The following is a 278,830-nucleotide window of genomic DNA, read 5'->3' on the forward strand; positions in this document are numbered from 1 at the left end:
CTGTTCAGGGAATAGATAAGATGAGAGAGGTTGGGGCAGGGATGAAGAAAGGGAAGGGTAGAGAGGAGATAATGGGAGCAAGAAATAGCAGCAGTGGGCAAGGGGCTGTGGTAAGCAAGCAGCTACCCGCTGCTCCCCAGAAGGGCAGGATTCCCAGGACCACCTCCGTTCACCTGCAGAGAGAGCAGGACTGGGGGCGGTGCTGGCCTAGATTCCTGGTCCCCACCCCATTCTGGCATCTCAATCCCCCGGCACATCTGGAACCGCTACCCCAAGACTCCCCCACTGCAGAAGGTCAGCTTTTTCCCATTGGGTTCACAGGCGAGGCCGCCTGGCAAGAATCACTCTCAAACCTCAGTCATGACCGGAAGTCTAGGCTTGCCCTCTCTCCTCTGTTCTGGGCTGGAAACACTACTTTTCACATCATTGTTCCTGCTTCTCGGCGCTTCCATCCCCGTGCGTACCCCTTTCTCAGTTCCAGGTCCGTGGTGACCTTCAAACGCGGTCTGATGCGTAGATACAGCTGGCACTTCAGGTAGTGAAAAATGCGGCTGCCGGCAGACAGCCGCGCAGGGCTTGAGGGAGGCTCAGCGCTTGGCTCGTGTAGGTCAGTTCTCAGCCACTCACACCTGCCTCTCAGCCTCAGGCCGAACCTGGAGCCCCACGTGTTACCTGCATGAGTGCACAGAGGTGCAGGAGGCCACAGAGCAGAGCAGGTGCGGGTAGGGGGGTGAGCCGTGGGAATGCTGGGGAGGTAGCACCGCTGATGCCCGCGCACCTCCCATCTGCCCAGGTGCCAGGCTTTTGAGGCTGGAATGGAACAGTCAGATCTGGTCCGAACAGATAACCTGGAAAGTACAGGCATCCCCCATTTTCCGAGAGTTCACTTTATGCCCCTTTGCTTTTACAAGAGACCTACATTAGTACCTGTTTTCTTAACTGAAAGAAATTTGAAGAGGATTTTTACTTCTGTGAAAGGTGAAAATAGTGTTCAGCATGTTTGCAGCAGCCCTTGTAGAGGCCACGAGCAGCCCAAGCAGTGAGAGTGGCACCGCCAAGCTCCTTCCCCAGGACCCACACTCAGCATCAAGCTGCCAATGCACTGTGAGCACTGGTGCTTTATCTTGATTTGTTTTGTGCATCTGTCAGCAAGATGTATCCTAAGGTAACTGCTTCTTCGCTTTACGCCATTTCGGCTTATAAAAGGTCTCCTAGGAACGCTCTACTTTCAGATAGTGGGGGAAACCTGTACTTACTTTGGCTTCAGAACACGTCAGGTAGTTCTGGCAGAGTGGTGCCTAGGAAGCGTGATGTGGAACCAGAAATCAAACTTGCTGTGAAGACCACCTATTGCAAGGAATTCCCAGGTACCTGATTTTTCAAAAGTAAAAACAAAAGGTAGATAAAATCCCCGTCCCAGACTGTCTCTGAGTCTCCCTAAACTAGCACCCACCTGCTGAGGATTTCTGGGTGAATCATGGGTGTAGATTTCAATTCCCAGTCCTACTTGTTCAGGCTAATGTGTGGGTCCCCTTGGTGCCCTCATGAGCTGGAGGTGGCCGGGGTGAAGGGCTGGGGACATTAGCACCTTGCATTTGCTCAGAGCCTACTCGTGGAGTTGAAGAAACAATTATAAATTCATTCAGCCTCATCCCAGTGTTCAACAGAATAGAATGCAGCCCACAGATACAAGCTACGTATGTATTTTAAAATTTTCTAGTAGCCCCATTAAAAAAAGAAACAGGTAGGGACTTCCCTGGTGGTCCAGTGCGTAAGACTCCATGCTCCCAATGCAGGGGACCCGGGTTCGATCCCTGGTTTGGGAACTAGATCACACATGCCACAACACATCCTTATGCTGCAACTAAGAAAAAAACCCCCACATGCTGCAACTAAAGATCCTGCATGCTGCAACTAAAGATCCCACATGCCACAACGAAGATCCTGCCTGCTGCAACTGGGACCCAGTACAGCCAAAATAAATAAATATTAAAAAAAAAAAAAGAAGAAACAGGTAAAGTTAATATTAATACATTTTACTAAATCCAATATATCCCAGATAATCTCAACTCAACATGTAATCAACATAATCATTGAGATATTACCCTGGGTTTTGGCAGGGGTGGGGGGGTTAGGTTCATTTGTTTTTTGCATTCTGTCTTTGAAATCAGGGGTGTATTTTCACTTAAAGCATATTTCAGTTTGGATAAGCGGTGTTTCAAGTGCTCAATTGCCACATGTCCAGTGGCTACCAGAGTGGACAGAGTAGGTTTAGAAAATAAATAACACTATTAAGTTGCAATATGTAAACCTGGGCAACTTGGAAATCAGGCAAAGACAGAAGAGAGGAAAGAAACTACAGCAAGAAAGACTTGGAGCAGCTGCAGGGGACAAGGCTTCATGAAAGGTCAGAGGGATCCTATGTGTACCCTTCTAGAAGGTGAGAGAGGGGCTAGGATGACACTGGCAAGATTGGGGAATTTTAACTTAACCTAGATTGAGAGATCTAGATGTGTCCTGCCCTCAGAGTGGCTCTGGCCCTGGGAACTTGCTGTAGGTACAGTCAGACTTCTATCAACCTTTTCAGAAGGTCAGCGGGAGAGAGGCAGCCCCAGCCCTGAGGCTTGGTGCCAAGGATGCCTCTTCTTGCCCAAAAGACTTCAAGGGCTGTCAGTAATGGCTTCAGCTTCAACATTTGGCCTTTGAAGATGAAGATTTATGCTCATTTCTTGAGACACCACAGATGCATTTAAGGGAGTGAGATCTGCAGCCCATGCTCACACAGGCCCCCAGGAGCTTCCGCCAAGCCCTGGAAACCTCCACACCCTGACTTTAGCTCCACATTCACGGGGGCTCTTCAGGCCTCCTGGTGTTGAAAGCAAGGCAGGAAATAAATGTCATCAGTGCTGTGACTCAAGCTATCACTGTCCTTTTATGATATCACGACCTGGACGCCATCCCTGGTGACAGCTCCTGAAAGGTGCATCGGCAGCCCTTGGGGCAGGAGTCCTCAGGAAGAAGCATCTCTCTGTTTCCTGAGGTCGATGAGGCTGTGAAGCCCTGCATACCATCCCCCATGCGCTGCTGCATCCCAGCTCAGCTGTAAGGGGACGAGGCACACTTGGTCCCCCAGAATGGCAACAGAATATCCCTGATGCTTGACTGCCCTTTGCACTTGCACAAAGCTATTCACATGGTCCATCTCTCCACGATTTGAGACTCAACCTAACCACCCCCTCCCTGGAAAGGACACTGGCAGTGTTCAGTACACTCACGGCCCTGGGGCAGCCTGGGCCACTGGGCTCAGGCCTTGAGCCCCCACTGCCTTCTTGGGCTCTGAAGTGTTAACTGCTACTCCCCTCACCCCCCCACCCCACCCCCTCAGGCACAGTGCTGGCCTTCAGCCACCTGGACCCCTGCCCACTTGGCAGCCTACGGGCTTCCTGACAAGTATCTGACCTGCTGCCAATCTCTATTCTCCCCAAGAGCCGTCTGCGCCTCCCTGGCAGCTGGAGTGCCCACTTGGGTTTAAAAATAAACTCACTCTCTGCCCTTCTCCAGCCTGACCCCTGTAGCTTCCTCCAGGTTGAGCCCCATCCCGGCTGCTGCTGAAAGTAAGGGGCCGCCACCATCCCAGAGGCTGCCGCAGGAATGTGTTCCAGCGTCTCCACTGGAAGTTCATTCCAGAAAACTGCTTTGTCGTGAGATGACTGTCACTTCTCTGGGGGTCATTTCCGGGTTGAGGTGTGGTTGGGGGCACAGGGGTGGGCTGGTGGGAGGCAGGGCTGATCTTAGGGGGAGAGAGACTCCCAGGCTCGTCCAGGTTGACATCATTACAAAACTGCAGTCTCGAAACAACCTAAATGTCTATTGACCTATGAATGGATAAAGAAGATGTGGTACATACATACAATGGAATAGTACTTAGCCGTAAAGAAGAACGAAATAATGCCATTTGCAGCAACATGGATGGACCTAGAGATTATCATACTAAGTGAAGTCAGTCAGAAAGAGAAAGACAAATATCATATAATATCACTTATATGTGGAATCTAAAATATGACACAAATGAACTTATCTACGAAACAGAAATAGACTCATGGACACAGAGATCAGATTGTGGTTGCCAAGGGGGATGGGGTTAGGGGAGGGATGGAGTGGGAGATTGGGGTTAGCAGAGGTAAGCTATTATATATGGAATGGATAAACAACAAGGTTCTACTGTAGAGCACTCAGAACTATATTCAGTACCCCATGACAAACCATAATGGAAAAGAATAATAAAAAAGAATGTATAGGGACTTCCCTGGCAGTCCAGTGGTTAAGACTCCACCCTTCCTATGCAGGGGTCCTGGGTTTGATCCCTGGTCCGGGCACTAAGATCCCACATGCCACACAGCCCAATAGATAGATGATAGACAGACAGATAGATAGATAGATAGATAGATAATAGATAGATAGATAAAATGTCCAATCCCCAAAAGCCTTCCCTTACTGCTTAAAAAAATGTATATATATGTATAACTGAATCACTTTGCTGTAGAGCAGAAATTAACACAACATTGTAAATCAACTATACTTCAATTAAAAAAAAATAAGTGAAACGAAACAAAACAAAAAACAAACACAGTAGTCTCCAACCTCAGCTGGGCAGGCATGGCAACGGCACGGGCACACCTGTGTTCGCCGGGTCGGTGCTCCTCCCTCTCCCCATCATTCAATCCCACTTCCTTAGCTCCCTACACAACTCACCCCTTCCCACCCCGTCTCACCCAGATAACCGCTCCCCTCACACTTCACACTCAGTCTGAATCCCTACTCTCAAAGCCCTGCCAGAGCCCCACTTGCATTCTTACCAGTGCTCTTAGGTCCTTCCCCCCAAAGGTCAATCCCTCTTTACTTTGGACCTGAGCCCCTCCTACCTTCTCAGGACATCATTCTGCCATTTACTAATCCTCTCCTCTGATATCTTCTACTTCTTCCCCAACTCAAGACTTTTCCATCTTTAAAAACAGAACTACAACCACCAGAACAGCCCTGGCCACCAGCCCCGCATCTTCACAGCCTTCACACTTCTTGATAGAATTGGCTGCTCCTACCATCACATGTCCTCATCAGTCATCCAGTCCTTGGAGCAAACCCTGGAGGCTGTCACCTCCAAATCCATCTCCTTCTCCATCCCATCATCTGGGTGCTGGCAACGGCCAGATCCACTCCTCCGGCCGTGCCCTCCCCCAGTCCCTCCTCAGCCCGGAGCTCTGGTTCCCCTGCCTGTTCCCTACCTGCCTCTCCAGCTCATGTCAGATCCACCTTCCCCCTAGACTCCAACCTTGGGAATCTCTTTCAGTTTGTTAAAGTTTCTCATCCTCAGAACTTCTCCCCATTTATGACTTGGCTCTCGTTTTATCCAGCTAACTCCTATTCATCCTTTAGGTCTCAATGTATGTAGCTTGCTCCAGAAAGCCACCTGGGTTGGGGTTGAGTGTCTCCCCCACATGTTCTTGGAACACTTGTTCTGCTTCCTAGATCAGAGCAGTCAGCCCACTCTGTTACCCTAGCCTGCCATGCTCGCCCCCCAACCGCCCCCTCCCCTCAGACAGCACCAGCTCCATGACAGGTGGGCAGAGCCTGCCTTCTACAGTGTCATGGTCCCAGCATGTAACCTGATGCCTGCAACATTCATGGTGCTTAATGTTTGTCAAATGAAAAAAAGCAGCGCCATCCAAGGATTAAATCAGGCTGATTTGGATGGTCACGCATTGGGCTAGGGAAAAAAAGGGAAACATAAAATTGGACTTGCAAATCCAGACTGGCTCACAACTGTCCTGTTTTTTGTTTTCGTTTTGGCTGCACTGCGCGGCATGTGGGATCTTAGTTCCCCGACAGGGATCGAACCTGTGCTCCCTGCACTAGAAGCGCAGAGTCTTAACCACTGGACCTCCAGGGAAGTCCCTGTCCTGTGTAACTGGAGTTTAACCTGGAATCTGAGTGATCTTTGCAGTATGGCAGCAAAACCGTTTCATACCTCACAGCAGGTGTTCACCCTGGAAATTTCCTTCCCAATGCACAACAGAAAGAATGACTGACTTGTTACTGTAAAAAGGGATTGGGATTATACTCCCAATCCCACACCCTCTCCCTCAACCAGATTTCCTCTGAGCCTTTCCAGGTTTATTGGTGGAAACACCATTCTTCCCACCAAACACCCTCATGTGTGAAGAAGACTGAGAACTCATAGCCCCTAGTTAGCAAGTGCTTACCGTGGGCCGGGCACCAGCGCAGCATCTCACGCTCACCAAATGCAGCAGGGCCACCTCACAGATAAGGACACCCAGTCTTACAGGACATGCCCCCTGGAACCCGCAATGTTGCTTATAACACTCATCTGACACAGTTAACTTTGAGGTAAAGATCCTATTTTCTGCAACTCTGTAAAGGCACCCAGGGAATCTTGTTTTCCATCTTCTTGCATCTCCTGCAGTTTTTATGTAGGACCGCTTCACATCCTTGTTGTGAGAAAGCTAACACATGGACACCCTGTGCAGTTCCTAGGGCCCAGGGCAGAGACGTGGAGCTGTGAGGTGGGACAGGCCTGCTGCTCCAACACAAGAGCCAGCCTCTCGCTTCAAAGCACTTTTGTGGGTTTTCCCCTTTTCTGAGTAAATCATAAACTTCAAAGATTTATAGTGTTTACTTACTAAAATACTTGCTCAGCCTCTCCAGGAGCTTCAGAGGAAAGAATAAAGGGAAAAATCCTAACAATCAGTGTTGTTGAAAACAGGATGGAGACTAAAATCCTGTTTATTCAGAAGGAGTTTCAGAATCGGGAGATGAGAGGGACCTGAGAGAGAATCTGTCCAACTTCTTGCTTGATTCCTCCTGCAAACCCCCCAGTTTAGCCTTTGTGTGAATTCCTAAAATGATGGGAAACACACCACCTCAAAAACCTAGAGGTTCTTCATCAGAAAACTTAAATTGTAACCACATCCTGCCTCCCTCTGGTTTCTCCCCACTGGTGTTCTCTTCCTAGGACAGTCTTTTTTTTTTTATGGGGGGCGGGGCCCACAAGGGTTGGGGGAATCTTAGTTCCCCCACCAGGGATCGAACCTGTGTCCCTGCAGTGGAAGTGTGGAGTTCTAACCACTGGACCACCAGGGAATTCCCAGGACAATCCTTTGACTGTGAAGACTGCTGCTATTGCCCCAGTGCAAGTCTTCTCTCCCTTTGGGATTCCTTAAGTGCCCTTCACGGGCCAGGGACCCACGTCTTGTCCTGTTATTCTCCTCTGGACAAGCCCCAACCTACCCATGTTCCTCCTAAAGTACACTGCCCAGAAATAAAGAGAATACTCCAGTGGATCATGGCCATCAGAGCTGGAGCAGAGGGCCCATTACCATCCTTGATGAGGAAACCTCACTTCTGCAGAAGCAGTAACTGCTCTGATCAGACCACATCACGGATGTGTATTTACTGGCCTTCATCTTCCCATGATTTGGCCTAAATCTGTAGGTATTAAATCTGAGAGGACTTCCCTGGTGGCACAGTGGTTAAGAATCCATCTGCCAATGCAAGGGACACAGGTTTGAGACCTAGTGCAGGAAGATCCCACAGGCCACAGAGCAACACACCTACTGAGCCCATGTGCCACAACTACTGAGCCTGAGTGCCACAACTACTGAAGCCCATGTGCCTAGAGCCTGTGCTCCACAAGAGAAGCCACCACAATAAGAAGCCCGCACCACAACAAATAGTCCCTGCTCACCACAACTAAAGCCCGTGCGCAGCAACGAAGACCCAATGCAGCCAATAAATAAATACATACATACATACATACAAACAACTGTTGACACTTTGCTGATATTAACAGTATTATAGTACAACACTACTATAGTACATAAGTTGTAAATCTTTATGGAAAATTAATTCATACATACTAGCAGATGTTCCTGTTAAATTTTTAATTGCTTCCTTTCCAGACGATTACATTTAAGTAAGTTTTCTAAATTTGGTGCCACCAATTTTGGATTTGGGGTCCTTTAGCCTAAAGACAACAATTGTAATTCTGTTGAATAAATGGTTTGCTAAGCAAAGAATAGGCATATGTACATGCTTGTATGTGCATAAACATTTCCGAAAAGAAATGCTAAACAGTGATTATCTCTGAGGAATGGGAAGAGGAAGGAATGGGGGTGGGGAGGGCACTTTACCTCCTTTAGTATTCGTCAAAATTCTTTTATTATTTTGTTTAGTAAGTTTATTCTTTTTTATTTTCAACTGTGGTAATTACAAAATACGTCATGTAAAATTTACCCTCAATGGTTCTGAAACGTACAGTCCAGTCGTGTTAGCTATAATCCCACCGCTGTGTAACACAGCTCTGCAACTTTCTCATCTCGCAAAACTGCAACTCTATCAACATTCCCCAGCCCTTGGCGATCGCTGTGATGCCTTGTTTCCATGATTTTGAGTGCTTTTGATAGCTCATATAAGTGGGATCATATAGTATTTGTTCTTTTGTGGCAGGCTTATTTCATTTAGCATAATGCCCTCAAGTCTCATCCATGTGACAGGATTTTCTTCCATTTTAAGGCTGAACTAGTCTGTTACATGTATATACCGTATTTTCTTCATCCATTTACGTGTCGATCGACATTTGAGCTGCTTTCACCTCTTGGCTATTGTGACAAATGCTGCAACTTACATTGGTGTGTTCACACCTTTTGATTCTGTTTTCAATTCTTGGGTATATACCCAGAAATGGGATTGACAGATTAATAGGGTTTTTTTTAAAGGAAGTTGGCTGCTGGACTGAGTTTGGATTGACATGGTTATTAAACAGCTACTAATAAAATTATAAACCCCCAAAATGGTCTGCATCAAGAGAATTGCTGGATTTCCCAGGTGATGCAGTGGTTAAGAATCCAACTGCCAATGCAGGGGACACAGGTTCAATCCCTGTTCCAGGAAGATCCCACATGCAGCGGAGCAACTAAGCCCGTGCGCCACAACTACTGAGCCTGAACACCTACAGCCTGTGCTCTGCAACAAGAGAAGCCACCGCAATGAGACGCCCTCGCACCGCAACAAGGAGCAGCCTCGGCTCGCCACAACTAGAGAAAGCCTGCGTGCAGCAACGAAGACCCAATGCAGCCAAAAGTAAAAAAGAAAAAAAAAAAGGGAATTGCTATAAACAAGGAAGACCAAAAAGCACTCTTCCTTCTTCCAGCTATTTCCCAGGATCATAGCCGACAACTCAAAGAGCTGGTTTGAGCGGCTACTCACTGCCTGGGGTCAATGAAGACAGAGGAAAAGCAGTTTCTCCCCCACATTGTGTGTCTTCTAGGTCAACAAGCCCCCCAAAGCAGACCCCTGGAACTAAAACACCCTAATCACAGGCTGGTCTATAATCACAACTGGTTCAAAAGCTGTAGGTCCTTTGTGACCAGTTTCTCATCTGAATGTGAAGTAAACAACCCATTGACAATTTGCACTCAGCTTCCAGGGCTTTTGGCATTAAAAGTCTTAAGGAGCCCAAATCCTTGTGCAGACCACTCTGCAGTCAGAAGCTGAGGCCTGTCATTGCGCTCAACAGCACCTGGGTACTGGATCCAGCATCAGTCTCTGCCTGTTGGGCAGAAGCCACAGCTGCAACACGTTTTCAGGAAAATGGGCCAGGCCGAAGGAGCTCCCTGTCAGTGTTTTTCAATGTTTCCAGAGCAAAGATAAAATTTCACTTTCACAGGACTGACTGCACAAACTAAAAATAAAATTGAAGAAAAAAAGCCATCTAGTTCTGTATCATTTTCCCCCATGGTCAGGTCCCATTCAGGTCACTGGCTACGCACGGAAATCAGTTATGAACAGTTGCTTGGTTCTGCCTTGCCTGGAGTTTCAGGCTGTCAGCCAGCCCATACCCTGTGTGATGGCCCCGCAGAGCAGAGCAGACAAGGATACTTGTGGGAGGTTCGGCCGAGGGTAAAGAGGGAATCCGGTCAGCTTTTCCTGTAGGCACTTGTAGTCGGCTTCCATAGGTTTTCTTTCACAATCCCTGAATCTCCTTTAAAGTAAGCATAGCATGTCAAGGACAGGGCAAGGAAGGGCTGTTCCATTTCCTCAGGACTGAGAGGGCAGTAGAGGAAACCAACTGACAACGGATGCTTGCACCATGTCATCATTTCTTTCTCCTTTTGCTTTTTAACCCTGAGTCACTTCCTATTTCTAATTTCCTCAAAGACTGCATAAAATGTAGGCTGGAGAAACTCCAAAGTAAAGACAACTCGTTCATGTACAAAGTGGGATGGTTCTGGACCTAGTCATAGTCAGAAGCCAGAAGTCCTGAGTGCATACTGGAAGATGTTTTGAAAATTTATGCTCAGGGGGGAGGGATAAATTGGGAGATTGGGATTAACATATATATATATATACACATTACTGTATATAAAATAGATAACTACTGTATGGCACAGGGAACTCTTCTCCATACTCTGTAATGGCCTATATGGGAAAAGAATCTAAAAGAGTGGATATATGTACCTGTATAACTGATTCACTTTGCTGTACAGCAGAAACTAAAACATTTGAAACCAACTATACTCCAATGAAAAAAAACAAAACTTATGCTTAAATATCTAGTTGGAGGGACTTCCCTGGTGGTGCAGTGGCTAAGACTCCTGCTCCCAATGCAGGGGGCCTGGGTTTGATCCCTGGTCACGGAACTAGATCCCATATGAATGCCACAACTGAGTTTGCATGCCACGATTAAGAAGCCTGGGGCTGCAACTAAGGAGCCAGCAAGCTGCAACTAAGACCTGTTGCAACCAAATATTTAAAAAACCAAAAAAAACAAAACATCTAGTTGGAGAAAGCACTCTTCCCAGTAGCCCCCGCCCCTCCCCCCAATCACTTATGGATTATTCAGCTTGAGGCCAGACGAGTCTCTGAATCACCTGCGGTCCCCCTCTCCTGACATCGTTCTGAGCTGGCACACGAGATGACACTCGTGCGCTGTATCAGGTTTAAACCTCCTTGAATGATACCACTCTCGCTTTTATTCTGGCCCACGCTTCACGTTTTCATTTTTTTCCAAGGATAAGTGGTCTCAAACCTCAATATACATAAGAATTACCTGGAGAGAATTTCTGGGTGACGTATCTTCTGGTGGTAGTTACTCAATGCATGCGTTTGTAACTATGCACTAAAATGGGTGAATTTTACATCACGTAAATTATACCTTAATAAAAGATTTTTAAAAAAATCACCTGGAGAACCTATTAGATCTGATTATACAGGCCTGAGTTGGGTCTAAGAAACCATCTTAATAGGCACTCTCTATTACTTCTTCATAGGTGGTCCAACGGTCACATTTGGAGAAAATGCTATAAACACAGCAAGGTCCACCCAGCAGGATCCACCCGCTGCACCAGGAGAGCCCCGCTAACAGCTGCTTCTGCACTTCTCTAGGAAAAGAGCAAAGGATGCTGGATGGAGCCACTGGGCAATCAATGTGCAGACCTGGATTCTGTCCTCGGCTCTGCCTCAACCTCCCTATCCTTTATGCCTGTGTAACATGCTGCCAACCCAAGATAACTAGAGGAGGCAAACCCTGAAAGTTATATGTTGATTGGTATAAGCCCTTAAAACCTTAGAAATATTGTTTTAAACTCTGTGTAGCAAAGAAAACAGATTTGAACTTTGATGTAACAACTTTTCCAGGTACTAACCTCTGGTCTGATGGCAAATCTGATGGAAGAATCCACTTTCCAAACTAGCAGTGACTTAACAGCCCCAACAGCTTTCACACAGCTCACAAGTTTATTACCAAATATGGCCAGCTGACCAGTTTATAATCAGTGTGACTGAGGGTGGGCTTGATGCATGACCTATTCCGCCACCCAGTGAGCTATTCTGTGTCTGGGAGGAGAGAAGGCATTGTTGCAATAAATGCTACCCCTCTCCCACACTCTTCTCTTCTCACAAAGTGGATGAGTCACATCAAGATTGGTCTATGTCTGTGAGGAGCACCCCTCTCAGAAGGCACTCCTCTTCGCCAGGCCTCGAGAACCAAAGGGAGCCAAGGGTGGGGTGTGTTCCCAGTTTCTGTGCTTAGACCTTAGCCCCCGCCCTTCACGCCCCTACCCTTTCCAGGTTGTGATGCCACAAACATATCAAGTCCTTTTTGCCACAGCAACCCCAGAGGAGTTCTAACCCAGCGATGAAAAAGGGCATCTTTTGAGCCCAAACCTCCACCTGGAAAATTTCCTGCTCATGTATTCCCACTGAGATCAACTTACAGGTGAGTGTACGGGAAGGGATTTTCACATCAGGTTTTCTGTGTAAACCATTAAGCTCTTGGGTGCTATCTTGCACAAAGAATGGGATAAAAATCCTCAATGTGACATTTCCTGGCAGTTGAGTTTTCAAGTTTGGAAAAAGATGCACAGACCACAAATGAATCTTCTAAACTGTATTTGGAACCAACAAAAACATTTGGAACCGACAAAAATCTTCCTAGAGACAAGGCCCTGAACAGTCTGTCTCCACCATAACATTTTATGTCAACTGTACAGAACAAAATTAGCAATGAGTGATCTTTGGCACTAGAATGCGTAACTTCTTAGCTGTCCATACAATATCCAAACTGCACATCACATGACATCAAATTGCTGGTTAATAGTTGAATTTTACATTTAAATTATCGTCAAAAGTTGGAAGTCCTAGCTAAGTTTTTCGGTATCAATATGCTAACCATATCTAACACTTAGTGCCTGAGGTAGCGACTTCTGTAAGAGAGTTATTGAAGAGAACACAATTGAGAGTACAATAAAGAAAAACACTTCCAATCTCGGAAGCATACAGCCAAATGTCTTCGATGGTTAAACAACCAACCCTGAAATGCAGAACTCTGACTTCCTTTATTTCTGTAGAGATTTTGCACGGGAGTAGGGCTTTCTTTTGTTTGGACTCCTGAATTTTGGAATACACAGGTTGCTTCTTTTGAAAGTGTGATTATTAAAATGGAATGTGCATGAACCACTCACTTAACGTCATTATTAAAAACAACAAAATCAATACAACTGCATTAGAGACAACAAAAATCTTTTAAGCTCTCCATGATATGTGGCCAGAATGAGTAACAAGTATGCGAGTCAACCTAATGATGCTACTAACATTTGATGATGACTGTGAATTACTACAGACTGACAATATACAGGCGAGTTGAAGTTTTATTTCCAAACTCTGCACTGTATAGGTGCAGGGGCTTTACTATTTTCAGGTGGTAAGACTCTGTGAAATTACATGATTTTATAAAGATAAAATTAATCTAATATCTGAAACCTTCCAACCAAAATGACCAGCAACTGTGCATCTGACTTCAGGCACTTTTCTTCACAGTCGGGAGAGACCTTTCCTTTATAAAAAGGCATTTCTTGAAGTAGGTTCAAGTATAACATACTTGCCTTTTAGCAAAAACTGGCTGGCCAAAAACGTATCCTAAACTATAGGTATTATTTTTAGAAGTGTACTGTCTCTTAAATGAGACAAAAAACATAAAGCCTGGACATTTATAAGCTTAATGGGTAAAGCATAGGTATGACTAATAGGAATGACATTTAAGTCCATTCTTGGTATAAACTGCTTAGAGTGAGTTAAGTGTTTTAAACAATCACTGATTCCTGTGATAAAGAGCACCGACCGTCTTCTTACTACATCACCTAGTTCTTTCCACTTTTTTTTTCTTTTGAAGCTCCAAGCTCAGACAAATGACCAATAATAATAGCTGGTCTTTTACTACCCTTTACCAGAGGCTTCCTCTAACTACTTTATAACACTTCTGAGAGGTAAGTGGCTCCTGGAACTTGGAAAAGTAAAGTAAACTGCCTAGTTTCATACCATGAAGAAATGACAGTTAAGGTACCTAATGATGACATTTTTTTCTTTTTCAAGATACAGGTGTCCTTCTAAAAGACAGACATGTGGAAGTCCAATCACTTTAGGTGGCAAAGATCATTTTTATCAAAAGTAATTCTATAGACATCAGTCAAGGAAAACTCCCATAAAAATTGACTTCTAAAGAAATAACACGCCTGGGGGGGAGGGTGGGGGGGGACTCGAGGGGGGGGAGTCAAGGAAGGGAGGGAATACGGGGATATGTGTATAAAAATAGATGATTGAACTTGGTGTACCCCCCAAAAAATAATAAATAAATTAAAAAAAAATTCTAGCTGAAAGAGATAAAAAAAAAAAAAAAAAGAAAAGAAATAACACGCCTGTGGTTTTAAATGAGCAAATATAGAAACAGGCAAAACTAACGCATAAAGCAAACAGGAAGCCACAAAATGAACATTAACGTTGTTTTAGGGGAAAATGTTATCTAATTCTTCCCTCAAATTTGAACTAAGAGAAAAAGCCTATTTACTTTACAAATCTCTTCTGAATAACAGAATGTAACAAAGATGAACAAAGGACACACTGCATCTGACTAAATCCAATTGCATGTTAAGGAATACAAACATGTCGTCGACCACGTCCTGACTGCAGTACGTGAAGGACTAAGCACTCAACTTCCATGTAGAGAGCAAATGTCATACGAAAGAGCATGTCTTACACAGCAATTCAAAGGAATATGATTTTGACAAGGCAAAAAAAAACCCCTGCTGACAGGTGTTTTATACAAATACCTGCGAGTTCCAGAACGGTAACTGGCACAATATTTTTATAGACTCAATGTAGACCCAATTAATGAGTTAAGCTAGACACTGATAGGGCCATTTTCTTAATGTAAGTCCATGACATGTTATTAGGGGAGAATGACTTTGGCAAACTCATAGGTTCAAAGGCTGAAAAAAATGGACTAAGAAAGCAGTGAGAGTTGGGAAATCTATGTCATAATTAGAACTTTAGTGAGAGAATAAAAATAGACTAACACATGTGAAGTGACCCAGAATATCTTTCTATGTACTTGAGAAAGCTGAAGAACTATCCAGACACAGAAGATAACATTCTCATCAGAACAAGCCCAGATGAAACACCAGGGGCCCCGCTGGTAAAAACTAAGTGGATGTTTCTGGCGCCGAATGTCTGCCTGGCATTTCTGCTTGACTCCTTCCCTATCACTTAAATCCCCAACCCTTCCACTGGCAAAGCCACTCCGTTCTCCTTCAGGCTCTGAATAGGTGGACGTGAATGTATGTGTATTTTTTTCTGTCCTTCAATTAAGAAATATACATGAAGTTCTACTGACAGAAGAATTATTGGCCGTTCTTTATCTTAGCTAGACTGAAGTATTTAAAATCTTGCCTGCTTTAGAATAATTCTTTGAAATTTCTTATTAAACACTTGGTTTGAAGGAAACTGTGCAGGTCTGTTAATTATCAAGGATACATACATGTATAAATCATTTTCTGAAATTTCCCCTTCATTCTCACGGAGTTTACCTTTTGCTTAAGTGCTTAGAGATCCTGAGGAGCTTCTTCTCTAGGCTAAAATTTACAGACTAAAAAAGCCAAAAAAAAAAGGTAAATGCATGGCTTATATTTGCGACTGAGTTTCCTTTCTTTGGGGGGGGGGGGTGCAATGCAGGACAAAAAAAGAAAAAAAAGGAATTGCACACAGGATGCTGTTCTAAGACCCTCCTAAATAACAGAGAACTGACATTTAAAAATTAAGACAAAAAAATAACATTCTTGGAATTTCAAGGTTGGAGGTGGCCTGCAATAACTCTGTTAGAAAAGCCTGAGATACCCAAAATGAAATGCTCCCTTATGAAGCAAACGCCCTTTCCTTTAAATCTGTACCAAGCTCTTCCTCTGAAGCTCCTGAACTATAAGACAAATGATGTGAACATGACAGAAAAGCAAAGTTCTCCAATATAACAGAAGGCTGAAAATGACAAAATACTACTGCAAATTACAAGTGTTATGTGACCATTAATGCTTGTCATTGACAAAGGATATGCCTATAGCAAATAAATACTGAAATTCTCTTTCGGTCTATTTACAGATAGAATCCCAGGTCTGACTGGTCTTCCAGGCAGAAACCTACATTGGCAGAAGTATGTAAATTATAAAAGTTCCATGGTAAATCACAAAAAATAAGGAATTTGAATTTAGGCTTTCTGCCATATGCAGTATAAGTAGCTTTGATTAATTTTTAGCCTAGAAGGGAATTTCCGTATTTTCACTGTTAACATATAAAGAAAATACCCATCACTGGCTTAAGAAACCAGAGAGAGGCAGGTTTTTGGATAGAGATTTAAGGCAAACCAAACAGGTCTACAACTAAACATCTTATCAGGGCTTATTCTCCAGGCGTGGCTTTGCTTTGTGATAGAGGAATCAGAATAGTTATAGCCAGGGTCTCCACGCTGCTACTGGATGAGGACACGTTTGTGCATCAGCCTTTTGAAAGAACTGACATTATATACACACCATCAAAGCATATGCTGGCAAGGCTTGATGTTTAAAGGACTTCTGCAGCAAATCATTTTATCTTCTTTGAAAACACAAATAGGTTTTCAAAGACTAGATACAACTCTGGGCACATGAATGAGATCCAAAGATTTCTCGAGTCAAAGAGAGACGATCTCAACCTCCTCCTACTACGGACTTTCTTTCCAAGACTGAGAACTGATTCATCCTCCTCTGCTCCTTACATATTTGAAATCTTCCCTGCAACACAAGAGGCACTTTTATTAGGTATGTAGCATCTATTAAAACTTTAAACCCAGGGTAGAATTTGCTGAACAAAGTAATAACACTAGCCTAACAGGCATTACCTTAAGGATTTTCCCCCTTTAATATAAAAGTGTAACTACAGTGGTCCAATGTACAAATACAAAAAAAAGTTCTCATACTTTAAAAAAACAAAGTACCATAATACTGTACATACAAAAACTGTTCAACAAGAATGATTTAAATATATCTGTTCTTTTCCAGATCTGGAAGACACAAATGTAAAATTCTGCAACCGTATTATTGCTGGAACATGTGTCCAGGAACACTGTGTTTCCCGTTCTCTCCCCCTGTCCTAGCCCCACCTCCAGAGTCCCCTGAGCTTGGATCATGAGCTGACAGCATCCCTGAAGATAACCAGAGCCAAATGTTTACTCAATGGAAGTCATTATTCAGTGAGCTGCTGCTTACCATGAACTATGAAAAGCACAAGTTTTAAGCCCAGCCAAGATTAAATCCAGACAGAGGTCTTCCCATCCCCTGATTTGCTACTAGCACTGCTTTTGTTGGACCCAGCTTTGGACGCCACTTTGGCTTTTTTTTCCCGGGGACCATGGGGGTTGTTTTGGTGACTGTAGGCCTGGATTGCCAGATCCAGGCGTTCCTGAGCCATTTTGATTTCCCTCTGCAGAGTCTCCAGGTCAGCTGGGAGGTTGTCCTCATGGCTGCCGTACTGTTGTTCCTGGGCAATGTTGGCCTTGTTTTGCTTGTAGGCAATCTTAGCGTTGGACAGTTCGGTGTACTGGATTTGATCTGGTTTGACGGCAATGTTATAGCCAGGGGGAGCAGATGGTGTATTCCAAGTGAAAGGATAATTATAAGCGCCCGGATCTTCCAGCTCCCTCCTTTTACTGTTTAGTGAGTCTCGAATTGTCCCAAATCCTAAATGAAGCATCTCCCAAATGTTAAGCAATAGGCAAAGGCCTGTAACACCATACATTATCAGAAGAAAGATGGTCTTTTCAGTGGGTCTAGAAATAAAGCAGTCTATCTTATGAGGGCAAGGAAGTCTGCTGCACACATAAAATGGGTGGACTTGGAAGCCATACAGAAAATACTGCCCTATCAGAAAACCCACCTCAAACACGGTCCTTGCCAGCAGCTGCAGTACATAGATTTTCATGAGCCCATCCTCCCGAATTCGCCGTCGGCCATCATGCTTAGGTTTAGATTGGTTCTGATCTTTATTTTCTTTTTCGCTTTCTAATTCCATTTCTGGATACATCATGGGGTCCTCTTCATGGTCTTCTTCTGTTTCTTCCAGAGCCCGGTGCTGTTTCCAACGCATCGCATAGGGTTTGCTCCGAGCGGCCTTCTTGTCGGCTTCGCCGTGCTCCATTTTGGCAATCTTATGAATGGCGTAGCCCAGGTACATCACTGAGGGGGTGGCCACCAGGATGATCTGGAACACCCAGAAGCGCACGTGGGAGAGGGGTGCGAAGGCATCATAGCAGACGTTCTCGCAGCCCGGCTGTTCTGTGTTGCACACAAATTTGCTCTGCTCGTCGTAATAGATGGACTCTCCTCCCACAGCTGTAAGGACGATTCGGAAGACGATCAGCACGGTGAGCCAGATCTTCCCCACAAACGTGGAGTGGTTGTGGATCTCCTCCAGCAGGCGCGTGAGGAAGCTCCAGCTCATGGTGACTGAAGTGGCTTGCCCTGATAAAAGTGAAAAACACCAAGGGAAAATTAACAAGTATGAAAAATCTTTATTTTTTAATTGATGATATCTCTAGGAACTACTTCTCTACATACTTGAAATTTAACTTCAAGGCTCATGCTAGAATGACTGTTAGAATAAATAGCATCTCACTCTCTACACTACCCTCAGGGAGGACTGTTCACTTCAGTCTGGGAGCACTGGTTTGGGCCTACAGGGTCCTAGGAAGTCTGACTAGTTTTCATGTCTCCCCTAGTTTAAAAGGGAAAATTACAGCTGTCGTTCGAGATATATTTCTCAAAGTATACTGGATTTTTTACATATGATATTATTTCATAAGATCTTCAGAACTCTGTGAGATATAGATAAGAAAACAGCACAGAAGTATAGCCATTCGGTCACAGTAAGACTGCCACTGAGAACATAATGGGGACACCTGGGCTGGATTCCCTTGTGAAGAGTTACCTTATTAGGAAACTTAAATTTCGGACCTGGTGACAAAGTATTAAAAAGAATCAAGGAGACAGTACAGCTGCAAATAACTGGCAAAGATCAAGAACTAAAATAAAAGACAGAAGGAAACATGGAAGACACTCCTTAGCTAGGCTGAATCACATAGATTCCAGCATCCTGTATAATATTTCTGTATTTTGTTTATGGTAGAAGTTAAAAAATGCCTGCAGATTGAATTCTGAGGACATTAAAAATCCAATCAATAGACAAATCCACTTAAAACAGCAGGTTGAAGGATAGTTTTATTCTGAGATTCTTAGATCTATAACCAGATCTAATCCTGGTAAAAACCATCTAAATGAGATAACATATGTACGTACATAAAATCGCTAATACAACCCCTGACACAAAGTACACCTAGCTTTTCTCCTCTATCCTCTCCCTCTCTTGGTTTAATTCTGCAGATTACAGCTGATTATCAGCACCACCAAAAAAATTAAATACACTTTTTACCTGTTCTCCAGAATTTCTGTTATCCAAAATTTTCTTAGAGAAATGATGTTTTGTTTACAAATTTTCCAGATTCCCTCTGGAAGGGGAAAAAAAAGAGAAGGTCATAGGTTTCCTCCCACAGAAAACAATAAATCTCTAGAATGCCATTTTCAGGGAGAAACGGTTTTCTAGGTACCATAGGAATCAATCAGTATGAGATGGATACACAGGCTTGAGTCTGTGTATCACTGTTCTCTCCTCCTACACGTGGTAGGAGAAACTACCCAATGACTTAAGACTCCAAGAGTCTGTAGTCTAAGAAAATATGACAGGAAGATGAGTCATTCATGAAAATCTGATACAGATGAACTCTGGCACCTATAGGAAAAAGCCAAAGCAAAAAATCTCAACAAATTTAACCAGGTCACTAAAGGCCTTGCAAAAATCTTCACCCTGAGTGCTCTATTCTCTGGAGCAGCCAATACTTCTCACTGGGATTTGAGCAGCCAACTAGAAGCAAGCTGTTTAATTAAAACACCCAACAGCTGGCTCTCAGTCACTGGGACACCCATATCCACAGAAGGTGATTTACAGACTCAACTGGTCACAGAAGGGAAACACCTGCATCTGTATTGTGATTTAAAAATTTATAATATATATATGGCAAACTGTTGCTCATTTTCTAGTTATGCCAACTATGGAATAGCTATGGGCAAGAAGCATCCTCGTTCACCATCATTTAATAAATAAATGTAAAACAATTCCTGAGTGTTCAAAATAACTGCATACAGAGATACGTGAAAAAAAAACCAAGAACAATTCCCAAAAGGTCAACGAAGAAGAAAAAAGTTCAGGCATCTACATAACATGCAAGTATGAAGATTTACATACAGAATCCTAACACACAAAGATCTCACCATAGGACTTCAAGTAGAACTCTCATTTCCAGCCCTGATGTCCAACTGAGCTCACCGCTTCTCCTCTCACCGTATACACAAGGTATACAACCACAACCCAAGAAGTAAATAATATGCACCCTTTAAATGGTGATGTAAGCCAGGTTTCCAACGCAAAACTCCATAATGATTCATATCCACAAGCCCAGACTCACATTTTCCCCAAAGGCCATATCTAAAGCATTTCCCTTAAAGCCTGAAATTCTGTTTGTTCCAATAAGCCAAAATCATGAAAGTGCAATTGTTAATTAGTTAGAAAACATCCTCTACACTGCTATCCATACCAAAAACAAATGAATATCTTTTTAACAATTATTGCTATGAAATAATTTCTCAACAGTTCAGCATCTCATACAATAATCTATTTTGGGGTGCAGGGGTTAGGAATTAGTGACAAACTCTTCAAAACTTAAAAGTTATAAAGCAGCCATTTAAATACGTCCAGAAATACACATTGCATCCTGGTTAAGCTGCAGACCTAGACAATGCTGAACCCTTAGAGCCTGGTTTTCTGTAGGCTTTTATAAGTACCACAGCACCCTAACAGCCAAACCTTGAGTATAAATGATGTGTATAGTACTGTAGCTTCAGCATCTCATAAAATTAGTGATGGGTAATTTTCTTTCTAAAATAACCAAACGGCAGCATCACCACTGTTTGGATTTACTAAATTGTCAGTAAGTTTTTCTTTGATACTCTTGCCTTTCCAAATCCCTTTCCTCTCCTTATAAGCATTAAGAGAAAGGCTTAAATATCAGAGTAGACTACTCCAATTTGGGGGGTGGGGGATGGAAAGGGGAAAAGGGAGGGAGGGTGTGAGAGGGGAGAAAAAACTGAATGAGTAGAATGGTGGGTTCTGGAATTGACATTTCTAAGCAAAAATATGTCACTGCCAGGTGTGGTCTTGCTGTGTTCTTGCTCCACTAAAATCCTCTTTTTTCAGAACTATTTTTTCGTTCTGCTACTAGAAGCCTAAGATTCAGAACAGTCTTCTCTGACTTCCCTGTTTCAGCAAACAGACTTGGTTACAGAGCAGGGAGTGAGACTATGCAATTAACCTGTGAACGGCTGTCATGAAAAAGTAAAAATCATTTCCATACTCTATGAGTGGAAAATGACATGGGAGCATGTGATGAGTGGTGGCGGCGGGGGGGATGCAAACACTTAAATGTTTTTTGCCAATTAGGACAAAGCCAACTGATTTATATGTATTTTGACACTTAATATCTTCCTGAATATATCCTTTATGCTTCAGTTGAATTTATCTATAGACAAATTCTAGGAAGCTGTATTATTAGGACACAGGAAATGTTAAGTCTGCATGGTTTTTGCTCTGTACTGTCATTTGACTTTCTACAAAGAGCCTAGCAATTTACAATGCCTGGTAATGAATGAGTACAATTTTACCTCAACCTCACCAGCCCTGTCTGTTATGCTACTTTGCTAGATGTAAAACAGTATTTCAAAATTATGTCAATTTGTATGTTTTTAATACAGCAGGATACATTTCCCCTATATTTCTCTTTCTCTGCGAACTATTTCTATCCTTTTGCCCATTTATCTGCAGAATGTATTAATACAGCACAGATATTAACCATTTGACATTTAACATAAATACTTCAGTTTATTGCTCTCCAAATTTTATTTTATATAGTCACAACAGTCAATTTCTTGAGTAAATTAAAAGGTGGCAGTTATTCTTTATAAGATGGTTTTTTAAATAAAGAATTTGCAAAATTCATAGTATCCAATAATTCAAAAGGATTCCCTATTCTCTCTCCATCCCCCAACACGTACTAAAGAAAATCATGTTTGCTTATGTAACATTTACCGGACAGAAATCAAATGTGCTATTTTTCAGTGTGTTTTCCAAATAACTTTCAAATCTACCTCGTTTTATGCTAGAAAATACAATTTAAAAAATTACTTGGTATCAACATGGTAATAAATTATGTAATCCCCTCTCAAATTATTTATATTTGAAGAGTTTTCCATCAGCTACATCCTAACAGGATCAAGTCAAAGTTTACTGCAGGTCTAAAACTCACAGGATCTTTGAAGATTAAATGTAAAAGCTCATTATTTGGGTTATCTCTGGAGGTAGATTATATGATTAGATCTATTTTAAAGATGAAGAAATGAGGTCCAGAAAGTTTATAAAATTTGCCCAAGATCATCCAGTAATTAAGAGGTGAAGCTAGAATCTGAAGTCAGCCAGTCTTGCTCCAGAGTCTCAGCTTTTAACCACTAGTAAAGAATTACATCACAGATGAGGTGAAACTATGTACAGGCCCCATGTGAACACAGAGGAGAGTACCTTAGCCCAATCTTCGGAATCAGAATTAAACTAAATGATAAAGTAAACTCACAAAGATCAAAGGCGGGGGGGGGGGGGTTGCTGCCAAAAGAAACTGGGGGAAAAAAAGATCAAAGGGGGAAATTTCATAGTTTAATATCTTACACACAGAATGAATTGAAAGTTAAGAAAAACAAAACAAACAACAACAAAACAAAAAAAGCCAAAACTCCAAGGTGGTTTCTTGGCAGTTGGAAGGGAAGAATAAAACTAGAAAAATGGTATCTTCAACAAAAATGATTTCACTAAGAAGGATAACTTCTTTGGGCATTGAGAACTCTGACTAGAGAAGTTGGTAAATTCAGTTCAAGGGTGATAATGCTTGTTAAAGGGGAGATACACACATGGTATACATATGAAGTGCTCAGAGCTGTGCCTGGTCTCAAGGCAAGCACCATCATTACCATTACTACCAGTGCTGCTGCAACTTTTTGTCTTATCACCTCAACTGTACTGGGAGCCCCTAGATGTTAGACACCATATCTCTTACCTCTGCTTCCGCAGAGTCTAGCCCAACGACTGGCCATTTTAAGTGCTAAATAAACATCTGACAAACAAATGAATAAATGCTTTCCTATGGGACCTGCCTTATATTTTTCACTGCAATCTCTTCTCTATTTTTTTCTCCTAGATTCCCACTGCATCATTCTGTCCAAAAATGGAATAAGCAGCTTCATGAAGCAGTGAACCCTGGTATAAGTGCAGCAGGGAGGGTAAAGGGTTGTAAAGGGAGGTGTCTGTACTTCACTGAAACCCATAAAATGTGACACCAACGATGGCAATACATTATGTATGTACAATGTTGTAATACCTACAACAACCACTAAAAAAGCACACAGAGAGAAATGCTGAAGAACACTAAATAAATCAAAATGGAATTCTAAAGAATGTTCAAGTAACCTATAGGAAAACAGAAGAAAGAAAACAAGTAAGCAGAGTGAACAAACAGAAAAACGAAAAATTCTATAAGCAACCTATTTACAATGGCTAAAACAAAAAGAATGACCACATGAGTTCCCTGAGACCGCAAGGCAATAAATTAAATAAATAAATAAATAAAAAGAAGGACCATAACTAGTGTTGGTGAGGATGTGGAGAAATGGGTACTCTCATATACTACTAGTGGGATTGTAAAATAAAATAGTATAATCACCTTGGAAAATAGTCTGGCAGTTTCTTAGAAGTTAAACATATACCAACTATATGATCCAGCCATTCTGTTTCTAGGCAAGAAGTAAAACCATATGTCTATAAAATGACTTGCACATAAATGGTCACAACAATTTTATCTGTAATAGCCAAAACCTAGAAACAACACACATGCCCATGAGCAGGGTGATGAATAAACAAGTTGTGGGCTTTCTGCCCGTGGACGCCGCCAAGTAAGCATCATTGACGTCTCCCCACTCCACTGCCATCATGTCTAAGTCAGAGTCCCCAAAGAGCCCGAACAGCTGCAGAAGCTCTGAGCTTTGAAGCAACTGATGAGAGTCTGAGGAGCCATTCTGAGCAACGTGGAAAGCTCACAGGCTGTGTGGTAATGAGCGCTCCGGAGGGTCTGTCACCTATGCCACTGTGGAGGAGGCAGATGCTGCCATGAATGCAAGGCCACACAAGGCGGGTGGAAGAGTTGTGGAACCAAAGAGGGCCTTCTCAAGAGAAGATTCTCAAAGAGCTGGTGCCCACTTAACAGTGAAAAAGACTTTTGTTGGTGGCATTCAAGAAGACACTGAGGAACATCACCTAAGAGACTATTTTGACCAGTATGGGAAAACTGAAGAGACCGAAATCATGACTGACCGAGGCAGTGGCAAAAAGAGAGGCTTTGCTTTCATAACCTTAGATGACCATGACTCCGCAGACAAGCCTGTCATTCAGAAACACCACACTGTGACTGGCCACAGCTGTGAAGTAAGGAAAGCCCTGTCTAGGCAAGAGATGGCTAGTGCTTCATCCAGCCAAAGAGATCGAAGTGGTTCTGGAAACTGGTCGTGGATGTGGTTTTGGTGGGAGTGACAACTTTGGTCGTGGAGGAAACTTCAGTGGTCAAGGTGGCTTTGGTGGCAGCCGCAGTGGTGGTGGATATGGTGGCAGTGGGGATGGCTATAATGGATTTGGTAAGGATGGAAGCAATTTTGGAGGCGGTGGAAGCTACAATGATTTTGGCAATTACAACAATCAATCTTCAAATTTTGGACCCATGAAAGGAGGAAACTTTGGAGGCCAAAGTTCTGGCCCCTATGGCGGGGGAGGCCAATACTCTGCCAAACCATGAAACCAAGGTGGCTATGGCAGTTCCAGCAGCAGCAGTAGCTATGGCAGTGGCAGGAGGTTTTAATTACTGCCAGGAAACAAAGCTTAGCAGGAGAGGAGAGCCAGAGAAGTGACAGGGAAGCTACAGGTTACAACAGATTTGTGAACTCAGCCAAGCACAGCGGTGGCAGGGCCTGGCTGCTACAAAGAAATGTTTTAGACACTACTCATGCATATGGGCAAGAAAACCTCAAGGACTGTATTTGTGACTAATTGTTTAACAGGTTATTTTAGTTTCTGTTCTGTGGAAAGTGTAAAGCATTCCAACAAGGGGTTTTAACGTAGATTTTTTTTTTGCACCCATACTGTTGATTGCTAAATGTAATAGTCTGATCACGATGCTGAATAAATGTGTCTTAAAAAAACAAAATGCAAACTGCTGTATACTCATACAATGGACTACTACTCAGCAGCAAACTACTGATATGTATAGCATGGATGAAGCTCAAAATAATTAGGCCAAATGAAAGAAGCAAAAAAAAAAAAAAAAAAGGCACACACTGTATGATTCCATTTATATAAAATTCTAGAAAGTGCAAACTATAATGACATCAAGCACGTCAGTGGTTGCCTATGGATGAGTTGGGGGTGGGATACAAGGAGGGATTGGCCAGCCTGATATCAAACTCTCCATGCTATTATTTTTCAATTTCTATTTCTGTCTCACTTCTTCTTTTCCCAACTTCTAAGCACATATCCTGATTTTTGTCCTATCTTATTATTAGCCTATCCTTTTCAGTGCTCTTTGCTGGTTCTTCCACCAGAATTCAAACTGTAAATGACGTCCCATTTGCTCCATCTCCCTGAAATTTGAGACTGGAAATTCGACTGCTATTCTACATCTTCTCTTAGATGTCTAACAGACACTTGAAATTTAACATAACCTAAGCCAATTCTCCCATCCTCCAAAAAGCTACTCTTATTCTGTCTGCAGTCCTCCCAAATTCAGTAAGTAGTTTTGCCATTCATGAAGTTTTTTAGGCCAAAACCTTCAAGGCAACCTCACTCCTGTTTCTCACTCCATAGCGAAACAATCAGCAAATCCTGCCAGTTCTATCTCCAAAACATAGCCACAATCTAATCACTTCTTTCCGATTCCACTGCTATCACTCTGATTCAAGCTACCTTCATCTCTAACCAAGACTACTGTAAAAGCAACAGGCTTCTAATTGGTCCCCTAGCTTATACTCTTATCCCTCCCAAATCTATTCTCCAAAAAGCAACCAGAGTAAAGCTTTTAGAAAGTAAACCAGATCATGTCCCTCTTTTGCTCAAAACTCTCTCAGAACAAAATCTAAAATCTTTACAACAGTCTACAGTGCCCTTTATCATATAGCTACTAGCATACTTTTATTAGTCTAATCGCCTTCCATTCTTCCTCTTACTCATTCTGATTTAAGAATATCTACATCCTCACTAATCCTCTGATCGTATCAATCATGCCATACTTTTGGCTCAAGATTTCTGTACTTGCTATTTTCACTGCTTTGAACTTTATTCCACAGATATTAGCAGAATACTCTCTCACTTCAAGTCTGCTCAAAAGTCATCTCCTTAATGACTTTCCTCAGACCACTTTCCTCTAAAATAACATATTCTCTTGTCCCTTTAATTTTCTTTATAGCACTTAACCCTCACATAATTTTACAATTTTATTATTTATAGAATGTAGGCAGGATTTTCTTTCATCCCCAATATTTAAAACCCCACAGCCGGACAAATGGTAGTAGGTTCTCAATAAATATCTGTTCGATAAATAAATTCAAACATTTAGAAAAATGTTCCTGATGTATTAACTGAAAAATATAGGATACAGACAGAATTATCCCAACTTTGTGAAAACGAATAAAATTTATACATTAAAAAAATCCTAGAAGAAAAACAAAAATGTAAAAAACCCCACCAGAACCCTGAAAGGTTACAAACAAATACCCACTCTACTTTCTCTCTTCCTCAGCCTGTCTCCTGCACCTCCACTAGAATTTTCTCTCTAGGATGGATCTGTGTTGCTCCTTTGCTGAAAAACCACTAATGGAGGTGGTTTCTCAAACCAGTGGGACAAAGATGAACTTTTTAAAGTACTAGAATAAAACAGTTGATATCTGTTATAACTTTGGATATGGGAAGAAAAGATGAATTTGAGTACAAAAAATAAAAATTGTCTCCATGGTTAAAATAAAAAACAACCTAAAGGGGCTTCCTAGGTGGTGCCGTGGTTAAGAATCCACCTGCTAATGCAGGGGACACGGTCCAATCCCTGATCCGGGAAGATCCCACATGCCGCGGAGCAACTAAGTCCGTGCGCCACAACTACTGAGCCTGTGCTTTAGAGCCCGTGAGCCACAATTATTGAGCCCACGTGCCTAGAGCCCGTGCTCCGCAACAAGAGGAGCCACGACAATGAGGAGCCTGCGCACCACAACGAAGAGTAGCCCCCACTCACCGCAACTGAAGAAAGCCCGCGCACAGCAAAAAAGACCCAACACAGCCAATAAAATAAATAAATAAAGTAAATAATAATTTTAGAAAAACCTAAACAATACTGAAAAAACAATGAACTGGGGAAAAAAGATTTCAGTAACTATTTTATAAGCAAAGAGCTAATCTCTAACATATAAAGAGTTCAAAACATACATTCCACAGAAAGAAAAAAATTCCCCTTAAAAAAATGCACGACATGGACGAACCTTGAAAACATAATGCTAAGTGAAAGAAGTCAGACAAAAAAGCCACCTATTGTACGATTCCATTTATATGAAATGTCCAGAATAGGCAAATCAATAGAGACAGGTAAGTGGTTGTCAGGTGCTATGGGAAATGGACTGTGACTGTTAATGGGTATAGAGTATCTTTTGTGGATAATGAAAATGTTTGGAATTAGACAGCGGTGTTGGTTACACAACCTTGTGAATATATTAAAACCACTGAACCATATACTTTAAAAGGACAAATTTTAGCATATGTAAATTATATCTCAATAATAAACTACTTTTGAGATACAATTCTTCTCCTATGACACTGGCAAAAATCCAAAAGTTGGAGAGGCTATGGAAAAACAGACATCTTCACATATTGCTGATGAAAGTGGTACAACCTCTGATGGCAATTTGATAATATCTAACAAAATTATGAATGCATCTCTATCCTCTGACCTAGTAATCTCACTTTTGGGAATGATCAAACTATAACACTCTTTCTATATAACTCATATGTATACTGCCAAGGGAATAGTTAAATGCACTATGGTCTAGTTACACAATTAGAATACCATGTGGCTATAAAAAAAAAAACGAGTAATGCTCTCCTTGTATAGAAAGATATTCAAAATATTTAATTAGTAAAAACAGCAAAGTATATAAGTGTATATATGTACATGCCTTTTATATAAGAAGAAAAAATATCAATCTCTGTTTTTGCTTATATTTCTATAAAGAAACACAAGGATACCTTTTAAAAAAACCATAATAAAAGTGGGGGAGGAGACTAAGGAGGATGGAGTAGGAGCAAGACTGATTATATATATCTTTTTAAAAAATTAATTAATTTGACTGTACTATGTCTTAGTTGCAGCATGTGGGAGCTTCGTTGTAGTATATGGGATCTTTAGTTGCGGAATGTGGGATCTAGTTCCCCGACCAGGGATTGAACTCGGGCCCCCTGCACTGGGAGTGCAAGTCTTAACCACTGGATCACCAGGGAAGTCCCTGATTACATATCTTTTTATACTGTCTTTTTTTTTTTTGAACCAAATGAATATGTTGCCTTTTTAAAGAAAACACCCCTAAAAGCATTCCATTCCCTATAGAATAAAGTTTGCTTGAGATTTTAAAGAAATTCTTTCGCAAATTTTTTAAAGTTAAAAAAAACTTACACATTTTTCAAAAATTAAATGTTTTACAAAAAGATCATCTTGGTAATTGGGCTTCCTAGGTGGCGCAGTGGTTGGGAGTCCGCCTGCCAATGCGGGGGACTTGGATTCGATCCCTGCTCCGGGAAGATCCCACATGCCGCGGAGCAACTGGGCCCGTGCGGAGCAATTGGGCCCATATGCCACAACTATTGAGCCTGCGCTTTAGAGCCGTGAGCCACAGCTATTGAGCCCGCGCTTTAGAGCCGTGAGCCACAGCTATTGAGCCCATGTGCTGCAACTACTGAAGCCCACGCGCCTAGAGCCCATGCTCCGCAACAGGAGAAGCCACAGTAATGAGGAGCCCGTGCACCACAGAGAAGAGTAGCCCCCACTCACTGCAACTAAAAGAAAGCCCACACACAGCGGTGAAGACCCAACACAGCCAATAAAATAATTAAAACAAAAACAAAAACAAAAAACTCACAAATATAAACAAAAAAGATCATCTTGGTAATGAATTCCGTGGTGCACCTCAGCACTTTCACTGCCAAGGGTGCAGGTCGGAGAACTAAGATCCCAGAAGCCAGTGGCACAGCCAAATTTTTTAAAAAGGCCTGCCTCTCCCTCCTATCTATTATCCTTCCTTTCTTTCTATTACCTACCTACCTACCACCTACCTACCTACCTACCTACCACCTACCTACCTACCTACCACCTACCTACCTACCTACCTACCACCTACCTACCTACCTACCTCAGCTGCGCTGAGTCTCAGCTGCCGCATGCATGTGGGATCTAATTCCCTGACTAGGGACTGAACCTAGGCCCCCTGCATTGGAAGCTCGCTGTCTTACCCACTGGACCACCAGGGAAGTCCCTACCCCAAATTTAAATACCATCTTTACATTTTACGTCAACTTACACTATACATTTTCATATATGCATTTGTTGTTTTACACTTCCCTTGGACATCCTCAGTTCACTCCCTCACTCCACTTTATGTTTCTTTTCAGATGTCACCTCTTGTGGTGAGGCCTTCCTGACCACCTACCTACAACAATATCCTTCCATCACTCTCTACACCCTTAACCTGTCTTTTTCCTTCAGGGCGCTCAACACTGCCTAAAACATTTTTTATTTGTTAATTTGTTCATTATCTGTCACCCCAACAGAATTCAAGTATGGAGTTTGTTTTTGTATCCCTGGCACTTAGAACTATTACCTGAGTGATTTAATAAATCTGAATCTCTGCTTATTGATTTTCCTCTACTTTATATGGTCTTTCCACAATTTCCTACTTGGAAAAATTTTTAATCCTTTAGGTTCTAGCTCAAAGGTCAAGTGTTCTTGACCTCCTCACTTAATCTCCTCCTCAGTCCATAGTAATTTTTCACTCCACCAATATCAGAGCTAATTAGCAGTATCAGTTTCTTCTGCTGGAATATGAGGTCCTTCAGGGGAAAGTCCATGTTTTTTAAAAAATCCTCTGAGCCCTCAGGACACAAAAATAACTCAATACACATGTGCTATATTTAACAGAAGATCTAATGAATGTATAGGAGGTAGAAAATATAAAATACGTTCTCTAATATAATCATTTCAGGGCAGAATACAATGAATGGTACAGAAGTACAAAATGTGAAAATACTCAGAGAAAGAAAAGAGATTAACTCCTATAAAATAACAAATATAAGCTGTCAATTATACCTTAATGAAGCCGGAAAAAAAAAGGATAAGCTTACTGCAGAAGACAAGTGGGTCTCTGAAGAATGGGTATGGTTTCACCAGGTAGAGCTGGGGTGGGAAGTAGAGGCAAGGCAGATGGAGAATATGGTGTGAGTGAAAAGTTGCACAAGAAGGCTCTTAGACTGGAACATGATGGAGGATGTTTGGGAAGTAGCTGTAGAGAGGCTGAACAGGGAAGTCAAAGACCAGTTTGCAGAGGGCCTTAGCACACCATGGAACCTGAAATTAAAGCATGTAAGTAATGATGAGTAAATGTTCCTCAAATGTGGTCCACAGACCACCTTCGTCAGAATTACCCAGAGTGCACGTTGAAAATGCTGATTCCCGGGTCCTACTTACCCAACTCCCATTCCCAGGCCTACTGAATCAGAATTTAACAAATCTTCTATGGTTAGACATTTACATTGTTTACAATGATTTATTACAATACTTATGACTTTGTACACATCCCCAATTATAGATTTAGGATAAATTTCTAAAAGAACTGCTGGGTCAATAGTTGTACAAATTGTGAAAAAGTTGTGTGTGTGTGTGTGTGTGTCTGTGTGTGAGAGAGACTGGGAAGAGGCCAGCTTCCTTACGCACAATCTCTCCAAAAATTCTAACACTTTTTTTTTTTTTAATTCATTTTTTTTTTTCTTTTCTTTTTTCTTTTTTTTTTTTTTGGCTCACGGGCTTAGTTGCTCTGCAGCATGTGGGATCTTCCTGGAGCAGGGATCAAACCCGTGTCCTCTGCATTGGCAGGCGGATTCTTAACCACTGCGCCACCTAGGAAGCCCCTAACACTTTTAATATGTATTATCAAGTTACCCCTGCAAAAAGCCAGCACTGATTTATGTTTCCACTACTGAGAGTATGAGAATGCTGGTTTCCTCACTCTGCCACCAATGATTTCAATGCATTTTTAAAGCAACAATACATTTTTAAAGAAACATTATGTCAATCTGTGTTTAAACTATAAGAAGCTTTAGACGATCATTAATCATTAGGGAAATGCAAATGAGACAAATAATGCACAGTGAGATACCATTTCATACCCAAAAGGATGGGTATTATTAAAAGAAAAGAAACAAGTGCCGAAAAAGTTAAGGAGAAATTGAATCACTGTTGTTCACTGCTGGTGGGAATGTAAAATGGTGCAGCTGCTATAGAAAATGGTGTGGTTATGATTTTCTCAAAATATTAAATATACAATTATCTTATGATCCAGCAATTCTACTTCTGGATGTATAACTAAAAGAAATAAAAGCAGGGACACAAACAGATATCTGTACACCCATGTTCATAGCACATTATTCACAACAGCCAAAAGGTGGAAGCAACCCAAGTGTTCATTGACAGATAAATAAACAAAATGCGATATATATCCACAATGTTATTCAGCCTTAAAAGGAAGGAAATTCTGACACGTACTACAATGTTGAGGAACCCTGAAGACAGTTTGCTAAGTGAAAGAAGTCAGTCACAAAAGGACAAATATTACGTTTCCACTTATATGAGGGCCCTAGAATAGTTAAATTCATACAGAGAGAAAGTAGAATGGTGATTACCAGGGGCTGGGAGGAATGGGGAGTTAGTGTTTACTGGGTAAAGAGTTTCAGTCTGGGAAGATAAAAGTTCTGGAGATAGATGGTAATACTGTCTGAACAACAATGTAAATGTACTAAATGCCACAGACCTATACACTTAAAAAATGGTTAAAATGGTAAATTTTACGTTATGTATATTTTACCACAATGAAAATAAAAAAAGTTTTAGACTAAACTTCATTCATGCAATTAGTATTTACCTACATCAAGAAGCTTGCCATATACTAGTTTACAGGAAATTAAAAATGCTTTAAAAAAAAACTGCAGTTGTATTCAAGAGGTATTTAATGTTATATATGCTACGCAACAGAAGACTAGAGGAAATAACTGAAATCATCTGTTAAAGTTTAAACATATTTTATAGCATAGTGACTCTACAGGGAAATGCTTTACTTTCCAGTTTATCTGACTCATTTTTTCCATTACAATCTCTTTACTATAATGTTGGCCACAAAAACACTGTTAATACAAAAATATCACTTTCATATTTATCTTTGGAAAAGTTTCTCATAGACTCATGTTAAAAAAGCTCCCGAGGGTTTCAGATCAATAACTAAAAAAGTGTATAACTTGTCCCTTGTCAATTTTTTAATGCTCACTAAACTAAAATAACCAGGAAATTAAAAAATTAAAAATTAGTGCTATTCTAAATGTTTTACAAATTCAACAACCAAGTCCAAATGGGTCAGAGCCAAGTTTTAATCTCCTTGTAATTAAAAAAAATTTTTAAACTCCCCAAATCGGTAGACCATATTAAAAATCTTAATTTCTTCTCTAAACAAAAAATCCTAATATTCTAGAAAAGTTATTCGAACCTTGAATTCTGTGAAACTGGGAGCAAGCACTTAACCAGGAGCCAAGAGATTCTAACAAGCACTTCAGGAATAAATATTTCTTTCCACATTTTCTTTTGTGAAATAAGTGAAGAATATCAGCTTAGATTATTACTAAGGTCCCTTCTATTAACAGTTGATGAAAATCAACTCAGGCAGAGTACTATTCATAAAGCCTACAAATTATGTGGAATTCAGAACTCCAGGAACAGGAAAGAAGCAAAGTAACAGCAACAGAATTAAACAATAATATGTCAAGTTTTCCAAAAGTCATTTCCCAGTCATCCCAGAAAACCGGTGGTTGTACTAAAATTAGAAATTTCAATATTGACTCACCATGATTCTACAGTATTAACTATCTGGGCATCCCAGATTGTGAGCTGAGAAATCCACTAAGAATCATGCTAGTGACTCACACTCCTGAATGAGACTGCTTTATGTGCAGAGACAAGGAATCAATTACAGGGTTTACAATGAAGTTTTGTTTAACTGGAACGTTTTAAGTGGAAGTTAATTCTGCATGAGTGATAACAGATGTTTAATAACTAGCTAGTGACAATTTCTAAGCAAAAGCATCGTGGCAGCCTTAATCTATGTATTACAAACAGTAATCTATGTATTATAAACATGAAAACAACTTGTTTTTCAAAAGAGCTCTTGGCTATGAACAATATTTGAGAAACACAAAATAAAATTTGTTGTAAATGAAACTACAAAATAAAGGAGAGAAAGTAGTTTGAAATCTTGGCTCCATTAACTAACAAGGAAACAAAATATACCATTGTGGGTTGAAGTGTCAATCTGTGCTGGCAAAAAGCCCTTCTATTTGAATGTAAGAACCTTCAGGAACCAGCTGGAGAAGTGTGGGGACCTGGGATAATGCATTCATTCACAGTGCATCGTCAGTGGTACTGTCTTCATGCGGAAAAGGACAGTATCAGTACACTCGTCCAAAACAGTTTAAGCTTAGAACAACAATCAGTCTAGGAAAATGACATGTCTAAGAAAAAATAAAAATAAACATATAACATTACCAATATGACTAGGTCACAATACAAAACTTGCAAAAAACATTACTATACACTGATAGTGAGGGTGGTCTGGTACAACCTTTCTGCAAGGCGTTATGGTAATATTTATCAGAAACTTTAAAATATTTTATGTCCTTTGATGAGTAACACCACATCTAGTAATTTATCTTAAATAAATGCTTAATAAAAGAAGAATTTTACATAATCTATGACAATCTTCATAAGGAAATATTGTACAACCATTATAAATCTTATTTTAGGACAGAGATCACAAAATTCAAATGTATACAACTACATAAAGACAAAAGGTAGATTAGTGGTTGCCTAGAACTGAGGATGGGGAAGAGTAGGGAATGACTGGTAATAGGTATGGGGTTTCTTTTGTGGGGAATGAAAATATTCTAAAATTAAATTGTGGTGATGGCTACACAACCTGGTGAATACATTAAAAACACTGAATTGTACATTTTAAACAGGTAAACTGTACAGTGTGTGAATTATACCTCAAAAAAGTCATTTAAGACATTTTCTAAATGTCTAGATACCAATACGTAATGCAAGAAACTGAAACAGAAAAATGGGGCCTGGACAACAGAGGCACCAACTAAACAGGGGCTACTGCTTATTAGCTATAGCTGTTAGAGTTACCAGACTGTCATATCTTTCAAAATTAAGTCTTCAACCTAGATTTTTATGTGAAGCCTGATTTGGGGGTAATTTTTTGATTGAAGTATAAAATACCTACAGAAAGGTGCACAGTTATAAGTGTGCAGCTCAATGAATTTTCACATACCCATGTAACCAGCATTGAAATCAAGAACAAAGCATTTCCAGTCACCCAGAGCCACAGTTATGCCTCTTCCTACCCAAGGGAAACCGTCACTAATGACATCTTCGATAATTCTGTGTTGTGGGAGACTGTCCTACGCATTGTAGAATGTTGTGCAGTATCCTTGGCCTCTTCCAGTTGCGACAACCAAAGATGTCTCCAGATACTGCCAAATACCCCCTTGGGGAACAATATTATACCACATTGAGACCCACTGGTTTAACCTGCCCTTGAACGTTATACAAATGGAATCACAGAATGGACTCTCTTGTATCAGATTCATAAAGGATATACTCTTGTGTCTGACTTTTGTTCAACATCTGCTGAAAGTCACCAATCTTGTTGCATTTAGCTCTAGTCTGTTCATTCTCTCTGCTCTATTATATTGCTATTGTATGCATATATCACCACTTACCCATCCTACTGCTGATGGGCATTTGAGCCGTTTCCAGTTAGGCGCTATTATGAATAATGCTACTGTGAACACATTGAAAGTGTCTTCTGGTGAATATATGTACGTTTCTGTTGAATACCTAGACCCAGAATTGCTAGTTGTAGGGTACATATATCAGCTTCAGTAGATCAGAATTTTCCTAAGGGGGTTGTATCCATTTACACTCCTACCTGTCTCCTTTTCTTTTTTTCACGTTAGCAACTAATAGAAAAAAAAAAATTAAATAAATAATATTAAGCCAGATATCTTATTGGCTGAATAAAGCCTGACAATTTGTGATCTGTTTTTTAAAAATGTTTCATTATGTGAGCAAATGCTCATATGTAGTAAAGAGACAAAAAAACAAACAAAAAACTCCCAATAACATAATATGCCTGAATGGAAATACACCAACATTAACAATGGCCTATGAATGATTTCTCTTCTATTTGCTTTTCAGTATTTTCTACAATAAACATGTAATAATGAAGTTGGCAAAGCTTTCCTATGCAACAAAAGCCCCAAGAGAAATTTTAAAAGTAGGTCAGGGTACAAATTTCATAATATTTGCATACATACATATTTTACATTCATGAAGACCTAATTAAGTAATGAATATATCACAGAAAAGTTAACTATCTAACAGAATCTTTGGTACAAATACTACACTGCTCCTGCATAAGAGGGTCCATGACAGAACTTATATAAAGTTTCACCCTAGAGTAAAATATAGGAATGTAAGACTACAGAGTAATTCTTAACTTGTAAGGATATATCAAAAGACAGCAGTACTCTGACGTATCTTATGTAGCAGTTAGTATCATAATGCTGCTCCTCTCATTTCTGTAGAGACTCACTCTAAAATGGTCCAGAAGCAACACAATTAACCATACTCAATACTCCCTTGAAATGCGTAGTTGTTGCCATTGCTACCTGCTGGTTATTGAGTGTCTGATATTTAATATTTGGAAAGAGTTATCTCTATTTGAGAAAATGATTATTAAAATAGCCACCAAAAACTTTCCAATGTCCATTATGAGTTCTATTAAGTGTTTACGTGACATGCAAAAATGTTACAAAACTCATACTTCCTGTCCTAATCACTCCACTTCATATCAAGGATTCTTCTGTTGGGATAAGACTGTGCCCATGAGGTTCACTACAAACCCAAAAGATATACCTCCTCAGACAAGATATTAAGTGTTAATATACTGCCTTAAATGGAATTTTTTAAACCAAAATAACCTGTTACTTTCAGGCTTTGCTAAGAGTACTGTTCTGAGCAAGGCTCTCATCTCCATCTTTCCATCTCAAGAAACTACACTGACAAGTATTTTATTTCAAACCAAAAGGCAAAAAACAGTTTTCTAAGGCAAAATAAATAAAAAGCAATAGAAAATAAAGCTTCTAACTACTAAGAGCATTCTACCTGGGGTTCAAAATGCTAAGGTTGTTTTAAATTTCTCATTGAACTAGTAACCATAATTAACTGGTAACCAAAATAAATCTATTCAAGCTAAGTATACATAATTTTCCTCCCAGGATATATCACAAATCATAAACATATTTTCCCATCCTCTTTTCTTTTCAGAGTTCAAGTATGATAGGAGACATTGGTTTCCGATACACAATACGATAAGAACTGAGACACTCCCTCCATTCCTAGCAATTTTTCCAAACCCCCCAAAAAGTTTTCCTTTCCAAGTGAATCTGAGAAGTGCATATCTGCTTGAACTGCTCAACCTATAATAAATATAAAGCTTTCACGCTCAATAACATGAACATCTAGTACTGAATTGGAATGTGAGATCAAAGCAAGCTCTTTGAGTTAGACAAGCAAACAAATTCCCTTTCAGAAAGTACTATATGGTCTCTCTCACTAAATCATTTTCTGTACAAATCCAGACAGACTAGTCAATCGGGTCTTTTAAAAATAGACCTAATAATTAACATTTCTGACATTATAAGTTTAAAAATCATTATGTCAAGAAAACAAACAAAACAAAAGCACCTTTAATCACCCAAATCTTCCACAAACACAATTACAATTTCACAGGTTCATACACAATTAGTGGTAAAAGAGATAGACTGGCTAGGCTAGCAGTAGTCTCCAACTTCTAGAGTCAGGACCTTTACATAACTGCAAAAGATTTTCCACTATATAATTGTGGTTATACATTTATCTTTGGAGAAAACACATACACTGGTAAAGTCTGAAATCTGTAGTTTATTTATCATAACATCACCCACATATACATTTGAAAAGGTTATACATATTTGTAAGAAATTACTTATACAGTTCACAGATAACACTTGCATGGATTCTGAGGTCATCTTTCAACTATTCTGCAGTGGCCCATTGTTTGATAACATAGTATGAAATTAATATCCTTATTTTACTGAAGAGAATACTAAAGATCATGAAGACTTGCTTAAGATCACACAACTAATTAGTTGTAAAGCCTAGAATACAAGACCTAATGATCTTTTTCCTATACTGTGTGGATTTAGTATTTAAAGACCAAACAGAAGGTCACTGAAAAAACTGACAGTGATATACAAGTAAACAAAAGATTCCATTTAAAATAGCAACAAACAGAGGGAAAAAAAAACAAACAAAAAGACAAAAAAAACAGGAACAAGCCCCACAAGAAACATACTACCTAGAAAAACACTACCAAGGAATACTACCAAGGAACACAAAAGATTTAAGTCCTTAAAATGCATTAAAGACTTAAAGCATTCTATGTTTTTGGATGTAATAGCCATCATAAAAGTACTAGTTCTTCCTAAATTAATCTAAATTTAATGCAATCTTGATTTTTAAAAATGCCAATAGGTGGACTTCCCTGGTGGTGCAGTGGTTAAGAATCTGCTTGCCAATGCAGGTGACATGGGTTCGTGCCCTGATCTGGGAAGATCCCACATGGTGCAGAGCAACTAAGCCCGTGTACCACAACTACTGAACTACTGAAGCCTGAGCACCTAGCACCTAGAGCCTGTGCTCTGCAACAAGAGAAGCCACCACAATGAGAAGCCCATGCACCACAAACGAAGAGTAGCCCTGGCTCGCAGCAACTAGAGAAAGCCTGTGCATAGCAAAGAAGACCCAATTCAGCTAATAAATAAATAAATGATAAATTTATTTTTTTTAAAAAGCCAAAAGGATTTCTTTGGAACCAGACAAATTCTAAATTTAATGTGTAAAATTAAATAGTAAGAATGGTTGGGAAATTTCAGAAAGAGAAACGAGGACATACAAACTTCTCTCAATATGTATTATAAAGTTATAATAATTTTAAAATGTGGAATTGGCAAAACGATTAGCATGGAACAGAACAGAAAACTCCAGAAGATCCAAATACATCTGAGAATTTAATGTATGCTAAAGGTGGCATTTCAAACTAATGGAAAAAAGATGGAATATTCAATAAATGATATTGAACTACCATGAACAGCTTTCTGGAAAAAATTTAAAAACAAAGCTGGGTCTTTAAATTCCAGATGGATCAAAGATTTAAAATTAAAAACAGGGGCTTCCCTGGTGGCGCAGTGGTTACGAAACCACCTGCCAATGCAGGGACATGAGTTCCACCCCTGGTCGGGGAAGATCCCACATGCCGTGGAGCAACTAAGCCTGTGTGCCGCAATTGCTGAGCCCACGTGCCACAACTACTGAAGCCCGCTTGCCTAGAGCCCAAGCTCTGCAACAAGAGAAGCCACCACACTGAGAAGCCTGCGCAATGCAACAAAGAGTAGCCCCTGCTCACCAGAATTAGAGAAAGCCCACGTGCAACATTGAAGACCCAATGCAGTCAAAATAAAATTAAATTAAAAACAATAAAAGTAGATGAAAACATGAACATTTTTTCTTAATAATCTGAGTTGGGAAGACTTTTCTAAAATGACACAAAACCTAGATGTCAAATGAAATGACAAATTCAATTACACAAAATATAATTTCTAGAAAGCAAAAAAATACTATAAACATCTCAAAAGATATACTAAACGCTTAAAATTATTTGCAATTCTTAGAAGAAAAGGCTAAGTTCTCTAACACATAAAGAGCTCATTAATGTGAAACAAAAAACCACTCAACAGAAGTGTGCAATGCAGACACAGAAAACAAACTTAGGCTTACCAAAGGGGAAAGGGGAGGGATAAACTAGGAGTTTCAGATGAGCAGATATAAACTATTACATATAAAACAGATAAACAACAATGTCCTACTGTACAGCACAGGGAACTCTATTCAGTATCCTATAATAAACCATAATGGAAAAGAATCTGAACAAGAATTATATACACATATATATACACACACACATACATATGAATCACTTTGATGTACACCAGAAACTAACACAACATTGTAAATCAACTATACTTCAATTAAAAAAGAAATGTGCAATGGATATGAAGAGAGAGCTCTAAGAAATATAAATGGCTTTTAATAATACAGTATGAAAAGATATTCAATATCACGTGTAATTAGACATTTACAAATTAAAACTATACCAATATATGACTTTTCATTTATCCAATTGGAAAAAAATTAAAAATTGGTATCAGATCAGTGACAAGGAAGGCTGTATATAAAGAGGCATTCTTTGTGCTCTACTGGAAGTGATGTGGTAAAATGCAGATATGTTTTGATTCAGCAATTCCAATGTTCAACAGTATCTAACGAAATGTTCAGACATGCAAAATAATGTACAAGAATATTCACTGCAGTACTGCTGATGATGGGCTGGAAACAATTTAAATTCTATCAGTAAGGGACTAGGTAAACAAATTACAGCACATCCAGTAGTAAAGAAAAAAAAAGAGTCAGCTCTATCTGTAATGATATGAAACAAAGATATATTAGTGAAAACTGCAGGCTGGTGAACAGTGTTTAGAGTATGCTACCATTCATGTATGGAGGCAGGGGATACTGAATGTATGGACAGCTCTAGAAGAATTCACAAAGAAAGCAAAGAGAAACTGATTCAGCAGAAAAAAAGAAAACTGAGTGACTGAGAAAAGAGTAAAGGAAGACTTACCTTTCACCGTAAATCCTTTTATACCTTTTGATTTTGTACTATGTAATTACCTATTTAAAAAAAAAAATTTTTAAGTCAGTGAAGTGAAATACTCAAATACAAAACTGTCAACATAACATATAGCTGCATAATATGTCCAAATTTCTTGAGACATTAATTATACTGACTCTTGGCCCAGCAAATGGTAAGAAATTAAAATTAGAACTAGGTACAGTATGTCAAAGAAAAAAACCCTAATCTTCAATTTCTTTATTCCATCTGATAGCCTGCCTAAGCCTAGCTGTGATTATCTTCCTGGGAGACAAGAATCTCCACTGTGTATACCACACCATAGGTTATCATTGTATTTTTGGTCTATTAAAACTGCTGCAGGGAATTCCCTGGTGGTCCAGTGGTTAGGACTCTGCCCAGGTTCAATGCCTGGTCAGGGAACTAAGATCCCACAAGCCTTGCGGTGCGGCAACGTGGATGGACCTTGTCATACTGAGTGAAGTAAGTCAGACAGAGAAAGAGAAATATCATACAATATCCCTTACATGTGGAATCTAAAAAGAAATGATACAAATGGGGGGAAGAGATAGTTAGGGAGTCTGGGATCGATATGTACACACTGCTCTATTTAAAATGGATAACCAACAAGGACCTACTGTACAGCACAGGGAACTCTGCTCAATGTTACATGACAGCCTGGATGGGAGGGGAGTGTGGGGGAAAATGGATATACATATATGAATGGCTGAGTCCCTTTGCTGTGCACCTGAAACTATCACAATATTGTTAATCGGCTATACCCCATTATAAAATAAAAAGTTAAAAAAAAAACCCACCCCAAAAAACCCCCAACTGCTGAAGACTGATCAGGCCATGGCTACCAGCAAGTTCACATCAGTGTTTACTAAGGACCTAGAGCTGTATTGGCATATACCACCAAAAATACCAAAAAAAAAAATTAAATACAATAATAAGGCTTCTAGTTAGAACAGAAGCTTTGTCAGAAGTTACTTCATTACCATCAGTAACTACAAATAAAAAAAAAATTAGTAAACATCCAAATAATTGTTGAATACATAAATGGACTATGAGCTAGGTGCTAGGGCTACAGGCCATCCAAGACAGACATTACTCATGACTCTATGGAATATAAAGTATAGTCTGGGAATCCCCTGACACTCCAGTGGTTAGGACTCCGCACTTTCACCTGCTGGCGACCCAGGTTCAATTTCTAGCCAGGGAACTAAAATCCCTTAAGCCATGTGGTATGGTCAGTGGGGGGAAAAAGTATAGTCTAATGGTGAAGTAGGTATTACACAAATAATTCATTAAAATTGTGATCTATCCTACAGAAGGGAAATGCAGGGTGCTATAAGAATGTATTATAGGTTTCCTAATTTAATACAAGAGAATCAGAGAAGGTTTTTCTGCAGAAGTGATATTTAAGCAAGTTTTGAAGAATGAAGAGCTGCCTTCCAGGCAGAGGGATTAGCTATAGCATGTACAAAGGCTGCTGGGTAGCTTTGAACCTTCAAAGAATAAGGGGGAAAAAATCAGTATGGCTAGACCATACAGCAAGAAAGCAAGTAAAGGGCTTCCTAGGTGGTGCAGTAGTTGAGAGTCCGCCTGCCAATGCAGGGGACACGGGTTTGATCCCTGCTCCAGGAAGATCCCACATGCCGCGGAGCAACTAAGCCTGTGCGCCACAACTAATGAGCCCATGTGCTGCAACTACTGAAGCCCACGTGCCTAGAGCCCGTGCTCTGCAACAAGAGAAGCCACGGCAATGAGGAGCCTGCGCACCACAACAAAGAGTAGCTCCTGCTCACCGCAACTAAAAAGAAAGCCCACGCACAGCAAAAAAGACCCAACACAGCCAATAAATAAATAAATTTATTTTAAAAAAAAAGGAAAGAAAGAAAGCAAGCAAAAAAAAAATGATGCTGGAGAAGTTGACAAGGCCAGGACACACCATGTTAAATGAAGACTGAAGGGAAAACAACAGAAGTTTTCAGATAAGTGACTTGATTAAATTTGTTTCTTAAAGACAATTTTAGCTGCTGTGAGAAGAGTGCAAGAGGGTATATTGCTTAGGGATATATACATATGTAGTAAAAGTATAAAGAAATGCAAGTGAAGAATAAATTCAACTTGGTGATCACCTCTGGTAAGGAGGCCTACAATGGTGGTTGTCGGGGGTGGTGGGGTGCAATCAGGTAGGGAAACACAGAAGACTTCACCTGTATTGGTAATATTCTATTTCTTTTTTTATTTTTTTAAACCAAGAGTGAGCGAGGAAAGACCATTTAAAATTGACTATAATAATTGTCTTAGGAAAAAGTGGCCTAGACTAGGATGGGGAGACTAGACGTGGAGAGAAACTGCAAGAATCTGGCCTCCGTAAGTTGTTGACAGAGCCACTTAATGAAGCAGGAGTGAAGAAGGTCTAGGTTTGGAGCCAAATCAAGAGCTCAGTCTGGGCAACTCAATTCAAAATGCCTCTGAGTATCTAAGCAGAGATGCTGATGGAGGAGGCAGCTTGGATCAGAAAAGGGGTCGAACTACAGATAAAAAATCGGTTGTATTCAAAATATATATGGTTACTGAAGCCACAGAATGGATAAGATTAGAGTGAGAAGGGAGGAAGACTAAGGACCAAGACTTGAGAAAGACCATCAATTAAAGATCTGGTTGGGGGTGGAGGGGACCTAAAGGAATAGCCAGAGAGCAAGGAGGGAAAATTTGAACCCAAGAGAAGAAACTATTTCAGTAAGGAAATAGCTGAATCCAAATAAATGCCTACTCTAGATGGGAAATTAGGAATCCGAGGTCCAAGAATAAGTTAAAGGGAATTCCCTAAAAATAGACAAGGGTCTAGATCCACTTCACTCTGAACATTCCCCAAAGGAATGTTGTAACTTAGTTAAGTAACAATAAATTCCATCAAAACTGATAAATTCTTCAAAGATATAGATGAAAATTTTTATAACTATTTGAGACTTAAATACAATTTAAAGATCAGATGAAAATAAGGATGTGGGGTTTATTCCATGTCCTTAGAGAAAAAACAAAAACTCCAAAATCCTATCCATTTCTTTTGTTTCAAAGATTTTTAGGTAATTTCTGTATCAATAAACATTATTAGCACGCTAAACTATAATCATTTTGAAAGCAAAACCCACATAATATGCATCTTTGAATTGAATCTTCAGCACCTAGTTCAGTGCTTAGTCAGTATGACTGAAATGACTCAGTACTGACTGATCACTCATTCTTTTTTTTTTAATAAGTTTGAATATTTATTTTATTTACTTATTTATTTGGCTACTCCAGGTCTTGGTTGCGGCATGCGGGATCTTCGTTGAAGCATGCATGCAGGATCTAGTCCCCTGACCAGGGATCAAACCTGGGCCCCCTGCATTGGGAGCACAGAGTCTTAACCACTGGACCATCAGTGAAGTCCCTGATCATTCATTCTTGAGAGCTATAGAAAACAGCAATGCTCAGACTTAACCAAATAGGTCCTTACTTCCACACAAACTAAATTCATCAGTTGCAGCAGTACGTTTGAGAAACAATTGTTGATGGAACTTCCCTGGTGGCAAACTGGTTAAGAATCCGCCTGCCAATGCAGGAGACACAGGTTCGACCCCTGATCCAGGAAGATCCCACATGCCTTGGAGCAACTAAGCCCGTGCGCCACAACTACTGAGCCCATGTGCCACAACTACCAAAGCTGGCGCATCCAGAGCCTGTGCTCTGCAACAAGAGAAGCCACTGAACTGAGAAGCCCTTGCACTGCAACTAGAGAAAGCCTAAGTGCAGCAATGAACACCCAACACAGCCAATAGTTAATAAATAAATAAGTAAATAAATAAAAACAATTGTTGACACTGCCGATATTAACGGTTCAGAACTGTTTTCTATGTGTCAGTTTCAGGTTAATGATATCAGCTCAAATCTATCTTATATGTATTCTCAAAGAAATGGTCTACAAAAGCAAAAAAAAAAAAGTAACCCCATCCTTTCTCTGCCTCACTAGATATTTTGGATAGGAAACACACATGTTCTATGCACAAGAAAAATACAAGTTCAGAAATAAGTAATTATACCTCCAGTTGCACTTAACTATCCAGATTAATATTAAATACAAAACAAAAAAACCTCATTTATTTTGAAATGTGAACTTAAAAAAAAACACAGCTTTTTTGGAATTTATCACTTTGCACTGAATAAATCATAGAACAAACTATGTATTTAAGAAAATTATGCTCTGAATTTTAATTATATATTTTGTATTCTAGGTTCCTAGTTAGTGAATTGATAGGTGAGCCTGAAGCTGGAGGTGACGGAGGGTGTAGCTAATCAGAGACCCACCTTCAATCCTTTCACTTTGGCTAATTTACACAAACATGAAATAAGAGTAAAAAATTAAGGGACTGTGGCATTTTTAAGTAAGATTATTACGCTGAAGATATGTTAACTTCTTAAATCCTTTTTTTTTAAAGGTTAAGATGGTAAATTTTATGTTACATATATTTTCCCACAATTAAAAACAAAAAACCAAACACATCTTTCCCGCCCCCCCTCCCCCGCAGGTGAACTCCTTGTCTTGATCCATACTTAGTTGATATAACCTGGAGAAAGCTGGGAGAAACTCTTAAATCCTTTCAATTGAAGGCTGAAACTCAATTCTACCTTCATGAACTGAATAAAAAGTTACTGCATCCTCTGCTCCTTTTTAAGAGCATGTGGCTACTAGCACAAGTAGAAAACCAATTCAAAAGACACAAAACCTAAAAAGACTCTAAGAGCGTTGACTTTTCAAAAGGTTTGAAATGCTTTGGGGAAGTACACAACAGTTTATTAGTAAATAGTATCAAACCATTACAAATCAGGAAAATTAATAAAAGGAGAATTTTCATATAACTACCATGTATTCTCTTCAAAATGTCCTTTGCCTACAACACTCTGCTCACAAAGATCTGGTGAAAACTAAGACACAGATTTGTTTACCAGAGCTTTTTACCTTTTACCCAGAATAGTTCATGTTTCTTTAATTTGTCACTACATAGCACTTAAGAAATCCAAAGCAACTGCAAAATATAAAACTCTGCTAAAATCCAAAAAAATAAAACACACACACGCACACACACAAAAGCCAGCAAACGTAATCACAATTCACATACTTTTAGTCAGGAGCTCTGCAGTTAAGTTTATTTTTCTGCATTCTTATTCTGAAAAATACCTAAACCCTCTTCCAGGGGTAAAGGATTTGACCCCTAAATTACATTATAAAGCCTTTTTTCTACAGATATTAATGTACTCCGTTTATCAGGAAACTGAAATCCCTTTCATTTATACAGTTTGGTTTTTACAACACTTTCACAGATAACTCACTGGAACGTATACACAACACGAACGCATAATTTTAGACTAATCAGGCATACGAGATAACGCTTATCCAGAACTTATTCTAACTTGCTTGATTCGATCCCACAAAGTAGTCTTGATGCTAGCAAAATAAAGCGCGAGCACAATGAAATCTGTACCACTGCAGGTTCTCAATGAACAGAAATTCCTTCAAATGGTAAAACCAAACTCGCCCATTTCCCAAAGAAAAAGTAATCCCAATCTTAGAATCAGTCGTTTAAAAAAAAAAAAGAAATGAGAAAAGAAAAAAGAAAAGAACAAACAATTCTAAACCACACAACACGTAAATCTTTTCAACTCAAAGCTCCCAAAGCAGCCGCCAACCACACAACTGGCCACAATCACAGCGTGAGCGCCTCCTCGCAATTTTGAATCTGGAGACAGCAGGGGAAAACAACAACAACACACAAGTCTTCCAAAGTTTCACGAAGCGGAAAAAAATCATTTCAAGTGAAGAAAACGTGTTAACCGAGAGGCGACTACCGCATCCCCCGTCCCCCCACTTCCAGCCTGCGAACTAAACCTTTCAAACATTCAAGGAGACAGAAGTCCTGGCAGGGATGTGAGACGAAAGAGCCAGACGAACCGCACGCCGCCAGGAGAGGTGTCAGGGGCCGAACATCGGGAGACAAAGACCAGCCTGCGAAGCGCCCCGGCGCCCCTAACCGCCCGAGGAGTTGCGAGCACCGCCGAAGTGCGCGCCCGGGTCCTTCGGGCTCCCCGCCCACCCGGCGCCGCCGCCACGGCCGGGGCCCACCCCCGAGCCGTTTTCCCTCCCAATTTGGGAACCGCGCGCTTGGAGACAAAGGGGGAGGGCGCGCCGGGGGCTGCGGCGGGCTGTGGGGCGCGCCGCCCACCCCCTGCCCCGGGCTCGGCGGGGAGCCCTCGGCGGGGTCCCCTCGGCGGGGTCCTCTCCCTCCTCCCGGCCCCCTCCTCACTCTCCGCCAGCCCCCGCCCCCTCTCCGGCCTCCCCACAAGTTCTCCCGCCCCCCCTCGGGCCCCGCCCCTGGCCCGCCGACTCGCAGCCCGCCCCCCGCGGCCGCCCCTCACCGGCCGGCTGGGTCTCCCGGAGCCGCCTCCTCCGCCGGGCCTCGGCCCGTCCCGGCGGCCGCCGCCTCATGTGCCCCGCGTCGCCATCGCCCTCGCCGCCGCCGTCGTCTCTCCTCCTCCGCCGCCGCCGCCGCCTCCTCTGCCTCAGTCTCCGGCCGAGGCCGAAGCCACTCCGGCCGCCGACTCCCGCTCCCGCCGCCCGGAGCCACGGGGAGGCGCCTGCGCATTGCGCGCCGCGGTGGGGGCGGGGGCGTCCCGCTGCGGCCTGGGAGCGGGGGGCGCGCGGCACGTGGCGCTCGGGTGGGAGGGGGCGCCCGGAGCGCGCAGGCGGCGGCGCGAGCGTCTAACTTTCCGCGGTCGGGTCCGCGCGCTCGCGGTCGGGGCGGAGGCGCGGCGCGTGGAGCAGCGACCCACCCGCGTGGAGGCTGGACGCCGGGTGGGCGCAGACCTCGCCTCCCAGACAGTTCATTCCTCCAGCTTGATTCTCGGGACAGGAACTCCTCCGCGGGCAGTGCCTCACTGCGAGCGGGCAACTAACGGCGCCGTGAGGACACGCCTTACCTGGGTATCCTGGGTTATTGGTCCAGCGAGCCTCGGAGTTGTCTCATGTGCGCTCGGCCAAGGCCTGGGTCCAGTGTCACACCGGATGCTGATTCCCCGTTCTAGGTTCTGCTCTTACAATTACTCGAGGATCCCACTGGCCTTCGTCGGGTTAATCGTTCTAATTCCTTGGCATCTTGGCTTTTAGTGTTGTTCTAGATACTTTTGAGGTCCTGGACTTCTCCCATTAGCAAGACCCTAATAGGCTATTTCCTCATAACCCCTTGCATCCCAGAAGGATCCCGTTTTCAGAGGACTTTCTAAAAACTTGTATGCATAGGAATCTCCAGCCTTGAATTGCCTCATAGGAATATGAAAACTCCTCAAATACTTCAAGCAGAGGGAGTCTGTGCATAACAACGGAAGTCGTGCTAAGGCGATGGGAGAGTACTTTACTTTGTAAAGTGCTCGTAAATTATCTTATTTACCCTTTGGACCACAGAGGAAATTTAACTAGTGAGGTGACTTGCTACAGATCAACACCCCCCCCCCCCCCGCCTCGCTCCGCATCGGAAAGCCGGGTCCTTATGGCCAGTCAAGAGGTTGAAAACTTGAGAGCTAGGCATCTGGTCCACTGACAGATGTTTTGTTTTGCTAGTATGATGTTTTGCAAAATTATGAATCAGTTGCCAGATTTTTAAAATCTGTCTTTTTTGGCTTCTCTCTAAAAAGTCAAAAGTTTTGCTCACTTTGAGCCTCTCTCTTCATGTGACAGGTACTTCTCAGTAACATCTGTCTATCCAGGGCAGGCACTGTCTCCACTTAGCTGCTTGAATCGAAATTTTCCTTAGCTGCTTGGCCTCTGTATTTTTCTTCCCCCTGTACGTGCCATGTCCCCAAGTCTCCATCCCCTCCCCATGATCACATTACCTCTCTAGAAATGTATTTAAAATGACAAATGTGAAGACCCTGTAAATATGTGAAAATAGGAATAAAGAACATGTTAGCTAAGATGACACAGGAGACCACATCATCCATACAGACTCAATATTAAAATTCATCTATTGCTAGTACAAGTGTAAATCGCTACAAATCACTTTGGAAAACCGTTTGGCATTGTCTACTACAGCTGAGCCTAGGAATGCACTGTGAATCTGCAGTTCCACGGAAATTCCACAGAAATGTGTACAAAATACTTGTTCTGGAGTATTCACGGCAGCACTATTTGTAATAGGCAAAAAACTGGGAACTACCCAAAATGCCCTTCAACCATAGCAAGGATAGATAAAATGTTACATTCACACAATGGTACATTATGCAGCAATGAGAATGAACAATCTACAATTACATGCAGCAACATAGATGAATCTCACAAAACTTTCCATTTATACAAAGTTCAGAACCAGGCAAAACTAATCTGTGCTGTTAGAAGGATAGTGGTTATCCTAGGGTAAGGATACTTATTGGAAGGGAGCCAGAGGGAGCTTTGGGGGGCTGGTGCTGTTCTGTTTTTGATCTGGATGCTGAATACACTAGTGTGTATTCACAGGTGTGTTTAGTTGCCACCTTTGAGCTGTTCTCTGTTGATAGTGCACTTTTCTGTGGCATATTAAAAACCAGTAAAAACCTTTAAAACATTTGGTTATATAGTATATATAATATAAACAAATATGTATTGTGTATTATATATAAATAATATATGTAGTATACTCACATGTTTATTAGGTATTATTTTTCTATAAATTCATGGATGAACCTGCCAGGGGAGGCTCACTATCTTTTAGCATTGCCCATTCTTCATGGAGATTGGGAACCACACATTTATGCATTTATTTGTGTATTTATTTACTTGTTTATGGCTGTGTTGGGTCTTCCTTGCTGCACGCAGGCTTTCTCTAGTTGTGGTGAGCGGGGGCTACTTTTCATTTTGGTGCATGGGCTTCTTATTGCTGTGACTTCTCTCATTGTGGAGCATGGGCTCTAGGCTCTCAGGCTTCAGTAGTTGCAGCATCTGGGCTCAGTAGTTGTGGCACACAGGCTTAGTTGCTCCACAACATGTGGGATCTTCCCAGACCAGGGATCGAACCCTTGTCTCCTGCATTAGCAGGCAGATTCTTAACTACTGTGCCATCAGGGAAGTGCCCACACACTTTCTATATTTGTTATCTTACTCTCAAGCCTGCAGTCTGTCTCTGTCTAGGTAGAGCAACCTTTTTTTTTGGCTGCATCAAAATTCCAGACACTCAAGGACTGCATACCTACCCCACTGCCCCTCAGCAAGGCAGGGTAGGTCCTGAGCCAGCGCACTGTGTCCTGACCAGAGATGTTAGTTTGCCTACCAGGGATCGAACCTGTGCCCCCTGCAGTGGGAGTATGAAGTCCTAACCACTGGACCACCAGGGAAGTCCCAAGGGCAACCTTTTAAAGATGGAAATGAAATTCAAGGAAGCTAAGTTGTTTTAACTTCAGATAGTTAAAAAAACAGAAATGTAGCCAAACACTGTCTCCTAGTCAGGACTCTTCTTCCTCTCCTCTGTCACCCTGCAGCTAGTGACATCCTTTAATCCAGTTACAGGTGGGGAAGCTGAGGCCAGAAACCTAAAACAGAGGTCCAAGGCATTCGCCAAGGTCTGGAGCAAACCAGGGCAACTGCTAGAATGTGAGCTCCCTGAAGGCAGAGCCGCTGTATCGCGGCTTCCAGAGCCCACCCCAGCACATAGTAGGTGTTTGGCAAGCGTGAATGAGTGAAGGAAGGCTCGCCATTGCTAACGTAAGAAAGGCTAATGGAGGGAAGAAGGAAAAAAAGCTTCAAGTTTCAAACAGGGAAATGGGTCCAGTTTCAGCCTCTGGCAGGGAGTGGTAGAGCCAGGTGCTGTGAGAACCATGTCACTTTTTAATTCATGTGGGGCCCAGGCAGGAAAGGATCAAAACCCAGTGTGAGAAATTGAGAGTCGCCCTGGGGCTCTGTGGTTTGGGAACTGTAGGGTCAGCTTGAAGGTTGCAGTGTGTCACTATTTCCATTACACATTTTCCAGGGTCCCCACTTGGCTGGTAAACTCAGAGCAGATTCTTCTGTCCTGGGGGATGGGAGCGGAGGCCCAGAGAGGTAGGATTTGGGAAAGCTCCCGGTTGGCAACGGGGAAGCCCTGCCTGCCCCAAACTGGCGGGATAAGAAGCTCTTGATTACTTGTGCTATTGGGGGTGGGATATTAGTAGCACAACCCCTTCCCCTGCATAATCCCCAGCAGTTTCAGTTAACCTGTGAGACACATTATACCGTTCCTCCCTGCCACAGGAATGTTGTTTGAAGCAGATTATTTTTGTCAAAAAATTTTTGAATAGGTAATACAAGTGGTATAGAAGGAAAGTAAGATGACTCCCCACCAGTGTTTCCCAGAGCCAGGCTAGCAGTTTCTTGTGTATTAATGCTGGATTTCAAGTTAAGGTCAATTTACTTGCAAATGAAGGGCAGATGAAGTATGCTCAGGAATTGGTGAATGGCGGGTGGGAAGAAGGATATGGGAGATGAAGAGACCTCCTCTGGTACCACCCACAGACAAGGACTTTTGTATTTTTTGTTTTGTTTTAGTTTTTTTTTTATTGGCTGTGCTGGGTCTTCGTTGCTGTGTGCAGGCTTTCTCTAGTTGCAGAGAGTGGGGGGCTACTCTTCATTGCGCTGCACAGGCTTCTCTTGTTGAGGAGTACGGGCTCTAGGCGTGTGGGCTTCAGTAGTTGTGGCACTCAGGCTCAGTAGTCGTGGCTCACGGGTTTGGTTGCTCTGCAACATGTGAGATCTTCCCAGACCAGGGCTCGAACCTGTGTCCCCTGCATTGGCAGGTGGATTCTTAATCACTGCACCACCAGGGAAGTTCCGACAAGGACTTTAGGACACGGTCAGAACACAGTGCGCTGGCTCACGACCTACCCTGCCTTGCTGAGAGGCAGTGGGGTAGGTATGCAGTCCTTGAGTGTCTGGAAGCCCTGCGTTCAGAGGTCTGCTCTGCCTAGCTGTGTGTATTTGTTTACGGATATATCTCAGATGGTGTGAGAATGTGATGAAATGTACAGGAAATCACATTGTCGTATGTTAATTTTTCATTGTAAAATGGTCTATAGTGGTTATCATTTTCTGCGCCGTGCGGCATGTGGGATCTTAGTTCCCTGACCAGGGACCAAACCCAGGCCCTTGACAGTGAAAGCACAGAGGAGTCTCAACCACTGGACCTCCAGGGAATTCCCTATAGTGGTTATCATTATTGGTTGGATAATGCAGCCATTTACCTCCTGTGTGATGTAAGTGTTACTTAACCTCTCTCAGCCTCCATTTCTGCATCTGTGAAATGGGGATAGTGATATCTACCAGTTGGGGCTGTTGTGAAGATTAAATATGTGAAGTGCCCTAAATCTTGTAGGCTCTCAAGACGTTAGTCCCCTCTCATAGCGTGCTTTGGATAATTTGGGTATTCAAAAGCACCCAACACAAGAACTTTAGCAAAACATTTCAAATCCTTTGGAGCATCCATTTGTTAGTACAGGGGTCTATACTGGTGTCTTCTGCAGCTCAAAATTATCCCTTCACGAACCAGATTCGATAGACGTCACGTAGACGTCACTATAGTCTGATTCAGCCTTCCAATCGCTGTTATCCACACCGTCTTAGAATCTTTAAAAATGTAAACAATCTCTCCAGAGTGATTAGTTGGATACCAAAGTCACTTTCCTGACCCAAGCCTGTGGCTCTTGAGGCTGTCCTTGGACAAATGCTGCGAGGTCCTTGGAACCCAGTGCCTGTTTTTAGAAGGAGAGGGGATGTCCCACCCTCCCCACCCCAGGCCTCTAGAGACTGCCTCAGCCTAGCCACGTCATCTGGAATCTTCCACTGCCCCTGCCTGTTCCTGCTACCCTCCCTTTGTCCCTCAAGTCCCCAGACACTACTGTGTGGCCCAATGTTTTCTCCCATGTGATTACCCCAGCCCTTCAGCTTGGGTCCTTCCCATTCCAACCCCAACTCAGAGCATCCTCTGTTCCTTGTCCAGTTCTTTCATCGTCACCCCCTCACTCACAGCACTCCTTAGCTCAAGGCAGAAGCTGCACATCCCTCGCTTCCCCTGTCTTGTCACTCAGCTCCCTCTGGCTATATATAGCACAGCTGTGTCTTAGATTGTGTACAGCCTCAAGTCCAAGACCCCCTCCCCCACCCATTCCCTTCTCCCCTCCCCCCCAAATAAGGAGAACAAGCCTGAAGCTTCCAGTTAGGGCAAGGAAGCCCCTGCAACAAGGAGGGGGGTTGGAGAGGGATGAGAATGTGGTGAATTCAGGACCACCCAGAACCTGGGTACCTTCCCATCTGTTGTCAGGGACTTTCCACTTCTCCCCCAGCCTGTTACCCATCCATGCCACGTGCTCATTCTGGAGGAAGAGGAGCAGGCAGCATGCAGGGGAATTCTAAAAATCATCTTATTTAACCCTTACAAGGATCCTATGGGTAGATGCTACCTCCATTTTACAGATGATGACATAGACTCAAAAGAGGTTGAGTGGCGTAAGTCAAACAGTTGATCCCATGTCTGACCCCGGCCTGCCCTCTGGATCCATTAAGTCTGTCTGCATCGTTCAGCTAGACCCCTCTGAATCAGAATTTCTATTAGTATGATCTGATCTGGAAGAAGGAGGTTTATTAAGCAAATTACTAATGTAGAAAGGCTTAAATCAAAGTAATTATTAAAGACTTGGCATAGTAACAAAAATGTTATAATTTTATCTTATGTTTGCTAAAGCAGGACTCTATAAAAATCTGTTCCTTGAAGTTTGTTACTGTGTGTTCTCAGAGGTTTTTGAAATAAAAAGCAATTTTATTTCTTCTATTTCAAGAATTTCTCTCCACTTTACAGTCATTCTCCCATTAGTCCAGAGTAGTGAGATTGGATTTTAGGAAGGGTTAGAAGTCTGGTCCTTTTTTCTCTGTCATTTACTGCGACCTTGAGCAAGACGTGTGACTCAAGCCTCAGTTTTTCATCTTTGAAATAGGAATAATAATAATAGTACCCACCACATACAGTTGTGAGGATTAAATAAATAACCTACTTAAAGCAATTAGCACATTTCTAGGCCCACAGGTGCTCAGTAGATCATAGTAACATTTATTTATTTACTACATTGGGTCTTCATTGCTGCACATGGGCTTTCTCTAGTTGCAGAGAGTGGGGGCTACTCTTCATTGTGGTGCATGGGCTTCTCACTGCAGTGGTTTCTCTTGATGTGGAGCACCGGCTCTAGTCGCACGGGCTTCAGTTGTTGCGGAACATGGGCTCAATAGTTGTGGCTCACGGGCTCTAGAGCACAAGCTCAATAGTTGTGGCGCACGGGCTTAGTTGCTCCAACAGCATGTGAGATCTTCCTGCAGCAGGGATTGAACCCATGTCCCCCGCATTGGCAGGCGGATTCTTAACCACTGCGACACCTAGGAAGTCCCCACAGCAACTCATTATTTTCTCAGTTCTGGGCTGAGCTGCCGGGGGAGCATCGACATAATCTCAACAGGGAGAAGCTGAACTTCTCTCTCCTTAGCTCGGCCCCCATTCTCTAAAGTGCTTGGAATTGACCCTGATTCTTGCCCGGTCTCATCTAGACATTTCCATCCTCCCATTTCCGGCCTACACCATTGATCTCTGGAGAACTCACGCCACCGTTGGGACCAGGAGAGGCAGCACAGGAGTGTGTGTGAATGACTGGGAGGAGAGTTCCCATGGACGCTTGGGGATATGCGGAGGCCCTGGGGACCTGCTGTGACCCTGGGTCTTTCCCTGCATCAGTGAGGGCTGGGGAGAGGAAAGAGAGACATCAGCTGCTGGACACATTTCCAGTGCTGAAAAGCCCTCTTAGCACAGACACGGGGGCTGAGAGTAATCTAGGGGAGGAACAAAGGCCTGGGATGGAGTGGGTCTCCCCACAGTGCATCCGCTCTTTCTCCATTTCTTAGCAAGAAGGTCTTTTGGAGCCATCCAGACCTAGGTTCAGATCATGACACCGCCATTTACTAGCTGTGTGCCCTTGGATAATTCATTTAGCCTCTCAGAAGTTCAGTTCCTGGTCTATGAACAAGCTGCTACTTACTGTGTACAACAGTGGAAAGGTCTGAAATATAAATATTTGAAACAGAAGAGGTGCTAACCTGAGTGACCCCGCAGGCATGAAGGGGTCGGGAGACCTGAGGGAAGTCCCAGTTGTTTCAAACCAAAGAGACAGACCTCCTTGGTCCAGGAAATATCCTTGGAGGGATCAAGACCAAGACCAGACAGCTTGTCTCTCATAATTAAGGCATTTTATTTCCATCTCACATTGTTCTTAAGAGTATGTGAGGCAGTATAACTTGCAGGAGGACCCAGGATCTCTACCTATCCGTGCCTCTACATGCCCATCTCAGCCCTCCAAATCAAGTGCATCTCTGACCCAGCCACTTACAGCCAGAGGAATTAAGAGTGAATTGAGGTAAGGGCTGCCCTCCATCTGATCTTTTATTACTTTCCAGTGCTTGGAGCTCCAGCCTGGAACTCAGCAGATGTGGGGTTAAGACGGATGCCCTGTCCTATCTCCTCCCCTCTCCATTCCTGACTTCAAAGTCTCCATAAAGCCGGACACTGCTTCCCTGACCCCATAGTGGCAGCTCCATCATCAGCTCTTGGCCGATTCAAAACAGCAGATGCTGAGCCCTGGGTAGGCTGCTTGCACTCCACTTTCTAGCCATCTTCTAGGGTAAGCGCCGGCCTGCTGAGGGCCTGTGGGGCCAAACAGTCCTTGCTCCTCCAGGAGAGGAGAGGCAACTAGGAATAGAAGTTGCCTCAAGCAGGGACTTTGTCTCGTGGTTAGACTTAGAAGGCACTTGGCAGGCAGAACCCCTGGTCTACGGACTGGGACTCTGGGACTCCATCTAGTTTGTGATGAGAGCAGACATTTACAGGGGTTAACAAATAGAGCAATAGGGGTCCCAGCCCAGGGATGAGGCAAGGGTTTGGCACCTGCAAAGAACCTGGCAAGAGATGGACGTGGAGAGAGGGGAACAGCTCAGGGACCAGAATTTGTCCCATTAGCATTCATGTCCAAAATCTACACCAAATTATACACAAATCCGTGTCTATTCATTTCAGTCTCTGACTCTGGTGATTCGGCAACCAGTGCTGTAGCTCCATCTGGGAGGGCTCTGGTGCCTGGGACCAGATCTTCCTCTGCAGCTCCCTCAGAACAACCGTCCCAGACTCAAGGCCAGTGGGGGTCCCAAGGCTAAAGGCCGATTCCTCCCACCCTCATCTGTGGATTTTTCCAGCTGCTTTTCTTGGCCCAAGGATCATACCCGTAGGGACACAGATGGTGGAGGGGGAGGCAGAGAAAACAGTGAAGTCGGAATGAGCTGGGGAAGAGGCAGATGTTAGGAGGAAGAGATGGAGAAATGGCTCCAGCCATCTGAGACAGATCACCCGGGACATGTTTTCAAGTAGTGGCTGTGTTAGGCATGGTAAGAGAGGTCTCAGCAGGCCACTGCTTCCTTCCCACCCCAGACTGAGAACTGGAGTTCTTATTGCCTCCTTGTAGGACTGGGCTGAAGCCTAGGAGCCCCAGCTGCTAACACCTAGGGGCATCATGTCTGCGAACAAAGGTTGGTGTGCACCACCCGAGGACGAGGACAGCGTGTCTGAGAAGTTCCTGAGGAAGACCAGGGAGTCTCCGCTGGTGCCCATAGGTGAGTGGGAAAGGAAGGAATGGGGGGTGAGGAGGGGGCCTTCTCTCAGAGAACAGGTCTCCTGGTCCTTTCAAAGAATGAAGCACAGAGCTCAAGTGGTCCTACCCACCGAATAATCAACAGCTAGAAGAGGAGTGAACCAACAGCAAAGGTGCCAAGGGACCAAGGGGCACATCCTGACAATCAAACGAGGGAGTCTGGGTGGGATACCATCCAACACCAGCGTCAGAATGGGCAGGAGCAGTTTGGGGTCCCCCGAGGCTCCCTTCCCCCAGGACCTGGGAGGGTAGAACAGCTGTGGGGGCCGGCAGCGGTTGGAGAAGAGCTAAGGGGGGTGGGAGAGTCAGGACGATGGGCCGTTTGTACATGGGGGAGTCGAGTCATTGGTGGGAGGCACTTTGTAAACATCATTAAGAAACAACTCAAAGTTCTCAAGATAGACCCTCCCCACCCCACTGCCCCTGCCATCTCCGAAGCAGCAGCAGGAAGGCAGCTGATTAACCAGGGGTCCAGCCTGCCGAGCGAGGTGTCTCTCACCAGGAGAGCGATGTGCTTGGTGCCTGAGGCCCAAGGATCATGTTCTCTGCCTACGTAGGCTTAGGAGGCTGCCTGGTGGTGGCAGCATACAGGATTTACCGACTGAAGGCTCGTGGTCCCACCAAGATGTCCATACACCTGATTCACACCCGAGTGGCAGCGCAGGCCTGTGCTGTGGGTGCGATCATGCTGGGTGAGTAGCTGGTGGCGTCATGGAAGCATGAGGGCAAAACCGATTAGGCGAAATCTGGCTGCGAGTCCTGACAGTTAAGGGACCATGAGTTCAGTCCCTCAGTTCCCTATACTAGGCTCCACAGCAAGTCCTTGGTGAAGCCCTCATACCGAGACATTTTCGGGGTTCCCTGTTTAATCTCCTGTGTTCCAGGGGAAGATGCACAGTCTGTTCTGTGAGTTTGTCCTAGAAGTGAGAAAAACCATGCAGCAGAAACTATGCTGAAGTTCTCTCTCTCTGGAGCAGAAGGCAGACAGCTGCTTACTAGCTATGTGGCAGTGGACAAATCCCTTTCTCTCAGACTGTTGCCCCACGGGCACCAGGACGATGAGCGCCCGGGCCTGCCTCCCTCACATGCTGCTGTGAGCTTCCTCAGACGGACGACACGTGTGACAGTGTTTTGTGAAATGTTCAATGGGACGTCTCCCCAGGCTGTGAAGCCAGGTGTTTGAAGCAGCTGTTGAGACCTAGGGCAGAAAGATGAGCAGCAAAGCTGGATTCTCAAGGGGATAGCTAGTGTCGGACCCCCAGGACTCTGGGGCACCTGGGAGGGCCAGAGGACGGGTGGAGAGTGCGATGCCATGGGGCCTTTTCCCTTCTCCCTCACACAGGTGCCGTGTACACGATGTGCAGAGACTATATCAAGAGAACTGCTCAGGATGCTGGGGAGAAGTAGGACTCCTGCCGTGGACCTCTTCGGTCCATCCCTGGTATGACCTAATAAAGGAGTTTGAGGCAAACCAACAGTCTCTTCTTCACATAGACAAGATCAGAGTAAGGCAATGGTAGTGGCTGGTGGCAGGACTTAAAGCAAAGGGCTGGGAATCGGAGTTCTGGCCCCAACTCCAGGGCGAGGGGAATCTTCAGGGGCAGGGGAGGAGGTGCAGACCTCTGATCCTAAAGATCCAACAACTCCTAAGACCCCTCAGGTGCCACCCACCAGAAGTGGGACTTGGGGACAGTAAAGAGGTCTCAGTGCTCACGAGGAACACTGAGTGGAGAGGCAGGCATTCCTCCCCCCACAGGCCGCCTCCCTGGGGACGAGGCAGGAAGAAGGCTGCAGCTGGGAGCAGAGACAGCGCGCCTCAGGGGAGACGACACAGATCCAGAACCCAAGCACCAGGCCAAGCCTGTGCTGTAGGGAAGGGGGCAGGAAGATGGGGATGAAAGGAACAGAGCAAGGCAGAAGTCAGAATGTTCTGTTCACTTGTAAACCATGTCTAAGGTCAAACTTTTATACAAAAAAAAAAAATTCTGAGGACAAGGCCCCTTGGGCTTCAACACTTCCATCCCCTTCTTCTCTGAGCCCAAGCTCCCCTCTGTTCCTGGGGGATGGAGCCAGGCAGAGGCCACATGTTCCTCCCTCTGCATTGGAGGCTCTGGGCCTGTTAAGAGTGGCCACAGAAGCCCCAGACATGCTCTGACAGCACGAAGTCCGAGTCCCACCAGGTCCCAGCTTCAGGTCCAGGATGCAGCCCGGAGTCCCAGCGCTCACATGGGGTAATTGAGCACCACATCCTGCTTGGCGAGCTCCAGCAACATAGGATCATCGAAGAACTTGCTGATGCTCACGTCTTCACTCAGGCCCTGCAGAGAGCGGGGGCAAATGCAGGATGAGCCCTGCGTGACTGAGCTGTGCTTGAGCGGGGGTTGGGGGGGGGTTGGCAAGTGTCAGCAGAGCTATTCTGGGAGCCCTGCCCTTTTAGTCACAGGGCAGGAGAAGGCTCTCCCTTCCCGGGCACGCAGCCCCAGGTCTAGTAGCCTGAAGCCCATATAGATCGTGTCTCTCCAGGCTGTGCAGTGAAATGCTCTCAGTCTTTGGGAGAAGGGTCCAACAGCAAGAAATGAGAGATCCAGCTCCTGCCGACACCCCTGGGGGTGCAGGGATGGCCTGAGGGACACGTACCTTCCTACGACGGGTTTTGATCATGAATTCTCGGGCCAGGTGGGGAGCTGGCTGTGGCTCCAAGGGGCGGATGACAATGCTCTTGTCCAGAGGGTCACCAGGTACAATCTGAAAGGCAAAGTGGTTTCAGATGGTCCAGGCCGACTCCCAGAACATCTGTCCAGGCCTAGAAGCAGGATTCTTCTCTAGGATGCTGGTGATCCCCCTTGGGGCCTGGAGGGGAACAGGTCAGAGGGGTGGCCTTGCAGAGGTGGGGGCCACAGCGGCCAGTCTGCGTTGTTGCCTTACCTGCCAATGGTGGAAGACAGACAAAGAAAAGGCCTGCCCCTGCGTGTGAGTCCGCAGGTCAGTCTCAAAGCCGAAAGAGTCGATGGCCGGGATGAAAGCTTTGATGGTGTAGAGAGGGGAGCCTGGGATGGGTGCATCCTGAGTCACGTGCCCCCTAAGACAGAAAAACAAAGGCTGCGTCCCTAGTCCTTCAGAGGCCAAAAGCAGAGACGCAGTGTACCCCCAAATGTTGACCATCAAAGAAAGAATAACCACAAGAGTGCTTCAGAGGGCAGAAACGGCTTGGGGCTCTCCGCGTAGTTCCCTGTGGGCGTCAAAGGGGCAGCGACCTCTGGGCATGAGCGGTACATTGATGGGACCAGGTCCTGTAGACATTCCCACCATTGACACGCCCCAGGAATACTTGCCCCAGGAGCTCTGAGGAAGGAGCCCAAGGAGAAATCTGAAATTATAATCTGCAGTAAGGCTGGGGATTGCCTCATTCCTTTCCTACGTCCTTCTAAAAACCTCGGTTTCAGGAGTGGAGAGGGCGGAGAGGCCAGTCCCTCTTTCCCCACAGCAGCCGAGTTCCTTCTCGCTGGGCTTGTGCTCACCAGCCCCTCCCCAATGGGCCGGGCGGCTCACCTGCGCCTGGCCAGGACGGTGTAAACAGCAGAGACACAATCCGCGGGGGCCTGGACCTCTACGAAGTAGTAGGGCTCCATCAGACGAGGAGTGGCCTGCAACAGAGCACGAAGGAAGGGCTCCTCAGCTCGGGGAAGGCTGACGCCCGAGAACCTGGGGAAAGGGAAGGCTGGGCGACAGCAGTCTCGAGGCCCCACGTAACGCCCTGTGGCAGGACAGCCCCACTCGCTCACCATGAGGAAGGCAGAGTAGACGACTCTTCTGGCTGTGGGGATGATCTGGCCCCCGCCCCGGTGCAGGGGCTCCTGGGCAACCACTGCATCCAGGATCTTAAACTTGACGTTTCGAATCACTGGAAAGGAGAAGGGGGAACTGACTGCGCAGTAGTTCTGGGGTAGTTAAGGGCACACGGGCTAGGGCGCACGGACAGAGCAGCAAGGAGCCTCTTGCAGCATTGCAGCTGTCGTGTAGCCATGAAAGACACAGCCCAGAACGAGCCTGCAGATGCGCGTTCTAATAACATACACAGAAGTCTGAAGGTAACCATACGTCCTCAGTGCTGGTTTCAGGCCACGCTCAGACAGCATAGTGTCCCTAGATGTTTATGTGTTTCTCTTCCAGATATTTAATTATTTTGGGATGTAGGGTAAGTTCTAGGAATTGCACATTTGTCCCCACTAAGCCAATCCTGGTCTACAAACCACCCTAAGCCCATCCTCCGGATACACTTCCTGAAACACATTCCAGGAATGAGGAGCAATGTCAACCTAGACACGACTTCCATTCCTCGGCTATACCAAGCGGTGGCACCAGGACAGGGAAGGAGGAGAGTGGAAGCTGGCCCAGGACATGGGATGGCCCTGTGGGCCCCAACCAGCTTCTCCTGCCGGGTCCCAAAGATGAGCCCACCCGCCTTCATACACCCGGATGCAGGGACCCTAGAAGACTGAGGTGGCAAAGGCAGAGGCGCTGGTGGACTTACACTCATCACAGAGGGGCCCCTCCCTGGTTCCCCACTGGAAACCTTGAACGATGCTGTCCTTCACTGAGCCGAGAAGAGCCTTGTCCACCTGCACAAAACATGAGGGCTCCTTAGCAGTGACCCTGGCAACAGCCAAAGAGTTTACAGGGAGAAGAAGGTAGCTACACCTGTAAAAGGATACTCTTCTTCATCAGAAAATATAAGATACTTTGGGGGAAGAGAAGAACACTCTGTAGTTTCTCCCACTCAAGAGCTAAGAGAAGGCCACAGGGCTCCCATCAGGTCTGCTGTACCTCAGAGGGCAGGGTATCATCCACCAGGATGTTGGGGCCGGTGGCATCAGGACCAAAAGCCCAGATGGAACGGGCAGCCAGCAGATCCCAATCGTACTTGGTCTGGAAGAACTCTCCCAGCTTTTTCCTGGGAAGGAAGGAGAAAAGGACGGTGTCACAGTTCTCTTGACTGCTAGCTCCTGGGTCCACAAATCCTGCCTTTCTGGAAGACAGTCACCTCAGCCTACCCACACCGTGCCAAGGACAACAGCAAAAAAGAGGGAGACAAAATCGCTTCCCAGAGGGAGGGATGTGTCATGTTAGAGACTCACCAGGTAAGCTGTTCGGCCCTGAAATCAGAGCTTTCTCACCTGTTCCACGTGATCTGGACCACCTCGTTTTCTATGTCCTCGGCGAGGCCCTTCTCAAGAGGCTCAGCAATCATGGTGATCTTGTTCCTAGTCAGAAATGAAACGGATAATGAGGAGGGTCTGCAGGACTAGCAGAAGGGTCATTCCTAAGACAGGGTAACACAGGGAAGAACCAAGGCAGTGACATCACTGAAAGCCACAGGGGCAGAGTAGAGCAAAAAGGGCTCATCTTTTTCATTTGAATCTATCACTCTTTAAAAAAGTAATGTTTGGGGCATTTTTTTTTTTAAAGCTTTAAACAGTATTAGTATATTAAACAGTGAAACAGTAGAGTTGCTGCTAGGGAAAATTTTAAGGTGGTCATACTATATACAGAGAGGAAAAGTGGCGATTACGAAACACCCTGGAGCAACTAAGGCAAAGAATTCCACAGCATCGTGTCCAAAGGCATAAGGGATGAGAGGGCTGGGGTAAAACTCAAGCATCCTAAGCACCCTCACCCCCACACTTAAAGGCCTCTATTTCCACAGTGCTTGTGACTGGGGTAGAGTTGGGGGGAGGAGAAAGCGACCCCTGTGCGTCCCAGGGTCACTATGACCCCCAGCTTACTTCTTATTTTTTTATTTTTTTGGCCGCGCTGCGTGGCATGTGGGATCTTAGTTCCCTGACCAGGGATCAAACCTGGGACCCCTGCAGTAGAAGCATGGAGTCTTAACTACTGGACCACCAGGCAAGCCCCCCAGCTTACTTCTTATTGGGAGTTTCAGCAAAGCACTTGAGGGAGGACGTTTCCACGACCGTCTCACAAAACGTGACAACTGGGTCAGCCACCTGAGAAACAAAGTGAACTGTCAGACAAAGTCTAACTTTGTTGGGAGGACAGCCTTCTGCCAAAGGGGAGTCCAAGGTTCCCTTGACGCAACCTCTGTGAGAACCCCGTCTTCACCGGCATTAGCGACAAACACCAAGGCGGGCTCAGGCTACAAGTCTGTGCCTAAACTAAGAAGCCTGCAAAACTCAGTGCAGAGCACGATTTATGTTCGTGAGCCAAGAGTAAGTGGAGGATCAACTCAGGGCCAAAATTATATTCTCCCAGGGTATCTTTCAACATCCGTACGGCTGTCCCACTACCTGTCAGAACATGGGTCTCGAGAGACTGACTGGCGAGTGCCCGTTCCATTCTCAACCCACGACCTCTGGGCAGCACAGCTCCTCCCAGAAGGCCCCACACGGCCCACTCCCAGGAAACCCAGTGTCTTCCACAGCACCAGTCCCGGGCGAAGAGGGGCCCTTGAGGACTCTCACTCCTACCACCCACGGTCTTGGAGAAAAGTGTCTGTGTCCACTGAGACCAAGGCTGTGTGACAGGTGGTTTAATTGAGGGGCTACATCAAAACTTCACAATGAATCCAGGAGAGCCAGTCCCCGCTCTGTCCTTGAAACCATCCACTCTGAGTCCTAATCACCACAGATGAGTTAGCTGTGCAACTATTTTCTTGCTTTCTTTCCTTTTCTTTCCTTTTTTTCCCTCCCTTCCTCCCTCCTTCCCTTCCTTATTTATTTGGCTGCGCTGGGTCTTAGTTGCACACATGGGCTCTTAGTTGCGACCTGTGGGATCTGGTTCCCCGACCAGGGATCGAAGCCAGGCCCTCTGCAATGGGAGCGCAGAGTCTTAGCCACTGAACCACCAGGGAAGTCCGCAACTATTTTCTAACAAAAGATCAAGAGTAACTTTGGCTTGGGAGCCTTGTGAACGTATGACACTGAGAATAATCCCCATTGCAGCGGGCAAACCAGACTGCAAGTCCTTCCCACACAGGGAGCAACAGGTCATGCTTTTCCCACACAGATCTCCCGCCCGAGCACACCCTCTCCCCTTGGACCTTCCTAGGGAATCAAGGGTTTGGTTGCCTGTAAAATCAGCCTGAAGCTGTGAGCCAAGCTCCTGGCCAAGCAGGCACCAAAGAAAGGAGCAGCTGCTTTATTTACCTTGATGTCTATCTCTGAGTACATCTTCCGCAAATCGTGCATCACACAGTCCAGATAGAGCTCCCCAGTACCCAGAATCACGTGCTCGCCAGATTCTTCCACCTGAAACACAACAACCCTGGTGGTCACAGCCTGGACCCTCTTGTGCCAGGAACAGCAGACAGAGACAGAATCAAGCCTAGAACCCAGGAGGAGGTGCCCAAGCCCACTGTCAGTCAGCGTTGCGTTCTGGCCTCTTGAGGAAGGATCAGTGGGGAGCAGCCACCTACAAGTCAGTCCCCCAGACACCTGGACCACTGAGCACAGTGCTTCTGGGTGTGAAGTCACAGACCGAACTAACATCTTAGCCATTTAGGGAAAACCTGCTCTGTCTGTGGATGTCAGCTGACCCTTTGCCCCGGCCAACTCCTTAGAAAGCTATGCAGGCAGGCTTAGAGTGACTCACTTTTCCCTGAATGTTTTCTGGAAAATCAATTCAAAGTGTACTTTCCAGGAATCATCTTTCCTATGTAAAGACACTTGTGGAAGATGCACACATACGTGCACACGAGCCCATACACACACAAACAGGGGTCTTGTCCTGCCTTCAAGTGACAATTAACAGACAGGGATTAGCTCCTGATGTAGGCTGCCGGAGCAGATCAGATGGACACAAAGCAGCGTGAGGCCTCGGGCCTACCTTGGTGGTGAGGGATGGATAGCTCTTGTTGACCTTGCGCAGGCCATCCAGCATCTTGGGCAGCTCAGAGGGGTTCACCGGCTCCACGGCAATCTTGATCACAGACGTGGTGTTGAACTTCAAGGGCCGGAAGATCTGAGCCTGAGATCCAAAATGCAGAGCAGTGAGGACACCCGGCCTGAGCAGGTACAGACAGCACAGAGGTCAGGGAAAGCTGAGGACCTGCTGGGGACGGACTATCCCCCACCCCACCTGGAGCCAGGGCGCTGCTTGGAGGCAACCTGAAGGACCATTTATTCCCGTGTATGTTGGCAGAACAAGAAGAGGAGGGAAAGAATAAAAGGAGCCCCTCCTAATTCCTAGCATCTGAGCACAAGAACCCAGCAGGGTAGATCTAGAAGGCGGAGCGCACGCTGAGGCCTGGCAGCAGGAGGCAGCAGCGACGCTGGGCTCACCCCCTGTGCGTCCTGCTGCTTGTCGCTCACGTGCGCTGCGGCTCCTTGGGACCCTCGAGCCTAAGCCAATCCAATTCCCTCTTCAGAAACTCTACCTCCTCATTGCCTCGGGGTTCAGTTATGGTCGCTGTCTTCACAATTGGTTGATCGACACCTTCAATCAGAACCCAGTTGCCAGCAGGAACACGGTTCACTTCAATGTGGTACCTAGAGCAGCATCCAATAAGCAGCAATGGAAATGGGGCAGAGTATCCAAAACGGATACATTCCAGCAGGGCAGGGATGTGATGACCAACCACACAGGCACACATACAAGCGGGTACAAACTGACGGTGCCGTGAAAGAAAAACGCAAGGTATTACGTGAGGACAAAACAGGCGCATCTAACTCCTGCTGGATGCTGGCAGTAAGCAAACCAGTGCCTGAGGGGTAGAATGCAAGGAGACGCCAAAAGCACCACAGAACATACGGCAACTCTCCTAGCACTTTAATTGTCTTCTGCCTTCTAGAGAATGGGCTGAACCTGGAGGGGGGTGGGAAGGGGCTGCTGGCAAGACGCGGCCGCCTCCCTAGCAACAGGACGGCCTCGGGTCTGCTTTCTAGCTGAAGTGCCAAACTGATGAACAACAAGCAGCCCAGAGGCGCAAGCGAAGTTTAATTCTGCAGGCTGGCATGCCACGAGGGATCCAGCAAAGTCTTGATCTCAGTCAGAGAACAGTCGGTGGAGGCTGGGAAATGATTTCTTTTGGGAAGAAACATAAAGGTTATGATTTAAGGAAAAGAGGAAGAGAGGGTTAAGATGAGTAAACAGAAATCGTGCTACAAGAGTTCATACAAACCATGCAAAAGGCACAGGCAGGGCTCCTGGCATTATCCCAGCAGCAGCTGCCTTTTGACGACAGCAACCCTGGACAGTAAGAACTAGAAGGCAACAGATCTGCTAAGGGGCCATCCTACCCCCATCATAGGGAGCCAGGCAGCTACTGTGTTTCCAGGGAGGACCCCCCCATTCCAGCTCGCTGGGGCAGTTCCAGTGCAGAGGCCCAGGCATGCCCCTAGGGGCTCTGGTGGCAGTACCTGGCCACGGAGATCCAAAGGCGGCCCACGGTGCATATCTGGGAGTCCTCCTCATCCTCCAGCGTGTAGTTCTCCCCCAGGACCTTCACAGGCTGCCCAGCATGGATGGTGCCACTCAGCACTCGGCCAAAGGCATGAAACTGGACTCCATCATCTGTGCTATACATCTTGGTAGTGTGGCACATCAGGGGACCCTGGAGGTGGGGACAGAGTGTAGCCTCAACCACACATACTCTCTGGGTAAGCACCACTGTCTCCACCTCCCTTGTCAGCGATGACATGAGCCCAGACCGAGAAGAAGATGTGGTGATCTCCTGGGAAAATTTCAACCAAGGCCTACCCCCTGCGTAGTTAATGGATATCACAGACATGGCAAAAAAAAAAAACCCTTCCTTCTTCCTGGTGGGGATGAGGGCACTGGGGAAGAGAAGCAGGTTTAGGATGGCAGACTGGCACTGTTAACCTGCAAGATTATAAGACTAACTCAAATTTCCTCCAAAGAAGTAACTCACAATTCACAATTGGCTGTAATGTTTATGCCAAGAAACTAGACTGCCTAAGGAATGACCGGGAAAGATTTTTTTTTTTTGGCTGCACCATGTGGCATGCAGAAATCTAGCCCCCCCACCATCAACCCCCTGCAGTGGAAGCTCGGAGTATCTTAACCCCTGGATCACCAGGCAAGTCCTGGAAAGATTTTTTTAAAAGTCAGGAACTGACAAGATTAGCTACCATTCGTTGAATCTTTACTATCTGTCAGGCACCATGCTAAACACCACCATGACACTTGATTAATTTTACTTACTTCTTCTAACTACCACACACAAATTATTATCATCCCTTTGCAGACCAACACCCTTCGACTCCGAAAGCCTGAACAATGTTCTCAAGATCACACTATCAGCAGTGGTAACATCAGGTTTTGCACTCACGTCAGTCTGACTATGCCCATGGGGAGGGCCATGTAAGGATGGAAAAGAAGGCATTACTCCCGGGACTGGAAAACAGTATTCCCTACACAGGAGGGGACAGAAATCAGAGGACTGGGGGCCACATTCTCTTACATCAGGGTCACAGTCACTCATGGCCTCGCCGAGGTCGGAGTCCACACCGCCGGTGTAGGTGTGCTCGATCTTGGGCTTGGCACCCACCTTTGGAGAGGGGATGTGCTGCACACACATGTCCACAAAGCCTGCGGAGGGAGAAGAGGCAGCGTTACTAAACTCGCACACGGGAAGGGAGCGGGGAGCTCAGATCCACTCACGACGGTCAGAAAACTAACACTGAGGGGACTGATTTTCAGATCTAAAAGCTATGATCCTATGATTCTAGGCAGAAGTGATACCCTGTTTCCTGGGCGTATGCTGCTAAAAGATTTGGAGTCACAGTGATGCCAGGGAAGAGCAAGAAGCAGGTCTCAGTGGTTCTTGGAACTCAGCTGACAAAAACTATCGGTCCAGGAGCTTTTATTGAATATAAGCACTTACTGAGCACTTGCACGAAACTAAATAAATACCCCATCTCTTCTTTCTAGATCTACTTAGAACAATCTCTGAATTGACTATTTCCTTTGGGAAACACTACATATGTTTCTGTTCAATAAGTTACTCTGTTTTTCTAACAGCCAATAAGCCATACAGGACAGAACCTCCATTAGCACCTTGGGGTGTGTAGCATGTCTTCTTTCAGCTGGGATCTCCTGTGTCAGACTGATGGCCAGCCCAGGACGAACCATTAAAATCATGCACTTTGGGGATTCAGATACCTAATTTCCACCAGACTCAGAATCAAGCGATTGCTGAGAGGGCCCTTAGCCATCAGCTTTTCCACCTCCCTTATTTTATAGATGAGAAATTAGAGTCATAGAAGGCTTGAGTGGCTGGCCCAGGATCATCCCATGGGACAGGGCCAGAGGAGGATCAAGACTCAGGTCTTTTCCCTACCAGCCTGAGGCTTGTCCTACTGCAGCACCTGCCTTCTGCATAACTAAAATAGCAGAAAGAGGAGCTCGGGGAAAGAGAGATTTGAGTCTATAAACCATCTTTCAAGTCCCAGCCTGGGGCTTTCCCCCTACGAGTCCACCTTCCTGACTGCCCTCTGGCAAAAATACCAGAACCTGAGAATATGCTTCTCCATCCCCTTTACTTGCATGCTCCCCCGGTAGGAAAATTTAATTGCTTTTGTTTTTCCAAGATAGAATTTTTGGTACCAATTACTAAGTAAAGCAGCTAGGAAAAACCCCAGGTGCCCTGTATCCTGACCTGTAGTATATTTAAAAGAGCCTCAGATCTCCAAACACCACTGTGGGGCAAGGAAAAGTTCCCCATGATACACATGGAGGAAATGGTGATGATGACGAGCTCTTTACCTGTGAACTCGCCAAAGAATTTTTTGCAGACCAGCCTGAGCAGGGGGCGGATGTTCAGCTTCAGCTCCTCCTTGGTCAGGTGGATCCCAAGCTCGTCCAGGGTCCTTGGCAGGCTGGTATCCACATCACCCACGACCTGTGATGGTATCAGACACCATGTCAGCTCGAATGATAGCCCCAATGTGGTACAGAGGACAAGGGAGGGCCAGAGGGCAATGGGCAGGGTCACTGAACTGGGTTCCCTTCTACAGGAAGAGCTCTTGGCAGGGATATCAATTTGGTTTCAGGGAAATCTTTGGTGCCTACACCACAAACCTACCGCAGGCACAGCAAGCTCCGTTAAATGCCCACACCAGCCAATACAACCCGGCCCTCTCAGATGGACTGCTGTCAGTGCTGCCCCCCGGTGTCTGAAAAGCAGCATCTCATCTCTCTCAGGAAATCCCTCACCCTTCCTTCCCTATTTAGAGACTTCTCAGATTTAGAGGATCACTGCACTGGAAGGAACCAAAAAAGGTCACCTAGCAGTCCATCGGCTGTCAGGATGGGGCCAAGCTAAATCATCCTCAGCAGACTCAAGGTCTCTACAGAGACAGACACCACAAATTTCTTTTATTAATCCATTCTGGTCTGACACAAGTTACGAAGTATTTTCCAACACTAATAAATTTGAATCATGCTACTTTGTCTTGTTGCTCTGTTTTTCCTATTTTGTCAGCTGGAATGGCCACACACATTTTGTGTATGTGTGTGTGTTCACTGTGCACAGTGCTTATTAAACACTTGCATAAACACATAACAGTTATAAAGTAGAACTGTCTTGGGAGAATGGTCTGTATGAAAATGTCTGTACATCATTATTACCCTTTTAGTTCTGCCCCTTAGCACAAATTCATACAAACGCAACGTTATATTCTTTTCTTTGGAGCATCCCACATGTTTAACTACATCCTTACCACTGTCTGATGCATCCTTTTCAATCTGACAAACATCACATGTATATATGCCCAGAATAGTCATTCAAATCAAGCTCATACAGTCATTCATTTGATGACTGCAAAATACTTCATTTTATGGGATGCACCATAATTCATTTAACCAGATTCTCACCGATGAACACTTATTTCCAGGTTTTCCCCCTTTTCCTGCTGTTATAAATAATGTTATAACATGTATATTAATATGTATTTTAAAAGTATATTTTTATATATGTATAAAAATAAAAACTGGAGGACTTCCATGTGAAACAATTGTATCTGTAAGTTAAATCCCTATAACGGAAACTATTATTTCTCAAGGGCCACATTCTTTTGAACAGTCAACATCTTCGTGCATTTCTCTAGGCTGTGCCTTTTCTTTTCTATCCTCCCCCTTTACTCTGATCTCAACAGCACTTAGAGGACTGCAGTGTTCTCGATCCAGAAGACTGGTGACCAACCTTCCTCATGCTGAGTAATACAAAACTGATCAGGTTCAGACACGGGGGGGAGTCCGAGTTCAGCAGCTTCTCCCCCTTGTGCTTAGAAGCGCAGACCTGAGCCCAGCGGCCTGACACACTCACCTGGGCGAGGATCTTATAGAGGGGCTCCAAGATAAACTCCACAAAGCTCCTCTGGGAGCTGCTGGTTGGGGCCTTTTTGGTGAACTTCCGCCTAAAGAGATCGAGAGTTACGGGAGACCCAGGAGGGAGCAGGCAGTGTCGCCAACCCTGAGAGTGTATTTCCCAAGTTCTGAATCTGATCAAAGCCAAGCCGAGGGGAAGGAAATGTGTGTGATCATAAAACCTCCAAACAGAGACTTCTGAGAGGGCACAGGTTACGACCCTCACGCATGCCTGGGCTGAGCTGTGGAGACCTCGAGGGAAACGGCCTCTCAACCCGTTAAGAGTTCATGAAGCCAGCTCACTTAGAGGAGGAAAGACGGTAGTTCACGTCTGATAAAAAAAAGTAGGTTTTAGTCTTAGGAACTCTTTCTCTGTCTGTCCTCACTTACTGGGAAAATGGATCACGCCTCTAGAGAGTGACTTCCCGCACTCTACTTACGTCTTGGGGTTGAAGTATATGTCACCCCAGAGTCTTTTAGCAAATTCCTGGTAGTTAATGTCACCTGTAAGAAAAACCATACAATTATAATCTACCTAGCAAAGTACTGCTTGAAATTCTGTTTCATGTGCCACAAGTGGTTTCTAGCTGAGGAATTCTAGAACCTTCCTCTCCAAGGTCCAGACATTTGCTTCTACCCCGGCAGGCAAGACAAGGCTACTGAGGCACAAAGGACAGGGCTGCTCCAAATCTGACAAGGCGACACTGGAGCCAAAACGAGCACTCAGGGAGCTCCACCTCCACAAGCCTGTGACCGAGCTGTGGACAAAGCGCCATTTCCATCCTTTCCTTTGATGCAACAGGCTCAGCTGCCTACATGCCATCCTCTGTCTGCACCTTCAGCGGAGCTCAGCAGTTCCTTCACTCCTTCCCGAGCCACAGCAGCTCTGCCCCACTGCTGCCAGTGTGGGCAACCTCCCAGCTGCAGCACCACGCCGAGGCTCCGACTAGCCCCCGACCTCTCGCGGGCAGACACCCAGCCCTCTGGAGAGGAAACACCAAAGCGGACCTTTGTGTCATCTTTCACCAATTACTATTTTTAGTGTGACTGCAGCTGCGGACACTCATCAGACGGAACCGAGCAATTGTGGCTTTTAAAATTCAAGATCTTCTGAGTCCAGAGCTCCTCTAACATGCAGTTAGATCCCTGACATCACCAACTATCTTGTGGATGTTTCTAACCTGGGTGTCGGACGGTTATCTCCTTCTCGAGAAGGCACAGAGGGAATGCATCACCTTTTCCCTAAAGCCACAGTCCCTCAAGGCTTTCACTCTCTTTCAGCAAGGCCATCACTGGCATTTCAACCAAGCTCAAAATCTCTTTCTTCCTCACTTTGTTAATGACCACATTTCCCTTCTTTCCCACGTTATCCGTTACTGAGACTCTCCCTCCTCTGTGAACCGGTGTCTTTTACACGCCTCTACTGCTGCACTCGACACACTGTATTATAATCACTTGGCTGAGCTGCTTGAGCACTCATAAGAACTAGGCCCAGCGCGTAACAGAAGTTTAATAAACGACTGCTCAAAGAACGTGTGAGCATCTCTCCAATACACCTCTCCTCTTTCAATCTCACACATAACATCAAGCCACTGTTCGTAATCCTGTATCTGAATATTGGCAAAAACGTCTACATAAGTGTCCCTTCCCTCATTCTTTCCTCTCTCTGGCCTATCTCCCATCAGCATTGCACATATCACCCCACCCCAATTTTTATGAGCGCCCACCTGCCTCTGCGTCTCCTCTCCCAGACCAGAGAGTCTGGACCTCCTGGCCCCCTACTCTCCACCGTCCAAGCCCCGTCTCCTTCATGCAGCCCTTGCTGACTCCTGGGACTTTGGACCTGAATTCCCTCAGCTCTACCTGCCTAAGCTGGTCCCAGGGCTCTGGTGTTGCAGCTCCAGGGGCCTATAAAATCATTCTGCTGGGCGTCCCAGTGCGCTGTGAATTCAGCTCAAGTTCTCAAGTAGGCCGGCAAAACTTCCATGTGCCTGGTTATGGTTGGAAAGACAGCTAGAAGCACTACTGGTGACAGAGACTCCATCTTTGAAGAAGAGGCCTGAATGGCTTTGGGGGCATGGATAATTCCTTTTTGACAAAATCTGTTTCACTCTAGGAGAGATTCTTATTTCTAATATGAGCTCTGTCTTCACCCAATTCTTCCCAGGCACCTTTATCCTTCTATTGTTTGGAAAGCAGTTAGCCTGAGGAAAGACCCTAGGGGCCAAAAAGAGCCCCAAATGTGAAGATAACTGTTAGTAAAATGCTCCTTCCAGCAGGAGACTCAGGCACGCCGCCCATTTCTAAACCATTCAGCAGGAAAGGCACACATGACTCTGGGGAAGCTGGCGAGACAGACTGCCAGCCAGAACTTACCAAAGGTGTCCGCGTAGATCTTGGCAAAGGAGCCCAGTGTGAAGCAGATGCTGTACTGGGAGCTGGAGAAGCAGACGTTGCCCAGGAGCGGGGAAAGGATCAGGTTCTCATCAGTGGAATACATGCTGAAACAGAGACAGCCGTGAGTGCAGAGCCAGGCTGGGTGGCAATGCTGGCGCGAGGCCAAGGGTGAAGGGCGCAGAGACTCAATATCACAGCCTCTCTCCAGCCCTCACCCTCAGAAGAGGCCTGCGTAAAACACTAAGCTTTGCCAACAGACTGGTCCAAGAAAGTGACATGATGGAGCTGTTCCATAACACCCAGTAACAAGATGATTTCCCCGAGCTGGAAACATTTTGCACGGTCATGGAGAAGTTAACTGCGTCGGACAAGGCGAAATTTGGAGGACAAAGACCTTGGAACACAGGAAATGAACCTAATGTGATAAGATAGGAGCACTTTTTAGAGAAATCGCCATTTCACAAATACAAACAGAAGCACCAGTGTAAGTAAATGAATGAACGAATGAATGAATGAACGAAAGAAGAAAAAAAAAGCAACTTTGCTCCCTACTCTCGCTGCCCTACTCTTTATCGTCTTGTTTGGCTTCGCTTTACAAATTCACAATAAAACATTCAGTCTTAAAAGCCATGCAAGGGCTTCCTAGGTGGCGCAATGGTTAAGAATCCGCCTGCCAATGCAGGGGACACGGGTTTGATCCCTGCTCCAGGAAGATCCCATATGCCGCGGAGCAACTAAGCCCGTGCACCACAACTATTGAGCCTGAGCTTTAGAGGCCGTGAGCCACAACTATTGAGCCCATGTACTGCAACTACTGAAGCCTATGCGCCTAGAGCCCGTGCTCTGCAACAAGAGAAGCCATGGCAATGAGCCCATGCACCACAACGAAGAGTAGCCCCCACTAGCCGCAACTAAAAAAGAAATCCCGCGCACAGCAAAAAAGATCCAACACAGCCAGTAAAATAAATAAATAAATTTATCTAAAAAAAAAAAGCCACGCAGAAGCCATAGCACCCCAACTTCACTAGCATTTACAAGAAAACCAGCTGTACACAAGGACTGAACCCACAACCCTTGCCTTCCTGACACACTGCTTTACGGAATTTCTTTTTTTTCCCTCCCAAATATTTATTTATTTATTTGACTGTGCCGGGTCTTAGTTGTGGCACGTGGGATCTATTTCCCTGACCAGGGATCAAACCCGGGCCCCTTGCATTGGGAACGTGGTGTCTTAACCACTGGACCACCAGGGAAGTCCCCAGAATTTCTTAATTTAGAAATAAAAGTACTGGCTTATAAAGAGTAGTCCCCTACCATACTCCCAAGTTACGGTCCCCAGAGGCAACTGCTTTCAACTCTTAAAGATGCTTCCAGAGCATTTACCTCCATATTTCTAAATAATATGTTTATGTAGCTATTTCTTGTTTGGTGGTTGAGATGTGACTTCTTGACTTCCTATTCTGCTAGAGCAGGATTTAGCCCTATCCAACCCCTGCCCACCCTTTAGAAAAGTTTATCATTTCATCTTTTGGACTGCGGCTATTATACTGGGCTCCAGTCATCCTCAGCCCTTCCAGCAAGAAGAGGACACCCCTGCTGAGAACCGTGCTACAAACTGTGGGGTGGGAGGGTGGGGTTCCTGAAGGTGAACCTGTCCCCGGCCACAAGAGTACTGTCCCTGATCCTCAGCTGGAGAGGAGTTCTCTCAGCAGGACGGCCTCCTCCCAGGCTGTTCAAGGGGCCTCAGGAGGTCACCCAGTATATCCTTCAGCCTACAGATAAAACTGTCTTTCAGAATATATTTAGGGAATTCCTGGCGGTTCAGTGGTTAGGACGCTGGCCTTCCATGGCTGGGGTCCCAGGTTGCATCTCTGGTCAGGGAAGTAAAATCCCACAAGCTGTGCGGCAAGGCCAAAAAAAAAGATACACTTACCCTATTCTTCAAAGCCACCTGGGTACTGTATTCTAAGGTCTCCCAACCATCACTCACACTTATTAACACAAACCCAAAAGCCATCTTGTTGAAACGCAGCTTCAACAAGAAACAAAAGCCAACAGTTCCTTCTCTTACTGACTCTGTGTTTTAGTAAGATAATAGCAGCTGACATTGTTCACAGATCAGCTACTATCTGCTGAGCACTGTGCTAAGTGTGTTAGGTTGACTATTTAATTTCTTGCAACATCTCATTAGACAAATATTACTGTCTCCTTCTTATAGAAGTGGAAACTGAGGCTCTATGAGCTTAAGGAACCTGCCCAACTTTACATGGTTGGTTGGGTGAAGATGAGACTGATTCTAGAGCTCAGGGTATTGACCGCAGTACTAAACTGAGGATTGTGGCGAGTTGCATATCTGGTTAGGAAGCAGAGTGAATGAGGCCAAGGCTGTGGAGTCAATCCCTGCAGAGCCACAGAATGTGCCTCTAGCCATGCCCAAAAAGCTCAACAACGCATGCCAAGGAATCAGAGTTGCCCCCAGAGGTGTTTAAGGTTAAGATTTATAAAAACCAGAGGGCCGAGGACAGGAGATCCACTCCCAGGGTTCCTCCACCTTATTAATCCGTTGACCTCGTCTACGATGTGACGCAGCTTGTAATAAGCATCAGTGGGAGGCAGCTTCAGCTCTAGGATCAGCCGGTCAATCTTGTTGATGCACACGGTGACCGCCAGCCTCTCCTGCACGGCGTGCTTGATGAGCCGTTCTGTGTTCAGCATCACCTGAGAGACACAAGGCTCAGAAGGTGGTGATGACAGCAAAGAGGGCAGAACAGTCAGAGCAGAGCCAAAGAAGGTATTACTTAAAAACAGGACGAATGTGGAAAAGAGGAAGTAGATTGTTAGGGAGAAGCAGAAGGTATCTTGCCCAATGGCAGATTCAGGAATTTTAAGAGCTGACCTTGCAGGATTGAGAAATGAAGAAATACACTGATGAGGTTGGGAGCCAGGTTTCTCAGTGCCAGAGAAGGAACCGAGGAAGGCTTGGGAAGAAGCTGTGGTGCTGAAATAGAACTGTGGGTATTAGGATAAATTGATTTTTTTCTTCTCTTTTACTGTGTTAATGGTTTTTAATATGTATGTGTAGAAATAGTTATAGATAAGTATGGGTCTATATTATCTGTGTTCAGTGAAAAGTCCTAGAAGCAATGTGCTCCAGTAGCAATGAACACACCCTGATCTTTGTTTCTAAATATCGGTCCTCACTATAAGGAGCCAGAGCTCCTTGGAGAAATGGTTGATTCCAGGATTGGGGCAGGGAAAGTATACGATGAGTCTACAACATCTCTTTGTGTCTAAAACAAGACGGGACATATCAAAAGGATAAAGGAGACAGCCTGAAGGAGTTCTCACTAACCAAATGTGGGATGACTAGAGTATCAAGAGATACAAGGATAGTAGTGAATCATAACCCACAGAGTAAAATGAAAATCCGTGTAGCCATACTGACAATAAAAAAGCAAATGGCGGAGAAGGGAAAGCTCTTCCTTACAACAGAATTCCAACTATTGCAACTATTATAGCAATAAGCTAGGAATGACCGATGGATGATAAAACTGGTAAAGTCTGATAAGGAATAGCATGTATACATAAACTCAAGGTATGGTCCCACAGATTAGTTATTACAAAGGGGGAAAACAGTAACTTTCCATTGGAGAAACCTGGCCGACCCCCCTTAACCAAGTGACCAAGGTTAACATCACCAGTGACGGGATAAGGTGACATCATAGGCCTTCTGATGTGACGGACTAATAAGAACACAACTGTGCTGATGTAGTATTCCTGCCCCAAATAACCTGAACCTAATCATGAGGAAACATCAGACAAACCCTGACTGAGAGACAGTTACAAAATAAATGGTCTATATGCTTCAAAAATGCCAATGTCATAAAAGACCAAGAAAGGTAAAAGAACAATTGCAATTATAAGAGACTAAAGAGACATGAAAATCAAATGTTATGCTTCATCCTGGATTAGAAAAAAAAACTTGTATAAAGGACATTATTGGGACAATTAGTGAGACTGATTAAGGTCTATAGAAAAAGGTCTGTATAACAATATTGTATCAACATTAAATTCCCTGATTTTGGTAAGTGTATTACGGTTATGTAAGTGAATGTCCTGGTTCTTAGGAAATACATTCTGAAATATTTTATTTCCAAATGATTCAAGGGGAAAACACACACGTGTGAGTGCATATGTACATGTACAGAGAGAGAATTACAAATGAGGGTGAGTTCTCTGTACTACTGTAACTTTTCAGTAAGTTTGCAATTATTCCAAAACGAAGTCAATTTTTAAAAAGGCAACTCCGGCTCCCTCTGCTGGCTATCTCACCAATGACAACATGAATGAGGTTTAGTCAAATTACCTAATCTTTCTATTTAGAAATATAAAAGACACCCTGGGCCTTTTAACTCCAATCTCTCTTAAGCTTAGACAAATTAATTAACATTTAAAACTCTCCTCTCTCCCTTTTATTTACCTCTGTCATTTTTGTGTTTCCTGAATGACAATGGGTCCTACCATTCTGAGCTTCACTGCGCCTGGAGTGAGGGGCTCACTGAGAACTAATTTTGACTTTCATTTGCTGTCTTCATTTTAGAGCAAAGGTGTGCCTCAATCCCACAGACTCTCAGGTTCTCTGGCTCCCAGCTCACTCAGGACCCTGGGGTTCATGTGGGGGCAAACACAACAGGGAGGAGGGGTCCTAAGAGAGCAGAGGCAGACTCACGCCCTCAGCAGCATCGATGAAAAGGACCACTCCATCTGAGATGCGCAAGCCAGCTGTGACCTCGTCGGAAAAATTCACGTGTCCTGAAAAGCAAATACCAAGTAAGTTGCCACTTGTATGGTGGCAGGACGAGGCACAGTTAACTTGTACGTGGTCTGAGGGGGCACTGCAAAGCATGTGAACCCACAAATATCCCCTTTCCCGGGACTTTCCTCATGGCGCAGTGGTTAAGAATCTGCCTGCCAACGCAAGGGACACGGGTTCAACTCCTGGTCCAGGAAGATCCCACATGCCGCGGAGCAACTGAGCCCATGCGCCACAAATACTGAGCCCGTGTGCCACAACTACTGAAGCCGTGCTCCGCAACAAGAGAAGCCATTGCACTTGAGAAGTCCGCACACCACAACGAAGAGTAGCCCCCGCTCTCCACAACTGGAGAAAGCACGAGCACAGAAACAAAGACCCAACACAGCCAATAAATAAATACATTTATAAAAACAAACAAACAAAGCCAAATATCCCCTTTCCCTTCTTTTTTCTTCTCCCCACAGCTCCTTGCAGCACGTAACATCCCACATTATAGTCACATCCTTGGATTATGCTTTTATACAGGAGACCCCCAAACATAAAGAAAGCGTTTTACCAAGGAGGGCATAACACATTCACACTCGCAAACTAAACCAGTCTAATCAGCAGTGAGCAGAGTTCTGTAGGACAGAATACAATCTGGAGGCAGGAAGAAGGGCAAAGGAAGGCCTGGAGCACAGGAGTTGGTTCCTGGCAAGGTGGGTGCGGGTGGAGGTCAGGGGCTGTGAGGTCTGAGGGCATTGGGCATCTGATGGGGCAAAGAAGCCCAATCTGTCAAAACCCACATTTTCCTATTTTAAAAAAAGGGAAAACCCTGAGCTGGTCCTTTCCAAAAAGAAAGCCAGCCACAGGGCAAGGTCTGCTGCTCCCTTGGTCACCTATATGTCCCCCAGCCATAGGTGTGTGCCCCCGCAGTCTTCTTCAAAAGATTGAGTCTGCCTGAGGCTGGGACCATGTCTGACTCAGCTTTGTTGCGCCAATGTCTAGCATGGGCTGACACAGGCTGAAATGAATAAATGAATAAGATTCCCCCGAATTTAGATCTTCTAAAGCAGAGTCAAGAGAGGAATGACACAGAAGGCCTGGAGCACAGGGCTTGCTAATTAACTAGTTAGAAGCAAAGGAGACTTAAAAAAGAAAATTATCTCAATAAAGGCAAGGGAATGCAAAAACAAAGATGTAATGCTTGGTTGTGCTCTGGAAAGAGTGGGAGCACAAGAAACAAACAGGACAAGTTCTGATGGTAAAAAGTCAAGGAATGTCCTACCTGGAGTGTCCATGATATTGAAGAGGTAGGATTTTCCTTTGGTATCTGGCAAGACCACTGTCACAGGAGTACTTTTGATGCCAACACCCCTCTGAAAGTCACAGAGAGAGACAGAGAGGGCAAGAGTGATCAAGGCTTCTTCCAACACAAGACGGGTTCATTCTGCTCTTGGGTCTTTCCAATTGCTAGTAAATTACACTCCTAACTCTCCCTGTAGAGGCTGTGATTTTTATCTAGGCCTCTAACCAGAATGACCTTGAATATGAACTATCTTGGTGTTAAACAGCATTTGGGGGAGGAGGGGAGAGTTGGTTCAAATATAAAAAAAGTAAAAGTAAAAAATGAACAAGCTAGCAAACCAGTATTAAACCTCAACAGAGGATCCAGAGTCCTAACATCCAATCCTCCTCATACACTAATGAAACACCATACAAGTAAAATGAAACAATCTGGGGTATTTTAGGTTTAAAAATATATATACATTATAAAAGCTGTAACAGGAAATAAGTATTAAAACAACTCCAGTCAAACAAATACATAAATATATACCCCAAAGACAACAGCTAACATCTGTGGAGTGCTTAACATATGCCAGCACCATTCAAAGCTCCTTTGGTTAATCATACTTACACTCTTGTGCTTTCCATGTGGTCATTTAAAACAGACAGAAATAAAGGAGAGGGGGAAACAGAAGGGGTTAGAGGGGAGGAACAAAGATCCAGATGGAAAGACCAACCAGTTGGAATGGGAAAGACAGAGAGGTATGCTCACTTGTTTACACAGAAAGAGAAGCACAAAGACAGATGAACCCATTCTCCAAGAGAAGCTATTCCCAGAAAGATCAACATATGGATGGCGTCATCTTACAGTTTTTAAGGATGATGTCATTTTAAAAATCATGTTTAGCTTTTTACAAAACTTACAGCATAAATGTACACGTCGCCTCTTAGCATTTGCCCTATTATGCTAAATTAAATCCAGCCAAGGATAGGAAGGTTCCCCCTTTTACCTTACAGTTTGCCTACCCAGCTCTCTTTCAAATTATAGATCACAGGATGACTGGGAGAAGCAGGGAGATAAAGAGGTGAGGGGTGGGAATGAGAGAGGGGGGGTGTGGTATGGACCAAAATGTTACCATAAAGACTCCTCTACATTCCCTACAAAACTACTACTGCTGGGCCTGCTGTGGACAACAATCAGATTTCCAAAGGCACACTTACCTCTTGCTCTGTGAAGAGGATGTCAGTGTAGCACAGCTTTAAAAAAAAAAAAAAAAAAGAACTGTAGTTACCACCTGAATTCAGACTCCTCTTGCACACAAACCATCAATCACTTTCCCTCACCACCTCCCAGCTCAAGGGTCTCTGCTTCAGGAGGAGAATAGATGGAAGACAACAAGGTGCACCTACAGAAATTGCAGACAGTGAGACTGGAGCACTCCCAGATGGAAAATGCTCCTGGATGTGTATTTTCTGGGGAGTGGGGGAAGTCACTAAAGACCAGGTATGGCTGGAGAGCTAAATTATATCAAATGCAGTGAATTCTTCACAGTGGTACAGGGAGACACATCTGGCCTTCATGGGACCCCCACACGTCAAAACAGTCAATCTGGTGGAGACTGAACATTTATTGCACTGAGACTTGCAGCCACACTTGGCCTCATTCACAGGCATATAAATTTATCATGAAAACAACAAGGTCCAATTATATATTTATAGAGTAGGCTGTTAATACTATGACAGGAAAGAATAGGCTATAAAAGTCAGGATTTATCAGAACAGAGGAGGGATCCCAAGTGCAGAACAGATCATCCAAAAATACTGCAGGTTAATATTCTCTATGTTCCTGAGAAAGTTGAAATTATTTTCTTAAGGGCTATTCACAAAAATTGCAATTATAAAGCAGCACATTATAGGCATCATTAATTATAGTGAGAGTGGGAAGGTGGAAGGAAGGGGAAGGAGAGAGACACCCAACCCTGTAAATTCTGAATGGTTCATCCTAAACTCTCAACAGAATTTCTACTTACATCTTGGTCATAGCGCTTTCTGATTTCCGGGTGAGTCTGCTCTATTAAACAATCTACAAAACATGTCTGAAAGGGAAGAGAAAGTTAAGTTCTGCCAACCACAGAGGAAAATGTACTCTACTCTTCATCCAGTTCCCAATACACCACATAATTTAGGGATAAAGAGAGGAAGAAGAGAGCAGGGAGGATTATGGGACAGCAAAGAATTAACAATGAAGCCACAGGATTATTTTCAAATGAAAGATGAAATCTCTCTTAGACAAGCATCCCCCAGGAAATGAAAACTTATAAAATCAAAGGAAGGCTCAATTTCCCCTCGTCTGTCCAGATGTAGACACAAGGCTCAGGCATGCAAGTGGCTTAGCTTTCCTGCTGCTGCTCAGGAAAAGCTAGAATTTCACAGCTTGGTTTCACAATAGGCTTGGAGGGCCCCCAGAGTGAGGAGGTCCAGCCTTAAGGCCTCAGACCCCAATGTGTGACTCTGAGGGCTGAAAAAATGAGCAGAAATGAAGTGCCACGCTGTTCCAAGTAGCCGAAAGCTGTCTCACCTTGCCGTGGTGGAGATGGCCACAAAGGGTCACATTCCTGATGAGCTCCGAGTTATCCATCAGATCTGCCAAGAAACTGAAAGGAGAAAGGAAGAGAGAAAAAGGGACTCTGGCAAAGTTTTCAAATGGGGGAGTGGTGCAGAGGTGTTTTAGGTATTTCTGGCCAGGGACAAACTTCACACCAACTAGAGAATGATGAGAGGCAGACGTGAGCTTCTACTCTACAGTTCTGGCTTTGGGAATGGAACGATAAATGAGGAGACATGACCTGTGAAATGTCATGGAGATTTCAACAATAAAATAATGAAATGTGAAAAGCAAGCAGCAAGAAAAATAAAACCAAATACCAGAACACACACACATGAGTACCATTCGGTTCAAAACATTCAGGCTAGACATCATACATTTATTCCACTGATGCTGAGAGGATTTCAAATCACTTTGGGAGCTCTTCTTCTGAAACTGCCGTCAGAGCTGGTTAACAAGGCTTTAAAGAAAACCTCATCTCATTAATGATGAGCAGAGGAGGTCCATTTTGATCAAACCAACACTCTCTTTCTTGCTTATCACCCGCATTACTTACAGCAAATAGCCTTCAGATGACTTTTGGCTCTTTGAAAAATTAAGCCCGCTTTCAAAGATTAGAGATTTAAAAAAACATCACCACTGAGAACACAAAAGAACATGGAGCAAGTTCTGAAGACAACTGAAAGGTTGTTTCAAAAATGTGTGAATGGGGGATTTCCCTGGTAGTACAGTGGTTAAGACTCCGCACTCTCAATGCAGGGGGCCCAGGTTCGATCCCTGGTCAGAGAACTAGATTCCACATGCATGCTGCAACTAAGAGTCTGCATGCCACAACTAAGAAGTCTGTGTGTCGCAACTAAGGACCCAGCGAGCTGCAGCTAGGGAGCCTGCCTGCTGCAACTAAGACCCAGCAAAACCAACCAACCAGATAGATAGATAGATAGATAGATATTAAAAAAAAAAGTGTGAATGATGGCAGATGACCTAACCATTTCAGAAGGGACCTTACTCCTTCAGACATACAAGACGTCAACATGTTTAAAAAAAAAAAGTTTCATTATCTAATAGGTCACAAGCACTTCAATATACGATGGCCTTATAAGTGCATTTCAACAATGAAAATATTTTCAAAAACAGTTTGAAGAGTCTAAATTATTCTACATATACCTACTTCTTTGTGCCTCCTTTTCAAAATAAAGAGTTGTTATGTTCCTAAAACACTCAGCAATCTTACTGAGTCAAAACAGGTTCTGGTGGCCCCAACACTGACAATTATAATACCCAGTTCTGACTCAAAGGCTGGTTCCTAACACCGAACTAAAGATCTGGAAGAAGAGAAAACAGCTGAGATCTGGATGAGAGCCAAGAAGAAAGTTAAGACTGAGCCTAAATATCTCAGCAACCATATAAGCTGAAGGAAAATTTTGGCAAATTGTAGGAAGAGATTTTTGCTTTCACAATAATTCACAGGCGCAGCACCACAGTTGGACCTAGAGATTATTATACTAAGTGAAGTAAGCCAGACGGAGAAAGACAAATATCATACAATATCACTTACACGTGGAATCTAAAAAAAAAAAAAGATACAAATGAGCTTCTTTAACAGAAATCGGCCCACAGACATAGAAAGCAAACTTACAGTTACCAAAGAGCAAGGGGCGGGGGGGGGGGGGGGATAAATTAGGAGTTTGAGATTAACACATACACACTACTATATATAAAACACATAACCAACAAGGACCTATGGTATAGCACATGGCACTATACTCAATATTTTGTAATAACATATAGGGGAAAAGAATCTGAATCATTGTGCTGTACACCAGAAACTACCACGACGTTGTGAATCAACTATACCTCAATTTAAAACAAATAAAAAATAAAAAAAAAATAAAGAGCTCATAGACATGCCCTTTTACCAACCGAAAGAAAGAGAGAGGGAGAGAGAAAGAAAGGGAGGGAGGAAGGAAGGAAGGAAGAAAGAAAAGGAAGTTGAAAGCTGTCAGGCTAGATCTGGCGGCAGGTAGCGACGGAGCTGAACCTGGTCACAGAGAGAAGTTGGCAAAATGACTCAGGCACAAATGGATGCCGCTGCTCTCACCATCACCCCCCAAAAATTCACTGGCTACTTCACCGCAAACCACCTCTTACCTCCGTGAAAAAAATGAACTCACGATATTCGTGCAGAGAGGCTGCAAGACCTTATTACTTACTCCATTTCATACACCGTGACAGGTAATGTCTGCTCCATCAGAGTGAATTTCTTGGTTTTCACCGGTTTAATAATCGGTTCTAGAAGGAAAAAAAAAGGAGTGATGTGCAGGTAGCCATAAAACATAAAAACACAGAGCCCTATTCCATTAGATGGAGCTTTCAGAATGGATGATATATGACAACAATTTATGCTGTTCTCGAGGATCACTCAGGGTGAGAAAGTTCTGGGAATGCGGTTTGGCATGAAACACTGAAGGATCTTGAATTGTGGACTGAGGTGTTTGGACTTCTTTTTGTGGGAGGAAGGGAGACAGACTGGATACAGGATGAGGTCAATGTCAGTTCAAAATCCCTCCTTGCATTTATAAAATGCAATGACCTTCCAGAAGATCAATGAAAATTATTACAGGAAATAAGCATTCTGAAGACTGGTTAAAGAAATTGGAATCATTTGGATGGGAAAACATATCAGACCAGAGGGAGAACTTCAAAACAGTCTTCAAGAACCTAAACAAATACTAGGTAAAGAAAGAAGTAACTCTTATTTACTTAGTAACAAGCTGTTTTGTTGAATATCTAACAGGGTTAATTGAATCTCAATCCTGAAATAGCACCTGAAAGAAAAACTAGTCAGTTTATTGACTGAACTTTCTTATTTTTTTTAAAATTTAATTAATTTATTTATTGGCTGCGCTGGGTCTTTGTTGTTATGTGCGGCATTTCTCTAGTTGTGACGAGTGGGGGCTATTCTTCACTGCGCAAGCTTCTCAGTGTGGTGGCTTCTCTTGTTGTGGAGCATGGACTCTAGGCATGCGGGCTTCAGTAGCTGCAGCATGTGGGCTCAGCAGCTGTGGCGCACGGGCTTAGCTGCTCTGTGGCTTGTGGGATCTTCCCAGACCAGGGATCGAACCCGTGTCTGCGGCACTGGCAGGCGGATTCTTAACCCCTGAGCCACCAGAGAAGTCCCTCACTGAACTTTCAAGACTGTTGATGACTATGAACTGGCAGTTTCGATTTCAACTCACAACCCAGTGGCTGCAGACTCACCCGTGAGAGGCTGGGTGTCCTCCTCCTGAACGATGGTCTCCACTTCAGGGCCATACACCTCCTCGGCGGTGGGGTAGTACTTCTTGTCTTCGTGCAGCACCACCTCCATCCCAGGGTGGTCTTCATCGTGATCGCCCACTTCGTCCTCGTCGTCGTCGTCATCGATCTAAACGCAGGCAAGGGAAGGAGGCTGGAAGAGGCGTGCGCTTCTCCTGTTCAGTGACTGACTACGCTACGTGACTTAGGAGCGGTGACTTCACAGGCCTGCCAGCTTCTTACTTTGAGTTCTGTGCTAAAGAGTCAGTGGGGCAGGTTCTACTCTTGCGTGATCCTTCACAAAGAGAAGACTGAAAGCCATGGACAGCTCTCCTGATTCAAACTGACCCTTTCTTATATGCGGGCCAGTGGTCACAAGTGGATCGAGACTGGAGGCACTTTTCTGGACACTGCCCTATACCTTACACATTAAGAAGTCCATAGGACGGGAGTTCTTTAAGAACTATTCACCTCTGTGTCCTCAGCATGTGCACACAGCATGGTGCCTGGCACATAGGAGACCCTGTTAAATGAGTGAATTCTCTCTACATATTCCTGCCCCCCATGAATACTTCCAATAACAACTGTACTCACTCACAAGACAGCCCAGTTCCCTGTTGGAAAGTGAGTCTTTGTAAATGACTTCGAACTCACCTCCTTATTAACACTGAACAAAGCTATGCCCTCTTCTGCTAAAAAGTCTTTAAAATAATTAAAAGTGGCTACTACATAACCCTTTATGTTCCAAAACACTCTGATTAATTCATTCGCTCAACAAATATCTACTGAGCACTTACTATATGTCAGGCACTGTTCTAGGTATTGGTAATACAGCAATGCAGAAAAGAGAGGTGGTGATATTTGAGCAGAAATCTGAAGGAAGAGGGAGTAAGATCTACAAATGGGTGGGGAAGAGCATTCTAGTTGGCTGAAATGGCAAATACAAAGGCTCTGAGTCAGGGTATGCTGGCAACTTTGAGGATTAGCCAGGAAGCCAGTATGGTGAGAGTTCAGTAAATAATGGGGCGAATAGTATAAGCTGAGATCACACAGGAGGTGATCATGTAGGATCTTCTGGATCACTCTAAGTAATCTAACTTTACTCTATGGCAGTGCGTCTTAATCAAAGACAATTTTGTCTCCCAGGGAACATTCGGCAACAACTGAAGACATTTTTGGTTGTCACAGCTAGGTATGTGAGTGTGGGGGGACCTAGTAGGTAGAAGCCAGGGATGCTACTAAACATCCTATACAGCACAGGACTGCCCCCACAACAAAGAATTACCTGGCCCCAAATGTCAATGGTACCAAGACTGAGAAGTCCTGCTCTAGCAGTTTTGAGCAGAGGAGTGATACGATCAGGCTTTTGTTTTAAAAGAATCACTCTGGTCCCCATACTGAGAATATACTGGGAGGAGGGAGATTAGCTGGAAGGCTACTGCAATGATACAGGAAAGAGAGGGAAGTGATGGTGGCTTACACCAGAGGAGTAGCTGTGAAGGTGGTAAGGAGAGGTTGGATTCTGCATATATTTCAAAGATAGAGTCAAAAATGTATCCTAGTGAATTCAAAGTAGGAGTGAAAAAAAAAAAAGAGGCAAGGTTTTTGACCTGAGCAACTGCGGAATGGCACTGTCTTTACTGACATCAGGAAGACTGTAAGAGCAGGCTGGAGACAGGAACAGGGGACGGAGGTAGGGAAGCTCTGTGTTTAGGTCTTAGATATGCTAAGTTTGAGATGCCATATTAGTCATCACGTAGAGATGCCAAGTAGGAAGCTGGACATACAAACCTGAGGTTCAAGAGAAAGGTCCAGGTTGGATATATAAATTTGAGAGTCCTCAGTGAATAGAAGGTATCTGATGTACTAGATAAGATGATCAGGGGAGTGAGTGTAGATAGAGGATAGGTATTAGGAATGGAGCTTTGGGGCCTGTTGACAGTTAAGAGGTCAGGGAGATGAGGGGGAACCGGCAGCAAAGACTGAGAAGGACCAGTCAGAGAAGAAAAGGAAAACCAGGGTGTTTCGTGGAAGCCAAGGAAACAGAGTATTTTAGGGAGGGAATGATCAGCTGGGTCAGATGGTACAGACCAGTCAGGTAGGATGAGGACCGGATCTGGGGCAGAGGTCACTGATGACCTTGACAAGAGCAGTCTCTGTGGAATGGGAGAGGCAAAAGTACAGAAGTAGGTTTGAGAGAAAATGGGGGGAGAGGATTTGAACAGCAAGTAATAAGTCTTTTGAGATATGCTGCATTGGGAAACAGGGAAATGGGAGGTAAATGAAAGGGGCTATGGGATCAAGAGAGGATGTTATGATGAAATAACAGCATATCTGTATGCTGACGGGGATGATCTACTAGAGAGGGAACACTAACGACATGGGAGACAGGGGAGAATTGCTGGGATGAACACCTTGAGTAAATGAGAAGGGGTGGTGGAAAAAACAAAAACACTAATTCAAAAAGACACATGTGGGAGGGAATACGGGGATATGTGTATAAAAAACAGATGATTGAACTTGGTGTACCCCCCCAAAAAATAATAAAAAAAAAAAAAAAAAAAAAAAAGACACATGCATCCCCAGGTTCATAGCAACACTATTACAACAGCCAAGACAAGGAGACAACACAAGTACCCATCAGCAGATGATTGGTTTAATAAGATGTGGTGTATGTATAGAATAGTATATTACTCAGCCACAAAAAAAGAATGAAATATTGCCATTTGCAGCAACATGAATGGACCTAGAGAATATCATACTAAGTGAAGCCAGACAGAGAAAGACAAATATTACATATCATACATGGAATCTAAAAAACAATACAAGTGAATCTATATACAAAACAGAAACAGACTCATAGACATAGAAAACAAATGTATGGTTACCAAAGGGGAAAGGAAGGGAGAGGAGGGATAAACTAGGAGTACGGGATTAACAGATACAAACTACTATAAATAAAGTAGATAAGCAAAAAAGATTTACTATATAGAACAGGGAACTATATTCAATATCTTGTAATAACCTATAATGAAGACTAATCTGAAAAAATTATATATAACTAAATCCCTTTGCTATATACCTGAAACTAACAAAATAATGTAAATCAACTAAACTTTAATTTAAAAAAAATGAGAAGGGATGGGATCTAGTTCCTAGTAGACAGAAACATAAACAGGAGTTCCCTGGTGGTCCAGTGGTTAGGACTCGGCACTTTCACTGCCATGGCCTGGGTTCAATCCTTGGTCAGGAAACTAAGATCCCACAAGCCATGTGGTGTGGCCAAAAAAAAAAAATAAAAAATAAATAAATAAAAGGAAAAAGAAACATGAACAAATCATCTGTAAGAACAGGAGAGATGTATGACACAGATGCAGGGAGGTGGGTATATATAGTGGTGGGAGATCGTTTTCCTTCACAAATTCCAGCACGTCAGCTTCTTTCTTAAGAAGAACACAAAACCCTCCAGTGCTGAGCCAACTGGCTACCTCCCACCATCTTCACACCACTTCTATCGACGTGGCCTAAGATTACATTAGCTCTTTTGGCGGCCATATATATCCTACTGCTGGTGGCTCCCAGACAGCTATCAAGCCAGTTTCCTCCTGCTCTATACTATTGAATGCATTTTGAAAACAATTATAGGATTTTTCAAAAAAACATTTATTTATTACTTGGCTGCACTGGGTCTTAGTTGTGGCACACGGGCTCTTCGTTGCTCTGTGCAGGATTTTAGTCGTGGCATGCGGGATCTTTAGTTGCAGCATGTGAGATCTAGTTCCCTGACCAGGGATCAAACCTGGGCCCCCTGCACTGAAAGCATGGAGTCTTAGCCACCACCAGGGAAGTCCCTAATTATGAGATTTTATGTAATAATTTCCAAGTACCTGTAATCATCTTTACCTGAGTGTCCTGACAGTAGCTCAAACTTGACAAGTCTAAAATAAAACTAAACAAGTATCATTTCCTTTTGTCTATTAATAACCAGTGTTCATCTGGTCATCCAAGTTCCCCTGATTCAAACAATGGCCCAACTCTACATCATTCCACTGTGATGAACTTCTGGCTTCTCTCCAAGCCTCCCGAGCCTCCCTTTACTGAAGGAAGGATCCCAGCCTCTTGCTTTGATCCTGTCACCCCTTACTGCTAGTTCTCCATTCAAGGCCTTCCATAGTCTGGCCCCTCCTCCTCTGCTTCACACCTACAGCTGTCTTTCAGCAACAGTGCTTCAGCAATCAGGAGGGGGAATCATTTGCTCTCAACACACAACCTTTGGGTCCCTGCTCACTCCACTCCTTTATAGAATGTCCTTCTTTCTTTCCTGTCTCCATTATCAAAATCCTGTGCATCACTTTACTGCTATATACCTCAATAAAAAGTGTTTTTAAGAATCTATGCATCCTATGAGCCCTAGGAGGCTACAGGAATTCTCATCCTGCTGGAAGGAATATGGACTAGTACAGCCATGCTGAAGAGGAGTCTGGCAGTATAAACACATTAAGTGTACATTTAATCCTATAATCAGCAACTCTGCTTTGGGGAATACTGTATAACCCAAAGAAATGCTCACATGGAGCATAAAGGGATATACCTGAGAATATTCACTGTAGTATTATTTGTGGTGAGGGAAGGCTGGTGGCAGGCAACCTGGGTGATGCACCCAGGGAGAACCAAGCAGCCATCAGATGCCACAAACCAGACGTACACATGGCAACAGAGATGCATCCTCAAAATGCGTCTCAAGGTTGAGTGCCACAAGGTTGAGTGGCAAAGTAAGAAACAGAATGATGCAGATAACACGACACCATTTACTTAAATTAAAAACACACGCACACATGGAGGACTTCCCTGGTGGTGCAGTGGTTAAGACTCTGAGCTCCCAATGCAGGGGGCTGGGGTTTGATCCCTGGTCAGGGAACTAGATCCTACATGCCACAACTAAGAGTTTGCATGCCACAACTAAGAGTTCGCATGCCACAACTAAGGAGCCCACCTGCCACAACTAAGACCTGGTGCAACCAAATAAATTAATTAAAAAAAAATACATGCGCACAATGCAACTATACACATTTTGCAACTCATACAAACAAAAAGCATACGTACATTAGAAATACTGTGGTAACAGGTATGAGAATGAGATAAAAAGGAATTGATGAGCTAATTAAACAAGGGCAGAGCCTTGCACAAGCAATAATAATGAGGCACCTGAACTACAGTATGATTCACCTGACCCTCCGGACTGAGGTGAAAACATTCACACATCGCTCAACCATTCCTTTTTTTTTTTTTTAAAGTTTCTGTTGTTGTTGTTAACAGCTTTAGTGCGATGTAAGTCACATTCCACACAATTCACCTATTTTAAACACACAGTTCAATGGTTTTCAGTATACTCGGAGTTGTGCAACCATCACCACAATCAAATTTAGATTAACTTTATCACCCTCCCCCAAAATTCCTGTACCCTTTAGCCATTACCCCCCAATTCCTGCCTCCAACCTGGGCAATCACTGATCATTCTCCTTTCTGCCTCTACAGATGCCTACCCATTCTGCAGGTCCACTCTCAACGTCACTTCTTCAGGTATCTTTCTTGGTCATTCCAGCCGGGACTGACCCCTCCTCGTATACTACTACTATGGATACAAGTCAGTATCACTTAAATGGTGCTTGTTCATCCCTGTTTCATATTATAAGTACTTTTGTACTTCATCTCCCTTGGCAAGCAGCAGGTTCCTGGAGGGCAGGGATAGTGCCTTGGCTCTCTTCTGTATCAGGATTTCTTGCAAATAGCAAGTGCTCTATAAATACTTAATGAATGAATTCTTGGATTTTAGCCCAGAATTCAAGTTTGTTGGCATCGCTTTGAATTTAGATTCCGTTACCCAATATATTAGCTTCTGCCATGTGCAAATTCTATAAACCTCTCTTCTCTCTCTTCACCTAAGTCATTGATAAAAAGGTTGAAAAGGATGGGACCAAGCACAGATGCCTGGGGCGTGTCACAAGAGCTCTGGCGGTGATCCAGTAACCAATACTATTTGGGTCCCATTGTTGAACTGGCTAGGACCTCTCCAAACTGTACTGTAACTCAACCCATTTTCTTCCCACGAGAACATCATGAATTACAGTGGTAACGTTGGCAAGGGGAGTGAAATGAGATGAGGACCAAGGAAGACTTTCTATTGGTTTGAACTGGATTCATGAGTTACTTGTATAATGAAAAATAATCTCTTTAAAATAATATTTTTAAAAAGATAAAACAGTTAAAACAAACAAAAAAGACTTCAAATGCCTTGCCCAAATCAAGGTACATAATACCCACAGCATACCCGTGACCTATATCTAGTAATCCAATCAAGAGAAATTTTTTTTATCAAACTCATACTAGCTTCCTAAGTGGTCGACAGTCATCTATTCTAAAATTCCTTCCATAATTTTTACCATGGATGCATATGTACTAGTCTGTAGTTTCTGAATGCAGAGTCTTATCTCCAACTTTGGCAAGTAGGACAAACTGCCCGGTTCACTTTCTAGCGCCATGGCCACTCCCTATTTTCTTAAAGATGACCACAGTGGTCCTCAGCTTAGCCTCTGCAATGTCTCCCCCACCATCCCACCCAGGATATAATTCACCTGGGCCTAGTGACCTGAACTCATCTAAAGGCACAAGCTATTCCCTTTTTACCTATACGGTTTCAATTTTCTTTTTCCAGGGTTTATTCTATTTTTTCTAGTTTGACGGACATTTTCTCCGATGGAGAAGACAAATGGCAGCCAGGACTTTTGTCCTGCTTTCCTGCTGTCCCATTAATACTAAGCCTCCACTGAAGAGCAGTGGGCCTATTTACTTCTTACACATCTTGCTCTAAACATTGTTAAAACAGAAAAGCCACCTCTGGTGTCTTTTGCAAGCCTCCAACCATTCTGAACGTCACCTCCAGTGCCTTCCCTTTCTACTGCTTTTATGCATCTTTTAAAACCTAAGCTTATGAGGGAGCTCTCAGGGTAGCAGTACTTGAAAAAGCTGACCACCTTTTCTAAGTTAGAATCATTCCTGATGATCAAAAGGTACTTCAGGCAAACAGAAGAAGAGTTGCTGCCAGATGAACTAGAGCTCAGATTACAAAACCCCCCTACCGATGAAACTACCTCATATTCTCCTTTGGAACTTCAGTAGCCAAGCATTCTTAGGGGCCAGATGAGACCCAAATAAGTCATAAGGATTATAAAAAGGGCGATGGTAGCGATGTAGGCAGGTTTCTACAGGAGCCCATAGGATTCACTACTTTGTTGCTTTTTTGAGAGACGAAAAAAGTAACGTATTGGTTTTACCTCATCAAGATCTTTGGTCTCTCTGCCCAATTCATCATCATCTTCATCAGAATCAAGCTCTGGTCCAATGTAATTCCCAAACTCGTCATACAAGTCGGTATCCATGATGCTAAAATTCAAGAAGAGAAGAGTCAGATGCTGGCAAGGTAACCAAGGCCTCCACCCTAGCCTCTAGTTGACTATATCCCTTCACACAATCTCCTCTCCAGTTACATCAACCATTGACTGCTCCTCCAAAGCCCTGGACTTTCCCCTCCTTTCTGTTCTACGCTTGTTTCTGTACATATACTTCGCCCACCTCTTTTTCTTTTTTTAAATTTTATTTTTTAAATTTAGTTAATTAAATAATGTATCGGCTGTGTTGGATCTTCATTGTTGCACACCGGCTTTGTCTAGTTGCAGTGCGCGGGCTCCTCATTGCCGTGGCTTCTCTTGTTTCGGAGCACGGGCTCTAGGCACGTGGGCTTCAGGAGTTGCGGAACACGGGCTCAGTAGTTGTGGCTCATGGGCTCTAAAGCGCAGGCTCAACAGTTGTGGCACACAGGCTTAGTTGCTCCACGGCATGTGGGATCTTCCTGGAGCAGGGATTGAACCCGTGTTCCCTGCATTGGCAGGCAGATTCTTAACCACTGAGCCACCTAGGAAGTCCCTCGCCTCTTTTCTTAATACTAAAAAAAAATTTTAATTTTAAAATAATTAAATACCAGAAGGCTGCAAAAAGAGTATACATAGCTTTGTTTTTCCTAAATTATTTGAGAATAAGTTGCTGACACAATGTCTCATCACCTCCTCATACTTTAGTACAGGAGTTGGTAAACCATAGCCTGTGGCCAAATCTGGCCTGCCAACTGTTTTCATACAGCCCCAAAGGTAAGATGTTTTCTCTATTTTTAAATAGTTGAAAAAAATCAAAAGAATAATATTTCATGACACATGAAAATTAATTATATGAAATTCAAATTTCAGTGTCTATAAAAACAGCTTTATTGGAACACAGCCATGCTCATTCTATTTTCTGTGGCTGCTTTCACATTGTAACAGTGGAGTTGAGTAGCTGCCACTGAGACCACATGGCCCACAAAGCCTAAAATACTTGCTATCTAGCCCTTAACAGACAAAGTTTGCCAACCCCTGCTTTTAGTGCATCTGACTCCTACAAACAAGGACATTCTCCTACATAACCACAATACAACCATCAAAATCAGAAAACATTGACACATTACTGCCACCTAATCCATAGGCCCCCATTCAAGTTTCACAAACTGTTCCAATAATGTCCTGCCAGCCAACCCAGGATTCCATGTTTGCATTTAGCTGCCATGTCTTTAGTCTCTTTCAATCTGGAACAGTTCCTTGGTCTTTCCTTTGACTTCTATGACTTGACACCTTTGAAGATTATAGGCTAGGGAGTTTATAGAATGTCCCTTAATTTAAGTTTGTCTGCTGTTTCCTTATGAGTAGATTCAGGTTATGCATTTTTTGGCAAGAATATCACAGGAGTGATGCTGTGCTCTTTTTGGTGCCTCTCCTAACAAGCGGTTTATGATTTGAATTTGTCCCATCAGTGGTGATATTAACTTAACCATCTGATTACGGTGCTGTCTACCAGGTCTTTCCATTGTAAAGTTACTTGCTTTCTCTTTGTAATTAATAAGTATTTTGTTGGTGTCTCCAATTCAATTATTGAAATTCTATTCAAAGTAACAGTTCTAATACCACCTCCTTCAAGCCTTCCTAGAGCCTCAATTTCTCACTCTCCAATGCTACTATACAGTCTTTTGTGTCTATCAGCATTTAATTCTGTCATGAATGATAGTTAACTGTACTCATCACCCTCACCAACACTTTTACAGCTTACAAGTAACAGACAACAGACCAGAGGATGGGTTAATGGTCAGGGCTCTGCCATTGGAAGACCTAGATTTGAATCTTGACTTTCTCACTTAATAACTATGTCACTTCAGGTATGTTATTCACCTCCCCAAGCCTGTTTCTTCAATTGGAAAATAAAGTGACTAACCCCCACTGCATAAAGGGTTATGAAAATTAAGCAAAATAGGCCGTGTAAATAATTTATCACAGTTCCAGACTCAATAAATGTCAGCTAACATTATTTTTTGGCCATTCTTGAACACAGGAACCCAGTGGTCCTTGTCCCCACCTGTCAATGACCAAGACAGCACTTCACGGAAGTAGGAACTGGATAAATGTTAACTGAACAGTATGTTTAATTTTTAGATACTGATATTTCTTTCATGAGGTTAATCCCCCCACCTTCCTCAGTGACCCCTGCTGAGTCTGATGGTTGATGAAACAGAGAATTAAGAGCACAAGCACTAATAATTAAATGTAAATTATTATGGAAATTTTCATATGCATAGAGATTCTTTTTACTTCCAAAGAGCTACCACATCTGTGCACATTTCATTCTCCCAAGACACCCATGAAATGACTGCAGAAATTTTTATAGAAGGCTATTCACAGAACAACCCACCTCATTTCTGCTTCAGGGCCACTGCACTTACTATTCCCTTCCAAAATGCTCTTCCCTTGGGCACGTATACCTTGTTCCTCTATCTCACTCAGGCCTCTACTGTATAAAATGTCACCTTCTCTGAGAATCCTTCCCTTGTCAATCTAAAAAAGCCCCCCCCATACACATACTCTCCAATCCCCACTTTCATTGTTTTATTATTTTTATTCTCATTTATTATTAGCTGACACGTATCTATTCGTGTATATACTGTCATCTCTCTTGTGCAAGGACTGTTTTCTTCACTTAGAACGGTGCCTGGCACAAAACAGAACTTCAGTCAGTATTTGCTGAATGACTAAAGGAATGACTCTAACAAGACACAGAGAAAATAGTTGACTTGTCCCCAGCTGCACAAACTAGTGAATTTCGGTACCAAACTTCACCGCAGCTTCTGGCTACAACGCGGGCTCTCAAAGGAATACAGAGTAAGGACGGAGAGAGCTTGGTAGAGAAGGCGTGAGAGCGACACAGCTGGAAGAGGGAGTGAGACAGGGGAACGGACAGTGCAAGAACGACCCCTGCCCAGGCAAAAGGTTCAACAGATGGACGACATAGAGGGAACCCCGGAATCGGCGTGGGGGGGGGAAGCTTTCATTCCGCTCCACGCCTCAATTCACCCATCTGTAAAGTGAAAGGAGCAGAGAGCATATACCGTCTCTTCCAGATCTGACATTTAACTTTCCATCCCACCGGAGCAACCTTCCCAGGCCGTGGCCCCGAGTCAGCTCACCTCCCGCTGCTCAGCCAAAAACTCCGAGTCGGCCGCCGGAGACCGCGCTTCCGCCCCACGCCGCCGCACCGCCTGCGCCGGCCGCCCGGAAGGACCCCGCGGACGCCGCGGTAGCGCTTCTGCCCCGGAGGACAGCCCTCTGCCTGAGGACCAGCTCGGAGGAATACCGGCCGCGGACACAGGAACCTGCGAGGCGGAGGTGTGGGTCCCCAAACCAAGGCGTGGGCTGCTTCAAAGAAAGCAAGACCTGAGGAGGCGTGAATCCGATCAGGCGCCTCGGGGCCACCCCGATAGGGGGCCTTCGGGATGGTCACGGGGGATGGTCACGTGGGCAGGCTGTTGGCGCAGTTGCTGGGCAACCACAGCTGCTGGCCGCGGTCTGTGCTGAGCAGGCTTGGTTTGGACGTATCTGGGGTCCCCAAAGAAAGAAAGCAAACCAGGGCCCCGGCTGCTGGGGTAAAGGTCAGGGGGCAGGAGGGTTAGGTGTTCTCTTTATTCAGTGACTGGGAAGAGCTCAGAACTAGACAGGAGCCAGGGTATCTGAGTTCAGTTCCTGCCCAGCCCAGCCTCCTCCTTGATCTTCAGCTTACCCACGTTGGGGTGGAGGGGGAGGGCTCCGAGGTTGGTTGTAGACCTCCTGCCTCCCTGCCCTAGGGCTGGTTATGATGACTTTGCCGCGTAATCCAGCTCAGTGCACTAGGAGTCTGAGGTTCAAAGGGGTCTCACAGCAGGTAAATGCCAGAGCCACGATTAGAACCCATGGAGGTTATCTCCCTATAGAACGGGTCAATCAGTCTCAGATACGCGGAGGCTGCAGAAATAGTGGCAGAACTAAAGAGGGTTCCCAAGTACCTAGCGATCTGTGCTCCAGCCCTGAACTGGACAGAGGGATTTGGAAAGCGGGGTCGTCGAGCCCCTTCTTCTGCCATATCTACTTGATTTCCTGCTCAGTCATTGCATCTGCTTTGGGTAGAAAGTATCGTTCCTCGTTAAAAACATTTAACAATGGGTCGAATTTTATCCTTAGGCTCAAGAGTAGGTTACAATCGTTCTGTTTTTGTGTGAGGACCTCTGTCACAACTTGCTATAGAGTGAGTCCATGTGGAAATGTGAAGGGACTGACCTGTGAAATGCAAATGCTTCCTCAGCCAAAGCACCAATACTAAAATGTTTTTAGAGGCAGAATAAAAAAGAATGAAAAATTGCCATTTAAAACAACATGGATGGACCTAGAGGATGTTATGCTAAGGGTGTTACAAGTCAGACAGAGAAAGACAAATATTTCACTTATATGTGGAATCTAAAAAATAAAGAAAACAGAAACAGACTCATAGATACAGAGAACAAACTGGTGGTTGCCAGAGGGGTAGGGGGTGGTGGGATGGATGAAATAGGTTAAGAGGCACAAACTTCCAGTTATAAAATATGTGTCATGAGAATGTAATATACAGAATAGGGAATATAACCAATAGTATTGTAATAACCTTAAATGATAGCAGATGGTAACAAGACTTGTGATGATCATCTTGTAATGTATATAAATGTCAAATCTCTACGTTGTACACCTGAAACTAATATAACGTATGTCAACTATACGTCAATTAAAAAATATTTTCAGAGGCAGAAAGCAAAATTAAGACAAGGCACTAAATTGAAAGTCAAGAACTGTTTTCAGTGACAACAAATCTTAATCAAGCCCTCACTGTGCAACTCAGCTCCCCTCTGTAAAATAGAGAACTAGATTTTCGTAACACTCCTCCCCTTAAATAAGTGGCTAGATATCCAGAGTGCTTTGGGGTCATTTTGTGGCTGGCAGAGGACCTAGATGCACCCCCTGCCCCTGATGTTCACCCTCTGCTGACATTCATTCCCTTTGCCTTCCCAGGCACAGGCCATGAAAAGGAATGACGTCATTGACTTCAAGGCTTTGGAGAAAGAGCTGCAGGCTGCACTCACTGCTGATGAGAAGTACAAACGGGAGAATGCTGCCAAGTTACGGGCAGTGGAACAGAGGGTAGCTTCCTATGAGGAGTTCAGGTCAGCTTAATACCATTTTTCTCATGCTCTCCTGTTATGGTTTACTATAGTAGATAAGAGCACGCGCTTGGAGTCAGACAGTTCTGGGCTCAGTCATGGCCCTACCTTCTGCTGCCTGCGTGATCTTGTGCGAGTTATTGAACCTAACCTCTGTTCCTCATCTGTAAGAGAGAGTAACCATTCTCATGATTAAATGTTATCGCACGCAAGATTCTGAGCACTATGTCTGGCACGTGGGAAGTGCTCAAAAGTTGTCAGCTATTGTTGCTGTTGTTGTCATTATTAGTCTCATACTGGCCTGCCAGCAGGTTCAGCCTGTATCACGCAAGGTCCAGCCCCCTCACCTTCAGACAGCTTTAGGTCCGTCCCCTAATCTCTGTCCTTTGCCCATAGGGGTATTGTCCTTGCATCACATCTGAAGCCACTGGAGCGGAAGGACAAGATAGGAGGAAAGAGGACTGTGCCCTGGAACTGTCATACTATTCAGGGAAGGCCATCCCAGGACGAAGCCACTGAAATCTCCCCGGTAGGTGAGATTGAGCAGGATTCTCTGCCCTGAGCCTCCAATCCTGTGTTCTCACAATACGTACATTTTCCTTATTTCTCATGTAAAGCCAACAGAGGCAGGTTTCTGCCTCCGATCCCAGAAAGAAAAGCAACCAGCAGGTGATGAGGCTGAAATTGGTCAGAACGAGTCAAAAAGGTGGGCCTGGCAGGTCCCTGTCAGTCCGTCCTTGGCTCACGTTCCCAGATCAGATTTGGGTTGCTCTGCCTCGGGTCATATGGTATAGAGTCTGTGATCCTCTGGCAGTGCTGGGAGGGGGATCCAGCCTGTCAGATCCTTACCACTCATCTTGAGTTCCTGTCTCTCCTCCTGAGGTCTCCAGTTACCCCCCTCTCCTGCCCTGCTCAGAGGAAACTCTGACTTACTCATGAAGGGCAGGGCCATATCCACATTCATCAGCAGGAAAATCCTGGTACAACTGAGAATCTCAAATCACAGCCTGGGTTCCTTGGGACCCTCCCTCCCTGTCCTATCCCCTGTTCCCTGTCTGAAAATGAGGCCCACAGGGACCGCAGCCTTGCCAGTGCTCAGAGAGGGACATCAGAGCTCAGATGAAAACTCACAGGCTCCCCTCACTCTCATCATCACAGAGCAACTGGAAGAACTCGGGACTCTCTTTCCTTCCTTTGCGATCCAGGAGGAAATGCTCCTCCAGCCCAAGACCTCGGCCGAGTTCTACCGTGACTGGCGGCGATACTTGCAAAGTGGGCCAGAGCGCTACGAGGCCCTGCTGCAGCTCGGGGGCCCAAAGCTGGGCCGCCTCTTCCAGATAGACGTGGGGTTTGGACTTCTAGGGGAGATGCTGGTGGCGCTGGCCGATCACGTGAGGCCAGCTGACCGGTGGGTGGTCCTGGGGATCCTGCGCAGTCTGGCCAGCACCGGCCGCTTCACCCTGAACCTGAGCCTGATGAGCCCCGCAGAGAGACAGAGCTGCAGAGCCTTGTTTCAGAAGCTGCAGGCCATGGGCGCCCCCAGCCCTGGGGGGCGGGGTCTGGGGGAGCAAACTGGTAGGCTTCCGGAGGAGGAGAGCCTCCTGCAAGAGCTGCTAAGGCTGTACCAAGTGGACTGATGGGACCTGTTACCTTCAGAGGCCCCCAGTGGTCACTGGAGGCATTTTTTGGTTGTTTTGAGGGCTCTGCAGGACTGTAATGAGAAGCCCACACCTAATACCCTTCTGGACTTGAAATTTTCACAACAAAACCAGGAACTGAATTTTCCCTTCTCCTCCAGCCTCTGGGGGGCGTGATATTCTGAACTGTGTAGATTCACAAGATGGTCACGGGCCCAAGAGGTTGAAAGAGTTTTGCTTCCCACCCTTAGGGTCTGCCAGTCTGCTAGCCCATGGCCCTGAGAGATAGGTGTGCACCCAACCAAACGCTGGTACCACCAGTTATAGTCTTCACCCAAAAAAAGGAAAAAAGAAAAATTGTTACTCTTCCGTGGTAAACAAATACTGATCTCCCTAGCTCTTAAAAAGAGATATTTGTAACTCAGAACTGATGAATGGACACAATCAATAAATGATCAAATGATACCTCTTTTGAAGTGTAGCATTTTTCTCCAGGGGCTGAGTTCCCATGCTGGTTGGGCCTGGGAAAGCCCCAGTCTATCAGCTCAGGCCTGGGCAGCCTCCCAGGCATCTTCAGATGGCCAGATGGGCAGGTGGGAGGGTTTCCTTCAACTCCCAGATTAACCAAAGGGAAGACTTTTCCACCAGGTAGGCAGGGCAGGGCCTGGACCAGAGAGACAGAGATTTCCCTGTTCTGGTACTTGGGCCCTTGCTTCTCATTCTAGCTTCCTCTGACCCATTCTTGAGTGAGTGCCAGTGTTCTAGAAAGGGGAGAGAGGGCCAGGTTCTAGAATGGTTTTCCCTCAAGATCAAGTCTGGAACATTAGAAGGGCACCTTGTACATCAACTGGGAATAAATCGCCTTGTTTGTGGCAGCTTCCTCTGCAGATTGTTGCTTCTTTTCCTGGCTGCTGAATCCTTTCCTCATAAAGATGCCTCCTCCCAGCAGTGATTTCTAGAAACCCCATCGGCCTTTAGTGCCTCGGTTTCACCCCACCCCCTCTGACCCATCCCTTGCGCAGGCATGAACCTGGCCCACGCCACTGTGCTCCTGTGGGCGTTGGGGAGCCTCCAGGCCTTTGAAATCGTGGAGAAGGAGAACATTTTTCAGAGGACCCCCTGCCCGGCTTTCCTGATGTTTGACAATGCAGCCTACCTGGCTGACATGAGCTTCGAGCTCCCCTGCCACTGCAAGCCCGAGGAGGTGTCCACTGTCGTCTGGTACTATCAGAAGCACCTCGGCAGCAGCCACACCAAAGTGTTGACGGACTTCGATGGGCGGGTCCTGACGGAGGCCGCCCAGGTGCGTGTGGGCAGCGACATGCTGGTCCGCTTCAGCATCCGTATGTTCAGCCTGTTGGTCTTTCGCGCGCAGCCGCAGGACTCAGGCTTGTATTTTTGCGGCACGCGCAAGGGAGACTACTTTTACGCCTACGACGTGGACATCCAGAGCAGTGAGGGGATGGTGGCCACCTTCAAGGACCAGGGCCAGGAGCCCTTCGCAGACGAGTACCACGGGAGCCTCCGCGTCTTCACCACCTTCTGGGAGTGGACCCCCTGTGACCGCTGCGGGGTGCGTGGGGAGCAGTGGCGCATTGGCCTGTGCTACCTGCAGAGCCCAGACCTCTCCCCCCGCTACCGCAAGACACTGCCCGACGTGGTGTCCTGTGGCTCGCGGGCTGTGCCCAGGCAGCTCCGGGCCAAAGCCAGCGACCACACCCCCGAGCTGCTGGTTCGGAGCTGCCTGGTGCCCTGCAAGAAGAAGAAGACGGTCCAGGAGGGCGTGATGGCCATCTTCAACTATGTGTCCAAAGTGGGCAGCCGGCCCTGGTTGCCCCAGGTGCCCATCCAGTTCCACCAGCAGAGGCTGGGCCACGGACTCATCATCTCCTGTCCTGGGGCCCGGCCAGAGCATGCCGTGGCCTGGGACAAGGACCACCAGTACCTCTACCGCACGCAGTACCTGAAGGGCGTCAACCAGTCCATGAGGGTGTTCATCGACCATGGCAACCATCTCCACATCCGTTTCACCCAGCTGGAAGACCGGGGCATCTACTATTGCTGGCGGCAGGGCGTGCGCATCGCCGGGTTCCGACTGGGCGTGACATCTCGAGGCCACTACCCAGTCTCCTTCTCTGACCCCGAGATGCGTGCCGCCCTGGCACTCACCTTGATAGGCTACTTGCTCATCACAGCGGTCTTTGTCACCATTCACCTCTGTCGTTGCTGCTGTTACTTATTCCGCTTTTGTCCCAGCTTCTCCCCCTAGGTCTCTCTTCCCCAGCTCTGAAGACCAGTTGTGCTCAGATGTTTGTTAAATGGTACCAGATGCTTCTGGATGGGTATCCTGAGCTGGGACATGTGGCGGGGCACGTGGACAAAGTTTTTAGCTAGAACCTTCTCTCCATTTTCATGAGCGAGTCTGGGACCTGATCTGGGACGTGGGGAAGACGGAGGCAGGTGGGAGATGGGGGACTGAGGCCGAGATGGAAGTCGCCAGGGTGCACGTGTCTTCTGACTTCACACTCACACGAGGAAGGAATGAGCCTAACATTTATCACCTATCTGGTGTTGAACAGTGTTTGACTTGCTTTATTTTCTTGCCTTCAAGGATTGCCAGGTGGGAGCTGGTTGAATTTGGGGTAGTAGAGAGAGGAAGAAAAGAGTCAGGGTACCTAGTATATATCCTCTTTGCCTTCTTTCCTAGCCTCATCCCAGTGACTGGCAGGTAGAAGTGGTGACTTTGGGAATAAAGGTAGAGATTAGAACAGGGGAAATGGGTGAGGAAATTGGAGACTGAATTCAGGACTTTCCTGAGATCTTGGACCCAGGCTGGGGGCTGGGGAGAGAAGAAGGGCAGGAAGCAAAGGCTGTGGGGGGCTGGCACCAGGGCTGCAGGGCAGAGCAGGGTTGAAGGTGGGATTTGTCATGTGGCCACTGCTGCGGGCGCTGGGGGTCCCAAGATTATCAGTGATAAGAAGCAAGTTGTGTTTTGTCCAAGGCTCCTTCCTGTCCCCTTCCCCCAGTCCCAGCCTCTGCTGAACAGATCAGAGTCCACTCTGGGGAAGGCCACAGCACTTGTCTTTATTTATGTCAGTGACTAAAGGCAGCCGCGGTGCCCCAAAGGTTAGCGGCAGTGGTGGTAGGAGGGAGTGGGGGAAGGGCACTCCGTCTTGGAAAGGGAGAGGGACTCCTACTTCTCCCTCCCTCTGCTTTAGAGGGAGATGGGGACCCTGGAGTGGGCCCTCTGAGCCCCACTTGTGGGCACTGATTATCTCGTGCCCACCAGTCTTCCCATAGACAGCAGAACAGGTGCTCAGGGTGAAAGCATCTGCCCAAGCTGTCCTACCTCCAGCCTGCAGGAACACAAACCAGTGTCTTCACTCTGCGTGGGCCTCGGGCTCCCAAATTCTAATATAGGGTGCTACCTAAAACATGGGGGTACGTTTTATATTTGACTGAGAGGGGACCACAGGGGCCTTGGCTTAGGGAAGAGCAGCAGTCACTGGGGGAAGGAGAGGGTTGGGTGCGCAGCAGAGGCTTCGCCTAGCAGTATTTGCTGGGGTCAGGCGGCAGCGGCAGGGGCTCACAGGCCTGGGTGGACAGGGATGACGCAGCAAGGAAAGAGCCTTTAGAGCTGGAACAAAGCGGGCCCTGCCCCCGTGAACAGCAGCCTCTTTCTTTCCTGTTTCAGCATCTTCAAGAGGATGAGTCACTTTCTTGATTCCCACGACCCAGAGGCCAAGTGTAACTGCTCACCCACAGCCCCCCACCCTGATGTCTGGCATCATCCCAACCGCTTCCTCCACCATCTCTCCCTACCCCTGTATTGGGGGGTCCTCATGGGTTTGACCTCTCTGTACCCACAGCTAGGGGCCAGGCCCCCTTCTACTCCCTCCCAGCACCCCTTCCCTCTCCACGTACACTGTAGTTCCCCAAGTGCTGAGAATCAAGCTCCCATGGGCCCACAGCACGCCCACGTGGCAGCTCAAAGGGGCTGAGACACTTGAACCATCCCTCAGGAGGCCCCTCTACGATCTGGGCAGGCCAGGAATTCTGTCTGGTGACTACTCCAGGTGGCAGGGTCGCCCCACCCACCCTCAGACTGGTCAGAGTCAGTCTAGAAGAGTAACCCCCAAGGCCGCCTTGCCCATGGGGACTTCCCCTGCCTATCTCAGAGTCTCGGTTTTCCTCCAGCAGCCCGAGGAGACTCAAAGGCCCCATTCCCAGATACCCCCAGACACCTCCGGCTCTGGCAACAGTTGCCATGACAACAGGGATTCGGATACGGAGGGTGACTTATTAGGTCTCCCTGCCCTCCCCAACTTCTCTCCTCCCTCCCAATTCTAACGCAAGCTTCCATGCCCCTCCAGGCCTCCACTTTGGGGTGAGTGCCCTGTTAGAGTTGCTGCATGCGGGGTGGGTGCTGTCTGGCAGGCTTAATGCTGATGGAGCCTAGGGCAGCAAGCTGGCATAGAGATGGGGGGGGAAGAGGAGCAGCTGGGGTGGGTGGGAACTCAAGTCTGGGGAAATTAACTAGCAGAGGAGGGGCAACTACCCCGACTTCTGAGGCTGGCCCTTCACACTGTGGGGCAGGGACCACCAGGTGAGTCCTGCCTCACATCACATCCTTGTGCTCCTGCTTGGATTCCTTAATGACCTGCAGGGGACAGAGAAGGTGCCACAGTTAGGAGCTCACACAGACTCCAGGTCCACCACTGCTAGGCTTTGTGACCTTGGACAAGTCTCCACCCTTGCTGGGTCATCTATTCTATGATAGTAGCTGGAATGCCCCCATGCAGCAGTCAGAGGGGGAAACAAGGTAGCGCTGGTAAACATCTAGCACTGTGCCTGGCACACGGTGAACTGATGTTGTAAGATTAGCTAGTACTGTTGCTGGTGTGATGGGGAGGGGTTTATGCCCAGTCCCCTCTTCCCATTCTTCTCCCAGGTTCCTTTCACCAAGCTGAAAGTTGAAAGGTGGGAGTGAAAGCTACTAACTTTAATTTTCTTTCTCTCTTCCCCAGGCCTGGTGTGAGGACACCTGAGTCTGAGGGTGAGAAAGGGAGAAAGCCAGAGTCACGACCTCATCCAGTGGTCTAGGCACCCAGACTCCTGTAGAACTGCCGGTGGAGGCACTGGGAAATTGAATTACATCTGGGTTCCTTCCCCTCTTCCAGAGTCTCCCAGAGGAGCTCTTGTGAGTTATCGGGAACCTTCTATGTGCCAGTCCAGGCTTTCTTCCAGAGTCTGCCGGGGCCAGAATCTGGGGTCCACTCTCCTCACCTCTCCATCTCGCATCTCCACAGTCTTCACCACGATGTTCCTCTTGAGGTGGCCTTCTGACACAGACTTGGTGTCCAGGCTGGTTTCTGCAGGCGTGAGGAGTGGAGGCCTCCGTGGGCTCTCAGGGTACTAAACATCCTCTGCCACCCCCGGTTTCCCCATGAAACCCCCCCGGATCATGAGTACAAAAGCCTATCCAACCAGGCAGAGAGGGCCTAGGCTCTTCCAAAGGGGCTGGCAACCTTCTAAGTCCCCGTGGTGCAGGGCAAGTCCTCACTGCCCTGCTCGCTCCCCTGGCCTGGCTGCATTTCAGCCCCTCTGCAAGCCCTCGCCTGGCCCCGGGCTTCCTGACAGCCCAGCGCCATGCCAAGGAAGGAGCACGTGGGTTTGAAGTCAGGCAGGCCAGAGCTTGAGTCCCAGCTCAGCCACACGACTGTGGGCAAGTTAATTTACCTCTTCCAGCCTCAGTGTCCTCATCTGAAAAATGGGGATGCTGGTGTCTACTTCTCTAGGTGGGAGTGAGGAGTCAGTGAACTGAAATAATGTATGTTAAATGATGGGCTCAGTACATGTGGGTCCCTTTCCAGTCCCTCTTCCCCTTTCCTACTTCTCTCTGCCACTCCTCTGGGCCCTAGTGACCCTTTGCTGTGTGGCATGTGGCAGTATTGCCTCTACCTGGTCTGCCTGGTTAACCCTTCTGATATTGAATTAAGCCCTGGGACTTGCATAGCTAGTGTTCCTAAGTTTCTAGCCCAGAAAAGGAATAATTTTTTTTCTGTAGCTAAGAATCATTTAAGGGCCACATACACGTAAGAACTAATTTAGTTTTTTCCCCCCTCAGAGAGAAAAATATAACATGTCACACTCACTACTCTTTAACATTAAGAGCAGGGGACATAAAACTTTATTCACTCCAAGAACAGCAGTCCAGGGGGAAATAATCCTCTGGCCTGAATCAGCACCGAACTGAGCAACGGAGCTTCGGGGACAGACGAATCGGGCAGAAAGCCTGGCCGCCGGGCACAGCGAGACCCTAGGGGCCCTCCCAGTGATGGAGAAGAGGTGAGGCATAGGCTGGTGTTTGCTCAGAGGCCCCAGAGCATCTCATCTGAGCACTGGAGGACTTACCACCCGGAACACCAGCCAGCTTTGTTACTTTAACCTACATTTACGCTGTGCCAGGTCCTAAGCTGGGTTCTGAGGTTGCTGGGAAAATGACACAGGCTTGGTCCTTTAGGGAAACCTGGGAGGAGGGAGCCCAAGAGGATGGGGAGGGTGGGCTTGGTGAGGCTTGCTCCCTATCAAGCTGAGAAAAGCACCATGTCTGAAAAGCAGGCAGCTAACCGAGAGCCGGCGGGGCTCCATTTACAATCTGGGGAGCCTGTATTGGTATAACTTGTATTGTGAGGCTTTTGAGATGTCTTGTGACCTTGTGACCTTCCCCTTCTTTCGTGCTTTTGCCCCCTGTAGTGACAAGCAGTTAAAAAAAAAAACACAAACATCAAACACTTGGATGGGCAGGGATCTGCAGACAGGACAGAGGTTGAGACCCTCACCCAGTTCTGCAGTGGAATGGGGAGTAGGGATGGGGGTGGGGTGGCGAGACAAAGGGCAGAGCAGGACAGGAGAGGCTGCAAGCCCCACCTGGAATGCTCTGGGATGGTGTGTTCTGGCTAGAAGTTCTGCGGTGAATCACGAAGGTCCCCAGGGAGAGCCCTGGGCCCCTTTTCCCTGGTCCTTGGCCCCAGACCAGAATAGCAACCCACAGGCCTGGGGGAGGGGGCAGGAATCCAACACTCTGCCCACAAGGCCCTGTTCTACTGACCTCGGATCTGCAGGTTGGAGAAGGTCTGCACAGGGATGGTGATACTGAAAGACAGCAGAGGGAGAGGGGTGACCAGGCTGTCCGAGGACATCCCCAGGCCAGGTCATGGTCCAGGGTCATCATGACAGCTTCAAGTCCCTTTTCCCTAGCAGGAAAGGCCGACCCCCCATCTCCTAGCTTCCCCAAGCAGCCAACACACTCCCTGGAGCTGCAAGGGGCCTAGGTGTTATATGTGAGGGGAACATTTCTATTCAAAAGAGAGTGGATGCTCGGAGAATGGCAGAGGGAAGGGGAGAGTGGCGAAGAGAGTTCCCAGGAGGAGGAAGAGATTGGTCAGGGGAAAAGAAGTCCAGTGCTTGTTGGGAGGGTAGGGAGTGAGACTCTTAGCTTGGGAGGTGACACGAGTCCTTACCCTGGGACATAATCAACATGAGCTGAATTGAACCCATTCATTCATTCATTCCTTCACTCATCAGACAGGTATTGACCGCCGGCTGTGTTTTAGGCAAGCGCCTTGCTGGGCACCGGGACAGGAGGGGGCTGGACACGAGGCTGAGTAAGGCAGCCCCTGAAGCGAGCAAGGCGACTCTAGGGAGGCGCAGCGGGGAGAGCTGCTGCTCAGGGCTCACCGGTTCTCCTCGCCCTCCAGCAGCTTCCTGTAGGTGGCGATCTCGATGTCCAGGGCCAGTTTGACGTTGAGCAGGTCCTGGTACTCCTGCAGGTGGCGGGCCATCTCGTCCTTGAGGCTCTGCCCCTCCTCTTCCAGCCGGGCCAGCGCCTCCTGGTAACTCGCCGCCTCCCGCGCGTGGCGCTCTTCCTGCTCGCGCATCTGCCTCTCCAGGGACTCGTTCTGTGGGTGGAGCCGGCAGGTCCCTCGAGGCCCCGCCCCGCCCCCGCCCCCAGTAACTTTTCAGAGCTCCGCCTCCAGCCCTGGTCCCGGCCCCTGGTCCTTCTCCAGCATCCCCTAGGGCTGCAGGGCCCCTCCGGTTCTCCAGCCTCCGCTCGCCGACCCCGTCCCCGCGCCTCTGGCCCTGCCCGGGCTCACCGTGCCGCGCAAGGACTCCAGGTCGCAGGTCAAGGCCTGCAGCTGGCGCCGGTAGTCGTTGGCCTCGTGCTTGGCCTGGCGGAGCAGCTCTGCGTTGCGGGCAGCGGCGTCAGTCAGGTCCGCAAACTAGACGGGGAGAGGGCTTTATGCTGACGGGCGGGGTGGGGCCACAATTCGCGGGAGCTGTGCGGCCCGTGGGGAGGAACGATGTCTGGGGGATCGGGGAGATGGGCGGGACCCCGGGGTTGTTGTCCAGCCCACCCCAGACCGTTGGGCCTGGGTGGGGTTATTCTCAGCGACTGTGGCCCCTGGGCAGGGGCACAGAAGACACTGCTACGTCTCTAGCACCTAGCACAGTGCCCGGTCAGGGAACGCAGGGATGAATGGTGTTTGCCGCAGAATCCGAAGCTGCAGCACTGGCAGCTGCATCCGCGGGACTGAACCCTGCTCTCCTCCACTGTACACAGGGGGTTCTAGTGACCAGAGCCCTGGGTTCGAATTTCCCTCTCTATCCCAGCTTGCAGTGAAGCCCTCACGGCTCCATCACACCTTGACCTGCTCAGAACCATCACTGGCTTCTGCCACTTAGACTCCTCAGCTCCATGGCCTGGGCCAGGATCTCTGGGCCCCCACCTATCTGTGCTTTTCGGCCTCTGCTCAGGCTCTGTCCTGCACCCCTCCATCTTCTCTTTAGGTTCACAGGCTGCCAGTCCTTCCTGGCCCCAGTGCCCTCCCATCTGTGATATCCTTCCTGTCCCCACATTGCATATAAAACTCTACTGTGCCGTGTTCTCCGTAGACATCATATTGGGTGACATCACATCTCCCCAGTCAGACGTGTCTCTATCCCGGGCAGTGCCTGGCATGCAGTAGATGCTCAATAACCCAGGACACAGATGGCAGGCATCAAGAATGCAGGCTCCCAAGTGAGGTAGCTAGGGTTAGAAATCCAGCCCTGCTGCTTAGGAGCTGTGTGACTTTGGGCAAATTGGTTCACCTCTCTGGACTTTAGTTCTTTCATCTATCAAAGAACAGTACCTACTTCGTGGTAAGACAATTCATGCAAAGCACAGGGTCTAATACAGTTATATAATTGTATATATAGTCATAGAATTAATATAATATATAGTTATATAGCTCATAGTAATAGCAACAGGTAATAAGAAGTACTTATTGGAAGTAATAATGCCTGTGTAACCCTGGGCAAGTCACCTCGCTTCTCTGGTGAAGGTCAGTCACTCAGAGAGGATCCTCTCCCAGCTTCCTCCACCCTCCTTCCCCGATTCTTTTGTAGGGAGCCAGGAGGGCTGCCTGGAAGAGGCAGGCTGGCCCAAAGTCAGGGCTACCTTGGACCGGTACCACTCCTCCGCCTCATGCATGTTGCTGGACGCCATTGCCTCGTACTGTGTGCGGATCTCTCTCAGTGCTGCTGTGAGGTCGGGCTTGGCCACATCCATCTCCACGTGGACCTGCTGCTGGGCCAGCTGCTCCTGGAGCTCCCGCACCTCCTGGCCAGGGTGGGAAAAGGGATGCCGGGGCTCAGGGACCAGGCTGCACCTGGGGCTTCCCCACAGCATCATGCCGTCTTCTATCTGCTTCTCGGACACAGACGTTGGCTAAGGGAGACGGGGCGTTCCTAGTTGGAGGGAGTGGCATGGCCCAGGCTAAGGGAGGCAGGGGGTAGTTTAGGGGCCCCATGGTGTCCTCCTCCCAGGCCTGGGAGGCAGGAGCACTGAAGGTGTGTCTGTGTTCTCGCGGGAGAGTGACTGCGTTCCTGTGGTGTGGATGTGCCTGTGGGTTCCCAGGTTCCCTGAGGCCATAGATTCTGAATCCACAATCTGAAGTCAGAGCTCAGTGGGGTCTTTTTTTTTTCTTTAAAATATATGGCTCTCATTTAAATGGAGACAGATGGCAGAGGGAATGGAGTCAGAGAGACTGACTGTGTGACCTTAGCAAGTCTTTAACCTCTCTGGGCTTCAGTGTCCTCCTCTGTGAAAAGGAGATAACACTGGAACAGTTCCTATCTCACAGGGCTGTAGTGAAGAAAAACGGGAGGCAACGGGGCCCGTTGTAAGTGGAATGTGTGTCTGTGTGCATTTTGCCAGGGGCTGGGGATACTCTCTTATATATCTTTTTTTACCCTGGCCGTATGGAGAGGCATGCGAGTTTCCCGACCAGGGATTGAACCCATACCCCCTGCAGTGGAAGCCCAGACTCTTAACTCCTGGACCACCAGGGAAGTCCCTCTCTTATCTATCTTTATCTCTGTCTCCCTCTGTCTCTCTCTGTATCTCTGTATCTCTCTCTGTCTTTTCTCTCTCTCTCATTTTCTTTCGCTCTTTGTCAGTCTGTCTCCTCTCTATCTCTGAATAGCTCTGTCTCAGTCTTTCTGTCTCTCTGTCTCTTTCCCTCAGTTCCAATCCCCGTATTGCCCTTTCCTCCCTCTGCCCTGGCCTTACCTCCTCATGGATCTTCCTCAAGAACCGGATTTCCTCCTCCAGAGACTCAATCTTCCTCTCCAGATCCAGACGGGCCAGGGTGGCTTCATCTGCCTCCTGGAGTAGGGCGGAGGCAGAGGGCCACTCTGACCCCAGACTCCTCCTTCACACTCCCTAGTCTTATCTGATCCCTCCTTTTGTGGCTGGGGGGAGCAGCTCATCGTTCTGGAGGGCCGGGCTTGGGGGCTAGGTTTGGGTGGGCTGCCAACAACACTTCCCCCCCTTCCCCAGCCCCTCCCCTCCACTGCCCTGACCTGTCGATAGGCGGCCAGGTTGTTCTCAGCCTCCAGCCTCAGGTTGGTTTCATCCTGGAGCCTGGGGTAGGGGGACATATTCCTGGGTCCAGGCTCTTCTTAGGACCATCAGACCCCTGCCCTAACCTCTCTGGAGGTGGCTGCCACAGAGACCCCCCCCCCCTTCCCTCCCAGGACCAATGTGAGTGGCAGGAGGAGTGAGGGGCAGAAGGATCCTAGACAGAGCCTTGGGCAGGAGGGTGAGCAGACAAGGGCCTTCGCTTTAATTCATTACCGAGGTGCCTTATCAGGGTTGCTGCACCTGCTTCTGCTCACACAGGCGCTTCCACCAGCTTGCACTCACTGCCGCGTGCGCACGCACACGCACACACACACAGACACACACACACCCCCGCACCTGAAGTCACACATGCGTGCCCTGCCGGCTCGGCAAGGACCATGCCCCGGGGTTTCCTCTGACCTTTGGAAATGGGTTTTATTAAGATCTCCACTTTACAGCTGTGCAAGTTGAAGTGTCTTGACTAGGGTTACAAGCTGGTGACAGGCAGGGTCACCTGTGTTCTGAAGCTAGGCTTGCCTGCTCTTTCCCTCACTTCCTGTACCCCCAGCCCAGTCCTCCTGGTGCACAGCACTCCTCCCCTCCAATCCTCCTCTAGACAAACCCAGGCTCAGAATAGGTGTGCTCCCCGCCCACAGTCACAAGGCCCCACGGTGAGTGAAATGCAGAGACCCTGCCTGCTGGGGTCCCTGACTGTCCTGCACAGCTTTCCCCAGCAGGGAGGCGCTGGGAGTACCCCGGCTCCCTGGCAGAAGGTCTTTGGGAGTCAGACCTCTGAGACTCTGGGCCTCCTTCCGGGCCCACCACCATCTTGGGGAGCAAGGACCCCCCTCCATTCCCAGAGGTAGGAAACCGGGGAGCAGGGAGGCAGAGCCCCTGCCTGAGACCCTGCAGGCCTGCAGGCGCCCCCTCTCGGGACCCAGTCCTCCCTGTTCCTGAGGCCCCTCCGGCCCCCTCCTCACTTCTGCCTCAGGGTGCCCAGGTCCTGTGCCAGGTTGTCCCTCTCCACCTCGAGCCGGGCGCTGTTGGCGGTGAGTTGATCGAGCCGCAGCCGCAGCTCGCGCAGCTCGGCCTGGTAGACGTCGGCCAGCTTGGTGGGCTCCTTGGCCCGCAGCTGGTTCAGCTCGGCAGCCAGCGCCTTGTTTTGCTGTTCCAGGAAGCGCACCTTCTCGATGTAGCTGGCGAAGCGGTCGTTGAGCTCCATCATCTCCGCCCGCTCACTGGCCCGGGTCTCCTTGAAGCCGGAGTTGAGCGCCCCGGCCAGGGAGAAGTCCACTCGGGCCGGGAGTGGAGGCGGCATCCGAGCCAGGGACAGGCGGGTGCCAGCACCCAGGCGGCGGCCCCCCACCACCATCTCCGAGGAGGAGACGTAGGAGCGGCGAGCTGAGGTGACCCGTCTCCTCTCCATCCTGGCCGGGCTCTGCCTGCTCCTGGGATGTGCTGGCTTTATGGAGGAGGCGGCCGGCCTGGCACGGCCCAGGCTGCCCCTGGCAGCACCCTCTGGCATAGCCTGAGGGGGTGGGGCTGGGCTGCAGCCCAGCCATGGGGAGAGCGCCTCTCACCCCATCGAGGTCACTGTGCCCAGAGGCAGGGCCTCCTGGGCACCCCAGCCCTGGCCTGGCACCAGACAGAGGGGCTAGTGGGCAGTTCCCGGGGCCGATGCTGCGTCTGGAGCCCTGACCACTGGGCGAGGAGACCGTTTCGCTGGGACGGTGGGTCAAGGAAGGGCAGGACCAGATGACCTCTGATCTGTCGTCTAACTCTTAGATCCCATGACCCAGGCCTTTTCTCACTCCGCATTCTCCTTCCAGTGTCTGTTAGATGCTGGGAATCTGGCGAAAAACAAACCTGTCCCACATCTTTAAGGAACAGACTATGTTACAGTTTCCTGCCAGCCTCATGCCCCACAGATTCCTGGAGTCCTCCTCTCTGAATACAAGCGTTCCGCATTCCTCATTTCGCCCCATCCCCTGGAGCTGTGGGGCTGTGGGCTGGAATGAGAACTGGCCCTTTGTCTGGAGGGTCAATTGAAGCCTCTCTCTAGCAGTGGGGGGATGATGGAAGGAACGTGGGGCCCCTGATAGGGCAAGAGGGGGCAGGCGCTGCACCCTCCGGCCCTCCCCCCGGGGCCACCCTTAAGCCCCGGCCTCACCCTCACCAGGCTCACCCCTTCCTTGCCCAGCCTCCCTGCACCCCCTCCCAGAGCCCAGGCCTGGACAGCTCCACAAAGCACTTATGAATGAGCTGGCTGTCCCAGCTCCCATCTGTGTTCCTGTAACACCCCGTTTCCCTGGCCACCCCTCACCTCACTCTCACACTGGAGATTTATCTCCTTCAAGTTCCCACACGTCAGGCCGAGAAGCTGGGAAAGGCTTCTGGGGAACCGGTGGGTTTGGGAACCGAGGAGCCAGTGGGTTTGAACTGGGACTCCAGGGCCTGGGCCCTGTTTACCCCTTGAGATTTCAGATCCATCCACGCCTTCTATCTGGTCACCCGGGGTCAGTACCCTGCCCAGGCCCTTAGCCACTCTGTGTCCCTGGACTTCTGGGAAGCGGGCAGCCTCCCTCTCCTGCCCCCCCCCATCCCTGGCTGCCCACTGCCCATGCCTGGGCCTCTGATCCCTTTTCCCGGGCACTTGCTGAATGGAGCTTTGTTCTCCACCACCGGTGAGGGCGTCGCACAGCAAGGGCAGCCCCTGCAAGGGGCTGTGCTGTTTTTGTCCCAAGATGCCAGCCTGTTGGGTGGGGTGCACCCCAAGCCACTTGCCCAAAGGGCTTCTCGGAAAGCATCTGAGGAGGCTGGGGAGCAGCGGGGAGCAGGCTCTGTGCCCACTCCCGATCGTCGTGTCTGTGCCAAGGTCAGTCACTCAGTGGGCACCAGGGGAGGGCCCTGGGGGGTAGCCCAGCACCGCCAGGTCTCCAGCTCCGCAGACAAGGCCTGGCTCCCTGCCTTCTCCCAGCTCTCAGAGCCAGCTTCGCCCCTGAGCTCCTGTCCGGGCGATGCCCCCTGCTCCGCACCGGGGGAGATGCTCTTCGTTTGGACAGGTTATGGGCTGCTTGTCGAGACTGCCCGGTGAGTCCCAGACAGAGAGAGGAGGTGAGAGTCTTTAATTCTTTAGCGGAGTCTAACCCTGGGCCTGAGGAGTGTCACGGGGAGGGAATCTTGAATCTTGAGGAGGGCCACCCAGTCACTTGATCCTGTTGTGGGTTGGGGAGCTGGGGAAGGATGAGGGCGGGGAGTGACATTAAAGGAAGAAGAAGACTGGGGACAAACCCTTGTCCCAACTCCTCCCCATGGCTTGGAGCGGCTGCCCTTCCAGCTTGCCGGGCAAGTCACAGTGTGTGGCCTTCTCTCTTTGTACAAGTGAAATCTAGTTGAAGTGAGCGCAAAGCGGTCCTGGAGGGAAAAGATGTAATAGTGCAGGGACGGCTTGTCAGAGACTCTCAGTAATTGTGTCTGGGAGACACAGGCTTTTTTCATCAGTGGCAGATGAAACCCCCTCTTTAACCACCCCTTCAGCCACCTCACTGGGCCCCTGACACCCACCCGAGCCCTCTCCCTCCATCTTCAACTCCCATCCGATCTTCAGACCCATCCCCACACTCAGCCCTTAACTATTTGAAGATGTCTATACAGAGAAGCAAAGAGGTAGACAGACTCGGTCGTTGTTGTTTGTCAAAACTTCGTTATTTTTTATTATATATTTATTATAGCAAAATCAGCAAATACAGATAAGCAAAACAAAAAAAATTAATTAGCCATAATTTTGCCACCTGGAGATATAAATATTACCAGATTTTTTTCCCTACACATATAAATTCATTTTTTTAAAGTAGGCTCATGCTGTACAAATTATTTTGTAATTTGCTCTTTTTACTCAACAATATGTTGTGAGCATCTTTCCATATCGATAAATATTTATCTACATCATCACTTTAACAGTTGCGTGGTTTTCCACTATGTGCATTAGTGTAACCAAGCCCTATTGTTGGACAGCTATGTCCCCTCTCTGTTCTAGATCACACCGTGATGCGCATCTGCCCCAGGCAGACACAGCTCCCAGCCTCCCCCTCCACCCCCTTCCTCCTGGCCTGGCTCAGGCCCCATTCTCTGCGGCGACTCCTCTCCCGCTTCCCCAGTAGGAGGGCCTCATCATCCAAAGCCTCAGGCCAGTCCCTAGACTGACCTCCGGACCAGACAGCGGAAAGCTGCGGACCCGGGGAGAGGATGCCTGGACACCCTTCCACATGGCCTTCAGCTAAGCCGTGCCCCACTTCAGGCAGAGGTGGGGACAAGATGACCTGCCACTCCTCTACATCAGAATTTTCTAGGATGCCCTTCTGCCTGTAAAGCTCAAGTGCTTCCCCGGAGAGATCAACCCTACACCTGGCCTCAATCCATACACAAGGTGCCTGGTGTTTTCCAAACCTGCCAGCTGCTAATTCAAGGGGCCCTTTTGTGCTTCGACTGCAGCCCACTGACTCTCCGCCACTCTCCCAGTGCCTGGCACAGCATGTTGGTCAGCAAGCATGAGTGGGATGGAGAGAACATGGGTCTCAGGCCAAGCCCTTGCCAGAGTCCATTCACCCTGGGACCCATCCCTGAGAAAGGGAACTGAGCCTTGGTGGCCACTAGATGGCAGTGCGGAGCTGCCCAGGTCTGAGTGGCCTGGTGGCCATCCCTTTGGAGGCAGGAAGAAAGCTGGTCTTACAGCTCTAGGCAGGCTTTCTGAAACCCACATGTGCATCACCCAGAGGCCTCACTAGAATTGTCTCTGACCGCTATGGCAGTGCCCTCTAGGGGCGAGAGCAAGGCTGTGGCCACTCAATAGCTGTATGATGTTGGACGACTCAGGAAACTTCTCTGAGTCTCTATTTCTACATCTGTAAAATGAGATCTAGACATACTTACTTCCAAGGTAGTTGTGAGAAAAAAAATCAGGGAAAGCCGGACACAACAGGTGCTTGACAAATCCTAGCTTCCATTTAATAACACCTACCAGGTGCTTTACCTGTTTCCCTGTTAGCACATCTTTGATGGGTTGGACCTGGAGAGGTGGGAGCTGGGTCTTCCAGGGGAGCTGCCATGTCCTGTTGACTCCATCAGGGTTGGGGCACCCTCCACCCCACTCAAAAAAGGCAGTTATCTGGCAGTGTGGGCAGGATGTGGGGAGAGGGCAGAACTCTTTGCCCCCAGACCACTAGGCGTTTGTGTCTTTCAGACTCCCAGGGGACGTGTGAGAATTATGTCCCACTGTTCTGCAGTAGACTCAGAGTAGAGGCTGTTTCCCATGCTGCTTTCTCTCCTCCCCGACTCCCCCAGTGGGCTCTGTCCTCCATCCTTGCCCTTCCCCAACCCTTGTGGACCATCTCAAGTCCATTGGCTTGAGAACCTCTTGGTGTGTCAACATCTCCCCATGGGTGTGGGTCTCTTCTGCACTTCAGCCTGAGGCTTCCCAAGGACAGGGCCCCCATAGGTGGGGGTCTTCCTGATGCTAGACTTATGTCTTCCCATCAGACTGGGATGCACCTAAGGGTAGGGTCTGTCTCCTGCTTCAGACTCAGGCACCCACAGGACAGGAGCTGCCCTCTCCCCTTGGATGGGAGCCACCTGATAGGAGAATCCATGGTTTACTATCAGCTGGGAGCTGCCTGAGGGCAGGGGTTGTCTCCCATTTCCACTGGAGTTGGAGGACGGCTGCTTCTGCCCAGGGACAGTTCCTTCTCCCATCCTGAGCCTGTGCCCAGCCCGCTCTGCTGGGTGGAAGCACCTGACTCCAGTGGCTGCAGAAGGGTTCTTGGCTGAACTCCCAGACTCCTTCCCCTACTCTTCCCTGGCCCCTCAGCCATTGGAGGCTTCAGCTCATTCACCTTCACAGACCCAGGGGCCAGGCTGCTGCATTGGGGTTAATAAGCTTGGACCCTTGTTCTACCCCCCAGCTCCCCACCCAGCCAGGGCCCACTCCAGCCTCTAACCCTGAGACCAGCTCTTTAATTGCTTTCCCTGGTCTGCTCTGCTCCCTGCTCCCCTCCATCTCCCTGCCTGACTGCGTCCCTTTGGGAGGATGAGAGGCGGGGACCAGATGTGTCCCTGGAGGGAGGAGAGGGCTGGCGGGTAGCCTGTGATTTCCGATCCAATGGTCCTTCAAGTGGACAGGATGAGCCGGGGGGCAGGGCTGTGGGCGAGCCCAGGGGAGCCCCAGGGTTAGCTGGAAAACACAGCCATGGTCTCCAGGCTCCTGGGCGTGACTCCGGTCCATTCCTCCCCCCACAAACTCCATCCCAAGCCCTCCTGGGTCCCTGTTCACAAAAGAACCACGGAGGAGGGGAAAACAGCCCGGAACTAGATTCTGCCTGGGAACCAGGATCTCCCAAACTTAGCCAAGAGCCAAAGGGATATTCTGGGGGAAACTGGAAGCAGATGAGCAGGGTCTGGGAGGCAGGACGCCTGAGTTAATAGCTGCCGAGGAGGAAGGATCCGCATGGGCGCCAAGCACATGGCTGGGAGTGGGGAGGACCCAGTGGAAAAAGCCCAGTTCCTTCCTCTTGACAGGTCCCAACACTGATGGAGGTCAGGGTTTACACTCAGGTGACTGGGACTCCATCCTGACTCTGCGTGAAGGGACCGTGTCTTGTTCTGTGTCTGCAGCTCCTGGAGCTGAGCCTGGTTCTCTGAACTGGGCAGGAATTTGTGCCCCCGGGGGGTGGGGCCCAGACCTGAGCTGCGGGGCCTGGAGTAGGTGCAAAGAGCCTGGGAAGAGAGAACTTCTAAACTTCCTGACGTGGAGAGAGGGGCTCTGCGCAGGCCCCCAAGGCGGAAGAGGCAGGCTGAAGCGGGGAGGGGGCCTTCGCACAGGCTGACCCGCGGACCCGGTCGCCTTCGATTGCTGCCTCTTGCGGATGACTCTCTTCATGTGAGAACAATCCCATCTCCGAGCTTCGTCGCTGCCCGCGCAGGTCAGCTGGGAGCCGGCTGTCAGCTCGCTGCCCCTCTCAGCCCCTGCCAGCTCCCTGGACCAGCCGGGCTGCCTCCTCGTGAGCGGGACACCTCCGCCCGACCTCCCGTGATTGGGGGCAGGAGCCACACGTGCTTAACTCCATCGGCAGAGTCTTTGTACATTTAATGGGTCACCCGAGAGCACATTTTGCACCACAGAGCCACACGTTTGCTGAGCGAATGGTCGGCCGCAGAACATCCTTGTCAAGGGTGACCCCTTCCCCTTGCGAGCTGCCCTCAGCCCAAGCGGATTCTGCCTAGTGCAACGGAGCCTGCTGTGTGAAGCTTGCCTCCCGGCCCTGGTTACCAGCCGCCTTGCCCTGTGCCTGCTGCCTCTGCACTTGCAGGGGCGATGGTGACGATCAAATGCGATAATATATGTGAGGGCCCCAGGAAATGGGGAAGTTATTCAATTTGGATGCAACCAGCAGGCAGTGAGGCCTCCCAAGGTCAAGGCATCACACCAGGCCGCTGGGGGCTAAGGATGTGAGGCGGTGACTGCTTCTGTGGGGATCATGGTACACGGGGAGAAAACTCATTAAGACTGATTGGAGAGGAGGAAATTCCCGGCACGCGGACAGAAATGATGTCTGTTCACTTCTAAAGGGAAGCAGCTTGGTGTTGTGTGTGGGATCAGATCCTGGTCTGAATCCTGGTCCTGCCACTTGCCGTCCACCTCCGGGCATGTTTTGTTAACCTTTTTGTCTATTTCCTCATTACACCTCATAAGGTCGTGACGTCGTGGGAGATGCCTGCAGCCGGTAGGAATGCGGTGCTCCCCTCTGTGCTTCTCCAAAAAGGCATGGAAACTGAGCTAGGAGGGGCGCCCCAGGTAGAGGGGGAGGCTGCTCCCACCCACCCCAGAGCAGCGAGGCCTCATTTGAAATTAGCGGCATTATTTACACACTACTCACAAAGCGATAAATGCCTTTAACATGTTTGTTTTCAGAAGCAATTTAAACACAGACTCCTGTAATTTTGTTTACGCTATTCATTCATGCAGCCAGCCACGTCTTCCTGGGGAGACAGAGGTAAACTTGGGTGAACTGTCACAATCCAAATGAGTGGAAAGCTAGGAACAGGGGGTGGGGAGGGGAGCTTTCGGAGCTGGTGGGAGGAAGACTGCAGTGCATTCCAGCAGGCGGGGGCTCAGCCTGGAGCCTTACCTAAGCCCTGGGGACCACTAAGATGCTCTCCCTGATGGCAGGACTCCTGGCAACCCACATCCAGGATGTAGGAGGATGGAACAGGCCTCCAGAGGTGATAGCGCCGTCACCTGCTCAGGAGCAGAGGCCTTTAGCAGAGGGCGGGGCTGTGGAGTAAGGGGCAGGGCCCGCCCGTAAGGCTGCAGGAGGAGGCAGAGGGGGAATGTTTTTTATACTCAGAAGTTTCTTGAGGTCTTGACGAGTGGGAAGGGGTTGCTATCCTACCTAGGTGTACAGAGAGAAACACACGCCAAGGATGGAGATGGTTTATTAATCGTTAAAATAAAAAAATATATATCTACCCATACATATATATATGTATATATGCAGAAATAAAGGATCTAAGGATATAAATCTAAGTATTAACAGCTCATGTCTAGGTGACAGCATTAAGGTTTACACTTCTTCTTACACTGAGGGTGTGTCCTGTTTACAATTGGGTAAAAATGATAAACTCTCTTCATTTGGAAATCAAGGCACCACCGTCATCTGCATCATTGCCAGGACTGTGGCAGGGGGATGCGGCTGAAGATGCTTCTCTCTCAAAAGCCAGGAAGAGCCAGGCTGGGACTCCCTCATGCCCCCATTCATGCTCACCCCTCCTCCACTGCGCAGCGGCCATCACTGTGCAGAGCCCTGTGTTAGATGGGGGGTGGGCAACAAAGCCCCAAAGCCACCTTCCTGCACGGAGGGCGTTATAAACTAGGGGAGAATGATGACAGCACCCTTTAAAATAGCAACACATGAACACTCACAAATGAATAAATACACGCTGAGAAGCTGAGTGTAACAAGAGATTAATCAAGAGGGCGAGTAGCAGAATGAACGGCTGGGGGAGGTAGGTTAATAAAGAAAGCGGGTGTTGGCGTTAGTTGCTCCGAGCTGAGGAAGGCAGGTCGGGGCTCCTGGCGCGGGCAGCTCCAGGGACTAAGAGGGGCCGGGTGGTCAGGACACCTTGGGAGAGCAGCTCACAGCTGACGGTGCTCCCCCAACCCCCATCAGTTCCTTCTGGCTCCTCTGGTTGCCAGGGTAGTGGGGACTGGAGGGGAGATCTGCAGGCCAGTTGGACGAGGGGAGGCAGGGAGGGAGGAGAAAAGTAAGGCTGTGTCCCACTGTTTCCCTCCCCCACCACAACACCCATCTCTCCCACCAGGGTCCCTGAGATGCTCAGAAGTACCCCATGCCCTCCTCTCACCTGGGTCTTGGGCCACCCCTGCCTACTTTTTTGTTTTTGTTTTTGGCGGCTTGCAGGATCTTGCTCCCTGACCAGGGATTGAACCCAGGCCACCGCGGTGAAAGTGCCGAGTCTTAACCACTGGACCGCCGAGGAATTCCCTCCCCTCCTACTTCTTGTCCCCATCTGCCACTGTGGCCCAGACCATCCCTGCCCCCAAATGCCAGTCACCTGGGATCGCCGGGGTCCCAGTCGGCCTCTTCAAAGTGCTGCTGGGGAGGCGGGCGATGCGGCTGTGGCCCCGGGTGACTCCCAGTGAGCGGGAGACTGAGGAACTGCAGTGGGGGGACGGAAGGAAGGAGGGTGGGAAGGTCACAGCCAAGCCTCTGGACTGCGGGTGGGGGCAGGTGGGGGGGTGAGAGCTGGACACTGAGGCTGGGGAGCAGGGAGAGGCTCAGCACCAACAGGAGCGCCCAAGGTCAGGCCTGAGGCTGGGAGAGGGAGTGGTGGCAGCAAGGGGAGCTGAGTGGGGCTCGGGAGGGAAGCGGAGGTGGGGGTGGTCCACTCCCTGGATTAATCCAGCGCACACTGAATGTCTCCCTCCCAGAGAGGGGGCCTGTGACCTTTACCAATGCAGGGAGACACACTTCACCTCTAGTATGATCCTGTAATAGCAAGAACCCAGGGAGCCTCAGACAATCAGACGCTGGTCCTGCTCACAACACCCCCCGCGACTGGCTTCAAGGGGTGCGGAGACACACACAGGGCCTGTAGTTGGCCCAGGTCTCCGCTGCCCAGATGAAAGCTCCTTCTCTGCCCCCCTCAGCCTCACCTCACTACACGCCTCTTCTTGCGGGCTGAGGTCCCAGGGAAGGAAGATGCTGGCTTGGGGCCCCTCATGGTGAACAGGGGCATGCGTCCGCTGGGGAGGGAGGAAGAAGAAGGCGGCACATGAGAAGGGAACCAGAAAAGGGTGCCAGCGCCTCCCCCCTCCGGCGCCCAGCTTGCGGGGCAGGGAGGTTGGACAAGATGACCTCTGAGGTTTCTTCCTCCTAAGAGGTGGATTCCTCTCCCTGCCTCACTTGGCCTGGGCTGACAGCTGAGTGACAGGCCTGTTCTGGGAGAACATCCAGGTGTCAGTGTCTGGCGCGTCTGGGGAACTGGAGTTCAAACAGTTTCACCCTTCCACCTGCCTGGCTCTGAGCTTGTTACTGAGCGGGGGGCGGTTCAGGCGGGGGGCGAGGGGAGGTGGTGGCGGTGGGCAACGAGCCACCCTCGGCGGGTCCAGGTCAGTCTGCCACTTGTTCTCAGCCTTGGACTGTCCTGAGCTGGTCGCTGCTCCCGCACCCTGCCATGTGGGCAGAAGGTGAGGGTGAGAGCATCTATGTTCTTACTGAAAAATGCTGAATAAAAGTTTCTCAGGATACCCTTCCCAGTTCCAGATGCTGGGCTGCAGGGTAAAATCTGGGGTGGAAGTGGTCGAAACAGGTGTTTCTCAGTGGGATGCAGAACTCAGACCAGGCCCGCGTGATGCCAAGGCATAGAGAAGGCTGGGCACCCAGGATTAGTTCCTGCTCCCCGCTGACCCTCCCTATAGGGGGCGCCTGTGAGCTACTCAAGGGCTTGTCACAAAGCAGCACAGAGCTGGTGGCTTTGAAGTATAGATGGACAAGGACAAGGCAGGACATCCCCCCTGCTGCACCCCCCCCCCCCCCCCCCGCCACGGAAGCAACGCCACCACAGAAATTGCATGTTCTGCTCTCCTGGGCCTTGATGCTGATTGGACCAAAGGGAAAGAGACGCAGTGTCCCAGCTCCAAGAGCGGGCTGTCTTCCGTTCCCCTGGGCAGCATCTCTGTCCCTCGCTGACCCCTGGTCCTCTGCTGGGAGGCCGGAAGGGAGACCCACCTGGGGATGAAGGGCTGATCCAGCCTGTTCCGCTCCTGGGGGACATTTTCCCAGCCAACGCATTCATGGCAGCCCAGCTTCGAGGGGGGCTCCTCGGAGAGATCAAAGGTGGCGTTGAGGTCCCGCGAGGGCAGGGCCAGAGGGGTAGAGCTGTTCTGCAGAGCGGAAGGGCCCAGGGGCACCCGGCTTTTGATGACTGTGGTTGGGCAGAAGCGAGGGGAGGAATGGCATGGGGAGGAGGTCCTTCCCCCTGTGGGGGTGGTGTGTCCGCATGGAAGCCGAGCCTCAGGCGGGGTGCCCCTCCTCAGGCAGGGCAGGAGGGACTGGCGCTGGCGCTTGGTCCCGGTCTTCGGGGCTGGGGGGTTATCTGGCTCCGAGGGGCTCGGTCTCCTCCTCTTCTTCTCGGGGGTCCGCCGGGATGCCCGGGCTGGGGTGCGGTCTGGCCTGGCTGGGACCCCCAGAGTGTGTATGAGGCCATTTAGTTGCCTTGCCATGGTCCGGGTCACAGGGCCAGAGTATCCTGGAGACTCTGGGCAGAGAGAAGGAGGATGCTGAGGGGAGATCAGGGATCGGCCAGAAGATAGGAGAATTTGTATTTGGGGAGAGAGACATGGGACAGGCACAAGCCCCTGATTCCTCGAGTCTGCATGACTCCTGAGGCCTCTCTGTGCAGAAGCTCGTGATCCCTCTGATCGAACCCTAACCCGGCACCTGGGGCCCCAGCTACCCCTCGGCACCAGAAGGCAGAGGCCGAGCAGGGCTGAGACTCACTTGACTCTGAACGCAGCTCCTGAGCCAGAGGTGCCTCCCTGGTGGCGCCAGGCTCCCTGGAGGCCTCTCCTCCAGGCTCAGTGTTTTCCTCTTGCACCAGCTGCTGCAGGGTCTCAAACTCTGCGATCATGTCGGGGGTCAGGAGGTTGGCTGTTTGGAGCAGGGAATACTGGCGCCGGGCCAGGCACAGCACCCTCAGGGCCAACCTGGAACAGAGAGAAGGGGATCCCCACCCCGCCTCAGATCTCTCAGCCGTGACCCCGGCCCCATGGCTCCAGGCAAGGTGAGGAACACATGTTTGCTGGCTCCCCGGTGCCCTCCTGCCTTGCCCTGACTGTCTGGCTGGACATATTACCCTCCCAGCCACACTGAAGACCAAGGCTGGCAGAGATGACCGAGGGTAAAGGTGGGAGGCTTCACCCACTAACATGTCCCCTGACGAGGACACCACTCGAGAAGTAGGAAAAGGGCACTAAGTGGCCTTGAACTTGGAAGGCCTGAGTTTCCTCTCAGCTCTGCCACCTACAAGTGCTGTGATCTTGGGTAAGTTCATTTCCCTGAGGGGCAGTGGGAGGTAGCAGAGAAGAGCCAGGCTCAAGTCAGACCAATAGCTCAAATCCTGGTTCCAACACGTCCCAGCTGCGTGACCTTGGGTCACCTCTTACCCTCAGTGTCCACATCCCTAAAATAAGCACAACACATGCAGCCACCTATAGGACTATTGGGAATTTGAAATAGGTTATTTTATTTTTGCAAATTTTGGCTGGGCCACACAGCTTGTGGGACCCTAATACCCCCACCAAGGCTTGGACCTGGGCCCTCAGCAGTCAAAGCACAGAGTCCCAACCACTGGGCCACCGGGGAATGCCCCAAACGGATTTTTTTAGATATAAAGTGTTTAACGAGTACTTGGCATATACCCAGCACCATAAGGTTAGCTAACTGTTATTTTCTATAATAATAATAATAACAATACCATCTACCTTGTTAGGATAAGAGTAGATTAAATAAGATAGGCCATGTTGATCTTGGTTCTGACGAGACCCTCAAAAATGCATTCAGTCTGCACTTTCTATTTAATGATTGGGATCCTGGAAGAGTATGTGTGTATTAACGCATACTTCGCAGGCACTGAGGGGCTATTTAAAGGAAATTACGAGGGTAATGCGATTATTGATGTTGTAAGTTTAGATTCTAATAAAGCAAATTTTCTTTCTTTGAGGCACACCTATGATAAAAGGATAAACACAAATTATCTCGGTGGAGATTATTCGTGGCCATTTATCCTTGGGTAGTGCTACCCGCCTGGACATCTCTGAGCCCCCTCCTCTGCCCTCGGTGTGTGCTCAAGGAACCCAAACTCATTTTATAAAGCAGCCTCAAGGCCTCTTCGAAAGAAGGCAGGATATGAATTAAAAAGGACACAGCAGAAACTCATTCTATATCTGCCTGAGCCACACATTATATGAAAATTAGACTACTGAGAAAAGTGGGCGTCTGGGGAGAAAGGCACTGGCCTGGATGTCAGATGGACCCAGGTCTGGCCCCATCCCTCTAGCCGTGTAGCCCCGGCAGATGGGGAGTTGGTCTATATCACGAGTTTTCAATTTAGGTTTCAAGAAATCCATCAGAGGACATTTTTAATGGAACAGCTCTGCTTTATCTGTTCTACATATTAGACCTCAGCATAAGATTTCATTTGAAGACAGGGCTTTGCCGCAAAAAAAAAATTCTGAAAAACCACTGAACTGGAAAATCTAAGATCTACTCTGTGCCCTGGTGGTCTAAGATTCTAAATTCTAAGGCCAAAGGGAAATTATTTTCGATTATATAGTTAGGGTGTTTCCAAGTATGGAGAGGATCTAGAATGTTCTGCAGCCCCTGATACTTGGGGTCTTCCATCATGGTTTATTAGTATCTACTATTAGCTCTAAGAAGTAAGGAGAATAAGGACCATGATGCCCAAATCACAGCCACGGTTGAAGCAACTTATCAGAGACTACAAAATCAGAGGCAAAGCAGAAATGAGAACACGGGTGTCCTCCCTCCTCGAAACAGGGGACTCCAGGCAGAGAGAGCCCTGAGTCACCAGTGGGAGCCTGTGGTTGTTCCCTGGGGGCCAAGGGGACATCCCGCCAGTACATCCCTGCTACTCCAGGGCCCCGGGGAGTCAGCAGCAGGAGACAGATAATGAGCCACTGATTATTCGGGCTGTAGCATTTCTGCTGAGTCGGGAACAGACACTCCCCAACAAGAAATAAAATTAAACAGGCCCTTCTGTCCGGAAGCTTTAAATACACTGCCGAGCGTGAAGCGTGCTGGGGAGGGAGGTGTAGGTTTGGCAGCAGCAAAGCTAAGTGGCAGGAGATTTATGTTCTGAGGGCCAAGGAAAAAAATACTAGCAGCACCTCTCTATTAAGCACAGAAAGAATGGTCCAAAAGCCATTTCTCTTTGGGTTTGTATTTACTTTTGAGGAGACATAGCCGCAGTCAATCTGTTGATGAAGACACATGATGAACACCTGACTCAGGAAGGCTGTCCCTTGCTCAACCTCCCCTGGCAGCTGCCTCCTTGCTGAGCACAGGCAGCTTGGCCCTTCCCTAACTGGGTGCTTACCAGCTGTCTGGATGGAATTTGGTGTTTTGCTTCCCTACTGTTGGGCTGCCAGCAACACTGAGTAATAAATAGAGAGGATGCTACGTAAACAGAGTAGGCGATAATATCAAATTGTTGACAGCAGGTAAGGGACAATGTTGATGAGAAAAGACTCGCCTTTTTAACTAGAGCAGAAACAGAGCTTTTGTGATGTATTCAGCACCTACTCCCACTCCAGGAGGCCTGGAACCCATCACCTCCCACCTTGGAGCCTGGAGAGGAGCAAGAAGACACCTACTGCTTAGAATGGTCCCTGCCCAGGTTCTGTGGTGGGAGGTGGTCCACGACTGGCTTGGGCTGCATGGTCGGGTCAGGGGACCCGGGTGATGGCTGTCTGAGGTTCTGCTCTGGCACCTGGATTGGAACCTAGAGAGGAAGGGAGTCACAGGTAGAGGGCCCAGGATGGCTTCCTTCCCTAAGCTCCTAAAACCCGTCCCTCCGCCAAGAGTGGGAATGACAGCTCCTGTAACGACCAGGTCCTGCGAGGGGCTTTCTCTCTCCTAGTCCCCGTCCTCCCTCCCTGCTCCTCTCCTGCTAACACACAGGCTCCCCCGCTTCCAGACACACAGGATCTGACAGACTAGTTCTTCCTGAGCAGGATCTGAAAGCCTCCTAATGACTAAGACACAAGACACCCAGGGAGAGAAGCCGGGACTGAGGGTCCCTGTGAGTTGGGGGGGATTTCTTCCAATATCCCACCAGCTCCAAGTCTTACCTCCTCAGCCGGGCCTTCGTCCTTGTCCTCCGGGGGCTGCTCCCTGTTTGAAGAGTTCCCTTCCACGACCTTCTCCACCTGGTCTTCTGCCCCCAGGCTCTCCTCTTGAAGGACTGCCGACCCTGGGTGGTGCTCTGGGGTGCAGGACTTGCTGGGGAGGCGGGATGGTGAGGGGCACCTGGGAAGCCTGAAGGAGGAAGGAGAAGTTTGAGGGGGGCAGCAGGGGCAGGTGGGAAAAGCAGGGAGGGGGCGGGATCTCTGTGGCTCCAGGTGGTATAGGGTCCGTACGGGGTGGAGGCTTGGGTAACAAGAGGGCAGCAGCTGAGGGTGGGAGAAGGAGTCAGGGAGTTTCTGGTTTTGGAAACAATGACACCCAGCCCTTAAATGCGCCTTCTTTTGAATAGCAGATGCTGCTTATATGGGCTGGGGTGTGATTTACTCCTTTGGCACAGAACGTTCTAGGTGACAACCAGGGTGTGAGGCACTGAGTAGGAACCCTTAACCCCAGGTGCCAGAACAGAAGCGAGGAGTCCTAGCCCTCCAGAAGCTGGAGAAAGGATGCAGGCAGGTAAGGGCGGCACCACTCACGGTTGATGTGGAGGGCCCGAGGTGGGGCATGGTGGGGGGTCCTGCTGTGGGGCCTGGGCTCCTGCCTCATACACTTGGAGCTTCTCCCTCAGGGCGGCCACCTGGAATGGAGCAGCCCGGCCTCTCAGAGCCCCAGGTGAGCGCGGGAGGCGAGGGCAGGCCGAGCGCCCTGGCTGCCCCCCGGTGCTCCCATCCTGCCCCCGAGCCAGGCGCCCTGCCTCCCAGCCAGGCTCCCCAGGCAGCGCCTCACCTCAGCCTGGAGCTGCTGGCAGATGGTGGCGTACTGGCTGATGTGACAGTCCAGGCTGATCACGTTGCTCTTCAGCTGAGATGGGGGCACAGGGGAGAGAGCTGTTTGCTCATTCAAAGCAGTTTTCGGCAACCCGTTCCAACGGCCAGACACCGTGCTAGGCACCTCACTCACATTCCCGAGACTCACCCTCACGGCTGAGGGAACAGGGAGGCCAGTGGCTCGCCTAACACAGCAAGAGGAGAGCTTGCCTTTCAACCTGAGACTCCTGGCTCCCTGACTGGTACGCTCTCACCAGGGCAGGGGCTTTGCAGCAGGGGCTGGGGCTTCCTGGAGGAGGCGGGGGGGGGAACCAGGCAACTCTGCTTTTATCTGTGTTATATGTTGTTTTGCCAAAAATATAGGCCTGCTGCTAAAAACAAGTCTGACAAAGATCACTGGCTGACACTCGGCCACTCCCTTCTGATGCCTCCTCTGGAGAAGATTCTGCCTTAATCATCCCAGTGCTGTGATATTTTAAGGACGAGGACTGTGTCACCTCTTCCCTCGGCCTTGCGGGAACAATTGCTGCAGGTACCGGAGGAAGCCAGTGCGTCCTGTGCCCTCCTCCTCCCAGCCTGGGGCCTCCCCCGACACCCCCACACCCCCACTCTGGGCCAGCCATCCCGGCTGGCACGCACCGAGAGTTTGATCTCCTTGGCCCGGTCGGCATACTTGAGGGTGTTGTAAGTGTCCTCGTAGGCCAGGCTGGAGGGGCTGATGGCAGCGATCATTACCGTGCGGCAGTTGCCCCCGATGGAGTCCTTGAGTAGGCGGGTCAGCTTGCTGTCGCGGTAGGGCACGTGAGACTTGCGGCCCTGGGGACGGGGGGTGGGCATGGAGTGAGCGTCTGGACGACAACAGACCCGGGCTAGACGCGGTAGCTCTGGGTTTTGGTTTTTTGACCATGCCGCTGGGCTTGTGAGATCTTCGTTCTCCAACCAGGGGTTGAACCCGGGCCGCTGCCGTGGAAGCCCTGAATCCTAACCACCAGGGCGTGTAGACTCGGTAGCTTTTGGCCCGGGGCTGGAGGGAGGGACCCGTGGCTCGGGCACGGGGTGGCCGTCCTGGGAGGAGCCCGGCCCCCTGCAGCTTTACCTTCTGGTCGGCCAGGGCGTTAAGGACGTTGATGAGGGCCAGCAGCGAGCGGTTGATGTTGGCGCCCTCCCGCAGCCGCTCCCCCTTGGCGTGGGTGCTAGACGCCCGCTCCGAGCCAGCCAGGTCAATCAGGCTCATCTTGGCCACCTGAAGGGCCTGGGTCAGACCTGGCACCCGGTCCTGCTGCTTCACGAAGATCTGGGGGCAGATGTCAGGGTGAGGGGGCGCTGGGCATCAGGAGCCCAGCTTCAGGCCCTGGCCGGTGACCCCTCCTCACCTGGAAGATGGCATGGGAGCGCGAGGACGTAGCGTTGGCGTCCGTGGGGTGCTGCGTGCGGTTACGGTTCCCCCTGGTCAGCATCCCCAGCAGCTGCTCAGCCGAGGTCGGCTACAGAGGAGACACGTGGGAAGGGGGCTGTGGTCTCCCCAGCCAGGACTTTTCCCCCAGCAGAAGGGCTGCTCTTCAGAACCAATGGCACCCCCTTGCTATAGCCACCACGGCCCCAACAGGATGCAGGACATCCCCAAATTGCCTGGTGCGGGGATCCCGGAGGACCGATGGGGCTGCTCCTCCCACCTGAGCCCGGTCCCTTACCTGGTGGAAGGAAAGTCCTTGCACCACCACCCCCTTGTCGGAGTCCTCACGGATGGCAAGGGGCCCCTTGGGCTCTAGGAGGTCGTGGATCTGCTCATTGTACACCTGAGGAGAAAGGAAGCCAGGAAGAGACCTGAGGGAGAGGCTGGTCAGGGGCTGGGGAGGGCTGAGTTGCTGGGTCAGGGAAGCATGACGAGACGCGCCGCGGTGAGTGGCACTTTGTGGGATGATGTCACGTGACGCGTAGGATGAGCAGGGTCAGTCCACACGCAGTCTCTCTTGGAGCTGTGTCCGCCCTCTGGGCCCCCATCTGCCCACTTCCTGCCACCCTCTCCCGTTCCTGCTCACTCCACCCCACTCCGTCTTCAGGTGGTCGTGAGAATGAGGGATGAGGCCGCCCAGTCCTGGGGCTCGAACAGCCGTACCTCCTGGTAGCTGACGAGCACCTCGACTCTCTTCTCCTCCCGGCAGGCCTCAAGCCTTCTGTACAGCTCCATGGTGGTCAGGTACATGATGCCGGGGTCGCCCTCTCTTCCCAGCATGGTGTGTGTCTTCCCGGCCCCAGTGGCCCCATAGGCAAACACTACAGAGGACAGAGTAAAGAGAAGGGTGGCGGCAGGGCCAGATCTGCCTTCTTCAGTGGCTCCCCCAGTGCACTTCCATCCGGTCAGCCCTTCCTTCTTCCGTGAGCCCCTTTGCTTCCTTCCACGGGCACGGCTCCACTGCTCCCACCCACCCGCATCCCCCACGTTCGCAGCTGTTGAGTTCTCCGTGTCCATTCCTGGTCCCCCTGTAGGCCTGTGGATTTGAGGCCAAAGGGGCCTCCGCTATGGGGGGGGAGCTTCCTCAGGGAAGCCCTCTCCAGCCCGGGTAGCTTTCTCTGTGGAAGGCCCACAGTTCTTTCCTTCACCTCACTTACCTTGGTTTATAACCACACCTTGTGGGTGTGATTTTGTGATGCGTTTTCTACCCCCCCTAGACTGTAAGCCTCAAGAGGAGAGGAATCTTGTCTGTCTGATCTGCTATTGTATCCCAGGGCCCAACAGAGCGGCCCCCACACAGGAGAAGAATGAATGGGGGACCCACAGAGAACACACGGCCAGAGCCCTCCTCCATCAGTGCCCAGCCGAGGGGAGGCGGGCTCACCTGAGCAGTTGTAGCCCTGGAGGAAGCTGTCCAGGATGCTGTGGGTGGTGTGCTGGAACACGTCCTGTTGGGTGGCGGTCTCGCCAAAGACCCGGTCAAAGACAAAGGTCAGGTCTTTGCCCTTCTTCTTGGGGCCGTCATGGACGCTGCCCCATTTCAGGCCAAGGAAGCCCCCATCGGGCTCCTCAGGGTCGAACACCAGCACCCGCTCATCCACCACCTGGACCACAGGCCGCCGCTGACTCTCCAACTCCCTCGGGGTGGGGGGCCGCACCCGCACCACGACCCGCACCGCGCTGTCCTCCACCGCCATCACCATGGCCACACCTGCGCAGAGACAGGATGGAGATGAGGGCCAATCCGACCCAGGGCTGACCGAGTGCCCCTCAGCCTAGCATTCAGGGGCCTTCTCTCACCTCCTCCTCAACAGCTCACCACCATTTATACCTCAAGAGAACAAAAATATTGATGCCAGCACCAATTATTGACAGATATCTTTCTCATTTGAAAGATCACCTTTGTCATATCCAAATGGCTGTATTTTTTTCAGAGGCCTATTGCTGGGCTTTCTATTATGGTCCACTAATCTATTCCTGTGCCAATGCCACACTGCTTCCATGGCATTCCTTAACAGTTGCTTCTTATCTAGCAAGGCAAGAACCCCCGCCCCCCACCCAAGCTTTCTTTTTCATGATTTTCCTGGCTATTTTCAGTCATTTATTCTATTTGAGTTCAAGAACATTTTATCAATTCTATCCCCATCCCAGAACCAACTCCACCCCCCAAAAAACCCTATTGGGATTACAACTGGAATGATATTAAATTTACATATTTATCTTATATTAAATGCTTTCATACAAGAACATGGCTATTACCTTTCTATTTGTTCAGGTATTTTTTTTATATCTTCAGATACTTCCTATAATTCTCCTTTTAATACAGTTCTTAAGTACTTTATGGACTTAATTGGTCTTATGAATGGAACACCTTCCCCATTTCCAGGTGCTAGTATAGAGAAACATGATTGATTTTTATATATTTGCCTTATACCCACCACCCTCAAACTTTATTATTATTGTTGTTGTTATTATTATTATTATTATTATTTTGGGGCTGCACCATTCAGCCTTGGGGATCTTAGCTCCCCGACCAGGGATTGAACGTGGGCCTTTAGCAGTGAAAGCATGGAGTCCTAACCACTGGACTGCCAAGGAATTCCCTTAAACTCTCATATTAACTCTAATTGTTTTTTTATTAGAACTTATTGAGTTTTCTGAGTATGCAATTATGCATCAGAAAATAATTTTTTTGCCTTTTCTTCTCCATACTTATACCGAATATTTCACTTGTTGTCTACTGCATTCCCTAGAACTTCCAAAACAATGTTGAAAAGTAATGATGATAATAGGCAACTGTCGTGCTCTTGATCTTACAGGAAATGGCTTTATTGCTTCACTACTTAGATACTAATTTTGGTCAAATAGCTACTATCAAATTAGTAATTTCATCTGTTCTTATTTTACCCAGAGTTGTTATCAGGAATGTCTAGAACTTTAATGCTCTTTCAGCATTTCCTGATATGTTTATATCTCGGTTTTCTATTTTTTTTTTTTAAGATTTTTTTGAGGGCTTCCTAGGTGGTGCAGTGGTTAAGAATCCGCCTGCCAATGCAGGGGATACGGGTTCGATCCCTGCTCCAGGAAGATCCCACATGCCGCGGAGCAGCTAAGGCCGTGCGCTACAACTATTGAGCCTGTGCTTTAGAGCCCATGAGCCACAACTATTGAGCCCATGTGCTACAACTACTGAAGCCCACGTGCCTAGAGCCCGTGCTCCACAACAAGAGAAGCCACAGCAATGAGGAGCCCATGCACCACAACGAAGAGTAGCCCCCACTCACCGCAACTAAAGAAAGCCCGCGGCACAGCAAAAAAGATCCAACACAGCCAATAAAATAAAATAAAATAATAAATAAACTTAAAAAAAAAAGATTTTTTTGATGTGGACCATTTTTAAAGTCTTTATTGAACATGTTACAATATTGCTTCTGTTTTATGTTTTGTATTTTTGGCCCTGAGGCATGTGGGATCTTAGCTCCCTGACCAGGGATCGAACCCGCAACGCTGCATGAGAAGGTGAAGTCTTAACCACTGGACCACCAGGGAAGTCCCTGTTTATGGTTTTTTTCCCTCCTTTATTTTGTTGATGTGGTAAATTATTTGCTAGTATTCTTGGCATCAAACCAACCATGCATTCTTGCAAAAAAAGTCCTACTCTGGCCATACTGAAGTCTCTAATTTTCAAATGGTCAAATGTCAACTTTTCTTTTATTGTTTTTATGTCATATTTAAGAAGACATTCCTTCCCTAAAATAATAAACACTTTCTTATATTTCTAACGCTTTTACTTTCTTACATTTAGATCTTTATCCAGATGGAATTTATTTGTGTGTGTGTGAATGGTATGAGGATATTTCTAAATATCTTTTCTTTCCAAATGGCAAGCAATTATCTCAAGATCATTTATTAAATAGTGCATTCATTCTCCATTAATTTAAACACCACATTTAACATAACTAAATTCTCATATGAACATGAATTTGTTTCGTGACTCTCCATTCTGTTCTACTGAAAAGTCTATTCCTTTTCCAGTAACTCGTTGTAATTATTGTAGTTCTATATCACCTTATGGTTCTTTTTCTTGGTTATTCTTGGTCATCTTGTCTTGTGTATGATTTTAGAGTCTGCTTATGAAGTTCCAGGAAAAATCCTACTAAGATTTTAATTGGGATTATTTTGAATTTATAGATTAATATGAGAATTGGCATCTTTAGAGTATGAAGTCTTCCCATCTAGGAATATCATATCTCTTTTCATTATTCACAACTTTATAATCTTCAGTAAAATTTTATTGTTTTCCTCACATGAGTTTTGTATATTTCTTGATAGGTTTATTACTAGCTACTGTATAGTTTTTGTTATATTGTAAATAGGCTCTTTCTAAAATTACATTTTCTAATTCATTTCGCCAGAACATAGGAAAGCTACTGATTTCTGTATGCAGACCTCGTATCTGGCCACATTGTTGAACTCCCTTATTAGTTCTAATAGATTGTCATTGATTCTCCTAGGTTTTTCAATTAAATGATGATATAGTTTGCAAATAGTGACAGTTACTTTCTATTTTTAGCTCTTCTATGTTTAGTTCCCCACCCTCCACTACCCATTAGGAATGGGTGCTAAATTTTATCAAATGCTTTTTTGGCACTTGCTGAGATAATCACACAGTGTTTCTCCTTTAGTCTGTTAATGTAGAGGGTGACATGGATAGATTTCCCAATATTGCCCTGGTAGTAATTCCAAAAGCTTATTTACCTATTCCCTCTTGAATTCCCCTCAGACCTCTCTCTGTGCTTTTTTCATTTCTCCTTCAAGCCAGCCTACCAAGGGTAGAGATGGAATTTCTGGAATGCAGGAGTCACAGATATCCTGGAAAAGTTCAGCCCAAATCTAGGGGTATACTAACAAGGGTAAGAAACAGGGGGCTGTTCCTGGGAGATAGGCATAGATAAATGCTTTCCTAGGAAAGACTAGGTCCCGCTGATGGGTCACAATTACCAAGGTCATTCAGCAAAAAAACATGGGATTTCTACCTAATACTCCAGCAAACAACTCATTTTTACCTTGGGGAATGAGGCAGAATTGAGCTGATTTCAAACTCCTGTCCTTCACCCCGAAACTTCTTAATTTCTTCCCCACACAAAACAGAGTTGTCAACCAACAATCATCTTCTTACATGCGTGGAATTAATTTTATTCCTGTCCCAGCAATCAGACCATCATAACAATAAATATAATAGATAAGTGCCCCCTCTGTCAGGGACATTCTAGGCACCTTACACTTTTCATATCCTGTCAAACTCCATCACAACCCCACAAGATAGATACAATTATTATACTCGTTTTTCAATAAGAATAGAGACAGAGAGGGTTAAGCAACTTGCCCAAGATCCCAGTGGTAGTAAGTGATGAATCCTGGTTCCAACCCAGACAATCTGACCACAGAGCCCACTATACTGCCTTCTAATGATATTATACATTACGCTCTCATGCTCTCATTGTTGTAATAGTCCCTTATGTTTGTATAACTATAATCCCTTTTATGCAACTAGCGTTATGTATTCTGCAAACACTTTCGGATAAATGGACTAGACCTAATTTTCAACACTCAGAATTCCTGTCTCCCATCCTCGCATTCCCACCCCCCGAGGAACCCCCGCTTTTTTGGCCGCACCACATGGCTTGCGGGATCTTAATTCCCTGACCAGGGATCGAACCCGTGCCCCCTGCAGTGAAAGCTCAGAGTCCTAACCACTGGACCACCAGGGAATTCCTGGGAACCCCACTCTTGTGACCAGCAACATGAAGGCAGAGGGTGCCTGGTCCCACCATCTGAGTCTACACTGGCTGCCTTCATGGCAGTCCCAGCTCCCCATGGGGAGGATATTAGCTGAGGAGGAGCCACAGAGCAGCCTAACATTCAAAGCAGGAAATTAAAAAGGGCACTGGCAGCGGAGTGTGCCTAACCTTTACAGTTCCCTCCTTGCCGCCTCCTGAGGGCCAGTGAGGCAGACTGTTTGCCTAATGAGATGTTTTCCTTCTTCCTGAGAGAGTGCTGGGGGTGTGGGGTGGGAGGTGGGGAGGGGGTAGGGTGACACTTGGCATGGCCGCAGTTAGGACACCTGGGTCCTGGTCTCTGCTTTGCCTCCGACTGGTGGGGAGGTGTTTCCACCAGCCACATCATGTAGTAGATGTCATAGCCTCTCCCTTTGAGAGCCGGAGAGAACAGCTACCGATCTGCTCCTGCCCCAGGGGGATGGGAGATTAATGAGAGAACGTTTGTCAAGTTTGCTTTGATCCTCGGTTGGAAAGAGCATTTCAGCCCAAAGTACAAGAGAGATGATTCTTTAATAAGATCTTCAGGGTTCTGAGCCAGCCGCAGTCACGTCCTGTTTCTAACCTGGGGCAGCTCATTAAAACCCGGAGGCTAGTTCGCTACCGAGCTGGGGGTGGGAAGCCAAGATTCAGTTGTTTTCAGGGTAGCCTCCTCTGCCCACCATCATAGGGACGGAGAGAACAAGCCCAAGATCTTCAAAAGCCCCTGGAGAAGAATTTCTGAGGACTTGAGGGGTCTGCCTGCAGACATTGGGAGCTCGGAAGGCAGGGAAAGTGCCTAGCCCTTGGGTGTTGTACTTTTACATAGTGGTTGCTGTGGTCCCGTTCGTTGCTCCTTCACAACTATCACTCACTGTGGTTCTTGTCCTTAAGCTCCAAGAAAGCAGGATCCTCTTCTGATATAGTCTGTACACCCCAGATGCCTACGCACCAGATCCAGCATGCAGTAGATGCTGTAGAATGTTTGTCCCATGAACGAATAGAGGCCAGAGAAAAGCAATCTGAAGCCAAAAGCCTAAAAATTATTACCATTATAGCTAACATTTATTGTTTTACACTTACTATGTGTCAGGCACTATGCTATGTGCTTTACAAGTGTTTCACTTATCTTTCACAACAATGGGCATGCTGTAGCTATTGATACAATTGTTACATCCCTACTCCACAAAGGAAACTGAGGCTCAGGAAGGAAACTGTCTCATGGATGGTAAGTAGTAAGGCCAGAACTTGACTTTGCTCTCTCGTCAGAGGCACTACTCCTTCATCCTAGGCTGCTCTGCCCTCTACCTGGGCTATTGCAGCTCCTACTTCCCCTCACCTTAGTACCTGCGGAAAAACGTCCAGAGATGGCTGTTTCTGTGGGTGGTAGCGCAGAGGAAGGAGATCTGTTCTTTTGTTTTTTAAATAGATAATCATAGGGCTGTAACTAACGATAGTTTTGTTTATTCCTTTCCAATCATTCTAATTTATTTTTCTTGTCTTACAGCTCTGGCTAGGACCTTGGGGACAATATTGAAAGCAGCAATAGTGAGCAATCTTGCCTCTTTCCTGCTTTTATAGTGAATGTTCTTATTATTTCACTCTTTGTTGGCTTAAGAAAATTTACCTCTATTTCTGGTTTACCATCGAAAAAAGTCATAGATGGTTATTGAATTCTATTTCTGTACCTAATGGGATATGTTTTCTCCTTTAATCTGTGAATGTGTAAATTGTATTAATAGATCTATTGTTAAACTAGTCTCACATTCCTGGGATAAACCCAATTTGGTCATAACGCATTATTTATTTATTTGTTTGTTTGTTTGTTTAGGCTGCGTTGGGTCTCATTGGGCATGGGCTTTCTCTACTTGTGGTGAGTGTGGGCTGCTCTTCATTGCAGTATGCTGGCTTCTCAGTGCAGCGGCTTCTCGTGTTGTGGAGCACAGGCTCTAGGCATGTGGGCTTCAGTAGTTGCAGTACTCAGGCACAGTAGTGTGACACAGGGGCTTAGCTGCTCTGTGGCATGTGGGATCTTCCCGGACCAGGGATCAAACCTCTGTCCCTTGCATTGGCAGGCGGATTCTTAACCACCGCGCCATGGAAGTCCCCATAATGCATTTTAAAAAAATACATCACTGGCTTCTGATTGCTAATATTTTACCTAAGATTTTTACAACTACCTTTATAAAAGAGATTGGCTTGAAATTTTCTTTGTCTTATTTTTGGTTTCACAAAATAGACTGGAGACTTCCTTGGTGGTCCAGTGGTTAAGACTCTGTGCTTCCACTGCAGGGGGCACAGGTTCGATCCTGGTCTGGGAACTAAGATTCTGCATGCTGTGAGCCACCTCCCTACCAAAAAAAAAAAAAGGCATTGACTGGAAATGTTTTCTTTCTTACTTTTTTTTCTTTTCTTTCTCTCTTTCTTTCTTTCTTTCTTTCTCTCTCTCTCTCTTTCTTTCTTTCTCTCTCTCTTTCTTTCTTTCCTTCTTTCAGAGAGTTTGTATAAGATTAGAATCATTCCAATTGCCTGTATATTTCTGGTGGAGTTAGGTGGCATTTTGATGTGTGTGAAAGTAGATTTTAAACTAATTAAATATCTTCAGTAGTCCTAGGTTTGTTCAAAATGTCCATAGCTTCTTGAATCAGTTTTGGTCAGTTGTTTTTCCTAGAAAATTGCCTAAAAGCATTATCAAAAAAACGTTCCCAATGAGGTCCTTCTCTCTCTTTTAAATCTTTCAGTAACCAAAGTTATTTCCCTATTTTCATTCCTAAGGTCATTTTTCAACATTTCTTTTATTTCTTAATCAATATTAGCAGAGGTCTGGCTTTTTTATTAGTTTTTTCAAAGATACAGCTTTGGGCTAAGTTTATCATCTCTATTATATAGTAAAATTCTATTTCATTAAGTTTTGCTCTTAACTCCTTTTATTTTCTACACTTGTATTCTGTTGTTCTGTTCTATTGTATTAAAATTGAATATTTGCCTTACTTGCAGCTTGAAAAAAACATGTTCTAATGTAAGCATTTAAGACTACAAATTTCCCTCTAAGTATTCTTTAACTGCACCCCCCAAGTTTTATAAATAGCATTATCACTGTTTTGTGCTAATTACCTTTTAATTACAATAATGATATCCTATTTGACCAAGTTATTTAAATTTTTTTTTTAATCCATGTGTGGGTTCGTTTCTTTTCTTTTGTATTTTAAACCCAATTGCTTGTGGAAATAGAATATGGTTTGATAACTGTTTAGATTTGCTATGTGGCCAGATAGAGACAATTTTTATAAAGACCTCTAACAATATGCTACTTGCATACTTAAAAAAAAAGGTATAAAATGGAGCAACAAATTGAGACACTTTAAAATTTCTCTCTGAGGGTGGGGGAATTCAATCATGAAATAGGCAGAGAAGGACTGGATACATTGGTAGTTGTTTGAAGCATGGAATGTGGTGACCAGAGAGGAAATATAATAGTGATGAGATTGGAGACAGCAGTGTAACATCCACGAGAAGCTCATACAGAAAAATTTTGCGGATGTTCTCTTCTTAGCTAGGCTTAACATCTCTGTTTCCTAACGTGTAAAATGTAAATATTAGTATCTATTACATTGGGTTGTTGTGAGGATTAAATGAGTTAACTCAAACCTGGTAAGTGCTCAGTAAATATTAGCCATCATTATTAGAATTGATATGACATACAGGCAATGCCCCCGGATGCCAGAAGAAACAACATCTGCAGTAAAATCCCCTATTTTCCTTGACACAGCCCAGGCTTATTTTTTCCGTGTCACTTCAGTACCTTAAAGGGTCAAAGCTAAGAGGAAAGGCATCCTAGGAACAGTAGCAGAAGGCCTGGGTTTCTGTCATGCAGATGTTCTTTCACTCTTTCCTTAATTCAATCAAATATTTACTGGGTGCCCCAGTAACTAAGTTACGGCCCCTGGCACAGCTCTGCAATCAGTTCCGCATAGATGTGCAGCGCGGGTATTAGCTACTCCATACAAATACTCAAGAGTCCCGCGTCTCCAGTTCTAGTGCGCAGGAAGACCCAATTCTTCCTTACGTTTGAGCAGGGGTATCTTTCCCAGAGCGGATGTAGAGAGGCCTGGGCCCGGGTGCAGACGTGCGGGCCCAGTCTAGGTCACGTACAAATGAGCAGAGGGTCCCGATCTCCCGCGCAGGTGTCGAAGGAAGCGCCTTCTCCCCGCACCGCCCCCCGCTCTGTTCGGAGGGGACCACCCGGGACCTGATCGGTCTTCACGCTGCACCTCTGTGTCCCGCGCAAAAGAGGCCCGGCTCCGGCTTCCGCAGGTGCCAGCAGCTGGGTCCGCCCGTCCAGACCTGAGCGCAGGAGCCCGCGGGGCCGGCTCCGTCTTGGGCCAGCGCTTACCCTTCGTCGGTTCCCCGCCGCTGGTGTCGCCGCTCGCTGCCGGGTCCCGCCGCAGCAGACAGGAAACCCCGACCACCGGGGAGCGCCCCTCCCCAGCCAAGCACCCCACCCGCGCCAACCTCCGGCCCGCGCCGCGTGTTCAAATTAGCCGGGTCGGCTCAATCTCGCTTGCCATTGGTCACCGTCCGGATCGCTGATTGGCTGTTTCCTAAGAAACAAAGTACCGCTCGGAGGCGGGCAGGAGATGTCAACAGTGCGCTTGCGCACTTCCCCTTCCTGTTTTCTGGAGGTTTGAGGCAGTGTCTCTGAGGCTGGATGCACCAGGCTGACCGGCAGAAGCCAGTATGGGATCGGGGTACGGAGGAGAGGTTACGGCCTGCCTCAGTTGTCCCTGGGACTGAGTTCATCACCAAATGCAGCAACCAGAGAGCAAGCGCGTTTTTCCAACCTGCTTTTTCTGAGGGCTAAGTCGGCATCCACTTATCCAAAGAAGGGATTTTCAGCCGCTCTCCAGGAATTCTTCTCTTCCGTGCCCATCCCAAGAATGAACTTCAAGCCTTGATGTGGAAAAGCCGGTGGATGCAGAGAACGGCACCTGCTTGGCTTTGCCAGTGTCAGGAATGTCATGGACGGATTGTTGAATATGAGGGGCGGCCCCTTAGGGTACCGCTGGGCAGCAGTGTCTCCATCCTCCACAGCGGCCCGCTGCTTGGATTCTGGCGGGCCACCCTCATGCTGATCCCCCAAACCGAGGGTTGTGGAGGTCGAAGAGAGAGATTTGCACTGGAATCGGGAGCCCTGATTCAATCACTAGTGACTGAATCATTAGTTAATGCTGAGACTGTGGAAGTCACTTCTGTTCTCTGGGTGTCAGTTTACTCATCTATAAAATGGAGCAAATATCCTGCCCTTCTTACTCACCAGGACAGTGTGGATGGAAAACCCTCTTAACCCCTAGCATATGTAAGGGGATAGCTTTCTATGAATCTGAATAGCATGAAACAGCAATGACTGCCAGGAGCCAGTTGCTCACCACTTTCTAATGATCTGTCCCCACAATGGGACCGTGAACATGTCTGAGGCATGCAAGAAAGCAGGAGGCAAAGTTCCCTGGCTGGCCTGCTATCAAGATAGTAGAGTCACTATTTAATCCCTGGTTAATTTGGCCCAAACTCCATTCACCTACCTAGACCCCTATTGCCCTCTATACACTGAGCTATTACGTCTGGTTTGGTGAGAATAAAATGAGACAACCATGCAAAGATGCTGTTAATATAAAGCTACAAAAGAACCAGGGTATTCTTGCCATCTTCACTACCCAAGAGAAATAGACTGTTAAAGAGTGGCTTCCAGCTTAGGGCTCCCCTCCCCCCTTACAAGGATGTGCAGTGTAACAGAGGTTTCAGGTGTGGTTGAAAGCTTGGGGTCCCCAGGAGCTACCGGGGAATAAGAGCCTCATGTGCCCTGTAAGCCAGGTCTTGCCCTGGCCCAATTCTGTATCTGACAATTAGCTGCAGAAAATGAGGTGAGTCATGGTGAGGCCAGGAGCAGAGGCTGGTCCTGCTGTGGGCAGTGGAAATGGGACATTTACTTGCTTGATCACTTGGGGCAAGTCAGCCTCTGAGAACCTCAGTTTCTGCAGTTATAAAATAAAGGAGATAAAATAATACTTAGCTTGTTACAAAGATTAGAAATAACGTAGGTAAAGCAACTTGCAGACATTCAATGATATGGTAATGGGTGTTCTCATATTCATTTGACAAGTATTTACTGATATGAGACAAGTGGGCTCAGAGGATAGGGTGGTGAGTGATAAACACTCACCTCTTACTGTCATAGATCTTGTGGGCTATGGGAGAAACCGGCCTATTAAACAAGGATTAACAGTGACGTGAGAGATGGACTATAATGAGAACATCTGAGGGGGTCAGGAGGAAGTGACACACAAGCTGAAGTCTGAAGGAGGAGTGGAGCTCGTTTGGCAAATGGGGCCATTCCTTGGATCTCAGAGGCCAAGGGAAAAGAATTCTGCAAGTGAGAGAGCCAACCAAGCCCAGTGATGCTGAGAGAACTTGGTAGGGCCTGGTCAGACCCACCTTAGCAGACACAAATGGAAAACCCTTGGGCCTTACACCACATATGCTGATAAAGGGAGAGCAGGCTGGTACTGGCCTAACAAGAACTTCGAAGCCTAGAACCCATATGTGAGGACTGGGTGCAGGATTTTTGCCTTGTCTGGATGCAGGAGACATTTCTAGGCTGATATGGGTGGGGGTGTGAAAGGTCACAGGCTCTGTGCTGTTGTGAGGTGTGTGGATGTTTTGCTATCTGCAACTGGCGAGACTCAAAGGAAGCAGAGAGTAGGCATGTCCACTCACGTGCACACGTATCACAGTACATCCTTTGCACCTGGATAGCATTTGCTGCTTTGGATATAGACCAATTTTAAAAGGTCCTTGAACCAAGTCCAAGACATCATTTTTGCCATCCTTAAACTTGGGCCAGACTTCAAGGTCTGGCCTAGCACAGAAGCCAAGCACAGCGAAGACTGAAAAGTGTCCACTTGGTTTATCAGCAAGGAGGTCATAGGTGGCCTTGGCAGGAGGAGTTTCAGAGGAAGCGGCAGCTGGATCAGAGTGAGAGGTAAGAAAGTAATAACTATTCTTTTAAGGCACCTGACTGTCAAGGGGAGCAGAGAAAGGAGGTAGAAACTAGAGGAGGATGTGGGGTCAAGGGAGGATTTTTAAGGCTATGGACGATTTACTTATTTATTTTTTCCCTTTGTGTACATTTTTAAAATTGGAATATAATTGCTTTACACAGTTGTGCCAGTTTTTGCTGTATAACAAGTGAATCAGCTGTATTTATACGTTTATCCCCATATCCCTGCCCTCCCGCAACTCCCTCCCACCCTCCCTATCCCAGCCCTCTAAGTCATCACCCATCATTGAGCTGATCTCCCTGTGTAATGCAGCAGCTTCCCACTAGCTATGTATTTTACATTTGGTAGTGTATATATGTCAATGCTACTCTCTTACTTCATAAGGCTAGGGAAGATTTAAATGATGATGGGAAGGACCTGATACAGAGTAAGCAGCTGAAGATGAATAGAGGGGTCATTATCAACTAAGCGAAGTCCCCCAAAAGATGGGAGGTACAGTGATCAGCCATCCCAGTTTGCCCAGCTGGGACTGAGAGGTTTAACAAAATGTGGGACTTTCAGTTCTAAAACTGGGACAGTCCTGGACAAACCAGCACAGATTGGTCACCCTGGTGAGAGGGTAAGGGATGTAGAGCATAGGGTCAGGCTGGACCCTGAAAAGGGGGAACAGCTCTTCCATGGAGGCAAAAAGAAGGAGAAGGGCAAAAATGCAGGGAAGTTTGTGGTGGAAGTTGTTGGAGCTTCGCCCTTGTGACTTCTGACTTCTCTGGGTGGTAGGAGATGTGATCACCCATTGGATAGTCAGCTTCACACTCCATCTTCTGCCTTTGTTGCTGGGCCTGACACATAATAGTTTCCCAATAAAATTGGCTGAAGGACTCAGTAAATGAATGAGACCAGAGGTAGTCATGCAGGCTGGGCTCTCCACGGAGCAGACTCTGAGATGGAGATGGTGTGCACAAAGTTTATTGAGGAGTGCTCTTGGAATTAACACCCGTGGAAGAGAATGGAAGGAAGCAGGATTGGGCAGTGGGAGAAGTTGAGCTGGGAGCTCTGAAGCTGGGAAAATTCTTCAGAGTTGTCCTGAGTTTAAAGACCCTAAGCGAAGGGTGGGCCTTTAAAACCCCTTGTTGATCAGTCATTCAAAACAGGCTGCCCTGAGAAGGAGGCAAGACATTGGGCAAGACAGGTCACATCAGCAGAGACAGTCCCTGGAGGGCCTGGGAACTCAGAGTCATCTTCTGGCAGCATTCCCAGAAGCTGGGGAATACATCCTTCAGTCCTGAAGGAGACCTGGGCAGTGCATCGCTGTGTCCATCACAGGAGGCAGAAGTTTCAGGAGAGTGAGGGATGTTTGAAATAGCTGCTATTATGGTAGAATGCTTATAATGGGGTAGGCACAGTATTAGGTACTGAGTGAGCCGCTTGGAAGATGCTCTCAGTATGGCCTCGGAGACAGGCAGATGACTGCTGGGGAAGTCCAGGAAGACTTCATGGAAGAGCAGTTGTTCTGCAGGCAGCTGGAGTAGCCCAGGGTCTAGCAGACCCATCCCTGGCTCTGGGCAGGCAGGGAGAGGTTTGTAAGTCTATGGTCTATGCAGTTGTCCTAATGCTGGCTGGGGCTCCTCACTCAGGGAGCAAAGGGGCCTATGCCCTGGGGGGCTGGGAAGAACTCAAATTTGCCTTTCACCATCTGGGAAAAGGGAGGAGCCCCACCCCTGCACAAGCTGCCCAGGTAGCAGGTGTCATAGGAAGTTTCTCGTGATTTAGGGGAGGAAAGACCGCTCTGGCTGGGAGGGAGTGAGATTCAACCCTTCTGCTACTCCAGGGAATGGCCTTTCAAGAGGGCTGTTGCCAGAAAGATGAAGCCTGGTGATCTCGGGCAAGATTCACCTCTCTGTGCCTCATTTTTCTCATCCAAAAAAATGGGTGTGATAACAGTAACTACTTTGTGGGATCATTGTGAGATTTAAATGAATGAGTAGGTGCAAAACTCTTAAAACAGCTCATGGTACATAAGCTACTGCTATAACTTAGTGTTTTGTTTTTTTAAAATTTATTGGCTGCGTTGTGTCTTCTTTGCTGCATGAGGACTTTATGTAGTTGCGGAGAGCGGAGGCTGCTCTTCATTGCCGTGCGTGGGCTCCTTATTGCGGTGGTTTCTCTCTGCAGGGCACGGGCTCTAGGCGTGCGGGCTCGGTAGTTTTGTCTCACAGGCTCTAGAGCACAGGCTCAGTACCTGTGGCTCACGGGCTTAGTTGCTCCGCGGCATATGGGATCTTCCTGGACTAGGGCTCAAACCTGTGTCCCCTGCATTGGCAGGTGGATTCTTAACCACTGCGCCACCAGGGAAGCCCTATGACTTAGTATTGATACAGAGATGAGAGTGTATTTGTTCTTCCAGTTCCAATATTCCGCAAACCCCTGGACAAAAGAAGAGAAACCCCTCGCTGCCTGGGTTCTGCCCTCTTCCTATTGCAAAAATGACAACTTCAGCAATAGCTGTGGTGGGGAGGTTCGGTCTTTGGAAGGATGCTTGCTTTAAAGCCTTTTTGAACATAAGTAAAAAAGTGCAAGCCCCTACTTAGTCCAGCTCTCTCAGTGGTAACCCCTGTTAACCTTTTGGGGAGCCTTCCCTGCCTCTCTAATAGCACTGTGTCCTGGATGTATTTATTAATTTATTTTTACTTTAATTTTTTTTGGCTGTATTGCGTCTTCATTGCTGTGTGGGGGCTTTCTCTATTGTGGCGAGTGGGGACTACTCGTTGCCATGTGAGGGCTTCTCTTGCAGGCTTTATGCGTGTGGGCTTCAGTAGTTGCAGCATGTAGGCTCAGTAGTTGTGGCTCATGGGCTTAATTGCTGTGTGGCATGTGGGATTTTCCCAGACCAGGGCTCGAATCCATGTCCCCTGTATTGGCAGATAGATCCTTAACCTCTGCACCACTAAGGAAGTCCCCTGGATGTATTTATATGATCTCTGTAGGTATTTTGAAGTTCTGGGTGCTTTCTTCTCAGTTTCTGGATCCTCCAGTGAGCTAGGGCCTGGCCCAGATGGGGTATTCAGAAATTTTAAAATGAGCAGAGCAAGTAGGGACCAAACAGATGGATTGGCCAGGGCGTCGGGGGGTATCCCTCTGCTCTTACCCCAAATCGGAGGCCACAGAGCAGAACGGTGGGGGAATCCACATCAGAGACGCCATTCTTAACACCGAGCTCTACATCCTGGGTACCCCAACCAACCCTTCCCCTAGTGCCCCACACTCATTTTGGGGTTCCCAGGGTGGGAGAGCACTCAGGTGTCTTCATCTTCCTGAGTGATGATCATTGCAATCCCAGGAATTGAAGTGCAGGGAGAAGCATTTTAAATCACAGGGCTCAGAAGCCTTGCATCGGCATTTTGCTTTATAACTTACAAAATATTGATAGTTTCTCGCGCACTGCCTCCCAATAGCCCTTCAAGTGCATATTTTTATTAGGCCCATTTTACAGATGGAGAAACTGTGGCTCAGAGAGGTGATGTGTCTTTTCCTGAAACCCTGAGCATGGCCAGAAACTTGAGCCCAGTTCTTCTGACTCCAGTTGCTGCATGTCTGCTGGGTCTTGCTGTCTCAGGTTCTAGCTTTGCCCTGAACCAGCATGAACAACCTTGGGTTCCTCTCTGGGTCTCAGTTTTTCCAGCTGTGTAATGAGAGGTGCCCATTCTGTGGCTTTGATTCTCAGTTTTGGCAGATGGGGAAAATGGGTGGCATGTGGAAAGCATAGGGGCAGGGAGCCCTCTGGTCCCTTTTCCCTGCAGCCCCGAGCTGCCCCCTCTCAGTAACCTTCCACCCCCTCCTAGTCCCAAACATGTGTAGGCTTTTCACTTCCACTTTATTATCACTTCATTTGTAGGATTTTAAGGTTTGTTTCCTGAAAGGGAGCGAGGAGCTCACACCTTCCATTCTGCTTTTCAAATATACCTTCATTACTTGTGAAAATAACCTTATTAACAGCATCTAACCTGCTACAGCTTGTGGGGGCACCCAGATAAGTACATGCAGAAGGAACCAGCACAGCTAGCTGAAGTCGTGCAGTCTCTGGACCCTGGGATTCTCTGCCAGCTCTTAGGGTCCTAGATCTGTTGTCAGGGTCAGCAGAATGCAGGTGAGCCTGGAGTAGCCTTGAGCAATTGGTCCTTGCCTCCTGCCTCCTCCTCTGGTGCTCAGAGATCCTCCGGGAAACAGCTCTCGTGCCTCTGCGGCTCCCCGGTCTCCGTGGCTCCCCTGTCTCCTGGATGCTTGTCCAGGATTGATTGTCCGGGCAGCTCCCCCTCCGAGCAGTAAATGAAATATCGGTTACCAGGAGTGAGGCGGGAGGCAATTAACCCCTAGACCTCACCATGGCAGATGTGTTTGTAGCAAGCTGAAGCGGAGAGTCGAGAGCACCTGCCTGGCCTTCCTGCAAAGTCATCCAATTAGGGTACCCCCAGCAGTGGGCTCCCGCTGCCCCTTCTGCTCCCCGTGACCCCAGAAACCAGGGCAGCGCCAGCTGTGAGGGCTGGCAGCTGCCTGGGCACAGGATGACCCGCCATTCCTCGTGTGGGTGAGCTCCAGGGGCACTGCCACCCTCACACCCTCCTTGGCAGGGACATTATTTGTTAATTAATCACACATCTTTCTAAAGGGGAGGCAGCCAGGGGAGGCTTCTTCCTTCCTTCCTCCAGAGCGGGACCGCCATTCTGCCTGTCCAGCTTCCTTTCCACCACCCAGCCAGCCCTACCCTGTAGAATGCTTCTGTGCCAGAAACACCCCTGGCTGAGGAAGAGGGGGGACAAATGCCCTGCTTTCAGGGAGCCCCCAGTTGGGTGAGGAGACAGAGTTTATCTTTCAGGGAACTCCCAGTCCCAGGGTCTGGTCTCAAAAAGCCCTAGTTTAATAGAAAAAGTACAGTGTCTACCCTCAGAGCCACTAAAAGGACGGCCACAACATTTGCAACTAGGAAACTTCCCTCCCGCCCATCCTGAGTCTCTGGAGATACACACCTTGCCCTCAACTCATTCAAAACTATCTTTGAGGATCCCCCGACTGATGGAGGAGACACAGTCTTGCCTTCAGGAAGTTTCCCATGCTGAGGGTAGAGACACAGTCTGTCCCCTCAGGTGTCCCAAGGCTGAGGGGGAAAATATAGACTTTGCCCTTGGGGATCCCCTGTCTGATGGGGGAGACACTTCCCCAACATGTTCCCCGGCAGTTGGGATGCTGCCTGAGTGACAGCCAGCTGGTAACTGGCACTGCTGGACACCCCTGGCACCCTGCAAAGGACAAAAAAGTCCTTGGCTTCAGTCCTGTCCCAGTTGTGCCACAACCTTGCTACATGACCATGGACAAGTCACAGATTTTCTTCAGACTATGACTTCCTCATCTGTGACATGGAGATTTTAGGCCCCTCTCTCAAAATGACATGAGGATCGGCCAGTCACCAGAAAGAAAAGCCAGCCAGCCAGCCAGCCTGGCAATGATTAAGATGCTTTTTGAGGTAGCAGAGGTCCTAGACCAGTCCCTGTGGTCTCTGGGGAGGGCGGGGGAGCCCCCCAGTTGTGGTGGCTGGGTAATTTGGGGCCAGGGTGACCATTAAAGAATCACAGGGGGCTGTGGTGGCGCTGGAGGGCAGGAGGGGGCTGCTGGCTAAACTAATCACTCCTCCCAAGGAAACTCTCATTCCAGCCAGGCCTGCCAGGGGTTTTATTGGGTTTGTGGGGACCCGCAGATTTCAATCTCCAGACCCCACAGGGAAGGAACAAGTATTAAGCTGATTTTATTAAATGGCCACAGCTGGCAGTAGGGGGAAGTAGGGGAGAAAAGAGAGGATAAAGAAAGTCATTCAAGTCTGCCAGCCATGACAAGGGTCTATACATGGGGCCTGACTGGGAGGGAGGCCACCCCTCCTTCCTGTCTCTCCAGCTGAGCCAGCGGGGGGAGGGGAGGCCAGATGGGACCCTTCCCTCAATGTAGAGCCTTGGGTTTCTCCAAGAGGCTCACCCCATGGCTCCTGCCCAGGGCATCAAGCCATCAATGCCATCAAGCTCTGCATCGCAGCGCTGGAGTGGAAGGGCTGGGCGCAACAGGGTGGGAGGCTGAGCTGCCTCCAGGCCACCCTTCCTCGGTGCTGCTTTGGAGATCCCAGATCTTTATGAAATATGGCGTGCTGGGTAAGAGCATGGTCTTTTGGTTCAAATATTGGCATTTGCCTCTTCCTAGCTCTCTGACTGCGACAGACGATTTATCCTCTCTGAGCCTTAGTTTCCTCATCTGAAATGGATAAAACAACATCCATGTTAAAGGACACGGGAGCATTTCTTGCCAATCCACTCCCACCCCACATGCATTTCCATGAGGTGATACTTACAAAGTTCCTATATGGTGTCAGACGCAGAACAGGAGCTAAGTATTAACTCTTATGATTTAGGAATGCCTTAACTGTGCAACCATCATGGCCCCAGTTATAGGAGGTGAGGGAAGCAGTGACAAGGCGAAGAGATTTGCTGTGGTTTCTCCAGGGAGCAAGGCTTCTTGGATTCAAGGGCAATCACAGAACTTAGTGACTGTGTCCTATTAAAAAAGCTACTTAACCTCTTTGCAGGAAGAGTAAAGTCTACTCATCCAGCCTCCCAGGGCTCCTGGAAGACTCGAGGGAGATGACGTACCTGAAAGCCTTTGGAAAACTTTAAAATGATGTATAAATAATAAATGCTGTGTTTATTGAGCACATACATGATACCTCTTTATCCTCAGTCAAGTGAGGTAGGTCTCCTCACCTACATATTATAATTAGAAAACTGAGGCCCAGGGGTGAAGTGCTTGGGCCAAGGTCAACCGGCATTTAACACAAAGCTTGTTCCTTTCATTGCTGTCACTAAACCAGAACTGAGTCAGAAAAGAGGGACTTGGCCAAGATCCTACACAGCGGCACTGTGACCAGAACCCGGATCTCCCAATTGAAACCTTGCTGTGCCTTTGGAATGCTGATGCCACTTTCAAGGTCGAAAAGATGGAGCTTTTCCACCTGGGAAAATGATGATGTAACTCGGCTGCCTCCTATTCCAGGTGCCCAGGCCCACTTGGGCTGTGGTGGGCATTGGGCCCCTTGGCCCATCTCCTCCTGGAGCAGCTCTGACATTGGTGCCTGGCTTCCCCGGGATGCATGAGCAGCTTTCAGCAGACCCATTCCCAGTCTGGAGGAGGGCAGGGTTCACGGTCCCCTCCTGCAATTCCTCTCCAGGGCACAGTTGGAAAACCAGCGGGGTGGAAGTGTTTTATTATAGCTTTGGTCAGACGGGGCCGCAGCCGGCCAGGGCTCTAGGGTTGCTGGGAAGCTATCCAGCCCCCAGCCCACCCCTCCCCCCGGCAGCGCCACCCCAGAGCGGATGGGCAGCTCATCGGAGCAGGGGGAGTGACCCCGTCGAGCCCTCTCCCCAAGCTGGGGCGGGCTGGCGGGTAGGGTGGGCGGTAAACAATCCTATTGTACAAATATACAGTGCGGGCCGGGGCGGGAGCGGTCAACACCGCCTCCCGGGGAACCGGGACGGGCGCGCTGGACCCGGCTCTGCGGCGAGCCGGCGGGAGGGCTAGCTGCGGCCCAGGCGGTGGTGGGGGCGGGCCGGGGGCGTCATAGCCGGGAGGGCCGGCGGCCGCGGCTGGCAGCGAGGGGGTGGGCGGGGACGGGTCATCCTCAGCCCCCGCCGGGAGGGCACCCCCGGAGGAATAGGGGATGGAGGGGTCGCGAGGAGCTCAATCGGAGTAGATGATGAAGCCGGAGAATGTGCTGTATTTGTTGCTGTTGCCGCCGTGCGCTTTGCCTCCGTCGAGCTTGATGAAGACCTCGTCGCCCGCGTCCAGGTGCAGGATCACGCTGTTGCTGGCGTAGTCGTAGTTCTGGTCTGCGTCCTGGGCAATGGCGCTGGCCCGCACCTGCGGGGGGTTGGGGGTAAGAGCACCGGGGTGTATGTGAGAGGGGAGGGGAGGAGGAGGGAGAGAAGTGGGATTGGGGAGGGAGGGGACTGTCAGAGGTAAGGCAGCCACACGAGGAGGATCTGGAGGCCCCCACAGCCTCACCTCCAGCCCCATCAGGGCTCTCAGCCTGCTTTTCTCCCATCATCCCATCACTGCCCTTTCCAACCATAACTGTGTGTTTCGGGAGCGGGTTACAGAGGAGCCTTGGATTTCTAGGGCAGGTGTAATCTGGGTCTGAATTGGCAGTCAAGGTGTAATTGGCCTCCTTAACTCCCCTAGGTTTCACTGTCTGACTTCAACAATGTCTCCAGGATGCCCCTGCCTGGAACTCCCTCCTTGCAGAGAGGAACTCTCTGGACCCCTAACGGATGGAGGGCCATCCCCTCTCTCATTATTCATTCCTCTCTGCTTTATTGTAATAATGATACCTTACATTTCAGCCACATCCACCTGTTCTTATGTCAGTGGATGGACAGGAGGGCACCCCTTGGCCTTACAGGTCCAGGCCTGGGCCAATGCCCGGCTGCCAGTAAGCAACAACCCTAGTACCAGGACCTTCTCTGTGGACACTTTGTCTGAAGTCCATTTGGAGTCTTTCACACCAGAGCAGTGAGATGGAAGGCCTGGTAATTATTTCCCCTCCCAAGATTCAGGTTGGGCCTGCATCCAGCCTCCAAGGAGCTGTAGCTCTACCTGTGACTATCACCCCACCCAAAGAGGCCTTCTGGCTCCTCCTGTATCACCCCACGGTGGTAGAAAGCAAGTGGATGGGAAGAAGGGAGCAAAGCCTTACATCCCTCTGTGATCCTCCGTCTGATCTGATATCCCTGCTGGTCCTTGTTTTGATGGAGGAGGGGAGGGACGGGCAGGACGATGGGGCAGGGGAGCACCAGCCTTTGGATTTGAAGCCTCACACATCATTCTGGGGGGCTCAGACTATAATCATAAGATATTGAGGGTGTGGGGTGGTGGACAAATTCCCTCTAGGCATTCCTTTCCAACCGCTGAGGCCAACGTAGGTCCTGAACCTTCTGATCTGGGGCCTCTCCAGGATATTCTGAGTGGACAATGGGAAGAGAGGAGCCATCTCCAAGTTCTGGCTTGTGTTGGGGGGGAGGCTGCACTGAAGGAGGTTCTCTCAGCCAGGCTCCTCAACAGCCCCTCTCCATCCTGACCCTTCCCAAAAGGCAGCTCTCTCAAGGGCTGATATTCAGGGCTGGACCAAGCCAAATTAGGGGAGGGGCCCATCCTCCCTTCTGGGCAGGAGGCAGAACTGTAGGTCAGCTGTGCCAAAGCTGCTGACTCAGCAGCAATGCTGCACCAGGAGGATCCGGAATATTTGCATGCAGTCTGCCATTTAAAGCCCAGATCCCTTTGGCTCCTTCTCTCCCCTCAAGCTCTTCTTCCCCAGCCTGGGAGGGAATTGTTTGGGGCACTTAACTGGGAAAACTCCTGGTTCAGCTAAAGGTGGGGGAAATCAAATGAGGGAGAGGCGCCGTCTGTTAAGTTTCTCTGTTTAGAAAATGGATAAGATCCTGCCTCACCACTGCCACCATTGTAAAAGCCTCTTGGTGGTGAAGGAAAAAATTTTTAATCTTGATTGGGCTTTGAGCTACTAGGCAAGAGCTGAAAGCAAGCAGCCAACTTCTGTATTGTTCCCTGGGCCCTAATCCTGGTGGTATTTATGATTACACATGCATTTCATTATCTTTGCTAATAAATTACCGCTAATAACAATTATTTTTATTACCCAGATTAATTTAGCCTTAACTCATTAAAACAGTGTGCTTCTTAATAGCCGAATCCATTAGAATACAGTCATCTGTCATCAGGAATCTCCTGGTGATGTGACAGGCATCAGAACTGTTATGCTTATGTTTATTATTTATTCATCAGCATGATTGTTTCTGTGATTATCCTAATTATCCATGGAGGCAGGGAGAATTAATGCTCATCCATCCTTAGACGGTGGGGGATCCAGGAATGGAACCCAGGGGTCCTGATTCTCTGCCCAAGACTGGAAACAGTTGAGGCATCTGGCTCCTCTTGGGGGCAGAGGGGACGTCTAGGGACTTGAGGCTGTCCTGGAAGCAGGAAAGCAAGTCTGGGGCTTGTCACAAGCGGGTGCTACAGAAGCACCTCCTCAAGGGCTGCCAATAAGGGAAGCTGAGGCAGTGGTCCGATTAAGGGCCTGGAGTGGGGGTGGGGTGGGGTGGGGGAAGAGAGCCCACGCAATGTGCCCCGTCCCCAGAGTGATGCTGGGGTCTTGGATGTGCAGGTGTGGCTCCCACAGGCAGCCAGGCTGGTCCACAGGGGACGTGTGCTTTCACACAATTACTGGGTCTCTACTGTGCCAGGCACTGTGCACTGTGCTATGAAAGGCATCAGAGGCCAGAGAGGACAGCGCGGGGAGGGCCCTCTCCCCCCATCAGAGAGGCTGATCTCCAGTTAGGTCTTTATACCACGCTCCCCAGTTTACACACCCCACCACCTCTCACCTCACTCAGACTCTGGTGTCCAAGCCCCTGCCCATTTGTAATACTCACCTTCCCATAGGTCCTGGCCTGTCCCCACACAGCCTCCTCTTCCCTAGCCCCGTTTATCAATTTCGAGTCCTCGAGTGGCATGTGGGGTCTTAGTTCCCCCACCAGGGACCAGGGATTGAACCAAGGCCCCCTGCATTGGAAGCGTGGAGTCTTAACCACTGGATCACCAGGGAAGTCCCTGAACTGTGGATCACAGAGGGAGCTGCAGGGAGCTCACCTCACCCAGGGCACCAGCCCCAACCTAGAGTCCCTCCCTCGGGCGCCTCAGGTCCCCATGTCCTAACAATCAGGGCTTAGTGCCATCAGGCTCTGCGGTGGTGACTCAAAGCTACCCTTTGGGAGAGGGGCTGGTGGGCCTCAGACAACAACAGAGAGGGGGTCTCAGTACCAGGAAGGAAGGTGGTGACTCCCCATCTCCCCATGTTGCCCAGGGAAGGACCAGGGCCCCGATGCCGCTCTGCCTTCCAGAGGAAATTCTGGAAGGCTCTCTGCAGGCAGGAAGCCAGGAAGGAAAAGCACAGAGCCCAGGGTCGGCCCTGGTCTTGAAGGCATGGGAGGAGCAAGCTCCTCTCTTCTGTCCCCACCCCTAGCCCAGCCTTGTCATTTTTTTCTCCGCTCACTTGAATGTCCTCTTGCACCTCTGAGCCAGCTTTTCCCTACACTTGACCTTTTCATTTTCTCCCTAGTGGTGTCTCCTCACCTTGGGGACCCAGGTTCCCCATCCTCTCCCCCGACCAGGTTGGTCTGAGCTGGGGCAAGTGCCGTTGAATCAGTCCCTCCAGGAGGATGGAGTGTCAGTGGGCTCCCCGTCCCCCTCCCACACAGTAATCGCTGGAGTGTGGTATTGGGGGCTACTACTGTCTCCCCTGCACACACCATGAGGTCCTGGAGGCCAAGCAGACTGAACCTCTGGAACCCCAAACCTGGCTCCTAGCAGGGGCTCAAAACTGATATGTGGAATGACTCGTGAGATTAAATGAGTCTCTTGGACAATCTGGAAGAAGTCACAAAGGATGTGGGGGAGGACCGGGGCCCCAGGGCCTATCACCCCACTGTTTGTCTTGGATTTTTGTGTTTGGAGGGGGGCAGGGGAGGGAGAGGAAATGGTCTGAGTAACTGTTAAAATGCTGGGTCTCTGAAGCCCCTGGTTAAAGCCACCTCATTTCTTCTACCAGCCTGTGGTGCCACCTCCTTGTCAGGCTCTGTCAATGCCCTGCCCCTGCTGGAGGGGTAAGAAGAGGCTTTTGAGTCAGTTTCACCTCCCTGACTCAAGACTGAAGCGAGTGCCTTTGTCCCAAACACACACCATCTCTGGTCTCATCTCTGGGGCCCTGCGGCACCCTCCTGGAGTAGCACAAGGTGCGGGGCCCACTGGTGACCTGGTGATCCCCTCCCTATCCAAGAAAGCTGGGCCCCCAGAACCCTGAAACCTCAACTTGGTGCCAGCCCAAACTTTCTTTGGGAAAGGAAGAAGTTCCATTGATGAAGGTGACATTTTCGCATCCTTTATGGGTGATTAATAGGGGGAATTGTGGGGCTGTCTGCAGAGAGAGCCCTCACTGGGTACTAGGGCCTCCCATTTGGTTAAGAACCAAGGACAAAGAAGAGAGAAGCCTGATAGACACAAGTGGGAAAGGGACACCAAAGAAATAAAGAGGGGGGGTTAAACCCCAGGGGTGAGGGACCAGAAACCCAGGGAGAGACAGACAGGACTGGTAGACAAAGGAGAGAGGGCAGCACAAGGGCTGGAGAGATAGGAGAAAGAGGCAGGGGAGAGGCAGAAACCAGAGAGAGCAGGCAGGAGGGCGGGGTGGGGTGGGGGGCAGACTTACAAACACCTGGTAGGCTTTTTGCTGACTCTCAGGCCTGTCGTTTCCCCGACCCCCAAGCCAGGGTCTACCTCGGGACAGTGCTGCAGTGGGAGGGGTTCCAGCAGGATGTTGGGTCTCAGTTGCAGGAGATTCCTTCCCAACTCCCATCAGCCTAGCTTTAGTTCTGATCAGTACAGGCACCTTCTTCCACAAGGATGCTCCACTTGACTACCCCAGGGGCCCCAGGCCACCATGGTCTGGGAGCACTGGGAAGGGAGGGGGGATCAAAGCCCAGGGAGCTGGGTAAAACTGTCATCCTGGGGCAGGGTTAGGTCAAGATTTGTCCCGGGGGCAGTACTTCCAAGGAGAGCACCAGGCATTGCTGGTCCCCGGTACCAAAGACTTCATGAGCTTGGTGCCTGCCACTCTGGTCTCTCCGTTGGGGACAGGGAAGGAAGAGGATCCCCCGACACCCCAGGAATCAGGAGTTGCAGCTGGGAGGCAAAGTGGAGGGCAGTTTCCACCTCTTTGCCCTGCCTCAGGAGGAAAAACTTTTCCCCCCAGGCCGTCTTCTTGTGCGTTTAGCTCTGACACAGTGTGAAGGGGCCGCGCAGTCCCGGGTTTTGCAAAGGGTGTCGGATCGGCCCAATGGTCCCTTCCTAAGGGCGGGAGATGTATTGCAGCTAAGGCTTTGTGCGGTCGGCTCCCTTTGCCTTTGTGCGCTAAAGATCTCCTACAGCTCGCCTTCTCCGCTTGCGCGCCTAGCGGTGCGCCCTGGCGCCCGTGGGCGCTAACGCTGCCTTTCCCCAGAGCCCATCCTGATCCGTCCCTTCATCGCCAGCTAGTATCAACCAGAATCCCAGCTCTCAGATGCGGTTTCTCAAGGGCCAAACCCCCGAGGTCCAGTCCGCGCGCCCGGGAGCCCTGCGCTCCGATTGTTAGTTGGATTTATCTCCCGCATTTCCAGGCCGCAGGTGCCCAGCGGCATGTGCCTTGTAGCCGGCGCCCAGGAACCGAGGAGTCAGGGGTGCCAGCCAGCCTGGACCATCCCCGCATGTAATGCCTAAGCCGCTCCGGGGTCTCCACCTGCGCCCGTCCGTACCCTTGGGCCCCGGGCTCCCTGGGTGCCCTGCCCCCAGGCCAGCCCCATGCCCCCGCCGGGCCCACCTGGCCGTTCTTGCAGAGGTCCGCCCACATACTGGTGCCGTCGCCGCCGCGCATGAGGACGTGGTAGGTGAAAAAGTAGGTGCCGGGAATGTTGCACGTAAACTTGCCGCTGGTCGCGTCGTAGTTGTTGCCTAGGTTGGTGACCACGTCGTCGAACTTGAGCACCTCGTAACCCTCGTGAGGGTTCTTGAGGCCGGCATAGAAGGCCACGCGCGGCACCGTGGTGTAGGTGGCCGTGCTGATGGCGCCGCTGCCCCCCGCTCCCGGCAACCCCGGAGGGCCGGTCTTGCCCGGCTCACCCTTCTCCCCGGGTGGCCCCACAGGGCCCGGAGGACCAGGGTCCCCGGGGGGCCCGGGAGGGCCCGGCTTGCCTGTGCGTCCCGGCTTCCCCTGGGGGCCCTGCACCAGCGTGGAGGGCGGGGGCGCGCCGCTTTGCTCGCTCAGGGCGTCGCCGCCGTCGGGCCGCGCGCCGGCGCCGGGGCCCCGCGCGGGGTAGGGGTCGCACACCATGCGGCAGGTGCCCAGCATCTCATAGTGGCCATCCGGGCCTCCCGAGCTCACCAGCACGGGGATGAGCACCACCAGCACCAGCAGCATCACCACGCCCGCGGCGGCCGCCAGCAGGGTCTTCCGGCCGGCGCGGAGCCTGGGGAGCGCCGGGCCGCCCGGCCGCGCCGTCGGGGCAATGGTGCCGGCGGGCGGGGGGCGCGGGCAGGGCGCCCGCGCTCAAGGGCGGTCCGGCGGGGCTGCGGGCATGGGGCCGGGCCCGGGGCGCCGCGCTGCGCTGGATGCGCTGCCGAGCCCAGCCGCCGGCTCCTGCCTCGCGCCTCCCTCCCGCTGCGCGGCCGAACTGAGCGCCGCGGCCGCCGCCTCCCGCCTGATTCCTCCCGCCTCCCGGCGCTCGAGCCACCGCCCCCTCCACCGGGTCCAGCCCCACCGGTTCTGCGCTGCACGGCGCCCGCGAGGGGTGGGGCTGAGGGCTGAGCCGGCGCCCAATTGGGCCGCAGACGGTAGGGCTCTGCCCACCAAGAGGGGCGGGGCCGAGGGGCGGGGCCGCGGAGTAGAGGACTGGAGCCCGGAGAGGAAAGGGGAGACTGAGGGAGAGAGAGCCTCGGAAATGGAGAGGGGGCTAGAATCTGAGACACAGGAGAGGCTCGCATAGAGAAGAGGAGAGTAGGGACGGAAAAGCGAATGGAAGAGAGGGCCATAGGGAGAGCTAGAGAGCGCAGAAGGGGGTTGGGAGAGGAGATGCCTCGAGGAAAGCTGAGAGAGAGACAGAGGGAGGCACGAGGAGCCACGGCCTGCAGGGGGCAGAGGCTGGGGTAGGGCATCCTGGTCTTCCGGGGACAAAGAGCGATTGAGAGGAGGACGGAGCGGGGAGCAAGTAGGAAGGACCAGGAAGAGGGTTATGAGTGGGGAGAAGACTGGAAGGCTGGAGGATGGGGAGGGGGGCCGATCCGCCCTCAGGCCTCGCAGACCACCCGTCCGGGAGTTGGGTGGTGGTCGTATGCCTGTCAGGGTGCCCAGCAGAATCCCGAGTACTAACAGCAGCTCCTCCCTCCTCTTTTTTGGCTCCTGGATGTTCCCGGGACCGCCTTTCCCCAGGAGGAGCAGGATCTTCTACCCTCACCTCCTTACCTCTGCTCCTTCCTCCCTACGCTCCAGGCCAGGTCAGGCTGCTTTTTCCTGGGGATGGGACCGGGGGCTCCTGCATCTTACTCTGATCACTTCCCTTCTCCCTGCTTTTAGACAAGGGAGAAATCGGGGCCCTAAGAAAGTGAGCACCCCAGGAAATTTCTCCATTCTGACCAGTACAAACATCCTTGGGCGGTGACCCCCTTTCCCAGCCTCCAGGAGGAGGGGTTGATCTCTCCCAGTCCCTCAGCTCTCCCCTCCTCCCCCACCTCGAGCCTCCTGAGCTCCTAACTCTTTTCCCCATCAGGTTGTATGAGGCAATCCTCTTCCCCAAGTGCAGTAAAGTGTTTAGGTTGCATAAACGAAAAGGCGTCTTCTTGCATTAAAATATTTGTCACGTTATTAGAGGCCCAGTTGGTGCTGCTCCACTGCTCCTCCTCACCCTCCTTCATCCAGCCTACCCGGGAGGGCTCCACCATTCAGAGGCCACTAGCTGCTGCTAAAGGATGACCCTCCAGCTTCTTTCCTTTCTCCTGAGAGGACCCCTCCCAAAGCTGAGATTGATTAACCCCACCTGAGCTGGGAGGAGGACAGGAACAAGAGGATGTCAACTGGGGGGCGGTGAGAGAGGACCTTTCAAGCACGGCGGAGCCGGGGTTGCAGTGATCCCCTCGCCAAGGAAGGACCTAAAAATTCAATCAATAGCATTTATTCAGGGCTTGCTGTGCCAGGCCCTGTGTTGAATGCTATACATACGCCATCGCAGCAGATCTCCACAGCAATCCAACGAGGTAAAGCCCATATCTGCATTTTACAGAGGGAGAGCTGAGGCTCTGGGAAGTTAAGAGATTTGCCCAAAGTCACACAACTATTAAATGATAGAGACGGGATTCAAACCGCCAGGCTGGCTCCCAGCTCTTCCAACCTCCACGCAGTTGGGCCTCTAGGTACAGCTCACTGCCCAAAGGGAGGAAGGCGGTAAGTGCAGGGGGAGGAAGATTGCTAGACCTCCCCGGGCTCAGGAAGAGTAGTCCTGACTCTCGGCTCTCAGTCCAGCCGCCCGTCCCCCACGGCGATCTCCCCAGTGTGACTCCCCCAAGAGCGACAGGGCTGGTGACCCGAGGAGCAAGTGCGCGGTCGTCGGCGTGTGATCTGTACAACCCTCCGCCCCCTAGTTCGCGCGCACGCGGGTGCCTCCTCCGCGGTGTCGCTGGGGCTCGTCGGCCACCCGGAGTCCTTCCAGAATCCGCCGGGGAAACGGCGGCTGGCCGCCCGAGGCCGCGGAGGGGGCGGGAGCCCGCACCCCCGGCGCTCGTCCGCGCGTCCCGGTGTGCGCTCAGCGCGGCAAGGCGGCCCGCCCCCCGCCCCGAAAGAGCGCCCGCTCCCCTGGCGCCGTGTGGCGTCTCTGTCAGCCCAGCCGGATTCTCCCCGCTTCGCTGGAGTGGAAAATAACGGCTTCAAACTTTGCAGAGAGGAGCTGGTGCCAGCACTTTAATTAACAGCCATCTTGGCCTGTGAGCCGGGGCCACCGGCTCCGCGCCTCCCCCGGGCTCGCCGGCCCCGCCCCAGCCCCGCCCAGGTCCCCGCGGGAGAAGGACCCCCACCGCAGCGCTCCGAGCCCCCTTTCCCCGGGACAGGAGGGCCTGGCCGACTGGGGGGCGGGTACTGTCTGGGGCGGGGGTGCGTCTCCCCAGCTGAATACCTGAGGACCTTCAGCCCCCTTACCCCACCCATCCCCAATTCTCTAAAGCCTGATCGTTGATGTTTCTGGGATTAGAGACCTGCCTGCCAGTCCCAGCTGGTGGTTTTAGGCTATCGACTAACCAGCAGCGCCTCAAGTGTTCTCCCCTGGAAAAAGGGTTGTTGTAAGGATTAAATGAGTAATAATGAGGGTAGCAAAGCGCTGGCCTCGGTATCTGACCCTTATTAGGCGCCCAGGAAAGGGTGGCTAATACAATTATTTCACATCAAGGCCCTTCCACCACCCTGGGCATGGAGTCTCCTCATCCTGCCTTTTCCCTACAAACTGCTGTGCTTGGCGCTAGGAGAGGAGGACAATGGCCTATGCTTCTGGGTTCAGAGACAGGACTAGATGAGTGAGAAAGGAACCCAGGAGTTCTGGCTTTCCAGGCCTCTTCTTCAACCACCTGCGAAGCCCAGGGACCCAGGTTTTCAGAAAAGGAAAGAGGTGAGCCCCAGGGAAGGGATGGAGGGCAGTGCTATGTGTAGCTGGGGTACTGCCAGTGCTGGGGGCTGAAGGTCCAGCTTCGCTTTCCTTCCTGTGAGTGGGAGCTCCCTCCCTCCTACAGCCCTCATCGTTCCAGAGGTGAGGAGGGGGCACTGGGCATGGGGGGTGGTTTATGGTGGGTGCAAGAAAGTGGGCAAGTCTCTTCTTTGATGCATGGCTGACTTTAGGAAGCTGGGTGGCTGTTCTGTGGTATTTTGGGGTTCTTTGAATGAATGTGAGTGGGTGTGAATGTGTAACAGACTGTTTGCGTTAGTGTGTGTCTGGGTTTGTGAGTGATGAAAGGGAGTGCAGTGTCCTGAACTCATCGGCTAGCAAATCTGCATTCATTTGTTCATTTAGTAAACATTTACTGAAAGCACCGAGCTGGGCACTGTGAGGCAGTAGAGGCAGTGTCCAAAAATGATCAAGACCTAAGCAGTACCCCTGAGGAGCTCACGCTTTGGCAGGGAACACAGGCAGGAAGAAATGATAAATGCTATGATAATTATTAACTTTTTTGGAGCACTTACTAAGTATAAGGTCTTGCTCTAAGCACTTCATATGGGTTATCTCATTTAACTTTAACAACCTATTATCATGAATTTAAGACTATTATATGGCTTATATAATTTATTTTTTAATTAATTAATTAATTGGCTGCATTGGGTAGTCGATGCTGCATACGGGCCTTCTCTAGTTGTGGGGAGTGGGGGCTACTCTTCACTGTGCTGCACAGGCTCCTCATTGCGGTGGCTTCTCTTGTTGCGGAGCACGGGCCCTAAGCGTGCAGGCTTCAGTAGTTACGGCACACAGGCTCAGTAGTTGTGGCTCATGGGCTTAGTTGCTCCATGGCATGTGGAATCTTCCTGGAGCAGGGATTAAACCCGTGCCCCCTGCATTGGCAGGTGGATTCTTAACCACTGTGCCACGAGGAAGTCCTACATGGACTATATCATTTAGTATCAATAACCCCACGAGGTAGATACTATTATTTTCTCCCATTTTATAGCTGAGGAAACTAAGGCTTGGGTAGAGGTTTGCACCAAGTGTTATGAAGCACAGATGGAAAACTCCCTGCCCCGAGGACTCTAGCAAGACTCTACAAGGGAGGTATCATTTTTTCCATCTGCTTAACCATCCTCCATCCATTCTGTAAGCCCATCTTAATTGATCTCTTATTATCGCAAGATACAGTGATGGGTGTGAAGAGTCTTCTGACCTCATGTAGTTACAGCATATAGTAGAAACCTAAACAATTAAACAAGCAACTGCTATCTAACTTGACAAGCTGCCTGGGAATATGTGGGGTGCTATAGGAATGTGCAGCAGTGTTTCCTAAATTCATCTGGAGGCAGGGAATTGTGGGAAGCTTCCTGGAGGAGGTGATATTTAATTTAAGCCCTGATTAAAGGACAACAAGGTGAAGAGGATGGCTGCCAGAAATGGAGGAGAGTCGGAGGGAGGGAAGATAATTCCAGGCAAAGGGAACAGCATGTGCTAAGGACAAGCTTGCAGGGCCTCGTGGGCTGTGGCAAGCAGTATATGATTTTTCATAAGGGCCGTTAGAAACTACTGAAGAGTGTTGAGTGAGTGATATCAGAGTTTTTCAGATTAGAAGGATCACTTTGGCTACTGGGGGCAGGAGGGATTAAGATAGACTAAGAGTGTCATAGGGAGATTAGGTAGCAGAAGGTTGCAGTGGTCCAGGTGAGAGCTGAGAGTGGCCTGATCTGGATGGGATGAGGGAGGCGGGGGAATCAGGAAACATCCAGATTTCTGGAAAAATTTTGACATGTTTATGAAATTAATGAAGTGTGGATGAGCGTTTTTGCCGTTATTTGGGTACCAGTATGTGCTAAACACTTTATATACTCTATTTCACTTATTAGTCACTGGAAGTCTAAGGAATAAACATTATCATCTTTACGTTGGAGATGAGGATGCTGAGGCTCAGAGAGGCAAAGTAACTTGCCTGGGATCACACAGCTAGTAGGAGAGAGAGTCAGAATTAGAACTTGGGTCTGTTTGACCCTGGCTGGGGACTCTTCACCTGCCTAGCAGGTGCATACCTGGTGAGTAAAGCAAAGATAGGTCCTTTAGGGAGAAAGAACAGCTTGGGTTAAGGCTCAGTTGTATAAAAGGCATATTTTTGATTTTTGGTTGAAGCTCCTGGTCTACCACCCTGTCTTGGGCAGGATGGGGAGCCGAGCACCAAGAGGCAGAGACTGGCTCTCAAAGCCCAGTTAGGCCACCAACTTGCCATGTGTGTTTGGGGAAGTCTCATCACATTTTAGGGCTTCCATTTCTTTCTGTGGGCTGGAGAATTGTCCAGGGCAGCTCTGAGAGGCTGTGATTCTCACGTAAAAGAAAACTTTTCATTGTCATACGTTAAAATATTGAGAATCCCTTCATGACATTTTAACTCAGACACTTGCAGACCTCCATGGGATAAAGCAGCCCCTCTTTGGAGAAGGGGCATTTGGGAGAATGGAAGTTGTGTTGTCATCTGGGGTGGGGGGGGGGCGCAAGGACACACCAGGCTGGGTGGGACTCAGGTTGGTGAGAACCTCCTTCAGGAGCCCCTCCCCCAGCCCCATATCCTAGGAGGAAAGAAAGGGATGAAGAGGGCCGAGCCGAAGTACGCAGGTCACAGGCAAGTTTTCCGATGCTCCTTCACCAGAGAACCCTGGGTCTTGTGCCCGAGGATTCCAGGGACCTGCCCAGCCCTGGGCCTCCTCCTGTTTACCCCCTCTGACCAACAGGCAGCCACATGCAGCCCATCCCAATCCGGTTCCAGGGAGGCAGCTCTGAAAAGGCCCCAGCTATGGGAGGGGAGACCTGATTGCAGGGGCCGTCTCCCCTCAGCCCAGCCTGCATCTCCCAGCTGCATGTATAAGTAATGAGGTTCTGCAGCCCCAACAGGAACCAATATAATGGCGGGTGCACGGGGTCAGCCTGAGAGACAGATAGCGGGACGTGGGAGTGACAGGCAGTGCAATTATGCTGAGCCTCCTGCAAAGGCAGCAGAGGGAAGGCCCCGCCTGGCCAGCGCGGTCTTTGGGCTTCCCACCCCCTCCCGCAGGTCTCGACTTGTCAGGACCCACCAGCCCCCCAGCCCCAGCTCCCGCAAGTTGGGGGAAGGCAGGGAGGAGAAGTAGTGGGGAGAAGGCAATGGAGGAAAGACAGGGCTGGTGGGGGGCAGCTGGTTTTCTTGGCTTCTGGGCAAGACACCCCCAGGTCTGAGGATGGGGGTGTAAGGCAGAAAGCCTCCTGCTCCCCAGGATAACTGGGGAGGGCTTTTTCTTTGGAAGCCCTGTCTCTTGTAGGAAAAAACCTCCCCTTGCATTCTCACCCCAGGAGACCTAGAAGTTAGGGTCTGGAAAAGCCTTAGAGACCTCTCTTTTGACAGACAGGAACACCGAGGCCCAGAGAGGGGAATTGGCTTGCCCAAGGTCATAGGCCGATCTGAGGCAGAGACAGATGGGACCCCCGGGGGCTCTTTTCAGGACCCCACTGTTGGGGGTCAGGGGGCAAGAGGAAGAGGGGCTGGTTGCTCGCCCCCATCCTATGTGGTCCCCAAAGACCCTCTGAGGGTGGTAGTGGAGGGTTCGGCTTAGAGGATTCTGACAGCTGGGTGTGGGGGTTTGGAACCCTGGCTACAGCAGTATTCTTAGAGACCCCAAATCAGCCAGGCGTGGAGGTGGCCCAGCCCCTCCTCCCAATTCAGAGGGGTCTCATCTTGTGCATTTGAGGACAGGAGTGACTGAGAGGGGATCTCTGTGGTGGCAGAGCTAGAAGAGTGGTGGAACAGAGCAGTGGGTGTTTAGTAAATATTAGTTAAACAGACTCTGACGGTGCCCGCTTCATGGACGTGCAACTTGTTCACCGACAAAAGCCCTGCACTCAGAAGGGACCTGCACGTGGTTTAAGGCTCTGCTGTCACCATCTTGAAGTTCTTAACAATTTTTGGACAAGGACTCCACATTTTCATTTCGTACTGGACCCGTAAATTATGTAGCTGGTCCTGCCCCTGAAACAGAGACATGGTTTGTTCTTAGAGGGGCTCCCCGGCCCCTCCCTGCCCCAATTTCACCCTGAGATGCCCCAAGTAGAGCAGAGCACAGAGCTGAGAGAAGTTGGTGTTTGACGAGCTTCTTGGGGGTCCCACCCTCCAAAGTCTGACCCGTTCACTGACCCATCACTGACCCAATTGCACATTACTGACCCAGGCCAGGATGTGTTTGGAGGGGGATGCCCTGCCACAAGACTCCTGGTCCCAGACGGAGTTCCCTGTCTCTTGGGAAGATATGGCCCCTCTGCTTAGTCTCACCCCCTACCCTGGCTAGGGCAGGAGGGGCTGGTGGAGGGGCGAGGCTTCATTAGCAACCCCAGCCAGGCAGCAGGCGGTGGGCACAGTGCAGGCTGACTCTTCCCGCTATAGATCCGCTCTCCGGGAGAGGCACTAGCCGGCTGGCTTAGGCTCTGGCTGGGCTATTTTAGGAATATTCTTAACTCTTCCTGCGCCACTGCCGTCACCGGACTTCTCTTCCAGAGCACATGCCAGCTCCAGACTGTCTTCCTCCTGATCCCTCCTTCCCGGCCCCTGCTCCTCCTCTCTGGAAGCTGAGAAGGACAGTTTTCTCGGGGGTGGGGCCAGTTGCCTTTCACCAAGGAAAGCGGTGGTCTCTGGCCCCTGAGCCCCGCACCTCCTCCCCCTCCCCCTCATCACAGCTCTGCCGCATTATCCAGCCCCTTCTTCTTCTCATCTTATGAAACTGGGGTAGCTAGGCTCCTCCACCCTAATGAAAACAGCTGGCCTGGGCCCCAGAGAGGAAGATGGGAAGCCACAGTCCTGGCCTCCACCCTCTGGCAGAACAGCAGCTCCTGCCAGCCTGACTTCAATGCGCATCAGGGCTGCGTGTCCAGCTGGGAGTTCCACACAACCAGCCGGAGCCCCCGCAATATCATGGGGTTCCCTGTCCCTCTTTTTCTCCGACTCCAGTGTCTGGCTTCTTGGACAAACCTACACCAGGATGGAGCTATTACCTGGGCAAGGCCAAGGGAGGTCCCACGGGGGACAGGAAGCGCCAGCATTGATAAATCTGAAATTCTAGCCAAGACAGGGGAAGCGAGCTCAGCGCGCTCGGTGCCAGGAGTTCCAGTGTCCGTGCTGGGCCTGCCTGAGCTGGGAGACCCAGGACACCCAAGACTTCGGCGCCATCTGTCAGGCACATGCCTTATGGGACTAGGAGTTGGAAGCTGCCGCCAAGTGCTGTTGGGAAAGCTTGCCTTGGGGATCCAGGCACGTGGCCGATGAATCCACGCAGATGTCCAAGGGCCTCTGGTATGTCTGACATTGTACTGGGCGCCAGGTATAGCTGATCAATAATCAATAATCAGGGACTGCCTAGGTGACGCAGTGGTTAAGAATCTGACTGCTGATGCAGGGGACACGGGTTCGATCCCTGGGCCAGGAAGATCCCACATGCCATGGAGCAACTAAGCCCGTGCGCCACACCTATTGAGCCCACGTGCTGCAACTGCTGAAGCCTGCGTGCCTAGAGCCCGTGCTCCGCAACAAGAGAAGCCACCAGAATGAGGAGCCCATGCACCACAATGAAGAGTAGCCCCCGCTCTCTGCAACTAGAGAAAGCCCATGGACAGCAACAAAGACCCAATAAATAAATAAATAAATAAATAAATTTATTTTTTTAAAAAATCAATAATCAATCTCTGCCTGAGAAAGGCTGCTCTTTCGGGCTGATTCGCCAGGGTGTCTGACCACCAGCCTGGGCCACAATCTTGACAGACTGGGGCAAATGAGCCCTCCCCACAGGCCCCACCCAGTTCTGCCTCCCCTGCCACCCACCCCCCCCCAGCCCACGAGCCGTCCAGCTCTGTAAGTGACTGTGTGAGCTGGGGGTAGCGCATGACACCAGATGAAAGTGCTTCAGCTCTCCTCAGGGGCTACTGAGAGGGCTCTTGTGATGAGGGTGACAGAACCGCAAGTCCTCCAAGCCTCCAATTTAGAAAGCTCCAGATGGATTGATCAAGGTATCCTGGGGAAGATTTTGAGTAGAGAGAAAAAATACCTTCCAGGGACTCAGGGAGAATTTTCTGTGTTTTTTAAAAAGTAAGACCCCTCCCCTTACCTTGAGTTGAGAGACATGAACAGGATGGAGGAGGTTGGCTGTGCAGGGGGCCCCCTTCTGCATTGGGTAGGCGTGGCGGAGGCTTCCTGAGGCCGAGGCCTGCAGGAGGAGATTTCTGGCTCCCCAGTCCCCGAGGAAGACACGGGGGCACATGGGCTAACCCGCGGCAGAACGAGGAGCTGAATCCAGGGGTCCGGGGCGCCTGTGTCTCCAATGCAGCCCCCTCCCCCTCCGCCATGCTCCCCCCCATCAGCTTCCAGGCTGGGAGCCCCAGCTGGCGGAGGATGTCTTGCGCCTCAGCAGCTGGGATTTGTAAATATTTATAGGAACATGGAACAGATCAGTGGCTGACAGGCCCAAGGAGCGGGCAGGGACCCTGCCTGGAGCTCAGCGGCTTCACCCCCCTTCCCCACTCCCTGACCTGATTTGAGGGAGCCCGGGATGGCAGAGATGGGGCATCAAGTAGGGTGTGGAGCCAGCAGCCTGCACACTGAGAAACACCAGCTCAGAGGATGCATCTGTCCATCCGCCCCTGGGCTCTGCTTCCACACTCAGGGTCGCTCCCATCCTGCCACCCTCACCCCAGCTCACTCGAGCACCCACACGTGCATCGCCCCACTAACTCTGTCCTCACACAGTCTTGCAACACATGTACATTCAGTGCCACACTCATGCGTGTGCACACACGCTTTCTAACTCCCACATCCGTGTTGATGCTCACACCCACGCACACCTGCTCACACCTTTGCACACACACCAATTCACACTCACAAACCCACTGGAGCCCCAGATTCCAGTTACTCCTCACAGGTCTTAATCACAGGTCCTGGGAGCACCCCTTCTGTTTTCTGCCTGAGGTGTGTGTGGGGGTGGGGGGGCGGGGGGGTGTAGCAGGAGGGAATAGGCCCTGAGGTCAGGGGGTGAGGGAGAGGGAGGAGGTGAGGACCAAGAGCCCTTCAGAGCTGATCGCAGCCTGTAACTGAAGTAAGACAGAGGCAAAGGCAGGCCAAGGAAATGGAGACTGACAGGGGTCAAGGCAGATGGGGTGCGAGCTGGGGACAGAGGGGGCCCCCCTCCCCTCATGAGAAGCTGTCACATTGCTGCTCCAGTGGCCTGTGAGACCAGCACCACCCCCAGCTGGAGCCTCTCCCCTCTGGATCTTGTCACTGTGGCTTTGCTTTGCTGCTTGGGCAGCCGGGAGTGGTGACAAGCAGGGAAGACAGTGCCCAGGGCAGCGAGCTGTGCCACTCCAGCCTGGCTGCCAGCTCACCCATCGGTGCCCATCTCATCACCCACAGGGACCCAGATGAGACCAGTGACCTGCTTGGCTGTCCTCACCTTGCAGGGCCACAGTGGGGGGCGGGGGGAGGGAGGCAACTGGATCCCCCTCCCCAAAATATGAGGGCAGTGAAACCAGACTTTGCCCAGGCCTCCAGCCCCTGAAGCTGGGCTTGGGAATCAGGGCCAACTCTCCGTTCCCAGGCACCCAAAAGATGTGGACAGGAACCTGTGCCCGAGGCAGGGGCTTGAGGAGGGGGGTGGGGAAGAAAGCCACTAGGAAGAATGAAACATGTTTTTTACATGAACTTTGTATTCCATTTGCTTTACCACGCGTAGAATGAGGTCCCTGCACTCCGTGCCCCTGGGTGCTGTGTTAAATAATCATCCTTCTCACTGCGGGTCTATCTCAGGGTATTAGTTCTGGGACATCAATCAGTCAGTTTGTCCTCTGCAATCTGGGAGCAACCATTTCTATAAAATCAGAAAGGCAAACAAATAATAATAATGAAAAGCAGGGGAAGTTGTGCTGACTGCTGTTTTCCTGGTTTTTTCAATCGTCAGGGCAGCCTTCCACCCAGATTTTGACGTCCTGATTGATTCATGCTTTCTCGGGTTCATTCACGAATCTGCTCAATGACCATTACTCACGCAGGTGCCAGGCCCTGTGCTGCATCCTGGGAGCCAGCGCAAATGCCAGGCAAGGTTCTGGCCTGCTCGGTGTTTAGAACTGATCAAAGAAGAGAAACAAATGCACGACAAAGCCTGGTGCCCCCAGGAGGCCAGCAAACAGTATCCGGCTGCCCGACCTGGGGATCCAGATGTCCTGCTCTCGGACTTCCCTGGTGGTCCAGTGGTTGGGACTGGGCCCCCAGTGTAGGGGTGCGGGTTCAATCCCTGGTCAGGGGAACTAAGCTCTCAATATGCCATGCGGTGCAGCCAAAAAAAATTTTTTAAAGAAAAAAAAAAAAAAGCCTAAAACCCAGATGTCCTGCTCTTGCAGCTGAATTTGTAAAAATGACACAGAATCCCTCTTTCATTCCAGGATCAACATCTCCTTCTCACCCCTCTCCTGTCTCTGCAGGTCTGCCTTCCTGGGTAGCCAAGCCCTCTAAGAATGGTGGAAATAGTGTGAATGTGAGACTGAATCTCAGCTTGGACACACACTGCCTGGGCGACCTCAGGCAAATCATTTGTCTCTCTGAGTCGAAGTTTCCTTCTCTGTTAAAATGCAGTGACTGGGGCTTCCCTGGTGGCACAGTGGTTAAGAATCCACCTGCCAATGCAGGGACACAGGTTCCATCCCTGGTCCGGGAAGATCCCACATGCCGCGGAGCAACTAAGCCCATGCACCACAACTTCTGAGCCGGTGCTTTAGAGCCCATGAGCCACACCTATTGAGCCTGTGTGCCACAACTACTGAAGCCCGTGTGCCTAGAGCCCGTGCTCCGCAACAAGAGAAGCCACCGCAGTAAGAAGCCTGTGCACCACAACGAAGAGTAGCCCCCCCTCTCTGCAACTAAAAAGCCCGTGGGGCAACGAAGACCCAAAGCAGCCAATTCATTCATTCATTCATTAAAAATAAATAAATAAAAATAAAATGCAGTGACTAATACCCATCACAGGGGTACCATCAGCATCAAATGAGATTAAGTATATAAAGCACCAAAGACGATGCCTGGCACATAGCGGGCGCCTCGACTCATGCTAGCCCCTTCCCCTGCCCCTTTGCCAGAAGTATGCACTGCATCTCTCCTCACTGGCAGCGGGAGGAAACTTGGGGGAGGTTTGGGGGTGTGGGAAGTCCCAGTAATCCATGCACCATGAAGCTGTACTCCATGCAGCCCTCCCAGGGAGTCTGGTTCTGCTCTGAGAGAAGCCTCTTATTTGCGGGTAAGAGGGTGGAGAGGGCTGGCTTTGCCTCCTGGACCACCTGCATGTTCCAGAAAAACAGCCCCTTTCTTCATCCCATTTCCCCTCTCTCTGGCTCTCAAGTATAAAAAGGCATTCTTGTGTGTGCGATGGTGGTGGTGGTGGTGGTGGTGGTGATGATGGTGAAGTTGGTGATGGAGGTGATAGTTTTGGTGATGATGCTGTTGGTGGGGGTGGTAGTGATGGTGGTGGTGATGTAGGCGATGGTGGAGGTGGAGGTGAAGTTGGTGATGGAGGGGATGGTGGAGATGACAGTGGTTTTGGTGGTATAGGTGGTGATAGTGGTGGTAGGTATTCATTTCAAAATCCTGTGCTCAGATTTTGAGAGCTGGAAGAGATCTCAGTTCTGGCTGTTCTGCTGAGGGCCTGCTCCGTGCCTGGCCCTGTGGGGCTCACTTTGTTTCCACAGCAATGCACGAAGACTGCTGTCTCCTTTTCTGTAAGGACACTGGGGCCAGAGGGAACAAGTGGGCTGGCTACCAGCTCACAGCTAGTAAGATATGGAGAGGTACGTAAGCCCTGGGTCCTTTGACTCCTAGTCCCATGTTCCTTCTTCTGCCATCATGAAGCCATGCACATGTCACAGTAGGGAAATGGAGACCCAGGGACGTGCATTGATTTACCCAAGGTCATGCAGCAGTGAGAAGCAGAGACTTGCTGTTCTAGATCTCAGCAGGGACCACGGTCTCCCTGAGGAGGATGGAAGGGCCACGACCGTATCGCCCCCACTCCACCCCGCAGCCCTGACAGAGGCACAGAGCCCAGACCTCCTCAGGCACCTGGGGCAGGTGCTGTATCCGCTGCCCTCCTGACCCTCCACACTGTCAATTCTAGTCCCCTCCTCTAGGCTCAGAGTGACAGTGACAGACGCCTAGCTGCTGCCTGACCCATCGCGCTTGACACCCCTCCCCCAGATCTGACCACGGGCCGCCTCTGGCCTGTGCGCCGTGCTGCAGCCGCTGTGACTGACATTGACCTGGAGGGACGGACGGGGACTGGCACCCTCCACTCTCATCCGGGTCGGAGCTCTGAGGTGGTGTGCGTGGGGGTCTGCTCCTTGACCTTTCCTGGTCCTGGACCTTAGTCCTTAGTCTCCTGCTCAAAAAGATGGGTAGCTTCACCTTGATGCAGCTTCACCTTGATGCCCAGGAGTCAGTGAAGAAGGGAAGAGGAGAGAAAGAATTATGTCCAGGCTGCACATTGTCCACAGGCTTCCACCTCCAGGAAGCCTGCTGGGATTCACCCCGCACAGTTCCGCGCTCTCTAACCCCCTCTGACCATCCCTTCACTCTCAAAGCTACATGTCTGACTCTGTCTGAGTCACGGTGATGATGATGGATGTGATGGTGGTGATGATGATGATGGAGGTGGCAGTGGAGGTGGTGACAGTGGTGGTGACGGTGGAGATGATCAGAGTAAGGTCGGGCCTCCTGGAGCGAAGGAGACTGACTGGTCACTACCTTCCTCTACATCTTCCCCCACCACTTTAGTAATAGCTACTATTTATTGGTGTCATCCACAAAACAGATGCATGCTCAGTATTTTATATGCAATAATTCATTTAATTCTCCCAACAACCCAGTGAGACGGGTACTAATATTTTAGAGACGAAACAGCTGAGGCCCAGCGAGGTTAAGTAACTCACCAAGGTCAACAGCTAGCAAACAGCAGAGCCTAGACTCAGCCCCAGCCTTCACCAGAGTCTTGACGCCTGCCCTCTACTTCTGCCTCTGGAGAGCAGAGCTCTACACAGGGGAGGAGAGCTGGTGAGTAAGTACATGTGTGTGTGTGTGTGCGTGTGCGTGTGTGTGTGTGTGTGTGTGTGTGTGTGTGTTTGGGACTTCATGGGGCTTCGCTATCTTAGGGTTTCGAAGGCCAGCAGTGTCATTCTGACTGTAGTCCTGCCTTCTCCTCTCAGGAGCACTGACAAGGAAGGTGAGGATCGTGGGTGTTGGGGAGGCACTAGGTTCTACCAGGTAGTGGTCACAGAATTTCTGGGGGGTGAGGGGCTGTGCCTGGCCCCTGGCAGGCAGCTCACCCCAGCTTCTGGCTAGGGCTTCTGCCCTCGGGAGCTCCATCCTGCCGACCTCACTCCCTCCCAGGATCTCATTATATCCCTAAGAGAAACTGACAGCCTCAATATCTTACTTTGCAAATATAGTTTATTCCTTCAATAAAGCCGCCTGCGCAGGGGAATGTTTAAGCCCCGCTCTCCCCCGAGAGCCTCATTTGAATTTCTAAAGTCTTTAGTCGGCTCCTCCAATGGGGCAGCTGGGTAATGAAAACGCAGCCGCTTACAGAGGATTCATTTCCTGTCCGGTCCAGTCTCTGCCAGGATGGAGGAGCTGAACTGACTGAAAGAAGAACCCTGGCTACCTGGATGCTGGGGGGCGTGTGGGGGGCGCCAAGGTGGGGAGGCCTTGGCATGGGCCTGAGCACCCAGGGACCCCTCCACAAGGTGTCTATGCTCAGGGACCCCTAGACAGCATCTCCTAGGCCAGGGTGCTCCCCCAGAGGCACAGCCCACTGATCCCTGAGGGTGAGGACAGCTCCCTGGCCGGACCCCTCTCTCTAGGGCAGCCCCTGCCCCCGGCCCCCATGGGAGTCTCTAATTAAAGGACCGGCACGCCCCTCGGGGACTCATTAGGCCCGCTGTGCAGAGAACATTTAATCATTGCTCAGAGCATCGATTGGAAAATCAATTTCTTTGTCTCTCCGCACGAGGCGCTGGAGAAGTGGGGGGAGCACTGACCTCCTTCTGCTGCCATGTAAAGTGCTGCACATTTAATCAGGGAACAGAAATCAATTAGCCACTTACGAGGTTGGCTTTAGTTACCGAGTCGGCAGGGTCTGCGCCACTGCTCAGCGGGTGACAGAAGCGAATCTCCTTATACCCCGCCTGGCCGGCCGCTCCCACGCATCCCACCAGCTCTCCGGGGTCCCCTTCCCAAGCTGGACACCCGTTGCCCAGACAGACTCCCCAAGAACCCCAAAGAAGCCCTGGGAAGGCTCCTGGAACCCCAGGCTCACAGTCACAGCCTCCCAGGCCGAACCCTTTCCACTAACCCTGACCGCTTGCGCTCAGGTCTTCAGCCCCGAGAAGCCAAACGGAGACTCAGAGGAGGCCTGCTCACATCTCAGCTCTGCTTCCTGCTGGCTTCTGCGATGTCAGGGAAGTTTCTTGACCCTGCTGAGTCTCAGTTTCCCCGTGAGCACCTTACTCATGAAATGGGAATAATGACAGTACCTACCTCACCAGAGGGGGGGAAAGGTCTATGAGACCATCCGAAGCACCTACCAGAGTCAAAGGTCAGAGAGAGAACTTTGCCTGCACACCCAAGGGGCAGTGTCCCTCTGGCTGGGCAGTCGGCCGAGTCAGAGAAGGGAGAGTGTGGGTGTGTGTGTGTGTGGGGGGGCTCTTGTCAGGGCTCCCCTCCCCTTCAGGACAGGGCAGGTGGGCCCAGTGCTGCCCTACCTGCCTGTTTCATCATCACCTCCTGGGGGCTCGACTCTGAGTCACCCCCACACCCACTCTCCCCTCCTGTATGTGCAGTCTCACCTGCGATGACGTGCTCCCCTCGCCCCCGCGCCCACCCCCCACACAGCTCCAGGGGTACAAGCTTTCCGGTGACGTCTCACGCGCCCAGAGTTATACACACCCAATTACACAGAGTTGTACACAGTCTGTACGCCCCATTACACAGTTTCCCAGAGTTTCTCCCACAGTTGCAGTCACAGCATCCTCTCGTGCAATTGCACGCACCGCCTCCTGCACCCATACACCGCCGCCCCCCACCCCCGCTGCTGGCACACACGGTGTCACATGCGGGCTCACCCGTGGGCCCCCTACCCCGCAGAGGTGCACACCAGCAGCGCACGCGCTCACACGCACACACATGCGTGTGCACACCCGTTCCATAATAATATTAGACATGCCATTTCTTTTGCATGACAGTTCCAGTGGAGATGCTCAGAGCTGTCACTTGGATGAAAAATAATGCATAATCCTCGTCTTCCTTCCTTCCCTTCCCTTTCTTTCTTCCCTGTTTAATGAGCTCCTAAAAATATTCCTTGCTGTCTCGCCGAGGCTGTGGGCTAAGTGTGAGTCAAGCCTCCCTACCCCCTCCCTACCCCACCACCTCCGGCCCTTCCCTTGGCTCCCTGAGTGGGCTGTGGGATGAACGGTCATGGCCGGTCTCAGGGCCTGGCCAAGCCAAGGTCAGGCAGAAGGGCTCTCCCCTGCCCCGAGGCCACCACAGATCTCTGACTCCTGCTCCTCCACACTCCGGCTAGGCCACCGGAGCTGGGGAGAGAGAGGTGTGGGAGACGCGGGTGGGAGCAGGAAGAAAGGCAGAAGCTCCCCTCTGATACCTGACCACCCTCGGCAACCTCCTCCCCAACTCTGGACCAATTTCACAGGAACCCCCTCCGTCATCTCTCCCACATCCGAGGGAGAGGCCTGCACGTAGCCAAGGTCCCTTCTCCACCTTCTGGCATGCCTGCTTCACTCTCCCTCCCAGAACTCAGAGGAGAAAGGAGGAAGGGCCTCCCTGAACCCCCAGCTGCTACCTGTACCTGAGCCAGCTCTGCTGGGAAAGTTGCAATACATACAGCATCCTCCAATTCATCCTTTAAACCCCAGACCAAAGTCACCTCCTCACTGAAGCCTCCCTGATTCATATGGAAGGAGCTATTTGTTCACTGTACATACTTTACATGATTTGATATGATTAAATGCCATTGCATGTTGTGCCCAGTGGGGATTTTGTCTCCCTATGGGACTCTCTCTACTCTATGTTTTGTTTCCTTATTTCCCTGGGTCACTCTCACTGTATCTAAGCCCCTTCATGCCTGGGAGTGGGCTTGCCTGCTTGGATGGACGGATGGACGGATGGATGGATGGATGGATGGATGGATGGGAGGTGTTGTAGAGGGACGAGCTCAGGGTCATGAGTCAGGAGTCTGAATGCTCACCTGGTTTCTCTGAACATTCCCTGTGGCTTTGGGAAAGGCAGAAGCCCTCTCTGAGCTTCAGTTTCTTTATCTGTAAAATGGGAGAGCAGGGCTATGCGGTGTCTGAGGTCTCTTGCGGCTCCGGCAATCCTCACTCTACGATTCTCCGTAGTGCCAGATGGAATAACCCTGTCTACAGCCTCTGAGGTCCCACCCTGCTGTGTGCGAGGGGCGGGGTGGGGCTGTGATGGACATGCAGGGGGCCCTTGGCACAGCTCTCCGGGCTTTATTTCCCTGCCTTTCCTCTGCCTCCCACCTCCTCCACACTGATTTCTTTGCTCCAGTCTTTTTAATTCCACTTTTCCACATCTTCCTTTCGTTCTCTGTCCTTTTTTTTTTTTTTGCGTTTTCAGGGCCTGCGTCCCTACCCATTAGGAGCTCAGAGCTAGTGCCCCCCTCCCCTCTCCTCCCTTCCCTCCCGCAGCCCTGCCTGTTCCAGGAACCCCCCCCCCCCCACCATGGGCCTCCCCTTCTTGTCCCAGCAGCTCCAGTCCCGAAAGGTTAAGCTAATAGCAGCTCCTTTCCCATCAGCTGCTCTTGTTTGCTCTACATAATTGCAGGAGAGGGGGGCTGGGAGGGGGGCCGGGCCCTCTGAGTGGTAGCGGGTATGGAGGGAGGGGGCTGTGCAGCTTTGTCCCTGGGCAGGGGGGCTTTGGGTGGGGGCCACTCGCAGAAATGGGGTGGATGGTAGGCTGTGGGGGAGCGGATCTCACAGGGCAAGGATTGGGCAGAAGGCCCAGTGGTGGCAGAGCTGCCTGGAGAAGGGAGGATGCGGTCCAGAGAAGAATGTCAGAGATCTTGCTGCTCCTGGGAGGGAAATAAGAATGATAACAGGAGTCATGAGTAATGTTTACCAAGCACGCCCTGTGCGCCAGGCCCTGTCCCAAGCACTTTACTGGCTTTTATCTCCCTGATCTTCACAACAACCCCAGGAGGCAGTTCAGCTCTTGTGTCCTTTTTCCCTCTTGTGCCCATTTTACAGAAAACTGAGGCTCCAGGATCATTGCCCAAGGTTGCATGTTGCTTAATGGCAGAGCCTCAAACAGAGACTGCTTTTCATCTGCTTCCTTCTGCACAGAGAGAAGGTTGGGTTGGACCCAATGGCCCCGGGAGGCCATTGGGTCCAACCCATCCATCGTCCAGAGGGGTAGAGGGAAAGGGACATGTCCCAAGTCACAGAGCAAGTTGCTGCCACAGCTGGGTTGAGGATTCAGGTCTGATGCAGAGGGTGTTGCTCCCCGTCTGAGCCTGTTCCCCTGGAGACTTTCTGTGGATGGGGTGCTCAGGTTGGGGGGATGAAGGAGACCCACAGGCCTCCCTGGGAGAAGGATGTGGAAGTCCAACTGGGTATGATGTGCTTGGTGAAGGAGGCACACCTGGAGAACACCACCTCTCCGCCAGGGTGCCAGGGAGCAGCGGCCCTGGCCTCCTGCTGGTTTGAGCATCTTCAATAATTCATCAGGGACAGAGCAGTGAGCAGAAAATGGGGGGGAGTGTTACAGCCAGTGGCAGTGGTGCTGAATTTAGGCCAGCATTGGAGACAGGAAGTCAGCATGCCTGGTCCTCAGCCTGAGCCCTCTTGGCTGCAGACTTAGGTCCACGCTGCCCTCCACATTCCTGCCTCTGCTCTCAGGTCTGGGGCACTGCATGTCTGCTCCAATCGGGGCAACCCGCCTCTTGTTTTCCTCCCAAGGGATGGATACTCTTGGGGTAGGCACTGTCTCCCCCTTTAGACTTGGAGGCTCCTCAAGGCAGAGACTGTATCTCTCTTATCAAATTGGGCTCCCAGGGCAGGGATTGAGTCTCCTCCATCAGACTAACCTTCACCTAAGGCAGAGATCCTGCCTCCCCCACCAGATTCCTCCCCCTCCAACCTCTGCCCCTGTGATCTGATGGTCGCAGCAGTTCTAGCATTGGCTTCATCCTGACCCTAGCCTGGCCCCACCTCACAGCAGAGTTATCCTGTCTCTTCCTGGCTTCCACCCGGGTACCCGCCAGACTTTCCTTGCAGTGACCTGCTACCCCAAGTTGTCACTCTCCTTCATCCTGGCCCCTTAGCGATGGTCAACATGGCAATTACTCCTCTTTCCCTTTTTAGGAAGCATCTAAACACCCTTGGCTGATTTTGGCCATTTCCCACCATTGCATCACAATGGGACCCCGACAACAATATGGGGGCAGGGTTGGTGGGAGGTGGGTGCCTCAGAGACCATCTTTCTTTTTCTTTCTTTCCTTCTTTCTTTCCTTCTTTCTTTCTTTCTTTCTCTCTTTCCTTTCTTTCTTTCCTTCTTTCTTTCCTTCTTTCTTTCTTTCTTTCTTTCTTTCTTTCTTTCTTTCTTTCTTTCTTTCTTTCTTTCTCTTTCCTTTCTTTCCTCCTTCCTTCCTTCCTTCCTTTCTTTCTTTCTCTTTCTTTCTTTCTTTCTTTCTTTCTTTCTTTCTTTCTTTCTTTCTTTCTTTCTTTCTTTCTTTTTCTCTCTCTCTTTCTTCCTTCCTTCCTTCCTTCCTTTCTTCCTTTCTTTCTTTCTGACTTCCTTTTGTTTATTTTTTTAACTTTTTTTTTTTAAATTGAAGTATAGTTGACTTACAATGTTGTGCCAATCTCTGCTGTACAGCAAAGTGACTCAGTTACACACGTACAGACATTCTTTTTTTTAATATATTCTCCTCCATTATGGTTTATCATACAACACTGAATATAGTTCCTTGTGCTCTGCAGTGGGACCTTGTTGTTTCCCCATCCTCTATATAGTAGTTTCCCTCTGCTAATCCCACACTCCCAGTCCTTCCCTCCCCCTCTCCCCTCCCCCTTGGCAGCCCCAAGTCTGTTCTCCATGTCTGTGAGTCTGTTTCTGTTTTGCAGGTAGGTTCATTTGTGCCATATTTTAGATTCCACATATAAGTGATATCATGTCATATGGTATTTGAGAAACCATCTTTCTTGAGAGGAGGTCTTCCAAATTCTGCTTGGACACCTCCAATCCACAGCACTCAGGGCCTCTGAAAGTAGGGAAGCTTTCTCTTGTGGTAAACAACCCATTTTCTGGAGAAAATGTCCCCACTGGAAGCCAAAATCCATCTCCTTGTGACGGCCCCATGCAAACCTGATGTTCCCTACACGTCTGCCTGCACATCTGCAGCTTGCCCAGAGCTGGGGCGCTCCACTCAAGAGCTGCATCTCACTGCCTACCACGAGTCCCCCAACACCCGCATCTATAGCTTAGTAAATGCTGGGGTGCGTGTCCCCACCTCTGCTCAGCACTGCAGGGGCAGCTGTGGAAGGCCAGGTGAGCAGATGGTCTCACTTTTATTCTGAGTGGCCAGGCTCTGCCGTAGCTTTCTCCGTGAGAACCCCATCCTCTCCCCGAGCTCCATCTTTCGAAACTTCTCCCAGCAGCATCAAGAATGGGAATTGATTCATCAATGAGCATCCTGGCCTTGAGGCCCCACAGTCCCTGTGGAACTTTGCTGCATCCTTAAGCACTTCAGCTTCCTGCCCGCTCCATCCCATGCCCCAGGCACCACTTCTAGGGCCCTGCCCTTTCCATCTGCCACAATCCCAAGAGACTAAGCCCCCACCTCAGCCCCAGGACAGCTTTGCTTTGACTGATCCAGGAGTGTAGCCTGGGGCTGGAGAAGGCCCTGGGCAGGGAACCAGGGGCTGAGCTTAACATAGACGGTACCATGCCTTTGGAGTATGGGAACTGATCACTTTGTCCCAACCTCCAAATACTGACTACTCAACACCTACCTGTTAACACTGACTAATCAAGTGACCATCCCCAGCAGTACGGACCACCCGTTAACCCAGTCCAGCCTCCCAACATGGATGGCCCAACCAACTATGCAATATCAACCACCCCGACGGCCCCATATCAATGTGATAATATGTCCTTTCAACACTGGCCAACCATCACCAACATCTCTACCCCAACATCCAGGAATGACCTCCTGTACAGATCTCCCCAAACTGACCACCCCAGATTAACCACTCTCCACTGACCACGTAAGAGTCTACCTAACAAGGTCCCACTCCCATCACTGACTGTCACCTATTACTTTCTGCTGGACTCTGTGCTTTTGCAACCCTTCAGATGTCTGCCGGTCACAGCTAGGCTGCCCTAACCCTGAGTGGCACTAATCTGAACTTCCACTGGCTCCAGGGACCCGTCCAGTCAGTCAGCAGTGGGGCCTTTGTGTCTCTGGTCCTGTTCCTCTCCATCTGACCCAGCCCTAACGACTCCTCCTAGCCAGCAGGGCACAGAGTTTGGCTGTGAAGGGTTTTTCTCACTGTCTCAGAGCTGTTATCAGAGAAGTCTGCCTGCTGCTTGCCAGACACCTCCATCACCACCCCCAACTCCCAAGTTATGAGTTAGTTGCTAGGAGTGACCGTCTATGGAGGGTCATGGCTCTGGGCTGGGCTGAAAAGTCCTAAGGTTGCCGCCCTTGATGTGAGCTGTAGGTGGAAGGAGGCACATTCCCTGCCCACCTCCTCCCAGAGCCAGACGAGGGGTGGGGGTGGGGGTTTAAGGTGAAGGAGTCAGGGGAAGGCTCTGAGAGAGGGCAGAGGATAGGATGGACTGGACGTAAGAGAGGATGCAGAGCAGGTCTATAAGGGCAGGGGACAGGTGCTGGCCTGGGCAAGGGGAGGAGGAAGCAAGGAACTAAGGAATGGCGAGGACAGGAAGGAGGACGAGAGGCGGGCAGTGGGCAGAGTTCACAGCACGTGGGCCTGTGCGCTGCCCGGCTGGCTGCCGCCGCCCCTCCCACCTGCCCCTGATTCACGGAAGTCTCCATGGAGGCTCACACAGAGCCACGGCGCGTGATCCCCGTTCCTCAAAGACTCAGAGCCAGGGCCATTAACTAGATGAAGGAGCAGCTGCTCTGGGGCCAAGCGACAGGAAATCACTCTGTCCCTGGAAGCTCCGGCCCAGCCCTGGCCTCAGGGTTGCGAGGATGTCTGTCCACCCTCATCCTCTGTGGGGCCCATCCAGGGACCTGCATGAGTCAGCTGTGATCCCCTGCCTGTCACCATCCTTGGAGCCAGGGCCCAGGAGACACCATACCCCAGATGGGAAACCGGCTCCTGGACCTGACTCTGGCATGCTGTGCGTCCACAGTCGAGTCACGTTCCTTAGTTTCCCCATCATTCCAAAGAGGAGGCTCAGTTCCTCTTTCAGGGAATGTTGCTGCCCCAGCTGCCCTGAGGGCTGATGTCCGGGCTCCTCCCTTCCTCTCCTGGGCACTGCCACAGGCCCCCTGTAACTTGTCCTGAGCTGAAACAAGGCTAAACCTGGTGGTAGTGACTTCTCCTGCATCCTGGACCCTTTTTCTGCTCTCTAGCCCCACCTTGGGGACCCAAGGAGAGTCACCACCTGCCCAGGTGGTGGATGGGGAGGGAGAGGACAGGGAGGAGGAGGCGATGAGGACACTCACACAGGGGCGTGAAGGGAGGTTGGGCTCAGGGTCCGGAAAGCTGCCCAGGGCCAGCTGGCTCAGAGCAGAGGACCGATCAGGGCAGGTACAGGGGGCTTTGGGATCTAAAGGAATTGGCGCTGGAGGAGATGGAAGGCCGAGCAGGAGTCAGGATACCTGTCACCCCAGATGGTGGGGCAGAAACTCCTAGGGTGATTCAGGGACGACTTCCATCACTAGAACTTTCTGAGCAGGTGGGGGTGAGACAAAATGCTGCTGTGGTACCTTCTAGCTGCGTGAGTCTCCGAGGCCGTGTGTCGAAGGCTGACCGGGGAGCAGTGGTTAGTACTTGGCGCTTTCACTGATGAGGGCCCGGGTTTGATTCCTGGTTGGAGAAGCCACAAGCCCCATGGCACAGCCAAAAAAAAAAAAAAGATGTGGCCCCTGATGGCCAGGCCCATACTTTTCCAAATTCTTGCCCAAGAAACCACGGGAGTGCGGCATTTCCTGAGCCTCCACATGTAAACATTCACACTCACACACACTCAAGGGAGATGGTAGGAGTGAGGTTGCTGTGTGGGAGGGATTGTCCACAGGAGGTCAAGGAAGGAAGAACCCCAGGAGGCGGCCAACAGCTGGGAAGGTTTTAGCGGGAGGCAGGAGTTGGTCTGGGTCTTCAGAATCACACGGGACATGGATTCTTGGAGGGCTCATGGAAAAGGCACTCCAGAAAGAGGGAACAGCCTCTCCAGACATGGAGGGGAAGGTGGGGAGCCTGGGGGGAGCATGGAACCAGCTCTACGAAGCCTAGTGTGCAGGCGAAACTGAAGGGGGTGGTCAGGGGCCCTCCTGAATACTCTTTCAAGGCATGAATGCTATTTTATTTATTTATTTTTGGCCACGCCATGCGTCTTGTGGTCTGACCAGGGATTGAACCCTGGCCACAGCAGTGAAAGCCCAGAATCCTAACCACTAGGTCACCAGGGAACGCCCTGATCCCCACATCAGTGCATTTGGTGTGACTCGTTGTGTGTGCTTAAGGGCCTGATGGGGTAGGATGTTTGAAATATGGGTCATCTTGGAAAAGCAGGCATTTTTGGCCATGGAATGTTTTTTTCTTGTGTTTTTTCCACTCTTTTCCCAGTTGCTGGTCATACCAGTTAGATTCTGGGGCCCATCTTCCAGGAACCTGCATCCCCAGGGGCAGAAAGAAGTGGGGGTACCACTCGCCCAGGAACACAGGCAAGGCCCTGGTACTTCTGAGGCACGGGGGCCCTGGTATCCTGTCTCCTGGCTTTGCTCGTCTGCCCTAGGCCAAGCTGCCCGTTCCACTTTTCTAGTTAAAACCCAATCCCATTCCTGCTGGTCCCAGAGCTCCCCCACAACAGGACAGAAATCAATGAGCAATTTGCGGCTCTTTGTAGATCTCCTTTCCCTGCCGGCCCCCAACCCCAGCCGGTCCCGAACAGGTTTGGCCCAGTCTCCCTCTTCAGTCAGATGAACTGGCACTGTGCCCAGCCACGTGGAGCCCGGCACCTGGTACCTGGGGGGATGGGGATGGGGCGGGGGTGGGAATGGGTCACTGTCTGGAGGCCCCTGCGGGCAGCTTCTCCACCTGAGAAAACTCCTGAGAATCTAGAGGAAACAAGGACAAAGCAAAGCATCGGCTGGCCCAGGAATCTGTACTTTTAACAGCACCCTGCCCCACCCCACCCCCAACCAAGGGATTCAGATGGGGCCGGTGCAGGTATTGCTGGGAAATTAATAGCATTGGCCGTTGTCTTCCACCTGCTAGCTGTGTGGCCTCGCTGACCTTCTCTGTGTCTCAGCATCCTCATCTGTAAAATGAGGGCAATAATAGCTTCCGCCTCCTAGGGTTATCCAGGGGATTAACAGAGAAAATGCAGGCATAGGGCTTAACTCAAAGCCTAGCACTTAACAGGCGTTCAATAAGTGATTGATGATCACAGCAAGTAAGTCTGAGGGCTCTGAGCACCAGCGCACTGGCCTTCCTTGGGGGTCCCTGAGTGGGTAAGACTGGTAACTGCCCAGAGCAGAGCACCCACGTCCCCCCCCCGCCACCACACCGAAGGCCCATTACCGGTCCCTGGGTGGTGGGTGGGGGAAGGAATGTGCAGAGGTGGACTTGACCTCTAGGTATGAAAGGAAACAAAACTTTGGCTCCCCTGGGTGTTCCTGACCCACCAATCAGGATGCTGCTTTAGGAAACTATAAAGATGCTGCCTACTGGAGGGGTCAGGGAGGGGACCCAACGGGAGACTAGACACTCCCAGGTGGTCAGTTCCTAAGGTTACAGAGACAGCCACGGGGAGCCTGGGAGGGTGGTAGGAGGGGGAGGGGCAGTAAGGCAGAGGAAAGCTGGATGCTTCCTTCCTGTGGGGGCAGGTAATCAATTCTAGAACCACAGCCCTTTCTCTTGCTCAAAGGGTCCCGAGGTACCCACTTCTCAGCTGCCATTACCTCGAGAGACACAGGACATAATCGTTACAGGTGTAGATTTTAACTCCGCTTACCTGAGTTTCTTTTTGTCAACTTTATTGAAGCATCATTTACATACAATGCACACATCTGAAGTGTTCAATGTGCTGAGTTTTGACAAGTTTATGTGCACATATAACTGCCACTACAGTCAGGATAGAGAACATTTTCATCATCCCCAAAAGCTGCCTCGTGCCCCTTCCCAGCCGATCCCCACCCTCCCCCCAGCCCCAGGCAACTACTGATCTGCTTTCTGTCACTATAGATTAGATTTGTCTTTTCTAGAGTTTCATATAAATGGAATTATGTAATATGTATCTTTGGTATCTGGCCGCTTTTCACTTTTCATAATGTTTATGAGATTCATCCATGTTGTTTTGCCAGTAGTTTATACCTTTTTATTGCCTTCCTACGATCCTACTGTATGAATATGTGACAATTTGGCCACCTGTTGATAAACATTCTTGTTGTTTCCAGGTTTGGGCTGTTGTGAATTAAGCTGCTATGAACATGTGTGTACAAGTCTGTGTGTGAACACATGTTTTCACGTTTCTTGGGTAAATAGCTAAGACTGGAATGACTGGGTCCTACAGAAATTGTATGTTTAACTTTTAAAGAAACTGATCGACTGTTTTCTGAAGTAGTTGTAGCATCGTAAATTCCTACTCTCAGTGTATGAGAGTTCCAGTTGCTCTACAACCTCACCAACACTTAGCATGGTTAATCTTCTAATGTGTGTGTAGTGGTATTTGTTGCAGTTTTAATTTGCATTTCCGTGATAATGAGTGATGTCAAATATCTTTTCATGTGCATACTGGCCATTTCATATCTTCTTTTGACCATTTAAAAATTAGATTGTTTGTGGGGAATTCCCTGGCGGTCCAGTGATTAGGATTTGGTGCTTTCATTCACAGGGCTCAGGTTTGATCCCTTGTCAGGGAACTAATATCCTGTAAGCTATGCAGCACGGCCAAAAAGAAAAAAAAAATCGATTGTTTGTCCTCTTATTGAGTTGTGGGCATTCACTGGATACAAATCCTTTGTCAGATACGTGTATTGCAAATATTTTCTACCAAGTTGTGACTTGCCTTATTCTTTTCTTAGCTGTCTAAATCTTGATTCTTGATCCATGTGTGCAATCTTGGGCAAGTAACTTAGTCTTTCTGACCCTTAGTTTCTTCATCAGTAAAATGGGGCTAATAGGACGTATGCTACAGAAATGCTGTGACGTTTAACTCAGTTCGTGTGTATATAGTGCTGGAACCCAGAGGAGGTCCTCAACTCATGGTGGCCTTATTGCTGTTGTTCTCAGGCAGTTGATGGCCTCTCCTTCACTTCTCCTGGAACTGGCCCTGGTGGGATAATCTCTTTTCTGTCCATCGGACTCCTGAAGATCCCAAGGCAGGGGCGGGATGAGGGCAGGATGACTGTGTCATCGTCCCATGTGAAGCTGGGCTTCCATTCATTCTGGTTGTTGGCCAGATACACAGATTTGGGGACCATAGTGTTCTGGGCTCAGGGGCCCACCATCCTGGAGCTTCAGAGAAAGGGAAGATGTCTCTGGGAACCCACAACTCCTGCCCAAAATTGTTTGTGGACACCCACAATCCCTTAGTCACCAAAACCACACATGCACATGCATGCCAACCTGTTGCACTCCACCTGGCACCTGCACAAACTCAGATATTTACACCAAGAGTGAAAGGCAGCGATCGCCTACTCCCAGCTCCCATTGCAGCTGATTGGGAGTGGCGGGCTCACCGGCCAGACCATGTATAATTCAGAGGTTTGGCTCAAAATAGTTCTATTCGGGCCCAGCCTCGTGGCTCAGAGAGGAGGAGGAGCAAGAGTTGTGAAGCGGGTGGAGACAATGAGTCTGGAAGCTGCCTCCCACTCCAGGGGCCTGGGCTGAGCCTGGGGAGAGGGGGAAAATTCAAGAGCAGCCTGTAGGGCTCCCTCCCCAAGTTGAGGGGGCCCCTTTTCTCCCTTCCCCACTCACATCCCCAAATCTTCCAACCTGGGGAGACAGGGTCACCTGAGGGCCAGCGGAGAGCTGCACTGCCCATGTCTGGCCATTCATACCTGCTGGGGCCTGGAGTCCCCACCTGCATGTCTCCAGCCCTCCCCCCCCCACCCCCAACACAGGGGTGAGAGGGACACTGCTTAGTTCTCAGGCAGCTTTGTCCCAGGCCTCCTGTCTACACTGCACCAATCAATCAGTTGCTAAGTCCACAAATATTTACTGAACCCCCGCACGGGCAAGGCTGGGCTCTAGGACATCAGAGGGCACCCGTGCTGAGCACAGAGAGGCTCACAACGTGCTGAGAAGGCAGGACATTCACAGAAAGACCAGGGAGGGCCAGGCCGCCAGGGTCAGGGACAGAGGCTACGGGAAGGTGACCAGCTGAAGGCCCGACTTGAACCAGGCCTTCTGGATGAAGGTTCAGATTCGGGGAGACAGTGTGAGTGGGATGAAGGGGCTGGAAGGTACAAGGCTGTCTGGATGTTAATAAGAAGACTGGCTGATGGAAGTGGGGTCGTGCAAGGACGTCATGGGGCTGGCCTGGCGTGTCCTTCACCCTTCTGTAGTTCAGCAAGGACAGGAGGCATATACAATTCCCTGGGATTTTCGTCCAAGATTCTGTCACATGGTGTTAATCACTTTGCTTTGGAGTCAGCCTACTTGGGTTCAAATCCTGACATGGCTACGTCACTGCTCCATGACCTTGGGCAAGTGGCTTAACTGTGCTTGTCTCCTCACCTGCGACATGAGGGTAATGACAGTCCCTACCTTTTGGCCTTGTTGAAGAGCTAAATCAGAGATGCACCGATGGTGCTCAGCCTAGTGGCCATCCCCGTGCTTTCCCCACCTGTGCAGAGAAGCGGTACAGAGTGCCTCCAGGACCAGGCAGCTGACCAGGAGAGGGTGCTACTGCCCAAGGGTATAAGAGATGGAGCCGCCAGATAGAAGGCAAGAGGGCTTCCTGGCAGAGGAGGGCTTTGCACTCTGATTTGATTCGAGGAGCCTGACTCCAGAACACCTCTAAGCAGAGTGGACCGGTGGGTCCAGTGTTCTGGGGTCCACGTTTTCCGTGGGACACGACGCTCCCCATGGTGCCGTGAGAGTCCTATGAGGCTTTGCTTTTTGCTGTTTTTCTCTCTGAGGAAAGTCAGCATGTGCTTTGGCCCTGGATTCTGGAGGGCTCCCTCCCTCCTCTCCACCTCCGTCTCCATCTATCTATTGGGGCCTCTGGCTTGGTCTTTCCATCACTCTCTGCCTCTACCTCTCTGAGTCTCGCTAATTTTGTCTTTCCTCCCATCTCACCCTCCCTCCTTCCCTCATTCCAATTCTCTCTCAGGCTCTGATTCCACCTTCCCTACCTCTCCTCCGCTCTCACGTCTCTCCAGGGACCTCCCCAAACTCCACACTCTCTTCCTGGGGCTGGAGGTGGCTGGGGAATGGGGAGGGGGTGCCAGCCTCCGAGGGGCCCACCCCAGGGCCAGCCCTATCGATTAGGGCTTCTTCAGAGGGAGGGAGACATCGATGACTCCGTGACAAGCCTCGCCAGCGCTGCTAATATTAGCCCAGCCAGGCAGCTCACTGATGGATTAGGAGAAATTAAGAATTCAAATTCTGTAATTTGAATTGGAGGCCGCTGCTCACTGGCAGCTCATACTTCCCCAGAAATTGATGAGTGAAGGACGGATGGCAGCACCGATTTTCCTCTTTGACAAAATAATTTTCCCCTGAGATCTGCGCCTTTGAAGTCCCATTCCTAAGCAGGCACTCGCCGGGAGGGGAGGTCCTGTTTGTCTCAGATCTTGTTCCCAAACCCTCTTGGATCCCAGAAGTTCCCTGGAATCGGTGTCCTAATTCCGGACAGAGCGCTGAGCTTCTGCCTGCTGGTGCTCTCAACGTGAGGGCAGCCTGGTCGCTCGGGGACAGGCCAGGGGACGCCAGAAGGACAGGCTGTGGGGCACAGGCAGACCTTGCTTCCTGTCCCTCCTGGCCGTGTGTGACCCTGGCCAGGACCCTAGTCTGTAAAATGGAAATCATAATCGCCCCCCATCCCAGGGCGTGTTGTGAGACACAAGAGGCAAACATGAAGGTGACGGTTACCTTCTCTGTGTCTCTGCCTCTTCTCCCTGTGCGTCTCAGCTGTGTGGTCCTTCAGAAAACCCACCAGCCTCCCCACGGCCAAACCGGGCCCAGAATCCCTTCCTGCAGGAAGTCTACCTGGCTTCATCCTGTTGAGAGTGATGGCTCCTGAGTGCTTGAGCCCTTTCTTTCTTTTTTTTCTTCCTTTCTTCCTTCCTTCCTTTCTTTCTTTCTTTCTTTCTTTCTTTCTTTTCTTTCTTCTTTCTCTCTCTCTCTCTCTCTTTCTTTCTTCTTTCCTACATTTATTTACTTATTTATTTTATTTTTGGCTGCATCAGGTCTTAGTTGCAGCACACAGGATCTTTCGTTGTGGTGCACAGTCTCTCTAGTTGTGGCTCACATGCTCAGCAGTTGCGGCTCATGGGCTTAGTTGCCCCATGGCATGTGGGGTCTTAGTTCCCTGACCAGGGATTGAACCCGAGCCCCCTGCATTGGAAGGTGGATTCTTAACCACTGGACCATCAGGGAAGTCCCGAGGCCTTATTTCTTCACCATCTTTTCTTCGAAGTCTCAAAGTTCCAGGTTATTCTGGGAAGGGGTGTCCTGTCTCCCAGAAGCCTGTCAGCTTCCCCCAGGCAGAACTAGTCCCACACCTGGCACCCAGGAGGCGCTTAATAACTGGTGAATAAATTTAACCAACGCTGTTTCTTCCCTTTGCACCTGCCACACTGTCCCTCCGCCCGTGCCCACCAAGTGCCCAGTAAATGCTTGCTGATGACTGGCAGGTGTTGGCGTCCACCAGGGTCTGGCCAATGCTCCCTGCAGGCCCAGTGCCGGTGTCTTGGAGGTGCGGGGCAGGGGCGGGGGGGGCACATTTGCTCCTGCTGTGAGTAACTCCCCAGAGCGGTCTCCAAAATGGCAGCTTCTAAGCAATGTTGTTAAAGTGTTGACATGGTGTTTGTTAAGGCAACCGGTAGAAGTCTTGAGAGGGAGCCCTAGGAAGGCCAGGCCTCGAGACACATGGAGATGGAGTCAAAGGTGGACCGTCCCTCCTCCAAACCCCTCAATCTTTGGGGCACACCCGCCCCTGCCCTCCTGCCCTGACCCCGGGCTCAATCTCTCCAGCTGGCACCTGGCTGAGTGCTGGCCCACGGACGGGGAGGAACCCCCTTAGCTGCTGGGGCAGAAGGGCCCTGCAAGGCTGGAAGCACACAGGACCCATTGGAATTGGCCACCTAGGATCTAGGGTTTGACTTCCCCATCCTCACAGAGGACACACAGGGGATTAGCTGAAATGGCTTCCTCCAGAGCTGGGAGGGAGCTTAGGGGTCACCTAGGACCAAATCTCTCTTTGACAGCTGGGGAAACTGAGGCTCAGAAAGATTAGTATGTAGTTAAATCTCACTTATCTAATAGGCAGAAAACTGGCTGGGTGATCCCTGGAGCAGATAATCCCAAATCCCTCTAGAAGGTTCTGCTGGGTTCTGGAAAAGTAGATGTTCTTTCCAGTTCTGCTTCCTCAGGGCTAGTATTTGAGCAAAAGTACCCCCGGGTGGGCCGGAGCTGGAGGCAGAAGAAAGGAGATTGGCAGAAAAGCCGTTCTCTAAGGGACTGAGGGGGGCTCTGGGCAGGAAACGTGGCTGCTGGATCCAACATGCTTGCCTGGGAAGCCCTCCCACCACCACCACCACCGTCTTCTTTCCTGCTGAGCCTAACCCCAGGTGCAGGATGAACACCAGGGAGCGGGTGCGAGTCTGGGGAGTGGCTGGGAAGCATTTACCGCCGTTCAAGGATCGGGGCCGGCGGGCGGGCTGCCGGACCCTCCCAGGCCGCCGCTTCTCCCGTGCCCGCCCCCGCATCGCCCCTCCAGTGCCCAAATCGCCTTTTCCCAGATCCAGTTAAAATGGTGTTTGGAGCAAGGTTCAAATAACCCCATGATCATTTTCTCCAGTAGAGTTACTGGCTGGAGCCCGACCTGAAAGCCGCGCTGGTGACGGAAGCTGAGAAGTGGCAAGAGCAGAGGGGCTGGGGGTGTGGGGGGCTCCTCCTGGGACCAGAGGCTGCTGCTGTGACCCCCTCCCACTGCAGCGGTGGGGGCGTCACAGACCCCACTCTTGCTGTCCGTCACCATCTCACTCCCTTCCTCTGGTCACGGACGTCTCTAGAAGCCGCAGGGCCCCCAGCCCACGACAGGAGGATGCCAGGTCCGGAGACCATGTCATCAGACTTTCTCAATTGACGGGTCTAATTGGGGAGGCCACCTGGCCAAAGGCACCCACAGGGCCAAGCAAAGCTAGGACTCCAACCAGGTCCTACTCCCCAGGCTTCCTATCGCTGCTGAAGGGGCCCCAGTATCCCAGAGCTACACCCTCCCCATCCTCTCCTTCCCTGCCCTCCCCCATCGCCCATGATTCCCGGGTCAGTCCCGCCATATTCTCCCTGCAGAGGGGAGAGGAAGCCCTTACCTGCTTGCTCTCTGGCCTAACGGACTGTGCACGCAGTGGATCCCCTGCGCACTCACAGCTGAAATGTCCACACTGGGCTGCCTTGTCCTGTCCTTCCTCCCAGCTCTAGACTGGGGACCAGAATATCTGCCACTTGTGGTGGTTCATTCACTTCTTCCTTCTTTCTTTCCTTCCGCGAATGTTCACTATGTCCTTGCTGCACGTGAAGCCCTGAGCAGGATGCAGGGATTGACAGGGCGGCAGCTGCCTTCATGGCCCAACTGCAGATATGAACAAATTAACAACCATAACACGATCAGAGGGGCCTTACCTGCAGCTTGGGAGACGGGGGGCTTCCTGGATGAGGTGCCCTCAAAGCCAAGGCCTCACAGCTGAAGAAGAGTGTTTTCCCAAGATGAATGCAATGGCTGGGAAGCAAGAAAAGAAACCAGGTGTCATCTCGGGTAAGCTGAAATCTCAGTTTCCTCCTTTCTAGAGTGGACTCCCAGCTCTGCCTCTCAGGATGCTGGAGAGGAATTGATATGAAGGTGCTCTGTGAGTTGCAAAATTCCATTCCACTAATTATTGTTGTTCATGGAGGGCACTTGCCCCCCACCCCAGACAAGAGGGTAGAGTCTGGGGAGGGGTGAGTCAGCGGTCAGGGTCGGGGGGGTAGGCTGGCGGGGCAGGGAACGGGAATTCAGGCCTTGCTCTGTGGCGCTCGTGTGGTTATTTGTGGAGCAGGAGCCAGAGGAGGGTGGCGGTGGGAGGACGTGGACCACACGGCTGGGAGTTGGGGTGGGAGAAACCTTGGAGTTGGCAGCTGCTGGGAGGACTGAGGCTGGCTCCTATGGTCAGGGTCCAGCGTCCACATGGCTAGCACCTGCGGGGCCTCAGGCACTGCAGGCCCAGGGAGTCGAGGTGAGATTCTGAGGGGTCTAGTCCCCTTCCTGCACCTCTCAGCCCATCAATACCTGCCCCGCCCTGCTGCCTGCAGCAGCGTTAGTGCGAATGGTGTCATTCTGGAACTGGTTGTCTGGCCCAGGGAGCCCACAGAATGCCCCTCCCCCATGAGGGCTCTGGAGGAGACCTAGCCCTGGGCAAGGTTTGTGCTTCCCTTACCAGGGGCACCAACCACTGAGCTTTCTGCCTCCTGAGCCCTCCGAAGCCCGTGCCTGTGGCCCCACGCCCTTCCTGGCACGGCTGGCCTCTTGGTCAGCAGCTGCAGGGGTGAGTCACAGCTCTCATTAGAGCTTAATTAATCAAATGAGTTAATCAGACAGCCGAGATGTGCTGTGGTTGCAGATGGGGGCAGGAGAGAGAAAGAGCCAGGGCATGAAGGGCTGGGTTGGGTAAGCTAGGCTGGCAGGGCCAGGGCTGGCAGCAGAGCCTGGTGGGTTGGCAAGGGAGGAGGGTGCCGGCCAAGTCCGCACCTGAGTCCCAGAGAAGGAGGATGAATGGACTCAGCAAAGGCCCAGGATGGGCCGCTCTGAAAGGTGCCCTTTGCTGGGTGCCAGAGACGGCGCCTGCGGAAGGACAAAGCAGGACTCTTCCACCCCGGCTTCCTCTCTCATTTTTTTCTCTTGTCACGTGTGTCTCTGAAAGCTGTTTGAAATCCTTATTTGAATGGAATGGGGAAAGGAAAGAAAGGGAGAAAAAAAAAAAGCAGAAAAGGTAGGTCCTCACATTCCCAGGGATCCCAGTCTGATGGGGGAGGCCAGATATCTCCTGGGAACACAGAGATCTGGACTCAGAGATAGAGAGACACACCTCTCTCCAGTCAAGCCGCTCAGGCTCTGGACATCTGGACGTGGGGGGATGGGGAGGGGCCAGAGGGATCAGAGCCAAGGGCGGGCGGGAGTCCAGGAAGAATATTGGGAGGAGGGGAGCACTTGAGTGGAGTTTACATTGTGATTTGCAAAATGTTGTTTCATCTATTTTTTCTCACACCCGACCTTGGTATTACCTTGGGGGCTGGGGGGAGGTGAGCGGGACGGGACGTGTGATGGTGGGAGGTGGATTCAGAGAGGGTTCACAGACACCCGCTCCCCTTAGGCTCTGCCCTCCAGGGGCTTACCGTTTCCACTGGGCCACAAGCGAAGTGCTGTCTCTGGTGACCCAGAGTCTGAGGCCTGTGAGAGATAAGGGTCCAGGGCCTGGGCCAGGCAAGGGACCATGGGAGATGAACTAGAGGATGGCAGGCACTTTTGATGAGGCTGAGGAAGGCTTCACGGAGGAGACAGCATGTGAGCCAGGTCCTGTAGGCCTTGAGAGTTCAGTAAGTAGGAGGGGGTGTGGAGAGGGAGGATGTTGCAGGAGGAGAAAACGGCCAGGGCAGAGGCAGGGAGGGTGGCCTGAATATAGCAGGTTAGTTGGCCCCACAAGCTGGGCTAGAAACAAGGTTTCTGTTTGTGGCAGGAAGAGAGGGCTATATGGTGGGGGGGCTCTTTGAATGCCAAACCCAGGAGTCCACAGCTGAAGCTGGTAGGCACTGGGAATCACTGCCAGTCTCTAACTGGGAAGAATGGGCTGACAGCAGTTATGTGGACAGGATGTCTGTGGAGGCTGCTCTGTGCAGGATGGAACCAAGATGGAAAAGACCTGAAACAGGAAGAGAGAAAGAGTGTGTGTGTGTCTGTGTGTGTGTGTGTGTGTATGTGGGTATATGTGTATATATGTGTACATGTGGTTATGCATGTGCATATTTGCGTGTGTGTGTGTGTGTGTGTCTAGAGCAGTGGTTCTTACTCTTAGGAGTCACAGATCCCTCTAAGCCTCAACAAAATTTAGACCCTTAGCTTACAAAAACACATGGACTCAAAGCTTTGCTTTCAATGATGGGGACAGGAGGTGTGTTCACGTATCTCCTGAAGCCAATTTGATGGACCTCCTAGGGTTCAGATCTCCTTAAAATCCCAGCTCTCCTGTTGGAGAGTCTGCAAAAGCTGTAACTGAAGGTTCACCACGGCACTTGGTCCTGGGGAGCCTGGAGCCTCTCCCCACATCCCCTGGCAGGACAATTCTGCAGCCAGGACAGGAAGGGCTGGTGGGTAATAGGGGCTGGGACCACTTAGGCACAGGACCAGCCAGCCCGGGTGTGAGAGCTCCAGGCTGCCAGGCCCCCTTGCCTGGCTCCCAGCATCAGAAATTGTCAGGCTAGACCCAGGAGGGCTGCCTCCCTGCCAGCGCTGAGTGCCCTTCAAGTTGCCCTGAAATAGGCCAGTTCACTCCTTCCCACAAACCCCAGTGCTGAGAGCAGCTGAGAAGCAGAACCCAGGTGTCCTGGCCCCAAAGCAGGGAGCTCCAGCTAAGCCATTTCTGGGTTTGCTGTGTGACTTCTGGGGAATTACACCCTTCCTGGGCCTCCGCTCCTGCCCTCTTCCTGCAGGGGAAGCCGGCCTCCCCAGGAGTAGGGTGCCCCCTGCACACCCTGAGAACACACCCAGGAAAAGACACCCAGGATGCGACTGCCTTGGAAAGCACTCCCCTGCCCTCCCTCCTCACTTTCTCTTTCCCTCTCCCATGCTCACATTCTTTGTGTAAGAAGCCTCTCTCCCCCTGCTGAAATGGCCTTGATCATGACCATCCCCGTTTGATTGACCCTGGAGCTCAGAGACGGGCCGTGCCTCAGATCCCACAGCCAGGAAGCAGAAGCACCAGGAATGAAAAGAGTTTCCACGTCCAGCTGGCAGGCTCTTCCCTCCACACCAGGCTGCACCATAGGCCCTGGGGATGCCAGACGGGGAGCTCAGTGCCTACCTCAGCCCCAGGTCGTGCGTGCCCAGATCTGGGGACCTGTGGTGAGCCTGCTGAGGGAGGACCGCTGCCGTCACTCTGCCTCCCTGGGGAGCCTCCTGTGGGGGCGCTGTGGCCCTTTTGCAGCCACAAAATCACCCTCCTGGGACTTCCCTGGTGGTCCAGTGTCTAAGACTCTGTGCTCCCAATGCAGGGGGCCCAGGTTCGATCCCTGGTCAGAGAACTAGATCTCACACGCAGCAACTAGGAGTTCACATGCCGCAACTAAAGATCCTGCGTGCTGCAACTAAGACTGGCGCAGCCAAATGAATTAATTAATTAAAAAAAATCTCTCTCCTAAAAAGGAATGCTCTGCCTTGCCTTTCTTAGGGGCCCCTCCCCACTGTCATGGAGGCAGAAGCCCCTCCCCTGCGGGCTTTTTATTCTAGATCTGTGCTGGTCCAATATGGTAGCCACTCAACACATGTGGCCACTGAGCACTGGAATGTGACTAGTGCCACATGTTGGAATGATAATATTTTAGGTATACTGGCTTAAATTTGAAAAATATGATTTAAATTAATTCCACCCATTTCTTTGTACTTTTTTAAAATTAATTAATTAATTAATTTATTTATTGGCTACGTTGGGTCTTCGTTGCTGTGCTGGGCTTTCTCTAGCTGCAGAGCAGGGGCTACTCTTCATTGCGGTGCTTGGGCTTCTCAGTGCGGTGGCTTCTCTTGTTGTGGAGCACAGGCTCTAGGCTCACGGGCCTCAGTGGTTGTGGCACACAGGCTCAGTAGTTGTGGCTCACAGGCTCTAGAGCGCAGGCTCAGTAGTTGTCCCACGGCATGTGGGATCTTCCTGGACCAGGGATCGAAGCCGTGTCCCCTGCATCAGCAGGCAGATTCTCAACCACTGCACCACCAGGGAAGTCCCTCTTTGTACTTTTAAATTTGGCTACCAGAACCTTTCCAAGCACGTTTATGCCTTGCATTATATTTCTATTGGACAGAGCTGCTCTAGATAGCAATAGCCCCTTACCGCTTCAGTGTTTTGTATGATCTCATTAAAAACTCTGATATGAGAGGAGTGGGGCCTACCTGCCTCCATTTTACTGATAAGACAGGTGGGACTCTGTGAGGTCCAATGACTTGGTCAAGGTCATATAGCCAGGAAGAGGTGGAGGCCAGCTACAAAGGAGGCCAGGTTTTGCTGACTGTAGAACCAAGACCCACTTTCCAAGACAGTCAAGAGAGATACCTCTCTCTCTCCATTGGCCCTGAACCCCCCCACCCCCACCCCCCTGGGGCCTCTCACTCCTCCCAGCCCCCACCAAAGCCGCTCTCCCCGCCCCATGCTCTGGAAAGCTCCTGCTAGAAACATCCCCCGACAACCTCATTAAGACTAATGCCCCTTGGCCCTCCATTGAAGCCAGAGTCTGATTTCACATTAGACTCTGTGGCCTATGAGTTCCCCCATCAAAGCTTGTGCCGGTGCCCTGTCATTCATGGCAGGCTCTTTTGTACCTGCTGCTACTCACATAAGTGCCCCGGGGCAAGAGAAGCAATGGCCACTGTCCCTCCTGCTGGAGATCTTCCCCTCACCCTCCCCACCTGGGTTCCACCCTTTATGTCTCCTCCTTGGAGATGGGCATGTTCCATGAGGCTAGGGGACTGTTTCTTTAATTCCCCCCCCTCCCTCCCGTCCCTGGAACGTGATAAAAATACCCAGCATTGATCTTTTTTTCTTCCCCTTCTGCCGGGGATAATGTTTACCCAGGTGTCAATCAGGAGAAGAATTTGGCTTCCTAATTTCTCTTCTCCTCCCTGGGGGCCGTGTGTCTCCCCGCCTCACATGGACACTGAGCTGGAATCAAGGTTACTAATAATCCCCCAGCACACACAGACACCGAGAGCACATATATTAAAGTCACATATTGATTTATATTTTCGGGTCCCTCTGCTTTGCTGCCCAGCCTCAGCCTTTCTCTCTGCCAAGGAGAAGAAAGAATTACACAGCTATATTTATCGCCAAGATGTTTAGTGTAAAAGAGCATTGTGTCCGAAGGCAATTCTCACCCTACACCCTCTTTGAGGGTATTTTAAAAAATAGCATGGTGTCGCCTATCCATAAGCATTTATCTTCTGTTGTTCGTTTCTTTAACTTTTCCCTAAAGGAAGCTGCGAGACACTTAAGGTAGACTGTCAGATGGACTTTCTGACTTGACAAATGGTGGTTGCCATCCCCAAGGAGGCTGGTGGGGTTGTCTTGCCAGCGGAGATAATCTTGTTGCAAGTGTGGGAAAGGGATGGGTAGAGGACGTGTGTGGACTGTGGGGCAATGGATTCAGTAACCTCTAGAGGTCACCCACCAGTCCAAAAGGCACCCTGTAATTAGTAATTCCATTTCATAGCTGGGAAAATAAGAAGGTGAGGAGTGAGTTGAACTCCCACTGGGGCTTCAGACTTGCCTTCCATCTGGACCCTGAGTTTGATGGGAAAAAAACTTTCCTTCCAGGCATGGGTGACTCCTGCCCTGAGGAATCGAGGTGGGGGCATAGGTGTCTGGCTGGGGGGAGGTGGAGGCGGGAGGACCGACAGTCTGGAGATTCTGATTCTTTAACGTGAGATGGGGGGAGGAAGGGCTCTCAGCGCACTAAGTCTGGCAACCACAGCGTCCCTCCACACCTCCCCTCCCACCCAGAGCACCTGTCACTCTGTTTGGTGGGGCAGCCATTTAAAAATGCCAAACCATTTGACTCCAGTTCCCTCAAGGAAGCTCTTGGAATGGAAGCAGTGCTGAGCGTGGGAACTCACACAGACTCTGCACCATTCTCTCCATGCCTGTCGGCGAGTTTCCTTCCCTCTCACATAAATACATCATCTCCTCTATTCTTCACAAATGCTCTGGGAGGGAGAGGGGTCAGCCCCATTTTACACATAGGAAAACCGAGGTTAAATAACTTGCGCAGGGTCATACAGCAGGGAAAAGGCAGCCTCCTGGTACTCAGCCATTGGTGACCTTCAGATCCCTCCAGCCTCCTTCCCTGGCCCAGCCTTGAGGTCATGACTCACGTCCAGGCCCAGCTAACTCTCCATCCTTGGTACTGGAGAAGCTGTTCCTCTTTTGATTGTGCCCATATGTAACCTGGCTGGGGCTCCAAACATTCTGTGATGGAGCCTGACCCAGGTACCCCCGCCTGCCCGGCTCCTGCCAGGGTCTGTGAGGGACTGGCCACCCCTGCTTTTCCTTTGGTGTTCTCCAGTAGCTAGGTTGAAGTGTTTACAAACCCAGCGTCCCTCAATTCATTCTTGAAGCTATTTCACCCCCCTGCAGGGCTGAGAAGTAAAACCACGATGTGCCAGCCCAGGGCAGGGCAAGGGCCCTCTGCCCTGTTGATCCCCACAGCCCTGCAAGGTGAAGGTTGAGCCCCATATTATAGATGGGGAAACCCAGGCTTGGGTGTCTTAAGAACATTTCCTAGGTCACCCAGAGGGTAAGTGGAGATCCTAGGGTTGGGTCAAGTCCACATGACCCAAAGTCCTTGCACCGGAGCTCCCTCTTTTATCTCACTGCCCCTCCCAGGCTGTCCCCATCTGACAGGCCGGGTGCCGGCCAGGGTGGACGGCGGGCGGGGGACGGGGGTGGCAGTGGTGGGCAGACAGCACAGGGCGCGGTGGGAATCAGCAGCGAGGACCCTCCCGGGGAACTTTTCCCATTGAAAATCTGTTGCCCTCGCGGCCACGGGTGATGTATGGCTGGAGCTGATGAGAAACGTGCGGTGGAACGGAGGCGGGCGGCGCGGGCGGCCCGGGCGGGGGCAGCGCGGCATTGAGATTCCGCGGGGCGCCGGGGGCGGCGCAGGCCCTGACACGGGCCGGGTAATTGATCTGGAGGTGCCAATTTGCAGCAACTAAATATTTGGTTTCTGCCTCTGCCCGCTCCGCACTCTGCTCAAACAAACTTCAATTACAAGCGAAAAGCGAGGGGTGCGGGGTAGGAGCAGCCCCGGGTCCCCGCGGCCCGATCGATGGCGCGGAGCCTGCGGGCTGCGCAGCGCGGTGCGCCGGGCTGGGGGCACCACGGCCGAGGGCGGGCCGGGCGCCCTCTTCCGGATCGCCGAGCACCGGGCCCACGAGAGGCAGAGCCCGAGGCGGGGCCCGCGAAGGCGGCTCTTCCAGCCTGGAGCCGCCTCTCGCACGCGGAGGGCGCCCGCTTTGTGCCAATCGGGGGACACCAGGTCAGCCCCGACAGCCCCATTCCGGACGTCCAAGCCTGTGTGCTCGGGCAGGGATCCCGGGGAAGCAGGCACCCAAGGGCGCTGACCCCCCCACTCAGTGGACCCACCATTTTGATGCCGGCCTTGCCATTGGACAGCATTCACTCGGCGTCTTCCCTGAGCCCCTCTGGGCGTCTGGTTGGTGCACTGGGCGCAGAGGCCCGTCTCCTCTCTGGTGTCTGCCCGGTTGCTCTGTACCCCTGGGTTGATCAAAGCGCCAGGGGTGAATCCAACCCAGGCCCCACCCTGGGTGGGGGTCTGAAGGAGACGGGTCAGAATGGGGAGAAGGAACAGCAAGATGGTGAGGAATTGGGGAGGGGGCTGGGGAGGGGGCTACAGCCCGGAGCAGGGGAAGGCATCATTGGGTCACAGCTACTTCATACTGGGGTTCCAGACAGACATAGTGGTCATTCACTGGGTGGAGTTAGTCCCTGGGGAAATTCCGGTCCCTCAAGGATCTTTCACTACTTTGGGGGAGAGACTCCGCAACTGGTAAAGGGAGCAAATCATTGGTGCTGGGAAGCAGGGGGACCTCAGGGTCTGCTGGGTGGGGCAGCCTGGGGGTAGTTAAGGCAGTTCTGGGAAAGATATGATGAGGGAGGGGTGACCAACAGGCATCCAGGTCAGCGTGGAAGGAAGGGAGGGGTAGATTCAGATGGATGGAAAGTGAGGGGGTGGGGTGTGGGATCCTTTCCTCCCCTGAGTGAAAGTTACTTGAGGGCCAGAGCTAGGGAGTAAGGCAGAGGGGCTGGGAAGGTAAGTGAGGAGCCCTTGTCTGCTCCCACATTTCTGTGCCCTATCTTCTGGGGTGGAAGGATGCTTTCAGACTTACCCCTTCACCATGTGAGGCTGCTACTGGACCACTCAGCTGCAGACTGCAGCCCCTTTCCTCCCCTCTTCCTCTTTAAATCCCTTCTCCCTGTCCTCCCAGGATCCCCTTGGTCCACGGCTGGGTGTGGAAATACAGGTGCTGCCCATGTGGGACCTAGCTTCCAGGTGCTCAGATGGCCCTGCTGGGATCCTCTGGGCCAGGGAGGCCTGGGTACCAACCTGATTTCCAAACACAGGGCTCTGGGGGAGATTGGTCTCACCATCCCCTCTTCTGCCCCCTCTACTCCAAGCAGATGCTTCACCTCCTGGGCCCTCCTCATCAGCCCTCAGTCCCCAGTTCTCTCTCTTTGTGGACTGGGGCATGTTTGAGGATGAGGAAGAACATCTCCCCCCTGCCCCTGCTGGGCCACCCCCAGAAGCCTCCCCATCCACCCCTGCTCTCCTGCCCCAGTCCCTCCCTGGGGCTGCAGCAGGCCCCACACAAAGCCAGAGCCCCTTCCCAGCCTGCAAGCTGGGTGCCGGCTCCCTCTCTTTCCCTCCCTCCCTCCCTCCCCTCTCCCTGGGCGCTGAGCTGTGGAGCAGAATGATTTCCTGTAATTGGCCAGCAATCCGGCTGCCCGACTTGTTCTATCGACATGCTGGTTAGCTGGAAATTGTATTGGAATCTGAGCGATGGGGAGGGGAGAGTGGGGAGCAAAGGGAGGAGGCTGCTTGGGCCCCAGCTGGGTGCAGCCTCAGCTCTGCGGGTGGGACAGAGGAGCCACCAGCCACGACTCCCCTTCCCAGGAAGGAGCAGGAGAGCAGCCCACAGCGCCTGGGCACCTCCAGCATTTTGCTTCTTCTCATCCGCCATCTCTGGGGTCTCCCCGGCCCACCCCATGTGGCCTTGGGTCATCGCTGCCATCCCACTCCCTCTCCTGCTCCTGGGACTGGTTCCTCCCAACTTGGAGTGCCTTTGTGACAGCCACCCCTGGCTGTCCCCCTCCCACCCAATTTCTCACCACGCCGGGGCGGCTCGTTATGGAGTGTCCCGAACCTTCCCCTGCCCCTCCCTTCACCCTCCCCAAGGACACAGAGAGACTGAACACCCGAAGAAGAGTTGACAATAACTCCCAGCTAAAGACCCGAGGCGTCATTAGCGGGGCCAGTGCAGGTAGTGGGAGGGGCGTTGTACTGGGAGTGGGATTATGCCTGTTGGTTACTTGGGTCCCCGCGGCTCAAGCTCTGAGCTTCAAATCCTAGCCCTGCCTGCTGCACTCCTTCTCAGAGCTGGGGGGCTTCAAGGAGATAGCTGCGGGATGTGCTTTGGAAACTGTAAGGCTCTGCTGAGTACCCTAAGGCCAGCCTGGGCCTGGGGACGGGGATGGTTCTAGGGGCCTGCCTGTTCCCTTCATCCCCCGCCTGGAGGCCCGGCGGTCCTGCAGCCCTCGCTGGCGTCTTTACTGCTCCGCACCGGGGTGGTGAGGCGCAAAGTGGGTGAAAAGAGGCCAGGCCCCAGGGGCTGGAGCGTGAGAGGCCTGGGAGCGTGCCTGTCGCCCTCGCACGGGGGTGGAGTGGGGACACATCCGTCCACCCCGCGGTGCCCGGCGCGCGGGGCCCCCGCAGCTCCAGCCAAGCGGACGCCGCGAGCCGCACAGCGTGTTAATCGGCGCCCGGCCCGCGCCTTCGCCGCTGCCGCTGGCGGGAGATCTGACGCCGGCCGCGGCCCCGGAGAGGCGGGAACGCCACCGGGGAAAGTTGGTAACCGCTCGGCGAGCGCCCGCCGCCGAGGCCCGACCCGAACCCCGGGCGGGTGCTGCCACCTGCCGGCCGGAGCCGGGGCGCCCGCCGGGGCTCCCGGGGGCCTGGCTCCTGCTGTTTCTTTCCAGGGGCTCCCGAGTGCTCCGTGAGCGACCCAGACATGAAGTGATGCCCCAAGTAAAGCAGGTCTTCAGATGTAAGCCCTCCTTGGGCCACCAAGCCTGGGAAAGGGAGGCCGTGGGGAGGGAGGCAAGAGAGGGGGAGTGGGAGCTGTGGCCGGACCAGGGCAAGGGGAGGACAGGGTGGTGTTTTCCCCACACCTTCCAGGCTGGCCATCCTCTGACATTCTTGATTTTTTATTTTTATTTTTAAATCTTTTGGCCGCGCCACATGGCACGTGGAGTCTTAGTTCCCCCACCAGGGATCAAACCTGCGCCCATTGCACTGGAAGCAGAGTCTTAACCACTGAACCACCAGGGAAGTCCCCCCATCCTCTGACATTCTTGCATCAAACTCAGTAGACTGGGTCAGAGGAGAAAATAACTCTGGAACTTTAGAGTTTGTAAAGGGTTTTTGCTGTCCTCCTTTTATTAGGTTCTTTGACGTCAGCATCATGAAGCCAGGTCACGTAGACAGGAGACAGAGCCCAGCGGGCAAGAGCGATCCCAGGTGTGTCCCTCTCTGAGATGCCTGGGGGCACAGTGCACAGAGTTCTGAAGCCTGGCTCTGACCAGAGTCAGATCATCCCTCTGGGCCTGGAATCAGAAGTCAATGTTATACTACCTCGGGGTGTCACACATCCAGCAGTGTCCAGCATGTCACAGGCCTTCACGAGATGCCGTCTTCTCAAAGACTAGGGTAACAGGGCACTGGGAGGGGCCGATACCTTTCCTCCCTTCCCCCCTCTTGCCAGGTCTCAAACTGGAGAAGCAGCTGCCTTCTGCCATTCTCATCCTCCCTGGCCCCTACCTGCAGTCCCACCACCTCCTTGACCAGCCTTTGCCCCTCCCGGGTTTGCAGTGAGTTAATGAGCTGGTCTCTGAAGTATATAAGCAGCTCTGGGAAAGGGGGCACTAAATATGGCCACCACAGCAGTTGCATTTGTCATGTTTATTTCTGGCTTTAATAGGCTGCTGGCCGCAGGATCAACACATCAGCAGGTATGCCGGCTCTGGTGAGGGGAGGCTGATGTCTACACTGGTCTAATTGGGTTGAGGAAGGAAGATGGAGTACGTGGGTGTGAGGCTGCCCCAGCACCTCCACGCACCTCTCCAACAGGTACGTTTGGCCCTGGCTGGAATCCTCCTGGGGCGCCAGGAGAAGTCAGAGGGCAACTGTACCTTCTGGGGCTGGGAAGTGAGGGGCCCAGGTCTTAGTGCAGGAGGAGGCCAAATTTAACCCCAAAGGGCACCAGCCAAGTCTGGGAACCTCAGGCAGGCAGTGATGCCGGGTGAACGTGGCAGCACAGGGCGTTTCAGATCAACACACTTTATTCAGCACCAATGGTGAGTCAGACTCGGCACCAGGAACACAGAGATGAGTAAGACATAGTCCCTGCCCTCAAAGGGCTTACAGTCTAGCAGGAGAGACTACCAGCTTTTGGCTAATTATTATACTATGGATTCAGGGAAAACATGTGTGGGGGGGGTGGGTGGGTATCCCAGAGCACCTCAGCCAGCCTGGGGTTTCAGGTGGTGACTGAGCTGGAAGGTGGCAAGTTGTAGGGGAAACAAAGGTATTTCAGACTGGGGAGCAGCAAGGTGAAGGCACAGAGGCGAGAAACGGCCCGGTGCGTGTAGACCGCCAAGAGCTCAGGGCTGTGGAGAGGGAGGCAGAGTAGTGAGAGGTGGGGAGCAGAGTGCGGGGAGTGCTAGGGAAATGCCACAGTGGGACGATGGGTCACCCCAGAAGAGGCCTGGCCTCTGCCCCACTATAGCATCACTCACAAGAGAATCCTTACTGCATCCCGTCCAAGGGCTTCAATCTATGTGAGAATCCTGCTTGAAGGTGGCAGCCCTTGGTCCAAACTGATTTCCCATGGTCCACAAAGGGGGTTTTGGCCATGATGGGGCATGTGCTAGGAGAGGGTTCAAGCCCTCTTTAACTTTAGTGTTAGCTTTAAACACTGGTGACGGTCACTGAGAGTGCTCCTCACCCCACCCACAAGAAATTTACAACAGTCTCCCGCTGCTGCTTCCAGGCCTCCTCACGGACACTGTTCTGTGGCGGGTTCCAGAGGGAGGGGCCCTGGGGAGGTGAGAAGGAGCATCTGCCGACGGAGGGCTGTTTCTCTGCCTCGGACAGGATGGGCTCCGAGGAAGGGTCGGCCCAGTGCAGGGCTCCAGCCCAGATCCAGAGTGTGTGTGTGGAGGGGCTGGGAGGAAATCGGATGCATTCGTTACTTGGTTCCAGCCTTCGAGGAGACAGTAATTTCTGCCTCGGAGGGTCCAGCTAGGGGGAAGGCAGGAGGTAGTGGGTGAGCAGGTAGAGGAAACTGGCGATGCTGGCCAACCCCGCGAGGAGCCCGAGCCGCAGCGGCAGGTACTCCAGGGAGCGCTCCAGCTTGGCGTGCAGGAGGACCACCTGGTGTTTGGTGACGCTCCACTCGCCCGAGTTGTCTAGAACGTGGCGGGCCATGCGGACCTTGTCCTTCAGGGGCAGCTGGGCCTTGATCCGGGCCTCTGCGTCCTCGCGGTTCAGGTTGTTACGCTGCATCAGCCGGGCCAGCTGTGTGTCCCGGTCACTAAGGACCAAGCAGAAGGGCTGCTCAGGCATTGCAGGCCCCGGCCTCGCTCCCACCGGCGTGTTACAGGGGTGGGCAGCCCTGGAAGCCCATGGGCTCCCCCCGCCTCACCCGACTCTTTGTGAGCACCCTAGTAGCACTACAGGCCACCTACGCCTCTCAGTGTAAATGGGGAGGGGAAAGGGTGCAGCAGCTGTTTTCTGTTATCTGGGGTCTCTCTGCTTTGCCGCCAGGCCCATGGCTCCCCATTTTTATGACGGGAGGATTTGATCACCTAGAATCAGCTACATCCTGCATCCCTGAATGGGTGACCTTTACTGAAAGGCCTGTGTCTGCAAGCTAAACGCTTCCTGCAGTTCCCTGGGGGACCTGGGCCTGTGGCATCAAAAACAGCTTCCTGGGCCGCCACAAAGAGCCCTCTCCTTATCTCCTCACACCCAGTCCTGCACATTTAGAACTAAAGGACTGTGCTGAGCAGTGGCCGCTGGGCTGGATGCTGGATGAAGCTGGATGTGCACACCCCAAGGTGCTTCCAATAGGAGCAAGGACTTGAGAAATGGATCCCCTCGGTCCTTGGGAAGGACTGAGCACTGCACAGTAAGCCAAGCAACACCAGTCTCCCAACTCCAAAGGAAATACAAAGAATGCCTCTTTTGTCCACTCTGATATTACCACCTGAGTCCTTCCTCAGCAAACTCTCTGTCCTGTTTGTGGCTACACAGGAACTGCCCAGCTGTCCTCTGGAATGGGGTCACCTCTAACAGCCCCCTAGCTCTATGACTGCCTAAGCCCCTCCATGGGAACAAGGGGGAAAGGGCTGCAGCGGCTGTTTTCTGCCATCTGGTGTTTCTCTGCTTTGCCAGAGAAAGCCTGAATCTTCCCAGTTATAAGATGGGAGGATTTGGGACTTCCCTGGTGGCACAGTGGGTTAAGAATCTACCTGCCAATGCAGGGGACATGGGTTTGACCCCTAATCCAGGAAGATCCCACATGCCGCAGGGCAACTAAACCTGTGCGCCACAACTGAGCTTTTGCTCTAGAGCCCTCAAGCGACAACTACTGAAGCTCACGTGCCTAGAGCCTGTGCTCTGCAACAAGAGAAGCCACCGTGATGAGAAGCCTGCGCACCGCAATGAAGAGAAGCCACGCTCACTGCAACTAGAGAAAGCCTGTGCACAGCAACAAAGACCCAACACAGCCAAAAATAAATAAATAAATATTTAAAAAAAAAAAAAAAAAAAAAGATGGGAGGATTTGATGACGACAGCTTAGTCCCCTCTTACTTGTAGCCTAGACCCAAGGGCCTCCTGGGATGTGAAGACAGACCTTCCAAGGACAGACATAACTGAACACTAGCTAATCCCAATGCTATTCAGAACTGAATGAGGGAGAAAGTAATTTCTGGTTGACTTAGGGAAGACCTTGTAGAAGGATGGCATTTGTACTCGCCTTGAAAAGTAGGTAGGCCTTCTGATTTCCTTTGCTAGGGGGACAGCATACTGTCAAGTTCATGGGGCCAATTCCTGACTGGCTGAGAACAAGGACTATATCCAACCCCGGTCAGGGACACTGAAGATCTGTGGCTGGGAAAGTCTGGGTGAGAGAACGGAGATGGCTTGGGGCCTCCAATGAGTGCACATCCTTTAGACAGTGAGGCCGAGACCAGGGGCCTCCTGGGATGTGAAGGCAGAACTCTCCAACAGCCCTTCCTGGAGCTCAGGGATAGTCCCTGATGGTTAAAGGACTGATGTTGTTTGTGGTAAGGGAACTTTTGCCCATGTATCCCACAACTGGCAAGCTCCTCAAAAACACGAATCATCATGTTTTGGTATAATCACACTTTGGTAAACCCCCATATTATCTCAAAGGCACCAGGGGTAGTTTGCCAGTTAAAGGAGTCCATGAGGGGATCCTTATTTTTGTAAAATGTGGATCCCTTTTATGAAAAGCAAAGAAAAGCAAAGAATCACTCATTCATCTCTTGGGCATCTCTCAAGAGCCACACAACCACATGTGGTAAGAGTGGGGCAGGTATGGCACCTGGGATCCTGGGAAAGGCTGCTCTGGCCGGTGGATGGGGCTGGAGGATCTCCTGGGGAGCAGGCAGAATCTACAAAGCCCCACTTATCTGCCAGGAGCCACATCTATCTCTGCTCCTAGTGAAAGGAAAGCGCAGGAAGAGGAAGACGGTAAGGGTAGGCGCAGAGTCACCTGGTGACTGAAGACGAAACCAGCCCATTTTGTTTACTCATTACACTTGAAGAATTTTTGTTTTTGATCCCTTGGTACAAAGTTTCGATCATATTAAAACTCCAAGGCAAAGAGAATTCTGTCTTCCTGGAGTCTGCTTGGCTTCAGCTGACAGTCTTTCACAAACGGGGAACAAAGGACCCAGAGAGGCTGCGGTATTACAAAGGGAGACACGGGCCAGTGGGGGAGCTAAGAGGATGCTTGAGTCCCTGCACCAGGCTCAGCGGATTCTGGCTGCCTTTAAGTGACAGCCCACTGCGGGGCGCTAGGGTGGAGGGTGGGCTGATGCTTAGGGCACTGAGCGCCCCAGGCCCTGCCTCCAGTGTGCCAGGAGCCTCCCCCGCTAGTCTCTTGAGAGCTGCCCTGTGCCCAAAATACCCGCAGAGCCAAGTGCCCACCTCTGTGTCTGCTGTACTTGTGGGTGGCATCCAGGAAGTTTCTGGAAGGCAGAGACACCCTGAAGCCTCATCTACACTCTCACCCCGCCAGGACTATGACTCATTTTCTCTGACAGTTTGATCCTCTCTCTTTGCCAAACCTGGATTCTGGTTGCTTCATGTCCTGGGGGATTCTGAGAACAAAGCTCCTTCCTCCGCTGGGTCTGACAGCTCCCTCTCGGCAGCAGTCTGTTCACAGATGTGGCCGATGGGTCACCCTGGACAAATTCTGTAACTCCCCCCTTAAGTTCTCTGTCACTCAGAAATATTAACTCTGGTCCTGACTGCCTTATGTAGAGAGGTAAATTGAGTGAAGAAATAAATGTGGGAGCTGTTTGGAAAGTTGAGAAGTGCTTAAGGGAAGGAAAAAGGAACCAGTGAATAAGAACATAGCAGCCCAGGGCAGGGCCCGGCACCTGGGCTGAAGCGCCTCCAGCAGCCAGCAGGGGGAGCCCTTCCCAAGCACTAGAAAGACCTGGGGCGATCACTCCCCACACCTGCCCCCACACGCATCTGGATCAAGCACAGAGGCCAGTTTCTACAGGCTCTGCGCACTGCTACCCAAAGCCCCTGGGCCTCCTGGCCACCCGGTGGGGAAAGGACAAAATGCTGAGGGCCATTTTGTAGGTACACGCCTTACCCCAGGGGTCATCCTTTCCAGCCTGTCAGGCCAGGCCATGCCACACACTCACCAGTACACCACCACCGTGTGCTTCATGTACTTGAGCAGTTTCTTGGTCTCAAACAGCAGGGGGATATCCAGAATCACGTACCGGTACCCTGGGGAGAGGCCAGGAAACCCACAAGTTCAGTTCTGCAAGCACACACGGACTATGGACTCCGTGTAGGAACAGAGTCAAAGCCACTGTCCCCTACCATCAGGAGCTCCCTGGCAGAGGGGGAGACCTTCCAAGGAGAGGCCTAACCTGAATGTTAGCCAGTTCCAGCGCCATTCAGAACAGAATGCCGCAGAAAGTCATTTTGGGGTAGATGATCCGGGAAGACCTCATAAAAGGGATGGCATCTGTATTGGCCTTAAAAAGCGGGTAGGATTTCTGATGTTTGAAATGAGCGGGTGGAGGTGAGGGTTCCAGGAATGGGAACAGCTCTGGCTGAAGTGGAGGCCTCGAGCATAGTAAGGGGCAGCTGACAAGGTGGTTGGGGCAGTCACAAATGGTCGCGTTCACCTGATCTTGAACCCAAAGAGCTGTTATTCCTGAACAGAGAGATGACACGGCCAGAGTTGTAGGAGACTGGAGAGCGTTTCCAGGAGTAAGTGGGCCCTTTCTGCCCTACTTCACCCACCTTTCCTCAAAAAAAGAGAAAAAAAGAAAAAATGAAAAAAATGAGAGGTTCTCCCCTAGGAGCCAGGTCCAAGCCTGGAGCCAGGTCCTGCCTGGCTCTCTCTACCGACCTCCACGAGAAACTCACATGGGGGCGGGAGCAGCAGCAGCCCCAGAAGGAAAGAGGCTGCTTCTTGGCGTCAGAGGCAGCCCTCCAGCCAGGGATTACAGGTACCGGCCTGGAGGTGGTGGGGTGGTTATGACTAGTACTATAGAACTAACTCCCGTGGGGTAAAAGGCACTGACTAGCCCTCCCACTACAAGCCAAGGCCAGTCACGGGGGTGGCATCCTCACCCACTGTGAGCAGGCAGGTCCCTGGGCTACTCGCCCAGAAACACTGCGGGCTCCTAGTTCTCTTTACGCCAGTGACCCCCCAGTAAGTGTGAAGAATCTGGCGGGGTCCGGGAACAGTGAGAAAGGGATGGGCGCTGGCTTTTGCCTAGAGACGCCCGCCTGGCTCAAATGATGTCCCACGGTGAACACTTCCAACCACAGAAGCAGACACACATCCTATCAATCCCGGGACTCATGGGGAAGCTGGCACTGCCGGTGCTACAGGGAACATGGTGACTGCCCGAGCCGCTGGGTTTCCTGTTCCCCAGGACCTGCTGCTCAGGAAGCCCAAGAGACGCCTTGAGCTGAAGCAGGGGGTTAAGAGAATGGGCTCTGATGACAAGCCTGGGTTTGCAGCCCCCACTCTCTCACTCTGGGCCCTTTACCAAACCTCGCCTGTGTGAACGAGTGAAAAGATGACGCGCTTCACAGGAAGATGGTAAGGATTACAGGAGCAAATGCACGTAAACCACTCAGCAGCCCCTCACCCAGACCCTCACTCGCTGCTCCACAGACGACGCTTGTTATCACTGCTGGGCCCCGAAGGAGAGAGGCCGGCAGGGCTGGCTGCCCTACGCCTGTCCAGCCTGGAACAGGAGCCGAGACCAGATCCTCCCTGGGCCTCTTATCTCCCTTTCCTGCTCCCCTCCCATCCCTTCCTCTCCTTGCACTGTCCTTTCTCCCCGGCCCCTCTCGGGAGCTCGCGGCCAGCTCCTTGGTTCACTGGCAAAGGGCTATTCAGCTGTCACATCCCTCCTGGCTGATAAGCTCCGCACACCGTCTTGACTCTATTAAGACATCTGTCTGCCTACGCGGAGACCTCCCAACAGCGGCTGATCTCATCTGACGTTTGATTCCACCAACCCTGGCACTTGTATTTGTTACACTCATCAGGGGAAATCTGGGACTGTGGGAGACACAGCTGTCGTCCCCATTTTTCACCTTATCGAGCTGAAAAGAGCTTCCTGGCTTTTATTTCAGTGGCGGTGGTTGGGGAGAGGGGAGGCTGGGTGGATGACACAGCGGGAGAACTTTGGAGCAGGTGACATTATCCGATGCTTCATTTCAGAAGGGGAGAGCCGCTGCCGCCTCAAAGCCCTGCAGATGTAGTCGCGCCTGGCCTGGGAGCGCACGTGAAAGGGCAGGCATGAAAGGCAGAAGGCCTCGCTCCTGGGGGGCAGGGGTGACAGGAGGGGTCTTGGCACAGACACAAGAGGCAGGACAAAGGCAGCAAGAGTCCAGAGACTCCCTGCCGGGGAGGAGGGAGGCAGGCCTGCAGCGAGGTACTGAGATGGGGAGCAAAAGCCGGTCTGGTAGGGAGGATGCCGCAAGCCAGCTCCTGCCTGGCCAGAGCTGGGGGGCAGGGAAGGGAGGGGCCACATCAAGGACGTCTGTCAAGTCATCCCTTTCCTTCTGGAGGGAGGTACTGGCCAGAGGGAGACAGGAGTGGGGGGAGAGTCCCCACTCTGTACATGAGAACTTGACGCATGAGAGAATTTGGCCATAATCACAGTGCAAAAGCCCGAAGAAAATGCTTCCATACCCTCCAGGAAGCAAAGTCTCAGCGTCGTGACTGATGGGAGACAACGGCCAGGCCTTCACCTTGGAGCCTGGGCTGGAGGCTCCACGGCCCAGCGGCTGGCAGGCGGCTCTGCAGGGGCCCTGGGCCAGCCTCTCGATCCCCAGCCACTGCTCTCGGCTCTCCCCCTTCTCCTGGTGACTGACTCCATCCTGGAGAGTAAAGATCAGGCCACCCCTGTCCATTGCCACCCTGAAGAACCATGCCTGGACTGTGGTGTTTGGCTTGGGAAAGGCAGCCACAGAGCCCTGCTTTCCAAACACTCTCCCCTTCCTGCAGTCCTGCCACGTCATCTGGCTGTCCCTGCACAAGCCAAGCCAGCTCTCTCCACTGAGGCCCAGCCCCAAAGGACCATCCTCCACTTAGAACCCGCCCCCACCGGCCCCGGCCATCCCGGAGCCTCCACACCTTCCACTCTGCAAACTGCACTCTCTAGGCGGCTCAACAAGCACCAAATCTGACTCTGACCGCAGCTGACACTTTCGTGGTGATCAACAGTCACGGCGTGGACTCTCAAGTCCCCCTAAGAGCTCTCCCAGGTTCTTATTACCAGCCTCACTATGCAGAGGAGAAAACAGGCGGAGGGACTGGCTCACTGGACAGTCACGTAGCTGGAAACTGTGACGGCTGGGACTTAAACTCAGGTCTTAGGACTCCGTTACTCGTCAGCTATTATTACTCCCACCCCTACTAGAAAAATCAGCTTCCTGGGGTCCATGACTCAAAAGCCTCAAGTGTCTCTTCTCATTAAACTGTCAGCCCTCTTAAGAGCTGAGGGGCATCACTTGTCTCTGGGGCTGGTACAGGGCTGCACGGTGGTGGCGGGTGGGGGTGCCGATGAGCAGTGAACTCAACAGCCTGGATGATCACCGGCTCCTCCCTCCCAGCCAACCTTCCTGCAGAGGAAAAGGGCCTGGGCCCCACCCCACCCCACCCCACCCCAGGCCCTGGGTCTTACCCCGGAGGAAGTACTTGAAGGTCTCCTTCATCATTTCCTTGCAGATCTCAGGGTGGGTGATGGAGTTGAGCAGGTGCCGCCGGTCGGGCTGGTTAAAGATCAGGTCCCCCAGGACCTTGCGATCGATGTCGCCGTTCTCCAGCAAGACCTCAGTGCCAAAGGCCTCCACGATGCGCCGGTGGGCAGGGTATCCTGGCTGGACGACTGTGGCAGGAAGAGAAGCCTGGGTCACTGTCTGGAGCCTCCGGGCCAGCCAGGGGACCCACGTGACCAGAGCCAAAATGATGGGGGAACCCAGGGGTGCTTCTTTCAGTTGCAGCAAAAGCAAGATGAGGGGAGGGAAAGCAGTTAGGGAGGAGGGCAGAGTGCACAGAACCCCTCGTGTTGGTCATGGGGTGAGGGGAAGGGGAGGGAAGAGTGACTAGAAGGAGAGGGGCAGCAGGAGACCAGGGCTAACGGGACGGCCTCCCTCCTCTGAGGGCCTTGTGAAAAGGGGAGGCCTGGTGGAAGGAAGGGAGCCCAGGGGGCCTGCTGGGTACAACCTCCCCCACCCCCCCACCTTACCACGCCGGGCAATGACGTCCACATCAATCACTGCACAGCCCAGCTGCTGGAACACCTGGATCACCGAGCTCTTGCCTGAGGCAATGCCCCCTGTCAGGCCCACCAGGAACATCTTCCCAGGAAAGAGGGAAGCCAGTGAGACCGAGAACCAGGAGCCAGGAGTCACTGGAGGCCAAGCTCCCTAGCTGTGATGGTCCTGCACAGGAACGCCAGAAGGACCTGCCTGTGGGACAGAGCAGGCCTGGTCAGCGTGGGGCCAAGTGGCTGGGGGAGAGCGAGGCAAAGGCGGGGGACGGAGACACAGCCTGGCCAGGCAGAACCACGGCCTGAGCCTGGGGGGCTCCGGGTCCACCGGAGACAGAAAGCTCTTTCAGGAAAGGCCTCCAGTGTCCTTTTAAAAATACTCATGAAGAAGGCAAACTAACACTGTATGAATTTAGCAATCAAAACACTGAGCAGACAGAGCACGGTCAGGTGCTATTAAGCAGACAGCTTTCTGGAGGCTGCTGCACCCCGCTGCAGGCAAGCTCTCCGTAGGAAAGGTGAACCCAAGGCACTCTCCAGCTCCCCCAGCCTCCACTTTCTAGCCTGGGACACTGAGGCTCACGGGAGGAAACGGCCTGCCTGCCCCACCCTAGCACCAGCACCAGGATGGCCTGGGTGGCTGGTCTACACTGAGAGGAGTGATCCCCCCTCCTCATCTAAGAAGTGGCCCAGGTGGGGAGCTCAGTGACAGGCAGTGGTTGGGTGGCCACTAAGCCTGAGGTTTAGAGGAGTGTGGATCGTGCCAAGAAAGAACCAGGGAAGGATGACAGATTTGGCGGGGAGGTAGCCTTGAGCCTGGCGTTGTGATTTGCGGCTCTCACACTGAGTAGCTGCGATACACCCCAGAGGCTAGGAGCAAGGACCCCTTCGAATCCAGTTCTACCACTTACATGCTGTGCAACTCAGGGCAAGTCACTTGCCTCGCTGAACCTCAGTTTTCTCATCCATAAAATGGGGGTAAAGTGGGGATGACAAAGACTGCCTCCTAAGGCTGTTGTGCAGACTGACTGAGAAAATGCATCTACAGCCCTTGGCACTGCCACAGACACGGTAAATGCCCAGGAAAGAGGTGAGGGTGCTGGTGCAAGGTGGATGCTGGGGGTTAGTCATATTACAAGGCACAGAAAGAAAACAAGACTTTCATGAAGTTAGGTCCCCATTCCCGCAACCTCAGACTATCCCACAATAGATTTTAAGCTGTGTTGCATTTTCAATAAACATGGTTACCATGTCCTGGACTCTGTCCCCAAACTGGGAGAGATTAAATCCAAGGCCGGGTCTCTCCCATCCTTCCTTTGGCGTCAAAGGAAGGATTTCCAAGACCTTGAGATCTGTCATAGGACTTTTTTTTTTTTTTTTTTTGGTTAAACAGCAGATTTATTGTCCTAATTACACTTTGCTTGAGCTTATACTGAAATGAGTCTGCCTCCCCTGATGAGACACCAAATGACAGGGGAGGCAGCCACTCGGATGTGGGCTGAATGGGTGGGTGGCTTGGGGCAGCAGCGGGACCAACCTCGAAGTTTAAATCTGCCCAGGCTCTTTCTCAACCAGGGAAGCCAGGAGAGAGGAAAACATCCACCAGATCATCCAAATGGAGAGATCTAACTAAATTATTAAACTGTTTACAAAGCATTTTCCCTCGGTCTCTCTGAGACTGGAGTCGCCCCCAGGTGGATCTCCCTCCAGCTTACAAAAGGGGAGTTAAGGATAGGGTTCACTTGTGAAAAAAAATGTTTTTGTCCACTCACGTGAAGCTTTGAAATGGAATATCTAGCACCAGGATTTTTAATCCCAACTCTGTCCTGCTGTCCCTAAAGCACTGGGTGCTCTCCTCTTCTGCTAAAGTCTCACCTTGAGAATACGCCACAGCCAAGGGAAGGGGCAAGGGCTGGCTTCTCCACAGAGCCCTGACTCCTCACTGATGAAAGCAAGCCACCGTCACCTGGTCACCCAGGTTTGCTGAGTTGGGTCAAAAAGGGCCTAGAAGACCACGTGGCTGAGCAGACCTCACCTCCTTTCTGTACACAGGACCAGAACCCCTCTGGAGACCTACTGAATCAGATCTTGGGGGCGGGGTGCGGTGGTGGCACCCAGGCAGTTGTGCTGTGTAACAGGGCTTGGGATGGACTCTTCATTTACAATGGTAAAGACTGAGGACCAGAGAAGAAGGGACTTGCCCAGGACCACAGCTATTAGCAGAGCCTGGATGGAATTCAGGGCTCCTAACTCTGAGTCTAGGTCCCTGCCTTAACGTGCTCAGAGAACAGAAATCAACTTACATTTAGATTAAGTAAGACAAAATAAGGATGGCACATCTGTCTGCAGGCAAATCAATTTGGGGCCAAAGAAAAATTATTTCTTGATCACCGCACTGGTGTTTTCCCTCTGCATATTAGGGGGCCTGGTCTTACTGACAACAACCAGTGCACAAAGATCAATTCCAGGCTCAACTCTGCCCCAGACTCCTGGGGTAGCCTAACGAAGATCTACCCTTCTAGGGACCTTGGATGACCATCTGTAGAAACAGACCAACAGCTGCTTGGCCTCTTCCAGGAAGGCCAAGGGGATAGAGGAGCACATGCCGGGGAGGCTGTGGGCCCCTGGCTCAAAGGGGCTGGACAAATAACAGCTGTTCCCCTCCAACAAGCCCCTCCATGGCTCACTCTTCCATGAACCACTGACTGAGCTCCTCTGGGCTTTGCAGCAACCAAAGGAAAACACAGGTCTTGCCCCTCAGGAAAACCTGGAGAGACAGACAGTAACAAATGGACATCTGATCCTGTCAATCCCCTGTTTAAAACCTTCACTGTGGGACTTCCCTGGTGGTCCAGCGGTTAAGACTCTGCACTCCCAATGCAGGGGGCCCAGGTTTGTTCCCTGGTCAGGGAACTAGATCCCGCATCCCGAAACTAAGAGCTCGTGTGCCGCAACTAAGACCTGGTGTAGCCAAATTAATCAATCAGTAAGTAAACATTCCTCTGCCTCCTAGCCCCTCACAGAGGTCTCTGGGTCCCGTGCGACCTACCCACTGTCGACCCCTCCAATTCCCTCCATCACTCCTCATCCACACCCGTGCTCATCACACGCCTGCCTTCTGTCCCTGAACATGCAGGCTCTCTCCTACCTTACAGCCTCCAGCCTGCTCCTCCTTCCACGAGAACAGGCTGCTCACTGCTAGTAAATCCCTCCCTGAGAAAAGTGGAAACAAACAAAACACCCAATGGGTTCAAGCAGAATAAGGAACTGAAATGTGAAAGGACACTCTTTTTTTTTTACTCCTTCAGGAGAGCTCGGGACTTAGGTTGGAAGCGAGTTCTCTTGTTTTGCATCTCCCAATCAACAGCCCCACACCCGCCCACCCCACCGGGGGAGCCCGCTCCCTCATTAACTTCCAGCCTCTTTCCTCCTCCTGCAGCCTCTCAGGATTTCACCCTGAGCACGTCTGACAAGCCACACGCTTCTCCTTTGAATTGCTTTCCAAAGGGGATGTATCCACTTTGCTCCAATGATAAATGTAATCATTCATGAAAACGAGTCGTTCCCTGCCTTGGGACCCAATTATTTTCTTGTGGAACCAGTGGTTGCAAAAATATATTGTTTTCCAGTTAACTAGTAAGTGCTATTTTTATCTACAGTTTCCCCGCTCCTGATCTTTCATTATTGGTGAGAGGCTGCTGTTTAAACCTGAGTCCAAGTTATCTTCTCTTCGTCTGCTGGGCCTATTAAGTCACCACCACCTCCTCCTCTGGGCTGCCAATGACCTGGAGGGAGCCCCCAGAGCAGGTGCTGGCAGTCAGCTTCCCTCTCCCTCTGCCCTGGCCAACACCAAGGGAAGGGAGGCAGGGAGCAGGTCACTCTTCTAGAGCCCTCTCCAGCACATAGCACCACTGCAGGGAGCTTTTATGGGTGGACAGGGAGGTTGTTTGGACTGGACCACTATGGTGGCATTTATGCAGAAAAAGGGTCACAGGGAATGCCCAGTCTCAGGGGCCATGAAATCACAGGGGCCTGGGCTGGGTGGCCTTTGGGAATTTACTTGAGCGCTGTGGGCTTCTATTTCCTTGCATATAAAATGGGATTAATAATGACTACTCACAGGGGTTTCATCAGGACTCAGTGAGGTACCACATGCCACCATCACCTCATCCTCCCCAGCTCAACGTGTGACACATTGGTGACTGTGGTCTATTTCCTTTCCCTGAAGGGCACCTCCATCCTTTCAGTTGCTCAGGCCAAAACCCTTGGCATCCTCCTGGCTCCTCTCTCACAATCTTCATCCCAACCACGTGTGGCCCCTCCCACCTCCACAACCTGGCCAGACACACCTGGGGTCCCCTCCACCCCACCTCACTCCTGAACTACCGTAGCAGCCTCTGAGTGATTTGCTGCCACCTCTGCTCCCCGATGGTCTGTTCGTCACATGGCAGCTAGCATGCCCCTAAGTCAGACAGTGCCACCCCTTCGCCAAAACCCTCCCAGGTCTCTGTCTCAAGCCGAGTCCTTACAGAGTCCTACAGGGGGCTCCTGACAGACACCGCTCCATCCTCTCCAAGCACCTACCACTCTCCCCCTCCAGTGAGACCCTCCTTGACAGCGCTGAGCACCTCCCACCTCAGGCCTGTGGACACGCTGTTCCCTCCATACAGAGGGCCCTTCCCCCAGAGGGTCACATGGCTCACCCCCTTCTCCGCCCAATCGTCACCCTATCAGAGGCTGCCCTGAATGTGTAAAACACCCGTTTCCCTTGTGTTCCACTTTTCTTCACTGCTTATTAACTCATCATCCTTCAAATGTTATGTCTATGTGATAATTTATTGTAATCTCCCTCTCTCCCTAGAATCTGAGCACTATTGTATTCAAGCTACTTCAAACAGGGCCCGATGAGTAGAAGGCCCTCAAAAAATATCTGTTGAATGTTGTACATAAAGCACACAGCAAAACGTCCAGCTCATGGGTAAGCAGGAACTCCACATTAACTATGTCAAAACAAGAACATATCTGTCCCAGAAAACATACTGCGAGAATCAGGAAACCTTTTCCACATCACTTCCAACCCCCACATTCCTGGGCTGAGATATCCTGGGCTCACAAATGAAGAAACAGAGGCAAGGAGTGCCTAGGAAGGTGAGTGTCCCAGCAGGCAGGAACCGGAGTGTAAGAGCTGCCACCCACCGTCTGAGCTGCTCCCTGTGTGCCTGGACTTCCTTGATCCCAACTGATCTGCACAGCAACCCAATGAAGCCGATTCTCATTTATTCCCATTCTAAAGGTGAGGAAATGGAAGTTAAAAGAAGTTAGGTATTGGGCTTCCCTGGTGGTACGGTGGTTAAGAATCCGCCTGCCAATGCAGGGGATATGGGTTCGAGCCCTGGTCCGGGAAGATCCCACATGCCACGGAGCAGCTGAGCCCGTGCGCCACAACTACTAAGCCCACGCGCTGCAACTACTGAAGTCCATGAGCCTAGAGCCTGTGCTCCGCAACAGGGGAAGCCACCGCAATAAGAAGGCTGTTCATTGCCACCTCGGAGCAACTAAGCCTGAGCACAACTACTGAGCCTCTGCTCTAGAGCCTGAGAGCCACAAATACTGAGCCCACGTACTGCAACTACTGAAGCCCATGAGCCTAGAGCCCGTGCTCCACAAGAGCCGCCACCGCAATAAGAAGCCTGTGCACTGCAATAAAGAGTAACCCCTGCTCTCCACAACTACAGAAAGCCAGCGTGTAACAACAAAGACCCAACGCAGCCAATAAATAAAAATAAACATTAAAAAAAAAAGGTATTCACTCACAGTAGTTCCAGGTGGTCTTCATATTGGGAAATGCGAACCCCTGGGGGAGGCACAGAAGATTTTCCAAGGGACACAAAGACACGGTTTAAGAGGAATAAATTTCAAAATAAATTTCAACTCCGTATGCCAAGTGTCTCCCTATGAGGACAGATCTGCCTTGGAATGTGCTGCAGGCTATCCTCTCCCAGGTTCTCTGAAAGGTGTAACTACCCATCCATGCTACATCTTACTAAGGTGCCTTGTCCCACAGTGCAAAGACCCCAGGCACCACAAAGGGGCAATTCAAAATATCAGTATTCATGCTGAGAATGTGACTGCTTATAGTGACTATGTAACAAATCTCCTGCTAAGTCAGGTGCTTTCTAAACCTTTGCCTTCAGTAATTAAAGGAGGACCTAAAGAACTGTTACATAAAAAAACTGGTTCATGTATTCTTTCCAAAGCATGAGGGAAATCAAATCACTATGGTATTTAGATTCCACTGTAGACTTCAATGCCTGATGTAAGTTTTATTTTTTAAATGTCAATATTTACAATTCACCAGAAATCATATCCTTTGAAACTTTCAGAGAAAAATTTTAGCAATCTAAAAATGGGAGAGTGGGTAGTCTTCAAAACAAAGCTAAACTCACTGCCACTGGGCCTGCCTTCAGCCCTAAAGGCACTGCACCAAGTGAGGTTCTGAACAGATTACCCAAGCGGACAGACTCAGACCTAGCTCAAGAGACAGAAGGGGATTTGGTGGGAATTTAGGGCCCTGCTAAGGAAAAACCACTCCAACCGGCCTGTCCACTTCCTGTCATCAGCCAGATCTCTAGCATTTCATCGTGTCCCCAAGCCTGTCTGCACCCTGCCAAATCTGTCTGATTTATTAGGCAAAATCTGCACCACTGGCCCCCAAAGAAACCATATTCAAGGGCTTCCATCTCCTCACCTTTAAAATTAGGACTTAATGTCAAAGTTCATTCGGGTGGCAATTTCCCGAGAGAGAAACATCTTTGAAAACTTCCTACACAAACCCAGCGCCAGAGGCGCCAACGCCTCCATCTGGGAAGCGGGAAGGGGGAGAAAAAGCAGGCGGTCGGGCTGCCCTCTTCTGAGTGGGAACTCCATGCCACCAATTTTTCATATGAGCAGTCGGAAAGGCACCCAAGGTCACACAGCTGGAGGTGGCAGAGGCTGGATTCAAAAATCAAACTTACAGCTGACCACAAAGGTCTGAAGTGCAGTAGCTTTGGACTGGACCTGCATTTGAACTGAACCTAAAATTCTTCTCTTAAAAGTTTCAAAGGATGTGATTTCTGGTTAATTGTAAATATTGACATTTTAAAAATAAAACAATGTCCACCGCTTTCTAGTTGTAAACCTCTCGGTTTCCACAGCTGTAAAACAGGGGCAACATCACCTTACTTAGTAGGGTTGCTGTCCAGGCAATGAGCCATGGAGGTAAAAGCGTTTGACCCAGGGGCTGCTACATAGTATGTGCTCAATAAACTTGAAGGAAAGGCTCACACCCTACGCTCCACCACGCGGCACGACCGGTGCGGCCAGAGCCCGACGCTGGGATACAATACCTCCGGGGTGGCCCCAGCCCTCTGGGGGAGGTGGCCCGGGCGCTGGAGACAACAAAGCAGCCCCCGGAGCCGCCGTCCGGCCCGCCCTGCCCTCCCCCCCGGGCCCAGCAGCTCCCACTAGCCGGTGCGGCGCGCTACGTACCCGCGGCCTCTGACCCGACCTGAGCCGCCGCCGCTCGCCCAATCTCAGAGGCGCTTACTGAGTGGCTCCCGGAGGGCAGGCGGGGCCTCGGGAGCGCGCGCACGCCGACCGGACGTCCGGCCAGCGGAAGGGGGCGGGACCGGGGAAGGGGTGGGCGGGACCGGGGACGGGGTGGGCGGGACCGGGGAGTAGAGGACCTAGAAGGTGAGCAGCCCTAGAGCGCTGGGCCGCTGGGGACCGCTCCTCCCTGGAAGCCAAAGCCTTTCTCAGCTGGGGGACAAAACCCGGAGAGAGCTACCTTCAAATTCAGGACTGGCCATCACTAGCTGTGCAGCCTCTGGCAATGGTAACGATAGCCACGGTAGTTAACTAAGCACCTTCTACCCGCCAAGTCTTAAGAGCACTCTGTAGGCATTAATTATCTCATTGAATCTTCACAGTCCTTGAGGTAGATATCGTCACCATCCCCATTTTACACAAAAGGAAATGGACATCTAAAGGTTAATCCGTTTGCCCTCTCTTACAATGTTGGCTGCAGAGCTCATTCTGTACATACAAGCCCAGCAAGTCACTTAGCCTCTTACTCTGTGTCTTCTATCAAAGTGCAAATAATCGTTACTGTGCTGCTTGTTGAAAGAACTGGAAATACATAAAAGCATCTAATGCTGCCTCACATACAGTAGGTGGTTCTTAATTAACTCCTACCCTACCTCCTTTCCCTCTCCCTAAACTGTACCTCTGCTTTCTGCTTCCTTTAAGGTAGGAATCTTGTCTGTCTTCACCACTAGCATCCTTGGTGCCTAGAACAATGCCCAGCAGAGTAGGGATCCAATACACCGAAGGATGAAGTAATCCAACATCGTTCTCTGATCATTCCAGTCCCTGAAACCTTTCTCCTTGATGTCAACAGCACTGGCTGACATCACCCAATAAATAGGATTGCATCTCAGAATCAAAGGGGCCATTTAGTCCAAACACCTGTCCAGATCATCTCTGCTACCTCTACTTGCACGTGTCCAGTGTCAGCGAACTCACTGTTTTTCAAGACACCTCCATGCTGTCTTTGAAGTCCAGTCCTGGCAGTTAGAAAATTTTTCCTTAGGTAATATCTCTCCTAATTAATCCACAGGGTCATACTAAAACAATTCTAATTCCTATTACATAGAGCCAGGTCTAGTGGCCCAGTTCCCTTCCTGCACCAAACAACTTTCAGATAACCTCGATTTGTGGTTCTCAACCTTTTCCCTACTCTTGACACATCAGAGGGATATTCAGACTCCCATCAGTAACCATGGCTGGCCATGGCAGTGATAGGAATAGGAAGCTGTCTGCCCCTCCCCCAAGTTACCCAGCTCTTCCTGGGATATATTGTTAGGAAACCCCTGCAAAGACGAGCCTGCTTTTCCCAGATTCTGCCTCACAGTATTGTGAGCTACTGATGTACAAGTGGGGGCTCTGTTTTCTAAGTAGGCATCCTTGTGGTCCAATCTGCCAATAGCAGCTGCATCTCTCTGCTCTGGGATGATCCCAGAGGAAAGGCTGAAGGGCTGCTGCAGGGACTTCAACCCAGGAACCTCCTCTGAACTGAAGCTCCGCCTTTGCAGTTTTGAGGTGATGCCACCGAGGGCTTTTTCAGCTCAGACACATACCCTCTGTTATTTGGGATGTAAACTGTGAGCTGGATCTGGCCGCTCACACAATCTCACTTCATCCTAACAGTGACCTGCATCTCAGTCACCCCTGTGTCCTTAGCATCTAGCGTGATGCAGGGACTACAGAGCTGCTTCAAGTTGTATTCGGTGAACAACCCTCTGAGTCCAATAGCGATGACTCCTTTGACTCCTGGGTCTTTGACTCAGTTCTTAAAATTAAACTTACTTTCCATACGTTTATTTTAAATAAATATTAATATGCAATTAGATTTATACCATCCATCACAAATATCATTAATATTTATCCTTTATTAAACAGGATAAAAAAAAACCAACACAAAACTTCCCCAGCTGGAAGATAAAGTCCAAACTCTGAAGATAAGCCTGAAACTCAAGGCCTTCTGTGACCTGGCCCCTGACTACCCCTCCAGACGTCTGTCTCACCATATGTCTCACCATACATTCCCCCTTGGGAAAGGCCAAGGAAGAAGGCAATTTAGTTACTGCACCAGACTTTGTGTTAAAAGTCCAAACTCATCCTAAGCAGCAGTTAAACTTTGGACAAATCATTGAACTTCTTGTTTTCTGACTGTAAAACAGGAGTAACACCAGCCCTGCTCATTGCACAGGGTCAAATGAGACAACTGAGAGACAACTGATGGTAGGGATCGAAAGAGATAGCATGTGAGCGCGTTGTGTGAGCAGTAACACACTCTATGCACATGAGTGGTCACCATACCGTGTGTTCCTGCCTCTGCCCCTTGTCTGTCACGTTTCTGCACCGTGAAGGCCTTGTCCCTTCATTCTCACTATTCATTTACTCACTCATACGTTAATTAATCCAACAAATATTAGTTGAGGGCCTACTGTGTGCTGGCCCAAGGGATACAGAGGTGAGGAAAATGCAACCTGTTCTCTGTCTTCACAGAACACCGGGTCTCATGGGGGAAATGGTTGCAAATTGAATAACCACACAAACAAAAGTAAAACTGCAGCTGTGACAGCAGGTCCACAGGGCCCCCAGAGACGATAACGATAATGCTTTCTTGCTCTCGCCAGGAAGCCCTTTCTAACAATGCTGCCCCAGAGACCTGCACCCCCACCACATCCCCAACTTCAGTTAACTTATCTATCCAGTTCATTTAATCATACTCAGTCAGGCCTTGTTATTTTGTTTTCAAGTGCGCCTGGTTTTCCCAATTTCACTGTAAGTGCCCCCTGGGCAGAGAATGCCTGGCACCCTCTTTCTTAAATCCCACAGCACCGAGCAGAAGGTAGGGGCCACTGTGCTCCAGGCTGGTGTGTCAGGGACTGTCACAGGGAGGAAAGTGAGCTCCAGGGGAGCCAGGAAGTTGCCAGACACCATTTCTCCAGCTCTTGTTTCCCAGTTGAGCCCACTAGTCCTGTTCTTCAGAGGAGAAAGACTCTCTTCCTTACGACAGCCAGGCCTCTGCCCAGCATGATCTTTCTCCAACAAAAATTTCATCATCTCTCTCCCCAGCTAAAAATCCTTCAGTGGCTCCTGAGTCTTCAGAATGAAGCCCAAACTCCTCAGCATGGCATCTGCATCCCTTCATGGTCTGACTCCTTCCTGGCTGCCTCTCTAGTCTCAACTTCCAAAATGCTCCTCAGACTCTAAGCTGGTCACATTCTTGTTGTAGTACCTCCAAAGCACCCAACTCGCAGGAAGCTGGACTTTCATACCTTCTGCCTAGAATAGCCACCCAGTTTGTCTGCTTCTGCTACCAAAACTCAGCTCAGCCATCTTTTCCTGCAGGACTCCTTTCCCAAGGTTCAGGGTTCCTCCTCTAGGCTCCTGTGCTGCACCCTGTAGCCCTTGCTCTCCTCTGCACTGTGTTCCGTCAGTCCTTACACCTAATGACCTGTGGTGTGAACCAAGGGTGGGGACTGTATTCTTCCATCCCTAACTGTCTAGCTCCTGCCATAGAGCCTGACAAGTCATGAGTGCTCCAAGGCATTGGCTACATGAATCATGAAGGCAACCTGGCTCGCTCTCTGATCTGCTGGGAGCACAGCAAGGACGTTGATCTGTCATGGACATCATGAGAAAGTTTCTCTTTCATCACCAGTAGTAATGCTGACTTTCTGGGAGGGGAAATAATTTTTGGGTATTGACTGTCCCAGACACTTTACTAAGTGTTTTGTGTACACTGTCTCATTTTACAGATGAGGACACTGAGGCTCAGAGAGATTAAGTGACTTGCCTAAGGCCACTCGTTTAGTCAGAGGCAGCGCCAGGACTTAGAACCCAGTGAGTCAGACTCTGGAACTTACTCTCTTAACCATTATATTCTGCTGTCTCCAGTAATAACCGGGAAGGGATAATGGAGGTATGTACACTAGGGGTAAATTCCAGAATCCACAGAGGTTTACAGACACGTCCCTCAGCCACTCTCTGGGGCCTGCTGTACCACACTACCCTTGTTTAATGCTCCTGCCAGAATGGGTGGGTAGGAAGAGCCGGCGGCTAGATGGGAAAATCCTGCCACTTTAGTGTGCTGAGGTGCTCAGAAAGCTGGTAATGTTTACCTTGGAAAAAAGGAGAATTTTAGGGAACCAGATTTAACTGCAAAATGTGTAACAACTATCTAGAAGGACCCAAGATTATATGTTTCTGCATAACTGCATAAGGCAGAACTTGGCCAACATTCCACCAATGAGAGCTGCCTGAAAGTGGAAGGATATTATGGGGGAGTGGGGAGGAACAGATACGAGAACTCTTAGAACCCTAAGAAAACATCCACAGACCCAATTTAGGAAAGTCTACATTGTACTGCTTTGGGTGATGGTCCTGTACCCATGTGACTATAAACTCAAAAGTAAATTTAGGCACCAAGGTCACATGTGGCAATATTCAGTCATTAAGCGGTCATTAAAAAAAAAAAGTGTCACATATACTCAATTGCTTTTTAAAAACATAAAATTAAAATTTTTATTATAGAACTATCATGAATCCTATACAATCTAAGTGAAGATTCCAACTTGGATTCCAGAACTTTGGATTTGTACTTGCATTCTGAGTGGTCACAACAGTCGCATTGCCTGCTTACCTCCCAGAAAGGCTCTCCACTGAGCAAAACCTGCTCAATTTGCAGTAAAAGACAATGCAAAGTGTCTTACTTGAGCTTTGAATTACAAGAATGGCAGGGGCCACAGACACCGGCACCATCCTGCTCTATATCACTCTTCATCAGTCGCGTTTCATTTGCCTTCATTCAACCTCTGCAACTCTGTGGGAAAAGAAAACATAGGGAATTTAGAATACCAGAAGTGGGTTCTGGTCCAAGGTCTGCAGCTAGGTATCACTGTGATTTTTTTTTTTTTTTTTTTTTTGCAAGCATGATTTTCTTCAAGTCTCCTTTACAAAGTCGCATGAGCTATAATAGGTAAAACACTTAGAAAAGTTAAATCCTTACAGCACATGTAAGGCTTTATTATTATCTCTGACCTCCTTTTGCCTGCACTGCATATAAGGCATCGTGCTGACAGCAGTCTTGGCCCTGCAGGGATGCGTGTGGGTAACAGCTCTTCACCTGACTGGGTGTCTTTGCCTTCTAAAGTCAAACGTAAATGATTGGGGGCTATCTGTTGCTTTGGATCATATTTACTTCTGCTTTTGCCACCGATATAAAAACCAAGAGTTGACTATATTTAGCTGTTTTGTTTGTTTTGTTTCCCTGAGTCAGACGGGAACTATTTCTTCCCACTCTATTCCTCTTCCCACACTGAGACTTTCCCAAAGGCAGAGATCATTTCCCTTTTTGGCCACTGGAGCTCTCTGATGACAGGAACTTGTCCCTCCCTCATCACCCACCATAACCCGACCTGAATGGGAAATCTCTAGGAATGGGAACCTTTGTCTTGGGGCTTTGCCTCAAGACTCAGGTGCAATTACTCAGTCACAGGGGTGAGCCCCAAGGGAGTAGACCATTCAGTCAAGGTTAAAAATAGCTTAAGATGTCAAAATTACCTTCTAAAAACTGATTTCCTTGGGTAGATGTATCAGACAACAGGACTTTTGTGGTGGTAAAGAATTCAGAGGGCCGAAGTCAGACAGGTCCAGATTTGTACACTAATTTTGCCACTTATTAGCTATGTGATTGTGCAATTTACCCACCAATCTGGGCCACATTTCTTGTCTGTGAAAAATGGGAAGAGCGCCCATATTCTAGGCTTGTTGAGGGGATGAAATGAGATGTACTAAAAGCCTTACCATAGAGCCTGGCATGTAAGTGCTCACTAAGAGTAATTGTGAGTATTACTAATAAGAAAAAAATATAGCAAATTGTACACTTAAATATATGCAGTTTATTGTATGTCCATTGTATCTCAATAAAAGTTCTCAAAGAAAAAAAAGTCTAAGCTAGAAGTATATCAATAGTATACAAATAAAAAGGAACACTTTCATATTTAAAAAAAGAGTAATTGTGAGTGTTGGCCTTGTTCTCCACCTTTCTGTTTTTCTTTTTGCAGACACCGCCCTGCTCTCATCAGCCTCCGGCCCGCCATCTCCTTGAGACCTAACACCATGCCTTCAATTAAGTTGCAGAGTTCTGATGGAGAGATATTCGCAGTTGATGTTGAAATCGCAAAACAATCTGTGACTATCAAGACCATGTTGGAAGATTTGGGAATGGATGATGGAGATGATGATCCCGTCCCCTTGCCAAATGTTAATGCCGCAATATTATAAAAGGGTGACCCTCCTCCCTCTGAGGATGATGAGAACAAAGAAAAGCAAACAGATGATGCCCCTGTTTGGGGTCAAGAATTCCTGAAAGTTGACCAAGGAACACTTTGCGAGCTTATATTGGCTGCAAACTACTTAGACATCAAAGGTTTGCTTGATGTTACCTGCAAGACTGTTGCCAATACGATCAAAGGGAAAACTCCTGAGGAGATTCGAAAGACATTCAATATTAAAGATGATTTTCCTGGAGAAGAGGAAGCCCAAGTACGCAAAGAGAACCAGTGGTGTGAGGACAAGTGAAATGTTGTGTCTGACGCTGTAACACTGTAAGGATTGTTCCAAATACTGGTTGCACTGCTTTGTTTATAATTGTTCATATTAGAAAAAGTTGACAAATGCAGCAGCAAATCAATTATATTAGCAGAATGTTGTCCTCATTGCATGCATACTTTCAGTACAGATTCCAAACTTATGGCTCCGTTTCTTCTAGTGTGATCAAAAGTTCTTTTTTCTTTGCTCTGAATAAAACTGAACTGTGGGTTCTCTATAGAAAGTGGCATTTTGGGCTTTCCCTCTTTTTGTAAAGCAATTTCTGCCTAGTTTGTTGTCCAGTTAACTTTAGTGACTTTTAAAAGCTGGCACTGTAAATAAAGCAACTTGCAAAAAATTTTCTGAAGTAGAATTAGCAATGTATTATCTTTATTCATGAGTTAGAAACTGGAAAAAGGCTACTTGAGGTAAATGTTATCAGAGTGGGGTTATCAGAATGTCTCCCACCTTCCTGGAGTCAAGGAGTACCACTGGTATTGATTAGCCTGTATGTAGCAGGGCTCCCTTAATCGGATCTGAGGACTTGTTTTTGCATTTTGAATCCTCTCAGCTTTGAATATGTTGGCTCGAGGCTCAGTTACCTACTCAGTTTGTGGTTTGGGAGAAAATATAGTTAGACAGTTTGCTGGCTTTTCAGGTAAGACAGTTAACCCATGTGGTGTGTCATCTTTTTATAATCAGTAATCCCATGTGGGGAAAACTATTCACATTAGTTGTATGTAAAAAAATAATTTAACCTTTAATGTTAAAATGTGTGGCATAACCCAGAAAGCATCCATCATAAATGCAAGATACTTCCAATTAAAAAGTAAGTTAAATAGTTAAAAAAAAAAAAAAGTAATTGTGGAGGGCTGCTGCGGAGAATGAAAGGGACTGTGTGTAGAAGAGCTTCAGTACTTTACGGCCAAGAAGCAGCAAGGCCTGATAGAGCAGTTCAGATGTCCTTGCTGAGGATCAGTGCTACGCACATCACAATCCACCACCTCTCATGAGGCCTCGAGCTACCAACGACCAAAGGCCGCCCAGACTCCCAAGTGAGGAAACGCGGCCAGGAGCCAATCTGGCTTCTTGCAGTAAGGGCTCTTCAAAAATGCCCTATGCATTTGGGCTGCCGGTGGGTCGCAGCCGCGGGCTTCAAGCCCTCTTACTTACCCGGGAATGGTAACGGTCCTTAACAGCAGCCAATAACGACCCACCCGTGGCCCAGGCACTGGCAAGGGCAGGCTGAGGTCAAACCTTGGATTTTGGAGCCCACGCCCGAAATCCTAAATCTGCAAAGGACTACAAGTCCCAGCATGCCACGCGGCCGCCCAAGTGGCGGAGCGTGGGCCTCGCCAGACTTGGGCCCTTCTTTCCTCCCGCGCGGTCGAACTCCCAGAACTTCCGGGTAGTGCTGGCTTCCCACCCATGACAGACTCCCCTCTTGATTTCTGGGTATTGTAGTCCATTTTGTTCGGTTTCCCGGCAATAACCTGCTCCTAGTTACAGCTACCTTCGCCATAAAAACTACAAAACCCAGAATATCGCGCAAGTTCCCCTCGTCCAATAGGAACCCCCCATGTAGCGAGGCGCGGAGGCCGGCTCTCGCAACTCAAGATGGCGGACGAGAGTGATACAGCAGTGAAGCCGCCGGTACCTCCGCTGCCGCAGATGATGGAAGGGAATGGAAACGGCCATGAGCACTGCAGCGACTGCGAGAACGAGGAGGACAACAGCTACAACCGGGGGTAACGAGATCCTCGGAGTCCAATTCCCGTCCAGTCCCCCAAAACCTGGGTCTCTGGGGTGCGGGGAAGTCACCGGGAGCTTAGTGGAGCCCCACCCCCACATTCTTATTGGCTGAGACATTGGAATCCTGCCTGGCGATTGGTTGCTGTCTTTGTCATTTATCAGGGGTGGGTGCTTAGTATAAGGCCCTGAGACATTCAGTACTTTTATTATATAAAAGTTCTTCTGTGTAATGTTCCATTCATGTGGCTCAGGCGCGTCCGAGGAAGAGAGCATGTTGGACGATGGTCTTCGATGGCACAACACAGGTCAATCTAACAGTACAGTTCAAAAGGAACGTTACTTGTAGAGGTGTTGTGTGAACAACGTGACTAGCAGTAAACGAACAATCAAACGTTTCACTGCATTTCGCCTTCAATGAGGAAATTCATCAGGCTATACCAACCATAATTATGTTGTAAAATATCACTACTAGAGAATCCCAAGATATAAACTCACTTTATAAACCCTACGTAATTACTGTGTGATAATGTTTTGGTGTATACGGTGTCCGTTGCTCCAAGTAATCCATACGTTTCCTGAGCAGTATAGCATTAGGTCTTCAGGTATCTTTGCTCTGTTAACTTTGCGAAGTAGCCTCGAGCTCCAAGACATTGAGTGATGCTGCTTCCTTGGACAGTGTTTGGAAGTGGTTTAATACTGCATCTCCTGTACTTGACGGTCTTGCCTACTGGTAAGTGTGCCTTAGGAAGAAGACATGCATTAGGCGTTTGAGTGTTGAGCTTCCAAATCAGTGTTCACTCTTTCTCTTTCTCCATATCGTTACAGTGGCTGGCGCTGATGCTCCCTCTCCTTATCTGTATTTACGTATGTGTTTTCCAACGGAAAGTCATGAGAGACTGTTTTGGCTGTATAACTTTGGCTGAGTCTTTGGGAGTCTGATTTGCTAGACTGTTTTATTTGGTGGTAGTTCTGGAGGTAAAAGTAGAAGGTTGAGATCTTTGGGTAAACTTTAAAGAGAAGTTCAGCTACCTTGAGGCAGTGGGAGAACAAAGGATCATTAAGTGGTTTATAAGTGGCTTGTGATGAATGCTTAGGTTAAAAGATCAAGCTCTATGTTCTTCAATCAGCTTTAAGAACCACGAGAAGAAAGTAGGGGAAAAGGAAGCTTGTCATATTTGGTTTTTATAGGACTGTGTTCTTTTGCAAACAGATCTAGTGTAATAAAAGCCTTGTTTTTGAAGTTTGAGATTCCTGAGAAAGGAATAGCTGAGAAAGAGGAAGTAGGAACAGGAAGGAGGGACAGTGCAGCTCTTCTGAGTAGAGATCCCAATCATATGTGAGAGTTGTTGAAATTAGAAATTTGTTCCAAAAGTGAAAGTGTGGCTTCATCTTTGCTGTGTGTAGTTGCTTTTAGTTTTCAGTGCTCAACTGTTGCCCTGACCAGTGTCTGTAGCTCGTTCATTGGTTTTGTTCCCTATCATCTATGGGAATCACTTTGCAAGACTGTTTGGCAGAAAGTTCTGTGTTTTATTTAAAGTATAACAAAGTGGTAACCTAAAAAAAAAAACCTTTGGAGGTGTGTTGTTGTTGTATATGGTTATGGTCTGGGTGAACAAATTCAGTTTTTTAGCATCCTGAATCTAGAGATCTGTATAAATAAGTTTAGATGTGGCAGGTGAAAAACAAGAGGACCCGGCCTGGAGGACAGAGGCTAGTTCTGGCACTTAGAATCTGGGATAGAGTCAACATTTCTCCATTAATTGTCAGAGGAAATGGTTTTGGGAAGAAGCTGTGTGGTGCGATGGGAAAAGCATAGACTTTGGAATCACTCAAACTTGAGTTCAAAGCCTGGTTCTGACACTTAATAGTCCTGTGACCTTGGGAAATTTACTTAGCCTCCAGTTGTAGAGATTAAATGAGATAACATCTGAAGCAGCCTTCCCCTTTACTTCTGTTCTTTCTTCAGATCTTCCCTGTCCTTCTTTAGCCAGCTTGCCCCCCCATCACATACTGTATTTTTTTTTTTTTTGTAGCTTTTATCATGACAGTAGTTAAATAACATTTGTGTCCAGTCCTGTCTTATCTAACTGTGAGATATCTTAAAACAGGGATCCTGTCTTTCAGATGCCTGGCAGTTAGTGGGTGTTAATGAGTGTTTGCTGGATGAATGAATGACAGATGTTAAAGTTCATAGCCCAGTGTTAGTGGAGCTTCATTTCTCCTCACTGAGGGAAGAGGATGTCAGATTTTTCTTACATGTACACTTTCTTTCCCCAAATAAGTCTCATAAGCCCTACTACAGTTTTTGTGAAATAACCCACAGAAATCAAGGATCCTCCAATTTGTCGTGGAAGTTTTCCACTGTTTTTTGGCTTCTTGAAATTTTTCTTGCCTTTACTTAATATTAGTTTAAATGTTTTCAAAAGTGATAAAAGAAGTGAAGGGGAGAGATCTCATTTTATGCTAACAATTCTAAAGGACAATATGCAGTAAAAGTTAATGATAGTTCAAACTAACCCTGGTTCTCTTGGGCCTTTCTTTCAGGATGGGCTCAGTGCTTTACACTAATGAAGTGAAATGCATTCATGCACTGGAATAATAGGAAGTGCAGTTGTGCTAGTTCTTACGTCGCTTCTTTGTGTGAAAGTTTAGTTCTTGATTTTTCTAGTCATGTGTTTCTTCCATAATTAACCATTTGGTGAGTATAAATTTCACGTATACATATAAGCACACGTGTGCACGTCTGTATATAGACAGTATATAGATATGTGTGTGTGTATCTATCTACACTTTTTCTATCTGCTATTTAAAAGAAAAAATCCGCTCAACAGGAGATAAAGGAGGGTAGTATTCTACACCCCTACCCACCCCCTCCAGTTACTTGCCTGGCATCAGGTACCCCGAGCAATTGAGTGGAGAGTCAGACTGAGATCACCTTTATGCTGGATCCCCCTGCAGGTCATGAGTCATCTGTAGGGTTTGATTTGCTTTTTTGTTTTTAATGAGAGACTTTTTGCTAAAGAATAAACTTTATCAGCTGGCAGTAGATTTTAATTGTGGGATAACAAACAAGTGAATTTTATCTGGGTGTTTTGGAACAGGAAAGAACTTTCAGGCTATTTTGTTCGTAGGATTTGTTCCTAGAAACTATTTCACAATGTCATCATACCACTGAGATGCTGGGAAGCCATGGATCAAGAACACTTTGGTGAGGGATATCTGTTTCCCATTCTGTTCTCTTACTCCACGGGGACAGGTTAAGATGGTTTCTTACCAGTTTTCATCACTTCCTAATCATGAGATGTTATCCCTTATAGAGAAACTTCAGAGAAAAGAAAGGTCTTTTGGAGTGGAATTCCATAAAGCTATCCTTACTTGCTTCTGTTCTATTCTTCAGTTTCTCTGAGAGTGATTCTTTCCATATTAATTTGATGGCTTGTAGCTGTATCTGGCTCTTGGAAAAAATCTTCAGTTCCTTTTTCTTAATTTCTCTCTTCAGCTTTTGGTTTTTCAAAACTAGACCAAAGCAGAAATGAAAAGAGAAACCTCATCACTGATATCAAATAAGTGTTCTAATTTTATTTCCCAATTAAGTGGCAATTAAAAAGAAACTAATCAAGAGCTGCTTCAAAGAGAAGAGACTGGAAAGCAGAAGAAATGAAAAGTAAATGAGAGCCTATTTCAGGGAGCCTGCTGCTCGTGGCAAACCAGTTTTGCTGATTTTTCACATTGTTTAACTAATGCTCACTCTAAAATGCCCCAGCTTTACTAAGCCTGCCATTAACCCTTTCTGGGCAGAGTCCATAAGTTTGGAGACCACAAATTTAGTAACTTTAGGGGGGTGCTGTTTTAGCTCTTTCTCTTTAACCTTTTATCTGACATCTCTGCCCTGCAAGCCGCTCTTCCAGTTCCCCAAGGACGGTGCTCTTGTGATTGTTGCAGTGAAAGCACACAAAACATGATGTTGTCTGTTGCCAGCACCAAAACAAAAATAGAAACTAACATTCTTCAACAGGGTCAGTGCTTGCTTCAGGATTTTTTCTCCTGCTGCTGTCTTTGAGAGGGAGCTAAGGAGGATTCACTATTGTCAAGCGTTCAATAAACATTCCCTGTTGCTAATATTACTATGTGCTGGGCACTGCGCTAAGCCCTTTATGTAGATTATCTCGTGTAGACCTCACTCATAAAGACTGATTTAGCTTTTGTAATGAGGCCTGGGATTTGCAAATCCACCTCGCCCTCTGAGACCTGGGAGGATCCATTCTGAACTCGCTGGATTTCTTTTCCCTCCTGCATTGACTGCTTCCTCCTGACTCTGCAGCAGTGAGTCGTCTTTGGGCGCACTCAATAAGCCATGAACTTTCCCAGACTAGGGAGCCAGTGGTGAGTTAGGTGACTGGCCCCTTTAAACCGTCCTTGATGGACTGATGTCTTTTTCAGAGTTCATTCCAGTGTGTGCATTTGCTGCCAGAATTGAGTCAGTGCTCAGGAAATTGCTGAAAATGGTCTCTGAACTGCATTTGATTTGACCTTGGAGTTGCCAGGTTACAGTCTAGCTCACCAAACCAACCCAGAGTGTGTAGAATTTACATTTCTGTCTCATTCCCATTTTAAACTACTTAGTGTATCAGAGCTTTTGTGACCCCTAAAAAACAGTTTTCCTTCATGACAGGAATTGGCTTGTTCACGCTCAAAACTCTGGCTAACTATCCCAGGGAGGGCAGAGGGTGGCAGTAAAAGCAGTCTTTTGTAATCCCTTCCCGCAACCTGCTGTTCTTTTCCCAGGCCTCCTGGGGACCTTGATGGCAGTAGTAAAGTGTTTTTATTTTTACTGTCATTTAGGACTCACAAGCAGTTTTTTATAAGAATAACTGATTGGTGGGAGTTTGCAGAGTTTGGGGGATTGCAGTAGGTGATCCTGTGGCCTCAGCAGGACAGAGGATCGGCAGCTGCTACGGATGCATGCCACGTGGTTTCCACCCGGGCCCCCTTGTAAATACCATTGCATTCACCTGGCTTTGGGCCTGCTGAGTACTGTACCGGTAGGGTTGCTGGTAAATCATACCTCATGGGTACATTGATTGGTAGAATGGGAGCTCCCTGGCAGTCCAGTGGTTAGGACTCGGTGCCTTCACTGCTGTGGCCCCAGGTTCAGTCCCTGGTCGGGGAACTAAGATCCTGCAAGCCACAGCCGTGACCCCTTCCCCCCCCAAAGAAAAAAATTGATCTGTAGAAGGATTTCCTGATGTCTACAAGTGGAATCAAAAGAATATTAGAGGCTAGGGTTTATTTAGTTTCTCTGGAAATTTTGAATTTTAGCCTAAAAAAATTAACTTCCAGTTTTTAGGGGTAGAAAACAGGTAACCAAAAGATGTGAATTTTATTTTCTGACCTCTTTTTTTCTTTTGATCTCATTATCAAAACCAAACCCCGGTCCGTGTTTAAGACATTGGAACCCTTCGAAGCCTTTCTTGTTTTAACTCTTACAGGAATAGAACAGGTCCTAAGGAGGGAGGAGACAATGAGTAAGAAAGTTGATAATTTAATAAGAAAGTTGATAATTTAAAATCTCAAACAATGGCTCAAAAGAGCAGCTCATTGCCACTGCTTTCATAGACTGTTAACACAGCTGTCCTATGGAAGCATTGCTAAAGATGTTTTGCTGACCCTCTTCTGGGCTCTAGCTTTTCAGGGTTTTATTTTAGTCTGTTATGCCTGGAAAGCATCAGTCAAGCACATGTTTGTTGAACTCTCAGCTGTGTGCTCAGCATAACTAGGGAGGCTGTGGGAAACAGCTGTGTAAGATGCGGTCCCTATACTCAGGAAAGTTTTTAACTCATCGGGAAGGCAGGCAGCAACACATTATTATATATGAAGTATTAAACTGAGTGGGAGATCGTGACCTTAACCCAGACGCACGTGAGTGAGACCGAGCGCCGCAGTAGCCAGAGGCGGCTTCCCCGAGAAGACGATCCTCACTCTCCTCAATGTCTTTAATGTCTGCTCCTCTGATACACAGCAGTTTGCTTTAGGGCTTTCGAAGGCTCCCAGATAAACGCTCACAGGGAATGAGACCTCAGTGTCCGGGAGGAATGGGCCAAGTTATTAGATTGGTGACTTGTCCCTGGGTACTAGTTGGTTAGTTGATGCCTCACGTCCCTGGGCCTTGGTTTCCTACTCTGTAAACAGCAGGTAAAGCCAGACGGCCCTGAGATTCCTTCCGGCTCTGGTGGTTTAGCTCTGATATCAGCTTTCTGTCCCTCAGCCCCGCACCTGTGAGTGGATTTTGTCATGGGGAGGATTAGAAGAGGAGGCCTGCGTCACGGACCCGCACTGCTCCTGTTGTTTGGAGGTTGGCTGCTCGAGCTGCTCCTCCGCCAGCTTGGCCCTCCCTCCCACCAGCACACACTCTGGTGCTGCGTTCTGTTTCTAGAAATAAGTACTGAAGTTCGTTTTCCATCTGCTCCCCCAGCCCTGGCTTTATACCAGAGCATCCATAGGATTTCTTGTATGTTTGAACTTAGAATATTTTGACCTTCATTGAAAAGTGACATTTGTTGATTGCTTTTCTTCCCTGTTCCTGGCTTTGACCTTCTCATTCAGCCCGTATGCGCTAGGTGGGTCGTGAATGACTTGGGTTGATCACCTTTATTTTAGAATGTACAATTTCAAAATTTTTATGTGAACTCCCATCTCCCTTTCCATTGCAGGCAACCCCCCTCTCCCCCTAAAAGGGGGCAAGTTTCATGAATTCTCTACTCATTATTTTGGAACCAAATGAACCAAAGTTAGACTTTAATTTGCTGTATTCCAAGGTTCTGACCAGTCCCTTTGAAGTATGTTAAGGTGACTGGCAGCTTTAGAGAGATCTCTGAGAGATTTCTGTTTTGATTTGCAGAGTCCCAGCATGCTGAGGGAGACCCACCCGGTAGGTATGGATTCTAGGTCTCTTTAAAAATGAAGCCAAATTCTTTTGAGAAGAACCAGCCTGTCTTCTTGGGGTCCTTTGGTTTGGTTCTTCCCAAATCCAAATTGAGGCCATCCCTTTGTGAAATGGTATTAGCTTCCTAAGATGCTTCCTAATGACCTCCTCTCAAGGCCTCTGAGCTTGGTTTCTTATGGATAAAGTTATTATAATTGCCTAGAGAGCTAACCCTGCTGGGCTCCTTGGAAGTCTCTTCTCTGAGTCAGTTGTCTTCCTGTTTGGGTTGTTGACTGTGAAACCATGGTGAGCTCAGTGTTCTCATGGATATGACTCAATACCTGGTAGCTCAGTGACAGTGACTGTTTTTAAACTTTCCTTTGTTTTTCAGGTGTCTCCATATTCTTGATGTACAAGTTGAGACAGGATCGTTGCTCAGTAGCTGCATGTGCAAATTCAGGCCAATCCAAGGGAGATGAAATTAGCTCTCTGGTTTTAGTTTGGGTCTTGGCGTTTGCTGGGCACTTGTATTAATAATGCATAAAACAGAACAAGAGTGCTACCCAAGGTCCGTCCACAAAAATGGGGTCCGTGAAGAGATGGCAGCACAGACATGCCTCCACTGAGTAGCAGGAGGAAAGGCAGGAAGGGAGTTTTTTAGTGATTTTGCCTACTTGTAAAGATGTCTGCAGCTGGAGAAAGTAATTTCTTCTACTTTCCTTATGGGAAATTGTGTTTAGTAAGTATTCAGTTGGTTAATATGCAGGAGCTCTTCACTTTAACCTTTTTGATTTTTTTTCTCCATAAAAATAATACTTATGGTAATTTGTAAACAGGGACCAGATAATTCATTCCATAAGCTGAAATGAATAAGGGCTTATAAATTGTATCAGCAATAGAATGCTACTTTGTCTCCTACCATCAACCAGCTTTTAAACCTTACAGTGCTGCATGCAATCTAGAGACTGAAGTGAGAATGTCTCTGGAATCAGAAAACCACGTAGAGTTGCCATAGGCTGCAAACAGGCCTGTGCATGATAACAAAATTGAAATAATAAGAGGAAAATTTTATCTTCAGGCTGGAAATGGCTTTATGGTTCCTGTTCTTTGCCACAGCCTTGGGGGTTTTGCTGAGCATCTGGTTTTAAGGAGTTCACCTTATTCCCCCTCTGAATGTTATCAGTCTTCCGTGTTACGCCTTCTGTGTCCCATTAATATGATACCTAGAAGGTGCACTTACATCCGGACGTCAGGACCTTACTCTTGGACTAAACTTCAGCCTTCCTGCATCAGGGGCCTGATGAGAGGCCTGGCCCAGTGGATGCAGGCACAGTTATTCCAGAGCAGGGGAAGTAAGCATGGATGAGCTGGATGGGAACTGAATGTGATGGGCCGAGGGGAAAGCTGGGCTTGATACCTTCCAGCTGCTGTCACTGTAGGCTTTCAAGCATGGGAGGGACTCATGGAAAGCCATTTTCTTTTCTTTCTCTTTTTTTTTAATATTTATTTTTGGCTGCATCAAGTCTTAGTTGCAGCACTCAGGATCTTCGTTGCAGCATGTGGAACCTTTCGTTGCGGCCCATGGGCTTCTCTCTAGTTGTGGCGCATGGGCTCCTGAGCACGTGGGCTCTGTAGTTTGTGCCACATAGGCTCTCTAGTTGCAGCGCGGAGATTCAGTAGTTGAGGCATGTGGGCTTAGTTGCCCCGTGGCATGTGGGATCTTAGTTCCCCGACCAGGGATCGAACCCATGTATCCTACATTGGAAGGCAGATTCTTAACCACTGGACCACCCGGAAAGCCATTTTCACAGAGGTGAGTCCCACTGCCGTGGAGAGTTTAGGATGAGGCAGAGAAGTTGTGAAGTCATGGAGATCCGGGAAAGGCTGGAGGTAACTTTAGTCCAAGTGTAAGGTCATGAAGTCTGGATGTGCGCGCTCCTGACCGGGACTAGGAAGAGAGAAATCTGAAGACATTCCACGACAGGAAAGGGCACCTCGTTGCCTTCTCCCCGCCCAGTACCACGTGTGGTGAGGTGATTACTGGTCATCACCACTGCAGGGCACTTTAAGACCATGAAGCCTTTCTGAATTATAAAATAAAGCTTAAATGGTGCTTACCATGATGGTATGTAGAATGCATTTTGTACTGTTTTAATTATTTGAAAAATTGATTACCTAAGACTGTGCAGCTAAAATAATACCCTGCCCTTAGCTGGTCCTGCAGATTAGGGTTCACTGTGCCCTTGGGTTGGAGTCCTAATTTTGACTTTTTAACGGAAGATTTCCAGGGAGGATGGCAGAGTGATCCTGGTCTGACAGTGCCCAAATCAGTATAGACAAGGCAGAAACCAACTGCAGCAGGAATCAGGAAGGCAAGCTGCGAGGTGAACCTTAAAATTCATCAATAAAGGAAGGAAACCCAGAATCAAAACTATCATCCTAAAATCAACAAGAATTTGGAGAAAATATTTGGGAGCAAATGAATGGAAAATGTTAGCAAAACACAGTATAATATGTGATTTGTGTCTCAGTAGAGGTATTGAGAAACAATGCGGAAAACGATAATGAAAGCCTGTAGGAAACCTTTAAAGGTGGCTACGAAACAGTTTTTCCTGCCTTCACTGGGTGACTCATGCAGAGGGAAAGCAGCATGAGGAAATCCCCATTACTGTGGTTCACACGCGCTCCCACACACGTTTCGTGCACATCTCTTGTTAGCAGGGGCGGCTGGGTGTTCGTTGATGTTGTTTTCCCAGGATTCCTAGTGCTGGGTTTTGCCAATGGTGATCACCCAGTCTGAGCCCACTGACAGTTGTCCACAGTCCCACAGGCCTGATTTAGGCGTTTCTCATGATTGTTTGACTATTTTGGACACAGATCACAGCAACATTAAACTGCCTTCTTCCTTGCTCCTTCCCCCCTTTCCAGTACTGCCTTGTGCTTTAGGTCCAGCTGGGGCATCTCAGAAAACCTGATGCATCGGAAGGGTGGGAGTGGAAGCGAGGGAGAGTTTCCAGAAGACCACTTGGGGCTGTCATCCCTTTAAATTCTGGGCTCTAAGGAAGTGTTGGTATGAAAGCCCTGTTAACAATTATCATTTGCCTTTGGTGCCAGCAACCTGGCAATCTAAAGAAAATAACCATTGGAATTCCCTGACTGTCCAGTGGTTAGGACTCCATGCTTTCACTGCTGAGGGCCCACGTTCAATCCCTGGTCGGGGAACTAGGATCCCGCAAGCCGTGTGGTGCAGCCAAAAAAAGAAAGAAAGAAAGAAAGAAAATAAACCACATAAAATAAAAGTGAGAACAGAAGAGGTTCTTTCAAACAAATAGGCCATTCCTTGCACATGGCTTCCTCCCTGGGCTCTGGTGGGAGTGGAGAGGAGAGCTGTGTCTGCGGGTGTCCTCCCAGTACCCCTTCTGGGGCCTGGATTCTCTGGTCTGCTTCTGAAGCCAACAGGCTAGATTAAGGAAGGTCTGACTCCACAGAAAGCTCTTTGTCAGTGTCGCTCAAAACAGATGATTTTTTAAAAACCCTGCATCAGTATTTACTTTGTCTTACAGTGGTTTGAGTCCAGCCAATGACACTGGAGCCAAAAAGAAGAAAAAGAAACAAAAAAAGAAGAAAGAGAAAGGCAGTGAGACAGATTCAGCCCAGGATCAGCCTGTGAAGGTAACAAGGAGGCTCTGTTTTCTTGTGACTGAGAGTTGCTTTTTCAGATGCGAGAGTGTTGGGGTGAATGTATGGGAACCATGTAGACTGACAGTCTCCACTGGTATCACTTCAAGATGGAGGAGTTGGATCCCTCTGCTGCCCTAGACCTAGGTGAGGAAACCGCTGTCCTACCTTAAAAGGCACGGCAGGCTAGACATTGACTCCCGAGCATGGCGCCCCCTCAGAATTTACAGCTGCCTAACTGCGTGTGGTGCTGTGCCAGGTGCCGTAGAGTAAGTCCCTTGTGACAGCCGCTGTGGCCTAGAGCAGTGGTTCTCGGCCTTTTCTGTCTTCAGTCCCCACCACTATGAGCATGAAAGGCCTCTTCCTTTTAAGGCAGACCTTTATATATTGCAAGCATTCTCTTAATGCCATAGTCATTGTAATGAGAACTGAGACTCCCACGGAGCCCATTTCTGAATTCCATAGTTGAGAACCACTGGCCTAGAGCTTACATCTAAGCCTGACACACTGACATGAAACTCAGAAGTATGGGTAAAGATTGTTTTGTTTCGTAAATAAAGCAGCATTAAAAAAAGAAACCCTTTTATGTCAGGTAAGTGCTGTCCTCTTCAAAGTAGGCCCTGGAGGAAGCTCCAAACGTATCTGTAATCCCTCTTTTAGAATTGCCTTAGTTTACAAGCCTCACGTGATATCCAATCTCATTCCAGGGTACCCACTCTTTGCTTTATGCCTCAAAAGTCATGCTCCAACTTGAATCTCCTCCCTTATTGAGATACAGCTTCAAGTAATTTTTTTGAGATTTTCAATACCAAACCCACTATGAAAAAAAAACACCACCGTTATTGACCACCACGTTGGCTAGCTAGGTTCTTGCGAGGCACATCATTTAAATTAACCCCATACTTCAGCTTCTCTACAAGATATTTGGGGGTCTTCCCATTTTAAAGATGAGAGGAGGTCTTTCAGTCAGGAATCCTAGCCCAAGCCCATGCTTTGGCTTTAGGGATTCTTCTTTGTTTGCATGGGGGTCGGTGTTTGGATGACTTCAGGGGGCTTTGAACTCGCCTTTATCAAAATGGTTCACTTCGAAATTAGGAAATCTCAACAAAACACCATTTGCATAGCCCTTCTCTTTTTCTCTCTATGAGAGTGTTGCAATACATCGTAGAGAATTTAGGAAAAAAACATAGCAAGAGGAAGAAAATAAAAATCACTTACAGTTCTGCCTCCCAGGAATAAGCAGCGTAAATATGTTGGTTTATATTCTCCCTTTCCTTCACAATTTAAATGGGAAAAAAAGAAGTAGTAAAGTATTAGAAGAAGCTATGGGTATTTGTATAATCTTAAGCCAGACATAAAATCCAGAAGCCATAAAAGAAAAAGTGACAAATTTCAAACTTCCCCATAAAAGTCAAAAGGTAAACAGCAACTGGGCAAATATTTGCAATACATGAATCAGTCTATTTAAAAGAATGAAATGAGTAGGCCATTCACAAAGAAAAAATGAAGGTTTTTATATGAAAAGATGGTTAAACTTATAATGAAAATTAAAGCAACAGTTTTTTCCCCTAGATTGGCAGAGATTAAGATTTGGTAAATCTAATGATGAGGGTCTTGAGAAACACGCTCCCATACACTGTTGATTGGGTTATTGATATTCTGTTTTTAGAGAGTAAGTTGACAATATATACAATCTCAGATGTGCATCTGCTTTGACCCAGCAAGCCTCCTTTCTTAAACTTTATCCTGCAGAAATACTTATTCAGTGAGCAAAATTAGATGTAGAAGAAAGTTCATTTCCGCATTGTCTGTAAAACTGAAGACGAAAGTCACCACAATGCCCATTGGGATGGCTGGATATATTGGGGTCTGTGCACACAGGGGACTCAGTTGTTGGAGTGGGCAGGTCCATGTGACCGCGTGGAGTGGACTCTAAGACATAGTGTTTAAAGAAGAATCGTCGGTAAAATAATACTATATGATCCAGTTTGAGTTTTTGAAGATTGTGTGTGTGTTTGGAACTTGCATGTAAAAAAGTCTGAAGTTATGTTTGCCTCTTCTCACCCTGCCTCCCAAATTTAAGACTGTTGATGACAAGGATAATATTTGAGGGATGGGACTGCTGGGTTTTTTACCTTCTGTGTGTTTTTACATTTCTGCATTGTTTGAATTTTACACTGAGCCATGCTTTGCCCTCAAGCACCGTAAGACCGAGAGGAGAAACCCTGTAGGAAGCACTTCCCCATCACACTGCTCGTCGTCAACCACTCCTTCTCCAGTTGTCCTGCAGCAGCTGATCTCGAAGGAACAACACCCCTTAACTTTGAGCTGTACCCCCTTAACTCTTGGACTTGAATGAATCAGAAGTGCTTATTAACATAACAGGCCTTTTCTCTCCCCGACTTTATCTTGTTCAGATGAACTCTTTGCCAGCAGAGAGGATCCAGGAAATACAGAAGGCCATTGAACTTTTCTCAGTGGGTCAGGGACCTGCAAAAACCATGGAGGAGGCCAGCAAGCGAAGCTACCAGTTCTGGGACACACAGCCCGTCCCCAAACTGGGTACGTATGTTTTTTCTTCCCCAGGCAAGGGCGAGGGCAAGGGATGTGCCTTAGCCATGGCTGAGGGTTCCACGCCGGATTAGTGAGGGAGGATAAGAGAGTCCTGTTGTTCCTTGGGGGTTATTTTTAGAGGATAGTCTTTATAACGCTGTTCAGAAAAGACGAGTGTTCAGGGACCTCGTCATTTCACAGTAACACATGTTGAGAATGAATAATAGTCCTTGTAGTCCATCATCATCCAGTATAAATCTACAAAGAGAAACAGGGCATCGGCACATGGTGAGTGGGGGTGTGTGCTCCTGGGCCTGTCTTCCCACGTAGGTTTTATGGAGAGACTGTCTTGTTTATCTGGGCAAGGGTTTAATCCGGAGTGGGCCAGTCCCCAGCCTCTTCCCCTTGTCTTTCAGACAGCGTGTGCTTACTAAGTGCAGAAGAATTTGACGTTTTGCTTAACAGTGATGGTTTAACACCTGGAATGCCGTATATGCAGGTTTGGTTGGCACCTCTTAAAAAAGCTGTGATGAACTCTCAGAGGGGTGGGACAGGCAGAAAAGAAAAAGATTCCAGAAGAGACTGGTTGTAGTAGAGATGCCGGCTGAGACCGAGCCACAGCTCACCTTGACGGCTGACTTCAGAGGGTGTCACTGACAGAAGGTTGTTGGGGTGGTTGCGTCTCGAATCTGGACCTGCTGATAGCCCAGTTCCTGTTTGCTACGTGACTGGGCAAGTAGGCGTGTTTAAAAAAACGTGTGTGAACGGCAGACGTACGTGACCTTCAGGCTGTCTGTGTTACTGCTCCCCTCCAGTGGCACAGTGGGATCTGACGGGGTGTTTGGTGGGGAGGAGGGGGCGAGGGCAGAGCGAAAGCCCCGTGAGGGGAGAGGGGCAGCTGTGTCCAAGGAGAGTCATCTACTCCAGAGTGTGCTCCTCCAACCAGCAGGATGGACAGTGCTTAAGAGCTTGTAGAAATGCAGAACCTCAAGCCCCAGACCTCCAGAATCAGAACTTGCAGGGGATTCGTGTCCACTTTGAAAGTCTGAGAAGCTCTGCTCTGGAGCAGATGCAGTTCGTAGGCATCTTAGTCATAATCCAGAAACACGCTGAGGTGTGCCCCCACAGGGGGTGGAAAGCACAGCAGCGTCTGGGTGGTTGTGAGTGGTGAATCGGCAGCAGGCACGGTTCTAGAACCCTGCCTTGACCCATCTACCGGGTCCCTCGGGTCGCCCAGGTCAGCCAGGCCACTGGCTAAGCCCTCCAGCAAGGCTTTGGGTCACAGTAATGCTGTTATTAGGGTATTACTAGTAACGGGCCCCAGGGACCACTCCCCCACGAAGAAGCAGGAAGAATCAAGCCACACGCTCTGCTTCTGAGTGAATGGCACGAAGAGGCCTTCTGGGGGGGTGGGGGGCTGCCATGCATCTTGGCTGTTTTCAGGTGGGATTTTGGTTTGGTTTTACTTTTCATTAAGAATTTGGAAATGGGTGACTTCACTCCATGCTTCATAGACACGGAACCTGGTGAGGAGGCACATTGGGGTCAGTGGGGTCCTCTTCCGCCTTAGCTCACTTACTCGTTGTCGTTTGCCTCAGTTTCTCCACCTGTAAATGTAGACGGTGCTCCTGTTCTGTTCTCGGAGAGCTCGTGCAGAGGCCACACTTGCTCACAGGGATCTGTGCGGTAAGATGGCATGGGGCTCAGTTTTCTTTCCTCTCCACGTGCCTTCTGGGCAGCGCGTGGTGTGGAAGGGTGAGCACCCGGAGCTTCTGGCCATCCTGCCTTTCAGGTCCACAGTCAGTCAGATCCAAATGACGGATTCCTTTGTGTCTGTGGGTCAGCCCGTAGAAAGTACCACATTATAGGCATCAGTCGGTCTGCGTGGCTGAGGTGTCACCCAGTTCTGCTTCTGGCTGTCCTTAGGGTAGTGTGATTTATAGCTTCTTGCTTTAATTTCTTCCACTCACATTGGGGCTAATAATTGTAAAACTCAAGCACATTAAATGTACTAAGTTTGTAACACTCCCCAACTTGTGGGGAGAGTTAGATTGTATTCCATTCAAGAGACTTAGAACTCTTTAGAAGTTTAAAATCATCCTAAGTTCACCATTGAAAGGCCCCTGAACAGCCAATGTTTTCAGCTGTATAACAATTCTTTGTGCTCCCAAATCAACTTTTGATTCCCCTTTTCAGACCGTGTCCTTCTCTCTTTTAAAAGTCACCCCTTTTCCCACGCTAGTGGAGGGGTGAGGGATGCTTTTTCTTTGCCTGACCTTAGTGGGTTGGAATCTGGCCACTGCTAGATTTCTTTAAAAAGGAACTCTCCCAAAGAAAGGGAGGGTGTGGACTTGTACTCGGTGGCCCTGGGCCCTGAGAGAGACACTTCCCCACTCTGTCCCTCCCTTGTCCTGCTCATCTGGCTTAAGGTCCCCCACGTCTCATATTCTTTTCTCCCACGTCCTTCACAGGTTGCACTGTGGCGCTTAGTTTTGAATCTCAGGTATTGGAAGGCAGAGAGAGAATTTGGGGGTAGAGTGTACAGAAAGAAACCCATTGAAAATTCAGGGTTTTCTTTCAAAGTTCCCAGGGTCCTCCTTAGCTGTTCACTGGCTTGTGGTGGCCTAGAGACAATTGGCTGTGTTCCTGATGTGCTCTGCAAAGCAGCCCCCACTTAACTCAGCCAGAGATGCTCAAGCCATTACAAGGTGGCAGGCAGGCCACTGTCCTCCAAGCGGCGCAGGCAGGAACGTGGGCCGCTCTCAGCTTTGCTGGCATCCTGACTGCAGGTCTGTTCAGAGTGGCTTCTGCTTTCTCAGTGTTTCCTGTAGCTGCTTCATCAGCTCTGTCTCACAGGTGGCACACAGCTGTGAGATAACCTGTGAGAGCTGGTTTGTCAACACGTAGGTTGACTTACCGGTTAAATATTGTACAAAAGTTCGCTCAGTAAAGTCACTTGACAAGCACTTGCTGAGTGCTCTTTGTAAAATTCTCATCTCAGGATGTCACTCCTCCCTCCCCTCCCCTTTAAAGACCCATTCAGGATGTCCCACCACCCTGAGGATAAAGTCCAGCTTCTGTCGTCGCCGGCAGGGCCCTCTACGACTGGCCCCCGCTCTCCTCTTCAGCCTCCTCTCCTAGTTTCCTTCCCCACCTTCATCTCCAGGCCTTGACTATGCTATTCCCTCCGTGCACCCACTGCCCCGTCCCACCTAGTCCACTCCTGGCTGATTCCTAACTATCCTTGGGGTCACATCTCTAGGTATTTCTCCTGAGAGGTCTTTCCTGTCGTGGGCGCTCATTACGCTGAGTGACAGGTGCCTGCTTGCTTGTCTCTTTGGTGCCCGATGATGGGGTCCTGCGTCCATCTCATTCACCAGCTCCTGCCCTGGGGCTGGCGTGTTCTAGGATTCTGTGAACACGTGGTGGAGGCACAAATGGAGATGTTCGGTGCACGCGGGACCTAGTAAGCAGCCTAAAGGAAATGATTTGGCCTTGAGACTATTGTCATACAGTGGCGAAGACCACCAGTATCTTGTCCGTGAAATAATTTAGGGGGAAAAATGATAAAAAGGCTCTGAAGTTTAAAAATGTCTTTTGGAAACGGTATAAATTCAAAACAAGATAGGGAAAACGGATTACCACCTAGATAAGGCTAGAGTAGAAATCCTTGGTACTTTCCAAGGGCCTGGCCCTTGGCTTGGTAGGCTCAAAAAATTATACATGGCATGGAATTGAAAGTGGATTGACTTAAACTAATGCACAAGGGCTACTTTATGAATTAATCAAAAGGCCAACTTCTAAACCAAGGAAGAAAAATATAACCTCTCTCCCAAGGAAACCTATTTGGGAGCAGCTTATAAATAGAAGTTAGCCGGATTCTTCCCTGCTGTGTCCCCATTGTTGCCTGTACTTTGCAATTTGTGACCCTTAGCACATTGGTAATGACTCATTTCTTGACTGTTTCCCCAGAAGATGGTGTATCTTGTGAGGCCAGGGACCTTGTCTTTTCCCAGCTCTGTCCAGTGCACGATGTCTGAGTGGTGTTCAGTAAATGTGCCAGGCGAGAGTTAGATGGTCAGTCCTGACATTGTTGCCCTCATCTCGTGGCCGGATGCAGCCATTTCCACTACACCGGCCCCATGGATCCATCACTGGGAGGGTCCACAGCTTCCTGTTACACGTTAGGATGATGTGTTTGGGCCAGGAGTCTGAATGTCCATAAAAGCATGAACTGAGTGCTTAGAGTGTACAGAGCCCTGTGCTGGGAGCCATGTATTGAGTGTGTCCCCTGTAAAGACTCTGTTTTTAAAATGTACCAAACATTTCATTCTTCTGAGTTGTGAACATGAATGAGCTCTGAATTGTAGAATCTACCAGGGCCAGATAATTCCAGGGACCAAAATTAAGTGGCTGATTCTTTCGAGTTTATCAGATGGGTCTGACTTGGCTGGGGTTGGGAATCAGAGCTCTGTCATCTCAGCACCCCCCGCACTCCCTACGTACCCCATAGGGGAGGGGTGTCTGTCTCGGATGGGGATGTCATGTTGGAGGGTAACTTCCGAGCAGTGTGGTATAGACTCAGTGATTCAGCCTGAAGGCGCTCACCGGGCTCTGTAGACACCGAGCGCCTGAGTTGCAGCAGCAGTTAACTGGCCCGCGTTGCTGAAAGCCGAGGCTAGTGGAGCCCAGAGTGAGCCTGGCGCCTGGACGTCGTCGTCTAGCTCAGGAATAGGCCCAGTACATTGTCACTGCTGTTGACACAAAAGCAGCCTTGTTGCAGCTCCTTATAAATCCATCCAGGTCGATGGGCCTGGGCCAGGGCCGTGACAGCACTCTACACCAACCAGGAGGCAGGAAGCCAAATTAGTCAAGATAAATGTTTGTCATTCAGTAACCAAAGGGAGATTTAAAAGAATGTCCAAGAAACCAACCACCTTGGATCCCAGCGATTGTTCTGAAGTTTGGCCATGAATTGGCCCTCACTTAGGGGCCAAGGGTAGCTGGAGAGATGGTCTGCAGTTGCCAAGAACAGAGCGTTCTTCAGATGGAGGGCTCCCAGGGGACAGGAGGAATTTGCTGAGGTCCGTTTTTGAGCTGAGCGCCTTTCCTCCCCCCGGAGGCCGAGGGTGGGGCTCACGGCTGTGCTCTTCTTCCAGGAGAAGTCGTGAACACGCACGGTCCCGTGGAGCCTGACAAAGACAACATCCGCCAGGAACCCTACACCCTGCCCCAGGGCTTCACCTGGGACGCCTTGGACCTGGGGGATCGTGGTGTGGTGAGTAGGCCTGGGTTGGCCACAAGCGTAGACTGGGTGCCACTCTCATGGCGAGGCCTGCAGTCACAGTCAAACCGAGATGGCTTCTACTCAGGCCTTCCTCAAAGACCCTTGAGAGCTGAGCCAGGCAGGTCTGAGCGGAAGCCCCATCTGCTGCCTCGGGGCCTGCCCACGACTCTATAAATAGCACTTGGCTCCTCTGGCAGGTTGAGAGTTAACCCCAAAAGCTCCCCAAGGCAGACACCTTTCCTTCATGCTTTCATTTTTCTTATTCATCCAGTCGTTCAGTCCCTTGTCTTAATGGTGGAGTGGTTGGTTAGTTGGAGGACATTCTTGGCCCGCCGCTTCATGTACTTACGTCTGCCACTCCACCCGTGGGGGCTCAGTCTTCTATTACACACGAGGGTGCTTGTTCCAGGAGTTCCTGCCGTGCCTGGATGAAGAGGATTTGTGAGATTAAATGTAGTCTTTGGTAGTTTGTCTTGTCCTGAAAAGCTCAGAGCGCCAGGGTACTGGAGCTGGTCCCCTCTCTGGCAGAATACCTCTAAGGCAGCTCCTCATCTCTCTGCAGCTGAAAGAGCTATACACCCTCCTGAATGAGAATTACGTGGAAGACGATGACAACATGTTCCGATTTGATTATTCCCCAGAATTTCTTTTGTGGTGAGTTGTAAGGGCTTCCTTATGAAGCTTCCTGGGCCAGGTGTAGCGCAGAACAATGACGGTGCCCGATTTTTCATCGCTACTAAGAGCCAGCCTTTTAATGGCAAATTAGTATGCAATGTTTGAGTTTCTGCATCTGAAGGAGACTTGCTTCCTTATTTAGGAAGCAAGGATTGAAACCTCATTTAAGACAGAATGACTGGGTGAGGGATTCCTTTATGGAATTGGTACCCAGAAGAAAAGATCGGCTGTTATATGGTGACTTCAGGTAGGAAGGGGAGGAGCGATGAGACCTTCTAAGATTTAAAAGAAGAGGGGCGTTTTCTGTCCACTTCCTGAGCACACTCAGTTTTATGAAAATGGCCTTGCCTGGCTGAGCCTCCCACCCTCCTGGGTGGCGTTTAATATCCGGCAAGGTAGAGGCATGAGGCTGGCACGGAGAGGCCTGCCTGAAAGGGGAGGGAAAGGAAGACTGACCGAGTGGAAAGAGGGGGGACGATGGTGCCCAGAGCCCCAGAGGCACCAGAGTTGGCTCCCGACCATGGGACCCACTGGACTCGAAGCCAAGGAGGCTGGTGCCCCGGCTCAGGCCGTCAGAGTGAGTGAGCACAGAGAGACTGGATCAGTGTGAAATCTCCAGTGTGACAGCCCTGGGATGGGTGAGTGAGGAGGCCAGGGGGACTGAGCAGAAAGAAAGGGCTGTGGCTCGATCCTGTTGGTGTCCAGGGGAGTTTGGCCCTAAAGAGAATTAAGAGAATTGAGCTGTTACCCCTGCCCCGCCCCCCCCCAACCACCACCACAAGGTGGTAGCATGAGGTTAAAACCAGACTCAGCGCTGGGGCCGAAATAGTTCCCCCCAGCCCACTGGCAAGCAGCACCAGCTACAGCCCCGACAGCCCGTCTACCTGCTACAGCCCTGTCTCTCCTGTAGGGCTCTCCGGCCGCCTGGCTGGCTCCCCCAGTGGCACTGTGGGGTTCGAGTGGTCTCAAGTCGGAAACTGGTTGGGTTCATCAGCGCCATCCCAGCAAACATCCATATCTATGACACGTAAGCACCCGCGCCACCCCCACCTCCGCATCCCCACCATCCTGCTCGGTCTGAGAAGGTGAGGGGAAAACATGCACATACTTTCTGTAGAAGAAAGAGGGAAGTTCCCATGAAGGGAGGGAACTTGGGTCTTGGGAATAGAAATTCATGATAGGAACCGCCTGTCTCGCTCTGCATTGTTGCTGGTACTCTTGTCCACGACCTGGGCTGGAAGGGGTCCACTCTGAGGGCCGTGCGCTCCCTGACCAGCAGCTCAGTGTTTGCACTTGAACCCATCTCGCATTAACACGCTCAGGAGCCACCGCGGAAGTGGGCCGGGGTGACTCGCGCCCACAGTAACGGGGCCTTCAAGCCCTGCTCTTCATCTTCCCTGGAAGCGTCAGAACCACGTACCGCAGGCTTCTGGGCCTAGAGGCTGTAGATTCTTGAGGGATCAGAATCCCTGACATCCTAGAATAACTCTTGACTTACCCTATGGGGTTCCTGATGGCTAAAGGTGGGATCCCTGCCCCCGCTCCCAGCCTGCTATCAGGGCTTCACCAGGGAGATGCTGGGGGTGCCTTAAATAAAGGAGTTTGCTTGAGTCCCACTTGCCTTTGGAAGCAGAGTCTGTTGAGAAGAGAGCGGGCTCCTTGCCTGTGCAGCGAAGCAGAGCGGCGGGAGGGCGTCCCAGTCGTGACTGCTGAGTGCAGGTCGGGGGTGGGGAGGGGGGCAGGATACGAGCCTGTGCTGAGGGCCCCAGTCCCTACAGGGGGCTCCCGGTGCTGGAAGGGATTACCTGGCCTGTTAAAAGCCTTGTCCCTGGGTTTCTCCCTCCTTCTTCAGAGAGAAGAAGATGGTAGAGATCAACTTCCTGTGTGTCCATAAGAAGCTGCGTTCCAAGAGGGTGGCTCCAGTCCTGATCCGTGAGATAACCCGGCGGGTTCACCTGGAGGGCATCTTCCAAGCTGTGTACACTGCCGGGGTGGTGTTACCAAAGCCTGTTGGCACCTGCAGGTAAAAATCTCTCCTTTGCAAGGTCCTAGAAATGGTGTCGTGCCTGCTCTAGTTGAGCAGCCTGTGTCACTGGGAGTCACAGCTCTGCCCCTCAGCGCGTGCCCGAGAGCATCTCACTGCTCTGGTGCCTGATGAGGTGGGTGGTGGTGCCCACAGGAGCCAGGTGGGGCGCACAGGGGAGTGAAGGGGAGGCTGTGGGAACAGCAGCCTGCGCCGCGCATGCCCAGTCCAAAGGGTTTAGGCTTTCCTAGCTCCCCCTGATTTCTGCTGGGGTTTTCTTTTCATTTTTAAGGATGAGCCCAAATCTGGATTTTTATGGTAAATGTCCTAAAGTTTTAAATGGTTGGCTCAGTTTTGTTTTGAATATAATGTGGGCCGGGGAGAGCACGTCTGATCCCTGCGTGCACCAAGCACAACCTCTGCCTTCGCAAGTTCTTTGAAACAGTTGAATACTCTCTTCCTTAAGAACTTCAAAAGTGAGAACACCAGACAGATGCCGAAGAGGAAGGAGGCAGAGGGTAAACATTCAAAGAACTAGAAATCTTTTCCATTGACTTGATTCCAGGAGTGAGGATTGCTGTGCCCAGACAACCACTGTTATAGAGGAGTGGCTTTGAACTTGAGAAAGGAGATACAGGAAGCGCTGTGGCCGGTCAGCCCTCAGTGTGGGGAGGTTGGAGATCTGGGGCGGCGCCCCTGGCTCGAGTGGGGCCTGATAGGTCTCTCGCGCCACCTGCTGGCCATCTTTGGATCCCCGTGCTGTTGTCCTTTTAATGAGACTTGCCACAGTCCTCTGAGGACAGGACATGTGTGTCCCCACAGGTACTGGCATCGGTCCCTAAACCCACGGAAGCTGATTGAAGTGAAGTTCTCCCACTTGAGCAGAAATATGACCATGCAGCGTACCATGAAGCTCTACCGACTGCCAGAGGCCAGTGGTGCTGCGGGGCCCTGGGCAGGGGCAGGAGGGAGGCCGAGGAAAGCCCGGCCCTCGGCAGGAAAGCAGCCAGGCCTGGGGTGGGCTGGGGGCTCTCTCGCCAGAAAATCAACCCAACCCATAGGTTCTGGATTCCTAGCCTTTCCATTTCTGTCGTTCTGTTATCTGCAGCAAGGGTTTTATTTCAGTTGGACTTTCTCTGTTCTCCTGAGCCTGCACCTGGGCTAGCTTCTCTGCCATCTGTTGGCAGAATACCTGTTCTCTGTAATTTTAGCCTAAGTGAAGCATAAGGGAGAGATGAATCCACTCACTGAACTGCAGCACATCCCAGGACCCAGCGGAAATGAGCCACAGGGCGTCTGCCGCTCCCTCTGCCGAGTCAGGTGGAGGAGGGGTAGCCCGAGCTTGTGAGGGGAGCCCAGATTTCCAGTCCCAATCCTCCCACCCAGATTCTGCCGCCAAAGGACTGAGCAGCCTTCAGTGAGCTGGTTCTCTCCTCTGGGCCTCAGTGTGCCTGGTTTGCCAGTGAGACAGATACCCCTTGTTCTCCGGTTGTGCCTGCCTTCAGGAGCCTAACGGATCTTAAAAATCCCTTCTCTTCCCTCAGAGCTCTTCTGGGCAGTGTCAGCACAGTTACTGGCTGCCTGCTGATCAAAGGGCTGCCCACCTGGGCTCGCCAGCCGCCAAACTGGATTAATCACCCTGGGATCGGGCTGCTCCGCCCCTGGACTGGGGTCATTGGTGTCGTGCTTTGAGAGCCCGCTGCAGCGTAGGCACTGCCCAGGAGACCAGGTTGGGGAGCCACGATCAAGTGTCCCCTCCTTTCTGTTCTCATGACAGGTTTGCCCTGCCTTCTAGGCAGGCAGAGAGTGTTCTTGAAGTGGCGTAGCAGCCGGAAGAACATCTCTGCAGCTCCCCTCCTGTGGGGGAGAACCCCAGCGTGGCTGCTTTTGCAGTCCAGGATTTGAGGTGTCGTTGTGGGAGCTGCTGTGTAGAAGCAAGGTCACTGAGTGTTCCCTGGAGACATCAGGGTTAGCAAGGAGTTTTAGCAGCTAGGGGTGCTGGAGCTGCAGTTTTAAAAGCAATTCCTGTACCCCTGAAACGAACGTTGTTAATGAACTGCATGCCAATAAAAAAAAAAAAAAAAAAGCAATTCCTGCACTGGGAAGCAGTTGTGTCAGGCAGTGACTGAGGTATATCACTCCACCCTGTTTTCAAATTTGGCTGACCCCACCTGTGTGTATTAAGCCTTTGGGGATGTTCCCTCAGTCCCAGTATTTACTCCAGAGCAGCACATGGCTTCATTCCACTGAAGCATTTTCTAAGAAGCAGCTGTGGGGTGGGATTCTGGCCTGAGATTAAATCCTGGGAGTTCGGTGCTTTTCTTCTGAATTTAACTTGCAGCAGTGCCATGCTGGGGGCACTCCTGCTGTAGTGTTGTCCAAATGGATAGGCAAGCTGGGCATCCAGCGTAGACTGCTGGGCCCGGGGTTCCAGGGTGCCTGTGGCTGGGAGCCTGTCTGTGAAATGCTCTGAGTCTGTAGGAGAGAGAGCAGTGTAGGAAGGGACAAGCTGCAGTTCAGTGGGAGAAGGTTGTGAGGCTCAGAGGACGGGGGCTAAGAAAGGCTTTACTGAGGCCCAAGAGCAGCACCAGGCTGAGCCTACCCCAGCACATCCATGGGGATCATCCAGGTTTCTCCATCACGGCACCGTTGACACTTGGGGTCGGGTCATTCTTCATCATGGAGACCGTCCCGTGCATTGTAGGATGTTTAGCAGCATCCTTGGCTTCTACCCACTAGATGCCAGTAGCACCCCCTCCCTAGTTGTGACAACCAAAAATGTCCCCTGGTGGGGGGGGGGGGGGGATTGCTCCTGTTGAGAGCCACTGGGCTAGAGAGACAGAAGATCGCAGCCAGAACGGCCACTGGTCCTGAGGGTGGAAGGTCTTGTGCTCTGTGTTAGGGAGTTTGGAACAGGGAAGGGTGTGATGGGCTGTTTTCTTAGGAAGCCGGCCTGGGCCATGTGGATAAGAGATTGAGGCAGCCTTAGCCAGGGATGGCAGCCTTAACCACGAGGGAGAGGGCCAAAGATACTGCAGGGGCAGACGTGTGCCTGAGTGGATGCGGACAGTGGGGAGAGGGAGCTGCCTAGTGTGACTGAGGAGTCTCTCTTGAGGGCCTGGTGGATAGACTCAGGGTCGGAGTAAGAAGGGAGACAGTGTGAGCTTTTTGGTTCTTGTAGGACTTGAGAGGGAGCCAAGATGCTCATGGTCAGCACATCTGATGTGCTCTGGTTCCTTCCTTCCAGACTCCCAAGACAGCTGGGCTGCGACCAATGGAAAAAAAGGACATTCCAGTAGTGCACCAGCTCCTCACCCAGTACCTGAAGCAGTTTCACCTTACGCCAGTCATGAGCCAGGAGGAGGTGGAACACTGGTTCTACCCCCAGGAGAATATCATCGACACGTTTGTGGTGGAGGTGAGTGGGGAGGAGCGTTCTGGGCCTCTGCCCCGTTGGCAGGGAGGCGTCCTCCCTACATGGCTGGTATCCCCAGGCTCGGTGACCAAAGAGCGATTGACAGGGTGTTGGCACCCTAGACTTCCTTGACCATGCGTGCTTGGCCGCTAAAGACAGGAAATTGTAGCTTGCGTTTGCTAAAATGAGCCCTTCTGGACCTAGTGTGAGCCCTTCATCCCCCCACCCCCACCCCCACCGGTGACCCAGAGTAGAGAGAGCTGAGCCCCTCTTGGTCAGGTGAGCCTTCGACTCCCTGCCTGTCCCCGCTTGGTCTGGCGCCGGCCGGGGGCCCCTGGCACCGCAGGTGGGGGAGGACGGCGGCAGGTTCAGCCCACCGCCCAGCCTGGATTGTCCTCCCGGCTCTGTCCTCACGTTCCCTTGGCCATGTGTTTTCTCCTCCCTGCGTATCCTGTTTCGGTTTCCACCCATTCATCGAGAGGGGCAGCGCTGCCACCGCGGAGGGTGGCGGAGTGCAGCAGGAAACACTTGGTCCCCAGGCTGCGGGATCCCCGTGCCTGTGTGACACTGCCTTCTTCTATTGTCTTCCCTCCAGAACGCAGACAGTGAGGTGACTGATTTCCTGAGCTTTTACACACTTCCATCCACCATCATGAATCACCCGACCCACAAGAGTCTAAAGGCTGCTTATTCTTTCTACAACGTTCACACCCAGACCCCTCTCCTAGACCTCATGAGCGACGCCCTCGTTCTCGCCAAGATGGTGAGGAGCAGACCGGAGAGGGGGGCGGTGGTGAGCGCCGCCGGCAGGGAGCCGCCCACGGGCGCGGCCTTCCAGGCCTCCTCGCGCCACTTCGGGAGCCGCCCGGCAGTTTTCAGCCAGCAGCCCCAGACTAGGAGGGAGCAGGGAGGGCCCACGCCAGGTGAAGGCATTGAACCCCTCCTGATTTATTTCAGTGGGTTTCGTTCTCACGGGAGGCGCTGCCAAGGAGCCTGAGTAGCCAGGCCTGCGCGGGGAGTAGAGGGTTCTCCTTACGACCTCCCCAGCGTGGGAATGGGGAGATTGGTGTCTGTCGTGGTGAGTCACTGGAGCGGCTGACTGTAGGGCATGGGGTGGGGGGCCCAGGCTTCTCTTACACTGGAGAGGTCACCAGGCAGTCGTGCCCCGTGGGTTCTGCCTGCACCCGGCCCAGCCCACTGTGTGCCGGCTGAACAATGACAGTCCAGTCCCTGCCCTGGGAGAGCTTCTGATCGAGTTGGCGAGCTTTAGGACATGTCTGTCGCAGTCTCAGAGCAGCATATCAAATAGAACCCCTCCATGCACAAACCACGGGCGTCAGGGAGTGAAGGAGCAGTGCAAATGCCCAGTGGCTCATAGGAGTGAGCTGCTCAGAGAAAAAGCTTCAGGGCTTGGTCTCCAGAGAGGACTGTGGAAATAATGGGAGTGTTTCAGGGAAGCTTAACAAGGAACAGTGGCAGCAGGGGCCCGGACGCTGTGTGTACAGGTGTGTACTCGGAGGCAGGCCAAGAAGAGGCCAGGTAGGGTGGCACTCGGAGCGTCTCGAGAACCGCCACCGGGGAGCAGGGCGCTGGCTGGAGTCTGGGTGTAACACGGAAGCAGCAGGGGCTTCTGAAGGACGATTGCTCCCCTGGCCGCCTGGGGGATGGTTTTGATCTGATAAAGGGCAGGAAGGCGAGGCAGCTTTCACCTGTCTTCACCTGTTCTTGTCTCTCCCTGCTGCCGTGCAGAAAGGGTTTGATGTGTTCAATGCACTGGATCTCATGGAGAACAAAACCTTCCTGGAGAAGCTCAAGTTCGGCATAGGGGACGGCAACCTACAGTATTACCTGTACAATTGGAAGTGCCCCAGCATGGGGGCAGAGAAGGTACGGACGTGCCGTGCGCCACCTGCCACTGGGGCTCCCTCGCAGCCGGGCCCACGGGAGCTGGCGTCTCCAGCAGAGCCAGCACTTTGGGTCTGGGACCCAGCACCAGTCTGGGCCCTTGAAAAGTCCCCTCCCTCTGGTGGCCAGACCAGCAGGGTCCATGTTCCCCTTTCAGCAGCTGGTGTGAGGGGGGCAGAGGGCACGGGCCCCAGAGCCACACAGAAGCGGGAAGGTTGTCTCCAGCCTCTCCTCCCACCAGGTGAGCCTCCTCATCCGACCGGGGGCAGGGCCTTCGGGACCGTCCCAGGACACTGTGCGGGTTGCGTGCCCCTGGTCAGGCAGGAGGGAGAGTCCGAGGACCTGAGGGGGGGTTTCCTCTGCTGGGCTGCTGCCCTCATCCCTGCCTCCTCTGCCAGCTCCAGAAGGCAGCTCAGGGCCACAGGGGTAGCCGGCATTTACAGAATACCTGACGGGTGAGCTGGAGGGCGGCCTTGTGCCCAGTAGTCCTCAGGCCACCGCAGCTGCTTTCCTTAAAGGCTCTGATGGGTAAGGCATCGCACAGAGGTTGAGTGCGAGCCCTGGGCTCGCCGTGCGTCTGCTCACTCGGCATGGCGGCGCTTTGCGGGCTCCATCGTCGGAACTTCAGGACTATGCTGGGGAGTGAGGGAGTCTTTGGACAGCTGTCACCTCAACTCTGCCTCTCCCTCTTGGCTCTCCTAGGTCGGGCTGGTGTTACAGTAACCAGTTGCCAATGAGATTCTGGATAAAGCCACTGAGAATTCAAACCAGGAAATGGAGCGCCACCACTTGTTGGTCCAGTTTTCACAAACGTGAGAATCCCTGGCAAAGGGAGCAGAACTGAACCGGCTTTACAAACCGCCGCTGAACTTGATGACTGTATTGCATTGGCGTAGGCTGCCTGATGTCACCTCTGGCCGTGTCTCTGGTCTCCCTGTTTTCCAGTTAATCACATCGTTATGCAGCTGTGATCAAGGGAATGTAACTGTTGAAAACTAGCTCGTAATTGGCATATTATGGAGTTAACGGGTGAATAATAAAAGTATATATATATTATATATATATAAATATTTTAAATATCTTTCATGTTCCAAGTGTACAAGGATGTTTGGTCTCTAATGAAAAACTGAATCCAGATCATTCCTCAGACGTAGAATCTAAGGCCAGTGCCAGGCAGACACATATTGATGCAGTGGACTGTTTCCTCCTGAAAGCAGGCATTGACTTTTCTTGGGGAGCAGGAGAAAGAGGATGTGGGGAGTCTTATCCAGTTCCCCTCTGAATCAGCTGGAATGATTGGCTTTGAGAAGGCGGGGTGGGGTGGAGGGGCCGTGCTGAGCTTTGGGGAGGGCTCAACTCTCTCGGAACGGCAGGTGGAGTCCTGACTGGGGCTTTCCTGCAGGGGCCACACCTTTTCCGCATTCTGAACCTGGGCAGCGGGGATGACCTGTGGAAGCAGGTTTCATGAATCAGATCCCTCCTTCCAATCCTCTTGGCCTGCTCCCTGTAGGAAGTCATCCTGCCAACTGATTTTTAAATCAGGGCTTTTTAGCCAGCTGTTACCAACCTTATATTACGGGGATAAGTTCCCTGTGAGAGTATGTCTTTCCACTGCCTGGGGTGACTGGCAGTTTGAAGGGGACCTTTGACCTCCTTGTAGCATCTGGGACCTGGTGGAGACCATCCGTGCCAACCCCGCTTAGCTGATCTTAGAGCAAAGAGCCAGGACCCTGACGCCCACAGGGTGGTTGGGCAAGGATGGCACGGGACTGCTACCCAGAGCTCCAGCCACCAGCCCTTGGCCTGTGCCTTCCAACCCATTAGCCATCTCTTGTGCTCCTTTCCAAGACACAGCCTGCAAGCAGGGGCAAAGGGTGGTGGTTAGATGCCGATCCGGACTTGGTGACAGACGTGATTTCCTGTTGCTGTTGTCTGAGGCTGACTTTCACTGATGATGTTTTGTGGATGTTTGTGGTGGTGGTGTTGGTTGCTTATGCTGCCAGTGGCCCCCAAAGTAATGGAGTCTCCGGTCACGTGGTTGTCATGTAGGCATTCCTCAGTTGTGCTCAGCCCAGTGGCTTGGGGGGGATTGGACTATGAATTGTCAGCAGCAACCCACATCCAAGCTTGTGTGTAACTTTTGCTCTAGGAGGAGGTAAATGGGTGTATGGTGTGACATGGTGGGGGGGTGGGATGGGGGGTTTCCTGGCTGCTTTCACCTCTCGGCTACTTGTAGAGGGGAGGAAGCCTTAGCCGGCAGGCCAGGCTCAGACTAGTCCCAATAACTGGCACGTGCTCTGTCGGCCAGTAGGCCTGCGTTGCAGGCTGTGGGTTTTGGTGGGATGTGCCAGAGGCTGATTCTGCAGAGTCCCCAGACTGGAGGGAATTGTGTGCTTGGGACGGGGCTGTGCTGCCCCTGCACACAAAGGGATGCTGCCGGCTTCCCGCAGGTGCCTGCTGGAGCCCGGCAACTCCACGGATTGGCTTTTCATCAGAGGCCTCTAGGGGCCTCCCTTCTCCCCGTTGTCCCTGTGCTGCAAACTGCAGGCACTGATCGTGGCTGACCTTTGACTCCTTGACTCCGAGATACCCAGACCAAAGAAGCTGCTGCTCTTAGCAAGATGTGCACTGCATTCCACAGACGGCAGGAGTCAGAGAGGCAGGGGCTTGCCTGCACAGCCTCACAGACATCAGACACACAGCGCTCCAAGCCCAGAGCAGCCCGCCCTGTACAGGCATCTAAGGATATCAAAGAACAAAGTGCCCGACTCTCCTACCTTGAGCAGGACCTGGAACGTGGAAAGGCTCCCTGTCATAGGCTTGGTCCGCTGTGGGGCAGGGCCCAGCCCGAGCTGCCTCTGAAATTTGGGGTGCACGACAGCACTGGGAATGAGCTTTGCCTTGGTGACTTAGGTCATGGAATGGAAACTGTGAGGCCCGTGCCTGCTCTGGAAGAAGCAGAGCTCCTGGAGAGGCCCCAGTGTCTCCCTCCAAAACCCTGCAACCGCTCCTTGGACTGCTGTCGTCTTCTGGTAGGGACCCTGCCCACCTTCAGCACCGCCACCCCGGTCTGCAGGCGTTGGCTTGGTGACTGCTTAGTCTCCTTTGTGCCCAAACTGTCCCTGGGTTCTTCACTCAACCCCTTCCAGGACTGCAGGTCTGAGAGCTCAGAGAGAACCATTGCTTGGGGTTTGGGGCCTTGCAGGGCGGTGGAGCCGTGGCTGGCTTGAACCAAACAAGGGAAGGACCCCGGGGCTCCGAACTCATCCACTGGGATCTGCCTCGGGGAGCCGCTCTTGGTGGGCCTCCTCAGTGTGGCCCTCGCCCTCTGCCTCCAGCGCTGGGCTTTTGGACTCCATGTTCCAGATGTTTACCTCCTGGCTTTGGATTGACTCTATGTTTGACCCCTGACCCTGTGGCACATTCCCACGGTCTCCTGTCTCTGTAAGGAGAGAGCCGGGGAGAAACGAGGCCTCAGCTCTGGACTGAGGTCTACATAGGGCTCGTTTCCCCCATGCATGCCTGCTTCCAAAGACGATGGCATCTGGTTTGAAGGCCGGCCCACACCAGGTCACTTCAACACCTGGGTTTACGGAAAATTTCAGGCCTTGCCTGCAACTCTCGTTCATCTGCCGTCACATACTTGCTGGCCTGCAACTCTCGTTCATCTGCCTTCACATACTTGCCGGCGCACTGAAGCCCAGGGTGGGTGTCCCAGTGATCTCGAATTCTTTGCCCAAAGATGACCAGCATGTAACCAGCCGAAGGGATGGCCCAAAGGCCTGGATAGCTTCACAGCTGCAGCCTGGGAGAGGGTGGCTGCCAGGTCGGGGGGCGGGGGCGTGCGGTGAGGAGCGTATCTCTGGCCAGTGCCTCCCCACCCACGAGCAGCCCTGAGGCCTGGCCCACCTGCCCCAGAACCAGAGGAGACCCAGGGCTTTGGTTTACTACTGGAAGGTGAAGGCAGACCTGCAAACACACTGTCCCTAGGGAGACTGTGGGGAAAATTTCATTCAATTCAGTTCAAAACTATTGACTGCCTACCGGCAGGGTGCCACACCCAAGAACAGGGAAGGGGGAAGCTTCACCTTTCTGTCCTGGCTTTAATCCGGGCTGTGGGAGGGGCATCCATTTCCCAGGTCAGGGAAGAAATACCAAATGCGTTGTTGTTCTGCTTGGTACATATCACTTGTTTCTAATAAAGGAAGCAGCTGAACAAAACCCTCCTGCCCTCCTGGTATTCCTCTGGTCAGCAGGTGGCAGTGGAACCGATGGAGTCCCTGGCCTGGGCTGGAGCCCTCTCGCCCTGCAGGGAAGGCGCTCATGACCACAGTGCCGGGCAGCTTCTGAATACCCTCCTTGGGCAAGGCTGTCCTCTCAGGGCCTGCTTGGCTCTTTTCCCCTAACCTCTGCCCCGCCAGCGAGGAGCCGGTACTGACTCAGGTTCACTCCGTGTAAGGAGTAGCTGGGCTCTGGGCCAGCACTGGGGACCTTGCAGAGCAGCCCCCTCGACCCGGTTCAGCGTGGCTCCTCTGATGGAGGGCACAGGCACCACCCTTCCCACGTGTCCAGATGTCACACCTCCCCTTGCGGGCCAGGGGCCAGGTGGTTCTGTTGAGCCACCAAGGGTGCTTTTAATGCTGCAGGCCGCCAGGTCCCACTGAATCAGAAAGGTTCCCAGGCGGGGCCTGAGGAACCACATCTAGGCTTCCCATCCGCCACACCCCCATACACCCCCCCTACCCTCTTCTCTTCCTCTGGACCTTTTCATCCATTCTCCCTATGGCTGGTGCCTCCGAGGCCCTTTCCAGGCAACCCGGGCCCTGAGCGGGCAGCCTGAGAGGACACAAGACCTGCCTCTGGGATGATCTGTGAGGCCTTTTCCTGGTCCTTCTAGACCCCCACCCTATGTCTCTCTGCAACCTGGACCAGCCCACTCCAGCTCCTGAAAGCTTGGGCCTTCATTCCTGCCTTAGGTTTGGGCTGGGAGAACACAGCCCTGTGGGTGGTCTCTGCCCAGGGATCTGCAGAGTTGCGGGCTGAGCTTCTTCTTTGCTTCTACCTCCCATAATTAGTTCCTGTCAACTTTCTTGCCTTAAAGACTCTTGCCCTTACAAGGCCATCTTCCCAGCCTCAGGGCTCTTCTAGCAGTAAACCCTTCCTCTTGCTGCACCAAACCAGAGACAAGAAGCAGGACGGGGGGCTCAGCCTGGGGGCCAGTGTTCACCTGACACAGACCTGGCCCTGTGGGGACCACACAACTCAACTGCTCTTCATACCCGAACCCCGGGCCTGGCCTCACCGTGCCTCCCACCCTAGGGTGGCAGTTTGGCTGCCTGGCTCTCCTGACAGCCCTGAGTACTGTGCACCCAGGCCGCCTGGCCCGTTCCTTCCTTCATGGTTCCTAGATATAGTGGGGGCATCGGGGCCCCTTCAGAGTCTGATTGTCTTCTTTCAGACACACTAGTTCATCAGCACCAAATGCCCCTCTCCGTGAAAACCGAAAGCAGGGTGAGGTTGTCCCTCCCTGCATCAGATCATGGAGGGGCAGGAAGGTGGAGACAGCCCAGCCCTGGGTTCTGCGGGGGCAGCTTCTAGCCTCGGCCCAGCCCCTGCCCCAGGCCGCCCCCTGGGAACTGCTGTCAAGCTCTGCCCTTGTTTGGTGTTGGTGCTGTTGCTCGAAGGAATCCCAGATGCCAGGGCTCCACGTTTAATCCCAGAAAGTCACCCTTCTGACAGGTGGATGGATTCTGTCCTCTGGGCTCTGGGCATACTCTTCCAGCATCGCTAGGGGGGCCTGGAGCAGCCCGCTACTCTCCAGGCCTTGGTTGGTTGGTGGAAGGAGAGGCCCAGGTCTCTGCGATGTGTCTGTTGAGCAGACAGGGGCCTCGAACCCAGCTGAGCCTGCAAAGTCCCTGAGAGCCCTGTCCCCACCACCTTTAGGGCCATAACAATTCTACCCTGGCAGAAGCCCACCCCCCAGCCCCCTCCCCATTTAAGTCCTCTGGTGTGTGTCATGGGGGTGGCCTTGTGAACGGGTGTCCTCATAGTCTTGTGATGCTGGCAGCAGCTCTGAGCCGGGAGGAGGGGGTCAGGGCTATTTTGAGCTGTGGCAGCTCCTGCGGCACTCCGGCTGTCTTAGACGAGGAGCCCAGATGCGGGAAGAGGCCCAACGGACACTCCCTTTGCCCTGTCCCTCCTCATAGGCCTGTGGCTGTGGCCTCGGAGGTGCTCGGCAGGTGGCAGTGGTAAAATAAACTTGCTTCTTTATTTTGTTCTACTGTCCTCTCCAGGGCTCTTCTAAGACACAAGTTAAAAACCTACTCCTAGGTTTCCCCAGGTCTGAGCCTCCCTCTCCCGGCCTGCTTTAACGAGGGAGGGGAGCTCAGGTTCAAGAGCTGGAGGGAGGAGCCCAGGAAAGCCTGGAGGGGGAGAGAGGGCCTTGGCGGGTAGCTAACGCGTGCAGAGGGGGCAAGGGGGTGGCTGGACTCCTTGTGGGAAGGAGGCTGGGATGGCCGCGCTGAGGGGCAGAGAGTGGCCAAAGACTCTCGTGTCCCGCTCCCCAAGTCTCCTGGAGGCAACAGGCCTGGCTCTTCAGAAGCCACGACGACCGGGTGGGCTGAGGACCCAAGCAGCTGGGACCATCTCACAGCCCAGGGAAAAGACCAGCTACCTGTTCTTCAGGAGGGGCTGAGGCAGCCCTCAGCGCCCAGTTGAGACCAGAGTCTGGCAGGCAGGCCAAGTGGGAGGCTGGAGGGGCTGGCACCGCACTACCCCTCCACTCCAGAGGAGGAGAGGGCCTCCGCCGAGGCAGGCAGACCGGCACCTGCAGAACCCAGGGTGGCCCGGCTGTGCCGTCAGGAGCGCTGGATGCAGATGTGGACAAAGAGTGTGGCTGGTGACAGGGAGGCCCCGTCCTTGGAAAGCAGGTGGATGTGGCGGTACCCTGCGGGGAGGGTAGCCTGGAGTCAGCGTCTCTGCCCATGGCCCTACAGGGCCAGGCGTGTGGGGCACAGACCGCATCCCACCCCTGGGGGCCGGGGGCTGGGCCCAGCTCGGGCTGGCTCATGGCAGGCTGTCAGAAGAAATGGGCGGCCCAGGCAAACAGGGTCCTGGAGGCCCGGACCCGCATCCCTTTCCACCGCCTTCACCCCCGCCAACCTTGCTTCAGGCTGCTGAGAGGCAGGGTAAACTGGCCCACGAAGTCATTGGGGGAGGTGGCGTCATAATCTTCTACCACGAACCGGACCAGCACCAGCTCTGGAGCCCGCAGCTGGAACTGCAGGGTCTGCCCCCAGCGGGGGTTGAAGCCTAGGGCGCAGGCCTGGCAGTCAAGAGCCCGCCAGGCCAGGCCCACCCTGCGCCCTCCCCCCTCCCCCCGCACTCTCTGCTGTCTGCCCCCCACTTGCCCCAGCAAGGGCCCCCACCGTTGTTAAGCACGTAGTTGGTCTCCTTGCGAGCACAGTCTGCAGGCACCCCGTGGATCTCGATGCGCACCAGTGGGTCCACAATGGATTTTGGCTTCTCGGCGTTCAGCTTGGGCAGCTGCTGCGCCGTCAGCACCTGTGCGGGAGGAAGGGGAGCTGCAGCCTGGTCTTCCGCACTCACACGGACCCTCCCCCTCGGGACCCAGAGACGGGACGCCCGCACGCGAGCCATCCCCAGGCCTCTGCCGTGCTCAGGCTGGCAGCCCGCAGACAGGGGCCCCGGGCAGGGCACGGTCCAGGGCGCTGACCTGGACGGTGAGAATCGTTCTGGGCGGTCCAGGACATTCGGGGTCAAAGGTTGTGTTGGGGTGCCGCAGACAGGCGGGTTTCAGGACGTAGCCGCACTGCCCGTTGACGAGGAAGCGCCCGGCATTGAGGTCCATCTCGTAACCTGGCGTCTGGAAGTTCAGGGCCACTGTGGATACAGCGGGGCCAGGGCAGGGACTCTTAGTGGCCCTCTCCTCACTGCTCAATTTCAGGGGTCTCACGGCGCCCCCCCCGCCAGACATACCTTGCGGGGACTCAGTTCTCTCCAGAGCAGGCCCAGGGTCCCACTGCCTGGGTAGTGCTATGCCACGCCCGCCGTGGCTTGGGGGGTGTCATGGCAGCCAGGGGACCCAGCCCCCATGGCTGGGATCCCTCAGGGCTGAATGAAGGGTGGGGCTGGGCCCGGGCCTGGGCCAGAGCCGGGATCCAAGGAAGCCAGAGGTTTCCCTACCTGCCCTCAAGGGGACCACGCTCCTCTCCTGTGGTGGTGCTCAGTGTCCCTCCAGAGCCCACTCTCGTCAGTGTTGATTTTAGTGGGGACTGTCGGGGTGTGGGGGAGGGGCGGGGCGGGGAGTGCACCTGGGAGTGGAGGTTTTTAATTTCTACCTTCATAAACAACTCGAGATCTTACACTGGCGAGAACAAACAAGCCTGATTTGTGTTTCCCCACCTACCTTGTTGACAGGTTGTTTAACAATTGTTATCAACAGGACTCATTTTCCACCTTCTGGAAGGCTGTGTGGCCTCATCCCCACTGAGGCCTCCGTGGCGCCCCAGAGGCCACCCCCACCAAACAGCGCCCTGCCCAGCCCCTCTCCTGCTGCCCTCACTCACCCAGCTGACAGCCCGAGTTCCACATCTCCTGGGGGTTGTAGTTGGCGGAGTTCATCCGCAGCCCCAGCGGGTAGACACGGGTTAGCTGGCGGGCATTGTGCCTGATGAAGCTGTTCCCTGGGGGAGATCTGGGGCTCAGCGGGTGCCAGGGCCTGTCACCTCCCCTCCCCCACCTCCAGAGACAAGCCGGGAACAGAGGCTGAACTCCCATCCCAGCTCCCCTGCCGCCGCTCCTCGTTCTCTCTGATGAGGGGACGGGGGTCCTCACAAGGATGCTGCTGAAGTCCAGAGAGGGGCAGGGACCCCCCCCCCACCACCAGGCACGGCACCGCACCCCAAGTCCCCACATTCCCGGCGCGGTGGGTGGAGCACCTGCCCCAGGCTAGCATCCCTTGTCTTTCATTACTCATCCCACAAGCACTCCTCCAGCCAGGACTCCGGTTCCAGTAACCCTTCCTGTGCGTCACACCTCCAGGCTCGGGACAGCCTGCTCCTCCAGGCTGGAAGTCCCCTCCCCCCTTCACCTGGCTGCTTCCTCCTCATCCTTTGGTCGGGGATCTTCTCAGCCAGCACCTGCTCAGGAACCCTCCTCTGACCTCACCCCCTCCTGCTGGGCTCCCCCAGCCCCTGTCATGCCGTCATGCCTGACTGACCACCCCGCACTGAAATTTATCCATCTCTTTCTGGCCCCACCACGAAGGCTATGAGTGGGTGAAGGCAGACAGCAGCCTCCCCCTTCGCTCCACGTACATCTGGCCTGGTGCTGGGCACGCGCTGGGCACTCATTCCCTGAGCCCCTCCCTTTACTGCCCCTGAAGCCCTTTCACGCTCCTTTCCAGATCAACTTCAGCATCCACCACCCACCAGGAGCCTGCCGGTCCCCACTGCCCTCCTGCCCCCAGAGGCAGAGACTGACGTCCCGGCTCCTACCTGCCTCTCGGGTGAGCTTCTTGGCCTTGCGCTCGCTGAGGGAACCGACCTGGAAGGGCTGGGGCGGGACTGGGGCGGGGCGCAGGGTCCGCAGGCGGGTGGCACAGCAGTACACGGCCAGGGCCGACAGCTCTGGAGAGATCTGCTTGGCCTGGGAGACGAGCATCCGCAGGGGTCTGCTGCCTGCAGCCCCCTGGTCCTGCCACCGTCCTTCCCTCCTCCACCTGCCCCCACGCTCCACAGTCCCAAACCCCTGCCCGGCCTGGGCTGGCTCCGCCAGGCCCACTCACCCGCCGCCTCTGCCCTGTGGCCCCCACCTCCTCTTCTTCATCCTCCTCTTCATCGTCCTCCTCCCGGTCTGATAGAACGCGACCGTCCTCACTCCGAGCTGCTGGAAGCTTCTTCCCCTTCACCAGGACCCGGCCTTTCAGCTGCTACAGAGGCCAATATGGAAGAATGACGCTCCTTGGCCCCTGTCAGCTGGTCGGTCCATCATTCAGCCACCATTGTGTGAGGGGCTGGCCCGGGGTGGTGAGCAGGGAAGGAGACGCAGCTGAGTGATGTTTCTAATAGGACGAAACCTATGAGGGAAACAGCCTACGGGACTACCCACAGGGGACTGGCTAATGAGGTCCCTCTAAGCATCAGAATCCTACACAGCAGCCAGGAAAATGAACGAGGCGGCTCAGAGCTGAAAGAGAAGGCGCAGTCTTCAAAAAAGGTCTCACGTGGGCTTCCCTGGTGGCGCAGTGGTTAAGAATCCGCCTGCCAATGCAGGGGACACAGGTTCGATCCCTGCTCCACGAAGATCCCACATGCCACGGAGCAACTAAGCCCGTGTGCCAAAAAAAAAGGTCTCACGTGAAAGAAATGAGGGTAGAACATATGTTCACATGGTCTTCTTTGTGTACCATTTGAAAGAAGACAGGTATGTATATAGGTTTATGTGGGAAAATTCTGGAAGGATACACAAGATGGTTACTTCTTCAGAAATAGGACAGGCGGTAGCCTGAGTGGAGGAAAATCCATTTTTCATGTGTATGCATTTCTGCGGCTCCATTTTTTCTTTTACTATATGTATTTTATTTTCATACTAATAAAAAAATCAAATCACACACAAAGGTGAATTGATATTCCCTGCATAAACTTGGGATTGGAAGGAGTGGGAGAGTTTTCTCAAAGAGCCCAAAGAGGATAAATGTCCTGAAGGGGCAGATAAAATGCTCTGGGGTTTGGGAGAAAAGGAGGAAGGACCACTTCTGGCCAGAGAGCTGAGGAAGTTGTTAAGGCCACAGGAAGCGTCCCTTTGCACGGAGCTAGAGCGCTAAGCAGGTGGCGCTTGGCGAGCACAGATGGCTGGGGAGCTCCAGGTGGAGGAGACGGTGCCAACCAAGGCCTTCGAGGTGGGAACGGCCGAGCCTGCAGGGACTCCGCGGGCGGGAGGCAGAGCGGGGAGGTCAGGGCCAGGGCATGGAGGGCCTTCGATGCCAGGCAAGAGGGTGGGGTGTGTCCAGTCAAAATGGAAGGCAGAAAGTGACAAGACCACAGGGTGGCAGAGGTCAGATGAACGGAGAAGCAGGGGAAGGTTAAGGCAGAGAGGGGAGGGGTCCTGAACAAGTGAGGTGCATGGTGGACCTTGGTGCCAGACCCTCCCCCCACCCAGGCTGGGGTTCTGGGGGCATCACCTCCGGGGACGGCAGCTCCTCAGGGTTCTGGGAGTCCAGCACTTGGGTCACCAGCATGTCCCCCAGGATGGAGTGGAGGTGGCGGGCCATGGCAGCCTGCTGCTCCAGCCCACAGTGGTTCTCAAGGGACAGGATGACAGGGTACGGGGACAGCTGTGGGGGGAGGGGCAGCAGCTCAGGGTCACTCACCCCTCCCCCACCAGGACCCCTGCTACACCAAGCCTCTCCACCCCCTTCAGGACAGGCAGGCAAAGGCTGGGCTCTGGAGACCCACTCTCGGGGAGACTGAGTGGCTGGATGTGGGACACACTGGCATCAGTGTGTACGTGGAGGTGAAGAGGTCAGATCTGGGGCCTCGGAGAAGGGGTGGACTGTCTGGGGAGCTGAGGGCGGCTGTAGGAATGTTTTTCTTTTATAAACGCTCTTTATATGTTAATGACACTGACCATGTCATTTAGGTTTGGTCCCAGCCCATCATTTGTTGATGTTGTATATAGCTCGACAGAAGTTGCAATTTTTTGTAGATGCAACATTGAGCTTCTCTTTTAGGACTTTCTCTTTGCGAGTCATGATTAAAATGTCCTTCCCTACACACAAGGTTTTCTCCTGAAAATTTTATGATTTTAATACATTTACTAAATGTGGGTAGATGGGAGCTTCTCACCCAGCTTTATTCTACCCCATGGGCCAGTTGTCCCAGCAGCACATGGTGAAAGTGAGTCTCTGAGCAGGGGTTTCTTTCGTTTGGGGATGTTTGGTTTGTTTTTGGCTTTTTTCATCGCCCCTCACGGCATGCAAGATCTTAATTTCCCGACTAGGGATCAAACCCGGGCCCCCTGCAGTGGAAGCACGGAGTCTTAACAACTGGACCACCAGGGAAGTCCCAGAGGTTTCTTTTGAAAGGACTGAGACCAGCTGGGGTCATTGGGAAGGCTCTGGGGCTGGGCGTGGGGGTCCCGGGGGTCCCGGGGCTCACCGTGAAGGCGTGGTCACGCACTGCCTGGATCACGTCTCGGAAGAGGATCTTGGAGGTGAGGGTGTGGCCGTGGTAGATGACCGGCTCCCCTCCTGGCCCCTCCCAGCAGTCCAGCTCCACACAGCGGCATCCCTGGGCAAAGGCCCTGTGGACAGATGGATGGATGGGCAAGGTGTCGTGTGGGTGGCACAGAGCAGGGCAATGGACAGGCCCCCAGGTAGGCACCAGGAAGCCCATGGTGGGAGTTGAGCCCCATATCCCTCCTGAAACTGGCTCCCAGACATGTTCACCACCCCCATCCCCTCCACTATGGTACCTAACGTAGGCCTCAGTACTGCTGGGCCCACCGATCTGAGAGTCGGTCAGGTAGGTATTGTGGGAGGAGGAGATGAAGTAGTGGGCGAGGGGCTGGTTCATGTCCTGGAACACGCATGCGTGGGCCAGGGCCAGGGCCGCCCCCTCAGGTGACAACAGGTACATCATGAAGCCATCCAGTGTCATCAGCTCGTGCTGCTTGGCTGCAGGAATGGGCAGAAGAGAGCTTCACAGGGGACCCCTGTGTCTGGCCCTAAATGCCTCAAAGTTCACTCAACCCAGTAATACTGCGCACCTGTCTACTGACTGGACTCCACATATGTCTTTTTTTTTTTTTTGCCACGCTGCGTGGCTTGAAGAATCTCAGTTCCCCAACCAGGGATTGAACCTGGGCCACGGTAGTGGAAGCCTGGAATCCTAACCATCAAGCCACCAGGTGACTCCCAAGTTACGCTGTTTAATTTCAACCCAACCCTATAAGGAAGTATATTATGCCATTTTACAGATGTGGCAGCTGAGTCTCAAAGAGGTGAGGTAACCTGCCCAAGATGGCGCCCACAGCCAATAACAGCAGAGCCCACTTAGCTGGGAATTCCGACCTGTCAGATGCCAAGCCCCGGGCCGGGTTGGCCCCAACCCTATCTGTCAGACCCCTCACCTGTCTCATTGAGCTCATAGGTGTGGATGAGCTGCTGGGCGTGGGCCAGCGTGGCGCTGTCCTCGCCCTGGTCCTCCAGGAACTCCAGCAGCTCAGGTGCGCTCAGCACACGGTCCTCACCAGAGTACCGATGGAAGAGCTCCTCCAGTTCGGGGCGTTTCAGCAGCCGCCGCAGAAACTCCTCGATCTCAGGCCCCTCCAGCCGCTCGTTGTTAGAGTGGTCACACTCCTGGAGAGCAGGAGGGAGAGACTCAGAGGAGGAAGACACCCTGGGAGAGCCGGCCTGCGCTGACACACCTGTCATCCACCATGGCTGGGAAGGGAGGCTATGTCCCCCATTTCACAGGTGGAGAAACTCAGAGCTAGTGAGGCTCCAGGTCTCTCTCAGACTCACACAGCTGCTAAATCACAGGGATGGGATTCTAAGGAATCTCACTTGGGTTCAGTGCCTATCCCTCTGCCCCAAGACCTACCCCAAGAATCAAGATGTGGGAGGAAAAACTGTGAGCCCTGGGCAGGGCTGAGCCCATGTGCCAGAATCCCCCCTCCCGTGTGTATATGCTACCATTCTCACCCTCACATATTCACACCCAGGGTCAACCAGCAACACACAACTAAGAGTTCACGTGGCACAGTCCACGTGGAGCTGTGGCCCAGGCGTACAGGTGCCCCGTGGCCCTCCTGCCTTCCCGGGTCACACAGTCAACATCCACACAGGTGTCTCCATGTGCTCCGAGTGGGCAACGGATGCAGAGCCTACCGCCGTGGGCCCCTGTCTGTGCTCCCACATGTGGGGTGTACATGGTCACGTGTGGAGGTGCCACACGTGCCACAGTGGAGGTGGGTGTGCTCATGTGTGTGCCCGTGAGCCCGAGGTCCTTGCTACCTGGGCTCTGCCTGAGGGTGAGGAAAGGAGCCCTGGGCGGGCACTCCCATCCTGGCCCAGTGGTATCACTGGGTGAAAGGGTACCTAGGCCCAGATGTGGCCTTTCTGCAGAGAGAGGTCACGCTCCACAAAAGCTGGGGGTGGGGGTGGGGAGGGAACTGATGACTCAGATGGCTGGGGGAGGGCAGAGAGCAGCGGTCAGCGTGGGGGCAGGTGCCCACCTTGAAGAGGCAGTAGGCGTACATGTCGTTCATGTCCACGTTGACCATGCGGAGCAGGTTCTTCATCTCCTTGAAGCTCATCTTACTGTCCTGGTTGGAGTCTGCTCGGTGCAGATAGGAGTGGATCCAGGTGCGGGCGCTCAGGAAATATCAGCAACAGGCTGGGCCCCGCCCCCAGCTGACAGGTAACTGACAGGTGTGGCACATCTCCGCCCCCCCCACCCCCACCCCCTGCCCTGGGGGCTCCGGGGTTTGGGTGCTGTGCTTTCCCTTCAGCCTGTGGACCCCCTGAGCACCATAGCTGTGTGTCCTCCATGGGACCAGGGCCACCCAGAGACAGGATGCCGCACTGCCACGCTCAGTTCTGAAGACAAGGGGCTCTATCTCAAACCGCGGGCCCCCTAAGGGCGGAGCCAGGTCTCCTCTGAGCCCGGGGGTCCTCCCGGCACAGGGCCGGCCCCCCTCCCCGCCAGGTCCTCTGCCCTCCCCGGGAGGATATTGGTCCAGGCGCTCGCGCTGGCTCATGGCGTCGAGGCGCGCGCGCAGCTTGGCCAGACCGCGCACCCAGCGCTGCGCCTCCTCGGCCGTGGGCGCCACCAGGTCCAAGTTCTTGCGGCGCCCCTTGAAGGCGATGGTGAGGCAGCGCGCCGGCTCGAAGGCGCCCCCGAAGCGCCGCAGGCCCTCGGATTGGTGGCCCTCGCGCACGGCCTCGATGTGCTGCACGAAGACTGCGGAGAGGGACGGGACGCGCGCAGCCGGGTCAGGGCGGTGGGCCTGGGCCCCCACTGTCCCCAGCCGGCCACTGTCCCCAGCCTGCCCACGCCCGCCCGGCCCCGGCTCACAGATGTGCTGCGAAGGCGCGCGCGGGATGCGCCGCTGGAACCACACGCTCAGGCCGTCCTCCTGCAGCCGATACAGCCGCTCCTTTTGCCATGTCCGCGAACGGATCTTGCAGAGCCGGGAGCCCCTCAGCATGGCGCACACGTCCTCGTCCTCCGTCAGGCCTGCGAGGGCGGGAGGCCATGGGCATCCTGGCCGGCCCTGCCCGCACGTTCGCTCCACCCTCCTCCCAGCAGGGAGGTGCGGCCTCCCTCCCCAAGCATCTGCAAACTCTCCCAGGCGTCTCTTCCTCTCCTTGTAACAGGCCCCAATACTGGCTTTGGCTCTAGGCTTTTTGGCCCCAAGGCCTGTGCTTGGTGTGTCCCACCCAGGCCCCCCTGGGAGGGGTGCCAGTAACAGGCCTGCCCTCCTTCCTGCCAAGCAGCCTCCTCTGGAGGCCCTCAGAACAGATCAACTACTCAGCAGTGCCTGGGACTCAGGCCTCACTAAAGGTCACCCTTTCTGCCACTCCCCTCCATCACAGCCTCCAGCCTTCAAGCCCAGAATCTGCCATCAACAGCCTTTTCTCTGGCATGAAACCCTGACCATCAAGATGGTAGTCTCACTATCTAACCTAAATCTTTCTTGCTGCAACCCAAGCTCCTCACCTCTGCTTTCCCGAAGACAAGGGAGGACAGCGGAGGTCACTCTGGCTCCAGGGTCTCAGACCAAGCATGCGAGGCCCAGTCCTGCCTTGGCCAGCCTGGGGCTGATCTCCAGATGCCCTGGTGGGGCCCAGCTGAAAGCATGATCTCCTGTGACAGTTGGTATCCCCCTTGCCCAGCCACTGTCACAATTCCGTGTAACCCCTGAATCCACATGTGCTCTCCAGTCACAGAGTCCATCTTTCTTAAGACAAAATACTTACAAAGTACCTACTACATGCCAGACCCCACTCTCATATTAACACTCAAGAAAAAAGTGCAAAGACGCTTCAGGAACTTGCCAGAATTCCATGGATGGGGAGTGGTGGAAGCAGGCTTCAAACCCTGGAGGTCAGGCTCCAGCCCCTTTGCCCTTGGCCACTACACTGAACCCTCTGCTTCTTCTTCTGTCCTCCTCCCTCCCCTGCTCCCTGAAACCACCCTGGGCTTGGGAACCTAGGAAAGAGCAGGGTCCAGGGAGTCAAATTCCAGCTCTGTCACTTTCCAGTTACACGGCCTTTGTGGCAATACCCTATGACTGCTCTAAGTCTCATGTTCTCCATTCACAAATGGAGACCACAATGGTAGCTGCTGCAAAACCCAAAATTCAGTCAAGATGCTGCCCAGGACTTCCCTGGTGGCACAGTGGTTAAGAATCCGCCTGCCAGTGCAGAGGACACGGGTTCAATCCCTGGTCCAGGAAGATCCCACATGCCACGGAGCAACTAAGCCCCTGTGTCACAACTACTGAGCCTGAGCTTTAGAGCCTTTGAGCCACAACTACCGAGCCCACGTGCCACAACTATTGAAGCCCGCGCGCCTAGAGCTTGTGTTCTGCAACAAGAGAAGTCACCGCAATAAGAAGCCGGTACACCGCAGCAAAGAGTAGCCCCTGCTCGCTGCAACTAGAGAAAGCCTGTGTGCAGCAATGAAGACCCAAAGCAGCCAAAATAAATAAGTAATTAAATAAATGATTTAAAAAAAAAAGATGCTGCCCATCCCGGTAGGGCCACACCCTGCTCAGATTTGCATCAGCAGGGGTCAAAACCAAAGGTTTATAAGCCAGGGAATAATAGAATGCTTGGGAACCCGCCAAACTGTAGGGTCCACGCCCTTTGGAAGGACAGAGGCAGCCAGGAGTGGAGGCAGCCAGAGTTTCCAGAGAACCGGAATCTGGATTTGTATGTGACGCCTCCAGATTTTTCAATGTTGGCAATTAAATCAAATTGAAACAAAACCCTCAAAACACCACTGTGTGTGGGGGCCAAAGGAAACAGGACAGTGGGCCTCTCTTCCTCCCTTTATTTCAACAAGCTCCCAGTACTGGGTTTGGCTTTAGGCTTTGTGGCCCCAAAGACCCTGCTTGCCCAATTGCAAACCCTGACCTGAGGAATCAAGTCTAAATTCCTGGGCCTTCCTCCCACTTTCTCCAGGAGCCTTTGTAGGATCCTTCTTCCGTCTCTTCCTCACACTGGAGCTCTTCAAGGACCAGCTTAGATACCACATCCTCCACGAAGCCTTCCCCGATTTGTCCTCAAATGGGAGTTCTCCCTCCCGGACCACTGGCAACCATTTTTACTTTAATTAAATCACACCACCTAAATTGTAATGTCAGTGGACTTTAATAAACCCAAGCACTGGGATATCCCCACCTCAGTGCTTGTCCCAGAGCCAGGCTTGCAGCCAGTGTTTTCTGAAAGGGGAGGCAGATGGACAGACAGCTGGGGCACCAAGTGCATTCTAGCCCCAGCCCTGAGCCGTCTGTCCAGATGTCAGTGCAGCAGCCTTATGGGCCAGGGTTTCTCAACCCTGGCTGTTCGTCAGAATCACCTGGGGGAGGTTGCGAAACCCATGACCCAGAGATGCTCGTCCAGCAGGTGCAGGCTGGGGGGTGGGCGACTGTTTTTAAAAACCTACTTTGTGACTTTGAGAGTGACTGTGACTAAGAATCAGGACTCAGGGGCAAGAAGAGAAAAACTGCCTTCCTTAAGAGGCTATGGTCCCCCCCTTGGGGCCAATCTGTGACCCTAATGGCTCCAAGAGTCTCTCAGGGTCTCTCAGGCCCTCAAGAGGGCCCTTGGCCCTCTTGAACTGAGGGTCAAGGGCCACTTGGGTCAAGGGCCACTGAGGGTCAGGTGGCCACTGAAGGTCAAGGGCCACTCAGTGCCACCTAGCCAGGAAGGGGAGGTGGAACCCTCCTTCATCCAGACAAAGAGCTGGAACATGGCATGTGGCAGGCCAAGAAACTCACCAGACCCTCAGCCCCCTGTGCCACATCCAGACAACCTCTGCATTCTCTCACCCTGAGGAACAGCAGAGTAGGGGACAGGGCATTCAGGGGAAGCTGCAGTGCCACCAGGGCTGAGCCCACCCCTCCACCACCTCCTCAGCTGTGGGAAGGGGTCTCCTTATTCCCTTGACATGCAGGCTGTGCAGCTGGGGCCACCTGCCCTGACTGGGCCGGCCCTGGATGCCAAGCCCGGAGCTGGAGCGGTGGGGAAGGGCGTGGGGAGGGGGTAGGAAGGGGGCTGGTGAATGACTAAGGCCGGATATGGAGGTGAGTCAATGAGGGCCTGCGTTGTCCAGAGTCTTCTGCAGACAGGACGTGGAGAAAGGCAGCCTGAGCTCCTGACCGGCCCCCCACTGGGACAGGTTCCCACGTTGAGGGGGCCCCTGCTCCTGGCCCTCACTCCCAGCTCCCCAGGAGCCTGTTGGGGGGAGGGGTGACATTCTGTTCTGCCCACCCAACCGGCACAGGCCCTCAGATCACACTGCCCCTTGGGCAACACTGACCCCCAACCACACTGCCCGTGGAAAAGCCACACAGAATGAGGATGAAGTACCAGGCAGGGCCAGGTGCTGAGTCCCTGGGTGGGTGCCTCTATTTCTCCATTGTTTGAGCTTCTGAACCCTGGGGTAGTGAGGGGTCTGAGCTGTCAGATGGGAAGGGCAGGACCAACAGAGGTAAGGGGGTGAGGTCAGGAGGCGGGCCCAGGCCCTGGGCAGTGATGCTGAGAGAGGCCTGGCCCTCTGCCCAGCACCCAGTAAACATTTATCGGTCCAGCCAGACCCAAACTCACAGATGTTTCCTCGACCTCATTCCTACCTGCTTGGGGCAGGTGCGCAAGCTGCCTGCCTCCTGTGGTTTCCATGGATTTTCTATCCATCTCTACCTTGAACCTGGAGCTGGGCTGGGCCAGCACCATGGCCACCTCGCCCGAGCAGGTGGGGTAACAATCATGAAATAATAGTAAAAATGAGGACAAACAATACTAAAAGGTGGAAACAACCCAAGTGTCCATCAGCAAATGAAGAATAAGCAAAATGTGGGATATTTTGCTTATTCCTAGAGTGGGATATTACTCAGCCTTAAAAAGGAGGGAAATTTGATCTCTGCTACACGTGGATGAACCTTGAAGACATGGTAAGTGAAATAAGCCAGACCCAAAAGGACAAATGTTGTATGATTCCATTTACATGAGGTACCTAGAACTGGCAAATTCATAGAAACACATTTTGTATCCTTATACCGTGATTAAAAAAAATCAGAGACAAAAAGTAAATTAGGGGTTACCAGAGGCTGGGGAAAGGGAGAAATGGGGAATTATGGCCTAATGGTTACAGTTTCTGTTCAGGGTGATGGAAAAGTTTTGGAAATAGCACAACATTTTTAGTGTAATTAATGCCACTGATTTACCCACTTCAGAATGGTTTACATGGCCAATTTTATGTTATGTATATTTTACCACGGTTTTTAAAAATTCAGGGACTTCCCTGGCGGTCCAGTGGTTGACACCACGCTTCCAATGCAGGGGACATGGGTTTGATCCCTGGTCCAGGAACTAAGATCCTGTCTGCTGCATGTTGCAACCAAAATAATAATAATAATAATAATAATAATAATAATAATAATAATAATAATAATGTAATATGCCAGAAACCACTGTACACTTTAAATGGCTGAATGGTATGAGTTATGAGTTAATCTTCAATAAAGCTGTCAAAGAGGCACAGAGCAGCTCCTGAACTTGTCCAGGGTCACAGGGGAGCTGGAGTGTGTTGAGAGTTGGGGGGGCCTCACCCAAAGGGCTCTGTGTGGCTGAAGGAGCACACAGCGCTATCTAGGGTCCGCCCACAGGGACCTCACAATAAATGACAGCAAAGAAGGAAACAAGGCTGTGCCTGGGAGGGAAGAGGGGCGGAGGTCTTCTGCTCCATCCCTGCTCCTCGGTCCCAAGGCCCCTAGCTGGTCCCCTCTCCTGCCCAGACCCACTCCGTGTCATCAGCTGGCGCCCAGACACCTTTCCTGAGCTGCTTATCTCAGGCCCCAGAGAGGGGTTGGGAGGTAGTGAGAAGTGGGCAGCCCCACAGTTTCCCAACGACCACCTGCAGCCTGGGCCGTTAGGCTGTGTGTGGTCTGGGGCCAGAGGGGTTCTGTGGCCAAGGCAGGGGCAGGAACCGGCCCCAGTGGCAGAGCTGAAAGGGGCTGTGGAGAGGCCAAGTTCATCTCTGGCCCTTAAATCCTACCCTTCTCGTAGACGGGCCACTGATGGTCAGAGAGGATGGAAACAGTGTGGGTCGCCGAGGGCGGGGTGGGTGGGCTGGTGGGAGGTGCTGTGTGGTCACGGGGTGTGCATGCAGAGACCAGGGTGTGTAAGGAGTGAAGGTGTGTGTAGGGTGGTATGTGCATATAGGGTATGTGTGTATGGGGTTGGTGGGTGGGAGGAAGGTGGTCAGCTTGGGGTGGAAACTAGGCTGTATGGCTGTGTGTGTGTGTGTGTGTGTGCACCAGTGCACACTCAGGAAGGGCTCCAGCAGGAATGTGAGACATGCAGGGAACAGCAACAGCTGACAGCTTCATGCCAACGGGGGGGTGGGGGAGGGAAGGGAGGAAGAGCAGCTTTTCTGGGCTGACTGAAGCCATGACGCTCTGGGAGGGGACAGGCAATCCCCTTCTCACGGGAATCCTCAAGCAAGCAGGCAGCCCCAGCACCTTGGGTACCAAGCATGTCCCCCTCACCCTGGCTGGCCACCACACCCAAGGCTAGAGCCCAGCGGAGCTCAGTGCCAGAATCCATAACATTCCCTGAAGCATCAACAAAGTCAGGAAAGACAGGCAGTGCTTCCCCTGCTCCAAGCGGACACAGCACAATAAAGGTGGCAGTACCCTTCTCCACAGGGTCAGGCCAGGTGTGAAGCCTGTTTGGGGGCTCAGATGGTGGAGGGGGGCTCTCCAGAGCTGAGGAAGGAGGAGAGGTGAGGGGGAACGCCCCGGCATGACCAGGAGAGCTGCCCAGCCCTCCCTACCACCCAGGCTGGGCACCGGGGGCTGCTCTGAAGACCCCCCACCTGCCCACCTCACCCGGGCAGTCCCACTCACCCTGCAGGAGATGTCCGGGGCAGGCCATCAAGAGCGTCTGCCTGCCCTGTGGCACTTGGTGGTGTGTGCAGACCGGGGAGGGAAGGGAGCAGCTTCTGCCCACTCAGTGCTCTGCTCACGGGGAGGATTAGGGGCAGGGTGGAGCGTCAGGGGCGCAGGGGCAGACCCGGGCTCTGGGGAGATAGGGCTGCCAGACAAAAGTCAGGATGCCCAGCTTCATGTGAATTTCAGATGAAGAGCAAATAATATTTCAGTATTAGTGTGTCCCAAATTATGTGTTGTTTATCTGAAATTTGCATTTAACTGAGCATCCCGTGTTTTTTTGGCAGCCCTATGAGGACACCCCTGGAAGCTGGCAGAGCCACTGTGGGGGAGGGGTGTAGCAGGCCCCTCCCCACCAGGCTTCCTTCATTGTGTTAGGCGCTTGGACTCTGGGCCAGACTTCCTGGGTTCAAATCCTCTCTTAGCTACTTCCTAGCTTGGAATCCTGGGCAACTTACTAAATCTCTCTGAACCTCAGTTTCCTCACTTGAAAATGAAGCTAATGGTTCCACCTACCTCATACAGTTGACAGTAAATGAACTAATATGTGAAAAGAGCTCGCACAGTGTTATAAAGGTGTTAATTAGTACCCATTAATTTCAGCAGTGAAGAGCCCTCATTGAAAATGATGGCTTTGGGGCTTTCCTGGAGGCGCAGTGGTTAAGAATCTGCCTGCCAATGCGGCAGACACAGATTCAAACCCTGGGTTGGGAAGATCCCACGTGCTGAGGAGCAACGAAGCCTGTGTGCCACAACTACTGGGCCTGTGCTCTAGAGCCCGTGAGCCACAACTACTGAAGCCCGTGCGCCTAGAGCCTGTGCTCCGCAACAAGAGAAGCCACTGCAATGAGAAGCCCGTGCACCATGAGGAAGATTAGCCCCCACTCATCGAACTAGAGAAAGCCCATGTGCAGCAACGAAGACCCAACGTAGCCAATAAATTAAATAAATAAATGTATTTTAAAAAAGAAAAGGAAATGATGGCTTTGGTGACAGATGGCTTTGGTGGCAGAAAGGCGCTACTGCCTCTTAGTGTGGCCTTGGGCTGGCGACCCCCCGCCACCCCCGCCACCTTGAGCTTCTCATCTGTCATATGAGGACAGCGGCAGCACCTTCCCCTGGAGTGGCCCAGGATTAAGCAGGATCTGGGCTGAGCTCAGCACTGCCCTGATGCCCACGGGGCTCCTCTTCTGGCTCTTCAACTGTTCCCTGGCTTCCTGGGCACAGGTCAGGCCAGCAGCCTGGCCTGGGGATGGGGGACCGGAGCAGAGTGGACCCCAGCCTCCACAAATGACTCCCACTCAACGTGGGGGCTGCCTCCCTACCCCCTCATCTCAGTTCCCCCCAGGATGGTCCTCCAGGCCCTTTCTTTTCTTTGGGCCCCTGTGAGCATTTGACTCTGAGCCACTCCCTGCCCTAGTCTCTTGACCTGATCAGAAAGAAAATCTGTTCTCTGTTAGACTAAGGGGTGTAGCGAAGGCGGTGACAAAGCGCAGCCCTGAGGGTCATTTCCGGAGAGTCAGCAGCTGCAGGGGTCATAGTGGAAGCTACCTGGGTGGTAGGCATAGGTCTTGGCCCTGATGGCCTGAGCAGCTGGGTCCCAGGACACCTGGGTTTCGCTTCCATCCTGGACTCGGCGAGGCCTGGGGAAGGGGAATTCCCCACGGACTTGACATTCCTCTCTCAGAAGGCAGTCACTAAACAGGACAGTGCAGCGGTCGGCGGGAAGGGAGGGTGGCCCAGATGACATTCTGACACCCACATAGTTCCCAACAGTGTCACTGTCACAGGATGGCCAGAGCTCCCGTGCAGTTACTCAGCCAAAGAGTGCTGAGTCTTGGGCTCAACTGTAATTACCTGTCTACAAGTGTCTCCTGGCCGTAGCCTGTTCGCTCCCTCAGGGCAAGGTGCTGTGTTCTCCATCTCCGTGGCCCCAGCCTTGACACAGAACCCTGGCACTCGCACAGGGCTCAGCAAACGTGTGTGGGATGAGGAGGCAGGCAGGTGTGCGGGAGCACCCCCTCAGCCCTCCCGTGGCATCCCCCTGGTAATCCTCGTGGTGGGGGGCGGGCGGCTGACTCCTGGGGCTGCTTCTCTGAGAACACCAGCCCTTGGCTATCTCAGCAGCACCTCCACTCCCCATGGCCACCATCCTCTCCTCTAACCACCACCGCCCCTTAGACCAGAGGATGATAACACCACCACCCATTAAAGACACCTTCCAGATCCCACCAACTGCAGAGTCCAGCCTGGGCCATCTCACTGTAGTTCTGGAATCCAGCTTGGCTGTACCAGCCCACTTCTGAGCCCCGCCCCCCCCCCCACACAGCTCGCCCAGCTGACCCCTTAACCTCCCTCCTGTGGGTCTCCCTGTTTCACCCCTGCCTTCGTCCAACCCACCCCTACTCTATACAATTCCTGCCGCTCTCCTCCTGCCTGAGACCTTTCCCAGGCTCCCGCCGCCCTCCAGAAAAAGTCCATAACCCTATAAGGAGGGCCCTTGAGGATCCAGCCTCCACCTGCCTCTCCCCCTTTTGCCTCACAGCAGGCTCCCTCCAGCTCTGGGGTGCAACCAGGGCTCCCCAGTATCATGCTCCTTCCTTCATAGCCTTGTTTCTTGGCTTCATTGTCTGACATCCTTGCTGGCACTTCAGCTCTCTGAGGGCTAAGACTGTGTCTGCCTTGTTTGATGCTGAATCCCAGGTCAGAGCATACTGTAGACACTCAATTAATGCTTGTTGAATGCATGTGTGATTGATGATGGGTAGGGCAGAGATCATGTGTTCTGTCTCGGTAAGGAGAGTGCCAGACACAGTTCTCAGAACACAGCGCTCAATAGATTCAGGTCAAATGAATGAGAGGAGGTAGAAATAAGAACAAGGGAGTGGAGGCCAGTGGTAAAGAGAAGGTAAGACCGGCGGCTATCGGGACCTCTGAATTTTGCCCCAAGATTCACGCAAGTCTTTGGGCAGCCCTGCTCTTCTGTTCCCTCAGCCCCACCTCCAGCCTCTCCATCATTAACTATTCTACCGACCACAGTTCTACTACACCACTTCAGTTTTACAGTACTTTACATTGTATAAAATACTCTCACACATACACCCCCTCATTCGAGCCCTCAACCCCCCAGTCAGTTCTATTTTGCCCAGACTCTGAGAGAGGCCCAGCGGCAGTATGGGGTACTTGCCACAACATTTGCCCTCTACTAGCTGTGTGGTCACAGACAAATTCCTGACTTTCTCTGAGTCAGTTTCCTCATCTGTGAAAAGGGGATTATACCACCTACCTCTCAGGAAGGTGAAGGAGATTGAAGGGCACCACATCCATAACCACCCAGTGCCGGCCACTATCTGAGAGATGCTTGATAAACCACAGTCACATTCTTTTTCCCGGGTGACTTTCCCCCAAATCTGAGAGGGCAACTCTGGCTTTCTGACCCAAAGGTCAGTATTCTCACCTGTTAGACCAGTCCTACCAGTGCTGTGTGGCTGCTGTAATCCCAGCGGGGACTGCAAGGTTGGAGGGCCGGCTTGAGATGCCAGCCTCTTCTACAACACTCATGCCCTCCTAAGGGGGCCAAGAACCCAGGATGCCCCGGGTGATCGCACACCCTAGAAGGCACAGGGTGTCGGGGAGGCGGTGAGGGACACCCTAAGCCTGTCTCTCCCACTGCACTCTCCCGACCTGCTGGGACCCCGGTCCACGCCCCTCGCCCAAATTTCCACTCCACACTCCCCGCGGGTGCCTCCTGGTGGGAAACAAAAGCCATCCTGGGAGCCTCGCTCGGACCCTGGGACCTCGGGTGACCCCAGGCGCGACCCCCCGCTGGAATGGTGCTGGCCTTCCATCCCTCGCCAGACTGCCCACAGCCCCACTGGGAAGCCCATGGACGCCTCGCCGGAACACCCCGACCGTCCCAGGCTGCGCGCCTGGGGTCCGCCCGCGCGCACCCCGAGCCGCCCCAGCCGCTCACTGACCCATCTTCTTCAGCGACCGCAGCCCAGGCCTCTTGCTGCCGCCGTCCTGGGGAGCGGGCGGGGACGGGAGCGTGACGGGCGTTGCGACCTGGGCCGGCACCGGGGGCTCCTCGGGCCGCCGGCGGCGGCTCCTCCAGCGGCCGCACAGCATGGTCGGGGGGCCGGGGCCGGGCCCGGGCCCGGGGTTTGAGCGCGGTGCGGAGCCAAGAAACTTAGCAGCGCCGGGAGTCGGGAGGAGGAGGTGTTGGGAGGAGGGAGAGAGGGAGGGACGAAGGTTAGGGAAGGAGGGACCTGGAGAGGGAGGGCGGGGCCGAGGATGGCTTGTGGGAGGTGCGAGGCGGCGGGGAGCGGGGCGGTGACCCCGGGCGGGGAGCCTTGTCCCTGCGTAAGTGTGGGGAGGGGACCCGACCCGCGGCCGGGAGTCTCAGCGTTCATTCCGCGCTCCTGAGTCCGCCTCCGCGTTCTCCGAGCGGTCCTGGGATCCTGGCCCTATCTGTGTCCGGAGCCCCCATGGTGCGGGGGGAGGCATCGGAGGGATCGAGGGCTGCCCTCTGGTCAGACACCCTCTTCTTTCCCCGGACCCAGACTCAGTGCGGACTCCTGACCCCTTTCCACCCTCCCGCTTCCCGCCCGAGGCCGCGGAAGGGAGCCAGGCAGGGAATCCGGCCCGCGCGCGGGATCGTCCTGGGCCTGGGGTCCGCGGGCCCGGAAAGCCCCGGGAGCTGAGCGGGGTGGCAGGGCAGCCCGAACCGGAGGGGGTGGGGGATGGGGGGGAGGGAGGGAGGCTCTGGCCATGACGTCACAGGATTAACCCTCTCCGCGCCCAGCCAGTTGCAGTCCCCAAAGTGGTAGCGGACTTGGGGCTGACTGGTCTGGAGAGGATGGGGTGGCGCTAAGCCTGGAGTCCCCCGCAGAATCTGGGGATGGAGCCTTGGACAGGTTGGCACCCCCGCCGGGGGTTTGATCGTCCTGGGACGGCCCCCGCACGCTGCGTAGATGTCCGTGACATCAACCTGTAGGTGAGCGTCGAGTGCGGGTTCTGGTGACCGTGTCTTGCGTGCACTTACTGCATAAGAAACCACCAGAGTATTAGTGCGCGAGGGGTGGGATCTGTGCGTCTTCTGCAGCAAGTGCTGGGTGCACACCGCCACTTGGCGGCGGTCGGGAGCGTGTCATCCCAAAGATAAAACTTAGTTTCTCAGGACCTAGATTTGCCGCCTACTACTCTACTCCATTCTCAGATATCCCCGACCCAGAGATCCCGTTCGTGCTGGCTTGCGTCTCCACACCTCTCTGGATATTCTTTCTAAATATCTAGTCTTCTCCTCTGTGCTTTTGATCCTACAATTCCTTCCTGCAGGAATGACCTTCCTCATTCTTCTCCTGGCTTACTCTTAAGCCTCCCAAAACTCAGCTCCAGTGTCCATCCTTTAGAACCCGTGACCTCAGAGCACGATTCACCTTTTTATCCCCAGCGCCTGGTACGTATCTGAAGAGCTGAGTTGCATGCCTCGAATCTGCGCGACCCAGGTTCAGCTGACTACGCGGGTTTCCACCAGGGGGCGCAAGAGAGAGCGTCATTTCACAACGTCCACCAGGGGGCGCGCCCGCCCGCCTCTGACGGCCCAGGGTTGGGGAACCAACCCGCGGATGTGCCCCGCCTGATTGGGAGCGGCACCGCTAAACTATTTGCATAATCTTGAAAGGGGCGCGTTGAGTGGTTGAAGTACAGAAGATATATGAAACGGGTTCTCTCATTGGCTTCAATTTCCCCCCTTGCTCCGCGTCCCTATCCCGGCCAGACCCGGCCCGGAGGTCAGTCGGAAGCCTCCGGCTAGTGGCGAGAGGGAACCCAGGTGTCCGGGCAGTGGGCGCTGAGGGTGAGTGCCGGGCAGCCGGGCAGCTGAGCCGGGGTATGGGGGGCCGGGGTGGGAGACTGTTCACCCCGCCCTGACTCCTCTTGGCTTGCGGATTCTCTTGTCTAGGAGCTGGAGATGTGAATCTAGAGAGGCACTGCGACCCTTGCCACCTGCCTCTCCACCCACACACCAAAGTCCTCTCCACCCACCCGGGCCCCACTCACGCTGCCTTGGGGTAGGAAAAGCAGTCTCAGTCGCAGCTTCTGACCTCCTGGGGTATCTCACTCAGGCCTCTAAATAGCTTAGTTTGCCCCTCTGGCAAGTGGACCAGTGGCTTACAGAGGCATGTGCCAGGGAGGAGGGGGGCGGGGAGGCGGCTGGAGCTTGCTCACAAACAGGCCTGTTTTTGCAGAGTCGCTCAAAAGTAGGGCCCCAAGGCTCAGAGCAGCTGGGTATGGGTACCGAGAATGAAAGTCCTGAACCAGACTGCCAGAAACAGTTCCAGGCCGCAGTCAGCGTCATTCAGAACCTGCCTAAGAACGGTGAGGGCACGGGGACCCGCATTTGGGGGTCAAGACAGCTGGGGTCTGCCTCTCAGGAGGCTTTGGTCCTGGCAGTTTGTGCAGACAAGTCCCACCTGAGTTGTCCTGAGGGTCCCCTCTGGCACCTGCCCCTGTCCAGCTGCCCTGGGTGGGACCTCTCACCATCTCTACCCTCGCCAAGGGTGGTTCTCCCCGCCACCTCCATCCTCTTGGAGCTGGGAGTGATGCTCTCCCCTCCACTTCCCAACCCCCTGCCCAGGCTCTTACCGCCCTTCCTACGAAGAGATGCTGCGATTCTACAGCTACTACAAGCAGGCTACCATGGGGCCCTGCCTGATCCCCCGGCCTGGGTTCTGGGACCCTATTGGACGTTATAAATGGTGAGCTCCCCATTGGCTGGGCAAACAAGCCTCAGCCGTCAACCAGCCTTTCACAGTCCTCTGTCCCCCCAGGGATGCCTGGAACAGCCTGGGCAAGATGAGCAGGGAAGAGGCCATGTCCGCCTACATCACTGAGATGAAGCTGGTGGCACAGAAGGTAGGGAGAGGCTGCAGACTCCTCTCTGTGCCCAAACTCTCAACCAGGTGGCCTGCCCCCCTCCCTTCCAGTCTGACCCCCATTACATTTCCTGCACGTTGATACCCCTATGGGAATTACCACCTTCATGCTATTCCCCTGCCCCTGCATGTCTCTGGTTCCTGACTGGGCACAAGGTGGAGGGGTATGACACAAAGTGGAGGGCAGAAACAGGGTGGAGGTGGTCCAACTCAAGGGGCTAGGAGGGCAGTGGTGAGAAGGGCCAGCCCTTCCCCATTAGACCCCCTCCCGCACAGGTGATCGACACAGTGCCCCTGGGCGAGGTGGCAGAGGACATGTTTGGTTACTTCGAGCCCCTGTACCAGGTGATCCCTGACATGCCGAGGCCCCCGGAGACCTTCCTGAGAAGGGTCACAGGTCAGGCCCCCAGGCTGGGAGCTCCACGAGTGCTGACTGAACTGTCTTAGGGGGCTGCTCAGTTGGAGGGGAGCCTGGGGACAGAGGGCTCTAGGTGATGTCCCTGTAAGGACCCCAAACAGTGCCCCTGATGGGGTGGGTCTCAGGCAGAGTCCATGGCTAATTGGGGAGCAGGGGCCTGATCTCTTCCCAGCCCCACCTCTGGGTGCTGTGTCTCCACAGGTTGGAAAAAGCAGGCGCTGAATGGAGATGCTGAGGCTACCTCAGAGCCTCCCCGCCTCCCCAAGGAACCAGCACCCCCAAGCCCAGGTCAGTGCCTGGGCAGGAGGGGCAGAAGGCCAAACCCAGGCCAGAGGTGGGGGGGACCTCCAGGTAGAGTGGAAGGGAGCAGGTTAGATGCTATGCTGTGCCTGTCACATCTCATGCCCACAGACACTGAGACCTCCTGTGCTCCCAAAGGCCAGGGGAAGGTTCTGGGATTCCTGTTCCAGGGCCTCACTCAGGGACCCATCTGTGCCTCCTGTGGCAGTATTTCTAGTGTCCCCTGAACAGGTGCCCCTGCCCAGTTCCTCAGCCCTCCCCTCCCCCCCATGGCCTCCCTCTTGTCACTAACCCTATTTACCCCATCCTCAGAGTCCCAGCCACCCAGGGACCAGGACTCTGAGGTTTTCTGTGATTCCGTGGAGCAGCTGGAGCCTGAGCTGGTGAGACCCACTCCCATGACCTCCCCTTCCCCACCCCACTGGGCCCTGGCTGCTCCCACCGCCTGCCTTGGACTTTGTGACTCTTCTCATCAGGTTTGGGCAGAGCAGAGGGACGCCCTGGGTGGAGAGCTGGACACCGGAAACAGCCCCGAGCCTCCTGCAGAGGAAGGTGAGCCCCTGTCTGACCCTTCACCCCCTTCTGCCATTCCCTATGGTTCTGGTGCCCTGGGCCCTTCTGGACAGAGGTGAAAGTCCAGCACTGGGCACTGGAGAGAGCAGCCTCTGTCCCGGGAGGGTTGCCAAAAGCCAGACACTGGCCTGGATGGGCAAAGTCCCTGCCTGGCCTCCTCTCTGAGAGCCACCAGGAGTCTGTACCCTTGGCTGGCACTGAGGAAGGACAGCTGGGATAGAATTCCTAGACCAGCTCTGTCACCAACACCTACATGGCCTTCGGAGTCATGTT

General features: G+C 50.5%; 12 protein-coding genes and 1 pseudogene across 38 annotated transcripts in view; 6 read left to right on the forward strand and 7 right to left on the reverse strand.

Annotated features, from left to right (window-relative positions):
• Positions 1–16,775: 16,775 nt before the first annotated feature.
• Positions 16,776–46,403, reverse strand: GJC1 (gap junction protein gamma 1). 3 transcript variants are annotated; one of them, XM_057715676.1, is made up of 5 exons: positions 46,330–46,401; positions 40,320–40,369; positions 30,556–30,778; positions 19,360–19,435; positions 16,776–18,392 (listed from the first exon to the last, which is right to left on the reverse strand). In XM_057715676.1, the coding sequence occupies exon 5, from the start codon at positions 18,370–18,372 to the stop codon at positions 17,182–17,184; it is 1,191 nt and encodes a 396-aa protein (XP_057571659.1). In that variant the 5' UTR covers positions 18,373–18,392; positions 19,360–19,435; positions 30,556–30,778; positions 40,320–40,369; positions 46,330–46,401; the 3' UTR covers positions 16,776–17,181. The 3 variants fall into 3 exon arrangements, with proteins under 3 accessions (XP_057571659.1, XP_057571660.1, XP_057571657.1); XM_057715677.1 differs by lacking the exons at positions 30,556–30,778; positions 40,320–40,369 and having other exon boundaries at positions 46,330–46,403; XM_057715674.1 differs by lacking the exons at positions 40,320–40,369; positions 46,330–46,401 and having other exon boundaries at positions 30,556–31,456.
• Positions 46,404–54,986: 8,583 nt separating this feature from the next.
• On the forward strand, positions 54,987–57,576 carry HIGD1B (HIG1 hypoxia inducible domain family member 1B). Its single transcript, XM_057715222.1, has 4 exons — positions 54,987–55,085; positions 55,920–56,067; positions 56,663–56,797; positions 57,448–57,576. Exons 2-4 carry the CDS (start codon positions 55,968–55,970, stop codon positions 57,510–57,512), a joined length of 300 nt encoding a protein of 99 aa, XP_057571205.1. The 5' UTR covers positions 54,987–55,085; positions 55,920–55,967; the 3' UTR covers positions 57,513–57,576.
• Positions 57,577–58,021: 445 nt separating this feature from the next.
• EFTUD2 (elongation factor Tu GTP binding domain containing 2) lies at positions 58,022–94,502 on the reverse strand. Of its 2 annotated transcripts, none has more exons than XM_057715220.1 (28): positions 94,428–94,502; positions 91,162–91,270; positions 83,795–83,960; positions 82,747–82,825; positions 80,507–80,582; positions 79,959–80,024; positions 79,150–79,185; positions 77,930–78,020; positions 76,576–76,658; positions 74,398–74,564; positions 71,826–71,950; positions 69,890–69,953; positions 69,409–69,499; positions 67,848–67,983; positions 66,544–66,671; positions 65,480–65,673; positions 64,498–64,609; positions 63,948–64,088; positions 63,269–63,370; positions 62,028–62,110; positions 61,280–61,366; positions 60,930–61,056; positions 60,637–60,724; positions 59,888–60,006; positions 59,655–59,749; positions 59,031–59,184; positions 58,743–58,850; positions 58,022–58,423 (listed from the first exon to the last, which is right to left on the reverse strand). In XM_057715220.1, the coding sequence occupies exons 2-28, from the start codon at positions 91,264–91,266 to the stop codon at positions 58,328–58,330; spliced, it is 2,919 nt and encodes a 972-aa protein (XP_057571203.1). In that variant the 5' UTR covers positions 91,267–91,270; positions 94,428–94,502; the 3' UTR covers positions 58,022–58,327. The 2 variants fall into 2 exon arrangements, with proteins under 2 accessions (XP_057571203.1, XP_057571204.1); XM_057715221.1 differs by having other exon boundaries at positions 94,350–94,442.
• Positions 94,503–94,805: 303 nt separating this feature from the next.
• CCDC103 (coiled-coil domain containing 103) lies at positions 94,806–98,535 on the forward strand. Of its 2 annotated transcripts, XM_057715114.1 has the most exons (5): positions 94,806–94,889; positions 95,455–95,518; positions 96,313–96,464; positions 96,858–96,990; positions 97,667–98,535. In XM_057715114.1, the coding sequence occupies exons 3-5, from the start codon at positions 96,322–96,324 to the stop codon at positions 98,096–98,098; spliced, it is 708 nt and encodes a 235-aa protein (XP_057571097.1). In that variant the 5' UTR covers positions 94,806–94,889; positions 95,455–95,518; positions 96,313–96,321; the 3' UTR covers positions 98,099–98,535. The 2 variants fall into 2 exon arrangements, with proteins under 2 accessions (XP_057571097.1, XP_057571098.1); XM_057715115.1 differs by lacking the exon at positions 95,455–95,518 and having other exon boundaries at positions 94,806–94,883.
• A 388-nt stretch (positions 98,536–98,923) lies between these two features.
• On the forward strand, positions 98,924–100,367 carry FAM187A (family with sequence similarity 187 member A). The gene has a single exon (XM_057715113.1). The coding sequence runs from the start codon at positions 99,123–99,125 to the stop codon at positions 100,365–100,367; it is 1,245 nt and encodes a 414-aa protein (XP_057571096.1). The 5' UTR covers positions 98,924–99,122.
• A 789-nt stretch (positions 100,368–101,156) lies between these two features.
• Positions 101,157–110,487, reverse strand: GFAP (glial fibrillary acidic protein). 2 transcript variants are annotated; one of them, XM_057715112.1, is made up of 10 exons: positions 110,027–110,487; positions 109,007–109,067; positions 108,714–108,809; positions 107,601–107,762; positions 106,255–106,380; positions 105,839–106,059; positions 105,210–105,253; positions 104,729–104,848; positions 103,385–103,470; positions 102,611–102,758 (listed from the first exon to the last, which is right to left on the reverse strand). In XM_057715112.1, exons 1-10 carry the CDS (start codon positions 110,470–110,472, stop codon positions 102,717–102,719), a joined length of 1,404 nt encoding a protein of 467 aa, XP_057571095.1. In that variant the 5' UTR covers positions 110,473–110,487; the 3' UTR covers positions 102,611–102,716. The 2 variants fall into 2 exon arrangements, with proteins under 2 accessions (XP_057571094.1, XP_057571095.1); XM_057715111.1 differs by lacking the exon at positions 104,729–104,848 and having other exon boundaries at positions 101,157–102,758; positions 110,027–110,480.
• A 7,041-nt stretch (positions 110,488–117,528) lies between these two features.
• On the reverse strand, positions 117,529–137,152 carry KIF18B (kinesin family member 18B). Of its 2 annotated transcripts, XM_057715768.1 has the most exons (16): positions 137,030–137,152; positions 128,205–128,531; positions 127,484–127,641; positions 127,059–127,163; positions 126,741–126,851; positions 126,464–126,661; positions 126,007–126,183; positions 125,327–125,401; positions 125,077–125,177; positions 124,489–124,675; positions 124,012–124,139; positions 121,118–121,323; positions 120,347–120,875; positions 119,272–119,361; positions 118,671–118,774; positions 117,529–118,317 (listed from the first exon to the last, which is right to left on the reverse strand). In XM_057715768.1, exons 2-16 carry the CDS (start codon positions 128,521–128,523, stop codon positions 118,211–118,213), a joined length of 2,595 nt encoding a protein of 864 aa, XP_057571751.1. In that variant the 5' UTR covers positions 128,524–128,531; positions 137,030–137,152; the 3' UTR covers positions 117,529–118,210. The 2 variants fall into 2 exon arrangements, with proteins under 2 accessions (XP_057571751.1, XP_057571752.1); XM_057715769.1 differs by lacking the exon at positions 127,059–127,163.
• A 10,091-nt stretch (positions 137,153–147,243) lies between these two features.
• On the reverse strand, positions 147,244–154,076 carry C1QL1 (complement C1q like 1). Its single transcript, XM_057716381.1, has 2 exons — positions 153,205–154,076; positions 147,244–147,638 (listed from the first exon to the last, which is right to left on the reverse strand). Exons 1-2 carry the CDS (start codon positions 153,799–153,801, stop codon positions 147,459–147,461), a joined length of 777 nt encoding a protein of 258 aa, XP_057572364.1. The 5' UTR covers positions 153,802–154,076; the 3' UTR covers positions 147,244–147,458.
• A 43,879-nt stretch (positions 154,077–197,955) lies between these two features.
• On the reverse strand, positions 197,956–222,286 carry DCAKD (dephospho-CoA kinase domain containing). 14 transcript variants are annotated; one of them, XM_057715867.1, is made up of 7 exons: positions 214,104–214,223; positions 212,530–212,569; positions 209,864–209,928; positions 206,692–206,914; positions 206,128–206,331; positions 202,606–202,693; positions 197,956–199,226 (listed from the first exon to the last, which is right to left on the reverse strand). In XM_057715867.1, the coding sequence occupies exons 4-7, from the start codon at positions 206,801–206,803 to the stop codon at positions 198,935–198,937; spliced, it is 696 nt and encodes a 231-aa protein (XP_057571850.1). In that variant the 5' UTR covers positions 206,804–206,914; positions 209,864–209,928; positions 212,530–212,569; positions 214,104–214,223; the 3' UTR covers positions 197,956–198,934. The 14 variants fall into 14 exon arrangements, with proteins under 14 accessions (XP_057571850.1, XP_057571856.1, XP_057571855.1 ...); XM_057715873.1 differs by lacking the exon at positions 209,864–209,928 and having other exon boundaries at positions 206,692–206,803; positions 214,104–214,224; XM_057715872.1 differs by lacking the exon at positions 212,530–212,569.
• Positions 220,447–220,908, forward strand: LOC130840399 (S-phase kinase-associated protein 1-like; annotated as a pseudogene).
• Positions 222,287–222,314: 28 nt separating the features above from the next.
• Positions 222,315–250,204, forward strand: NMT1 (N-myristoyltransferase 1). Its single transcript, XM_057715266.1, has 12 exons — positions 222,315–222,665; positions 233,155–233,263; positions 235,687–235,831; positions 240,982–241,100; positions 241,672–241,763; positions 242,695–242,811; positions 243,637–243,807; positions 244,630–244,738; positions 247,055–247,225; positions 247,818–247,985; positions 248,972–249,109; positions 249,830–250,204. The coding sequence occupies exons 1-12, from the start codon at positions 222,535–222,537 to the stop codon at positions 249,848–249,850; spliced, it is 1,491 nt and encodes a 496-aa protein (XP_057571249.1). The 5' UTR covers positions 222,315–222,534; the 3' UTR covers positions 249,851–250,204.
• Positions 250,205–250,449: 245 nt separating this feature from the next.
• Positions 250,450–278,830, reverse strand: part of PLCD3 (phospholipase C delta 3) — a 36,109-nt gene continuing 7,728 nt past the window's right edge. The window contains exons 1-16 of one of the 6 annotated variants that reach the window (XR_009049971.1): positions 274,309–274,568; positions 264,229–264,390; positions 263,886–264,114; positions 263,387–263,516; positions 262,280–262,508; positions 261,623–261,824; positions 261,307–261,451; positions 260,331–260,483; positions 258,936–259,079; positions 258,646–258,796; positions 257,716–257,832; positions 256,863–257,029; positions 256,555–256,690; positions 256,289–256,438; positions 255,801–256,073; positions 250,450–250,574 (exon numbers count right to left, since the gene is read on the reverse strand). Coding sequence is in view for 5 of the 6 variants with exons in the window: in XM_057715261.1 (XP_057571244.1) it covers positions 255,985–256,073; positions 256,289–256,438; positions 256,555–256,690; positions 256,863–257,029; positions 257,716–257,832; positions 258,646–258,796; positions 258,936–259,079; positions 260,331–260,483; positions 261,307–261,451; positions 261,623–261,824; positions 262,280–262,508; positions 263,387–263,516; positions 263,886–264,114; positions 264,229–264,390; positions 274,309–274,459 (2,355 nt within the window). In the remaining variant the exon portion in view is untranslated. Of the gene's footprint in view, positions 250,575–255,372; positions 256,074–256,288; positions 256,439–256,554; positions 256,691–256,862; positions 257,030–257,715; positions 257,833–258,645; positions 258,797–258,935; positions 259,080–260,330; positions 260,484–261,306; positions 261,452–261,622; positions 261,825–262,279; positions 262,509–263,386; positions 263,517–263,885; positions 264,115–264,228; positions 264,391–264,873; positions 266,493–274,308; positions 274,569–278,830 lie in introns of those variants that run through there. The other 5 variants (XM_057715262.1, XM_057715263.1, XM_057715261.1 and 2 more) reach the window with 5 other exon arrangements.
• The window catches only part of ACBD4 (acyl-CoA binding domain containing 4), a 7,911-nt gene continuing 3,740 nt past the window's right edge, over positions 274,660–278,830 (forward strand). The window contains exons 1-10 of one of the 3 annotated variants that reach the window (XM_057715269.1): positions 274,660–274,862; positions 275,223–275,338; positions 275,784–276,188; positions 276,294–276,402; positions 276,580–276,709; positions 276,969–277,089; positions 277,162–277,246; positions 277,543–277,663; positions 277,886–277,972; positions 278,297–278,536. In XM_057715269.1, coding sequence (XP_057571252.1) covers positions 276,622–276,709; positions 276,969–277,089; positions 277,162–277,246; positions 277,543–277,663; positions 277,886–277,972; positions 278,297–278,536 — 742 coding nt within the window. In that variant the 5' untranslated portion in view covers positions 274,660–274,862; positions 275,223–275,338; positions 275,784–276,188; positions 276,294–276,402; positions 276,580–276,621. Of the gene's footprint in view, positions 274,863–275,106; positions 275,339–275,783; positions 276,189–276,293; positions 276,403–276,579; positions 276,710–276,968; positions 277,090–277,161; positions 277,247–277,542; positions 277,664–277,885; positions 277,973–278,296; positions 278,537–278,830 lie in introns of those variants that run through there. The other 2 variants (XM_057715268.1, XM_057715270.1) reach the window with 2 other exon arrangements.

Source organism: Hippopotamus amphibius, chromosome 17 (assembly GCF_030028045.1).
Source record: "Hippopotamus amphibius kiboko isolate mHipAmp2 chromosome 17, mHipAmp2.hap2, whole genome shotgun sequence".
NCBI classification, from domain to species: Eukaryota; Metazoa; Chordata; class Mammalia; order Artiodactyla; family Hippopotamidae; genus Hippopotamus; species Hippopotamus amphibius.

Coding starts and splice junctions, on each gene's coding strand:
- GJC1 (XM_057715677.1), bottom strand. CDS start 18,372: ATGAGCTGGAGCTTCCTCACGCGCCTGCTGGAGGAGATCCACAACCAC.
- HIGD1B (XM_057715222.1), top strand. CDS start 55,968: ATGTCTGCGAACAAAGGTTGGTGTGCACCACCCGAGGACGAGGACAGC. Junction 56,068..56,662: donor GTCTCCGCTGGTGCCCATAG/GTGAGTGGGAAA, acceptor CTGCCTACGTAG/GCTTAGGAGGCTGCCTGGTG. Junction 56,798..57,447: donor TGTGGGTGCGATCATGCTGG/GTGAGTAGCTGG, acceptor TCCCTCACACAG/GTGCCGTGTACACGATGTGC.
- EFTUD2 (XM_057715220.1), bottom strand. CDS start 91,266: ATGGATACCGACTTGTATGACGAGTTTGGGAATTACATTGGACCAGAG. Junction 60,007..60,636: donor GGGGCCCCTCTGTGATGAGT/GTAAGTCCACCA, acceptor TCTCCTTTCCAG/TGATTCGAAACGTCAAGTTT. Junction 59,750..59,887: donor TCTACTCTGCCTTCCTCATG/GTGAGCGAGTGG, acceptor GCTCTGTTGCAG/GCCACTCCTCGTCTGATGGA.
- CCDC103 (XM_057715114.1), top strand. CDS start 96,322: ATGAAAAGGAATGACGTCATTGACTTCAAGGCTTTGGAGAAAGAGCTG. Junction 96,465..96,857: donor GCTTCCTATGAGGAGTTCAG/GTCAGCTTAATA, acceptor CTTTGCCCATAG/GGGTATTGTCCTTGCATCAC. Junction 96,991..97,666: donor AAGCCACTGAAATCTCCCCG/GTAGGTGAGATT, acceptor TTTGCGATCCAG/GAGGAAATGCTCCTCCAGCC.
- FAM187A (XM_057715113.1), top strand. CDS start 99,123: ATGAACCTGGCCCACGCCACTGTGCTCCTGTGGGCGTTGGGGAGCCTC.
- GFAP (XM_057715112.1), bottom strand. CDS start 110,472: ATGGAGAGGAGACGGGTCACCTCAGCTCGCCGCTCCTACGTCTCCTCC. Junction 108,810..109,006: donor ACCTGGCCGCCTATCGACAG/GTCAGGGCAGTG, acceptor GCCCTACTCCAG/GAGGCAGATGAAGCCACCCT. Junction 106,060..106,254: donor TGGAGTCCTTGCGCGGCACG/GTGAGCCCGGGC, acceptor CTCCACCCACAG/AACGAGTCCCTGGAGAGGCA.
- KIF18B (XM_057715768.1), bottom strand. CDS start 128,523: ATGGTGATGGCGGTGGAGGACAGCGCGGTGCGGGTCGTGGTGCGGGTG. Junction 127,164..127,483: donor TGCTCGTCAGCTACCAGGAG/GTACGGCTGTTC, acceptor CTTTCTCCTCAG/GTGTACAATGAGCAGATCCA. Junction 121,324..124,011: donor GGCAGGGACCATTCTAAGCA/GTAGGTGTCTTC, acceptor TCTCTGTTCCAG/GTTGGCCCTGAGGGTGCTGT.
- C1QL1 (XM_057716381.1), bottom strand. CDS start 153,801: ATGCTGCTGGTGCTGGTGGTGCTCATCCCCGTGCTGGTGAGCTCGGGA. Junction 147,639..153,204: donor ACCTCTGCAAGAACGGCCAG/GTGGGCCCGGCG, acceptor AACCCCCCGCAG/GTGCGGGCCAGCGCCATTGC.
- DCAKD (XM_057715871.1), bottom strand. CDS start 206,803: ATGTTCCTGGTGGGCCTGACAGGGGGCATTGCCTCAGGCAAGAGCTCG. Junction 206,332..206,691: donor GGACGTCATTGCCCGGCGTG/GTAAGGTGGGGG, acceptor TTCCTGCCACAG/TCGTCCAGCCAGGATACCCT. Junction 199,227..202,605: donor CACACGGTGGTGGTGTACTG/GTGAGTGTGTGG, acceptor CTTGGTCCTTAG/TGACCGGGACACACAGCTGG.
- NMT1 (XM_057715266.1), top strand. CDS start 222,535: ATGGCGGACGAGAGTGATACAGCAGTGAAGCCGCCGGTACCTCCGCTG. Junction 222,666..233,154: donor GACAACAGCTACAACCGGGG/GTAACGAGATCC, acceptor TTTGTCTTACAG/TGGTTTGAGTCCAGCCAATG. Junction 249,110..249,829: donor CCAGCATGGGGGCAGAGAAG/GTACGGACGTGC, acceptor TGGCTCTCCTAG/GTCGGGCTGGTGTTACAGTA.